The sequence below is a fragment of the Aquila chrysaetos genome, chromosome Z (genome assembly GCF_900496995.4).
Source record: "Aquila chrysaetos chrysaetos chromosome Z, bAquChr1.4, whole genome shotgun sequence".
NCBI classification, from domain to species: domain Eukaryota; kingdom Metazoa; phylum Chordata; class Aves; order Accipitriformes; family Accipitridae; genus Aquila; species Aquila chrysaetos.
In genome coordinates, this window is record NC_044030.1 from 49,371,063 (window position 1) to 49,659,420 (window position 288,358).

The window sequence follows — 288,358 nt, forward strand, 5'->3', positions numbered from 1 at the left end:
TGCTGAAATTTATTTTTGCAAATGTAATGCATTATTCAATGTACGTGAATTTTTCCCTTGGTAAGCAAGCTGTCTACCCTAGCTATAAATTAATCTATATGACTTTTTAGTGAGGGTTACTCCATAGGAAGGGATTATAATCTTATGACAAATAGTGTCATCCTATGGTGTTTTCTGCTGAGAAAATGTGCTGCTAATTTCCATCTCTATTTCACCTACATGTAGAGAATCACCTTACAGGAATTGCTACATTTGTACTGAGTGAGGTGGCGACAAAAATAAAGTAGTATATTGCTTATTTAAGTGGTCCTGGCTTTGGTTGAGACCATTCATTATTCTTCAAAGTTTGTATGCTTTTTTACAAGAATGTATTTTTCTTTATGTTTCAGTCATTCTAACATTTGCTTTGTTCAGAGAGGTAAAGTAGTTCTAGAAGTATTTGTCTACATAGGATGTTGTTTGCAGTAGCTATGGCTTCTGCAATAACTTCTCAGTTGGACACTGTTAACTTTTAATTGAAGTATCTTTGCCTTCTCTAACTGTCTGGGGGTAAGGCTTTTTTTCCTTCCCGCTGTGTTTCCAATTAATTTTTACTTCTTTCACAAGCTTATTTAAAATAACTTCTCTACATAAAAGTACCCTAAAGCCACATCTGCCTGTGGCACATCCTGCCTCCTCATGGACATATTCATCCTGGCTACTGCAATCTCAAACATCACCATTCAGTGCTGTGTTTTATTGCTGCTTGAAATTTTCTGCCTCGTTCCCTTTGCTCGCAAATTGACCCACAGAAACATATAGCCCTTGGTATGCCAATGAATTTCCCCTCCAAACCACATAGCCTTGAGTAATAACTGCAATATCATAAAATTCTTTAAAACAACTTGCAACAAACTGGGCAAAAATCCACTAATTTCTGTGAGGTCAAGCCTGGATTTTACCCTTGGGAAATTGTCCCTGGGTAACTCCACTTCAAATGGTTGTGTTTTCCCTAGTCGCTTGCTCTGTGCTAGCAAGGGGCAAAGCAGAGTTGTATTCAGGCTCTGTTACCTAATGAATATTGGTAAAAATTTCGTTAAAAAACCAACAACTTCAAAAAAAAAGCTATTCCCTGTGGCCAAGGCTGATGTACATTCGGCACAGGCTTCCGAGTCTGGCATAAAGAACCAGAGGAGAGAGAGCATGGCGGTGGCTCCCAAGAGAGGGTGATGTTAGTCCCAGAGGACTGAAATTGCTAGCAGTTGGTTTAAGCATCAGGTGAGGAACCACTTTAAAGCTTTCCCTGATCTCCAGCCATTCAGAAGCATATCATTCAAAGGGGTGATAATAAAAAGGTACATCTAAAGAAAAAATTGACTAGCAAGAACAATAGCAATGGTGCACCAGATCTCAGGTACCATATCTATGACACAGGTCTCTTTTGCAGGGTGTACATACTCTCCTCTCTACCACTTGTGGATACAAGCTAAAGAAGTGATGAGAGACATGGGTATCAGGTCTGAAGCCGAAATACCAGAAATAAAACCAGCTAACAACTTCACCATGATCCAGAACAACGGAAAAGACCAAAGAAACAGAGCAAAGTATCAGAGCAATTTCCACCCGGTGACAGATATCCTGCCACAAATGCTACAGCAAAATGTGTACTTCTTGGGCTTTGTAACTAACAGCACTTGAAATGGCCCCACTGCGAAACTGTTTCAAATCTTATTTCTGCTGCTTGTTTGGTTTTTGCGCTTCTTCAAGCCTGTACAATAAAAGGACATTCAGCCTACTTACCTTTCTGGCTCTGATGTCCTAGGTGGCTTCTGCAGTGCAGTAAACTGTTGTTGAAATGGCCTCATTTTTAATGAAACTTGGAAATAGCATGAAATATTTTCAACTGCTCTCTTATGAAGGATCCTAGTTTTTATTGTCTCACTTGCCCGCAGTGGGAATATGTTAATTCATGGCCCACTAATTGCTCAGAAACTCTCATACCATTAAGCTTTCTTTTTAGTTCATAACTGCCCTTAAAAATCTCATCACCAGATAAAAATATGTTTTGACATATTTAAGTCAACAGGGTACTTTGCAGTGCAGGAAAAAAACAGAATGGGCACTAGAGGGCAAAGTTAGATTATAGACAAGTGTAAGAATTGTAGGTGAAAGTATATGTATTTTGGCAAGACAGTGTTTCAGCTTTTTTATCAGCATGCTGCTTATCAATAAATTACTACTGGGTTCACAGAAGGGAGTTCAAAGAAAAATTAACTATTCTTGAAAGAAAGAAAGAAGATCTCAGAGATGATGGACAGGTGCTCATAAACCAGCATTTGATTTCAATTACTTTTTGGTAAACTGTGAGGTAACAGAAATTATTTGTACTGAGACTATGTCTAGAAGACCTATTTAAAGATGGGGACCCTGGAACAGACATGGTTGCTCAACAAATAAAAAGGAAAAAGAAATAAAAACCCCAAATATCTTTGTTTTATTCTTATTTTTTAAAGAAAGGTAAAGAGTCTTAAGGTAAAGGAAGACAGCTGACAGAGTCAGAAGATCCTCTCTCTTCTCCTTGCCATTGTAATCTTTTGGAACAACCTGTATTTCATCACCATTGTGTTACCAGATCAGCTGTATATTATGCCCCTGGCTAAGTGAAACGCTCTGGTATTTCTTCCAGTTAGTATTTTTCTAGAAGTTAAACAAATGTAGCAAAATATAGGTTTTAACATACATTATTTTCAAATGGAAATGAATAAAATACTGAATGTTAAGTCTCAAATCGTGGTCGAAAGTTTAACAGAGATGAAGCAAAATCCTTCCAAGATGGGACTGCTTGTAGGCCAAAAAGGTTCATAAATTTTCTAATAGACTCATGCATCAGTGCTGTGCAGCACAGGTCCCAGTCACAGTTGTGGCTGTTCTCATGGCTAGTCTCACAGCACCTTGTTTACATGTGCTGTGCTGCACTTTTTGGGAAACCGCACTAAAACTGATAGGGTTTCACCTATGCAGAGTCTGTTTTCTGGAGTGGATTTATGGGATTGGGGTCAAGCGCCTGGTATCCCACAAGGAACTTCAGAATAGGTACAGCAGAACTGAAGAATGCTTATTCCAGACTTACCTCTGGAAAAAATTATTCACAAGTCATAGTCAACTAGAGCTTTCCAAAGCAATTCTTCCATGGGTTTGGCCTGTTCCGCCAGCTCTGGCTTTACTTCATTTTTAAACTGGGAAAAAAGAAAAAAAAGCAAACCCAAAACATAGGAAAAAAACCCAAACCAAAACAAAACCAAAGCAAAACAGGACAAAACTCTATAGAAATAAGTCTCCAAATAATCATCCAGGATTAGCCCTTGTTGCTAGAAGGACAGCTGTGAACTCCTTCAGAGCAGCCGCAGGGAAGTTGCAGTGGTGGCTGTGGTAGAGCAGGCAGACCAGCACCAGGGTTGAGGGGTGTGGGGGGACTGGAGAGGGGATCAGGAACCGCTCATGGGGAGACAGTGCCCATGGACTGCTGCGTCCTGCCAGTCCTCACCCCTTCCAACCCACCCTGCCCCTTGTTGGGGGTAGCCCTAAACTGTTTTCCCCCTCCCAGTTGCGGGGGAACAGTGGGTCCTTTCAAGGAGCAACCAGAGGGGAGACCAAGAAATGAGGGTGACAAAGACACAGAATAAATCTTAGAAGAAAACGCCAGTCCTCAGTTTTGACTGGCAGAATGAATTTACTTCGCTTTAGAAATTTAATGCAAAGCAAAAAAAAAGTGAACAAAGCAAATAAGATTGCATTTGATACTTTCCAGTAAGGCGACTGCTTTTTAATACCTCCAAATCTTCCTACTAATCCTTATATAGGCAAGGATGGGTCATTTATATCAGTGTTTCTCACACTGCTACTGACATCAGGAAATCCTGGTAAGGTGCAAAGGCTTTTTCGGTGCTGAGGGTTCCTAGGGGAGCAAACTGACTGGGAAAGCGAGGACAATCTTTCTTCTCAGCCTGCAGACATGGCAGTGCCACAGCCCGTTCTGCAAACTGGGGGGCAGCTGCAGTGCTGCCGTGGGGCCTCCCCACTGCAGCAATGCCCTGCCAAGCCCACCGTGCTTCCAAACACAATTTAGGCTCTTCATTAGTTGTGTCCTGGATGAATTCCTTTTCTCTCTGTACAACATTAGAATTGAAATCCCCAGCTCACGTGAACTGCCAGCCCTCTGTTTTGATTTCAGGGGTCCTGAGGATGAAGCAATGGTAAGTGATGAGTACAGAGAAATTCATGTCCTGCCTCAGTTCCCTCCACAAGAGGCTGCAAGGTTGATTCATCTTCTAAGACCAACCTTCTTGAGCCCAAGTGCTTGTGATTAGGCTTTTAAAACCACGTTACCTTCAGCGATGAAGAATTCAATCTTCTAAGCAAGTAATATAATCTGCTTCTCAAAGCGTGGAAGTGAACACAGTTAACATTCCCCTTTACAAAATAACTGTTAAAACACAGTAATGCCTTTGCAAAGTCAAAATCCACATTAAGGAGATTAAATACTGAGATTTCAAATTGCGTATCTGCCCCCTGCACACCAGACACACCATGTCTACTTCCCATAACTCTTATTGATGGCCATATTCCTCAAGTTTCTTATCTTGGTAGGTCAGAACCTACACAACTTCCTCTGGACTTAGCTGGAGTACTGTGTGTTACAGTTCATTTTCCCACAAAGGAAATATCTTGACAGACATATTTATATAAAACAGAAAGCTTTTCTTCTACCAAAAAAAAAAAAAAAAGTCTGTTTGACTTAAAATATTTTTTAAAATGTTGCTCTCTCTTTAAGCAATTAATATACTTTCTCTTCAAGTCTCTTCGGGTTCAAGGTGGACTCAGTTCTGGTCTCCACTTTTTGGGAAAAGCTTACGTTGGCTGTAACATCTTTTCCTGTGACTGTAATTTTTTAATAGTTAAAAATAAGCTCCTGCTGCTTGTAGTGGAACTCACGCTGCTGTCCTTGGGACAAGCATTAAATCCTAACACAGCTACTCACATGTATTTAAAAAGGGTTTGTGCTGAATGTGACTACTGGTCACTAGAAGCATTTCAGGATACTAAACCCTTCATTTTCTTTCTTTCTTCTTCTTCTTTTTTTTTTTAAAGAAAAATAGGGCACATCTCCCTCTCCTTCCCAGTTCCCCATAGAAGGGTAACGGTCACTATTTGTGCAAACCATTAAACTCTTAGAAAATGTCAGCAACTATTATCGCAACTTCCGTTATGAGTGACTTGGTAATGGCTAACACTTAAAAAAAGGGAAACCTCCCAGCTCATCAAGCAGTAATTCCTCCTTATTACTGTAGTGGCATATTTGGTGGGCCCATGGGTCTCATCCAGCAATGAAACTGAATGCAGTGAACTGGGAGGCACAGAGACTGTAGAAGCATGACTCATTTCAGAACTGGGTATGTCTTTGATATTTAGTTAATCCTTTCACTGCCTCCCTAGCAAAACCAGTGAACTTCCCACTCTGCTGAAAAGAGGCTGGTTGGGAATGAGAAGGAAGGACATGAACTTCTACTAAAGGATATTTTTTAAAAAATGTAAAATGAGTGATGCTATTTACAACACTCCCTGTGAGAAAATTAAATTGTAAAAAATCGTTACCCTAAAAAAATAATTACACTGTCCCTGAATACACAGATTCAGATTCTTTAAGAGTAGTAGAACTAGATTATAATAAGCAGCCTGAAAAGAAGTCATCCTTTGCATCATAAAAATAAGTTGCTTCTATGTAGAAATAGTTTTATGAAGAACAGGATTAAGGTGTATTGCAGAAACACAATGGTTTGCATTTTTACCCTGTATTGAGAACATAGTAGTTTTCTATTGATTACCTCTGCCTAGGGATTGGGGTAATATCTCGTAGTCTGGCAGATCGATGCTTGAAAATCACGCACCCCAAAATCAACATATTCCTACAGAGTTGTAGGTCTTGTTGCAAGTACAAAGGTCAACCTAGAGGCCAGATGACCTGCTCCCTCAAAGGCTCCCAGGAAGTGGCAACTAAGGAGGGTAAGGCTGCCACATCTCCTCAAAGTGACATTTTGGGAGGTCTGAACAGGAGCTGCCAGGAGGCTCTTGTCTGGCTGCCCTCATCCTTCCTCTTGTTCTGCTCCAGCTGCAGGGCAGTGGCAAGGAAATGGCACCTGTCCACTTTTTCTGAAATATCCCTGCCTGCATTGGAGCTGAACTGTCCTGAAAGATAGTAAATGCAAAAGATCACTCATAGATGGACAAAGCCAAACAGACTGGCTGGGATTTTTTTCCTTCAAAAGCATTTCCAAACTTCATCCGTTTTTCAGCTGGTGAAATTGTAAAACTAAAACTCCTGCCAGCTCTGTATCTGTTTGGTGGACCCCTGTGGCACAACGCTGCTCACCCAGTACACCTTTCCTCATCCTCAAGCAGCCAGGAACTTTGTCGGGTGTGACTTACTCTGTTAGATGACACCAGCAAGTCAGCTCCGGTGAAGCAGGACCTGTTTGCAAGCCAGGGTCTCTGCTGAATTTACAAAATCGCCAAGGTGCGGAAGGCATGAAGCTGGCACAGCTGCTGCTTCCTCTTTTGCCCAGTTTGAAAGTATAGACAAAAACACTGACACTTTTCCCTGTTAGTTGCTTGCAGTGTGGAGATGACTTTGCTTCCTCTGCTGCCTCTGCACAGCCTTCCTTTTCTCACTGGCAGTCTTGGTCACACAACATAAACACCAACCAAGCACTGTGCAAATACTCTGCCTGCTAGCAAGAAATAAGAGTGTCCAGTACTGCACCACATCAGCCCCACGGCCCCAGACAGCCCAGGATTTACTTTTCTACTTTGTGGAGTGCGTGCTTCCAATTAAGCATGTGTTTAAGAGCTGTTAATTTACCAGTGCTTAAACTAGTGTAATCCATTGGCCAAAACATAGGCTTGAATTCAGGTAGCCAAAAATTCTAATCATGGAGGAAAGGAGACATAAAGTTAACAGTTAGGAACATTGAAAAGTAATTTTAAGACAAATGGTTTCTTTTCTTAAAACACATCTGCATATTGCTTTTATAGCAAGGATTTGGAAACAAAAGCTATGCATAAAAGAGGCAGATGTTTTATCCCGGTCATGTTTCCTATTTGAAGAGAATGAGATTCTTTCCATATCACATGAAACATTTCAGGGCTGCTGTTAACTTTACGCACAAAGCACCCCTTTGCAATGGTTCCTGACACAACCACTGTGCGCAGACAGAACATGGTTTTCCCACCTCATGACGCAGGAAAACCAAATGTGGTTACAATCTGTTTAGATTTTGAGGAATCCAGGAGACTCAGGCTTAACATGTGCTGAACAGTCATGAAGCTTGTTTTAAGAGATGCCAGCAGTTATATACAAGTCATTTTTTTTTATGCTGGTTAAGTAGTTTCTAGACAGAAGTTTGTCTGCAAGACAAGTAGCTGGAGTGGAGAAGAAAGTTTATTTTCAAAAAATAAAAGCTAGATTTTTTTCCAAGACTTATTCTAGTCTTCCCATATCCAGCTAACGTGTTCCAATAGTGTCATTTAATATTTGCTTTCATCTGAATGACTTTGCAGCTTACAAAATTGTTAAATGTTTTAAGCATAAAAGCCTTTCTCCAAACCCTATGTTCCTGGAAGCATTCCCACTTCCATGTAGTCTAATAAAAGCTGTTACCTGTTATGACTGATCTTCCTTTCTCATACCCTTAGGCCATTACACTACAAAAACACCACTGCAAATCACACAGCTGGAGAGACCTTACAGGAGTTTTCAACTGCAAGTTATACACAGAAAAACCCTCATATTTCAGAGAAGCATTTTCCTTGTGAAAAACAGATCCTAAGGGCTAGCATCAGGTCTGATTGGCCAGATTTACTACAACCCACTGGCTGAATTGTATTCTACACCTCCCAAAGAAGAATTTGAATATCCTCGTAATAGTGGATTTATAAGCCCTGTACCTCGGCTCCACCGCTGCAGCGCGCTGCCACTCAAACGGGTGTATTTATAATAGCACTATGGTTCAGGTCAGAAGCACACCTTTGAAGCAAATTTTCTACACGTTGCCCCTTGCAATGCCTCATTCCTCATCACAGGGCAGGCCTGGAGCGCACCAACATCACTCCTTTCACATGCCACCACACCAGGAGATTTTATTTTTTTTTTTTTTCCCGGCAAGCAATGGGCGTCCAGTCCGCAGGGCCAAAGGCGAGCCGTCGAGATGCTCCAGCGGTGGGCAGCACCTCCTCCGCACCAGTTGTTCTGCTCTAAAGCCGTGCCCGGGGCAGGGCAGGGCAGCGCAGGCTGGCGCAGGGTCCCAAGCACGGCGCAGAGCCCCACGGCGCAGGGGGCTGCCGCCGGCCGAGGCCACCCCAGCTGCCCCCCTCCGCCTCCGGCCAGGCTGTGCCGCGGCGCGGGGGGGGCGGCCAGCCCCACGGAAGGGAACGGGTATCCAGCTCGCAAGCTCTTGCAGGTGCCCTTGTCATCTGCGGGAGCTTTAAGCGAGGTGAGCTTTTGCTGCGTTTAAGCGCTTGCCCGACGCTCGAGAAGAGCTGTTGCTCCTGCCGCTGGGTTTCGCTACAGCCGAGAGAGCTCAACTGCTGGCGGCGTTAGTCACACCCGATGTCCTCCCAGAGGCTAGTGGCGTGGGAGCTGTTTTGCAAGAGCTATGGGCTGAGCCTTTCAAGAGCCGTTTGTTTAATTGTTTAACCCTTTGTTTAACGCTGATTTTTTTACTTCCTCCCGAGAAAGAAATGCAATCTTTTAGCCTAGAAAAATATGATGATTCTTGAGGAGTAAAAGTGAGCTGCCACACCAGCAGGAAAGCCAGGCGTAACTGCGTGACTCCTCTGCTAAGGTCCCGGGTGGGAGATGTGACCAACAAAAACACAGTGTCCCGCTGTGTTTGCCAGGAAATCAGCCACTTGCCAGGGAGGCATTTCTCACCTCTCCAGAACACCACAGGGAGTGGAGATGGTCTTGCCAGGAGCTCAGTGGCACTCGCGGTAGGGGTGAGACCCGGTAAGGCACATTTTTTCCCCCAGGCTTTTTGTACTTACACGTAACATCCTATGCTCATTATGTCCTTGGTGACTTCTTCAGTCATAACATCAAATTTCAGATCTCACTGTAGGATGGGATGTGCTGTCAACATGAGTGCCAGTGGAAAAACTTATTTATTAGCAGAAGGGAGTTTATGAACATGTTATGACTTTCTGCTTCATCTGATTCGTGCTGAGATTATCCCAAACACTTCAGGGCAGAAGTAAACTAGGATGCACACATACATTTCCCCTGCCAGTAGTGTCCATATTTCACACAGGCATGAATAACTAGAAATTTGTAGATAAGAAGTGGAAAATTCTTTCCTCTGTCTGAAGTACTTTAAAGGGCTCCTTTTATGCTACACTCCCAGACTTCCCTACCATTTGGTAGTGTTGTTAGCATTGTTGTAGCGCTGATGATTTAAACAGAAGAGAGGAACAAATTTTTAATTTTGCATTTCTTCTCTCTAGTAATCCTTAAAAAATTTCTCTGGGTTAAGAGACAAAGTGGGATTTACGGACTAGCTTACTGGTACAACTGCAAGAAACCAATTTAGGCTAGGCTAGGCTGGGTGAGGAGCAGGGCAAATGGAGTGAAGATACTTGGGGTTAGAAAGTCCTTTCTCGGGAAGTGCAGTGTTGTTCCTACTTAGTGCTACATACGGTGACGTCATGGGGTGGGGGAAGAGGAAAGAGGAGGGGTGATCTCCTATCGAACAGCTGTTGCAGCTGTAGGGAGAAAAAAGGAGAAAGATCAGGAGCAGCAGCAGCAATCTGACCCCTGCAACAGGTAATATCTCTTGAGCGCAGGTGACCTAGACCGCTCAAATGAGAAAAAGATGGCGGGGGGGGGGGGGGGAAGTGGGGTGGGATGCGCCTGCGAGAGAAAAGTACATCTTTTGTACTGGTTCTCAGCAGCTTTCTTCTTCCTGACCTTGCAGCGCTTGCAGCTTGTCACAGGGGTGGGAGGGGGAAGGGGTAGAAGTTCAGACCGATATGACTTAAAAGGAAACCGTGTCAGCAGAGGGGCTTTTCTAGCAGACCTATCCTGGGAAGAAAAAAAAAAAAAAAGGGAACATCGCTCTCTGGTTTCAGTGTGAGGGTTGCTTCCTCCTGTGCAGCCAGCCAGTATGGGCACACGGGAAGGCAGCAGTGCCGTGGCTGTGGAGGCAGGGAAGTGCGCAGTTCATGCAGGCCTGGGTGGGACCTCCCCTGAGAGGGACCCGAGTGTGGCCTTCATCCTCGCACCTTGCAAGGGACGCCGAGCCAGGGCAAGGGCTGCCCCGCGCTGGGTGCCGCTGGGTGCTACCTGTCACCTTTGTTCGAGGGGGACCTGGTCCTGACCACCCTTCAGACACTGAGGGTACCTACCTCCCTGCTTACCTCTGATGGTAGCTACCACAGAGACACACTGTGCTAAAAGTAATAAAATGCATCAATTATACTTACGTGATTTTTCTGCCTGTGGAAATAGATGAGGCTTTGCAAGCTAAAACTGTATCGATGGTAAAATCTCTGCTGGTGAATATAAGGGAAAAGAGGATGTTTGGGACCATGCTGCTGTGTGTGCTAGTTCAGAGTGGTCTTACATTTCATCTAGTTTCCTAGGTTTTCAGCCCAGAGGGAAAGCGGATAAAGCTTTACACTAAGCAAGGTTGATCCTAAATATGATAAACGCATCCCTAGCATTTCAATGTATTTGGTGTAAAATCAGCCACAGTAAGTGGTGTGGAACTGACAATGAAAACAACAGACAGCAAGTCCAGCCTCCTGGGTCTCTCTAACTGCAAGACCCATGTATGTTTCTTCTGTAATCAATGCAGGCAGCATACTGAAATGTGCAGTGCTCCTCCAATACCTTCAAATGAAAGCACCCTGAAAGTGTTAAAGCACATCACACTACCAGGAATAAATGCAGCAGCAAGTCCACTTTACAAAGCAGGCACCAGGAAGGCCAAGTGAGGTTTGTAAGGTCGGCCAGCAAGCCTGGGGCAGGGTCAGGAACTGAACAGCTACCTGGTGGATTGCTCGTCAGTGTTTTGTCTGCAAGGGTGAGGTGAATCTGGAACTGTGCCTGCTGTGAATGGAGGGGAGCAGAAAATCTACTTAAAGCCCGTCTCTTCTGCCAGTGACCTTTCAAATAGAAGCAGATGGCTGAATTTTGTGTTGTGACACAAAACTGTTAGGACAGTGAAACAGGTTATCCTCAGTCTGCTTCTGATTCTCTAGGTAAAGAGATCAACCTTGGGATGAGAAAGACCTTAGAGAACAGTTACATTTCAGTTTCCTTTGAGTACACTGAAATCACCTTTTACTCTCTGCAGATTTCTTCACTTCTGTCAAAGGCTTCTGTTTGGTCTTAGGTACCTTTTGTGCGGCAATTAACTCAGTAGGATGAAACCCCATTTTGAGATCAGGGCCATTCCTTCACACAGTGGAGAGCATCACCAAGTGAGGGAGCTGTGCTGCTCACAGCTCTGGGACGGGGAATGGTCCTCCAGGTAACACCGGCACGCTGCCCACCAGCACATCTCTACACTTCACTGGGAATATGGGGCCCTCCATAAATGCCAACAGCGTGTATACATTTCAGTAGTCACCAGTACATTTTAAAGATGTTGAGTTCTAACATACGACGGCTGCCATATTGCCAAAACACTAGCATGAAGCTTCATTTACAAATGTCCTCTTGGTTACATCCTGTTTAGCCAAGATTAAGCAGCTTAAGAATTGTAAAGACAACAATTTTCTAGCCAGCCAGTAGAGGAAGAGTTTGCCAAATAATCCCAAATCACTGAAAGACAAGTTCTGAGGATGAGAGACAGATGTAGCAAACTAAACTTCAGAAGAAGAGAGAAATCATATGCTCAGCTTGCATCCAGCGCAAAGCCTACATGGCAATACCAGACCAAAGAGGCTGCTGGAGGTTCGCACTAGAAAGCCTCAATATTTTTCTAACTGTTCCTGTAACTTTCATACCCATTACAGTAATTCCTATACATCCAGTAATAAGGCTGTTTCTTAAATCAGAACAATGTTCTTAATTTTTTGCCTTTTTTAATGTACATTGTCCCATCTTTTTTTCTTACCACAAGAGAGAACAAAGTGTCATTCAGTAATAAAGCAGATGGGATTTTGGGTCAATATTTATAGAGCTCACTGGACTTTAGTCCAATTGAGTTGTATCATATTTTTCCCAAAAGGAGTGTTAAGGGAATACATTCCTTTGTCTGGGTCCTCATATGTCTTATTTTCGTGGTATCAAAGGGCACTGATGTATCTTGGGAGGTAAATTATGCCAGCAGATCTTTCTGTGCTTATAGAAGTGATGATACGAATAGCAGCCATCCTATGTAACAGGAAGAGAGGAAGAAAGGCATTTTTCTATGACCTCCCTAAGATATACTTAGATTAAAAATTTAGGAGATCGGTTTATCTAGATCAATTTACGGAAGTGTGTATTGTTATTTATGGTCTTGATCCAATGCTGGGAATGACGTATATGCATTTTATAATATTTAGATATTTCTAAACACAGAATTTCACTGTGTTTGTTAATGTACAGATACAAATGAAATAAAGTTTAATGGCAGAGACAAACTACATGAACACACTGGATCAAGGGGCAACTTAAAGAGATCTTACTGCCTATTGGGGCAGGAAATTAATTGGTCAAACACAAGAGATAAATTCTAGTAAAAAAATTAACAAATTAATTTCCCACAAAGGTAGACAGTCCTTTTCATAGCTGGAGGACAGGCAAGCCTCTCTCTCTGGAATAAGTCAGAAGAAAATACATTTATGGGAAAGGGAAATTAAATGTCTCCAGAGCCTATTAAGATTTGCAAAAAGTTAGATTACCTATGAAAATTAGGTTACAATTAGCTACAAGAGTTAGTCTGCTCCAACAGGAGAAGACTCACGTTATTAAATGCAACTTGAAACACAGGCTGTACAGAAAAACAAAGACCCTAATTTAAAGTTTATCTTGAAAACCTGTAGAGCAAGTTGGTGAAAAAAGGGAAAGACAGATACCCTTCAAACTGCATCAAATAAAAGCAGATTGAAATGTGGCTTTCTTTTCCATTTCTTCACCTACATTTTTATAAATACTTAAAACCATGCTGTCTGCTGGAGACACTGCAAATTATTTGCATTGTACTTTAAGCTGTCTTGAGCGCATGCTAGAGGCATGTCTTCTGGGAAGAACAGGATAAACCTCACCCAGGTGCGGAAATCCTGCTGCTGTCTGCGGGAGTCCAAGGCCCTCACCAGGGCTGCAGTGGGTGAGACCCCAGCAGTCCCTCGAGTCTGGTCACATCGTCAAGGTGGAGCCAAGCCAAGGGGCTCAGGCTTGAATCCAGCAGTCAATGGAGTGTCTTTGTTTAGCTACTTTTTCCTCTGGAGGGACAAATTTCACTGTATGGCCACAGATCACCCTAATCCCTGGTGGAAACTCAGCAAATTTTTCTGGGCATAACCTAGGTATATCAGCAAAGGGAGCCTTTGATCCATTAGGGAAAGTACTGTTCTGTGACCACTGACAGACACAGACAGTTTTCACTAATCTGTTTACATTTCAGCTGTTTTCCTTTGATTTACTAACATGTCCAAAGACGGTGCAATTTCAACAGGTCAAAAAGCTTGAATATTGTAGTAAGTCATACAGTTTGCATTTTCACCTCCACAGCTTTACCATGAACACCTACCTCTTTGTGTATGACTTAATGCAATTCTGTGGACATTCCTGGATATTTACAAATATGATCATCAGGTTCATGTCATTTGGAAAAGGTAGGATTCCTTCTATATTTTTCTTAAGCATTTTAAGAGACAGTGGCACACAGAAACATCAAATTAGAGATAAAGTTAGGATGCTGAATAGGTGTATGTCCAATACCAGGGGCTGTAATTTCAGTTAGAAAAACATTGTGTCTTCCATTAAAAAGGACGAACGAATTACTGGTACTTACATTCTGCCTGTGTCACATCAGGAATGAACCTCTTGTTTTGCTAATAAGCTTTAATATTCAGCAGCATGCTATTAACATTTGACTTGGACACAGACCTAAATGTGATTAGGTCCAGTTGTTATGGTGAATATTAATCTTATTGAAGCCACTAGGAGTGAGTATCTTTGTGGTTATTGCACGTGACTCTCTATCTCCAAAAACATTACAACATATTTCTCTTTCCATTGCCTGGGGTTAAGGCACAAAAATAGAAAACTAGTGACTGGAAATTTAAAATAATGGTGGACAGTTGTAGACACATAAAATACCTACTTTGTGATGTACTTGTTTTAGGAAGTGCCATGGGTACAGATACAGGCAGGAACTCAACATCTCCTCATGTTTAGAAGTTCCTCGTACATTTCCTCAACATTTCCTCATATTTAGAAATATCCTAGAGTGATATCTTTAAACCAACACATCCTGCACAGTGTTTTCCAGTGCATCAAGTATAGGGGATCCCATTCTTTTCTCAGCTTCCTGCCTCTGTCAGAGCCACACGCACAGAGTGGACTGCCTCCTCCCCTCCCCGAAGCTTTGCTTCTAGTACCCAAAAGTTTGGTACTGTGTGAACTTTATTTCTTGTCATCTCCAAGGTGATAGGGCAAGAGCAAACCCAATAGTTGGTTCAGGCTTTCACCATATAACCACCCTCTAATCATCCTCTTCACTTCGCCTGTAGATTCGTTGGCCGACACATTTTACTCCATAGGACTTGTAATGCGCCTTTGCCAGCTGTTGTCTATATTGGAGATCCTACACATCCTCACCGGCATTGATAAAAGCCGTCTCTTCCCAAGGATTTTGCAGGTAAGTCCATTTCTCAAGACCCTCCTTCCACGACCTACACGCTTCAGCTATGCCTGCCCCTGGGGACAAGCCCAGGCTGAACTACCCTGAATGGTCCACCTGCACACTTCCTGAGGGATCTTGGTCTGCTAATGGTTTGCTAACTGCAGGAACTGGGCCCTCAGAACTGGGTTGGGAAAGAGCTGCTCTCTGAACTTTTTTTTTTTGAGTGAAACTTCATAGCGAGTGCCCCACGCCCAGCCCACAACAGCAGGGACCTGGAAGATGTCCAGAGGAGCGGCCATCTGCAGAAATGGGGCAGCCCCCATTTCTAGGGTGCCGTAGGTGGCTGAGGATACTACCTCCCCAGCCAACTTGTTTACAGCCAGAAGACAAACTTTTAGAGCCTAAGTTTCAGTAGCTAATTCTCTTCCATGCCATTTCCTCACTGACAAGTGCATATTTATTTTGTAGACAAGCACAAGATGAGATTTTGTGGGTGGCAAAGGGATGGCAGTGAGAAAACCACCAGCACATCAAGCCTCCTGAAACAGGGTTTGCTGGCGGTTATGGAGCGTGGAAGGAAAAGAATCGATAAAGAGAAATTAAGGGACTGAAGAAGAATTAATGCTGGGAGGGGAATGAAATGAGAATTGTCATATTCCTGCTGTAAGGGTCTCTGCCCTCTCAAACCCAGACAGAGGCAAATTGTGGCAACATCCAGCAGTTCTGATGCTGTTAAGGGGTTTACAGGGCATATGTTCAGCTGTAGACAGACAACCAGCCAAAAGATCACATGCTGTAGCAGAAAACAAGATGATTCTTTGACATTTTCCTTAGCACACTCTTGTTTTCTGTTGGGAGTTAATCTCAGGTTCTGGTATTTTTCTTAATGTATTGGAAAAAGTAAAAATGTTGACTTGAGTTTACCTTCAAACCTTTCCAATCCTTAGTATTTGAATAATGGTGAAACTGGTGTTGCTCTCAGCAGTCAGAAGGTAGAAGAGTAAGAGTAGTTAGTTATGTTTTTAGTTTTCTGGATAGCCCATATTGTCAAATGACATATTGCATGGGTGAAGATGTTCCTCTTTTTAAATCTCCATTAGAAATTGATTGACTAATACAGATCTCTGTTCTTTATGCTGCTCACTAAGTACGGTAGCAAATTCGTCAAACTGCAATTAACTTTTTTTCCCTGCCTAAATCTACATGCTGTTACACTAATCTAGGAAAAAAAAAGTATCCTGTCTAATGTGTCCTGTAACAAATCTCATGTCATCTGTTGGAGAGAAAAGCAGCCTGCTAATGCTAATAGTTGTTAAAGAAAGGCTTGTCCTGGCAGAGTTTACACATTCCCCAGCCCTGACATAGTCCATTCCGTTCCTACCCAGCCCTGCAGAAGGAGAGATCAGGGAAGCCTGCACAAACACTGCTCTGTGTTGCCACAAAAGGCACTAGATATGAAATGCATAGTCTGAGCAAGAAACTTTCTTGGGCAGTGCAATTACCACAGTACTCTCCAGGGCAGCATGGAGAAAGTGGGTCAGGGAACGATACGGCACTGTGATTCCAAACATTTGGCTCACAACAAAGGTAGCTTTGGATCCTTAGTTCTTTCCCCAAGTGTTCTCTTACTGCAAACACAACTCTCTTGCCTTGATGTTAGCAGTAGTCTCATGCTGTCCAAGCAAGATGTACAAGCTCTTTGGTGTAGACTCTGCTTTCACTTGGGTTGCCCTGCTTTTGCTGTGAGAGTGCAGGTCAAGCAGTTGTGTGCCAACAGTATGCCCATATGCCTTGCCACACTCTCCTCCCTACCTCTTAGGAAGAAAGAAAAGATATATTTTCCACAATGAACTGGGGAAGGACAGTTAAAGATGCTTACCTTACTGCAGCCTACTGCATAGTCAGGGCACTGGTGAAGCTGCAAAAAATTTGACAGTGGCTGCCCTGTTCTGCGTTCCCACCACCTGTTCTGACCCTAAGCTTAAAACATATCATTATGCATCCCTCAGGCCATGCAACACGTGCATATCCACAGCGAAGTTCATCTCAGGTGATCTCTAGGATGAGAGAACAGCTGGCTCTGGCAATGTCAGGGGAGCACATGGGTGGAGGTAATGCCACCTTTAAAACAAGTTGTGAAATGTTGGTTGTTTTGTAGACATAGCAGAGACAAGATTTAAGCAGAGTTTGAATGAAGGATTTCTGCCAAATACCCCATTTATTGTGGTTTAGTAGCATTTACAAGGAACACTTTGAGATACACATTACAGATAGTGGAAGAGCAAACTCAGAGGTGTTTTCCAGAAAACCCCTTCAGGATGGCCTCACTGAGGGACAAAGTCTCAGGCCACCAGGCACCTGAGAAGGGTTAGGTAGGCCAAGGCCAAGTCACACCATGAAATAAAGATGAGTCCTGTGTGATGGATGCTCTGGAGGAACGGAATACAAGAGAGGGTCACAAAGTTGGTGCAAAGAGACGTCTCTCAGGGCATTTGCAGCTTGAATGACTGACAGGAGGACAGGACAACATGTCACATGTCATTGCAGTTGCCAAAACAGAGAATAATGAAATCTAGTAATCTGGCCAAGGCGTAAAGGCTGATGGGAATGGCACTTTAACAAGGGAGAGAGTAGGAAAGATGTAAGAAAAGACTGCCATTTTTGTGAACAAAACACCAGTTCTTCATTCTTTGCAAACAGGATTGGATTTGCCAGACTAAAAGTGATGTACTACAGCTTTGTGATAAAAACATTGATTTTTAACTTAAACTATTTAGTAGCACTTTTCTTACTTTTTTTTTTTTTTTAAACATTCACTAAATTGAAGAGCTATGTAAGGGTTTCAGGTACCAAGTACGATAACTGCACAGTCATGGTTATTAAAAAATGGAAGTGAATGTACTGCCTGCTCCTGCCCTAACCTCAGCTAGTCTAATTTGCTCTGTTTCACTTACTTGCTTCAAATGCCCAGGCTGCCTTGTGGAAATTTATGCCATTCTACAGAACTTGCTGTATCCTGTGAGAGACCAATGCTGGGAGAGGAAGGAAATTCCAGTTTGATTTTAACACAAAGAATGAGAAGAAATGAAAAATGAAACCATTGTATTTATGCTTTGTGAGGTGTCAGCACATACTTCCTTTTTATGAATTTGAAAACATAGAACTTCTAGTTTTGCCCTTTTTTTTCAAGCAAGAAAATAGCAACAGAGAACACAGTATTTTCATTCATGTAATGACAGATGATCCATAGAAGAAATGAGCTGTGGCTGAGTAGCAGCACATGCTTTTTATATACATGTGTATATATGTATGTGTGTATACACACACATATACATATGCATATATATATGTGTGTGTATTTATATATATACATGATTCCATGTACATATGTATAAATGTGTGTGTATAGGGGCACAATATCAACAGACATTTACTGGAATCTCCTCTTCTTCAAATAGCAACCTGCCTTGTCACTTGCTGAAAAGGTCCCCAGCCTCTGACTAACCCCTGCATCTACCTTCAGTTGTGTCTGGGTTACCTAAAGGTATGAGTGCTATGAAAGAAAAGGGCACAATGTCATAGAATCATAGATTCGTTTAGGTTTGAAAAGACCCTTAAGATCATCGAGTCCAACCGTAAAGCTAACAGTGCCAAGTCCACCAACAACCTGTGTCCCTAAGCGCCACGTCTACACGTCTTTTGAACATCTCCAGGGATGGTCGCTCCACCACTTCCTGGGGCAGCCTGTTCCGATGCTTGACAACCCTTTCGGTGAAGACATTTTTCCTAATAGCCCATCTAAAACCTCCCCTGGTGCAACTTGAGGCTGTTTCCTCTTGTCTTATCACTTGTTCCTTGGGAGAAGAGACCAACACCCACCTCGCTACAACCTCCTTTCAGGTAGTTGTAGAGAGCAATAAGGTCTCCCCTCAGCCTCCTTTTCTCCACACTAAACAACCCCAGTTCCCTCAGCTGCTCCTCATAAGACTTGTTCTCTACACCCTTCACCAGCTTTATTGACCTTCTCTGGACACCCTCCAGCACCTCAGTGTCTTTCTTGCAGTGAGGGGCCCGAAACTGAACACAGTGCCTCGCCAGCACAAAGCACAGGGCAATCACTTCCCTAGTCCTGCTGGCCACACTATTTCTGATACAAGCCAGGATGCCGTTGGCCGCCTTGGCCACCTGGGCACACTGCTGGCTCATATTCAGCCAGCTGTTGACCAACACCCCCCAGGTCCTTTTCGTCTGGGCAACTTTCCAGCCACTCTTCCCCAAGCCTGTAGCGCTGCATGGGATTGTTGTGACCCAGATGCAGGACCAGGCACTTGGCCTTGTTGAACCTCATACAACTGGCCTTGGCCCATCAATCCAGCCTGTCCAGATCCCTCTGTAGAGCCTTCCTGCCTTCAAGCAGATCAACACTCCCTCCCAACTTCATGTCATCTGCAAACTTGAAGGGAATAAAGGCAAGCAAGCAGGCAACCTCCTGATTTACACAGAAAAGCGGTAGAATGCCACTATATCCTCATGAGGACATCACAATTGCCCTGAGCAGCCAGGCCTGTGTCATGCTCCACAGATATGCTCCAGACCCAAGGCTACAGGCGGTTTTCAGTTTCGGCCTCTGATGGCTACTTTGTGCGCCCCTTTGTTTGCTGGCTGAGACTGCTCTCTAACAGGAACAGAAGACCTACAGGGGACCTGCTTTGTGTCAGGTCCAGTTCCCTGCTCTGGCAGGTGCTTAACCTACTTCACACAGTTTGATTACTGACTTCCATCATCTGCAACTAGCGAGGCCGAGTGCCTCCACTGTTCCCCTTCCCAAACATGAATCCTCTGATGGAGGAAATCTGCTGAGCCCCATCTAGGTGATACTCGCTGCTTCTTGTGCATCTGCTTGTGCCCCGGGGAGAGAAGGAAATCCACAGCCTCTTCCAGTCCCAGACCATGAGGCTGAATTGTGGGTCTCCATAGCTACTCTGTCTCATTGGCCAGTGCTCATCCTTTTGAAATTGGGCATGGTAGCTACCTGTCTACTGCTTATCCTTTTATCTCACTGGAACAGGATCAGCTCCTCATCACTTGACCCATGTTGTTTTCTAGCACTTTTCTACCCAGCCACCTCTTGAAGAGCAAGTCACTGTTTGGAAAATCTGCCAGCTCTCACATCTGAAAATACCTTTTCATCAAGAGACAATTCCCTGAAACATCCCTCATATTAACAATATTGCAGAACTCTCTCTCCACGTCCCAGTCTGATTTTAGGGTTGGTAACAAAATGCCCACACCACCAATGCTGCACTCCTTTACCACCCTCCACCAAAATGATTTTAACTCAGGTTCTACTTTATTTATTCTCACCAGCACACAATCCCGTTCAGTGTTCGCACTGCTTTTACCTTTGTTTTGATTTCCCTCTTGTGATGGTTGTCCTACCACGCTTCTCCTATCTCTGTTGTATCTGGTTTCAGATCCTGCATCAATACTTCCAGTTCCCCCATTTTCTTGCCAGGTTCCTCAGCATCAGCATACAAACATAGGACTTACTATCTCTCACTCTCTCTTTCCTGGCCCATCTATACAGAAGTCTGTCAACATCTGACCTTCTTAGAAATCAATTCCTCTGTTAGGGACCAATGGGATCAGCAGCACAAGATGACAGACAGGGCAGAGTGAGAGGCAGCAAAAGCATTTTTATCTGTTGTGGCCCCTCAGTGCTTTTCAGGATGAGGAACCAGATCCCTAGGGGATGGACATGCTCTCTTTCTGTATGAAAAATTGCTCTCACGTAATTTTGCTGAATAGTGAAGTGATGGCTGGTTTATCTGACAGATGTGGTTTGGAAAAAAAAGTCTGTAGGCAAAATGTTCCACACAGGAACCAGTAAACATTATGTAGCAAAACTACCACACAAACTTGCTGAGAAGCCAAGTTCTTACTTTGTTTAAGGTAGGAGTAAGGGGAAGGGGGAAAACCAGTGAAGAAGAATGACTGAGCTTATAAAAACCACCTTGTTAATCCATTTTCATTTCATGACTTTTCACTGACTTGACATCTTAGCCCACAAAATCATTAAACCTAAGGTACCTTATGGAAGAGATGGCAGTAGATATAAAAAAACCAGATGAAGCTATACTGATTCATACCAATTGAATAGATGCATGTTTTCTCCTTCAATGCTTTCAAATAAAGTGTGAATCAGAGTGAACCAGTACTGTTCTGGGAGAGTTTCACAAGCAACTGTTGGAAGTGCTGAATACTCCAGATCTCTTTATTTTACAGGACAAGGCATGGATACCGATAGGAAACTTGTCCAAGAAAGCTGCAAAAAGACACACTTGTTTTTAATTTCTTGAGCTTTAATATTGCCGAAGTATTTTTTTAAGCTGGAGACACTGCCTGTTCAATCCACTTTTATATCTTTTTGCTTGTAAAGGCATACCTTGTGGGTTGGGTAAGATTCAACCGCTAGAAAAATGCTATCACGTAAGTATTACAGCAATAATTCACATAAATGACAAGCTTAAACCCACTTCTCCTAGCCAGGAATAAGAAGGAAAGAAAAATAAGGAATTCTACTTTCCCTCTTACTTTCTGCAAATCTTAACGTGAGAGAGATCCCTTGGGATGCGGATCTCCAAGCCATGGAAAGCAGAGCTGGGACTGTCAAATAGCACTGTCTGGCATACTACCCACCCAAGGGCCTCCTGTATCCCCTGTCCTCCCAGGCAGCCTACAAGCAAAGAAGCTTACCCCCACCAGCCCGCCAGGCACTGGGGTGCTGTGGGAGGAGTCCTTGCTCCCACGCCCTCAGCTGGCTCATCCACACGTTTCCTGGGCTACAAACCCAAGTCATCCCCGTTGGCAAGCAAACCTCCACCCTCACCATAGCAGATCTATGATGTGGCAGCCAACAGTCTCCAGTTCCCCGAGCTGGAGGCCAATGGGGCCTTGAACAAAAGCAGGCCAAGAAGTGAAACGTTCACTGGACCATTTGTGAAAAGCAAACCGCATTCACCTGTGGCCTCCTATTTTGCTAAAATAGCACAGAAATGACAGCTACAGAAGGTGCAACCTGAATTCACAGTTCTTTTTTTCTTTTCAGATTGCTGAGAGAATAATTGTTTTATTTGTTGTGATCAACAGTCAGGAAGAAGTTCAAGGGAAATATGTCGTGTGTGTTTTATTTTTCCTTTGGAATTTATTAGATGTGGTCAGGTAAGGAGTCAACAGCGAAACCACAAGGGAAAATGGGTCATTCTTACAAGCAGAACCCCATCCCCACTGTGCTGCAGGCTCATTTCATTATTTTGAAATTGGTAGAAAAGCATACTATCCATTTTAAATAAAAGCTTGTACCTTACAAGCTACTTACTGATTTTTACAAAAATCCGCATAGTTGAGCAGCAGAGTGACTTACAGAAGTAAATCGTTGCATTACCATTTGCAGTTCAAAGGCTTTGCCCTTTTTAACAAAAATTTAGAAGGAAATCACAACTACCTCCCAGGGAACAGCAATTTCCGAAACTGATTTACAATCCTATTGCTTTTTTTTTTTTTTTTTTTTAGCATCTCGCTTTGATCCAAGATTGGCAGCACAGTAAGGCAGCACCAGTAGAGCTTCTTACTAAGACAGAAAGACTATTCTGCGTTAATTGCACTGTGCTTTCCAAAAAGCCAAGAGCTCCTGCTGCAGAGACTGAGAATTTCGGTGTAGTAGGGCATATATCACATGGCAGGGACAACGCGAATGAGGCAAAATGGATAGGAATACAATTCAGGATTTTTATCGCAAAAATTTTTTATGGTGGAAGGTTACCAGTACCTCCCTGTGGTAAAAGTATAATGGTGAAAATTCCACGTTACTGACTTTTGCATCGATATCTGAAGTCAGTAAACATTTCTCAAATGTAACTTAAGCCTCTATGGACCTCAGTTTGTAGACTTACAGCAGGGAAGACATATGGAATTAAGAAGCATTTTAACATGACATAGCCCTCATCGCAACTTCTGTATGGGAGCAAAATTTTTTCTTTTTTTCTTTCTGCTAAAATAGCTTTCTGCTATTTTAAATGCATTGCTTTGGGGACTGCCTGGGCAATATGGATTTAGGCAGCAAAGGAAACATATGTTATAAAAGAGATGTGAAAAAGGGAAATGTCAGGACTGGCAAGAAAGATTTTAAGTCCACTTCAGAGTATTTGTACTACATGTGTTAATAAACTACTACTTGTATTAATTATTTGGATTATTGCTCCATCCCATTTCATTTTGAAATTTGTAAAGCTAAAATAGTAGAACCTAATCTCAAATGAAAGTGTTCTGTGCAGCTGGAGAGGGGCCAAAAGTGTAAACAATATTGGCTGTAAAGTCCTGTCAGCGCGTAACAGTCCTATCAATGCATCATTATTTTCTATCATTGCTAAAGAACACAGTCCAGCATCATAGCAGTAATAGCAGCTCTTTAATAGGCAAGATAGTGTGGTCTACAGCAGCAAATGACCAATTCAAATAATGATGCATAGTACAACTCATTCAGATTTAGAATTCTTACCCAATTTATTTTACAGCATCTGTGCCATGTCCTAGCATCTCAAAGAAGCAGTCATATCTAAAAGTGTACAGGAATCTATCCCATCCCTGAGCCAACTAGTCTTGAAGTATTAGAAGTTCTTCCACATAGTTCTTCAGGGACATAAGTATCCTGTACATTATGGCTAATGATATACTGAGAGCAAATTCTGCAAGGTTTTCTGTATCTGATCTTTCCTGCTTACACTACAAACAGCCAAAGAAGCTGTATAGGGGATGGAGCAGCTGTTTCCTGTTTGTATTGGGTTCAGATTATGCCTAAAAGCAATAATAATAAAAAATGGAGACAATCCTGAAGGTGGCAGAGGGCAAACTTGAGAGAAAATGATACATTTATAGCCTATCAAACTCTTCTACAGTCCAGGAATCATGCAAACTTAGTCACATGGATTAATAAGAAGGGAATACAGAAAGTTTTTTTAATGCTGGTTCCATCTGTCTGAAAGAGTCCTGGCTAACAGGGGCTTAAAAATCCTTATTTTCATATCTCTAGCAGGACCACAAGGCAAAAAGCCTTTTAGCTGACCAAAAATGCGATCAGACCTGTTTCTCTGGTGTTTGGAAAGCTGCTGTACCACTTTTAGATCAAACTAGATAGGATTAGCTCACCTTTGGAGACTGAAGTCCTAGGCATTCTGGTCTCCCAGTGAGCAACAGTAACAGCCACAGTAAGAATAAAACGCTGCAGTAACATTGGAGGGCAACTGCTTTTGTCGCACCTACTACCCCTTCTAAAGTCCAAGGGAGGGGCAGCCATACTACAGATTAAATACCTGTGATTACCTTGCTGTTTAGCCTCCTCCAGCAGTGGTTTAGCTAGGTCAGCAGTCATAAATCAGGATTTTCTCAGTCCCAAGCAACAGTCATATTCTGCCTGCCCCTCTCAGTTGTAATATCCCTATATGAAATCCATTTTCTGATAGACCAATACGAAATTGTGCTGGTTTCTGATAAAAGCTTTTGGCCTGGAGGGCTGTATTGCTGTCTGCCTGCTTTAGGGTAGCACCACAGACAACCCTTCCAAAGCAATGAACCATCTACTTTCAGACATCAATTACAGGCTGAACAATACTGTTGCAGTATTGCTCTGAAATTTTCTGATAGGCAGCTCCAAGCTCTTCTGCAACTCCCTTGGATTTTTCAAGAATGTATCTTTATTTTAAAGACATGATCATTCTCTCTGAGTTCATCTGCTGTTCCTTTTGGTGCAGGTACACTTACAACATGTTAGCAAGGATGGGAATATACTACCTACCACTGACATGGCTCAACTTCTCACTGTGCATCCCGCTCTATCCCCTTTCAGTTCTGGCTAAAGGTAAGGAGATGGGAAAGGTACCAATTACTTGCTTCCTTAATCTCCTTCAATAAAATTTGATCAGTTCAATTGTGATTTGTGTTTAAGATATTTATTTTTCTGTTGCCAAAGTAGTCATAAATGTTTATATAATCTCATATTAACCTGTGTGTCACCCGTCTTTTTCTTTTCTGTGCTTTTTTCCTTAATAGGGGTTCTCTGGGGTTTGTGTGTCTGGTTTTGGTTTGGTTTGGTTTTTTAACAGTATGGGAAAGCATTCATTTTTCTGGGTAAAGCAGGAAAATACCCCCACAAAAGACACACGGATTCCCCTATTCCAGACTGACCCGAAGTCAGACAGCAAGTCCCGAAGTTGCCTTCTCCCCCACTGAGGCTGACCTTACTGGCTCAGGCCATACTTAGCAGCTGATCACTTAGACCAGGAAATGTGCCCACTGAGATCATATTGAGAGCAGTGCAACTACACGAGTACCAGAACTTGTGACTGAATAGGAAATACTTGCTAATTCTAGTACTAAGAGCAATTAGCACCTCAGACCTACAAAATTGAACTCAAGGAGAAAACAACATGTGCATATGCATATGAATGACATGGTAAATTCAGCATATAATATAGCTATCTGTGCCTTAAAGGTAACTGACTTTTATATGAAGCTTTTTGATGATCTTCCACCTCTTTTTAACTAAAGATTTACCATGTTATTTTACAGCATTTGCAATTTGTGTTTCACTGCCTTATTTTGAATCCTTTGGCACGTACTCCATCAAGCTACCATTTCCATTCGCCTTTTCAATCTACTTCCCCTATGTTCTGAAAATGTACCTGCTAGTGCTCTTTATAGGTAAGTATCTCATATTCCAGAAAGCTGGGTCTCAACACAACAGGGTTGCCTACAACAACAAAAAATCAAATCAGTATGGCTTCTTTCCCAAACTCTCTCTCTGCCACATCTCCTGCAGACCACTACAGGGAAGTTTATCACCAGCTGTCTTGATTTTTGATGTCTTTCAAATACAAATAATTGAATTTGTAAGAGACACTGTGTGTGAGAGGCATAAAAATACAAAACAAAAATATAAAAATTGCTTCAATGATCCTGGCCTTACAGCTACTTAACTGAAGTTTGCTTTTTTTTTTTCCTCTTAAAAAAAAATCAATTCCCATTTGACCATACCCTCATTGTGTGCAACCCCTCCTCACTCATTCCTCCTAGCTGGTATGAGAAGTTTTATCTAAATTAAGACCTTTATAGCTTGATTATCCAAAGGGGTGAAAAAAGACCCCACCCCCAAACCTGCATGTAAATAGACCCCTTCTTCTCAACAAAATACTTTTGAAAAATTTGAACTGAATTTGCCTCCATTACAGCCAAGTCTTCGTTCTGTCATTGGCTTTAACACTAATTTGAAGGATCTCATCTTTGTGATGCAGTGTTCCTAAGTTCATGGAAGGAACTGTGCAAAGTTGCCATATGAAGGCTCATACTGTTCCTTCTAAATGAACTGAAGACACTTTGGACTCTATTCCCTTGTTCTTACACCATTTTGTGTTTTGATTCAGGTATGTGCTTTATCATCCAGAACCTCTTCTCCGAAAGGAAGGCACACCTAGGGACAGGCAACATCAAAAAGAAAAGAAGCTAAGTTGATATTTTGTTTGGAAATAAGAAATATATACCCAGTGGGCTGCTGCATATCATAGGTTAAAAAGAAATTAGACAAAGATTTTCAATGCAAAACTTCTGTTTGCATGTACATTATCTGTCTGTGTAGAATTTTCAGATAAGGCAGGTCTCTTTAATGCACCTCAAAAATAACGCAGCTCAAAATAACTAGTTACTTTGAAAGTTTTGACTTCAAATGGCAGTAGTTTTAAAAATAAATATATTTTTTCTAACATATATTAGAGAACGCTGAAAAAAATTGAAGAGTGCCTCCACTCACAATCACACCAACAACCTTTATTTTGGTGTTAATTCTTGCCTTATTAGCAACAGATATTCTGTAATGACAAAATCAATTTAATCTATATGATTATTTTATATTAGGCCAACATGTATGTGCCTCATATATATAAACGCTAAATTGGCCAGAACTGGAATCTCTCAAGGAGCAGAAGCTGGAAACTTTGCAACCTATGGGAGTCACATGATGATTAGCCCCAAGCATTCACAAAGGATCCCTCACATTCTTGTCCAACCTTCATTTCTCCAAACAAGATTCCAGAAAATGCAGCTAAACCACAAAGGCAAATGATCAGGTACTCATCTACTATATATTCAAGGGAATATTTAAGGATCAGAAGTAAAAACTTATAATCATGCGACTGGCAGACATCAAGAATCTCTTTCCCCACAATGATATTCTTCCATGCTGAACAGCAGATAGATATGCAAAAGAAGTGTACAGTAGTCAGGCCAAATATATACTGTTCTTTAAAGGGAAGTGAATGACTATCAAAAGCTATGTGCAAAATTCTAACCATTTTACTGAAGTGCATTGCTCCTCATACTTCTGTAGACTGACTATCTGTGAGAATGCAACTAGAACATAGTCTCTTCAAAGGCTGGGAATGAAGAATACAGACAGCAACCCAGTGGACTGTACAAGCAAAAATGGACAAATAACTGCCTACAGGCTGGCAGGGGCTCTTCTGGTATTTCATCCACATTGACTATCACCTACATTTGAATTCAAGCAGGTAGGGGAGAAAAGCGAGGCTATTTTTTTGAGCTTGACTGAAAACTAGGGGGAGGGAGGAAAGATAATAGTTGGAAGAAGGAAAGGTAAAAGTTGGAGGGAAGATAATATTTAAAGGGAGAATGAACACTATCACAATATGAAGAGGCTTTTGCCTGTATGACTTTCTAAACCATGCAGCCTAAGAGGGTATGTAAGGAAAGAGTGAAGCTGGCCTCAATGAACTCATTTGTTTGTTATGAAAGGTAACCTACTATAATTTTTGTTTATTTAATATATGTGGCAGACAATGCCTGCAGACCATTGTGACCACTGGCGTATTTGCAAACCATAAGCAACAAAGTCATGCATGCAATAGTATAGGGTCAACCCTGGATTATTTTTTTGAAAGCACTGCAAACAGAGGTAGGAATTTGGAACTGGTTAGAGAAACAGAAGTACTTCCACTTTGGAATTCTGTCTGACCCAAACTGATTCAAGTGTGGACAACGTGAAGAAACGTATACAGCAGCTGAACAGGATGACAGCTTTGAAGAAGAGAGCCAGAACAAGAACACTTCACATCAAACCACTGTGTAACATGCTAAAGGTGAAACATGGACATTTTTCCCCTTGGAAATTCAATCTAATGTGTTTGTCATCAAACTGTCTAGAGTTAACATGCCTTGTAGGAGGAAACATGACATATGATATTGTATTGGATCTCTGTGGCAAGTGGGGAAGCTGCAGGGATGGCCTCCGTGAGAAGAAGCCAGGGGCCTCCCCGATGCCAGACACAGCTAGTTCCAGCCAGCTCCGAAACAGAGCCATCGCAGGACGCTGCTGAGCCAAACAGCAAAACTGATGGCACCTCTGTGAAAACAGATTTAAGAAAAGGTAAAAAACGCTACATAGCAGCTGTGAGAGAGAAGAGTAACAAAAATGTGACAGGAACAGCTCTGCAGACACCAAGGTTAGTGGGGAAAGACAGGAGGAGGTGCTCCACGCACTGCAGCAGATTCCCCTGCAGCCCATGGGGAAGACCATGGTGGAGCAGGTTGTCCCTCTGCAACCCATGGAGGACGACGCTAGACACGATACCCATGCTACAGCAGGTGGATGTGCCCCGAAGGAAGCTGCAGCCCATGGAGAGCCCACACAGGAGCAAGTTCCTGGCAGGAACTGTGGCCCATGAGAGACCCACACCGGAGCAGCCTTTTCCATGATCCTTTCATGGAAAGGACCCATGCTAGAGCAGTTCGTGAAGAGCTGCAGCCTGTGAGAAGGAACCATGCTGCAGCAGTTCATGAAGGACTGTATCCCATGGGAGGGACCCCATGCTGGAGCAGGGGAACAGTGTGAAGAAGAACAAGCATCAGAGATGAAGGTTTATGAACTGACTGCCACCCTCATTCCCTACCCACCCTGCACTTCTTGGGGAGGGAGGAGGTAGAAGAGTCAGGAATGAAGGAGTGAAGTTGAGCTTAGGAAGAAGGGAGGGGTGGGGCAAAGGTGTTTTTAGTTTTGTCTTTGTTTCTTACCATCCTACTCTATTTTTAGTTGGCAATAAATTACTCTTCCCCAAGTCAAGTCTGTTTTTGTGACAGTAAATGGTAAATCATCTCCCTGTCTGCAGGTTAGACTAACAGTTCTGTAGTTCCCTTGGTCTTCCCTCATGCCCTTCTGGTAAATTAGAATAATACTGGCTAGCTTCCAGTCAGCAGGGACCTCCCCAAACTCCCAAGACCTATGGTAGATGATTGAGAGGGGTCCTGCTGTAACATCTACCAGCTCCTTCAGTACTCTGGGATGAATCCCGTCAGGCCCCAGGGACTTACAAAGATTCAGCTGATGCAAGTGGCCATTTACAACTTCAGTGTCCACAAAAGGAGAGTCACTCTCCTACATGTCCTCTAACTCAGAGAACCAGGCAGTCCAAGGTCTATGAGTATTATTAAAGACCGAGGCAAAAAAAAGCACTGAAGGCCTCTGCCTTTTCTTCATCTCTGCCTGTCAGGTGACTATCTTCACCAAGTATTGGTCCAATACCTTCTTTAGACCTCCTCTTACTATTAACATACGCAAAAAATAATTTTTTCTTATCTGACCCAACACTGGCCAGCTTCAACTCTAGTTGAACTTTGGCCTTTTGTGTTTTCTCCCCACACATGTGAACCACAGCTCTGTACTCTTCCTGTGAAGCCTGACCTTGTTTCCAGAGATCATACTATTTCTTTTCTGCCTAAGGTCTGAGAGGAGTTCCCTGTTCAGCCAAGCTGGTTTTCTGCCCTGCTTGCTTGACTTTTGGCACAATGGGATTGACTGCTCCTATGCTTCTAAAATGTGGTTCTTAAAAACTGACCACCACTCATGGATCCCTAAGCCCTCAAAAGCAGATTCCAAGGACACACTGCTAACTAGCTCCCTGAGCAGCTTTAAGTTTGCTCTCTTGAAATCCAGGGTAGCAACTCTGCTGACCTTTTTTCTCATTACGCCAAAAAATTTAAACTCAAGCATTTCATGATCACTGTGGCCAAGACAGCCACCTACCATCACATCTCCCATGAGTCCTCTATTCAAAAACAAAGAGGGCATCTTTCCTAGTTGGCTCACTGAGTGCGTGTGACAAGAAATTATCTTCAACATACTTCTGGAATTCCCCAGACTTGCTTGTCACAGTGGTCTGGTATTCCCAGTTGATGTCTGGGAAGTTGAAATCTCCCATAAGTACAAGGGCTACCAATCCAGACATTTCTCCTAATTGCCCATAGAATAAATCATCAGTGCTATCATCCTGGCTCAGTGAACAATAGTAGACAGCCACAACAACACCAGCTTTGTTTTCCATCCTCCTAATCCTCACCCAAAGGCTCTCAACCACATCATCCCTAACTGTAAGGGCTGTACAGTCAAACCTCTCCCTTAAGTATAGTGGAACTCCTCCACCTTGCCTGCCCTGCCCCTCCTGAACTGCCTATAGCCCTGCATCCAGCACTCTAGTCTTGAGATTCATTCCACCAAGTCTCACTAATACCAGTGACATCATAGCTCTGGGAACTGACCAACACTTCCAGTTCATACTGTTTGTTTCTCATACTGCATGCACTAGTATACAACCATTTCAGATATGCTCCTAAACCAATGCTCCCTGGAGCTGTGTTAGCATTGCCACCCTCAAGCAGTGCTATGCCACCCCTTGGCTTACCTTTTCTACTGTATATCAGTATAGTTTAATTCACTGCTGTACTATGGAAACTAAAACACAGCATGTGGGCATTACCCAGAGATTCCCTTTAAAAAAAGGCAAACTTTTCATCTGAATTAAAATGCTAATACATATGCAAACTTAGATGAGTAAAGGTGTAAGTTAGTTTGAAACAGTACACTAGAGATGGCACCATTAAACATGTGACATATATGGCTTTGTTAGAGGTTACTTAGTGCACACAAATGGAAATGTCACACACTGAGATACTGACTCAGTGACAACCACTTTCAGTGAATCCTTCTGTACATTCACCTTTACACTGTCTTCTCAGTATACAGCTGCATACAAAGCAGGAAATTACCATTATTATACACTATTTTGGAAATACAAACAAGTACTGCATTAATCCTCCACACACCTAATCACTGAAGAAATGTCTAATCGCTGTGGGAAGCTCACTGTAACCTGTTACGTGAGAAAAGCCCATAAAGAAGTCAGAGGAGAATTTCTTCTGCAGAGGAGATGTTATCAGTCCTGAAATTAAGAGAATTCCTGCAATAGGGTGTGGCTTCTAGATGTAGGGCGATAACATTTCACGCAAGGTGGTCAAAATCAACAATGCTCTCACTAGTACTGCTTTGGAAGACATTACAGACCAGTGTCCAAGCAATTATATTCAGTTAATTTTTGTCTACTCTAGTGAGGAGGTTTGCTAAATACAAACCCCCTTTTAAAGTCTGTCTTAGCCAGACTGCAAAGTGGAAAAGTTCTCTATTCCTTCAGAAAGAGAAGAGTATTAAATAAGGAAAATGGCAGGGGCTAATCTATTTAAGATGGCAAAGGTGGAAAAGAGTTGCTGTGTTGTCTGTCCTTTTTGCCTAGAGGCAGAGAAAAACTCTGCTTATGTGCAAAGGAAGGTAAAGGAGACAAGAACAGTTAGAAGTGGAAGGAAAACTGAAACCATCCTGGAGCTGGGCACATAGCAGCCATTAGGATCATTGACTTATTTCAATGATGTTGATAAAGCTGTTGCAAAATTGATAAGCATACCACCCCTTTCAGAAACCCTGCTCACATTATATACCTTTAATGTGTTCTCACTACTGCGCAAGAGCATCATGTTATTAATAAAAAAGGGTTATCAGTTAAAAAGTAGTGCTCATTCAGAAGTCTGTTACACTAAACCATACTTTAGTAAATAGGCTACATCCAAACAAATTTTACAAGTTTTTTTTTTTACCCACTCCTACAAAGCTTCCATGAGTTAAAAGAAATATTCCACTCCAGCTTTCGAGGCTTCCAGGTGTCATTGAAACAACTCAACTGAAACCACTGAATGCGTGTTTCTCATTTAGATTCAGTATAGCCCAAACCATGCTATGTAGTTTGTAAAAGAACAACACCCCATCAGTGAAAAACAAAACACTGTTTTTCATCTTATGAGTCTTTGGGAGGAGGTAAAAGGATAAAAAAAAAAAAAAAAAAATCCAAAACTTTCTGATAGGAAATCTCTTTAAAATTGGTCTTCTTGATGCCTGTGTTGTAATATTATGCTTTCAGGTATGAACAGTTTTCTTCATTTGAGAAGATACAGTATGCAGCTACCACCCATATGCTTTAGTCCACACTGCCTTCTTCTTGAACTCTGCAAGAGATCTCAAGGCCAGAAGTGTAACTGTGAAGACAAGGACAAATGACATTAATTTGTGCAGTCCAAACTGGAAAAGATGTGACAGTATTCTCCCTAGTCATTTTACTAACACAGGTATAGATTCAGTGCTCCTTTTACTGACTCTTTTCATGACTTTTTACAGATGAGAGTCTCCAACAACCCTTAGCATTGTTTCTGGTGGAGATTAGCAGACACAACTGGGGAATTCTGAAATTTATCAGAGAGTGACTAAAGACTGCAGACCCTCAAAACAGGGCTAATTATCCTAGTAATGCAAATAACTTATAACCAGATTTCAAGAAGCCATGTTTAGGTCCAACAAATCAGGTGATTCAAAGGAGGTGCCCTGTGTTAATGGAAAGAAGCACAAGCACACTCACTTCCCTTAAGAGTATTTGCGGTGTCCTCTTAAAATGACTTGCACAGATTATATTCACAATCTTACATCTCTAGGTGAGCAATGGAGTGCATGCTAGGGCCACATGCCATTACTGTAATTCACGTACTTCCCATCTTCCTTTTCATACATCTTTTCAGCAACCCTCATTTCTCTATCCTTTCTTGTCAGACCACTCTACTAGGCTGTCACTTCCTGTCTCCTATGCCTTCCCCACAGTTCAGTCTTCAGCTGCACCTGAATAAATTGTTATGTGATTTCTATTCTAGCACTGGAGTGTTTCCAAATAGCATGTTGCATTTTATTTTTAAGGGTAACTTCAAAAACAGTTAGATCTCTCACTGAAATATGCTTGTAGGACCAGATGTACCTTTAGGTCCTTTGGATTTTCAGTAGTACATTCCAAGCATCAGCAGATGAGACAGCAAATATAACAAGGTGTTACAGACACAAATGTTAACTTACCTGTGAAGGTTTCCTTGAATACAAAATAACAGCTCTCCCATACATGCTAATAGTATAGATTCATCTCACTCCTTTTAACAACTGGATTTTGATCTGTACTGATAAATTATGGAAAAATAAGGACCCAATATAAAATATCCTACCTTTCAGCAGGTCCATGGAAGATTCTGATAATGCTTCCTTAGGACTTTCCATCATATTGATCAGCCAGTCAATAAACTAAAGGTTGAAATATAAAGGAAAATCTGAATTAAAAGAGCCTCTGTATCAGAACACCACGAATTCTTTTCAGTTTGACAGGCAACATCTGGTTGCTACTAAACTCATAGTTACCTAATCAGAGGCAGTGGCCAATCAAGCTTCTGCCCAAACTATCCAAATGCCCTAGAGTACACCTCACTGTCAGTGTAATTTCTCCCACAGCTGGATCTGAAATTCCCTTTGTTCATTCTCATTACCTCAGCAATAATTCTTTGTAATGAAGAAGGCACAGTAAATAGTTTCCCTCCATCTTGCCTGTTCATTCCTTTAACCTATTAATATGATCCCTTCTTATGGGTCTCTTGTCCAAACGTTTTACTGCAAATCCTTCAGAACTCTTACTGCCTTTGTCCCTCTTTTGACCTCTCTCATTCTTCATTGTTTTTCTGGCAGTGCAGGGTGCCTGGACGACAACATGGTATTTCAAACTTATCAGGATGATTTTCAGGGCATAGTCTCAAATTCTTCCCTAAAGCCTAATTAGACATATTAACATGCATTCCTCCCACATTCTGAATTCTGACTTCAGTGGTAACTCTGGGCACTGGAGTGTACAGGAGCCAGTCCTTAACGGATTCTGGTTCGCACAAACCAGGTAATTAGTAATCTATAGGTTTATAATAATATTTCCACGTATCTCAAACACAAGCAATCTACAGCTGGCTTGCCAAATTTGGCACAATTTTCCACATGTGTCTTCAACTTATATCTGAAAATAAATGACACACACTACAAACTGCACAGATCTTTGATTCCCTAAATTGCCACTGTGGTGATGTCCAACTGCAGAGGATCTGTCTTTCAGTGTTCAAAAGACTGACTTGCTACCAGCAGCTGCCAACTCTCCTCTCTCACCTGTACCCTCTTAAGAGTTTGACTCCCAAAATTGGAATGTTTTTTGTTCTTTGCAACTCTCACATTTTACTTGAGAAACCACATTCAGTCTTTTGAGACAAGTCATATCTGATCGCAAATAAAGAAGAACAAGCTCACAAGTCAGATGCAATAGATATAGAGGAAATAACTGCTCCGCCTAAGACTTTAGCTAACTACTAAAAAAGGGGTGCTTTCTGACTGTTGGAAAATGCTTACCGGTACATGCAATTTTACCTTCTGTGTTTGTTCTTTCCAAGCCTCTTTAGCCAGCAAGAGGGAAATGCTGCTTGGAAGGAGAGTGAGAGTCTCTTGCACAGCAAGCTTGTCAGTGGGGTGCTTGCCAATGTGATTCTCAGATAATTCTGGTAATATCATTTGGTGCTTCCATGGTGACCAGTTAGCACTAAGGCCAAGTAGTAATGGTACGCCATGGTCAGCCCAGGCCACCACAGAAGCTGCAAACAGCCACAGAAGGAAATCTATGCACTAAACAGGAAAAAGGCAAAAATGCACTTTATTAAGTGAATAATACAGAAGAGGAAGAAAACCCCAATAAAAAAAAAAAAAAACCAAGCCAAAAATCCAGATGGTGGCTTGCTCTTCAAAACAATCATCTGAAAATTCAGCTAACATTCAAAATGCAAGAACTAAAAAGTTCTTAATATTCTCTTATGCTTTGAAGCAGCATAAGCCTTTTTCTAAACTCCAAATCAAACTAAAATATCTACAGGAAGAAAAGCAAAACCACACTCTTCTAAAATCATCCTTTAGATTAAGGCTGACCCACATTTCATTTAAAACGAGGAAATAACTTCTTTACAGCAAGCTGACTGTTGAGGGAAATTAGAGATGGTCACCCTTGCGGTGCTGCAAATGGTTGGGAAATACTGCAGCAATGTAACAAATGCCTTTCTGATCTAAGCAGCAGCTTAACTTAAGCAGCTGAACAGAGTAACAATGAACAATATTAGTTCCCTAAAACTGTCCAAGCCCTCTTAGAAACAGCAGCTGCATAGTTTTGATCTGCATAGACAGTTCTATTGGTAAATTCAAATTTTTGCTTTAACTGTTCTAAATACAGTAAATTCAAAGCAATGATTTCCTTTAGTTGCCTTTAGCTTCTATCATAATTTAAATGTCATGGTTATTTTAAAGTAAGAGTTTTAAATACACATACATTCACAAAAATCAACAAGAATTTCTCTATGGAGGCAAGATGACAATCTTCTAAAACATAAAAGCATGGGGAATAATACTTATTGCTGAGGAAGAACGTGAAATACATCAAAAACTCCTTTTTTCCTGAAAGCTGCAAAGTACTTTCACAGCACGTACCTCTTTAAGATTGACATTTTCTAAGGGTGTTGACTGGTATGCTAGATTTCTGATGTAGCCCATCAAGTCTAGCAGCCAGTCTATTCTTTTCAGCACTCCTAGAAGAACAAGAACATTGACTCACATAAAACACTAGAATGCACCATTTTTCATTAAAAAGCAAGCATAGGGAATCACTATAGCAACAAAGCACTGTGGAAGAACAATGATCACCAATACCACTATCACATTTGATTCATGGTTGCTACTGACAGAAGGCATACAGGCACTTAAACTGTACAAAAACTTTGCTTAAAATGCAGGCAACACACTGGACACACAGAAAAAGGAATGCTGAGCTAGAATTATTTCACATAATGGCAGCCTGCAGGCACCACTAACCCAGTCTGCATATATGACCACTATGGAATCCTAAAGCCTCCCTGAAGTTTTTGCCCCAGTACTTCATCTAAGTCTAGCACTGATGTGACCGTACATTGGGCAGGAATGTGGGGAGTGCTGCAAAAATCCTCCTGCAGTGCAGAGAGGATCTGTAAAATACAGTTAAGGCATGCAAATAAAATCAGGCCTCAACCCAAGGATAGAAGATACTTCATTGATTCAGATTCTGCTGTCCAAAATTTGTTCTACCTCCTACAAACTAATAACCATCTTCACCTTTGAGACCATATCACTTCATACACTACCACTTCCTTGTACTCTTTACATGTGCCCTCTTTCACGTTGCCTCCTCTTTTACCCAAAGGAACCTCACTTCACTCATTCAAAACTGACTACTGTTTGAAGTTCTTCAACCACAGCTGGCAACTAAGGCATCTAGCAATGTAATGCTTTGAAGTTGTTCTGTGAACACAGGCAGCCAAAGATGCTTCTGCCATGAAAATGAGGAGACCTCATTCTTGCCTCCCTCTGTTCTTATTTCTTCCTCTTTTATCTCCTGTGTGATTCTGCTACTTCTCTGGCATCAGCTCCAGTGCTTCATCAGATCCTTAGCTGAGACAGCCCAACTCATTAACCAACCTAACCAACCAGATAACTATCTGGTATGGTTATAAGGAGGTGGAAGGGCAATTTTTTTCCTGGGTTAACTCAGTGCAAGAAGTTCAGAAAAGCAAGCTATCTCCTTGGTTCAACCAATCTCAAGGGAACACGCCCCTACCTACTGTCTCACACACTGATATATCAGATATTAGATCTGAAGGCTGCACTATTACTGGTCTCTGACGTGCTATGTACATTTCTAATGCTAATGCTACTGTACACTGAAAGTCGAAAAAGACTAGGAGACACAGATCTAGTCAAAAGTCTGGTCTGCCAACCACCTGGCTGAGATAAATTACTTACAGCTGATCCACAGAAACATAAAGAATTGGACAAAAACATAAAAGCCATGTTTGATACAAGTATTTGAAGAGCAGAAAAATTCTGAATATTGAGTAGTTTCTAATATGGAGAAATTTCAAAACACATGGGTTAAACCATCTTAAAATTATTTTAAAAGAATTAGTGTAGATCCATCGATATCTGTTGACTTTGTTGTTGATTCTTCTTTAAGCCTGACCTTACCTGTGTTTTCATGGTTCACAATACGAGCATGATAGAAACCATGCAAGAGCATCCATAAAATACTTTCCTTCTGGTGATATCCTGCCACAGTATCAATCACGGCACTCAAGTTCATCAGAGGCAGTCTGCCTTGAGAAATTAAATACACTTTCGTGAATGTGGCCTTCTCTATATTGTTCTGCAAATGCAATTAAAACCAATGTTAAATTAAAATGTACCTTTCTTGTGGGAACAGTAGATGCCGCATTCCTCTTTATAAAAAAAGGGGAAAAATTCTTTTATTATCTAGGAGGCTAATTTTTCTTCAATGCAATTATGAAACAGAAGACTCTACATATTACTTTAATTTTACATGCTTCTAAATAGTTCAGCAAAGCGCAACTCAGTACTGTTTGACTGTTTTCATACTACTTTAAATTTTACATTCCCCTTTAAATTGAAATGAGCCAGCTTGACAGTTCTGGAGACTCACGACTTCTTGCAAGACAGAGTCACTACAGTGACAAAAAGGGTTTTCTAAATGGTGTTTTCCAGTGTGGAAATAAGACCTCAAAGATATAAGGAAATGACAGTTCAGTTTCTCTAACCTGTTTAAATGCATGATTCTCTAGTGAATCTGCCAGTAAACAGAACAACATGGTTTTATGTCATGGGTGTTTGTTTGTAACAACCTGATCTGAAACCATCAAGTCCTTCCACGCAGGTAATTTCCTTAGCATTTCAGCTGCTAAAAATTCCACTGCTAATTGATTCCACTGGTGAGCTAGAAGCTGAAAGCTTTTCTATTTCATTGTCATCCCTAGCCATCTTGTCCACCAGGAAACATTCTGAGTGTGAATACAAACTTAGCACATGAAGTCAAGAATTGAAGGTTGTTCAGTCAAAGTATTTCACATTTTTAACTGAAGCAAGGATCCACCAGTTCAAGCACAGCTAGTCACCGGGCTGCATTTATGGTGGTTATGTTAACCAAAGAGGACTACGGTCTGCCATTTGCATCATTGGTCTAGGCTTCAGAAGATCTAACACCATTCCTGTTCTGCTAGGAGAGCCCTGCCTGAACTTGACCAGGTTACTTAAACTCTCCAGTTCAAAGCTCCCAGGTCAAATCAGTAGTATTTCAGTTGCCTTGAGAAAGTTTTGGATACGGGCTCTTGCCGCTTTTGCTTCTCTCTGCTGCCTGAAAATTAGAGCCAGAACAGTCTTACTTGCATGGCAGATAAAACAGTGCTCTCAATGAGCTAAAACATGCTGGTGACAAGAAAAATGTTAAGGCATGCTTGTTTCACATGATTTGGTGATAAAAGACCAGGAGTAAAACACCATTACCTTAGAGATCTGGAAAATGTGATCAATCTCTGAGTCAGCCATTTCTGAGATACATTTTGCTACATCAATATACATCTCCAGTTCACCTCTCTGGAAACAGAAAAGTAAATGCATATTTAGATGTATACTTCCAGGTTTCTTCATCATTAAATTGGTAAGTCCAGGAACTTCCTCAGTGATCATGATGAATATTTAATCTAGTCTCTAGCCCCATTTTATTTATTCTATTTTAGAAAGTCTGTATTTGTTGGGGACTTCAATGTACTTAATTATTAAGGAATAATGGTATCTGAAAACTTTCAAAGAATTTGTTTTATTTTTAATGGAAAAGTGCCCTTCCTTGGAGATATTTTCTGTAGCTAGATAGTTTCTTTAAATCACTGTGAGAAGCTTAATCCTCTGTGGGGAAAATACCCAAACCCTTCTGATTGTTCTCTGCTTCTGTTTTAATAACATTTATTTCAGTACTAATACTGTATTTTTCCATTACCAAATCATTTATGAGGGAAAAGTGCACATTAAATTGGTTTCACAACTTAGTCATATTGTAAAGAATATCCGAAAGTAACTTAAATTGAAATTATGCAGGCATCTTAACTACTATCACTAAAAATTTCACATCTACTTCATGTTTCAAATCTGATGGGTCAGTGCAAAAAGATGGGACTTACCATCAGTTAAAAATACGCAGTTACAATATTCATACACCTCATACTTACTCCTTACCTGAACCTCATTTGGTAGAAGCTCAAATATTTTCTCCACAGCCTGGCACAGAAAGCTCCAGCAGTACTGGGCAGGGTTTGGAAGTTTCATTGCCTGCATGAGCCCCTGTAAAACACACTGGCAAATTTCTGGTTTTTTGGTGCGGTTCTTCACTTCGAATTGTTGTATCAGAAACACTTCTGTAAAAGACTGTAGTTTGTCTTCTGCAACATGTTTCATCCACAGAGGCAGGGACATGAAAAGGTATTTCTGGGTTTTCATCTGAAAAGCAAAAACTTCTGCTTAGTTTCAGGTTCTAGCTCTTCACTGAACTTCAAGTATTGTTATAAAGGTTGAATTTATAAAAAAGCTCAAACACCACTTAAAAAAAGCACTCAAAGTCATAAATACTTCTCAATTCTTCTTCCCTCTTTTGACAAATTGCTTGAATTAAGAAGAGTTCAAACATGTCAACATTCTATTTTCCTTAAAAGAGGAACTTTCTTTTGATGAAGCCTAGATATCATGTCTCTGTACTGGCAGGACAATTGTGATTTCCCTATATGGTGCCCACTGCATTCCTACATAAAGCATACTGACTAACTAGACAGCCAAGGACAGAAGTATGGTACTCCTAGCACCATTAATATTGCTAGCTAGTGAGGAAGAACAAATAATTACCTTGAAGGAATCCAAAGCTCACACACTCTGTGACTGAGCTCATTTTGTGACCTCAAATCCCCACTGCAGTGAGAAACTGGTGTTCAGAAATAAAATCTTTCTTTTTTGGTACCTTATCAATTATGTACCTTAAAATTGCCACCAAGTGTTTGCATATCTGTGAAGATGAATGAATTAAAAACTACAAGACAAAAATACCCCTTAAAGAACTGGAAAAGATCCCAGAAATCCACAATGGATTTTATGGGAATTGTCATGAACATGTTCCTCAATTTGTATAAACTGACAGAACTGCACAGTCAAGTGAACATGTTCCTCAATTTGTATAAACTGACAGAACTGCACAGTCAAGTGCACTGTGGGATTCAGGGAGTTTTATATACTGTATCACGGAGTCCATGTTGTACCTCTGTAAGAACTGCACTGTAGTGGAGGATAAGCCCAAATTTGATTATACTATAGGTTAGTCTATTGACTATCTACAGAATTAAGGGAAGGCTTTCAAGAAGTAACACATTTTACTAGATCAAGAGACACTGCTAGAAGAAGCAGGCTAGCTTTTGGACAGATACATTGGACTTTTTTTGAAGACTATCAGCTGGTATAATAAAAGATACTTTTTTTCTCCCTACATGCCATGCCTTCTTACATCTCTAGGTTGTCAGAGCTATAGCATGAAACAAGGGAGAGGAAAAAGATCTTAAGCAATCTAAGTAAAACCAGTGTAGCAGATCTTAAGTTTGCCTTGAATTTCAAGGCACCAGAATAGCCTTTCTCTCACTATAAATATTCGCTAAACAATATTTCTGCGGGATTCTGAACCCAGTAACACTTTTCTGGTGAGACATCCTAAACATCATCACTGAGGAATCCTATAGGAAAGAAAGAGGTGCTGAGGTCCCACAGATTTTCTGACATACGTACACTGAGACTGTAGACAAGAGGAGGTGCCACCCACATCCCCAAAAGGATTGCTGCATTTTGAGATGACTGGGCCTGTGTCACAGCCAGTTGAAGGCAGAGATGTTTTACCTCATCACCTAAAGCAGAAGAAAACAAACAGAAGTTATGAAGAAGTTATTATCACTTTAAATTTGTTCTCAACTCATAAAATAAAGGAGTGTTATTGTTCTACTAGAGCGCTACATTAAAATTTGCTTTTCTAGAGGTGGTGCTTAAAGCTTTTAAACACATACATGTTTGAAGTCTCCTCATCCCATTCATGCACTTTCAGCAAGAAATCTCAGGATTTGTCCAAGTTCATTTCAATTCACTCAAGAATAAAAATGTGGGACTGGTAAGAAAAGTAAGAATTAAAAAACTCCTTGCCAAATAAAGAGAAGATTAAATCTACAGAAGGAGAAATGAGACAATATTCCTTCCTGCTAAATGTAGGAGTAATGAGCATTTGTTCACATGTTTCTATTCTTCCATGTTCATATAATATGTCACAGAACAGAAGTTATTCACTGTTACTGCTGTGGATGCTTGGTTGCAGCATTCTCCAGGTTAACACATGGGAAGACCTTACTGTGCATAGAGGTTATGATGGTTATGGAATCCTTATTGGTTTCCCTTTAAAGTCCCCTTAATGACTGGTACAGCCTGTTTCTTAATAGAGTAACTCGTCATAAATATGTGGGAGAGGTACTTTGAGCAATGGCATGGCTCCCACACAGTTCATGATTGCTATAGCAACATAAAGACAAACAATTTTAAGTATACTAGCATCTGACCCATTAGAAGATACATTACTGTTAAATGTCAGCATAAACCTTAGATAGGTGCTTTGCAAGTTAAAAAGTTCTTTCAGTAATGAAAGTGGCAATCTATATAGCATGACTTTATAAAGTTCACTAATATTAGTGCACGAACAAAGCAAAGATTTAAGAATCTAGTATCAGGCTCTACAAAATAAAATATCTTATATGAGAAGTTAAGTCACCTGCAGAACTTGGAAAGGGTGAAATTGTAACAAGATACTTTGGTAAGCAATCAAAAAATTCTCTCTCACTAGCTTGGACTGCTAACACACAGATTTATGCTTTGCCTATGACTGTTCACTTCAGAGCACTACTGAATAACAAACAGGTACTACTTCAATTACGTTATATGGTTTCTGCTCAGCAACAACTGCAATAAACCTTGTAAGATGGGAAAGCAATCTGTTATCTTCAATATGTTTACAGACGAACAAATCTTCACAGTAGAATTTGTGAAACATTTAAGGTTCATAAAAACAATCATGAATTCTCAGACATGGATAACAGTGACCTAGGGAATCCGAGAGAACTGACTACATACTACAATTTTCATAAAAATATTCATGATATAGCTGTTCCAGAAAAAGCGTATTAAGAGTGCCAGGTCAAGGGACATGATTCTCCCACTGTACTCCGCTCTCATGAGACCCCACCTGGAGTACTACGTCCAGCTCTGGGGCCTCCCAACATAAGAAGGACACGGGCCTGCTCCAGTGGGTCCAGAGGAGGGCCACGAAGATGATCAGGGGTCTGGAGCACCTCCCCTATGAGGACAGGCTGAGAGAGTTGGGGTTGTTCAGCCTGGAGAAGAGAAGGCTCCGGGGAGACCTTATAGCCGCCTTCCAGTACCTAAAGGGGGCCTACAGGGAAGATGGGGAGGGACTCTTTATCAGGGAGTGTAATGATAGGATGAGGGGTAATGGTTTTAAACTGAAAGAGGGTAGTTTTACATTAGATATTAGGAAGAAGTTCTTTACTGTAAGGGTGGTGAGGCACTGGAACAGGTTGCCCAGAGAAGTTGTGGATGCCCCATCCCTGGAAGTGTTCAAGGCCAGGCTGGATGGGGCTTTGAGCAACCTGGTCTAGTGGAAAGTATGCCTGCCCATAGCAGGGGAGCTGGAACTAGATGATCTTTAAAGTCCCTTCCAACCCAAACCACTCTATGATTCTGTAACTATTAGGTCATAATACAACTGTTCTGCATTATACTTTCTAGCACAACATGACTATTGCTCATTAGCACACAGCAATACCTATTTCTGCATGTAAATATAATCTAGAGAAGGGTGTGCAACTTCCACAACACTACAGAGGGACAGTCAAGAGAAATTATGTATAAAAATGTAGACTCTGATGCTGTCTGAAGTCAATAAAACTTAGCCACAAAACCGATGTACTGTTTCCTCTGGAATTCCCCTGATTGACAAAAGTAATACTCCTAAATGAAAAACAGGAATAAAAAAATCCCCCATACATTTAACAAGTTTCAGCTATTCATAAGGTTGCATACCAATTTGCATCAGCAGAGCTCAGTATAGGAAATTCTTTCACTTATTCTTACAAAACACTTTACAATCAATTGCAAGAATACCAAGTAAAACAGAAGTTGCAGCTCAAGTATAAGCAAAAATGTTTAATATGTAGCCAAAATCTTTCTGTATCTAGCAAGTAGTTGTTCCTCATAGGACATTAATTACTTACATTTTTAGTGCTTATACAAGCACTCTGTATAAGTAAAATAAACACCAGAAAGAAATAAGAACAACCTTCCATATTCTGGGCTGTACAGCACAGCGATTTAAACGCAACAGCACTTGCCCAACCCAGTTGTAAAAGAATCTGCAAGGCCAGTAATAACAGTTACATATATCAGGAGAAACAAAACTCAGTGGACTCAAACAAGGGAATACAGAACTTTGCACAGTAGTTTGTTGGGTTTTCTTAAGGAAATGAGTTTGAAACTCAGACACTTATACCAACCAAAACAGGCACCGACAGATATCCTGAGTAGAAAAATATTATACAAGCTGTTCAACACAATACTTCAGGATCAAAGCTACTCTACAGCACGAAGAAGAATGCTTTTAGAAGCACTGACAAATCAGGATCATGATGGAAAAAGGGATATGCTTTTCTCTGTCACCCAGTGTAATTTAGTAGAAAGTGTATTTCAGACTAGTGATAGCTAGATTAACTATGGAACAGTTCAAACCTGTGATAAAGCTGCCTGCAGCCTCTGACACAGGCATTGGACCAGCATTTAGTGGATACTGAAAATAAGATACAATTAGTTGAGTTTCATGATGGGGTCTTCTTACTGTAAATAGTTCAAATGAAAAATTTGGTCCAATTTCACCAGTGGTTTAGGTAACTTCCAATACCGCTCCCAACTTCTCAGCTCTGATCTTCTCTAGTCTTTTATCAAGTTAAAACAAACTGTGTCCACACGGTGATCACAAATATATGCTTGCAAACATTAAAAAGTTGGTCTTGAAAGCATAGTAAACACTTCAATCCCTGCAATAACTTCAAGCCCTGAAGTGGGCTCTAAAGTTTTTGAAAGCTGTGTTAGTAAAGAAGTCCTGTGACAAGTATAAAAGACTTAATAGAAAACTATTAACCTTACCAAAGTTTAGCCTCATCATAGGAGAAAGAATGGATGCCCAGTTTACAGGTGGATACTGATGGCTTTCTCCAACTAATGCAATGGGTGCCAGTGATACTTTCACCAGCTCAGCTGGAACAGATTCAGGGCCTATAACAGAAGATTCAATCAGAGTCTGAGTTTTAGACACACACATTTGGCTAAACAGCTCAGGAAAAAAATGTGAACACTGCACTGAAGACCAATCTGTAGGGAAGAACTGAAAAGCATTATAGAATTACTGTTATTTCTTTTTGTATCTGAGAACTAGCTATCTCTTGTTTGTAAGCAACAGTTGTATTTTTAACATTAATGTCCTATCAAAAAAGGCTTTTTGTTACTGATAAATAGAAGCTTTCAGGTTCCTTCTCCTTGAACCAATTTATGAGTTAATTACAGATATTCCTCATCTAGTAGGGTAGTATTTTTGCATTTGTTAGTAGGAGAACAGCAAAGTTTTCTGACACTGCTCTCCTTCCCCATCCTGTAGGTACAGGCCACAAAAATTGTCAGACAGGTGCTAACCTTTGATACATACTGTGTTCCTTAAACACAGGGAGTTAAGTCAGTGAAAGTCCTCCTGGAGGCAAGGCATGGGGAATTTTTACCTCCATTGAAAGCAAAGCCTGCTTCATAGTTCAGCAGTGAGCTCACTTTGCTCCACAGAGGAATAATCTCCTTTGCTTTATCTTCCTTAAGACTGAACTCCAAGGCATTTCTCTTTTACTAGCACTTGTCACGTAAGAGCATACTTTCTTCAGGTTCCTTTGCATTTATCACACACTGCAGTAACCCATTTGAACACCACTCTGTTACAGAGAATCTTAACCTGGGATCACTGAAATAAGGGGCAGCATAAAGTTTGTCTGATTATGAAGTATTCCTGAGGATACATGCTAACACTTGAAGTGATTTGACTTTCATTCCCACAGGGAAGATACATCATCTCACAGACACACAGGGAAGGGGAAAGGTTTAAAAAGTCATAAAAATTCAGTGGAGAAAACTAAAGCCCTAACTACGCAATTCTACCTTATCTTTTCAAGTGTTACTCATTTGTTATTTATAGATTAAATATCCCACACTAGTGAAGTTCAAATTAGTATTTAGAAAAGTTCTCTTCACAAATAAAAGCAGGTTATTAGGGTCACCTTTTATAGTCATAACAAATTTCCCAGAGGGATACTGTAGTTTGACCCCTTCTTACCTTTCTTTCCACTTTCAATGGCAAAGTCAATGGCTGCCCTGATAAAGCTGGTTTCAGGCAAGTAGCTAAAATCTGGAGGAACTGTGAAGACAAAAGGACTGTTTATATACTAAAACATGTCAGCAGAAATTATAACCTCCAGCTCCCATATAAATTCAAAGGCCAAACTGAGCTATGTTTGAGCTAACTAATTCTGTAGGTGACTCAAAGCATTTAGACCACAAGATTATTGATAGATGTATTTGCTTTTCCACTTCTAAGGCAAGCTAAACATTTGTGTTGGTGAGAGGTGCCAGGTCTAAAAAAACAAGTTCATTGACCAACTGAAAAGCCAGGGATAAGCACTTTCTTAAAATGTATCAGCCACTGCAAGTCAGGCTTTAAAAGTGTATTGGGTTTGCATGCCAAGGTTTTGGTAGTGGGGGACAGGGGGGGGACAGGGGGGTGACAGGGGCGTCTCCTGTGCGAAGCTGCTAGAAGCTTCCCCTATGTCTGATACAGCCAATGCCAGCCAGCAACAAGATGGACCCACCGCTGGCCATGGCCAAGCCAATAAGCAACAGTGGTAGAGCCTCTGGGATAACATATTTAAGAAGGAAAAAAAAAAAGTTGCTGCGACACAGAACTGTCTCCCGTGGGATGGACCCCACGCTGGAGCAGGGGAAGAGTAAGGAGTCCTCCCCCTGAGGAGGAAGGAGCAGCAGAGACAACGTGTGATGAACTGACCCCAACCACATTCCCTGTCCCCCTGTGCCGCTGGGGTGGGGGGTTGGTAGAGAATCTGGGAGTGAAGTTGTGCCCGGGAAGAAGGGAGGGGTTGCGGGAAGGTGTTTTAAGATTTGGTTTTATTTCTCATTACCCTACTCTGGTTGATTGGCAATAAATTAAGTTAATTTTTCCCAAGTTGAGTCTGTTTTGCCCGTGACGTAATTGGTGAGTGATCTCTCCCTGCCCTTATCTCGACCCATGAGCCTTTTGTTATATTTTCTCTCCCGTGTCCAGCTGAGCGGGAGAGTGATAGAGCGGCTGCATGGTGCTTAGTTGCTGGCTGGCGTTAAACCATGACAAAAAGGGAGAGCTTCAAAAGCTTAGCAAGCTTAATACAACAGAGACATTCCATATCTATCTAACCTCAGGCACAAGTGCCAAGATTATACAAAAGTAGAAACTCCAAGAATCTTTTTTTCTGTGATGAGGAAGTTTATCTACACTTCATATCATTGGTTCCCAATTTGGTTCACACTGAAGTGAACAGCTTTCACTTCATTAGTTCCCTCCTATTATTAGTATTTCATCAATGGTGTAATCCTGCCTTTATTTTACCAACGATATTGAAACAACACCAGAAGGTAATGATATACCGACAGAATATGAATTTCTGTGCTGTTACACCGAAAGGGCACAGAACACTAGTTTTTGACTTCAGCTAACCAGAGAAGATCTGTTCTAGAAAAATACTTTTCAGAAGTCAGATTGCTCTTGTTATCAACCAGTTTTTAAGTGTTGGCTATTTTATACAGTGGGACGTGCTAAAACAGAGTAGATTAATCAGTTATCAGGGCATGGAGTGGATAATGTAGATGTCAAACATATGTGCCATATGCAGTGTAAAACTTCTTTACAATTTATTCTATAAAAGAATAAAGACAGAAGCAATATACAAGTTTGACCAGAAAAACTTAGAACCTTACTTTGATACTGCAAGCAAAAGCAGATGCGGGGATCCTATGCAGCACACTGATTCCTGCTTCACGTTCCAACCTTTAGGTCTGGCACACAGGACCATGAGGACCATGAGGTCTCCAATTCAAAGGCTGTCATGTCATTTAACAGGGCTGCAACATCTAGCCTGTATTGTCTAATGTGTTCGTTGCTGCCTTTTTAGTTAGGTGCTACTTCTATATGTTCTTTAAACAGCAATAATAAAGCATCTTACCGGATGCCCTGTTTTGGGTAGAAGACAAACAGGACATATGAAGGCGTCCCAAAAGTCCAGCTGCATTTGTCTGAAGGCCAACCTGCCCTGAAAAACTGATTATCTGTTGAGACAATAAACCACTAGTTAGACAATTTTCCCTGCATTGTCTCACTTAGGCTGGACACAGACATTATAGAGTTTCTTTAAACAGATTTGGCCTGTTTGTGCAAGGTGTCATGGTACCCTAGTGCATTATCCAAAGCAGGGAACAGAGGCTACCTTCTTACCTGTGTAAGGGTTCTGATGACTTCATTCAGCTTACTTTGAAACTGAGAGGACTGAATGCTCTCAGATTTCAGCTGCCAAAGGAAAAAAAATTATGTGAATTTTATAAGGGAACAAAAGAAACAATAAACCAGAGAACAAGTACTGAAAAGACAGATTACATTTGCATACATGCCTTTTTGTGGGAGAGTGGAGGACAAAAAGAGAAAGCCTACGTGGCTGTAAACTTTTCTCCAATAGCACTGCACATGGGCCACATGAAGGGAAAATGGAACAAACCCCATGTTATACATTGTAATTTCATCCTGCCTGGTTCATACCCAACATGACTTACTATTGTATAAATGGGATGCCCTGGTATATATATAACCACTGCTGTAAGGACGCAGAGGATGTCATTCCATCTTGCCTTCTAGCCACATTTCTAGAAGAGATAAAGGTACCATTTGCTTTCATGTTCTCACCTCTATCATGCCTCCTTCAGAGCCCACCAGTGCAACCAGACCATTGACAGCAGCCAGACGGTGCATTGTTGGAGAACCCTGGAAGCGTAATTCAGGATCAGTGAGTCAATGCGGTCACACATCACTCCTGTAGGACAAAACACGTTTTTCTTCCGACTTAAAAACCATGACCGCTATCACTTGTACAGCTCTCATCCCAACAACCTTTTCAGGTCAGTCTCCAGCATGCTGGATCATTATTCATCCCTCTCTTGGTGAATGAAGGCTTTAAATGGAGCTTCCCCTGCCTCACCCCCAATCTGAAATCATCACGCATTTCTCCCCGACAAATCACTTTCTTCTAGGATGCTGTATTCCACAAAATATGCCAGTGCAATTCAACTCTGAAACACTGTTTCTTTAATGATACTTACCTTCAGCTGCAATCTTAATATGCAAGTTTACAGTTTACATTTCAAACACACAATTTTTGTTACAATGAGATAAATTAAAATTATTATAACAACCGAGGCACTATAATCACCATTCTGTTAGTCTAATTTTGAGAAGAAGCACCTAATTTCACAAGGCATCTTCATTTAATAACCTAGATTTTATCCTTGGATATTGTTCCAATTAGTAAAGATGTCCAAATTAGGATGTCATTGAGATAAGCATTTCCCATAAATCATCCAAGCAGAAAAGAAACATTTTTTTTTCCTTTAGCAAACAGCCCAAAGACATATTTTTGTTTCCAAATATCAATCAAACAGCATGTTCAGATAGTTCTAACTTTTCCCAGCATCGCTCCTGCAGAAGCAAGGAAAATTATGTCCCTACCATTAATTTAAAATCCATCCCTCCTCCCCCCCCTGCAAAAAACAGGATATGAATTCAAACTCCTTTACCTCTGCAAGCACAATTTTTATCCAGGTTGGCATTAGTCTGTTACTCAGGTCTTCGGCTTTCCCATGACCACAAGCTGACAATCCATGTACTATTGCGCCTAGAGCTAAAGCAAAACCGTGGGTCTGTAAGGTGAAAGAGACACATTAAAAAACAGATCTTCCAAAGGATTCTGTGTTCTTTTTAATATTTATTATTGAAACATTACTTAAATATTTATTATTTCCCAATAATTACAGGTAATGTCTTTGTCTAAAATACTGGATGCTTTCTTATTTCAAGTATTTTCTCATGTCAAGTGACATAGGATTTTCTGAGATTAAATCAGATCTGATCTTTGGCACATAGATTGCTCTGGAGCCTTTAATTTAGAGCAGACTTATTGATATGAAGATTAAAAACTTAGCAAAAGTAGTTTGTTTTGACTTCCTATTTTTCAGATAAACATTCTAAACAGTTGATTACTGTAAAAGCAGGCTTTGATTCAAAACGGTTGCCTTTTTAATTTTTTTTCCCCTTTTTTTCTGGCAAGCATGTAATAAAAAAAGGACATGCACTGAAACATGGAAATTATTTTTGGCATTTTTAGAGGGTAACCCAAGGACGCTAAGGATGAAACAGACACTTGGAGGAAGCTGTGGCTGTGGTTATGATGCACTGCCTGGAAGCTAAGGGAAAGCAAAAATTCAGAAGAGCGCAGTAGATGTATTTTCCTACCAATTAAAAGAATCCAAAGAAACATGTTATAAAAGAGACAAAAATTGGCAGCATGCAGGGACTAAAGACATGAAGAACTCAAAAATACCAACTTCCCTTCTAAATGCAATCAAACATATAAAATCTGTTTTTATTTTACTGTCTGGTAATTGCTATACACCTGTAGACAGAGCATCAATGGATCACGTGGTAGTCTTGGTAATTGCATGGTATGCACAACATGATCAATGTTAGTTAATGCTGAAAGTAGATCAATATCATTTTCTTGAAGTTACAGTCTGGGTAAAGCAGTATCCAATTTTAAATCGGTAAGAGAAAAACAGAACTGAAGCAAAGCCCAAACACTGAATTATGACCTGCTGATTATTTTCCACTAAGGTCCGTAGCTTGTTCATGGCCTCCTCAGCCTCAGCTGCTTCTATGATTCCAACACTGAAAGCAGAGACACAGGAACAGGCCACAGAATAGGCAAGTACCTGAAAAAAAATATTTAATTCTGTTAACCAGTGTTTGATCAAATTCACTGTAGCAATGTGCACATGGAGCAATGTGCCAGCATGATAAAAAAGCCATGACATTTTCAATTTATACTTTCAGATATTTATTCCCTCTCTGAAAGATTCTTCATTGATGCTAACATTAAACAAACACCGCTAAAGCTTGGAAGTACTTCTGGTTTTATTTAGGTCCAACTCCTGATCTTCCACACAAATGTAGCCATCTTCTCAACATAAGTATCTGATCATTATTTATGCGAGCTTACACAGCATGCTATGATCCCATCAGGGCTACAAGCAGGTCCACAAGGCCAGAAGAGGAGCATGTAGTAGAACTGTTTCTCCTACACACAGTGCATGACACTAGCCTCATGCAGAAGGATTCACAAGTGACACTGCTTTTCTGTTCTTCAGTCTTAGCGCTGGAGAATAAGGAAATGGAAGTCTGAACTTGCAACAAGGTAACTATGCCAACTGTTTAACCTCCTTTGTACCAAAGCTAAACCACAGAACAACACATGGGTATAAGGTAAGTAGAGAGCACCTATCTACTGTGCAGGACTGAGAACAATTTGACTTGGAGCAAGTAATGCTCAGATTGTACCTCTTGTTGCAGCAGGCCAAAGTTACCTCTCATGTACAGGATTATATCCTAGCCATTTATAGCTCTGAAAGAGCCTCTTGTGCATCTCATAAATATCATAGTATTCATCCTCGGGTGCTGGCCAAATTTTATTCATGTAATTATCTGTACAATTCCTTACAGAGATTTTAATTGAAAAGACTAGATTTTGCTTCTCATCCCAAAGCATCTCATGATGTTAAACAGCTGCTGCCTTCCATCTCAGAAGTTGCTGTATTTAACCCAGTTTAAGTTCAGTAAAGCACTTTGAGATCTCTGGGGAGAGATAAATAATTTCACAGCTGTAAGTCATTTTAATGCATGAACCATAAACTGCAAAAGGCTAATCCCCAGCACATATGCACTGCCAAAAAAAAAATTGAACTCCATGAAAGAAGGCCTTTAATAAAGAGCTTTCAGAGCAGTACCCAGAGGGGAAAGAGAATACTACTACCAATCTCTGCTAACTCCCTTTAAAAAACCAGAGGATTATGCAACTCAGCTGTTCAGCTGCTGCAGGCTTACATACATCAGGTACAGGGTTGCTTTTTTCGTGCAAAACACCTGCTTATTCTGATTCTTGTTTTCTGTTGTAAACTCCTCCAATTTCATCAATTTTCCTTCTCAAGTTTTACCTCATAGGTTATAGAGTTAGTGCATGGGCCATGCCAAAACCTGCAAGACATATCTTGGCAAAATAAATTGAAATACATGCTCAAACTTAGCAGAGGTCAGTTTAAAACTTCAAAACATAGTTATAATGAGAATAGCAAACAGGGCCATAGCAGCATTCACAAGTGCAAGATTCACATTAGCTAGTGACAGCAGCTTTCAAAGAAGTAAACAGAAGGCATATTGAAGGAGGAAGTATTAGCATTAAGATTGTCTCCAAGAGTAACTTGCTGATCTAGTAGATCAGATGAGCAGTAAACAACTGTATATGACACCCATATCCACAGTTACTCAGGAGCCAACTTTCAACAATTTAATTTGAGATTAAGGAATTAAACAAGCACTTTAAAGAATTATGTCTGTTACCTTTTCAGGCAGTTTCTTAATGTTTGTGCAGTACTACAGGTTACTCTATTATTATTATTATTGTTTTCTTCTGCAGATATAGACCCATATATTGTGAAAGAAATAATAGAAACCAAGCATTCCATACTACAGATACAAAGCTTCAGTAAAAAGCCGATAGTTATTAAAGGGAGGCAAGAAAGTAAAAGGAAGATTTAATATCTGCAATAAAATAGGTCATACCTCCTGGACCCATCTGCTTTGGTCCTCACTGCTGTCCAGGTATTTGCAGAGTTTTTGAAATGAAGTGGAAACATGCACTCGTGATTCTGTTTGGCTACTGTGACACATAAGTGAAAGAACAAGTCCTACTCCCAAAATACATCCAGTGCTTAAAGAGAAGACAAAAGAAAATTATTAAGTATGCTTTGGCTGCTCTGAACTCTCTCTTCACCCCAACAAGGGTTGCTGAGAAAAAAGACCTCTTGGCCTTGCCTGACGACTAGCCCTGTGGATAATTACTTACCACAGTCAATTTTACAAATGGTTTTTATTTCACACATCGGTGATGCTTTTTGGGAGACACAGGATTAAAGAACAGCGTAAGAAGAAAACGTGTGTTAAAAATAATAAATCCTACACATACAGCCTCATTATTCCTTCCACCCCTGAAGAACCAATAGCCCCATCAACAAGAACATCAACTAGTACGACAGAAGTATGGATCTAAACTTCTGTATCTGATTTATACTGATATCCCAAACTCTGATAGCCCAGTTAAACATACTGATTACAGGTTCACTGGCTGTATTAGGGTCTGTTGCTCTCAGACTCCTCCAAGAGGTGTTCCAGTTTGCAAAAATAATGAAATTAGTGATTGAGCCAGAGAGTGGCTACGATGACTGTACCGAGTAAGGTATTCACCTGCATTTCAGAATGTGAGTGTCACGTATACATTCTAACCCATATGTACTAATATATGCATATGCAATAGTGGACCAGCTTCAACAGGGCAGACATATCCAGCACAACTAACAGTTTGATGCTGAGGATACTTAAAATTGCAACAGGAAGTTGCAACAGCTTCAAAGTACATAATTTAATAGGGCAGCTGGCACGAACAGCTTCACAGTCTCTGCCTCTTTCACATTTGACCAGAAATTCCATTCTGGACCAAAGAACTCTTACTAAATTCAGCACCTATGCTCCCACAACAAGTTTCAGTTTCCACAGGTCATCGGTCATAATACGGAAAAGTTTTGTCAGAAAATTCCCAAGCAGTTCTGGCTGCCATCATGAGATACTAAAAGCATAGCAGATACTGCTCTGAAGGTGATCTCTCACTGGCACAAATACACAATAGCTTAAAGAAGCAGCTCTTATGAAGACTTTTTCCCCCTCAAGCATCTCCCTGAGTGTGCCAATGACAGACAGTGCATGTAGCGAGCAGTCAAATGTGGCTAGGATCTTAGGCATTCCTCTAAGCTTCTGCCATCCAACTTAAAAATGGGAAGAGTTACTGCTTTTACTGACCTAAGTAAAAAAGAAACTTCTGAGAATAACTTCAGTCATATTTATAAGCTAATGCTTTTCAGCAACTGGGGATGAAGATGATGAGCATGCCTAGAAGACTTGGAGTGGTGTCTTGGCAGTGGCATCTTCTTTTTCCAGCAAAGAAGATGAAACAAACCTTTGGAATCAACTCTTTTTAAGTGTGAATTAATGAACAGCCAACAAAATAAGGACATGGCTTATACGTAAGAATTCTATACACAATTTTACACTGTTCCTTGTTGACAAAAATACACAGAAAGAAAACAAAGTTCCTAATTAGAGCTACAATGTATTATGTTGTTGACCTTCAGCAAAGACCCAAAACGTAAGTGGGGACTGAAGCAAGAGTAAAACTTCACCCCCTCTGATCCCCTTTTCGTAACTAGCAATTGTTTTCACTTGGCAACCTTGTTTGTGATCTATATAAAATTAATACTTAAGTGCACTTCATCCACACAATATCTCAGATTTCCCAACCTTGTTTGTGATATATATAAAATTGATACTTGAGTGCACTTCGTCCACACGATATCTCAGATTTTCTCAGAAAATTTTATTTACTACCAATGCATCAGACATACTGCATTACTGTCATGACTCATATTTGAATCTAATGCCATTTATCTCAATAATGTAACTGAGCAATGTACAGTGCAGTACAGTCCATCACATCACAGAATGAAGGACTTCATGAACAAATCATGAAACAAAAGGTTTGTATTTTAGGATGAAGGAAAACTGGTATTTTCCTGATAATACTGAGGTCAGTGGAGTTTGACAGGTTTCTGTAAGAACAATATAAAAGTTTGATGACAGTTTTGATTGAAAATGCCTTAAAGTCAAATCAAACAGCTACTTACCTTGCAAAAAACTCCATAAAAAGCAAGTCAGTTTAATGCTCCACACAGCAATTTAAAGGAAGGCTACTGTGTACTTCAAGTTTCATAACAATTTGCTCTTTACCACATCTTTACTCAACATGTATCAGTGTTTATCATTTGTTTAATATTGCTCCAGTATTTATTCTTACAGAAGCAAGGTACTCTGCCATGAAATAACTTTATACAAAAAGCCGTATTTGCAAAGGTCTTGTAGCATTCATCCTCAATATGGGACATGTAACAAGGCAAGCCAGAAAACTCTACTGCTCCTAGGCATTCTCAAAAACTTTTTACATGCAAACCTTTCAAAAGCTCAGAGTTAACCCAATCTTCAACATGTTTTCCTTTGTTTGCTGGAAGGCAGGGGGGTGAGGAGGGGAAGCAAAACCTTCCAATACATGGACCATATGTACTGCTAGGTTTGTTACCCATATGCTGTACTGTTACAACTGGAACCCTGCCTTTGATTTTTTTTTTTTTAATTATTTACTTATTATTTTTTCCCAGTACACTGAGGTTGAGCTGACAAAAATCTATTGAATGTAATCTACATGAATAACTGGAAAAGCTAACGACCATGAATGTACATGCTTGCTGAACCTGTGCTCTACGTAAGTTAGGCTTGGGAGGAAAAATGAGCTGTTATATAGCTTCTGTAATCAGTAAGTCTGACAAAACCTAGTAGCACAAAGAACTGTCTAAATCACCTGTCATGCACATTTTCCATACACGTGTATACTGAAAAGTGGTGTATCAGTATATTTTAAAAATATATGTATTCCAGTTTTTGTCTAACATAAGGGCAGATTTAAGGCCCACTCCCAGATCTCTTGATAATGTCTGAGTGCATTCCATTTAAAATCAGGAGTAACTGCAAATCTCCTAAGGCTCTGCAATCTATGAAACTCTGTTTCAGTTGAAAAGTGAACAAGCATCCTATTAACATGCTTAACCATCTGAAATGTTTTCCTGCTTTAAAAGATTATGAGTTTCACTTTTGCTTTTTTTCTTGTGTGGCTACAACAGATAAAAGAGTACCAATTCACAAGCATTATTCTCACGGAGACCTCTTCTGAGAGGGAACTTTAAGTTTAGAGTATTTTATTTATGCAACTTACACAGACATAGAGATTCTTACGCAGCATAAGTGGACTCTCACTAAGCTAAAGCACTGACTCAGGGAAAGACTGTTGCTGCTTATTGAAAACAACTCTGTTTTCTTCATTCCTCTTACCTATTTCCCCCCCCCCCCCCTTTTTAAAAAGAGAATTCTCCTAATGAAATGAAGACGATTATATATAAAAGCAACATTCCTATCAAGGCTGACACGGTCAGTGAAGCATGGTTGTGCGAGCTCCAGTTTGCACGGCCTACACATTGACAAATCACTTTCTTATCTAGACACTCAAGGTAGAAAAACAAAACAAACCAAAAATTCTGCAAAAACCTCTTTCCTGACAACTTCCTTCAGTGTGTGAGATGTCTCACTTGACACCCTAGAGAAGTGTGTTACTGAGCAGAGAGGCACATCTTCTAAAATGATCAGGAGGCACGCCAGACTGCACAAGCGTACAGCCGAGCGGCAGGGTGCGGGGCGGAGGGGCGGACGGGACGGGACGCTGCGTTCCGCTAGGGGGCAGCATGAGGCCGGACAGCGGCGGCCCGCAGAGCTTCGGTACCGGGAGCCCTCCCGGCCACACAGGACCTCACCGCCGCCGCAGGAGACGGTATGGCTACTGCTGGCATCCAGAAAAAAGAGAACTCCATCTGTGATAAATTCATCTTATGTATTAATTCATCTTATGTATTTGTTAATCAAACCGGTTTTGTAAGCCTTGCACAGTATGTTCGCTTTTGTAAGGCAGTGTTAGCTCCTGCAAACAGGTGCAGTTGGAAACTTTGTAACTATAAGGTCCTGCTAAGTGAACGGGATAGCTCGGCTTTCAATGCCTAATAAGGAAATATTTTAAGGTACGCAGGCTCTAAACGACAAGAAACACAGAAGAAGACTACAACCTTCATCCCACGACCCCCTTAGCAACCAGGCGCGCAATCGCAGAAGACGCTAAACAAGGCCACGTGGGCCGGGACTCTGGGCTTTAGCCCGGCAACCACGGACTATAACAAGGGGACTCTAAAGGGGTTGGGTGCGCGCCCGTTGGTAGAGCAGAGACTCCCCGGCCGCCCAGCGCTGTTTTGCCTGTTTGCTGCTTGCTTCAATAAATTTTGATCGGACTGTCCACAGGCTGGCGTATAATTTGTCGTCGCCACCCATAACACCATCCTCCCACATCTCTACAGCATAATACACCTACTCTCAAAAAACTGGCAGCCTATTTTGAAGGAAAAAGAGAATCGCCAGTTTAGCATGCGCGAAACACTGATGGAAAGATCAGCGTAACGCTTATGTCCCACAGCTGGCCATGCCTATCATAGAATCACAGAATGGTTTGGGTTGGAAGGGACCTTAAAGATCATCTAGTTCCAACTCCCCTGCCATGGGCAGGGACACCTTCCACTCGACCAGGTTGCTCAAAGCCCCATCCAACCTGGCCTTGAACACTTCCACAACCTCTCCAGGCAACCTGTTCCATCCAGTGCCTCAACACCCTCACAGTGAAGAACTTCTTCCTAATACCTAATCTAAATCTACCTTCTTTCAGTTTAAAGACATTACCCCTCATCCTATCATTACACTCCCTGATAAAGAGTCCCTCCCCTTCTTCCCTGTAGACCCCCTTTAGGTACTGCTATAAGGTCTCCCTGGAGCCTTCTCTTCTCCAGGCTGAACAACCCCAACTCTCTCAGCCTGTCCTCATAGGGGAGGTGCTCCAGACCCCTGATCATCTTCGTGGCCCTCCTCTGGACCCACTGGAGCAGGCCCATGTCCTTCTTATGTTGGGAGGCCCCAGAGCTGGACGTAGTACTCCAGGTGGGGTCTCATGAGAGCGGAGTACAGGGGGAGAATCACCTCCCTCGACCTCCTGCCACACTTATTTTGATGCAGTCCAGAATGCGATGGGCTTTCTGGTCTGCGAACACACCTTACTGGCTCATACTCAGTTTTTCATCCACTAATACCCACAAGTCCTTCTCCTCAGGGCTGCTCTCAATCCACTCATCACTTGGGATTGCCCCAATCCACGTGCAGGACCTTACAGCTGGGCTTGTTGAACTTCATGAGGTTCGCAGGGACCCACCTCTCAAGCCTGTCAAGGTCCCTCTGGACGGCATCCCTTCCCTCCAGTGTGTCGACCGCACCACACAGCTTGGTGTCGTTGGCAAACTCACTGAGCATGCACTCATACTGGATGAAAAGGCTGGAAAGGCCCTTGCTTTGGAATAGCAGTTTAAAAGTAGACAAATGCCAAACATGGACAAGTCTGCAACATTTACAGCTTTACATTACTACTTTGCTCACAAGGAGTGATCACAATAGACACGAACTTACCATTAACCTTTAAAAAATGTAGCCATTACACCCAGCATAAAAAACTACCCACCCTTCAATCTTCCCTCTCGCACTTGCCATTTTTTCATATTCTTCTGGCAACCCCTCACCGCCACTGAAGTCTGGTTTGTTTTTTCTATGAGGGATTTATCTCCAGCTAATAGGTTGCACAAATAAGCAGTGACAGGTGTAACAAAGTGATGCAGCTGATACAGCTCCCTGTGCACCATGTGTCTCACCCTGTGCCACTCAAGAGGCAACCCAAATCCTGACGAAGCTATACAGGTTCACAGCCCAATGGTGTGCAACTGTGACCCCTCACAGCTTTTCAGAAGGTCCACTGGAGAAGGGGAGGGCAAAGGCAAACAGAAATTATTGCTCTGTTTCCTTTGAACAGGGAAGAGCTTGGCAGAATAATGTTTAAAATCAAATAAAACCCTATGCACCCACACTGAGGCACTCAAGATACTGCAGTTCCTTCCCCAGTTTAAAAGGGAAATGACTACTGTGGAAGACACATACTACTGTGTTATGTTAGTCATTTAATGGCAACTGACACATGTGGTTTATTGTTCAATTATTCCAGGTTTGCCAATGCTAGTAATTGTGCAATACCTTTCAATAATTTCTTGCCCTGCTGGTGGGTTACTCCTCTCTTTGGCACACCTGAGGCATAACCTCAGTTGGTTAAATGAAACTTTACTCAGTATTCAAGATGCCATCCACAGCTGTTAAATTAATGGTCTGGCTCTCCCAGATAAATAAGCCATGTGAGGCAGCTGATCCCAGAGCTCACACTGTATTGTACATGCATCCACAGTCCAGTAACAAGCTCCAACGCAGAAGCAGCTAGACTTCATTGAACACCTTGGCAACCACCCAAGAGCGCCAAAGAAGGACCTTCAAAAACATCTTTCATTAATGAACATGTGCAGGTAAGATGAACAACCTGCTCCTAGAATTGCTACCATCTTCCCACTGCCTGTGAGCAAGACTGTGTGGTTCTCTCTACATCTCTCTACAGTCCAAGGTTTTAACTTGTGGGTTGGCAGGGATTAGAAGTAGTGGTCATTGTTTCTTTTCACCTTGCACTAGGGACTGTATGGAAAAAACTGTGTGTGTGTGTGTTAGATATATGCATATATGCATACACTTATATATGTTCATATATAAAGGATTACATATATACATTTATTTATGGACACACTCACTTAGAAGAGGTGATACACAGAGGAATAAACCAGCAGGAACATCCTGAAATTCAGCAAGCACCAACTCACAGTCCTGCACCTGGCAACAGACAGGGACCAGAGGGGCTAGGGATCAGCTCTTGGGGACAGCCTTGGGCACTGGTGGGCAGAAAGCTGAGCCAAGGCCAGACATACACCGAGGCAGCAATGAAGGCCAGCAGTGCACCAGCAACATGAGCAGGACACAGCCACGAGAGCCAGGGGAAGGATCACCCCTCTACTCTGTGCTCACCAACACACCCGGAATACTGCTGTGAATGCAGAAGACACCAACAAAACTGGAACAAGTTCATGGGAGGCTACTGCGGCAGCAAGGCTGGAGCCCCTGCCCTGAGAGCAGAGGCTGTGGGACCACGGCTGGTTCATCTGTGAGAAGGGATGGCTTTGGGGGCATCCAACAGCATCTCTCACACTGACAGGAAAGGACTGAGGAGATGTAGCTGGGCTCTTGCATGGCGGGAGGCTGAGAGGCAGCAGGCACAAGCTGAAACATCAGACGTTCACATGGAGGTAAGGACAGCCCAAAAGTGCAGCCAAGGCCCAGAGATGTTGTGCTGTCTCCAGTCTTGGGGGTTTCAAACCCTGACTGTAAAGCTTTGGACAATATAGTCCAAGTCCATGGCTGAGTCTGGTTTGGGGAGGGATGTGGACCTCTGAAGGTCCTTGACAGCCTGCACGAGTTGGTGATTCTATGGAATCAGCTAGAACAGGTTGTCTCCTTATCCTATCCTTATACTCTTCTGTGTCAAATTAAGGAATAAAAGCATGAATTAAAAAGGTGGAGCTCAAAATAAAACAAAATATTATCAGTAATGAAGAAACTCACTTGTACTCCAGACTGGTGTCAAAGCAGCAGTCTTCCAGTGCATCCAGGGACTTCATTAGAACTAAGTTCATCTGTTGACCAGGTACATCACTACAAAAAAAAACCCAAACAAACAAACAAAAATCCAAAACACAGCTCTGCTCTTCAAATCATATAGGATATTAAACCTCCTGCTAAGACTGAACGTGCCAGTAAATAGAGTTCTTTTCTTGCTGTAACAGGTTCTCATACTAGTATCTAAGCAATAACTGGTCATTTGTGTCACATTCATATAAACATATTCATATACACATAATAAAAACATATTCAGACCTGAACTGGCAACCATTATTGCTACAACACCCAGAAAGAAACACAGCACCCAGGATTTGTAGAACATGCCTGACAGTAGGAGGAGGATAATGATAGAATATGGTCTCAGCTAGACCTGTAACTATTTAGAAGCTGAAAACTCATGACATTTTAAGATACTAGCCTCCTAAATCTCTCTCTCCATCTCTTTGCCTAACTTACTGATAAAAAAGGAAGCATTTACATCTCACTCCAAAGATGTCATAGACACTCCCCCCTCTTACATAACATGTACACAGTTTTCTTAATGAACAGGACATCTTTAATGCAAACTAACTCTATGATTTGATATTAGCCATAGCTATATCCCTACAAGTTTTGCTGTTGTTGCAAGCCAATGCTTGGAAGAATGTGTGAAATTAAGGTTTGAAATTATGCAGGGCAGTGAAAGAGTAAAAACTGATATAATCTATAAGAAATTTTTAGATAAATTTATTAATTTCAACACCCCTCGCCAAACAAACAAAAGCCAAAGACCCAAAACAAAGATTCACATACTCCAAAATACCAAGCTGATCTAATGTCCTTTTCTTTAAGAACCTTCTAAAGCTTGTGTGTAGCTCAGTTGTCACCACTCACTAATCATCCAGAGACAGTCCATCCCCAAATTATGTGGCTCAGTCAGAGGCAACAAGGTACCAAGATACCAAAGCACAAAGATTAGAACACAGCAATGCTGCACAGCGTTTTAACAAAGGCAGGTGCAGCAGAAACACTAGCTTCCCTGAGCAAATTAACAACTGACAGCCAAATCTGTTTGATACCTGTGTTTGTGCATCAATTAAACATTTATTATGGGTATACTGGCAGACAGAATCCCTAGCAGTCAAGAAGTTGGAGGAGTATAAAGCCAAACCTACTTCTTCATTTCTCTGGAATCATCAGAAATTTGCAAGGGAGCCCAACCCTTCTGTAAAGGAAGCATTTTCTACCAACTTCAGAACATCTCTTTGCTGTGAACACAGCTGTAACAGCATGCCTTAAAGACAGCCCATTATGCTACTTCTGTTGTACCTCCATCCCCATATGCATAATATGATGTAAATGGATGCTATCCAGTGTCCAGAGCACCACTTAGAAAGGAACCAATGAAAACTGTGAAATATTTTACAATTAAGTCTCCTAGGGCAGCTAGTCCCCTTTAAAAGCATATGTGTGGCTCTTCTAGCTGACTGCTTTGCACACGTACCTTAGAATATTACAAAAATTAATCATTCATCCTGACAGAATGGCAAAATATCCAGGATAGCACTGGGGAAGTGGGTGGTGAACACTGATAATAAAACACATCTTTCAAGAAATGTTGCAAAGCCCCTCGAGAATCATTTGCCTATGACTTGTAAATACTTCAATTCCTCAAAACTTAAGGCCACATGCAGGAAAAAGAAGGAAGTTATTTGCACCCTCACATTACATATGGTAATCCTTACCTGACTTTTTCTTCATACAAACGTGAGATAAACATCCCCAAACCAAGGCCCATGTGGATTTGAACAGCTTGAGACTCATCAGCATTTGGTTTCCCAGGTAACCTATCAGTCAGCATATTCAGGACCTCCTCAATCTTCTCCTTGCATGATACAATGAAAACTGGCACCAGGAGAGACAAAGCAGTGGCTGCACAGGAACGAGCTATAATACCAGCAGTATTTTCACCTGAATAGGACTTCTAGAAAAACATAAAAAAGAAATTTTCCTTTCCTCTTGGGGGAGGGAAATAAAATTCCTTTCCAGATAATAACACTCAACACTTTAGGAATTTACAATACCTATACAGCACAAAGCAGCACAGAAGTATTGCAGTCTGGCAATAAACGATATTTCATGTAATTGCCTATGGTAACTTTTCCGTTTGCCTTACCTTGTAAGCGGCTTAAAACTACAGTAATTCAGCATATAATTTCTAAGTGTAAATAAGATTATTATGTATGAAACTGTAAACAAAGGATAAGACAGGATGCAACTAGAATTTAACAGCTAGTCTGCATATAAATACATTGGTCTCTTTTAGTTTTCACCTTCCTCGTTAAAATACCCAGCAGCGTGATCAGAAGGGCAAAGAGAAACCAGCCGTGATGTTAATGTACTTCTGTAATTATAACACACCAAGAATTTAGTGAGTTGGAAAAAGCACTATCTTAAAAGCATCACACCTAAGATAACAAAATATCATGAGATCTTGCAAGATAACCAGTAGAGATTCTTTTTAAAAAAGAAAGATCCCTTACAAAGGTTTTTAATTCCTTTCCTTTCTGAAAGGTAAAACCCATACAGCTACCTCTACTTATAAAGCAATGGACTGATTGTAAGTAATAACGTATATTTATCAACTTCCACATGCAACTCTGGAAAGGAAAGGAAAAAAAAATCCTATCAGGATGCAAGGCACTCTGCAAGACAGTGATTTCTACTGTGTGCCTTGGAATTTTACAAACATAAGATTTTTTTAATTTTATTTTTTTTTTATAAACAGAGTGGATTTTAGAAATGAAAATTTGTCACATTGTTCCATCTCAAAACCACCTTTTTTAAACAGCATTTTTTTCCAAGGCAGGAGTCACAGAAGAATTCGGCAAGAACTGCTAGTGCCAACCAAGTAGTTGAATCTCCTTATGTCCAACCAGTCTAGTGTTTATTTAACACTACATTTGATTTGGTGATCTATGTCCCCTATCAGTGATGACAGGGGTCACATGCTAGAGCTGACTCTGGTCCATCAGTAATTTTCAGCTTTTTGATGCTAACATCTCACTACTGGACTAAATGCAGTTCATGAATGCAGTTAATGAATTTCCTGTTAGAAAACATTACGATACATTAGCAGGCTGGTATTTGGCCTTGTAGGATCCAAGTTCCCTTCTGCACCCATGACACAAAAAACCTCCAACCTGGTCATTTTGAACCCAGGTAGTTAAGGGTTAGCAATGCCTACTCCTTAAGGTCTATACTGAGCTTTCAGTCTGTCTCCAGGTCCTACTTAAGGACTGCCTAATACTTATATGGCTTGAGAATTTCAGGCTGGTTATCACACTGCAAGCACATATGATACAACTTCCACTGGCCCTCAGGGGTTCAAAGGTACAGTAAAATAAGAATCACTGGCTCCATAACTATTCTATTTTGGGAAAGTAGGCATTTCAGAACCCTAAGGAATGGTGTCAGAATCACTCAAGAGTATGACAGTGTGGTCTGAGAAGAGTCTGTTCATGTTACAAGGTTTTGTTTTGTACATACACACCAAATATTCTAGGTTTTGAAGGTTTTTTTTTGGTTTTAGAATTTCCTTCATTCGTGTATCCTCACGTGTTGTTTATTACCATTTTGGTAATAAAGACAAACACTCAAGGCAAACCCAACTATAAACAGAAAACACAATGAAAGAAAAAGAACAAAAGCAAGAAAAGTTTTGATTCTCTTGTATTACAGCTACTAAAGGGCAAACAGAACCAGGAAACTCCACACTAAGAACTCCAGGTATGAAATTCAGATATATTCTCTTGCCTTTAATACCACAATACGTACCTGGTAGAACCATGTGAAGACTTGACCTTTAGGGTGATAGCGGCTATTCACAATACTAAAAAGGGTCTCTGTGATCATAGAAATCCAGTGTTTTGTGGGAAGAAAATCAGGTTCAGTCTGCAAAAATCAAACCAAATACTCACTGTTATTTTTTCTTAAATCAGGTCCTACCTGAACAGAAGGTCAGTGGCTGATGTTCCAGCTGTGATCCATCAGGAATGAGATTATTTTGTCATTCTTATGTACAGTAAGTAGCATGATTTACTTGCCAGTGCTGACCCTCCAGACACTACTTTTGATCAGGTACTATTCAGTAAAAGCAAAAATGATGAGAAGAGAGGTTGGCTGGGTTTCAGTGTCCACTAGACCTCTATCTCATCTGTCAAAACCAACAAATAGATGTGTTAGTCATTATGTTTCTTGTGAAAAGGCGCCTACACACTTCGACTGCTTTTGTATAGATCACACAGCAGCAACCAGATGGCACTCACTGAGCAGGGTGAAATTTGAACTTCAAAATGTAAAGTACTTCACATCACTTTACCAGTCCCCCAAACACCTGGTCATATTGCTTCATTATATTCCACCAAGAGTAGAGAATCTCTTTAGCAGATTCACTCACCTCAGGCATCACTTCCGTGTCTGAGGAAAGGCTGCTTTCGTATTTGGCTACAGCAACTGCAAGACCAGTTAAGGCAAAAATAGAGTTTCCTTTCACCACTGGGCTGTCTCTGGACAGAAAAAGGTAAACAGTTAAGAAGCATAATAGAGACGCAGGCAACAAAACATGTATCTCAATGTGGGAAAGTTATGCTACAGGTGGTCTAGGAAGGAAGGCCTTTGCACCTAGCAATTTTATTGGGCTGTCTTCTAGCTCAGCAAAATTCTATAACATTTCATCTTCAGGAATTAGAGAAACAGTAGGGGAGAGAAGCATTTCAGTCTTTTTTCTTGTTTGTCTTTTATATAAAGCCTAGCACACACAAAGTTGTATAAAAAATGAAGCTTGCTTCCAGTATAATGAGGACTGCCACCCTGCAGAGCAAGTAGTGCTCACAGAAATGCATCATTTGTTCTTAGCTAGTACCATCTCTACACAGGACAACACAAAAAGCTCTTAAAACAGAGAATGTTAGGCAGGCAGGTGCCACTTCACTGCAACAGCCTGGAGATTTAGCAGAGCAGCCACCACTGAAATCTCAGCTTAAAAAAAAAGTTTTTAATTACTCCCCTATGCTATGAAAACATTAACATCATGGAAAATGACAGGTTTCAAAGCATACTAACTTCTACAACAGTGCAAACCTTTACTTTCAAGGAACTCAAGAAAAAAAATCTGCCACCTACAAATAAGAGAGAGAAAATAACTCTGTTCAGTTTCATGAAAAGAGAGATGTTGATATACCAGTCATTCACAGAAAAAACGTATTGCAACATAATTCTGCTGGAACTCTCTTAGCTGTTTTACAATAGCAGCTGAACAATACAACTGTGCTAGACCACTTACAGTCTTACACTAGACCAGTACACAGTGTACTACACTTTTTGCACCAGTCTTCCATTTCTAAAAACTTCCTCAACTGTTGCTGTAAAAACATACCTACACTACAAATTCAGGCATTTGTTCCAGATCCAAAGATCTCATTTTCACAATAAAAGTATTTTCTGGATTTCTGGTTTGCTTTTTAAAATAAGACACACAGGTCTTAGTGGAATGTCATTGACCTCTCCTGTTTGGAGCACTGAAACTATTTCCTTCCAGGTAAGAGATGTCTACAAATAATTACAACCAGGTGCTTTGTTAAGTTCTTTGAAATCTTCCCATATCTCTTGCCTTAAATAATTTCCTAATCTATGTATAGAACCTTTGTTGTTGTTGATTATCAACTTCTAAAAGGTTACGTTTCATGATGTACCTCAAACAGAGAGATACTTCTAAATCTACACACTCATGAAAGCTGGATGTTTTCAGTTTAATGAAGGTAAAAATCATCATCCTAACAAAGCCAAGGAAGAAAAAGAGCAGTGTCTTACTCTTTATTGAAAATATGGGGAAAAACCCCAGTATTTGCTTACAAGAAAGTCAGTAAACACAAGAAGTTCTAGAGATGTGATCTATGCACAGGAAATCCTTCTGCTGTTACCAAAGAAAATTCACCACTCCCTCCCAAATTAGACAATTCTTCTGCTTCAACTAGTTTTGCTAATGAACTTCTACAGCAAAAATCATAACTTTAATCCTGAGACACAGAACATGATATATTTAAAGTTTGTTATTTTGTTCCTCCTTTATTTATCTCTTTCTACTACCTTACCTTAACACAGGTATTTACTGAGTAGCTAAAATATCAAACAGATCTTCCAATTTCATCCCTCTTTAACTGACTCCTTCAAGATGGACCACCATGGAAGGAAATAGAACAGCTGGGAATATCTTAAATATCTGAACAATGGTAAGTTAAAAGAGGAAGAAGTCCAAATCTTTATGGAAAGTCTTAATTAAAATCACCAGAACTTAACTCACGAAAGTATTTCAAACTAGTCTTCTACACATTTACAATAATACCAATGTTGAAACAGTCTGTAAGATTTCACTGTAATTCTTTCACTGATGATATCTCTATGATTTAAGATTTTCTAAGTACTTGTTCTTATGAGGATTCACTAATTCTGACGCTTTTGCTTAACCTTAAGCAAGCAGCCAATTTCACGTTAACCAAAGGCAAAGCGTAATAGGAAGCTAGCGGCTAGTGGAGAGCGAAAGGAAGAAGTCAAACCAATTTAGCAGCCTATGAAGGAAGGTTAAGATACTTACTGCTGCCTGAAAGCCATGTGCTAATTCTAACAGCAAATGAACAAGCCTGTCACAATCTGAAAACATGTAATTTCCTGCCTTTGGGGGCATCTGGGCACAAGACAGACACCTTAACAGGAAGTGGGACAGTTCTGATGAGCCCATACTCCACTAAAGACCAGCAAGCTTCTGGATAAATGAAGTTACTTGAGGCAAACAGTCTGCTAGTTAAAAAAAGAACAGATTAATAGTGCATATAGCACTACCCAGGCTTTACTCAAAACATTAGGCATCAGCCTTTCTAATAGACACAGTCAGTGATAAAAATCTCAAAGCACAAAGTGGGGCAGAGTTCCTCTCTTGGACAGCATTCATGTGAAGTCATGAAATTGGCAGATAATCAGTTGCAGAAAATACTATCTTATATCTTCTGCCACAAAAGAGAACTCATTCTCATCTGTAATAAATTAGCAGTTCTTACTTGGAAGCACCTTTGATGACATCAGTCAACATATCTCTGACCCTGCAACAGAAAGAATTGACACCACGTTCATTATACTATAGCATGAACTCAGCTAATTTCCCCTTGTGCCTTACACATGTCCATTCTACGTTAACAATTATCTCATCTAGCTATCAGAAAATTTAGTGCAAATTAATCACAAGCATTAAAACTGTAGAAGTGCTTACATACCACACAACATTTCTTCACGCTTATGTGCACTACCAATGTTTTATAAAGGGCTCTTATTTGACTTCATACCACTTTTTGTAAAATGCAGGTTCATGCAATAGCCATAAATCTGTTCCTTGAGCTGTTAACACGTAAGTTTCCAGATCACTGTGTTATATCTTAGCATAATAAACGAGAATGTTTTACAATGGACAACCATAACAATTTATTCAACATTTTCTATAATCCAGGAACCACTATGGGCAGTTATGCTATTAGACAGTATAGTAACCTGAATCCATTTAAATGAAAGCCATAGGAGTAGTTACAATTTCTTACACATTACTGTAGCTGATTTATAATATGCTGCTTGTCTGCATTTGTTTAGTTTTGCATTCATATCAAGACAGAACCAGAGATGCAGTGAATTTATTATAATTATTATTATTTGGGTGAGGAAAGAGATCCTGTCCACTACAACATACAAGACCATCCTGGCCATGACTGTCATCCTACAGAAAAAGTAGGCACTGTGTGGACAACACAAATGCTTAATAGGTACTGAAGTTAGAGCCCTGAAGCACCAAGCAATTAAGGGGGAACAGGAAAAGACATGAAAGCTAATACCGGGCTCCCAGTTCACTTACTGCTTTGATTTCTCTACTGTTTAAGGGAATTCTGTTCATTTTTGACACAGCTTACATTAACACTATTTAGGAAATACAGAGCAGAAATCAGTTCAGGAGAAATCTACAAAAGTAGCATTGCTACAGGCATTCTTCTCACTTGGAAAATGTTTTTTCCTTGTACCCTATCAAGAAAGGGATCGGGCAGAGCAACAACAGAAAATTGTGCTGCTACTACAATTGTAGAAGATATTCTTCTACAATACTGTATCATTCTGGATCTTACTATGAAACCCTCGAATTTAGACTTAGCTGGAATAAAACGACAGACACAAATCTTGTATTCATGTTGAGTGGGACTTAGTAACACTTTTTTGACTGAAATGGGCAAAGGGCATTTTGGTTTTGCTTGTACATACTTTGTTCCCAATGCCCTTATGAACAAGCACGGAAACAGATATTTATACTGTCCATGGATACATAGTTCTTTCTCTCCATGAAGCCTCCCACTTCCCACCTTGTCCCCCTGGCCATGCACATACAGGGCTAAATCCTGGCAGACTAAGACACTCCTCAGCTGACTGAAACAGAAGTAGTTGAGATATGGATCACGGTGTGCATCAGGTGTTTCGTCTTAAACAACATCCTTAGGCTCAACATTGCCAACTTACCATATGAACTGAGGTGTGTCTCAGTTCACTATGACATACATCATACCATCTCTTACATTTGTTTTATCAAGCCGTTTTCAGTGAGACAGCTCACTTAGTCTCTACAAGTAAGTTTTACTCTTTGTATAATCCTTCTGCTTTAATGTGACACAAAACAAATACAGTTTTCCATTCCTTCCAGTTGCTCACCCTACAAAATGTCAGACACTGTAGAGGGGAAGGTACCTGTGAACCCCTGCATATGGGAATCCTTACAGACAGTTACCCAGAAGTCTCTTTCTTCCTGCTCCCCCCCACTTGGTCATTGTATCTGGTATGCGGGTTTTTTTCAGTAGTGCTCATACAGTCTTTAAACTTGCAAAACTAAAGGCTTTGAAGTCTTGCCCTCCTCTGCCCCCTCACTTGCCATTACAAGTGATGAGGAGCAGACAGGCAGTTCCTTACCACAGCCAGGCTGTAAATTGTTTGTACTGCAGCTCTTCAGGATCCTCTTTTCCATGTTTTAACTGCATCTCCAGTTCTGCCTGCCTCCCCTGCAGAATTACAGAATAAGTCAGAGGTGGATCTCACATGACCAATCATCATAAGATTTCTTCAGAGAACACTTAGGTAATGGATGTAGCCTTTCACTTGAGGGCTACTTCATATGTGAACTTGACTGCTTTTCATATGGGTTCCCACTGTAATACACAATATATTAAGTAAACGAATTCGTAATTTTTTATTCTGTGAGAGAAAAACAAGCTGCAGATGGCACAAACGACCACAGATACTGAGACATCTCTCCTAGTCCATGCAAAGACACAAGTTCCCCTGAGAAGCGGTACAACAAGCAGGGAATGAGATTTAGAAACCTGCTAGCTAAAATGGATTCTAACAGCAAAACATCACTTTTTTGATTCACTACTTAAAGCAGAATTCCTTATTTTTTTCTTTCTATGACGCCAGCCTCCCTGTGACCTCCTACAACAGTTCTTTCTGTACCTTGAAGGAGATGATATGGCCTCTAACAATTATTATCTAAATATATTAAGCAGCTTTGCTTTAATGTTCAGTCTTCAATCAAGAGACAACTACATCTCAACTTGTTTAGGTTGTCAGTTACTGTTCCTCGGTAGGTTATTAAGCCTTAAGTGAAAAATGTAGGCACATAAGCTGTGTTTTTCAGGTACTGAACACTTGTAGTTTGGGTGTGCATAAAAACCTGAGAATACAAGAGTCAGTCCTGTAAATCCACATGTCACTCAAAAGGTGACTCTCCACAGAGATTAAAGGATCATATACAATACACTGACTAAGGAGAAGGCTGCATAAAAACTATGCGAAAACCTATCGCAATTTGCCCAAACACATAAACATTGGCTTAAGTTCTGTACTAAATCAAGACCTATAGGATCATCATGAAGAGGGTGATTTCAGTCTCAAAAACATGCTGAATGCACAAATTGGCAGAAGTGCTTAAGCATGTGAGTAGATGTAATGAAAGACAAGAGGACGTTCAGGTGTCCAAAAGGAAAAAAGTCCTCATGCAAGTGTTTTGGTGAACTGGACCCTAATAATGTCTGCCTCCAAACTGTAGAAATGATTACTAGTTGTTCAGAAATACTGAACTATGTAGTATCCAGAGTACTCATACTGTAGTCTCTTTCGGCCATCTCAGATGAAATGTACTATAGAAGCATGAGGAGTAAGTAAAGATACTAGGTCTCCACTGAGGGACTTCAGAAGCAACAAAAATAGGCTCTATTGCCCTGTAAAATGGCATGAAATCCTAGAGAGGCTTTCAGAAACAAGTCTGGTAAACACCAACCTTCTCATGAAATCTTGCCTCAGATGGGAAGCAACATAGGAAAGGAATTAAATGTACGCAACGATGGCCCCCTCTGTAGTTATGGCCTAAAATTACAATTTGAATAGCTGCTGCCTGCTTTGTAATGGGGCTTGCTCAGCTTAGAATCTGGTGTTTTGCTGATGGCCAAGATAAAATTTGCTTTGAAAACGTTAGAGACGCATATGTTTTGCTGCACAGCAAAACAAGGAACAGCCAAAGCTTCTAGAATTCACTCAGCAACCTGAGCTGCTCATGCTGAAAACAGCTGATGTGGCCTGGAAATACAAACAAATAAGCCCTTCTAGTAGCACAAAGAGAGTCTTCTAGAAGGCAGCTATTTGTTAGAAGTTTTTTAGATCATTCCTGTTGAACAACCAAATGACACTACATTGCCCTAGATAACAGGTCAGCTAACCTAACGAAAGAGAGGTTTTAAGATGTTTCCTAATCATTAGATAGGGTGGAAAAATCAAAAGACGAATCCCTCACAGTGTGACAGCAATGCAGGCTGGTTAATAGGAGTTCTACTTAATGAATCATTCCTTGATAGTTTCTGTCGACTTCATGATACTATTATGACAAAATTCCTACCCAAAATGATAGGTTAGAGCTCTAGCTAAAATTCCACATTCTAAAAATTCTAAGAATTGACACATTCTGCAACTTGATGCAGGAACAAGACTGCAAGAACCTGAACTGTAAGCAGAAGTTATACTTTACAATGGGTATCCCAGATTGTGCTGCCATTAACTGAAGACTCATTTTTATTTCCTTTTCATAAATTTTGTTATTAAACACCTCAAGCTGTTTTTTTATATTATTGTAAGTTGCATGGATGCTCTTCCTGGTAGAAATAAAACTCATACCACTTGAATAAGCATTAATGTGCACAATATTATGTACGTTGAAATTACCTGCAGGACTGCTCTGTAGGTTCGACTCATAAATCCTAACCAGGACTGTGGCAGCAGTATGGAGCGGTGCCATTCAGAAGGTTGAATGTTAACCTGTGCAACCCACCAGAAAGGATAGAAGCAGTTACATTAAGTCCAATATATGCAGAATATATGTTCTCCGACATGTGATTTGCAAGCAATCATTTTGCTCATGGCTGTAGGACATTACACATGGCTATAGGGAACTAAAATGATAATGTACTTTGTTCTTCTTTCTGGTTTTACCCACACCAAGTTACCCAGGCCAGACAAAACTGGTTGCTTCAGGTAGTTCAACAGATAACTGATCCCAGAGAAAGCAGTGGAATTACATGTGGCAATAAGCACAACAGTTAGTAGCACTGGCAGATAAAAATATGTATATAACAAAGATGTTAGTGCAGTTTATGTTTGTCATAGTTTTTGTAAATCTTAGGTGCTTCTAAAAGCTTTAAACAGACATTTAAAATAAAAACAAGTAGATGACTACCTAAATGCAAGGGAGATTGTTCAAAAGGAGTTAGTATCCACGACTGGGGTATATATAACTATGTTCAAGTACATAGTTCAAACTTCCTTTAAGGAAAGGAATTGTTAAAAAACCCAAACTAATCACAAAGTTTCTTTCTAGGAAGCACCAGTATAGAACTAACAGGAGAAAAACCACACTGCCTCAAAGATAGTTTAAAGAAATATGCAACAGCTCTCCCTGCCTGCCTCCAAATCTCACACAGGTATGACAGCCTCAACTTCACAACAGAATAATAACTCAAACAGTCAACTACACAATCTGATGTATGTGCACAGACTTTCCTCATAAGCCCAAGGTTGTTCTCTTCAGCAAGCACCATAGCAAACTGACTCAAAGACTTTTTCAGAACATGTTGAAAAACAAAAATGAAGTCAAGTGATCTCAGTAACAAGCCATTTTCTAGCCCTTGGTAGCTTAACAACGTACTTACAGGGGCAAGTTAAACAGAAAGTGTCACAAATTCAAGGCCACCAAGAAAGTTCTTTCAGACATCAGTCCTGCATGATGTATGTACCTCTCTCCATGCAGTTTGCATGTTATGCAATTTATAAATAAAAATATATTAATTCACAAAAAACGTGTATCACAACTAATTAGAAGAGTCTCTATTTCCCTCTCTCCGTGACTGGCTTAACTGCAGCAACATTTTACTAAGGTAAGATAGGAGTTCAGGTGTCTTCTCCTTTTAACTGCTGTGTTTTCAGACCCACAAACAACATAAGCTCTGTAATTAAAATGATGGGTGTGTATTGTTGTATCTCATTACATTCCATGGTGGGTATACAGAATTGATTTTTCTTGCTACCGTCCAATTATTTCTACTGTCTGCCTCTACCAAAAAGATGAAAAAATGTCATCATAGCCATTTGGACTCCACTGGAAATAAGTTATTTAATCTCAGCAGTTTCCAGGGTAATCAGTTTTTAATAAAGGAAGGGCAAACATGTCAGGTTGAGGTGAGACTGGATATATCTCAGTATCCGCTGTTTAAGGCCTATACTTTCTATTTCTAAATTAAAAGAACATGCCAGACTCCCTGAGTAATGGAAAAACCCTGTGAGCTGTGATTAAAAATTGTGCAAAGCCCACCTAGAGTAACTGATCTTGCCAGGCTTAAGGTTATTAGTCTTCCTTTTTATTCCTCCTATTTTATTTTATTATGAAGACTAGTCACTGTTAACATGTAAAACACTGCATGCCTCAAGGTATGCAAAGCCCTTTCTCCATCATGTGCTCCACTGGCCTCCTCTGTACAGAATGGTTAACCAAGACAAACAACTGAACTACCCTTGAATTATCTTCCTAAGTCTTCCTGCTTCATCTCCTCTATGTCCCTCATGATCTACATAAAGCAGTCAATATTCTTTCTTTACATGGATTTTAAAACATAAAACAAAGGACTGTGCTAAAGCTTCACACCCACTGTCAGTGGTGAACTTAAAACAGTGTTAAGTACTAACACTCTATACAAATAAATACAATCTAAAAGTCAACCAATCAAAAGAGATGACCTACTCCACCTCACAGCCCATACAAATACACCCCACAGAAAAAAAGAAATCTCATCTTTAAATGACGCAGTAACATTAGTCCTTCCTTTTTAGCCAAAATTTTATTGACACACCCCTCTCATCTCTGCTTATCAATTCCTCCAACAAGTTGATGAGCGGTCAAGGTTCCAGTCAGAATTGTTTGCCTTAGGTTCCCAAGGCATCTGCAGCAACTCCAGTCTTCACCTTTGCCTCTACTCTGAAACTATTGTAGACTTGTGCATTTAGATTTGCCTGGTCTCATGGAGATCTATGAATTTCACCATGTAATCCACACCTGTGCACCAGAGCAAAAGCAGGCCTTCAAAACACTTCAGGTGCTCATGCAGGAAATATAAAGCTTTAGGTGTACTGTTGCATTTAAAGCAACTAGACAACATGGTCTAATCAGGAACATATTATTAGTACCTTGCACATCTTATCTAAAATTTGCACATGTGCTTGATCACCAGCAGAACTGCTGAGCAGCTTTTGATTAATTAACTTACTTCATGGCAGTAAACATTTTGCAGATATGTGGAATGAGAGGAAGACAAGAGGGAATTGAACATCTTCACATAACAAAGAACACTCAAGTAAAATTCATCTATGACTGAAAATGATTGGATATAGTGCTGAAGATTATCACATAAGCAGTGCTGATACCTGCTATTTCACTAACAAGATACCAGCAGTCTTTACTTTTCCTCTATCACTGGATACACAATGATAACAACAACTACATTAAGCATCGATTAACTCATACGAGCAAGCATAGACAAAGCTGACAGTAAGTGAAGTTCAGATTCTTTTGAGTATGCACTTTATGTGTAAGATATTGGACGGGTGGGAGGCATGGGGAAGGAGGCTCTGAAGGGACTTCTGAACCAATGATGAGTGGTTGTGAAACACTTCCATACTGGTCCTGGGATGTCCTTAGGAGGCAGCACAGCCAGACCAGGCTGCCAAGTAGTTTTCAAGGAGGAGCTGCAGCCTGACATCTGAGACAGTAAGAAACAGCATGAGCTAGTAGCTAGCTGTTTAAGATGCTTAAGAATCGACATGTCTCCCTGAAAAGACACATAAGCATAGACTGTGCTGGCCAAAACCCAAGACAGGGAATGCTGGCAAACCACAGGAGATACTACTCCTGTACTTCAACACTTCCAAATAGACACAGCACAAGTTTTGCACACTTCTGCAAGACTGGAAAGTAATTTCAAGTGAAAACAGAAGCTCACTTCCCCTCTCCAGTGCACTCCCAGTAAAAATCAAACACCATGGTAAGATCTGGATGAGCTTTCTTTCAGCCCTGGTGCCTTTGCTGCTGCCATAGATCTTTGTATATTGCTCACTCCTTTTGGACTGATACATACCCAGCAGGGGGCACAGAAAACAGATTTAGGGAAACAGTGAAATTAAGCATGTTTCTATCACTTCCCTAGGTATCTAATTGAGATAATACTGTTTAAAGAACCTAGAAACTATGATATCTTTAATATTTATGGCCCATCTTAAAGTCTGCTGTAGAGTAGTAAGTTCTTTTACTAGGTACAACAGGTTTCCACTTTGATAGCCCTGCCAACTCACATGGTCCCTAAATTCAGCTCATCTCTAACACGTGTGGCTGTGAAAACATGTTTTAGACAATACCCATATGTCAGTGAGATGTTTAGGTGTGTATTTAAATGCCCTTCTCACATATGGGACATATAAACTGCAGCATCAGTGATTTCATAAATAAGGCTAGCGTTACAAATCCATATGAATGAAACTGTGAAGTAGCATCTCTTTTCTTCTCAAATTTTGCTTAGAGGCTCACTCTTTTTAACATACTTGCAAGCGTGCAATACACATCCAAGTCCTCCGCCCAGCATTCCTTTGTGAGAAAAAAATTGCCTGTCTTTCTCCAAGGCACATTAGACTGAGGAGGAGAAAAGCAAAAATATGTGAACAAACTTACTTCCTGAATACTGTTTCATCACTGGAGGAGATACATTCAGTTAATTCAGTAGTGGAAACCAGCACAAAGTAGTTCATAGTCTGAACTACATCCATTGAAATACCTAGGCACAGAAGAATATACTACAGCGAATTCTGTCCCAGACAATCCAATCATCATCTTAAGGTACTTCACATGCAAGGTTTGAATAAGCCCTTGAATCTCTTGATTACAACAAAATCAAACCAGAAAAGAAATGTACAGAAGGAGCTTTCCACTTTAGTGCTTAGAGATGCATGTCACCACAGCACATCTAACGAATGCACTTAAAATGGAAGCACAGAATGCTTAATCTGCGAGTATACAGGTGCCTAACATGATTATTATTTGCAGAGCAGTATTTAATACTGTACAATTCACCAATGGCACCCACCTTTGCCATTGTGCCTGTAAATATTACTAACTATTAGGGCAAAACAACTGTGCTATTATTTCCAACATAAAGCAAGCAGTTGAATATTGAGAAACATGCAAAGGCAAGACCATCCTCCCCTATTTGAAAAACACTGCATTGGTTCAGACTGTCAAAGCCACCATTTACCACATCTGTACACATCTGTACAGCAGGCTGCCTCTGTGCTTTTTGCATGTAGCATAAACTGTTCCCTTCACCTCCATTAAAGAAAGAAAAGATGGGTAGCTAGCTGAAAGCCTAATAACTTTGACCCAAAACATACATTTACAGAACCATCAAAACATATGGTACATGATGTGAACATATGTGACTATTCATCCTCATTGATTTTCACAACAGAGGTAAGTGAAGCTGGTAAGAGATTATTCCTATAAACTCCTAGGGAAAATTACTCTGAAAACTGAAACAGTCACAGGTAATTATTAGCTAATCTAGCCCAGGTGAGTGTGATAAACCTCAGGGACATCTTGTACAGTATGATCCAAGCAGCCACAGAGAAAACAAAGAAAACCCATGGTCTATGTGACTTCTGACCACTGTGAATACACTAACTTACACATCCTCTCAAACAGAAGTTAACAAGCTCTGTTTAATAATCAATCAAATGGCACATCCCAATTTCTGGGGGAAGATGATCTTTCTCTTTCAAGTCACCAGTGACCAGTAAAGAGCAATACAGCATTTCAAATGCACCACTATTTATTGAACATATGTTCTGCCTGCCATGAGATACCCGTCCAAATAACATCAAAAAACCCTCCTGCATCTTAATCTGATCCTGCTGACAGGTATTACAGCTGCATCCAATCCCTCAGCTAGAATAGCACCTAGGAGATAGAGTAAGCCTGGCCCATTAAGGTTTAACAGCGAATTACCTTTTTACTGTTGTTGTTACTGTTAGATTTGAATGGCAGCTAAACCCAGGTATTTGTTATTTGTATGCTTTATAGACTTCTAAACATGCAAGAAGAAATTCTTTCCTCTGCGTACAAACCTCATGTAACTCGGGTTTTTTTGGTAGCAGAATCTCAGGCATCACACTTTTACACATAAAGAATCTCACAGAAATTAAGCTGGTTGCATCAAGCCCCTCCCCATGTTCCAGTTTTCAAAAATTAAGCATAATAATGGCAACAAAGCATATGCAGATGCAGACAGATATGCAACCTGTAGATTCACATTCTACAGATGTGAGCATAGATCAAATCACTGAAGACATAAAAAAGTTATTATCCCAGTATGGCAATTATATTGATGACTGCTAATCCCTAACTAAGGAAATGCCAACTGCTCGGGATTTTTAGAGATAAAATAAATGGATGCTTGCTATCTCCTAATTAATTGTAATTTCTTGGTGTTTACATCCACCTCACAGTTTTCTCAGAGCTTTATGCTGACTGCAATGCTTCAAAGGAAACTTGTTCTTAATGAAACACTTCTTCCTTTACCTAAAAAGTCACTATAAGAGTTAAAAAAAAAAATCCCAAACAAAATAAAAAGCAGTCAAAGCAGTACCAGTGTAATTCTGGTAATTTAAAACCCCTAAAAAACCTGCTTAATGTGCTGTGTTGAACTCTGAAGCAATGACTTTGCAAAAACACGTTAATTCCAATAGCCACTGCAGGGAAAAGATGAGCCTAGGTCCTACTGACTCAATTTTCTTAGACCAATACTGCTATTTCATAGCTTTATAGCTTAAGCTCCCTGTTTTTACTGTTAAACACTGCTTGCCAGAAGAACATTGAGGACTAAACAAACACTAAGGCATGAAATTCTGATGGATGAACCCAGGGACTCACTTCTTATCTAGCCAAAGGCCCAGATACCTTTTTCCTGACAACCGTAACTCCAACTGTCTCTACGTACAAGGGAAAAAAAGGCAAGAAAAAACATTTTTGTCTGTTAAAGCAGTGTAAGCTGAGAACAGAAATACTGATATATTTTGATCAAAATTTTATAGTTATTGTAAATTTTCACTAAAATGGTGCAGTTAGGATTGTCTGAAGATGTTTTGTGTTTAGGTTTATATTTCAAACATAATTGGATTTCTTTTTAGTTTTACTACACCTTGAATCAATTGACTTTGTAAAATACTGAGATGCTTAATATAGTATTTCTGTCTCCAGTCACTGGTATGTATTCACTAACTCCACCCAGTTCATCACATTCAATAAAAAAACCACACTTTGTCAAGCAAACTTTTTAAGGTTGTGTTTCTATGAAGGTAGCTTGTTAGCATAAGAAAAGTCAATTTTTGATGTGTTGCTGGATGTTACAAGCAATGCTAGTACACACAAATAAAGAATTTAATTTTTTTTACCAGAAATTATATTTGGTGCTTTAGTAGGGCAACAGGCAAGTGTTTACAACATAGCAGTTTAGAATTGATCTTCATCCCACTGTAATCCCACTATAACAGTTTAATACATGGCTTTTATTACAATATAATTAAGTATGCTTTTCTCCAGAACCTATGGCACTGAACCCAGGTCCCACTGAATGAAGCAACTACATAGAAGGCAGAGCTTTTCTTTCTGGATGTTACGCAAGCCCACGCTTCATTCATAACTTCTTACTCTAAATTTGCTCCTCTGATATATTTTGCAATACTCTGTAGACTTCCCCTGGTGCTCTCCACTGGAGCACCCAAGTAGTTAGAAAACACTCATTAATTTATTTGCACACTCCTGTGATGATGAGGGGTATTATCTCCAGTTTCTGCTTTCACTCTTTAGCGGTAAAGCTGTCAAGATGGAAAATATCTATTAAATTTGCATACATGATTAGATAACTTGAGATCTGTGTTTAAGGATGGTTTTTGTTCTTTATTTTTACTAGTTTGAGAGAAGAACTTGCCATCTGAAGTACTTCATAATGCTGTTGACACTGCCTTCATAACACAGCACCGGGAAGAGATTTGCTTACCCCAGTCCAACTGGTGCTGACTAGCTTTCATCCTTGTACAACTTGACCTAACTTCTACTGGGATTCCATGTGGTGTCTCTGTGGTCACAAGACATGATTATTACTTTTTGTGGCTTTTCAGTTTAGAAGGACCAAAATGATAGGATGTTTTATGATAGGTAAAAATCTTATGTGTACGCTAGCACATGGAAGTGTTTGAGACATGGTACAGAGCTGGAAGACTGCACCAGGTAGAAGCGGCCAATTCCAGCATGGTATGCATTCACATCGCTGAACTGGAAACTTCAGGCAAACTATGCTGCAGACAGGTTTGCTAGAGAGGGATCTAGTTCATTTGCTTCAAAGAGACCAAGGGAGTGAACCAGTATAAATGCAGTGTGAACAAGCAGGGAGCAAGACCTGAGAGCAAGGCCTGGAGGGAGCCATGCGGAGGCATCACAGGATCAGAACGTAGCCTCCATGCATTTTCCACTGCAGAGACCCATCTTCTGTGTCAGGCTTTCAGTTTGTAAACAGAAAACTCTCCAAACCCTGTGCACGCAACCTTCCCACTCAAACCCTGTGCTATACTTATTTCATAACAGAAATTGTTTGGTGTCATTGATTTTATTAGCATCATAAAGAAATTTTGCAGCAGGTAGTCTTTAGGTCTGTTGGGTGTCACTCACAAACCAAAATCAGGACCCAGACATGCTCCCCACCTGCAACCCATATCTCATTCATCCTACCTCTTCCAACTTCTGCAACAAGTACAGTGTGAGTGTTAGATAAAACACTTCCTTTTATCACACGGTTCTGGTTCACTGTCAACACAGGATGCATCCTGTGCTCTGAAGAAAAGGCTCCTCTGTACAAACAGCATACAAATTATCTTTAATAGCACCAAACTGCTTGTACATGGGACAGAGAAAGGACTAATAATGGGACTGTTTAAGCTTTTCTATCCTTGAAAAGTAGAACAGCAATTGGCATTGCTGGGGTGGAGGGCAGGGGGAATCTTTAAAATGTCCAGACATTCATCCATTGTTTTCTTTTCTGGATATTCTGCCTAAGACTCAATCTAAATTTTATAGAAGTTTTTTTATCATCATCTATGCTCTTTTGCTCATATCAGACTAATTCATACATTCTTATTTATATCCTGTGAGCAGAAACTTCACCCTCAGATGCATATAATTAACCTTTGCAGCAATACAAAATGATCGTATTGACAGAGTTATTTTATGAACTTTCAAAGAGATTAATACACTTCCACTTATGTTAATAACTGCTCTCATTGGCATAAAATTGGGAAAGGAAGACTTATTTTCCCTAGATCCAGTTTAACTACTTATTTTGTTCTACTGCTCTCAAAATTTTTCAAAGATCAACATTCATATTAACCATAAAAGTACCATAATTCTAGACTCTCTCAAAGATTTTGTTACAAGCACTTTATTTCCTGTAATGATTAAGTGGGGGCTTATTTTGTGCCCTTTTTTCAAAACAACACTAAAGGTAACTGCATTGTTTCAGTGGCATAAGCCTAATAGGTCAGGGAGCTGAAACATTTAAGAACAGAATAAAATAGCAAGTCGTAGCAAGGTGTAGATGTCATTTCCCCAGAGAGTCCCATCATTGTTCAGACCTGCTGTTCACCTGCAACTGGTTACACAGGACAAGTATAAAGCAGGTATAGTAGTCTGCAAGGCAGATAAAGGCAAAGGTCAGCTTCTGTTTGTTCTACTGATTTTTCAGAAAAGGTACTTCAGTAGTGAACAGTTAAAAAAGTATTTACATGTTCAATTCTAGTTAGTTGTCCCTCACAGCAACTTTAGTTAATTTTGATACATTCATACATGCCATTGCTAGCTGACACTAATTCCTAATTAGCATAAACAAATGAGGTAGTAAGGTAGGGAAGTAAGCATAATTCTTCTGAAAAGGGAAGAAAAGCCAGCAACTTACCTCATGAATGAGGGCTACCAACATTTGCTGGAAATTGCGTCCCCTGCTGGCCAAAAATCGATTTATAGGCTTGCCATCTTTGCCCACATGGACTGGAAGGTCGTAACACAACAACATGCCAGCTTAAAGAGGGAGGGACAGGGAAAAGAAAGGTCAATACCAATACAATACTAACAGTTAAGAATTCTTGCATAAGTCAGTGGAGAACCCAAAGCAAAGTAAAGTTAATTTAATAAAGCCAACAATTTAAAAGTGTATGTAGGCATATGCCAGTGGTGTAAAACATCATTGTTTCTTAAACTGATTTACTCTCAGATTCATAGAAATCTTTGGGTCAAAGCATGTATACCTGTCTAACATCAAGAAAGTGACAGCTTACCTGCAAGGCCTGGTGTCATGCCTGGTTGTTTGTTCCTCTCATACATTTTCAGCAAGAAGTTTGGAACACTTGCCATGGTCTTCCCCTGGTCTGAGCGTGTGGTCCCTCCTCTCAAGGCTGAATGATACACACCACGCGGCATGTTGGTCATCTCCTGTTTCACAAGGGATGTTGCAAACTCTTCAAATGCTGGATGAAGTGCAAGAAAATAAGGAGAGAGGAAAGGGAATGTCAGAGCCTTATGACTGAGAGAACAAACAAACCCTGGAAAACCCAAAATGACACCTGTGCTTCAGGGGAGATACGCTTAGATAAACTAGTAATGACACATTCAGATGAAAGCTCAAGGTCAAAGAATTGAGAACTCTTAGCAAGTCTCTCTGACACTACACTTGCTACCACTGCAACTTCAAGAAGCTCTGAGTAAGTCATGTCAGATACTAAGACTGGGAAGAAAAATAGCCTTAACCATTCCATGAGGTATTGATTGCATTCTTTGACTGCTACACCAATAACACTGGCATGTGCTGACAGAAGGACAATGAGAGATAAAACCGATGTTTACCAACATAGTGAAAAGTATTGTCTCTAAAACAAGGTTGTTCTTAAAGAGATTTAAAAGAAGCACAATGCAAAGAGGGTAGATGGAGAGAGAGCATATATGTGCAAACAAGGGATAGAGAGAGAGCTGAGTATCACGTTGATTTCTGTTACCATAGCAGTACAAACTGTTTATTAAGTTCTGTGCTCTCAAGCTATCAACTTTATAATCTAACCACATTTAAAATTATACAGAATTTAATATAAAGTTATTGTTCATTTGTGAAGCCAATCTGAAGCAGCCTTTACAGGCAGGCACATGTTAGAAAAAAGGGTCATGTTTCTGTATGTACCATGTATGTACATATATATGACTGCATGGTGTTTGTTACCACATCACAACCGGGAGCCAGTATTGTACCAGCACCTTGCAAACCTGGTACGTTTAAAAGTCTGTTAGTGCTTTCATTATACAACTGAGGTCTAAGGGGATTTATAACAACTGTTTCACACTAGGCTTGAAACTTTGGCATACGAGGTCCCAAATCACATGCAGTCCTGCTTTGACTAGGAACTAGAAGACAAAGGAGACAAAAGGGCACTCATTTATCCTTTCTGGGTCCAAGAAATACCTATGGCAGCTTGGAATAAAATAGTTTTACACTGGAACTTCCTCACATTTCATATTTTCAGCAAGTTCCTGTGATTTTCAGCAATGTTTTCCTCAATTCAACTTCACAGTTGAGTAGCAGTCTAAATCTGATAGGTTTTGTCGCATGGCAAGAAGGACACCTACATCTTGGGATTTTTTTTTTCCCTGCACCTGTAATGCCAATATTCTTCAAACAAAAACCTCAGAACGCAGTTAGCAATTTTCACTACAGTGATTCAGAGAGAAACTATAAATCTTTGTCCCCAATCCTCAATACTATGTAGTGTCCCAACAAAACTAAATTTATTGACATGAAAACACTATCCGCCTACCTGCTCTAGACTTTTGTTTAGGGTGGCTACAGCAATAGAGAAGAAATTCTCTGAAAGAGGACAGGTCTTTCCCTGCTGGTAACCATCCACATTGACAGACACCCTAGCACAGGTAATATCACTGCTATCATATTACTGCACTCGCTAGTTATGCCAAAGGGCTTAATACTTACAAGCCATTCAAAAGCAATTCTTCAGGCAAGAGACACAACCCAAGGATCTAGACTGCCAGATATAACTCAAACTAAAAAAATCTGGATAAATTTAATGAAACACCTAGATGTGCAGCAAATGCCAGAATCAGTGTGAAGGAAAAAAAGAGGTAACTAACATCACAGGAACAAAATTCTTGGCATCCTTCCTGCAGACATATACCTCTCAATACTACTAATAATAAATAAATAGCTGTTGTCTAAAGTTTACAGTTTGTTATATGGGATTGTTTTTAATTCTCTGACTACCAGGTTTGACAAGTCTCAGACATCCAGAATGAAAAAGCATTAAAATAAAAAATAGTAAGGCTGTCATACCCCTTCTGATACCCTGTGGACTCTAATGCTTTGACACAATATGGAAACTGAAATCACAAACCAGTTTTAAAGGCATATGAGAGAAAATACTACCTAAAACTTCACTTTCCAATGCTTCACATAAGCAGACAGCTATAGTAAATTGGAATTGCAGCATGTTCCAACCAACTGCCATAGAAAGCCTACCTTTACTTTGTTTCCTAATTGTTCCTCAGCTCTGTTGCAGAAACTGGCCCTATAGATTTGTTTGCAAGCTTAGACATTTTCCTCCCACAGAGCTGGAGAAGGTGCTTGGAAGAAAACCCCACAATTCAGTAACAATGCCAGCACCAAGCCCACCTTGTGGTTGGAACCTTTTAACTGCAGCTGCCATAGCATTAAGTGTTCAACTCTTCAGGAAGAAGCACGTGGAGGCTGAAAAAACCTAAAGATTTTCCTCCTCCTGCAAGGATTAAAGAAGAGAGAGGGAAGAAAAAGCAGCAGTAATTCAGAGCTTAAGGAATCAGCAAGGAAAAGCAAGAAGAAGGGAGATCTCACAAGCAGCAAGCTAAACTTCCTTTAGGAGTTTCAGTTTATTTGGTATGCACTAACAAGGACTTCAGGGGAAACTCTGAGAAACAAGACACTGTCATTTTAAAAAACATCTCGGGCCTTCTCCTTCTAAGCAGTATGGAAGTAGTGAATTAATCTCAATAATGTGTAATGGCAGGATTCCAGCAGATGAGTTGGCACAGGTTTAGCTCCAATTGGCTACGAACCACAAAGTCTCTGTTCTATCATGGACATTTGTCTCATGACACCAGTTTCATACCCTTTCAGTGAAACAGTTAACTCACAACAACCACCCCTGCCGGTCACTAAAGCTTTTGGTCACTAAAGCTTTTGCTTGACTGTTCTGTATTCTGTGTTAGCTAATGGTGTTAGAAGATAAAGACCTCTCTGAGGGAGAATCTATTCAGTCAATGTTTCGGTTTGAAAAGCTATTTGCATATATATGTTTTTATACCAGTCTGTGGTAGCTGCATCTTTTTATTCAGTCAGTTCTCTCCAAAGCCCATTTTGTTTTCTCATCTTCCTGGTAAGTTGCTTATCTCAGCATCCATTGCACAGCTTGAGTTTTCTGCCCAGATGCATCACTCTCTTTCGTTGAAGTAGGTTATGTCAGTCTCCCCCACAAAGCTTCCAGAACTTACTAGTTAGCACATATAGACTCTCTAGGTGAGGCTGTGCATACTCCAGACTCCAATGCATGGAGTATTTATGAATAGATCTTTCTAGGAGCCCCCACTGGAGGAAAATACTACTACTATCTCATGGTAATGTTTACAGGTTGCAATCATACTTCAAGATCCCAGGCATTCTACAAAAAGTGAAAGAATGCCTGCGTCCAGGCACTAACATCACAATCTTGTAACTGCAAGTGAAAGATAGCATTAGTGAGAGTAATCAAGTGAACATTAAAAATTCCAAATACTAAAGGTGATTCAACTGCATAGGTGTCAAAACAAGTGCATCAACCAGAGAACATCTGTTGAAACATACTTCAGTATCAATATGCATCACTAAAATTAAGCATTAAGCATAGCACTAGTATCTTTTCTGATTAAGTAGATTTTGCATACAGCATTGGTTTAATGCTATTAATACTTTGTTTATAAAACACTATGGGTTTGGGTGGGGGTTTTTTTACTTCAGGGCTAAAATACAGAGCCGCCTTTAAAAAATCTGCTCAGTCCTGCCTATTGAAGTTGCACTGTGATGAAACAATGGGCACTTGAAGTAAATAAGCAACTGGCTTTTCCTATAGGACAGATAAGGATTTTTAAGTTATGCTATAAGCATTTTTTCCACCATCAGGACCTCTGACCCACTGCTTTCCTAAAAATGGGTTGGGTGTTTTGTTCTCCTCTGAACTTTTACTTTACATTTTTTCCTGTAATTTGGTAAGATATTTTCCCGGGGGGAAAAAAAAAAAAAAAGGCTGCACTTTAACACTGCACTCCATTATAAGAAAGCCACATGTCTGTACAGTCACTCTGATTATAAATCTGCAAAGTAACCTCAAATACTGAATATACTATACCTCCTAAAACAGAAGCTGGCGTTAGAGATAACACCTTGATATACGAAGAACCTGGAACAAAAAGATCTGCCTCTTTTTCCTCTTCTTCATCTTCATTCATGTCTGCCTCCTCCAGTGGGTCAATTTCTGGTCGTGCCTGAAAGATCAAAAAAATGAAAATGTCAGCACAAAAATTCCAAATCCTCATTACCCTTCATGATTCCAAGTGTCAACCAAGTGCCAAAAATACCAACTAAATATGAAAAGTTCCCCATTTCATTAATTTCACTCCATCTCATTAATTTGAAGCTGAAGGAATAAAAGCTTTTCTTCTAACTGAATGAAAGGTAAAACTGGTTTATCACATGGGTATGCAAATCCATATCTGTATTAGCAAAATTAATCTTGACACTTATAGACTGAAGTAATATTACTAAAACTTCATTTTCACTCTGATTCTTCTTCAGAGTAAAACAACGTTTTATACTTGCACTTTAGTATACACAGAACATTTCTGCTAGAAGTTATTTTTCCATACTAGTTTTCAGAATTTGAAAAACTGCAACATATTTCCAATGCTTTCAATGAAAACATATTTACTCATTTTCTAATGAGTGTAAAGTAACAGCACCAGTAATACAGAGCTAAGTACTACTGTGAAAGATTTAGCATTGCAGCAGTGCAGTATTCCAAAAATAGCACCTACTTTTCAAACTGACTTGCCCATTTCAAGAACAAAAGCACTAAGCATGAGTGTGACTGCAATGGATGAAGCAGTAATCACAAGAGTTGCTTAGTGTCAAGACTCAACTGCAAGCATTAACAGAAGAGCATAAAATGCATGTGAGGTGCCCAAAAAATAACCTGCTGATTTAACTAATGAAAGAAGAAAAACTACCTTCTGACTGTTCATGTTATGTGATCAGAAAGTAACTCCCAAAACATACAAAGTATGTTTAGAGAGGAGACATTGCTTTATTCTGTGCAGGGTGCAAGGTGGAAGATTTCCACAAATCAAGCACACTTACTGAGGTTTTTCAGTCCAGACTTATACACTACAGTTAAAACACCACGCCTATCTAATACACATGTTCCACCTAAGTATTACATATTCATTATGTTGAGCAAGCATGACGTGTTGTTCTCTTGAGCAATCAACCCAGAGTCTTCTACACCTGCGCAGCGGTCTCTGGTGGTCTTTGGTAGTCGTTTGGGGAAGAATACCCCTACTCCTTTTGTACTTTTATGGTAATGCGTCATCTGAGGACAGCAGGGGCTTTGTTTCTCTTGCCAACCTCTCATTTCTCAAGATACAACCCATGTCAGAGACAAGTGTCAGATGTCCTTACTATTAAACATACAGCACTGCTACCTGTTCAGGAAGATGAAGAATTGTATGTTCTTCAGAGCCGAACGATGAAAGTGATTTATAGGCCGAAATGGCTACATCAGCATCCTAGAAAATTAGAGAAAGAAAATCACAAGCACAGCATATGGTATTGCTACCTTCTGGAAACTCCACACACAAAGAGCTTATCCACCAGCCACTGCATGCTGAAAAAACTTTTAAATGACAATATTTTCCTGAGGGGCACTCTCAATCGCTTACTTTATATATACAATGCAAATTAGCAAGACCAATTACCTAGGCTTAATAGCAAGCACTTTGATTGCTACACTCCATTACTGCTGTGAGGGTAGTTTATGTAGAAATTTCCAAGCTATATTTAAATTAAAATACTTTGGTTCCACCAGCCCCATGGTGATGATGGTCCAACATTCCCACTGCGTTACAATACCCCACCAAAGAATTGAGTTAGTTGTCACAGCTGCAGCTTTGCCAAGAATGCTTCACCATCACCATACCAAGGCTGAAGTCTACCAGAGGAGTCAAACTAGTTTGTATTACAATTCTCCTTGGCAGCGGCAGATGTTAGGACCATCAGTCACCACCTGTCATGTGCATTACATTGCTTCACAAACAGTGTTAAACTGTCAATGACAAGAAGAAAACCCTATTAGAAAATGAGATTGCTGACACTGATAACCCTGTCCTGATAGAAAGGTATAAACTTAATATCCAGTTGCTGACACTAGGAATTAACATTTTCAGTTTTATTACCTACCTTGTTTTGTGTGTTTTTCCAAAGGAAGCTGATAACTTGAGCTTTGAATTTCTATAAAAGCAAACAAAACAGGCATTCAGATTTTCATTAACTAAATAAGCAGTTGAAATAGAGGCAGTTACCTGAAACAAACTGCTGCCACATCAACATGCACTGAGCTAGGAAAGTGAAGGGGGAGCAGGTTTGAACTGTAGATGCATTCACATGTCCTCACATTCTGGGAGAGGGAAACCTCTGATCAACCTTGCACTGGAATTTGTTACCTATCTCCTAGGATTCACTAACACAAGCTAAAATTGTGAAAATGTATGGAAATGTGCTTTATAATTAACCTGCATTAGGCAGTGGGTGCAATTTAGAGATATTAAAAACAAGCAGGCACATTTAAAACTCATATACAAAGATACGCTAAAAGAAGAGACTCACCTTAGTCCTTGAGTACATACCTCGTATTCGTTTGTGTTCACTGTTAACGAGGGAACCAGGGCAAACAATTCATTCAGTGCTTTTAAAATGAGGGGTCTTGTATCACAGCTCAACTTTGGTGACAGAGAATTCCATGTAGAACGGATGCAAACAACCTGGAGGGAAAGTGGCAAGGATTGTTACTAACAGCAATCCCAACTTGACTTAAACATAATTTCTTTCCAGCACTTGCCTTCTTTCTTCCTACTTGGGAACAGGAATTAACATAGGGTTCATAAAAAGGAAAAAAAATAGGAAGCATGTTAACAATTCACTTGTATTAACAGTCTCACAGTACATTATTTGACATCATGCAATAATGATGTACTTAAGAAATGATGTACTTAAGAAGTGATGTACTTAAGGAGACCACAAAGGTCTTGTGAAATAAGATACCCTTTGTATACACAAGGCATGCCTTGCTAACGACTGTGCCCCTGAAGAAGAAATAAGACTGATAAGAAGGGAACATCCTACCCCAGGAGGCGCCTAAAAGTTGAATAATTGCGAATAGGCATGAAGTCAGCAAAAAATCTTTGATAACAGGAGGAAAGGTAAAGGTGGCAGGGGGAGGTCACGACCACCGACACAATTCAAGACCAAAAGACTTACCCCCCCCCCCCCCCTTATTATATGTATCTTCATGTAATGCTACTGCTCTACTTCACTTGCTAAAATTAGCTTAAAAGCAACCTGTCTCTGGGAGTTCAACAGGATGAAAGCAGAGGAAGCTATGTTCCATGGGAGCCCTCCAAAACAAAATGCCGTTAATCTTTAAACACAACCAAATCCAGCCAAATCTGAAGAACAAAAGACAAATGTAAAGCTGCAGGAATCCAGAAATCGTTGGGAAAATGTCAAACTAGAATAAACACTAATACCACAGCTTCATTAGCACTATACTAAACAGGTCAGTTCTTACAATTTAAAATAAGAGAAATCACTTCAACGAACCAAAAACATGAAAAAAAAATTTCTGTCAGGAAACCACGGATGATAGTAACATCATGCTTCCAACTGTTAACTTACAAAAACTGTGAAACTGGTTTGAAAATCACAGAATTTATTTTCATACTGTTAGTAATGAATTTGGAGTCTTGTCATTTGCTTTCCATGTCCTTAGAACATAGTAACTTCAGCTTTTTAAATCAGTCTTTGCAGTTATACTAGAAACCATAAAGTTACTGTGCATTAAACAGAAGCTAAAATCACTTTAGATACAATTCTGCAATCCCAGCTATTAGGTCCTCAAGAGACAAGTGGGGCGGGGTGGGAAGCAACCACAACAAAATATTGGCAATGGCAGGTAAAACCAGGAGTATCTGTAGGCTTCCATGCTACAAAGTATAAACCGGAAAAATCATGCTTTTTCTGTTTTGTTTTTCAACTGAGGAGGCCAATATTTGGTTATAGGACAAACATACTGTTGTCCCACAAACAGGGTTCATTTACCCAGTGTGCAAGCCAGTAACACACAGAGTCGAGGTATTTTCAAATGTATGGTTCTAAGGTTGGTATTTTTTCACAGATTAGAGATCACTGGGAAAAAACAACAAGAAATTGAAATCCTCCAACAAAAAGGTACCACTCTGCATAGAAAGATGTCTAACCTGCTCTTCAATACCTACAGAGGGGTAGGGAAAGCTGAATAATTCAGTTTCAAAATTTAATAGTACTAGATACATGTACCCGAGTGGTTAGGTGGCAAAAAGACTATCAGAAGAGAATTCTCATGCAGATCCAACATACACTGGGAAGCATTTACAGCAGGGTAACAAGCATCAGTTAGCCAGCCTAACAGATCTGAATTTTTTTTTAAATTACGTAGACCAACAGCCAAAATCCTTATGAGATTTTGTCAGCTGGAAGAAAAATAAAAGGGGGTGGGGGGGAAGTTCTACAGCTTGTTTGTAACCATTGAATGCCTTCATTAGCACCAAACAACAAACCATCTCCCCACTCACATTCAGTGTTTGATAAGGAACAACAAATCTCTTGGGTTTTTTGCCCTGGCCAGCTATGACTTCTGGGGCCCACAGACATTACACTGAATAAAAACAAGAACCAAGTGCATTATAAAACATATTTACAGCAACCTCTGTGTTACAGTGTTGTTTCACAGAAAACATGAAAATATTGGCTCTATTTATCAAGTCAGCAGCTAGTTCTCTCTCATGGCAAGCTGTCTGGTAGGATACTCTGGAGACACGCTTCAATAAGGCACTCCACTTTTAGCCTAGCTTTAAATACATGAACAGTCATGTTCATGATTATCCTTAAGCACTTTATCAAACTGTTGCCTCAAGCCTTCAGAAGACGTATTAACAAATAAGAAGGTGGTTTACTTTAAAGAACAAAAACCTAAAACATGAGAAGTGTGGTAAATTTCCTATTCGAGGCTGTTTAGATTATGTGTACTCAAGGTAAAGCTTATCTACTTAAGATTCTGCTTACAATAGAGGATGCTTAAAGAGTCGCAGACTTGCTAATTAAGGACATACATCCACTAGAGAAACGAGGGGTTGGCAAGAGAAGCAAAGCCCCTAGTGTCCTCAGATGATGCATTACCATAAAAGGACAAAAGGAGTAGGAGTATTCTTCCCCAAACGACTACCAATGACCACCAAAGACCGACGCGAAGGCTGCAGGCTGCGCAGGTGTAGAAGACTCTGGGTTGATTGCTCAAGAGAACAACACGTCATGCTTGCTCGACATAATGAATAGGTAATAGTTAGGTGGAACATAGGTATTAGATAGGCGTGGTGTTTTAACTGTAGCATATAAGTCTGTGTTGCAAATATTCTGGTAAAGAAATCAAAATGTAATCACATAGAAGAGTTAGGTTTGCTTAAGAAGTAAAATTGTGAAGCATAACGTATAGGATTGTTAAGTTTGAAATGTAGCCATAGAAACTTTAGGAACTGGGTTATGTATGACTATAGGAACCTTAATATTGTTGAAGTTTGAAATAGCTAACCATAGAAACCTCACCAGGAAGTTACTGGTCTTTCTATGTTCTGTTTCAAGAAACTAAGGAAACCATCATGGACACCAGTTTGCTGCTTGGAAACCCCCTTACCCTTCCTATCTTGATTTAAGTATCAAAGATTCCAATCAGTAGAGCTAAGTGTAACTGACCAATGATTGTTTTTAAATAAGAATATTGATAAGGTTATATAATCAAAGGACCAATCATTATAAAGGTTAAATTTAAGAACAAGCATAGTATGCATTTTTATGTAAAGAGCTTATGTAACAATGACCTGACAGAAAAAGTCTATAAAACCTGATGGATTTTGATACTAAGTTGGACATGCCTCTGGAGGAGCAATCCCCCATGTCCCCAGCGCTGCAATAAACGAAGTGCCTCCTTCTTAACTTCACATTGGTGTTAAGGAGTTTTATTCCAGATTTCGGTGACATCTGGACTGAAAAACCTCAGTAGGTGCGCTCGATTTGTGGAAATATTCCACCTTGCACCCTGGGCTGAATAAAGCAATGCCTCCTCTCTAAACATACTTTGTATGTTTCGGGAGTTACTTTCTGATCAGGTAACAAAACTATCCTTAATTCAAAGTCATGACTCTCTGAAATTGTTAAGCAGCTTGTCATCAAGGCACCTGAGATATTGAGCCTGGAAACTCAGTGCCACACATAATTAGTACTAAATTTTACAGTATATAGAGAAAAAAGTAATCTTTGGGGTCATATGAAAGGCTGAGGAAGCAGACACTGGAGTTTTATTTTGTTGAAGCTTTGGAAAAAAATGAAGGCTTTGATTTCTCCTAGCTGAAAAAAGGAACACTCACAGGAAAGTTGTACAGATTAATTGTTACAAGAGCATTTTGATTTCTTCAGACAGATAGGCCTCCTGAAGTAAAGGTATTACTGCTGTGCAGCAGTACCAGAGCTGAAACATAAGCTTTTATTTTTCTCTTTTTCCTAGTGTTGGAAGTCAGCACAGCCCAGCATGAATATGATAAGTACAGAAACATTTTTTTGAAAGCTGCAAGAAATAACACCCAAATGAAAAAATTGGCACTGTTCCACTTGACCCAGAAGTTCCTGATGCTCAGCTTTATTTCCAAGAAAACAAGACTCAAGCTTCAGATGATAACAAAACCTGCTTTATTCAGAGCACTCAGACAAAAAAAGTCTCCTTGCAAATGTGAATAATTCCACTTACCGATGCTAAAAAAGTCCCTTCTGTCTGCTGCTTATGTTCACCACAGTAGTCTATGAAGAATAACAGCAGCATACAGAAAGACTTCAAGCTGAGCTGTGGCCTACTCTACAGGTTCAAGTCTGAAAGTGATCTGAATAATTTTATACACACTGGAAATTCTTCAGACTGTTCCTCACACCAATCCAGAAGCTTTTAGAAATCTGTGACGACGTATACAGTCAAAGCAAATGGCCTTTCTCACCTTCTAACCTGATGAAAAGTGTTCAAGTAAGCATCACTGGTCCTTTTGGAAAGGGAAGGGAATCCAATGAAACACTGGTCTTCAAATCCATTCACAGCTTACCCCTATTTCCATTATCCTCCCCTCATTTCTCCTTCAGTAGGAAGGGAACAATTTACATTGCAAAATCGGCTCAGACTACCAGTTTAACTCATCTACCCATTTGATAGTCAAATAAGCACCTTCACATTCCTCCATGTACTCTTAGATGAGAGTTTGTCTTAAAAACTCACAGTTATTTCGCTATTCACTTACTAGTACTCTTTGCCATAAGACCTAAAGTAACGGGCAACTACTAGATTGATGATGCATAAGATCAGTTCATGATGCAAATCATCTTTTTTGAGGCTCATGTGTTTGCATTCAGTTTCTAGAGCTCAGATGGAACCCCAAGAACTCAGGTGAAAAGATCAGGTTTTGTTCTGCAGGTAGGGCACAGTGATTTCAAAAGCTAGTTTCACCAGCTGCCGCAGTGATTCTTGGCTGAGCTGTTTTTGCTGCATGTGCCTGCTCCATATCCACTCCTTTCAGTGTAAGGCTTATCAATTTTTTTTCTTCTTTAACCATCCTTTATTAGGTATATCAAAACAATGTCAACATCTACCTCTAGGACTAACGCACCTTTGACATGAAAAAGGAGCCTTCTATGTATCAATAAGCCTGTGATTCAGATCATCCACACGCTCAGGCAGACATCACTGTATCAGGTCACATTCGGAACATTTGGGGTCAGGTGTTTAGAATGTTTCTAAGGGTTAGAAATTATTCTGCTACCATCAGTGATGTCTTCTGCATTCATCCTACCTTCTATAAAGCTGAAAGACTACTAGGCTATAACTGTTATCTAGCTATACACCGCAGCTTAATCAACTTTGTACACATTTACATTATCACTCCAACTACAGCACAGCAGTGAGATGTAATTGGTCCTACTTAGCCCTTCCTGGATAAAAATAAGCCTTACCTGGCTTATTGTCACCTTTAAAGGTCTGCATGACAGCTCAATGAGCAGTCAGTACAACATGTTCTATTTCTAGGCACTGAAAAATATCTGTAAGATACCCAGCCAGTGGTACAGTTCTAGCTGAAGAATTATACAAAAGTCACAAAAAGAAATAGTCGAGTTCCACAGGAAGCTTGACTAGACAGTATTATTGGTACTAAAACTTTCTCATTTTCCCTTGTGAGATTTTTCCAGTTGCCCATGCTCTCCCTCTCTAAGCAGCCACGTATTCTAGTGAAAACTTAAGTAATTTCCCTGCAGCATTTGGACAAACCTCACATTGCTCCCTGTGGAAAATTTAACTTTTCAGATTTTGCCACCATACCTAAAATAATTCTGTCTGGAATTTATCTGTTGCTACCCTTTGTCTTTCAGATTTCAGGCTCCACTGCAACAAAACCGTGCAAAAGAGAAAGAGCCACAAAGCAAAAAAAAAAAACCAAACCAACACAAAGCCAAACAAAAACCAACCCAACAAACAACAACTCTCCCCCCTCCCCAAGCCCACAACAACAAAACAAATACAAATACCAAACCCATAACAATGCAGGCTTAGAACCAAAGTCTAGATGAAAAAGAAAAAATAGCTATGGCAGAGTAAGGTATGAGTATATACACTCAGCTTTTTAAAGGGGGAAACATACCAGAACTGGAAATCAAACCCCTTCTTTAAACAATCTGAGCAAATGCCACAAAAATTTCTTCCAGGTCTATGAAATTAAAGCAAAGCAACAGAAGACTCAGTCAAAGAGAAATACAAATCCATCTATGTAATGAAATCAAATGAAGGGATGCTTATGAACATATTCCACAATGGCATTAAGAAAGATAGTTTCAGTGTTACTCTGCACTGAAAAAAACCAGTGTGCTTGGTATCACTGAACTCAGGAAACTGCTGAATTAAGCAGTCACTTCAAGTGAATGCAAAACACATTTTAGAGTGCAGTTTAAAAAACTGAAGATGCCTTTTGAGTTGAATCCATTTTAGGAATAGCAAACCCACGAGTACGTTTCTATGGTAATGACCACTGATGGTTACACACACCTAATCTGATATCATTCCAAGTGAAAATGATACTTCTCTTTCCCATCTTTCAAAACACTGTTTGCAAGAATAAGAAAATATCTCTTCCAGTATTTAGAAAGACAGAGATATCTATTAGCATTTTAAGTTCATAATAAACTAAACTATCTAGGAAATTTTAACTTTGTAATGAGCTAGTTGTCTGGAAACAGAAAATAGACCTTGTATCAATATGCAGAAAAATAAAGTTGTGTATTCATAGGGTCTCATTTGATATTGTCATTTAGGAAGACTACAAAATGATTAGCTAGCAAAGAATGTTTCATTTAATTCTTTCCTATAGTATCACAGACATTCTCCAATTTCAGCTAAGAGGTGAAAAAAGGCCATTAAAAATAGGCAGCAACCTAACAGAAGTTTCAGATTTAGCAGATATCCATACTGTGCCTACACAATGGCAAATTGCACTCTGTGATAATTGTTTGGAACGACTAGACGTATTAGCATTTTCAGTGTTAAACCCCACGACAGATGGAGCTAAGTGAAATCCGCAAGAACAACTTATATCAAATGTCTTTTATCAGCTAAACTGAAACAACATATTAGTTTTAGACCACATATATTTGGTATGCCAAAAACACTGGCCCTCCATTAAGTCATACATAAAACAACAATAGTATTACAACAATCATATGGCATCTTATACAGTATTGCACTGAGGATTGTTTTCCACACATATTCATGTACATGTAATCATCATATGCACTAAATGCAGTATTACTGCGATACAGGATCTAGTACTTAGCAGACTGTAGTGAAAAAATAGTATTTCAGTAGTTTTGTCAACACCAAAATATTTTCACTATAAAATCAATTTTAACATTTTTTTTCCTTTCACAAACAGAAAGGATTTATTTTCTTTACTGTATGTATAAAGCATTCATACTAATTGCAGAAATTATATTAACCTACTACTGATTTGAAATCTATTGATGTATGTTTATCTTGAGAAGCAGAAGGCCAGCAGAAATTCAATTTTTCTACTGGCTGAAAGAAACAGCCTGTGTCTCCAAATGAGTTTCCAAATGCTAAACATTTTATTGAAGAGTACAGGCATCCTCTACTTGCAGAAAGATGCATTCTTCAGTACAGCAACATACATATGCCAGCATATGCAACTTTTGGCCATCCTGTTTTTGTAATTAATGACTTGCCGTTCTCTACCATGCTCAACATGCACTGTAATATTAGTCTTACTAGACTGCAACTGCCAACATGCTGTCTGGGTCAGGATCACAGCATACCAAACAAAACACACAGTCACCAAATAGACCAAGTCCAACAAGTTGTATTACTTGAGAGATTATCTCTTTAGGAAAAAGAATCTTGACAAAAAAAGTTAAGATTACATTCACACTTCTATTGTGGGTCTTTTCAGCCGTTCACAATCAAATGCTTCCATTTCCTCACTCACCACTGTTCTTGTATTGTTCTGGAGGGCAAAAGGTAAATAACATCATTTTACTTCGTTGTTTTTAAATAAAAGGGTATTCAAACGAAAGAAAGTGCTTCAGCCATCCAAAAATTTTGCCAGAGAAGTTTCAGACTTGACCCTTCACCATAACAGAGCCACTATATGAAGCCCTAAAGGGCTGAAGGAAAAAAACAATTAAAAAGAATCTTCAATTTGGATGAGGTCTTGAGGTACTGGCCAGGCACTGAGACAAAATCCCAGATGCATGACATCAGTTAGTTGTCCAAAGTCCAAAGGTGTGCAGCTCCAGTCTTACATAGATTATAAACTCAACAAACTGAAGGCTCAAGTCCTGCAGAACATTGAAGTGCTGGCAGGACTGAGCAGCATGAAGGGTCTTAACTGTGAGACAGAACAAGGATGCTCTTGTCTAAGGCATTCTCTCTTCTCAGTATGTGGCACTCTGGAACTCTACCCAACACAGATCACCTTCAGCACAGTGCCATTAAATATGCATGAAGCTAAACAACAGTTAAGAATCAGTGGTATTCTCCAAAACCAGTGTTTTCTCAGATCAGAAAGGGAGATACTATTCTGGCAGCTAGTTAAAAAGCTCTGTATTGAGGAACTGCTCACATTTCAAGGATCCATGACCACACTGGGAACACAGTGTTCTGAATTCAAACCCCACTTCACATTCACTTCAACACAGTGACAAAAATAAGCATCAGCCTATATCAAACTCCTCATTCAATGAAACCACAAAACCACAAAGACATTATCATAGTTTGAGTAATAATATTTTCAGTTCAGCGGTGTTCAATTAGATAATTACAATTTAAAGCCACTGAGTAAGGTTCTTTTGGCATCTCTGACAAAATTAAACTCTCCTAATGTATGATGGTTCTGATCTTTTAAGAGCACCTTTAATTTGATGGAAATCCAGAAACTTATCAACAACTCCCAGAATGCTTCTGCTTTTGCAAAGAACACTTGCAACAGAGTTCCCAGTCTAAAGCAGATGGTCCTACAAGATGCCACTCTGATAGCTGCCAGCTCAAACATGAAAACTTAATGCAATAATCCAACATCTAAGTGTCTGATCTACGAAGTCGCAACCAAATTTTGGTTCTTTGCAGTTAAGGTGGGAGCGGTTGAAAAATTGCATTGCTGCATCCAGAAATCATAAAGTACCAGCATTTTGGAAACTGCAGCTCTTTAAGATGCAAAAGGCAAAGTTTTCTAAATATCAAAAAATAATTTTAAAATAGTGCCGGTGTATGTTTGTGTGTTTCATTTCTCACTTGATGCCCTTTCAAACAAACACTCGACCTTCAAATGATTACATTCTCTTCTGCCACAATATAAAGCATGTTTACTTTGCATGCTTCCCAACAAAAAATAACACATTGCCCTTGCATACTCAGTTAATTGCATAGGAGCTTGCAGGAATTCACTTTTTTCTCATTTTAAACACTGCTGGTATTAGGAGGGAGATATTTTTTTTTTTTTTTTTTTTGGTTATAAAAGGACAACAGAACCAACAGAGGTTCACTCAGGTTGTTAAAGTCTACTTCAATTTTAAATTAGGACAGAAAGAAATTCATTAAAAGGAGCCAAGGACAGGTTTGGAAGCAGGGATTTGTTAAGAAGGGCACGTGTGTGGTTTTCGTCTTAGCTAAAGTAGTGCAGCTTAGAATATACAACTTAAAAACTTCTGCTGCATTCTGAGAAAAAGGAGAATTTGCAGTATGTCTTACCTGTCCAAACACTGCTGGCAACTAAATACTTGTTTCTGAAGGTATCTGATACGACTTCAGACTGGGTAATAACCCAAAGAAACTTAGTGAATTGATCTGAAGAAGGAATATAATGTAACCTGGCTAAATGTCATCTGGTACACAATAAATACAGAGGCTAAAGGAGAAGAAAAGCACTCTTGCTTCAGGTGACCTACTGCCTTAGAGGGTGGGAAATCATGGGGAAAAATAGGAAACAACATTTAAATCCAATTTTGTTTCTGATCTGGGGGTGAGCAAGTCAGAGAAGCACATTATTTTAAGCGGTATTTCCTCTGAGACAAATATCCATTCATACCAAACCTCAGCAAGATTCATGCACCAAGTCTATCGCAGAATCCTTGATTCAGAGAATAACTTAGGTTAGAAGGGAGCTCTGGAGGTCACGTAGCCCAACCTACCCCACAAAGGAGGGCCAACTGGATTAGGCTACACAGGGACTATTTCACTTGCTTTGTAAGGAGAAATGGTGGCTTTAACAGTTGTAAAATAATAGGTGCAAAAATTGCTTGTAACATTTCTTAGCTCTTTATGGTTGTTTGGGTTCACCCTTCGATATCTGCAAGTATCAACCTCTTCCAATGAAAGCACGTTACAAGATCTGTCTCCTTTTGAGTGGGCCATGAACCACAATGCTTGCATCACAACATCTCTCAAGCCTTTTGGTTGTGGTTGGCATAGCTGATTGTTCCCTGTGATCACAGTGCTGCAGCCATCATCTTACAGCCTATGTGTTTTCTATCCTAAAACAATGCATCAAATGAGAAAAGGCTTTTTCTTCTTGATTTTTTGAAGTCAAGACATATTTATACTGCTCAAAACTTCTGGCACTCCGAAAAAATGACTTAAGCAGAACTGGGGTCTTCAAATAACTTAGAAAACACAGCTGGGAATGGGTCTCATTTAACAGCTTTCTAAACTCCTCTATCACCTCTTAGCAACCTTAACATCTCTTCCTAGAGTATGGACAACAGAAAAAAAGGGTATCCCAGTACAATTGCAATTCTTATTAAAACAATCCAGTAGGTTCAGCAGAAACAGAAAACAGACTCCCCAGTCTGTCAGTGTCCCCAAATGATCCTCAGGTAGCTACTCTTCAATTATTTGTCTTCCTTTCTAGCTTTCTGGCAAAACCTTAACTGAATCAGTATAACCAGACAGTAAACATGTCAGTAAACAAGTCAACATATGGTATTCATCACTTATGGCAGAGCAGCTCCACCTCTTTCATGATGATTGCCTGAAATTCAGCATCTCTAAACTACAATTAGGATAAAAACTATCAGAATCTTTCCAGAACAAGTAATTGCAGCAAAACCCACCAGACACATCCTCTAGTGCAACATAGTACACTTAACAGCCAGCTACAGAAATACCTGCAACTAAACTAAACAGCATACCATTGCTTTGCGTAAGTGCTACACACTGTGACTGACCAATAAACCCCTACAATGGAAGAAGGCTCAAATGGGCCAAAGCTGATGTGCTCACGAAGCTCAGAGAATAATGCAGGATGGGACTGACCACATCTGTTGCAAAGAAACTGACTCAACACAAAGAGGACTTTTGTTTTAGATATACAGCTATAAACAGTTCAGTGGATCAACTGATGGTGTAAATGTTTCTCCCCAGTTCATTAAAAGAGTGTGAATATGTCCCCAGAGTCAGTCAGATCAGCATATGGGGGAGTGAATACGTGGCTCAGCCCAACGTAAAGTATAAAAACTAGACAGTCAACAAAGGAATTTCGAAGACAGCAATGGGATTGAGCTGGATTCAACCCACACATTCCTTCCAGCTGGGGACGCTCAGCATCATGACAATGAGCATATTATAGAGACCGGTAATAGGAATCACACTGGTATTGTGATTGAACTGTATATTGTAATTGCTATATTTTGCTAAGTGTAACTTACATTTGTATTGTGATTTTGGTATAATTTGTATCACTCTGCTGAAGCAGAAATCCTGTGTAACAACTATCTTCAAATGAGTAAATTTGATATTACACATTACATCCTCCATGCACGGAACATCTCAAATAACCTGGTCAGAGAGTATTGGACTCTGACACACTGTGATAACAGAAAATGACCCTGGCTGCCCTGTGACATTTGTGGACAAATATGATCTAGGAATAAATTAGAGTAAATAAAACCATCTTCTTTTCAAAACATGTTTTGCCCAATACCCCAAAACCAGCTGACTTGACAACATGATGGTGCCACAGAAACATAAACGCTACTATTAATCCTCAGGATTAACAGCCAAATCACTCAATGCCATTTCCACAGTAAAAAGTTTGGCCATGGTCTACAGAGTATACCCACATTCAAAAGCAAGCTGAGGAGGGCCTGTAAGAATTAGGACAGATAAAATCAATACCTGTCCACAAAGTGATTCTTTCCTTCCTTCCTTCCTTCCATCCTGAGTACCTGGAGTTGTCTCAGCCTTCTACTTCTCAACAGTAGTACAGTATGTCTATTCTCAAATGAGGTTTTTATAGTACGATGTGACATTTGTCACAGGCCCAGCTCCTGCTTCTTTGCACGAAACAAAGTCTAAATACAATCCAGCCTGGGAAAACACTGCTTAAATACTAACTGAGGCCAGCATTCAAAGAATCTATGTGACCTTAAGAAAAGCCAAACTCTGTACCAAAAGCAAACACAGTAATTACCCTGAATAACTTGGTTCTTAGCAGCCATCGTCTGAAGCTTTTTAACTATATTGATTACTAATGTGTATGGACTGCTAATCATTTCCTATATTGTTCTTGAACTGCTGACATGATTTCAAACATATCATGTGGCAATGCCTTGATTTTGTTGGATTGGCCTCACTGCAGTAAACACTGCACTAAAAACAAAAAAAGTAGATAAACTTAAAATTGGTGTTTAGCAGAGAATGGGTAATCAAATATTCATGCAGGCTATCATTAGTCCACAAACTCAGATGGCCTGCATAGTCCACAGTTTATCTATAGTATGATTCACAGCATGTCTGTGCCTGCATCACCATGTCTGGGATGTCACTGTGGAAACAGAGAGCCTTTGTTCCTAACTCAGGGGTATTGTAGGATCACAGGACAATTTGGGTTGGAAGGGATCTCAGGATAATTCTAGTCCAATCTCCTGCTCAAAGCAGGGTCACTATGAGATCAGACCCAGTTGCTCAGGGTTGTATCCAAAAGGAACATGAAACTTCCAAGGATGGAGACAGCACAACCTCTCTGGGCAGCATGTTCCAATGCTTACTTGTCCTATTCATCCGTAAGTAATGAATGCATTAAGAGTAAAACAGAAGGCTTCCCTTTACAAGTGATTTTACTCCCTATCGGGTTCACTATGTGAATGAGACACACCAGGGCAGGCCAGTAAGTAGGTATCAAAAAAGAGATTATTTACCTACTTTTCAGCCAATCAGAATTATGTGCCAAACAGCCGTTCTTTTCAAATCTCAAGGAAAAATGCATGAAAGGATGTCTTTGAAACAAACTGTAAAGCTGACCTAAAATTCCAATCCATGCACTGAAGGGCTGACCTGTTGTAGTAGAATTTCACAGTACAATTTCCCAGGAACAATTCAGTGATATTGGAAGAGAGGCATTAAACTTGTCAGGAAAAAAAATAATGCTGCCACAATCCAATGTACTCTTAAAAAAAAAACCCAACTAGGAAAAAAGTCCATGATCCACAAGCAAAACGCAAAACACAAAACACAGGGACAAGCAGTTTCATCTTACCTCAGCCTCACAAAGTGCGTGAAGACCCTGTAACACTATGGCAGCCGGTGAAGCTTGATCAGGTTTTGTGCATTCATTTAATACCTGGCAAATTGCAGCCAACATGTCTGCTCCGTGCTGGTATGGCCTAACGGAAAAAAACATGAAGATACAAGCCAATATTCATGCATACATACAAGTTCTATTCTACACAAAAATTCATTAAGTATTGGTCTCGTTTAAGTGACAACTAAAACAGACTAAAACTGGGAGGAAAAAAAATATACAAGGGAAGATATGATAGAGAGCTCTAAAGGCTGAGTGACATGTAGAATTACATTAGCAGGCACCAAGTTCCAAATAAAAGATCCCTACGTGGTTAAGCTATGGAAGTTTTTGTCCAAGGACATTGTGTATGCTAAAAGATTACATCATTCCACAAGTGACTGAGAAGGAAAATCCACCTGTGCTACTAAAGACACTATTCTTTGCTTCTTTGTTGCAGTCTTCTGTAAGTACTCCCTACTGTGTATTAGTGGAGATGCCAGCAGCAAAATACTTCTGCCCTGCTTACATCAGGTAAGAACATTTTTCCAAATTTTTTGCTGCTGCAGTGTCATTTGTCTCTCCTTCAACGACTGCATGGACTGCTTGTTTGCTTTCCAGACTTTTAGTATCCATTCAGTTTTATTGGGCGGTGGTGGGGGAGGTGTAAACTGCTGATTCAGCAGTTCTTCACACTGTAAGGACTTGGGGTAAATAGTATCTGGCTAGGCAATCTGTATGCATGGAACATTCAGGCTTCCTCTATTTGCTCTCACTTTCTTCCAAATAATTTCTAAATGCACTAAGAATGTGCATACACCTGAACTCTAACTATACCACTTACCTGGCAAAATGAGTATTATGGCTGCATTGAGATTTATCTCTTGCTTTTCACTTTTTTTTTTCTTTTTTTTGATTTCTTGAAAAATGCTGTTTGGCAAAATTAAAGAAGGTTGAAGAGATAAAGGAAAGGGTATTTTCCTTAAGAATTTTTTTTTTTTAGCTGATGATTGAAAGACACATGAATCTTCCCAGCTGTTAGTAACTGACCTTCAAGAAGAAAAGTGAAAAGTGGAATGCAAAAGATAGGTGACAAAGAGAAAAGATGGTTTTATGCACATAAAACCAGGAAGTAATTGATAATGTGTTTAAAAATAATCTTTTCAGGAACTGTAAATTATTATCAAGTACAGATATGCATGGCTTGTTAGAGCTGGAAACAATCACTATATCATCCAGTTAGACTTGTACAAATGTGTTCTGTGGTCAGTACTACATCTGAATAAAGATCAGTAATTTGCATGTGAAAAAATATAGTTTTCAGAAAAGCACACAATCTTTCTTTGAATAGATCAAAAGATAGACAGATCATTAGTTGTTTGTTCTAATGTTTCATCACTCTCTTTCTATAATTTGGAAGTGGTATGCTTTAAGTTTCTACTCTGGATCAGTATAGGATGCATGTTTTATTTCAGGATAAAGACATTTTAATTTTAACTTTATTTATATGTGCTTTCTATTAGCTATAATATAAAACCCAAAACTTACTAGCTGCTGAGATTAGCAATGCCTGAGTCAGTATCTCATACAACTAGAAAAATATTAGCCACAGTTAATATAGCAGAGTAGGTAAAAATAATCACGCAGCTTTTCTGAAAAAAAAAATTGCTTTCCCTTACAAATACATAAGACGGATAACACTTGCGCTTACCTCTGCCTACATATATCTCTTATACAAGCAGCTTTAGCAATCATTTTTTCCCATTGAGTATCTTTGTCAACAGACAAAGACGGCATATCAGACATTGCCAAGAACTTCTGCAGTTCTGGGTAAATTCGATCCTAGAAAAGATTTAATTTAAAAATTATCATCATACCTTCAAAAGTTAGTGACAGGATTTTCAATTGCTAGCACTTTTACATGACTTCTAAATACCACTTTTATTGCATACCATATTTTGCTTTTCTTCATTATTGGAATCTAATGCTGCATTGAGATCTAACTGGCTTTTGCACACCAGATCTCTGTTGCTACTTCATAAACAGGGAAGTGAATTATTGCCATATAACTGAGGTCTTGTTCTTACTGCACATTATGAAAAGCAGAAAGCTATCCTTCAAACAATTTTTTTTCCTAATTCCAGTCTGAGACCTGATGAAATGAAAAGCAGGTTTCATGAAAGACATACTATTGAAATTTTTCACTAGAACAGAATCAATATAGCCACCACTTCCACCATTTACTTTATACTGCTGCTAATGAGACACTATAAGCATATAAGCAATGTTCCAAAATTAATTTCCTTCCTTGGTTAGATGTAATGAAGTTTTTCAACTACACTTATCTTAGTGACACTACCAGAATTTTCTAACCTGTCTTTCCCATAAGGATGTCATCAGCCGCAAAGTGATTGCTCTAAGCTTTGGCGTGCTCCCCAGTATGTGTATGGCACGTAGAATCTGAGCTACACAAACCTGAAAGAAATTTTTTAATCAAATGTCACTGTTATTTTTTATGTCCAAGAACAAAGACTAACCTACAAATCATTATTTTACAAGCAAGGACGAGGAGATAACTATCCAACTGCAATGTCAGAAAGAAACTGGAAGTAATTTTCTGAAAAACTTTAGTGCATAACAAGTCCAAGAGCAGCATCTTACGATACATACATAATGATGATACAGTGCAGACAATAAAGCATAATGTACGTTTCACTCTTTAAAACAAATGTCATATCCCATCCAAAATATTAGAAACTTATGCTGAAGCTTACAAATCAGTTATTTTAAGCAAGCTATGCATTGCTTAGTCCAAATATTTTTTTATAAATAAATGACCTCTTATTGATACAGTTTTTTTGCTTTACTAGTAATTTTTCATTCTCACCTTGTGTACACCCAATGTAGGCAACGTATACAATATATCCCTGTAAAGTGCAGGCTCCAGAGGTCTTCCCAATTTAAATATCAGAACTGGGATCAGATTTGGGACCTAAAATAAAACAAAAACAGGAAATAAACTTGGAACTAGGTTGCCAACACAGTTTATTACAGAAGACAGTGAACTTGTCAGAACATAATAGAAACTCCTACTTTTTGCATTATTTTTTCTGCTAACAGTAAAGAGAAAGGAAAATTCTGAAGTCTGTAATTTCATAGGACTTAGAATTTATTTCTTCTTAAGTTATCATCTTAAAAGCACCTTGTTATGCATGTTCAGCTGTAACCAATAAATTCATTTTTACCTGAAATTCCACTACAGGAACACTGAAAGGAACGTCTAATAGCAAATAGTATTGGAAACACATATCAAACCAATGAAGAAACTGTTCCAATTCAGTTCTGTCATTACAGAGGAATTCTGATGATGCTACTATCATATCCCACAAACTTGTCATAAAATACAATATAATTTACTGCATTCTTTAATATATGGTTCAAAACTTCCAGAAAGCTGCCCCTGAAGTGACAATGAAGGAAAGGAAAATTTACCTCCATTCCCCTTTTATTTAGATCAGATTTTCAGTATTTTCATTCCTGCAGGTTCTTCAGTTTTTTTCTGGTGCACATTCATATCACTATGTTGTTAAATTAAATCTAGTCATGATGGCCTTGCTTTTTTTCCCCACTTGATTTTATGGATAGTTAAAAGTAATTACAGAGCACTGGTTTACATTCTGCCTTTATACAGTAGTAATGATTTTCACTTAGCCACATGGGTTAGTCCTCCATAGATAAAACTTGTGTTAAAGATAATGTCATTCCCAAGAACAGAAAAGCTAATTAGGAAATTTTATATTTAGCAGTAGCAAGTGGACACAACTATTTTTGAGTCTTCGGGCTTTCAGAAAATTCTTTTCCTTACACAGTAAACAGGGTATAGAGTTCTCCATTTCACTTTTAATGTTTACCTCTGGAGTGAGTCACCCTTGGAAGAGTTTTTTTCCTCTTTAACCTCAAATTACTGTGACTTTAGAAAACTCATTCAGTAAGTCCAATATTGGAGGGTTAAAGCAGGAGAACAAATGTGTATTAAATCCCATACATGCTGGGCTGAGCTAAAAGACTGAGCTACTCTCAAACCCAATGTTTACAAGATTGGATCCAATCTTTAATCCAATCTATAATTCAGCAATCTCACAGCTCTAAAAATTTATCCTGGTAAAGCTGAACCTTTATAAACGTGGGTGGTTTATACATACAGTGGTTCAAAAAAAAATTAATGGGAAATTCTGCTACAACATTCTCTCAATATGCATTTTTACATGACCAGGTATCTTCAGATGATAAAATTTTTCACTGTACAAGGTCTGCCTCAGTTCACAGAAACTACAGAGCAAGAATAATGAATAAAAATCCAAGAGCTTTGGGATCTCGCATACTTCCCTCCATAATTACTGGTTCCAAATTACAGACAAAAAAAAAAGAAAGTACTGTTTGTTCTACAAGGCGTCACTATCTTTACAGTTGAGCAATCCAAATTCATGCTTCCACAAACTTAAAAACTTGTTCTGGAATCTATATTTAATACCTAAGGAATTAAGTATAATACATTATTTTTTCTGGTTTTCCAAATACTATCTGACATTTTTAAATAGAATAAATCCCTTTATAAACCAAAATTTCCCCACATTTTTTACTAATTGACTAGTCTCCCTCCCTCTCTCTATTTTCCAAGGTTGTTGTCTACCATCTGTAGAGGCAGTCATCACCCCAGCACCTGCCTAGACAGAGGACTGGCTTTACTGTAAATCTTTCAAAGCAAAATCAACAAAAGTGGCTAAAAATTTAAGGTAGTATTCATTTGAGCAGACTTTCACACCCAGAAGCACTTTCAATACAAGTTTAACAGTGCCTTGCTTTCCCACCTCTTTATTCCAAAATGAAAGCATCTTCTTAGCTAGCACTCTCCTTCCCTTTCTTTCAGACCTTTGGACTGAAGGTAAGTTCTGCAGTTTTCCAGCTTTTGCTGTGTACTGGTTTTGGCTGGGTTAATTTTCTTCACAGTAGCCTGTATGGGGCTATGTTTTGGATCTGTGACCAAAAGAGTGGTGATAATACAGGTATGTTTTAGCTACTGCTGAGCAGCATCCACACAGACCCAAGGCCTTTTCTGCTTCTCACCCCGCCCCACCAGCGAGGAGGCTGGGGGGGCACAAGAGGCTGGGAGGGGACACAGCCAGGACAGCTGACCCCAACTGACCAGAGGGATATTCCAGACCATACGATGTCATGCTCAGCATATAAAGCTGGGGGAAGAAGGGAGGACATTCAGAGTTACAGCGTTTGCCTTCCCAAGCAACCATTACATGTGATGGAGCCCTGCTTTCCTGGAGATGGCTGAACACCTGCCTGTCCACGGGATGTGGTGAATGAATCCGTTGTTTTGCTTTGCTTACACACACAGCTTTTGCTTTCCCTATTAAACTGCCTTTACCTCAGCCCATGAATTTTTTCACTTTTACCCTTCTGATTCTCTCCCCCATCTCACCAAGGGGGAGTGAGTGAGCAGCTGCATGGGGCTCAGCTGCCCACTGGGGTTAAACCACAATATGTACAAATTAAAGTCTTTTAAATTATCTTTTACATAAAAATTTTATGGCAGATGAGCAAAATAGAAATAAGGTATCAGAGATACAGATGAGGCAGGATCTGTCAAGCTAAAACTTCATATGAAGCACAAATATTTCAAAGAGAACATTCAATCCTCCTATTATACACACATGACTAGTTTTGTAAATAAAAACTATAGGAGCAAAACTTCTTGCATTAGATGAATTAAGAATTTTTTATACACAGAAAATGTAAATTGCAAATGGGTTAATTAAACATCCTGCCTTACACATATCACAAGACTGTTAGATTTACGCAAATGGAAGACTAGAAATCTGTTTAGATGCTTTTATAGGAATCTAGGATGCAACTGTAGGTTTCAAAAGCCAATGTGTAATAAAATACATCAATCAATTTTCAGGATTTCAGGGATAATTAAGTGGAGGTTATTTATTTATTTAACTGTGCATATCTTATAGCACAGATCAGCATACAAGGTGGCAGTGAGAATAGCTCATTTGAATATGCAAACCTTTAAGTGACAAATTTAGCTTTTCATCTCAAGCTTTCCTCTGGCTTTGGTTTTTTGCAGGGTTTTTTGCTTTTGCTTCTTCATTCCCAAAAGCTGAGTCTATAATAAACACTACTATTACCTTAAAGCTAAGGGCAAAACAGATAGACCACAAGAAAGAGTCACCCACCAAGGTTTGATTTTATACTCCCCAATGCCTTGCCTCGGTGTGAACATTCCCAACAAGCATTCTTAACCCACACTCTCCCAGGCCTACCTAACAACCTTGTCTCAGCAGACCAAAGTAGCCCAGACAGTTGTAGCCAGAGATAATTTTAACCTATTTCTAAATTACCATTAACTGTATAAAGTCACACCAACTTTGCAACAATTCAAGGTAGGTTATGAGATGGATACCACTCCTCCTGTTTAAGTGGTCATAAACCTGACTTTCTCCAGAACAGTGGTGGTTCTTTGCAAGTTGCTCTGAAATTAATCTGCTTTTCTCTCGTCAAAAATTTAACTCATCCAGAATAAACAGTCCTGTAGAAGGAAGACTTCAGTCTTCCTTCTAAAGAAGTAAGATACTTCTGAGAGTAACATACTCCTCGAGAAGCAATGTACCTCATGGTTCTTAGATTCTCTCAGATTTTCTCTGTATGACAAGAACCTTTTAAACCCCAAACTCCTTTCAGACCTATCACATGGGTCCACAACATGGAAGTCAAAGGAATGAGTCCACATACAACCCACTTCACAGCATCACCTTGGAACAGGGCTTTAATGTAACTTGGGGAAGGGAGCTCCTCAGTAAGTCTCTGCACTACCTTTTCTTCTGTGTTCAAAACAAGTTGTTTTTTTTTTTTCTCCTCCCCACCTGGCTCTATTCTCATCACAGCTCAACTGCTATTTCAAATACACATTGCAATTGGGATCCTTCTCCCCCACCCCATTCTCGGGGGGCTTCCCTGAATTTATCCCATCAGATGCCTTAATCAGCACATTCCTCCTAGCTTAAATGTCTCTGAAATGCTTGGTCACACTTTCAAGACCATCATCACAATATTTTATAAATCCTGCATCATAAGGAGTATTCCTTGTTATCATGATATTCTTTAAAGTACAAAAGCTGGTGGGGAAGCAAGTCATTCCAAATTCATCAGCACACGGCAGACTTTGATTAACATCAATTCTGGTCCCAGTCAAAATTCAGTAATAAGATGTCTGCGTTGACATTGAAAAACAGAAAAAAGAAACCTTCACTCAAAACATGAGATTTAATTTGCTGCCCTACCTTTCCTTCCCACTCCCCAACTGTTACGATTTGTTTAGACTAACGTATGCACAATGCGGTTGTATTCCCCACTTTACCCATGCCAAAGGGACAACAGCACTGCCTAAGTGTGACGGTCTGACAAATTATAGTCAATGTCTCAAACATTTGTTAAAGAACTTTGGTGGAGAAGACGGCCTCTGTAAAAGTGCTGGAGTTGTGAAAAGAGGAAAATGTGGCTGGAGGAGAGGGCCCCACAGAGGGTGGGACCGCACTTCTCCAAAGCCGCAATTCCTTATCTTAAGCAACCATGAGAAGCAGCACAGCATATGCACCTGCAGGAGGGGGCCCCATGGAGGATGGGACTGCACTTCTATCTTAAGCAGTCACGCCTGCAGGGAGAGAGAGGCAACTCCCCAATGACACCCCAAGCCCACCGACCAATTCCGGAGAACCCCAGGAACATGAACTACACGTGTCAAGACCACCAACTAACACTCCTGAGCTATAAACGAAGGGAGGATGACTTCTCGGTGCATGCCCTCTGGAACTGGATCTTTGGGCTGGCTGGACCAACGCTGGACCCAGGACTGGTGAAATCCTTTTCTTCTCTCTCTCTCTCTCTCTCTCTTTTTTCCCCCTCTCTCTCTTTTGCACAGTCCCTACACCTCATCCTTTTAAACATAAACCGTTGACCAAGTCTAGGACTAGGAGTGGATCCAGCCGCCCCTTGGCTCTTCTTTGAGAAGGAGTCCAGAAAGCAAGGGGGTCCGCTCTGAATCTTGTGACTCAATGGGAGGGTTCTCCTGACACAGTTTCATGTTCCTTTTTCCACTTCTTTTTCTACACCTCCCTTCTCTTTTCAAACAACAGCTTAATGACATGATGAAAGGTTCATATTGATAAGTTCACTTGTACTTGGGCATGGTTAGCTTGGTTGAATAAATGTTGATTGTTGTTTGAACTCCCCTGGTGTCATCTTAATTCTGACAAAGGAAATCCAAAAACCTGAGTTGCTCCAATCTTGGGACGTGACACTAAGAGAAAATTATGTTCATTAGTACACAGGAAGAAAACTAAAATTAACTTCCTGATTAAATTAAATAGAACCCAAAAGAAGACTTTAGTACCAAAGGCTCAACATCCTCAAAGCAAGGACCGGTTTTGGTTAAATCAAGCCTTAAGAAAAGGGAAGCTTGCACAGAAACCAAGCAATACAGGAAGAAAAAAAAAAAAAATCCCCTTGAAGCTATGAGACTTGATAGATGCAAGCAGTTTTATTTCTGGGCACCTGTTGTACCTTGAGTTTTAAGAAAAAAATAAATCACCTGATTTACTGTTACCTAAATCCTTGAATGATACAAGGTAAATCGCAGGGAAATGAGCAAGCAATGCACATTCCATACCTTCAGGGGACAGTCATTAACACTAACACAGCAACCTGCATCACTATTTTAAGTCCCAAAATTATCAGAGAGATCACATGTGCTTCTCTACTGATACATGTAAGTTTTCCATAGAACTGTTAACACAATGTGTGAACAGGGAAGAAATGTCTTCTAACAAACTATCCAGAAAGTTTTGTATGCAGCAGCATGGCTGGAAGACTCTCAACTCTGAGGTTAAGAGGGTTTTGTTAATTCTTTAAACCATACCCATTCCTGATAAATGTGTCATTGGTTTACCCTGTGCTGGACAAAAAGGCTATCTAAAACATCAATAGAGATGTCAGATATGTCATTACAATGATCAAACTCCTTACCTAAGTTCCTTCCTTTCAATCTCTCCTCATAGTGTCTCTTACTTTTGCCAGAGGCATGGTCTTATGCAACTCCTTTTGGTCTTAAGCTAGCTCTCTATTGAATAGGCTACTACTTCCTGTATGTTTCTCAGTTGTAGCTACACTGGACTACAGATATGGCAATCAGACTGAATGACACTCAAAATAAATTATAATAATAAATGATATTCATAATCCTTAGTTATAAAAGCATTCAAACTCTTTAAAGTAGTCTGCTCAGGCCTAGCCTTCATCAGCTATGATGAGAAGTTCATTCTGAGTCCTGTGTCCACATTAATTTTCTAGTTATGAAGTTTATTCTACACTAAACAGGTATTAAATGAAAGTTGTACAATGACTTTTACACTAACATCTAGTGAACAGATGCTAAGTTTGATTTACAAAATTCTCAGGAAAAGTCTAAGCACATGCTACTATAAGGCCAGTTACATATTTCCTTAAAGGTATTGTCCTTTAAAGTGCACTTGTTTTGAACTGTATATTCAAATTATAAGATTAGGAAAAAACCCAAAATGTTCTAGTACAGCAAAGCTGCTCCTCTCTCCATCTCCCTCATGGAATGGATAATCAATGCTGGGACTAATTTCAATATTAAATTTATGCTAAATCTTCATCAAGGGCTTAACAGCTCCAAAGAGCTGATAAAACAATTCATTAGCTCCCAGCAGGTAGGAAGCAGCTCTGGAGAAGGAGAGGCATGCCACCTGGCAACACTGCCTTCTGCATCCCCCATGCTCCTGGAGGATGTGGTGGTTAGGTCAGGTAAGGTCATCAGCAACCTGAAGAAGGGTTTCAAGATTATGTTTTTTGTTTTTAAAATTAATTTGCATCTCAAAAATGAGTCTAAGGTATGTCAATAACTCTCCTTTTTAAAGTAAGATTAAGCATGGGAGACAAAATGCATTTGTTTATTTAATAAATAGGTCTGAGAACCATTCTCACCCTGCAATTTGGTGGTCTGATTTCTTTTTTCTAAGCTACAGGACAGTTATTCTTCTTCAAAAGCACAAGCTAATGGAGGGTAGCAGGGGAGGACGATAATCCTCCTCTTCTGTTCCTTCACACTTCCTTGCATTTTACTGAAGAGGAATTGTCCTCATGCAACCCTTGTGTCAGAACAAAGAATAAGACAGCCAGAAAACAGTAAGCCAAATAAAGTCATGTCCAAAAGGAAAAACCCATTTCAAAAAAATATAATCCAAATGCATATTAGCATATGCAGTCCCCATTTTAAACGCTAAATTTAGTATATCACTTTACATTATTCCCACCACACTTTCTTTGCTTCCATGCCTATCCTGGAGGGTTTCTTCTGAGTCAATTTTAACACTAAGAGATCACTCCAGGCCCCCCCCAAAAGCCAACCAAAAGGCAGGAAATATATGTCACTGCAAAGTTACAGGTTTTTACTTCTGGGAAATGTCAGGCTGAACTTTGGAAGAGAGGTAGCATCAGTCTAGTTCTCCAGTAGGCAACGCAGTGAAATGAGCAGGTTTTTGAAAGTGTTCAGTATTCTGGCATTTCTTGTTCCAGTGAGCAAGACAAAAGTACTGAAAAATTCACACAAATGAAAGAACCAGTTTTCCAGGTAAGTGCACAAATGAAGATAAGTTTCTGCTTATAAAAGCTATAAAATAAACTGCTCTCAAAAATCAGAAGCACTTTTTAAAGAACATAAGCCAGGTTTTCAAAGTTTCATGTATTCCAGCAGGATCCTAACCAATAGGTTAGATTCTTCAACCATGAAGAACCTGTCCACAAGATCTTACTATAATATGATTGTTTCCCTGCAGCTACTCTCCAAAGTTCACATAATCGGACATAGAACAATACCATCAGGTACCACCTAAGCAAGCCAAATCTAGTTCAACATATCCTTAAACATGTTCTCTACCTATATAAAAATGTATTTTACTTTTTTTTTTAAATGCACTCCCAGCCCCCAAAGAATGCAAAATAATGCATCTTCAGATGGATTTCCCAGAAGGGTGTCATCTACCACTAAAATATTTCATTCCAGCAGTTGAAAGACCATAAAAGAATGGACGTCCTCTAGAGCCTCATAATCCTCTAATAATGGTAATAGATCTTGTGCTACTATTCACCAGTGACCTCTCAGTCAGATGATTTAATTTCTTTCCCTTGCAGCACAGCTGGTTTCACACAGTGTAATAACAGTTTTTGCACAACAAAAAAATTCATCTGATTAGAAGGACTGTGTTAAGCCTTTCACGAACAGCATGTGTCAGTGCAGCCTCTGTAGTGATTTGATTTAAGACAGCCTAAAAGCCCATGTACTACTCTTCATTCCTCAGCCTTTTAAAAAGATGTCTGGATTTTCTTCCATAGTGTTTCAGACCATTACTCCAAAATGCCTCAGCTAAAAACCACATCTAATATAATCACCAATCTTGCACCATAAAAAGGCTTTCACTCAGTGGGGAAGGAGAAGGTACATACACAGAAGTCCTCTGTGAGCTATCTTCATGAAAAGGGCAAGAAAAAACAAAAATAAAGTATAACGACAACAATGTCTTTAAAATCAGTTCTGGTAATTATTTTTAAACCTAGCAAGGTTTTTCAATGCTCCATTAATTTACTGCAGAGACAATAGACTCCTTACAAAAACAATATTCAGTTTGGAAATGGGAGATGCTGTTTGTGAACACCCCCTTATGATGTTGTAATAAACATGAAAGCAATGAGGATGCACATTCTCTCTTTCTGACCCTGTTTTGTTTTGAAACACAATTCTTCCACTCAGATTTTGCTTTTCAATTCAATATCCACAGCTACAACCACTAACTATCTGAACCACAAAGTAAACAGAATATCACTAGCAGCACAATTACTTATTATCTTGATCCCTGAAAAAAAAAAAAAAAAAAAAAAAAAAGAAAGAAAGAAAAAAAAAAGCACCACACAATTCTTTTTATGCTATGACCCTCACCATGACATCTCAGCACTTCCATATATTCTGCTGTAGTAAAGGTAGTCCCCAGTTTGGCTGCAAAGCCGATACTTTTTCATTTTGCCCTGTGGACATTTTACTAACCTTTTGCAAGGCTAAGTGCTGAGGTCTGGTAGCACAAGCTTGCTTTAATTTGAACACGAATCAAAGACATGGAACTCGGAATGTACCTGTATTTACTTGTTTAGACCTTCTTTCCATTACAAACAACTGGTTTTAAACTGAGTGTTCAAGTGCTGCTAACACCAAAGGAACAGATTCAAGTTAATGTAGGTGACTGTTTAAAAATAAGCTTGGGATTAACAGCCATTTTTTATTCTCTTCTTTCCACAACCAACGTCTGATTTTCTTACTCTCTTCTTTAGAACAGCCTTCTAATTACTACGCTGCAAACCACCTTCCACTGCATCATTCAGAAAGTGCACTATGGAGCTGAAGATTCAAAATGTTTAACAAGTTTGTTGTGACGAGCCTTCCACCTTCTCAACTTAAAGGACATTCTGATCACTGTTTTACCACTTACTTTCCCCATCTGTTATAAAGCACCATTTATTTCACAGAATCATAGAATGGTTTGGGTTGGAAGGGACTTCAAAGATCATCTAGTTCTGACTAGAAGGCAGGGACACCTTCCACTAGACCAGGTTGCTCAAAGCCCCATCCAACGTGGCCTTGAACACTTCCAGGGATGGGGCATCCACAACTTCTCTGGGCAACCTGTTCCAGTGCCTCACCACCCTCACAGTAAAGAATTTCTTCCTTACATCTAATCTAAATCTACCCTCTTTCAGTTTAAAGCCATTACCCCTTGTCCTATCACTACATGCCCTTGTAAAAAGTCCCTCTCCAGATTTCCTGTAGGCCCCCTTTAGGTACTGGAAAGCTGCTGTAAGGTCTCCCTCGAGCCTTCTCTTCTCCAGGCTGAACAACCCCAACTCTCTCAGCCTGTCCTCGTAGGGGAGGTGCTCCAGAACCCTGATCATCTTTGTGGCCGTCCTCTGTGGAACTGAATAGAACACAGTACAAATAAAGCAATTCCCAAAGTATAACTTTCCCATCATTAATTGGTTATTTCCCCCGTCCATGAGCTTCAATGCTTTCTTCCCCTGCACTAACTACTTTAACTGCAAGAGAAAGACCAGACAAGTCCTAGGTAATTCTTCCTGCCTCATAGAGAGCATTGCACCTATGAGAAATAATGTGATAATCTTTCAGGGCAGTGCTGTGTCACACTGTAATAATCTCTGTGGACCCATTAAGCAGACTCAGAACTAAAATAACTTGTCAGAGTCAAGGCTTCCACTTCTTTCAAACAGTTAAGTAATAATTTACTGAATGAACTCTACACCATGCTCATTCCAAAAATACTAAAGCATGCTATTGTACCTGGTGATCAGCAGCAATACCACCACCATTTGGTAAATGGCTCTCCTAGCATAGGCTGTTTGGAGTTTTACCATGTCTGGGAAAATAACCTAGGAACTCTTAGTGCAACATATTTCTTTCTCTCTGCCACAGACCACCGGAGCCTTTGTGATCCAGTATTCTTCACTGTAAGGTTTTGAACAACACACAGCATTGGTATCTTAAGTTAAATAGAGTGACAAGAAGCAGGTGACAAATTAAAAGGAAGCCAAACATTGCATGAAGCAGCAAAAGGAGCTACAAGTGCCCACTTGTCACAGCTGTCTGAGAATCTTTTGCTCCAAGTGCTGCGAGGTTCTGACTTCCTCACATGTTTTGTTATGCTTTTTTTTTGCTTTTTAATTCTCCCCTGTTTTGTGTTATTTAACTGTCCTCTAGAAGAGGTACAAAGCTGTAACAGAATGGAAGAATTTTAAATCTAGTTTAAGAGAAAGAATTCATCCATGTGCAAGAAAGTAACAGCTATTCTAAGAAAATAAGAACCATTAAATGGACAAAGTAAGAATAGGAAGAGATATCCTGAAAAGAATAAAAAGCACTTCATTTCGCACATTTGCAACAGATGCCTAACTTTGAGGAGTCAGCTCTAACTTCAGGCAGCTCAGTATTTCCACTGACATCAGATTTGTAACATCCCAGGGCAGCTGTTCTACATACAATTCAACAAGGAGTATACTAAGGACACTGAATAAATACTTCAAAAAGAACTATCTAGGAACCAGATCCTGTTCTTATTTTGAACTGCAAATAAGCTGTGTAGCCTTGCATGTTCTTCCTAAAGCAAGTATCAACATTGCAGTTCAGGCTTTGTATAAACACTGCCATCTTGAATCTGAAACCACCTGTGTATTCACTGAAATGAAATACCATACCAAGTAACATTACCATAATGATAGCAGCACACACAGGACAAAACAGGAACTTCAAAATACAATAAAATGAGGAGAGTATGACACTTCCCAATTTAATTCGCATATGGGCATGGATGCTACAGATACATATTGCTGTTACTACAACAGCAAACTGCCCAAAAACTTTTTTCAATTCAACTGATGGCTACTTGTGGTTTGAAGTGTGCTACAGATGTGTTGCAGACAACTCAAGTCAGCTGCACCCTTCAGTTTAGTTTGCAATTTTCTCTTCACTGCTATACCTATTCCCAATATGCTGCACCTGTATTTACTCTGCTCTGGTGACACCCCACGTGAGTACTTCATCCAGCTCTGGAGTCCTCAGCACAGGAAAGCCACAGATCTGTTAGAGCAGGACCAGAGGAGGGCCACAAAAATGATCAGAGGAACAGAACACCTTTCCTATGAAGAAAGGCTGAGAGAGTTGGGATTGCTTAGCCTAGAGAAGAGAAGACTCTGGGGAGACCTTATTTGCGGCCTTTCAGTACTTAAATGGGGCTTAAAAGAAAGATGGAGATTGACTTTTTAGTAGGGCTTGTAAGTGATAGGACAAGCGGTAGTGGTTTTAAACTAAAAGAGGGTAGATTCAGACTAGATGTAAGGAAGAAATTTGTCATGATGAGGGTGGTGAAACACTGACACAGGTTGCCCAGAGTGGTGGTAGATGCCCCATCCCTGGAAACATTCACGGTCAGGTTGGATGGGGCTCTGAGCAACCTATCTAGTTGAAGATGTCTCTGCTCATTGCGGGGGGGGGTTGGACTAGATGACATTTAAAGGTCCCTTCCAGCCCAAACCATTCTATGATTCTTCCAGACAAAAAAAACCCAACCCAAACCAACCAAACAAACAAACAAAAAAACCAACCCAAAACTAAAAAAACCCCAATGCTATGCTACCGATGCCACAATGAAAAATCCTTTTAAGACCAAGGAAACATTGCCTTTTTTATTCCTCCCTCCAAAGTATTGTATGTGTCTACTTCCTCAAGTTATAGTGAGAAATGCAAAGAGTTAAATCTGTTTGGAGGTTACACACTTTGAAACCCAGGGACAGTTGGTCTGCTAAGATGGAAATAATACATTTTGCTCTTTTTTCAGAGCAGTGATCTTACAGTTCACGTAAATTAAAAGATTCTACATGTTCTTCCACACCCACATAACACTCACAGTCCTGATCAGTAATTTTACAGCAAAACTCTGCAATTTTCTCCAGGCTGAAAACTGGACTTTTCAGTATGTTGCTGTGTGTCTGAACAGGAGTCACAATTACTTTTTCCCCATATCATCCAAAAACCAAACCTTTATTTTTAATAAACAGGTTACAAATTTCAAGTGTCTAAAGACAGAAAACAAAACACCTGGAACAAGCATCATTTAAGCCTAGAAATATAAAATAACCAAACCCCACAAAACTTACAACACAAAAGTATGACTGAATACAATGCTAGAAAGACAATAAAGAAAAGATAAAGTCCAAAAAATTCAGTCAAACTGAGAACAAAATTTTAAACAAATCACATGCTCCCAAATCTGTATCAACTTGAGTGCATTATGAAACACACCCATACAAGAAAACCACAAAACAAAGGCCAGCCTGAAAGAGATTTAAGATACATAAAAGGTTAACAGCAGGCAGCCCGCAACAGATGAAGCTGTCACCTGGTTTAAAAGCTTCTCTGGCTTAAGAAATACACTTATCTCCAAAAGCACTGTATAACAGGTCTGGTTTAGCACAGCATTTCAGTATGTGTTCAACTGCAAGCCCATCCTGGACTGCTTCCCTGGATCAGAACTACAGTGCTCAGCACTGTAAGTTACCAAGCACATATCCCATAAGCTCTATCTTTTTCCAACTCTTGTGCTGCAGAGTGTGACAACCCTTTGGGACAGAAAGCAATTTAAAAAAACCTGAAGCAAATAAAGCTTGTCTTTATGGCACATCTGAAATTTGAAGCAACACTTCGTCCTTCCCTACATTTTTTTTTTATTTTACAAATAAGATATGATTGTTTCTGTATAATGCCTCCTGCATTACCTATTACTGTTTCTAGATATCCCCATTTATCTTTCCAGGTTATGTAGATAAGTATAAGCATACTGCATAATTCTGGCTTAAATTCAGTACTGAAGCTGACAAAGACCATGCACATATTTTTAAGTAGCAAGAATACAGAAATACAGAAATCACAAGGGACTTGGCAGTCTTCCAGTAGCCAAAAAAGAACACAGAGAATTATGTGTGAGGTCACCAAAAGTCAGAAATGGTTTAGTAGCCTCTTTTCAACTTCCTTATGTTGTATTTTCATACTTCTTAGATAACACCAGCAAACAAGCCAGTCTTTTTTCCTAAGCCTAAACAACTAAAAAATACTCGAAAACAGAGACAAAATACATGTTTTGCTGTAAGTGACCCACAAAAGGTGAGTTCCAGACTGTTTGGGGCATATGCGTGTGCATGCATATGTGTGTCTAAGGGCAAGACCACAGAGGGGCTGCCTACTTGGGGGCCAGACGAATCCCAGACAGCAGGGCAGGGGGTGTAACAGTGTGTGTGTGTGTGTGTCTCTGCAGGATGGGGGGCAGTCTGCACCAGCAACTGCAGTGGAGCTGCGGCCTCATGGGCTTGTATGCCCAGATGCCAGCAACCGGTGAGACTGGGATCCAGGGGCCACCCACTGTGCACACTGACTGTTGCTGGAGGGATCCATACTGTACATATCACACGTATCTATACACTGTACATATATTCCCACTAGTAGACCTCCATCCTGCTCAGCTAGAAAGCAGAGCAGAATGGGGCTGTTGGTGTCGTTTTGTGTTCTTGTGAGTGCTCTGTGTGTCTGCGTTTTATATATATATATATATAAGCGCAAGTATGTGGTGTATAGGTGTGCTGCATGTGCATGTAAGTACTGGGAATACAGGCACAGTCTTGCCACTTGTCAGACCTGTGGTCATGAAGCTGCGGCAGCCTTGCCTCTCTCACACTGCAGAATCAAGCCCAATCCCTGTAACAAAATCCACCACCAGTAAATTTTCACCTGAGAACAATCAGCCTTGGCTATTTCCGTAGTAGCCTGGAGTACATCACGAAGAATGTCTCCATTTTCTTGGATCAGTAGGTAAGCCAGCAGCAGAAAAACATGGGCAGGGACTCGAGTTGTAACAGGCAGCAGTGATTTCACTGAAGATAACCAGTTAGTAACCGCAGACTTCTCTTTCATGAGCTCTATGATCTTCCAGGTTGTATACAACGAGCTGTAAGAGCTGGTTATAGGGAAAGGGAGTTTGAAGGACACCTGAGAACAAGTGAAACAAACAAAATACTCAATCAAACAAATAAGGTACCATGAAAGAACAAAGAAAAACATAACTAATCCAGTTCTATCATCAAAAAAAAATCATTTTTTTTTTAGGGTCCCAATGCAACAAATGTAAAGAATAAATTGCAATACATTTCTTTACAATTCTTCATATTAATTCCTGCACTAAGGATGTTTGAATGGGTTGCTAATTCCCTATTCAGGAGTTCCCCCTCTATTTGGCATCCATCATTCCTGTTCCTGCTGGTAATTCCTCACTAAAATGGACACAATAAAACTGGAGTACATTAAAAACTTCTATTCCTGACAATCACAAATGCATCACAAATGTATAAGTATCATCTACATTATTTTAAGGAAATTCTCTTAACTTCTGATAGTACTTAATAAAACACCACAGTTTAAGTTAAACAAAAACTGTAAAGTTCGATAACTGTTTCACTTCTCAGAACAAAATGTTCTATAGATGCAGTCATGAAAGATAACATTTAGAAGCAGAAAAGTAGTAAAATACAAATGAGGAACCCTCCTAACTCAGGTTTTTATATATGTAAAAGTATATAAATTTTAAGGCTTCTGCAAATTTATGTGGAAGTTCAAAGTTTTTCATTAAAACAAAAAAGCTTAATGCAAGACAAACCATCTCTTTCCTACTAATTCTTTGTTTCCTTAGAAAATGTAACGTTTTCAGAAATGTCTTTCCATTATCAAGACAGTAGCTGGCAGGCAATAATTGCATGAAGAACATTTATATAAAAATCAGGTCAAGAAAGTATTTGAAAAGAGATCTCCAAATGAACATTAAAAATGGCATTCAGACTCCAGCAAGGCAGGGCCTACTCACCTTTAAATAACAGGTAAAAAGAGATTTTGAGTGGCAGAAGCTGTCCTCCACAGAACTGCAGAATTTCATTTTAAACACATTGTTCAATGCAATGTAAATGTATTTTGGCTAATGAAAGGTAGAATGCCCCTGTACTTTAGAAGACCTTTTAAGAATAATATTAAAATTAGCTTATTCCATTACTTATGTATTACAATTACTGTACAAGAAAAATTCAGCAATCTATAATGCCATCTCTCTGGCTGGCAAGATCACTGGGAGCCAGAAATTTCTTCTGAATACAGTTTTGAAACTGCCATTTATTGATACAGGTATTTAAACTTTATCCAGGGACATACAGTGGGCTAAGAACAGCTTAAGGATCTCTAAGTTGTACTGTTTAGTTGCCTGCCCCTACAAGATTGTAGGACTTGAAATCAAGATCAGAGTATTACAGGTTTGGTTTGTTGGGTTTTTTTAAATGCCAGGAAAAACTGCTAAAATTGGTAGAGCCTGAAATATTATATTGATATTTCCCATTCCACGTTACTTCCCCAAAGGTTTTGCTACACAATTTTAGTCACTCCCTTCTCCTTTTATTTCAGCTGCATGAAAACAAGCTATCACCATATTTTTACTTTAATGCTGCACCCCATTCAAGCAGGTTAGGTAGAAAATTTCAGTCTGCCATCACAGAAAGATAGATATAAAATCCCTCAATGGCAAAGTAGAAATGCAGGTTAGCCACATCCTAACCTTTCTCAAAACCTTGGGACTACTAGTGGAACAATTCCCCATTACCACCACTGCCAAGAAAAAAGCCATTGAAGAAAATACAGCTTTTGGGTGTGGTTAAAAATAAAAAATAAGCATACGGGCTATGGAAAGGCAGCCACATGCCCACTGAGGACTACAAGAACCTTGGTAGGGCATGCAGAGGTGCAGACAGGAAAGTTAAGGCTCAGCTAGAACTAAAATTGGCCAGAGACATCAAGAAGAAAGGGTTCTTCAGATATGTGAGGAGTAAGCAGGAGCACAGGGAAGACCTAGGCCCATTACTAAACAGGGCAGGGAAAATAGTTACAAATAATGCTGAGAAGGCAGAGGTTCTCAATACCTCATTTCCCCCATCTGTACCAGCTCACAGGATCAAGCAGCTACAACAATACATGTGTCAACCCACCAGTAGTGGCCCTCTGCAGGGGCTCAACACAGATAAATCAATGGGCCTGGAGGGAATCCACCCCAGGTGTTAACAGAAGTGGCTGACAGCCTTCCCTGGACAAACTGCCAAGATACAGACTGGATGGGTGGTCTGCAAAATGGGTAGGAAATGGTCTCACAGGCTGCACTCAGAGGGTGGTGATCAATGGTTTTTACTCAGGCTGGCAGCCTGTCACAAGTGGTGTGCCCCAGGGACTGAAAACACCCTCACGAAGTTTGCTGATGACACTGAACTGGGTGGTGAGGTGGACACGTCAGAACGGAGAGCCATCTTTCAGAGAGACCTGGGCAGGCTAGAAGAATGGGCTAGCAAGAACTGTATGAAGTTCAACAAAGACAAGTGCAAAGTCCTGCAGCTGGGACAACATAACCAAACAGGCTATGATCTGTGTGGCTGTGGAGCAGCCTTGCTGAAAGGGACATGGGGGTACTGGTGGACAACAAGCTGAACATGAGTCAGCAGTGTGCCACTGCAGCAACCAAGGCAAATCGGGCGCTGAGCTGCATCACAGGCACATTATTAGCAGAGATGTGATCATCCCACTTCACTCAGCGCTTGTCAGGCTGGACCTGGAGTACTGGGTCCAGTTCTGGTCCCCACAATTCAAAAATAGATGCAGACAGGGTCCAAAGGAGAGCCATGAAGATAATCAAAGGGCTGGACAACCTGTCCTGTAAGTTAGGGCTTTTCATTCTAGAGAAGAGAAGGCTCAAGGGGGACATCACCACAGTTTCCCAGTACCTGAAGGGCAGCTACTAAGAGAACAGAAGCTCTCTCTTCACAAGGAGCCACATGGAGAGGACAAGGGGCAACGGGTACAAGTGGTACTGGGAGAGGTTTCATCTTGATATAAGAAAGAAATTTTTTACAGTGAAAACAATCATTCACTGGAATAACCTCTACAGGGACATGGTAGAGTTCCCATCACTGGAGATTTACAAGATGTGATCAGACAGGGTGCTACATAATCTCACCTAGGCTCCCTTTTCTACAAAAGGCTGGACCAGATATCTTTCAAGGTCTCTTTCAACCTGGGCTGTGCTGTGGTTCTATGAAAATATACCATAACTTAATTACGTTTGCTCTTACATACTCTTATTCAAAGCTTACTCACTGAGGACATAACACTTCCTTCCTTTTTCCTACCTCTTTTCTTGGCCATTTCCACTGTGAGGAAAGTCTAAGTAAGGAAAATTCATTAAAGGTTGTATTCTCTTAACAATGATCTGATCCTACCATACAAATGGACTGAACCCATGGGAACATTAAACAGAAAGTCTACATTTTTTAGTCTTCCAGTTGAGAACCAAAGGTTATTGGCATACTTTTTACAAACAATAATGAGGCAAAATGAGTGTCCATCTCCCTATTCTCATTGCTAAACATGTAAACCGAATATCTGCCATGCTACTTGCTATGAACTCCACAAGGATGTCTATCAGTGAGACAGAAGTGAAGAGACTGTTAGAGAATTCCCACCAAAAAGAAGTGTCTTTTCAGTATAACATGGCTAACAGAAAAAGTTAAGTCATCACATATTATTTAAGCCCTTAACACAAAAGCTTTCATATGCTTTTTGAAGCAAGGAGAATACCAGAATTAGTACAACAAAGCTTTGTTACAGAAAGCCAGTGTTATATCATGTACTGTAATCTGTGTCCCACAGTAAGCCACTAGTCTTGTGAGACATTAAACTAGCTTCTACAACACCACAGAAAAAACAGATGGGCCAGTGACACAGAGCATAGAGGACTGAAGTACTTGGAACACCTCTCACTGAAACAAACCTCCAATGACATCTGTACAGGATGCCACCTAGAAAGTCCCATTAAAAGGAAGTGAACAGCCTTCTGTATGTAAAGCCATCCCACAGAGTATTATTTCAGAGCAGAATAAGGAGTGCAGGCTTTAGTGAACTTTAAAACATTTATCTTTCATTAGGAGTACAAATGGGCTTGCCTTTTCAGATTTATGGAAATGGAAGATGAAGTTGGAGAGGGATTCCAAGACAAGGAGACATGGCAGAACTCAGAATTGGCATCTTTTTCTGTCTCCAACTTGTCACATCACCACCCTCCCTACACCACGTAACAGCGGTGTAAAGCAGAAAGGGAGCTTAAGCATCCACAGTGCTAAGCACATTTTGATCAAAGAGACATACTGTCACCTGTTCTCAGAACAGATGAGACAAATGGTTGGAGGGCAGCTACGTGTGACATAAGTAAATAAATAAAACCAAAAAAACCAACAGCACAAATAAAAAGATCCAGGATAATGAGCTCAAATTTGCTAAGTGACACTTACGTGCTCCGTAACTCTCTTCAGCCAAAGGAGAAAGAATGGTAGCTAACAGTCACATACAATGGTAGGGAAAAGGATATAGATGAGTAGAATAAGCAAGTCTGAAAGAGACTAAGTATACACAACCTTGTTTTCTACAAAGTCCTGTTACTTGATTAATGCAGGTGAATTCTTTAATCTATATGGTCTCTAAAAGTAAAAAAATCCCATCTCCTAAGTAACACAGTATCTAGCATACAAACACACTTCTACTTTACCAGTAGTCTGGTTTTATGGACTATACGTATTTTTGTTTCCATACAGTGTATTACACAAAGAAGATCACACATGTAGAGTCTTTCCCAAGCAGCTAGGTGTAATGCAGCAAAATTGTTAAATGCATCCCCTACCTGCCCCAAAAGAAGGGAAAAAACCTTGTAACTTTACCAATTCCATTTTATCCTTCACAACTTCCTCCTGTAATATTCCCAAAAGATTTACAGCCAGCTGCTGCCTGGTCGTTCCAGAATCATCATCTGACAGGCAGTCCCCAACTGCTGTAGAAGATAAGATCTGCAGCACAGGCATCACCAAAGTAAGGGCTGTAGTTGAGACATTCTGGGTTTCTGAACAGCAAAGGAGCTTGTAGGCTATTTGAGACAAGGTGGGGAAAAACAAAGATCACGTAGGGAAAAAAGAATTAACGTAATTTATACTTTTAGGCATGATGCAAGCATTTCTAGGAAACACTCTGGTCAAGCAACGTAACAGTCCCCAGAATTACAGGTGGTGCATACTAGAGTTAAAGTGCAAAAGATTTTTTGGTAAAACTCCGATTCTATTCAGAGACCCATACGTTTCTGTTGTTTATAGTAAAGTACCTGATGGTAGCAAGAAATACAATAGTGGACCATTGCACTGTCCTTCACTCTTACTGGAATAACTCCACTAATCAAAACTGCTAAGCCAAAAGCTCAGCCAAACATTGCCATGACTGTCAGGCCTGCCCCCTTAAGATGTCAAAAGAAACCATTCAGGATGCATGAAACTCAGCTGAGAATATCCTGTTCTTGACTCAAAAATGAAATAGAGAGCCTCCAAGATAGCAGGGAGCTTAGAATACAGTAACATCCATGGAAAAAGTCAGCGTAGCAGGAAAATTTACCTTTATTGCCATTAGATCAATTGTTACTTTTAAATTCAGGAAAAATTCTGCTTATAAAAAAACATTTCATCACCCAATCCAACTTCAGGGGAATGTAGCGCTTATTTTCATAAACATGAAGAAACAAAGACACAATCTTAAGAGCATGGATTCCTCTTTCACAAGAACAGCTTTACCTAGACTCAAGACAGATTTTTGCTGACTTTCTGGTGTTTGCAACAGTAGAAGCGCGAGCCCAATTATACATTGTTCCACTGGAAACACCTACAAGAAAAAAAGAAAGAGGTTCAAGTCTTCTTTGTTTTTCAGGGGCATTAAACAGTACAACTGGGCAACAACAAAAACTCCATAAGGAGTTTCTTCATGATTCATAGTGAGTGCACACAGAGTGACAGCACATGCAATGAAGAATATGAGTAGTGTAAAAAATAGTATTTTAACTGAGTAACTACAACATTTTAATTTGTTACTTTGTTCAAACCATTTAATCTCAGTTTAAACCAACTCCCATACTAAAAGGTGAACTGATATATACAGAACCAGTTAAGTTTTTGCCTTCTGAAGGTCTTTAACCAAGAAAAAAATAATTAGAAGCTTCTGAAACAACACTGGTCACTTGCAGATGAATGCCATGTATGAACGTCTCTAAATACTGTCTTAAACATGACATTGTTTAAAATTTAATACAACTATTTTATTTTCTCCCCATGAACTCTTACCTCTTTTAAGAGCTCAAAGTTGTCTTCTATTAAGGAGATCAAAGATGAGCATTCTCCCGTTGTATTTAAACACACTTCACAGAAGCATAACAGTTGCAGACAAAACTGGGATAACTGAACTTTCCAAAACACAGGATAGCGCAGTAGGCTGAGGAATAGCTCTTGCAGAAAAAACAAGGCTTCTGTAACTTGCAGTAAGTCTTTAAGCTGTAGAGAGGTAGTTAAAAAACAAAACAAAACCAAAACACATTCAGGTTTAGTTCCCCTTCCTCATCTATCCAGAATTCCAAGTTTAGTTCTATTAGCTCCGCAATACTTTCATTGCAAATGTTACTACGACTTTGAAGAAACACATTATAAACTAAACCCAGGAATCTCTTACCCAACTTCCCTGAAAAAAACAATAGATGAACTGCTATTTAATGTTTTGAAGTAAAATTAGAAACATATGAAAGGATAAAAAGATTTCTCGGTAGCTGACGAGAAAAATCCCTCCTTCCTCAAAAGCAATAGCAAATTAATTCAGCTCTTGGTGTTCTCTCAGCAACATAAAACAAATTGGGTGGAGATTTCATATAGCAGGTAAATATCCTTGTAATGGAAACATCTTGCTCTAGAATATTTCCTCTGTAATGTAACCAAGATTTTAACATATGTCTCAAAAGAGAAAGGCAGTGGTGTTATCTGCTTCAAGACCACCATGTAATCTACCTACCACAAAAATAAAAAGTTGAAGTGCAATACCCTAAAAAAGGTATGTCCATATTTGGAAGCCAAGTAAAGAGGTTTCAAGAAGCAGGCTGCCTCAAAATCCTAATATGTTAGATGAGAGCTTTTCTGCTCTTGAAAATTCTAGTTCCAGACAAACTCAGCTGTTCCAATCCAGACTCTGGAGCCAGCATTAAGGATAACAACCCTATTTTTAGTCCCTTGGAACTAATTCTATAAATAATCTGCTCTAATCAGAAGCCTCATGTCCACTGAATTTTTCAGCAGAAAAGTCTGCAGGTGACAAGGTGTACTTTTGACAGCTTGGCTGATACTGTCAGACAAAATGACTACGAAGCATTTCAGCACTTAATGCAACAGAGGATTAAATAAGGCTAAGCTTAAGGCTAAGAAGAACCTGAGGTTCAGAGAACGATGGAGAAGGAATAACAGACTATAGAACAGTCCAAACAGGCTTCTTGAAGGAAGTATTTCCCTTTCCATTGTGAAAGTAGTACCTCAGGCAAGACAAAAACATTCAAGTTTAAAAAAATGCAACAGATTTCTAGTAAAAAAAGAAAGTGCCAACAAGCATGGAGGAAAGAAAGGTTCATAACTAATTTTACAAGCTCTCTTCAGTGCCATTTTTACGGCTAAATGTTACCAAGTCAAAAGCTTGGTCATACATTCAGGACAATGTTATACTGAAGTTCAGGTAGAATCAAGACAAAATCAGAAATGTCCCCGTGACTAGAAAAAGTTAGCATGTACTGGTCATCATAAAGAGCAGACCTGAACAAAGACAAATGTGTCTAATACAAGCTATTGTTCGTCCAAAAGATTGTGAAAAGCAGCTACCAGTAGAAAGTAGACTTCACTAGTAAAATTCCTCAGGAGGAAAATGCTACCAAATATCCTCATATCAAGCTTATTTAGCTTTACATTATCAATATTATCAAACCCTCTCTCTATGGCAGTAATAATATAGCACCTCATGTTTGACTGAATATATTTGAAACTGAAGATGTTGCTCTAATATTAAAGAGGAAGGAAAATGTACACAGGTACAAAAAAGCTTAACCAATGTCACAATAGAGCATGAGGCAAAGCAGAACTAGTAACCTTAACCAACACCCTAGACCCCTAACCAACAGGGACAGAAAGATTAAATCTCTAGCTCCTAGCAAGTTAAAAATACATTCAAAAATTTCAGCATATTCCAGAACAATTAAGTTTTGTCTTCAGATCCACTAATCCCTCTGCTACAAAGCGCATGAAAGGGTTATCTAGGAGTACTTAAATCATGCTTCTCATATAGTTTGTTTCATTTTAATACTATCCATGTTAAAAATAGCATGTTTTTGACAAATAACTTACCATTTAACAACACTGTCTCTCTCATGGGTATCTCTACAAGTTTACTGAGGCAACTAGTGGCAAATAATTATGGTAAACGTATTTCAATTTACAGCTTACCAGGTGTATCAAATTTGAACAATTAAAAAGTTTTACCTTCTACCAGAAAGAGCCAGTCTGTTAAGATTTCTGTATTACCAACAAATCAGGTCTATAGGAAATGGAAGAGAATGCTTTATTTGTACACTTGAAAGGCGATAATAATAATACTATCATTGCTTTGATAGCATTTATTTGTCAAAGGTGGTGTCAGGCAACAACTGTACCTGAAGGTGTGGAATCAAATCACACAGAAGTTTAAGAATCTGGCATTCCAGCACGGAGGGTGCTTCTTTGTCCTTTGGACCATGAGGCTGAAGCAAGATCTTAAGTAAACCCATTCGCAGTTCAGCATATTCCCGTAACTGAGATGGTTCGCAATACAGGTATCTTAGAAATGGAGCCATTAAGCCAACACATGAACTCTGTGCCCTGCAGTTCAAGAAATAAGTTTGCCAAGACTGTTTAACAAACAACAAGGAAAACCCAAGCAATGTGACATTCCCTGCAATAATTTACAGGATGCAATTAATACTAAGGTGTTATGAAAGGCATTACTAAATCTCACAAAAAAACTTTGACTTACTAGCCCAAAGTACTGTCATAAGACCTTATATAGCAACCAGACAATGAATTGTGAAAAGACTCAATATTTAAGCGTGAATACTAGTCAATATGTACTTGCAGATTACAACACTCTTAATTTTATTCTTTTTTTTTTTTTCTCATCAATTCAGGAAAGTGACTTTCCTTGCTGAATGTCATGAGAGACTAGTGGGCCATTCTGAAGTAGCATTTGGACAAGACTATTCAGAAATATCTTTTTAAAACACATAAAACCTACTTCCAATGAAAGAGAGCCATCCATTCTTTGCCAGTTTTTGCCCAATGGTCTTAAGCAATTACATGAAACAGGAACTGCTTTAACCAAGATGGCTCCCCAGTAAAAAATTTATCACAGAACAATTCTTTTGGCTTGACCATGTTAGGCATACCAGCTGTTCTTGACATTATTAAAACAATCTAATAAAGCTAATGATCAATACATTAACAAATATACAGGGAATCAAAATTAAAAGTCAGTTTTAAACAAGACTCAGCCCTGATGCAGAGCTTTACAGAGTATTCAATAAATCAACATATGTGGCACTTGTTGACATCGTGCTTAGGGACATGGTTTAGTGGTGGACTTGGCAGTGTTAGGTTAATGGTTGGACTCAATGTTCTTAAGGGTCTTTTCCAACCTAAATGATTCTATGATTCTATATTCTCAGTCTAGAACTTTATTCCACAGAAACGTTTGCACAAAAAGCAGCAACGGAAGTTTAGGGGATTTTCCTTTTCAGCAAGAACAATTCCTGTTTTAATTCAAAACAAGCTACCAGCAGAAAATCCACAGTTCATTCCATCATTCAGACATCTGACAGGACTCTTCACGAGTCCCAGATTTAGCAGCTAAGTGGAAGAACAAGTTTGTAAACAGTATTTTAAAAATACTCTGATCACTTAAATTGAACAAAACACACTTTTTCTTGAAAGTCTTACTGTTGATCACGTAGTCTAGGCCCATGAGAAATTCAAGAGATTAATAAACTTACTTTTTAGTCAGAGCAACAGAATACAGAAATCAGTTTCACTGTACAATTACTCTGCTGGATTTCTATTAATCTTCCAGAAAACAGGAAAAAAGAGATACTTTTTATCTGAAAAGCATCATTGAAAACATTTGGCTTTAAGGCTGCTACAGCATTTGGTATCTTACATTGAAGGCTTATTGGAAAAATTCTTTGGAGGTAAGCACGAAGAAATGTTGAAATCCTTGGTAGCTTGGGTATTTGTTCATTGTTAAAGATATTTTATCAGGCTGTGCCACTGATTTTTTTTCTATTTTTTTTTAAATCAAGCAGCATATCATTTTTAAAGACTTCATCCTGTACTGTGAGATGTAATTGTCTGTGCTTTCCCTTCATCATCCCACCATTTTGTATAAATAAGTTTTACCTGCATACTAGTCATCTTTTTTGACTAAGCAGTCAAAATCATGACAAAACAAATAATCAAAATTGCTTATTTAAAAAAAAAAAAAAACCTCCAAAGGTGTTATCAACTTTGCAGCAATTTTTCACATCCATAAAAATTATATCAACATGAAAGAGTAAAGAAAAAAATGATAAATATCAATTTTTGGTGGATTATTCTAGTATTTTATTAATATACTTTTTTTAACCTTTAAATGGTGTCATTAAATTTTGTAATTCTCTTTTTCAAAAGACAGAATTCTTACTGCTCATTGCAGCTGCCTTCAGGAAAAAAGTTACACTGGTATGATTCAGTTACCTACATGTGCTATTTTTTAATTATTAATTCATTTACCTCTCTGGACACTGATGGAAAAACACTGTTATCTGCTGCAGTAGAACCGGCCAGCAATCAGGTCTGTTTTCAAGGACACTGATTAATGGATGAGGAGCGTTCCTGAAACACAAAGAAATCACACTTGGATCTATAACGCAGAAAGCGAGCGTGCAAAACAACTATCTTCAAATTAAAAGCAGCTGTAGAAATAGACAATTTAACTACCTTGTATTACCAACTCCCTTTACCAGCTTTGCCAAGACTGCTACACTGTCAAAGGAGAACATTTTATAGGAATTTCAGGAAATAAGATTGAAACAAAATCTCTATTTGAAAAGTCTTGCTCTGATTTTTTTTTTTTTTAAATGTCTAAGGATCACTGCTCAAATGTGTGGCCTGATTTGAGCCACTGGTAGCAGCACTAAGCTTTAGTAGTGGGCTCCAAGTAATACCCACAGAAAAATTTGAAACACATGTCACACTTCAGCACCTGAGACCAACTGAGGTGACCATCATCCCACTTGTTACTTTAAATCTGCTCCCAACTTACTTGTTTTTCCTTTTTTTAGACAGTGAAAGAAGGAGGAAAGGAGAAAGACTGGCCACACCACCAGCCTAGAGACCTCCACTCTACTGCCAGCCCTCTGATAATGGTTGCATTTAAAAAGGTTACTGAGGCCTCGTAGTCACCTGTTCTTCTCAGATGAATCTATCACCAACACCTTCTGAACCTCCAAACTCAGTGACTGAAGGCCATCTACACCACCCAGAAGATGCGACGCTTGCATCAAACAGTGACTACCCTTGTATAGTAGCAGGTGGAGGAAAAGCTGGGCAGGTGGGGAGCCTGAAGTATATAATTTGTTCTGTCAGAAGCAAAACCAAAGTTTTTTGACTAGAGTAAGTTAGCACAAGAAAGGAAAACAGAACATGAGAGTCTGAACATTAAATTTCCTGGAGAGGTGGGAAATTGGAAAGAACTGGTGATGTGAAGGCAAGTTCATCATTACCACCATCACCTGCTTATGGAGTTTACCCACTGTCCTTGCTGTGACTGACACCATTACTCCCACCTGCCTGCTAAGTGTCCTTATTTCCCCCAGCTTCCTCTCCTGCTTCAGCCAACTACAAGCAGAGTAGTGTCAATTCTTCTCTGGGATACCAACAGCTTAACAGCAGACAAACAGATACTTCCCTGCTCTCAGAGCAGAAACAACTTTCCTAATAACAAGAAAGAAAAGTTTGAAGAGAAGAGTCTTGCTGATTCCCACAGAACTGCTAGACACATGTGAGAGAGCAGGGCTATATAAATACATGGAAAGGCAACAAATGCACGCACACCACACAAGGCTGGCAGCCGCAGAGAGGGGCAGCACAAATCTAGGAACTGCAGATGCTGCAGACCACCACCTTCAGTTTGGTTAACCATCTTTCCTGCTCACATGTCCAAAAAATCTGTGCTACACACCAGTTTTACCTATACAGCACTAGATGATCTGAGACCGACCAACTGAAGTGGTACATCTCAAGAGAGAATGCCTCAGTTTCAGACACTAACTATGCCTTTTAAATAAAACAGTGATTAAGAATTGAAAAAAAAAAAAAGAAAAGAAACAAGAGACGACAGCACACACACACCCTCAACCCCCCCCCCCCCCCAACATAACATTACAGCTCCTTTCCTTGCCTGTGTTTACAGGCCAGCAGACTTTCATGCATGTGAACTGTCTATCTTGAAAATTTACTTGCCATCAACACGGCAAATAATGCTAATTTCTTGTCATAATACATAAATATGAGGAAGTAAACATTCTTAGTAAGGTAACCTAAATAGTGGAAATAATTACAAAATCAATAATAAAGCTGAAAAACCACAAATAGTGTCTGAGCAATAACATCAAGGAAAATCACCACCCATACAGGCTAACAGAACAGTGAGAAATTACAAAGCTACTGTACCTAAAGACAGAAGGAAATTTAGCAACAGAACCTGAAATCTTATGCCTGGCACCTCTTTAATGTAGCTTACAAGAGAGGAAATTTAATATATTGTATCTAAATCTTTATAAAAGTGTAATTAGTAGCTTTCAGCTTACTCTGTTAAAAAAAAACAAGTTAAATTTGGAGGTGATGTTGTGCTAAGATAATGAGACCATAAACATACCGAGGAAGAAGAATTAAAAATAAAGTAGCTGGATAAGCTCTTCAGGAGCAGATATTTAGCTTTCTGTCTGGATTAACTGAACAGCTTTTAAGCTAATGCTGTCTTAGCATTTAGAAAAAACACACGAACAAAAACTGAAGGGAAAAACAAAAACATAAAAATTGTGTTTCCAAACCACTCAGCAGCATAAAAGCATGTAGATTTCCACACTTACTGATCCATGTTCTAACAAACAGAACACTAGACGAGATTCTATTTGGAATTGCCAAAAACAACTCTGGAAAGCAGAGTTAAGTACCATTGCCTAATAGGTATAGGGGGAAAAAAGAAAGCAGGGGGTGGGGGACGAGGGTCGCAGTGGATTTCAGTCTCAGTGCTAAAGTCTTTTGCAGGCTATGACTGGGATAATTCCCGGAGTTGCAGGTGCCATCTTACTGTTGTATTCAGTGTAGAGAAAATTTACCTCAGCTCTCTGTGCAATGTGCTCCAGTGCTCCCTGTGAAACATTTTTCCTTATATACAGTCAAAAACTCCTGGTTTTAAACTTATGCTCACCACCAATTGTTCTTCCACCAAGAACCAGGCTCTGCATTCTTGGTAACCTTCCTTCTTCATCTACCAAAGGTCTTGGGAGTCTGGGGAGGTCCCTGCTGAGTGGAAGCTAGCCAACATTATTCCAATCTACAAAAAGGGAGAGGGGGAAGACCCAGGAAACTACAGACCTCTTAGTCTAACCTCAGTTACTGGAAAAACGATGGAGAAGATTATACTGGGTACTATTGCAAGGCATTTAAAGAAGAACGCAATCATCAGGCACAGTCAACGTGGGTTCACGAAGGGAAAGTCCTGTTTAACTAACCTGATATCCTTCTATGGTAAGGTCACCCACCTAGGGGGTGAAGGGAAGGCGGTGGATGTAGTTTTTTCTGGATTTTAGTACGGCTTTTGATACTGTCCCTCACAGCATCCTTCTGGACAAGTTGTCCAACTGTGGGATGAGCGGGTTCACGGTGTGCTGGGTGAAAAACTGGCTGAAAGGCACAGCTCAAAAGAGTTGTAGGGAATTGGGCTACATCTGGCTGGTGACTGGTCACCAGCAGTGCTCCTCAGGGTTCAATTCTAGGGCCTGAATAGGATTCAATGTATTTATCAATGATCTGGATGCAGGAGTTGAATGCCCCATTAGCAAGTTTGCTGATGATACCAAACCGGGAGGTGCTGCTGACCCTCTCGAGGGACAAGAGGACTTGCAGAGGGATCTGGATAAGATCAGAGCATTGGACTATGATTAAGGAGATGAAATTTAGCAAGTCAAAATGCTGGATTCTGCATCTAGGACGAAGTAAGGCCAGGCACAAGTATAAATTGGGAGAGGAGTGGCTGGAGAGCAGCCCTGCAGAACGGGATCTGGGCGTGCTGGTTGACAACAGGCTCAATATGAGGCAGCACTGTGCCCTGGCAGCCAGGAGGGCAAACCGCATCCTTAGTTGCCTCAAACACAGTATAAGCAGATGGTCAAAAGAGGTGATTATCACGCTGTATTTAGCATTGTTGTGGCCTCACCTCGAGTACTGTCTGCAGTTCTGAGCCCCACAATTTAAGAAGGATGTGAAGGTCCTTGAATGCATCCAGAGGAGGGCAACAAAGCTGGTGGAAGGGCCAGAAGGCATGTCCTGTGTGGAGTGGCTGAGGGCTTCGGGCTTGTCTAGTTTGGAGAAAAGGAGGCTGAGGGGCGACCTCATTGCTCTCTGCAGCTTCCTGAGGAGGGGACATGGAGTGGGAGGTGCTCATCTCTTCCTATCACTGGATGCCAGGGAGATGTGTGGGACTGGTTCAAAGCTGCATCAGGGGAGGTTTAGGCTGGACATTAGGAAGCATTTCTTTACCAAGAAGGGTGGTCAAACACTGGAACAGGCTTCCTAGAGAGGTGGTGATGCCCCGAGGCTGTCAGTGTTGGACATTTGGACAATGCCTTTAATAATATGCTTTAACGTGGTCAGCCCTGGAGTGGTAAGGAAGTCAGACTAGATGATCGTTGTAGGTCCCTTACAACTGAAATAGTCTATTATATATGTTCTTCAGTCCTTGGGAAGGCTGCTGTTAGGTCCCCTCCAAGTGGTTTCTTCTCCAGCCTAAACATGCCTAATGCCCCCAGCGAGCAGCAGGTGCTCCAGCCCTATAACCATCCTAGGACCCTCCACCAAAGTGGCTCCAGTTTAGCACTTCTTTTTTGTACTGGGGGCCCCAAAGGCAGACACAGTACTCCAGATGCCATCTGGTAAGTGCCAAGGAAAAAGCATAATCATTTCCCTCAATCTACAGACGCTATGCTCCTATTCTTCCCATCTTTCAAGTCAGTTATTAAAAATCTGGAGAAGTTTATTTATTCTCATGGCTGTCTCACGAAGGCCTGGAAAAACACATCTTTCTGTGTAAGCACAAGCTAACAAGGATGAGATTAAGGGATAGTGTCATTGCAGCCTAAGTACCTTCACTGAGAACAGAAATTTCATACAGCAAGAAATGTCAAGCTAGCATACAAGAATCAGAGGTTGATAACTGAAACTGGCAAATTCCAACTAAAAAAAAGAGAATGTATTCACTCAGGAAGAATCAGTCACCAGAACAATTTATCAAGCTCAGAAGACAGTTGGGGTTTTGCTTGTTTGTTTGTTTTTACACTGGCTTCTCCCTCTGCTCCTCAAACAGTTTTTCTTCCAAATAGGTGTGTTTCTGTTCAGGCAAATAAATAATTTGAAGACACAGAGACTTTCAGAAAGCTGGCTGATGTGATGGCTACTTGAAGCTATGTTCAGAAAACATACTAACTAAGAGCACAAAGTATGCATATATTACAAGTCTGGCCTTCACATTTGGGGCTAGAAGGTTGCCATTTCCGACATTCATTTCTCTAAAATTTGTTAACTTACATATGTGGTCTTCACATGTCCACCTTCCTTGATTCTGTAAGCATTTTACTAAAGTTACAGTCTTTTACGCTCTGTGTACAAAGACTAAAAAGGCTAAGGTTATTGCCTCATTGCAACTGTTCAAAACGACAGCATGCAAAAGGCAAAAAACTTGTTGCCTGTTTAGCAGTTGAATCCAGCAAGACAGGATCATTTATCAGGCAGCAAGCTACAAATACTGTTCAGATACAATGCCAGGACCTTGAAAGTGCATAGGCCTGTAGAGACATACAGAGTTATGGCAGCTGCTTATTTCAATACCTTTGTCACATTTTCAGAATTAATTACCTTACCTAATGAGAAGAGTATGTCTCCAGTCATCCAAGTGCTGCTATGATACTGATATCAGTGGAACTTCCATAAAGTCAGCACATGTGACACAGCAAGTCTAAAATTAAAATGGCTTACTATCCAGAAAAAAAGCATGCCTTTTATGACAGATTTTGTTTGTTCTGAAACTAACCTAATTGCACTGAACTGGGTGATGAAAGAAAACGGTTAAGCTCCATAGTGAGCAGTGATTAATAATGAAACACCAAAATGTGCAGCCCCAAAAAGTTCCATTCAATAATGCTATTAGCAGTAGGAAAAAAATGATGTGTGTAGATGCAATTTATCATCAACACTAATGTAAGAATTGCTAGCACAGCACTGTAAAACACACATCTTTAAATGACATCACAGTGCTACTACCCTGAATTATTACTGGTGGCTTCAGGAAAAAGCAGAATCCACCAGCAGACACAGCAGCTATCCACCTGTAAATACGTGTCTAGAGAAACAAAGATAAATCTTAGGTGAGAGGTAACAATAAAACAAAAATTAGTTTTAACTTTTAGTTCATCTCAACCTTTTTGTTACATCTCTGAACACAAGAGAGCTCCAATCTGATTTAGACCATAAATTCAGTGACAGATTGCCTTTTCTGTATGAGGAAACAATGTGTGCAGTGAACATACTTTCCTGCATATGCAGCTGTGACCCCAGCTCTTTCAGAAAGATGGAATAGCACTGTACTCCATCAAATACGCATTTTTAAAGCATTTTCCTACCTGCTCTGAATTCTGATTTCAGAAAGTTGGCAGCTCTCCAGAATTTTCAGGCAATAAAAACCATGCATGGTGAATCATCAAGAATAATGTAAAATACTAGTTCATTTAAACAAAACTTAATAGCTTTCAACAAAAATTTATAGCCAAAGCTCTGTACATGCATGTCGTAACCCACCTGCACTGAGAATGCTGACAAGGGCTCCTCAAAAACCCCTCTTCCCTGCCCTCCCACTCAATTCAGCTTGAGCTTAGGTTACTGGACAGCAAAGTAATATGCATAGGAAACAGACAACAAATAATAAATCCACTGGGAATGCTCAGTTCCAGTCCACAGTGGCACCAACTTGCAGACTACTTCTGTCTCTGCTACAGCTAGTCCTAACTTCACAACAAAAAGTGCAGATCATCCCATATGTGAATTTAAAAATCACATAAATTTTTTCACGCATCCTTAAAAAAAACCCAGCATATTTGTTTTGGTATTTATCCACCACTGGAGTACAAGTTAGGAAAAAAACCAAACAAACAAGCAAACAAAAAAAACCCCCATCAGTGGTACTTACAGGAATCCCAAAATTCAGTGATATATGAGGCAGCTTTCTACCAACTTACTAGGGTAAAAGGAACATTTCCCACTTTCTACAGTAACAGAGGTAATCCCTTCTCTATTTTCCAAGGTTAATTTGCTTACAGAAAGTGGAGAATCCCAGCAATAAAACTACAGAGGCTTTCCCAGATGAAATCAGAAAACCTACGTGGTAGGTGGACCTTGGATGGCTGTCAGGTGCCCACCAAGCTGCTCTCCCACTCTGCCTGCTCAGCAGGATGGGGAGAGCCCATGAGAGTTGTGGTGAACAGAGTTAAATCCGGTTGGCGGCCGGTCACAAGTGGTGTTCCCCAGAGCTCAGTTTTGGGGCCAATTCTGTTTAGTATCTTTATCAATGATCTGGACAAGGGGATCGAGTGCACCCTCAGTAAGTCTGCAAAAGACACCAAGTTGGGTGGAAGTGTTGATCTGCTCGACGGCAGGAAGGCTCTACAGAGGGATCTAGATAGGCTGGATCGATGGGCCAAGGCCAACTGTATGAGGTTCAACAAGGCCAAGCGCCAGGTCCTGCACTTCAGTCACAACAACCCCATGCAGTGCTACAGGCTTGGGGAAAGCTGCCCGGCAGAAAAAGACCTGGGGGTGCTGGTTGACAGCTGGCTGAATGGGAGCCAGCAGTATGCCCAGGTGGCCAAGAAGGCCAACGACATCTTGGCCTGTAACAGAAATAGTGTGGCCAGCAGGAGCAGGGTGGTGACTGTCCCTCCGTACTCAGCACTGGTGTGGCCACACCTTGAGTGCTGTGTTCAGTTTTGGGCGCCTCGCTACAGGAAAGACATTGAGGTGCTGGAGCATGTCCAGAGAAGGGCAACAAAGCTGGCAAAGGGTCTAGAGAACAAGTCCTGTGAGGAGCAGCCGAAAAGACCGGGATTGTGTAGCCTGGAGAAAAGGAGGCTGAGGGGAGACCTTATTGCTCTCTACAACTACCTGAAAGGAGGTTGTAGTGAGGTGGGTACTGGTCTCGTCTATCAAGTAACTAATGATAGGACAAGAGGAAACAGCCTCAAGTTGTGCCAGGGTAGGTTTAGATTGGTTATTAGAAAAAATTTCTTCACTGAAAGGATTGTAAGGCATTGGAAGAGGCTGCCCAGGGAAGTGGTGGAGTCACCATCCCTGGAGGCATTCAAAAAACACATAAACATGGCACTTCAGGACATGGTTTAAAGGGCAGGGTGATGCTAGGTTGACGGTTGGACTTAATGATCTTAGAGGTCTTTTCCAAACATGATTCTATTCTAAAATGAGATTAAAAACTTGTGCATCAAGATAAAAGCAATTTAATAAAGAAAAGCAAAGGCCATATGCAAAAGCAAAGGAAAACAAAAAGATTTATTCTCCACTTCCCGTCAGCAGGCGATGTGCAGCCACTTCCTGGGAAGTAGGGCTTCAGTACATGTAGCATTGCTTTGGAAGACAAATGCCTTAATCATGAATGCCAGCCCCAGCTCCTTTGTCTTAACTTTTATTGCTGAGCACAACATCATAATGGTATGAAATAGCCCTTTGGTCAGTTTGGGTCAGCTGTCCTGGCTATGCCCCCTCGCAAAGTCTTGGCCACCCCCACCTTACAGGCCTTTGAAGGGGAGGGAGTGGGCTGGAGAGACAGCACTGCTCAGCAGTAGCCAAAACACTGGTGTGTTATCAACACTGTTCTAGCTGCAAATAGCTGCACAGCACAATGATGGCGGCTGTGGGGAAAACTAAGACCATCCCAGACAAACCCAATACAACATAATCAGACAAAACCCCCAAAATTGCAAGACGTTATTTTCTCCTATTTCTTTTCAGGAACTGTTCATGGTACTACATCATCACAAGAAGCAGTATTATAAATGTAATTCTATTGTCCAGAATTAACAGTGGTCTAAACCAAATTGATTTATTACCCTGTAATATTGGTTTTAAAATTCCCAAGAGAAATGACAATAGCAAACTACTTGAGAACATACTGGTGTTTTTTGATTCTTCATTAATGATTTTTGTATGGAATACTTTTGCACAGTTGACAGCATAATATATGAACTGTAATAGGAGGTTACTGTACATGAGTTATTGTATACATTCTTTTATTTCTTTGAGAAATGAAGTTTTAATGGCACTTGACAGTACACAACTACAAAAATTGTTATGTAACAAGCCACTGAATAAAGACATGCCTTTCTGTACATTGGAAACCAAAAGTCAGATCTCAAAATCCCAGGGCCTTAACCTACTGGATATTCAAAACTAAGTCAAATAATCTGACATCTCTCTTTGTTAAAGTTAACTGGAAGCAAAAGGAAAAACAAAAAATATATTGACTAAGTACAAGTCTGCTGCTTATTTTCAGTTCTCTGTTAGTTTACTTTAAACCATTCTAAATAATCGCATTTCGCCTTCTTTGTATGTTACCAGCAATTTTTCTTGCAGGAGGAGGGGCTGGAGTAATAATCTTTCTTCACCCTACTGGGGAGAAGTTATTCCTTTATTCCAGGCACATACTTCTACCCTCTTTTTTCACATGGAGCCTGGACTAAGTTGCTTTAACTTAGCCTCTTCTACCAGGAGACTGTAAATCAGTTTACTACTAAAGAGAAAGTTTCCCAAACTACCCTTCATTACTTGCCTTTTTATTTAAAACTGTTCTCTAAGAGTGTGGACTTTGCAGAAAGAACTGATATAGTTTGGAAAACAAAAGCACACAGGATTTCAGGAATGCAAGCCCATCCAGCACTCCAAAAGTCTGTTTGACTTTCTTCACTATTTCATTTTACTTAAGACATAATTCCTGTCTTCCAAGTAGTGCCTTTTAGATCCTTAAAGTGTTATAGCTACAGCCTACTACAATGAAACCTCTTAACTGCATAGAAAGCAACTTGAAAAATGTTCATGACCATCTACCAAGCTGGGACCACGTCCAGAAAAGATACAATAGTGGCTGTTAATGTCAGCACTGGCTCATGGTTTCTCAAAAGCTGGATGAAGTCACTAAGATGTCCCCTTAGGAAGGCTGCTATTGCCTGACAAGGAGCTTTATACTACTATCTCTGGATGCATCTTTAAATCATTTATTTTTACATGGCAACAGTAAAAGCATTCAGGAACCTTACTCTGATAACAGGAATAAAGCAGAAAAAACAAGTGAGAGGGAAGTGGTCCACAGTCTTAAAATAAAAGACTCATTAAAATGACTATTAGCAATCATCCAGCTGCTGTATTTGAACAAGTCCCAGTATTTATTTGCTCTTTCTTGCACATAGCTTTCATGTTGCCATTGCCCCTTTTGAGCTTACGGTGGCAATCTTATCCCTGTACTATAAAACTCCTTAAAACTTTCAACCTAAAAAAAAAAAAAAAAATCACAGAATCAGAGAGTCATTTAGGTTGTAAGGGACCTCCTCAGATCATTTAATCCAACCCACGTGCTCAGAGTCAGTTAGTGAAGGCTGCCCAGGATCTCATGCAGTCAGGTTTTGTATCTCCAAGGATGGAGATTCCACAATCTCTGTGGGCAACCTGTGCTAGTGCTTGATTACCTGCACAGTACAAAAAAAAAAAAAAAAAACCCAAACAAAACAGACTGAAAGCCAGTATCAGCACTTAATCTATGTTTTTTCTGGAAATCAGACAAAAAGTTATTACGGTATCTAAATAAAACCAATGTGAAACTAACCTGATTCCATACAGATTCCAAACAGCCTCATCTCCATCTTTTCCCAGTTGAATAGCTTGAATTTGTAGTAATTTCCAAATAGTTCTTACTAAACCGTGCACATTCCTGTTAACAAAAAAGAAATACATTACTGTCATGTATGTAGTTACGTTAGTTCATTCTTCCATGAGAGGAAGAATTCAGGAACAAAACCGACACTCAAGAAGCCTTGCGTTCTCTTTAAGGACCTCCTCACACCTGCCTACACAATTTTGGGCAAGTTGTGCATCCACGTGTCTTTGTTCTCCTTTTTACATAATGATCAAAACACCAGAAATAATAATTAACGCATCACTTAAAACTTTTGATGATTTGCTTCTACCATATCTTACAAGTACATTTGCTGTTCCCAGCCCTCCTGAAACTGGTGATTTTAAGATGTTAAAAATGGAAAATTAGCTCCTCTGAAAGCAAGTATATAGGTAAACATCCAGCATGGTACATAGATTTCAATCATGCCACTGCCTAGCACAAGAAAGCAAGAGAAATCACACTGTCACAAAAGACATTTGAGACATGTAGTTTGTCCTGCCTTTTGATCTCAGGACCCAAGGGCTACATAAAATAGATACATACAGCTATTTTACCTCCTTCCTTCTATGTTTTTTCATTTACCATTCAGGAAAATTCAAGAAACAGCAGTGTTTCTGGAATTTTGATAGGATTTCCCATATTCTCCTAGAGAGAAACTAAACACATTAATGAAGTCCACCACAAGGGGGAAAAAAAGTTCTGTGACCATGCAGTAAAGAGCTCAAGTATAGAGCTTATTACTGCTTGGCTGAGCTTACAAGGACAAATTTCAAAATTGTGCTCTCCTCTTCATAATTAAGTGCTTTCCACACCTTTCCAACTGGACCATGCCAGATCCAACCCAATCCCTTCTCAGGAAAATAGCCTGGATTCTATAATGAAACACGTTTTCACAAGGTGAAAATGCAGAAGCAGAGGAAAAGAAAGTCGTGGTTGATTCTTTGAGTTTTCATCTAGAACATGCTATACAATTGCATTGTCATGCCCTAACAATCTATTAGATAATTTACTACTCACATTAATAAACCACAATTATTCCTCACTTTATTCACATAATGAACAGGAAGAGCTAACACAATATACAATTGTAAGAGATCGTCACCTGACAAAAAGTCACTTCTATCACACGGGGCAAGATAAGAGAAGAAAAAGAGAACTGGGAACTGGGGTTTTTTTTCTTCTTTACTGTTCCCCCTTCTTTCCCTCCTAGCAGGAGAAAAACTGAGAAATCTGCTTTATCTGTAATTCTACTTTTCCATCAGTGAATGGAAAACTGCAGGAACTCCTCAGATGGCGAGCTGGAAACAAGAAATTATGCAGAATTTATGCAATGCTCTCATAGGACAAACAAATCATCATCCTTATTTAACACATTAGCAAGCTGAGATACAGTAATACTAACAGTTCGGCATAGAGTGCAGTATGCTCCACAAACATCTTCCTAAATTATGAATTGATATACATACATTTAGACTTTTAAGCTATATACCTGTGTGGCAAGGTTTTGGTAGTGGTGCGGTGTTACAGGGGTGCCTTCTGTGAGAAGCTGCTGGCAGCTTCCCCCATGTCCGACAGAGCCAGTGCCAGCCGGCTCCAAGACAGACCCACCGCCAGCCAAGGCCAAGCCAATCAGTGATAGTGGTAGCACCTCTGGGATAAATATATTTAAGAAGGGAAAAAAGTTGCTGGGACAGACAGAAACAGCAGCCGGAGAGAGGTGTGAGAATATGTGTGAGAAACAACCCTGCAGACACCAAGGTCAGTGAAGAAGGAGGGGAGGAGATGCTCCAGGCGCCAGAGCAGAGATTCCCCTGCAGCCCATGGGGAAGACCATGGTGAGGCAGGCTGTCCCCCTGCAGCCCATGGAGGTCCACGGTGGAGCAGATATCCACCTGCAGTCCGGGGAGGACCACATGCCAGAGCAGGTGGGTGCCCGAAGGAGGCTGTGACCCTGTGGGAAGCCCGTGCTGGAGCAGGTTCCCAGCACGACCTGTGGATTTGTGGAGAGAGGAGCCCACGGTGGAGCAGATTTTCTGGCAGGACTTGTGACCCTGTGGGGGACCCATGCTGGAGCAGTGTTCTCCTGCAGGACTGCATGCCATGGAAGGGACCCATGCTGGAGCAGTTCGTGAAGAACTGCAGCCCGTGGGAAGGACCCATGCCAGAGAAGTCTGTGGAGAACTGTCTCTCGTGGGAGGGACCCCACACTGGAGCAGGGGAAGAGTGTGATGAGTCCTGCCCCTGAAGAGGATGAAGCGGCAGAAATAATGTGTGATGAACTGACCGTAAACCCCATTCTGCACCACCCTGCACCACTGGCAGGGGGGGTTGGTAGAGAATCTGGGAGTGAAGTTGTGCCCAGGAAGAAGGGAGGGGTGGAGGGAAGGTGTCTTGAGATTTGGTTTTATTTCTCATTACCCTACTCTGGTTGATTGGTAATAAATTGAGTTAATTTTCCCCAAGTTGAGTCTGTTTTGCCTGTGATGGTAATTGGTGAGTGATCTCTCCTGTCCTTATCTCGACCCACAAGCCCTTTGTTATATTTTCTCTCCCCTGTCCAGCTGAGGAGGGGAGAGTGATAGAACAGCTTTGGTAGGCACCTGGCATTCAGCTGGGGTCAACCCACCACAATACCAAAAAGTCTGAACAAATTTAAACAATTTCCATCAAAGAACAGGGAGACTTTACTTGAACACTGTTAAAAGGCAGGAGTTCACACACACAGGCTGGACGTGTTTCAAGAGCCAGGTGTCACAACAGCCAGTCATTTTAAAGAGTACAGGCACATCTTATAACTGGTCCATTTTTGGAAGAAAGAAAGAAAACAGAAGCATATTCTATCAGTTTTGATTTGGGTTGGTGTTTTCCAGCACTGCTGGCAAAAATATGAAAGGCACAGAAGAGAGAAAGTACTGCTTTGCCCGTATCTGGAATATGAAACTAAGCATTTATTGGTGGGCAGATCCACTCTGGGAATCTAGATGTTCCCTGGTGTGTCATACCAGCTTGTGGAAAAGAGTCTGCAGGCAGTGCTAAGTATAGTAAAGGTCTGGCAGGCAAAAGTGGTATTTGCCTGTGTGTTCCCATTTTCTTTTATGAATGATATGAGGGGTTTTTAGGTTGTGATTCTATGATCATATGATCCTTTGCCTTTGCAATTTTTGAATCTTCATTAAAGTGTTTGTAAATATCAAGTCATGATATTTCTTTGTGATTAGGTATAGCTTAAAAGTCTAAATGTATGTATATCCATTCATAATTTAGGAAGATGTTTGTGGAGCATACTGCACTCTATGCCGAACCATTAGTATTACTGTATCTCAGCTTGCTCATGTGTTAAATGAGGATGATGTTCATTTACACATGTATACGTATTTTGTATATAGGCATACACAAACACACACATAAATATGACGTTCCATGAAGTTTAAACTCTTGGGTCATCAGAGGAAACTGGACACTGGGTCTAAGAGACAGTCATGGTACAATGATGCACCAGAGAGGTAAGAATAGATTCCCATTTGTATAACGAGCAGAGAGTGTGAACCACATAAGTCAACTCAGATAAGCACTGGATGTTCACCTCTGACAAAGCAAGATGTCTTTCTTAGCATGCAGAATTTGACACACTTGACAAAATAAAACCCACCAGGTGCACTAAGCCCCTGCTAAATTCATTGTAACAGAAGGAAGAGAAGCAAGAACACAACATGAGCAGTCTTTGCCAATAAACATTCGCCTAACTCCATTCAGCACTGAAAGGTGCTCAGCACTTGCAAGTGCCTTTTTGCTGGGTGGCACTGGCTGCTAATTTCATATTTACTTTATTGTAGAGACACTATGCACACAGCAGTGCAAAGCCACAGAGCAAACCTGAATTAAAATTTGGCAGGGAACAGGATGAAGAACAGCAGGCTACAATTCTAAAAGTCAAGGAAAAAAAGAAAAGTGTCAGCACTGAAGTGAACCAATCTGAAATTGTCAGTTTCATCAGCTCCTGACACTACAGACATTTTAAACCCATGGACTTCTGTGGTTAGGCTATATAAACCCTGCTTTGCAATCCACAGTTGATGTGGTTTGAATCATGGCAGCTTGGGGTGTGGGGGGAAAGAAGGCAAAAATACATAAAAGGTTCCTGGGTAATTTGCCAGCACTTACTATAGCAATCTGTAGAGAAATTCCATGTGGGGACGGACGACAGGACACCAATATGACGATCAAAGTCGCCAGTTTATTAGTCATAGCTGATTATTCTTATACTATTCTCTAAGTTCCTTAAAAGCTCTGATTGGTTGCTGCATGCAAGCATATAGTGTCCACGCGCATAAATATAAGATAATTGCTTATACTAACTCTGTACATGCGCATAAACATAGGACATAATTGGTTATATGAACTAAAACATGCGAGACTTGTCTCAATCTAATCGGTCAAGATAAACTGCCCAATTGAGGTTCTTTGTGCCACATTGCCTTTATCGTGGAATGCACACCTGTGTTCTTCTAATTGGTATCTTTTTTTTTTCATCTTCTTGTTTATTCTGTTCAAGGCCTTCTAAAGGCATCTCAAATGCTCTTGTGACCGTTAGCTAAGTATGTTCCCACAGCAATCAGTCACGTGTATTGGTTTCACACATGGAAAAAAATCTAAGAATGTTGTAGAAATGGGGCAGATCCAAGCCCTTTCAATACATAACTCTGATTTTGGTTTTGAGGTTAACTCAGTCCTAAATATCCCATTTTACACTTTTTATTTTCTGAAGTACAAAATTGTATTAACATTTCATTTTCTTATAAACTGCTGATACGGTAACAAACCTTAGCTGAACAGGAATTTCACATTCCTTAGAGTGCAAGCCACAGCTAATGAAACTTTCCCTCCACCTTACTCCACAGGACTCAGGTTCTCATAGTCTAAACACAGGTGCTTCTACTTCATTGTTAACAATGCAGATTCTTCAGGTAACCCCAAACTGAACTAGTAAAATTTTGTAATTTGGAGGACGGTAGTTTGCAGAAATTATTCACATTATAAAAATATATTTACAAAACCTTTCCTAGGGATTCATAACCACCTATTGTAAACTCAGCATAGAATCAGCATCATCACAGCAAGATCCTAGCTGTAAACAAGCAAGTCACAAGGACAGAAACCTTAAAATACCTGATTTCTTAAGCATTTCACTAGTTTACTCAAACCTGAACTTACCTTTGGCTCAGACCGATCATGAGAAACCTCAGCCTTAAACTGATTATGTGAAGAAGGGTTGAAAAACATGTCTTGAATAGCATGGCTCTTGCAACCTCTGTGCTAAGCCTACCAGCATTACACATCACAGATGTAGCACCAATTCACTGGCTTGGCTAAAAACAACTCTAGCATTCTCTAGCAAGAGAATAAGGTGGCTTAGTGCAGAAATCCATTTAGCTGCCAAAATCAGAAGAGAGAAAAAGATAACCCAAGGAACTTTATAAGGTTGGTAGACTTGAAGGGAAACATCCTCCCAATCATCATCATTTGACTTCCCATTTATAAATTTTGTGCACTATGTCATTTTTCCCCACAACTGCATTCTCTCAATATGTTGCACAGGCAGTCTAGCTCAAAACACCATTGTGAGATATAGGCATTACCTGCAGATAAGAGGACGTAGCTGCAGAGGTAGGTAAAGTGTTTTCTTCCTCAGTAGACAAGGAAACAAAACCCAGCATTCCTAATCCCCACACACAGTCTTACGGTGACTCTATCTGAGCAACTAGTTATTTGGACAGACTGATGAGGAAGTTATTTCCCTCCCCCATAATGGAAGTTGCTGCCGTTTTCTTCCCCTTCCCCATGATAAAGGCAACAAAACTAGGCAGTGCATTGATTTCTGAGGTTCCACAGTTCAAAGTTCAGAGCATTAGTATGAACTGCTAACAATTTCAGCTTACATGCATAAGATACTCTATGACTTCTTAAGTCAGACCCATGCTGTCACACTGCCAAGATGAAAGCAACAGCCTTCAGCGAAGTGGCAGGGCAATGCCAGTCCTTAATGCCACAACTTATTTGAAGATACTGTCATCTACAGAACCTCTCCTCTTCCCCTGTATTTACAAGGGAAAAACAATGACTGAGAACCAGCTGACAAAAGACACAAGATTAGACAACCAAACACTACCTTGCTGAGGGAATTAGGTTGAGAGCTCCATGAAGAACATAGTTGAGCTCAGCATGTTGCTCTTCAACAAGTGCCACCAACCCCTCAGAGCAGGCTGTTCGCAAGGCAGCATTCTCACTGCAGCACTTCTCCCAAAGCAAGTTCAGAGCAGGAGTCTGAAGTCAAAAGCATGAGATACAAACAATGAGAAGGCTGACACCAATTTCTCTTCATTCATCTCAAACACACTTTTAAATAAAAACCTGCTCAACAGCTTCTCCTGAAGTCTCAGAGAGCACAGGAGAGGTAGCTGATGTACAGATTCTACACCCAAGAAAGGCCTTTCCCAGGACAGCTCCCGCTTTCCTGCCCCCTACTGCCTATGCCCTCAGTCGGGACAGGAGTCTCTGAGAAAAGGGTAAGAAAGAAGAATTTTTCAGCTGTGTCTACATGGGTAGGCTATTGTGAATTTCACTTTCCTTAAAAAGATCAAGATGTAATTGGACACAACTCAGGAACTCCTATGTCAAGCTACGTCTACAGCAAGGTGTAGTGCAGACAGCTTAGAGGCAGGCATACAAAGGGCTATCCAGAGATAAGTCATCTTTACTCACCCTGTGTAGTCCTCCGTTCTCTCCATTTGCTAGTAAGCACAGAGATTTGGCAGTATTTATCAAAACTGCTGCTTGTTTTCATGCTAAATTTACATTCACAGGTTAGTTTGCCGACTTTGTAGCTTCCAAATGGAGAAACAAGCAACATTTTTAAACAACTGAACACTGCAAAATGCTCCTGAATAAAAAGGGAGCCTGTAACATCTAAGCGGCACAATCTTGTGCTTCTTAGCATTTTAGAATGTGTTGCTGTATTTCCTGGGACAGCAAATGGGAAGAGTCAGCTTGCAGCTCAAAACAGAATGTCACTCAGGAACATGATTATTATTAGGACTGTTGGAGGAGCTTCTTAGAGAAACTACACACCTCCAACATTCCTTCACATCAAAACTCAGCATTTTTCAGGTTTGGGTTTGCTAGTTTGGGGATGGTTTTAAGACTTCAGACTGGGAAGAAAAATCCACAATCATTTTCTGCTCATTTCTGTGCAGCTTTTGGGGAAGAAAAACAGAGGAGCAAATCCTAACTAACACCCCTCCTACGCTACTGTGACACTTGCAAATGCCAGCATTTCATATGCCTCTCAGTTAACAAGACAGACCTGCACTTAAGCAAGCTTAACTCAACTAAAAGGCAAAGTATATAAGCTCTACCTAACTAATACGAGCTATACCAATACAGGTGTGAGAAATGCAATACTTTTTGAAATTTTTATAGTGATGTAAAAGTCTTTCCTACTCAAGTGACAATGTCTCACCAGATAGCACTTCACTTGCAGTAATGTAAACAAACTCAAATAAAACTCTCAAACTGAGCATAGCTAGATGTTGGTATTCTGCAGCATTAAGACGTCTGCCATTAAGACTTCTGATGGAAGTAAAACTGCTTTTCTGATCCCAGAGATCTACCATTTCTACCTGTACGTACAGACACATATTGCTACCTACCTTACTTAACTTCTACGATTTATTAAAATTACACAATGGGGAATGGGAAACCATAGAAAAACATAAACACATATGGATGAGAGAGGAGACAGAAGTGAAAGAATGCCACAGACCTGGTCAGACGCCTGTCTGATCTTCTCCGAAGAAACATTTTCTTTCAATATTACAGCAATCAGATGACCCACTGCCTAAAAGAGAAAAAGAAATAAAAACCACATGCAGATCAAGTGTTATTTTTCAATTCTCCATTAGGAAGTATTTACACTGCTGTTGCATACAATCATTTTATCATGATTTGAAATACCAAACTTACTGGTATGGAAGCTGAAATATGTTTTAGGGCCAAAAATCTCCATAATGGTGGCATACTACTTTTTACTGTTATCCTGAGGCAGAAGAGATCTTTTTTAGCGCACTTACCAAGTGAATTCTATTACTTTTTCTTTATCCCCACTTATAAGGGACTTCAGAAATTATTTCATACCCACATCCTTAGAACACTTTCATTACACTGGAAAAGGGGCATATGAATAGAAAGTGGTTTTTGCAGTAAGCTATACAGGAAAGTAAAAATGTGCATTCCAAATGTGCATTCCAAGAACATGATTCACCAGTAAAACCTTTTGACCTACAAAACTACGCTCAAGTTCCTCACTTTGCTGATCCTTGTCTGTGTAGATTACATGCTCTGCAGAGCAGATGTCTTGGTTGGTCCCAGAAAGAGAAGACATCTCTCACGAAGTTGAATCCTGGCCTGATGACAGTTTGAAGATTACAGCATGCTTTTCAGGGGTCACAGAATATAAGTGGAAACTAGCAAAATAACCAAAGCACAGCACAAAATCAGCCAAAGCACACCAGTAGCCCTTAATGATGTGCAGCTGTAGTGATGAGCCAAGACATTTCAGCAATACTTGTACCATGGGGACACTCTTCTGTACTGAAGAAAAATGAACTGGTTCAAAGATGCCGAGTCCTACTCATCAAGCTAGTAATGATGTGAACTCATCTGCAGTACAAGACACTTCGCTAGACCTTAGATGAACTCTAGCTTTCAGGGACATGACTTGCTCTCCTAAATGCCAAGTTGAACACAAGTGGACTTCTGCATCTCCCTTTCAAACTTAAATATCATAAACCAAGGTAGACTGAGCTGAACTGAAAAGGCAGCAGACACCAGGTTGCACAGACTGCATTCACATCAACTTATTCCATCAAACAAATGGCTACATATTTAATTGTGAATTGAAAACAGGAAGAGGAAGAAAACACAGAAGTTAGCAATGGTCTTACAGCCGAAGAGATACGTTTTTAATACTGAAAAAAGAGATGGCCAAAGCCAGGAAGATGTATTTTTATAACAGAACCTATTACTTTCTTCCTTCCTGTCCATTAAAAACACTGTAAGCACTTTATGCACATGAGAAAGTTTCAGGTGAACATGATCAGGAGCCAATGCATGGCTCTGAAAATAAAGGGGTTTGGTCTGCTGATCACAGTGGAGCTGTATACAGTTATTCTTTGATCACAAACAAGACTGCAGTAGTTCATCAGCTCTCATCACACAGAAAGAAAACAGATCAGTCCTAAAGACAGTTCAATAAAGTACTGTCAGGTATTTCGACCCCACACATGACCTCTGGTAACTCCTGGCTTCTCTTGAGATCACACAGGGTCACTAAAAACCATTTGGTCCCACTTAAACCTTTCAGTCCTGGAAAGTTTCTGATTTTCCTGCAGAGACTTTACAGTGATGAGCAATTATGTCCAATGTTTGGATTACATAGAGAGGGCAATTAGCATTTGCTTGCAACTTCCCTTCTATGTTTTTCTGCCTTTGGTGTAAAGAAAACACCCCCCAAAAGACTTCCCTATCACCTTTCTACAGTCAGGCAGCAGGCCTTGGAACAAAGGTTTCCACAGACAATTAAATTTGTTTAATGTTTTTAAAAAAATTACCTGTGACTGAATAAATGCATTAGGAAATTCAAACCGCTTCTTGATGTCATCCAACATTTTGGCTCTGTCCTATGAAGGTAACTCTCACTCTGCAACAGAGATGAAAAAAAATATACTTCGGACTAGGAAAGAAAGCAAGATATTAGCCAGACAAAACCACACAAGATTTACATTGTACTCAACAGCAGATGTAAGTATTAAAGCATTTTCTTCCCCCTCCTGAGTCTACCATATCACCTTGCTTTATGGGCTTAAATCCAAGAAATGCTGAATACTCATCGGTCTTGCACAAAGAATGGGTGATCAACATTTCTTAAAGCTGGAGCAAATATACAGTTCCATATGGCACAGCATATGTGTAGTCTGTAAGCATTTACCCTTGAGAGCATTTTAAGTATATCTCATTTACTTGAAAATGGGACAGCTCAAGAGAGTGTTCACAGTTTCTAAAACATGATTTAAAATGCAAAATTCTCCACAAATTTTTCAATTATTTCATGCAAAACCAGAAGTAAAACAAATAAAAGACCCACCTGTGAGACTGTAAATGGTAACTGTAGTTAGGGGCTGGAACACTTGACAAAAAAACCCTTCTCTGTAAGTTGAAATATGCAGGCACCCACAAGCACACAGGAACCTAAATTGGAGACAAATCAGAACTCAGGTTACCTTGTTGCACACCAGTGAAACAGATAGCCAACAGCAAATATTCAAACATTTCAGTTTACTGTAAACACACCTCCAGTCATTTGGGATGGCTTCCTTAAAAAAATAAAAAACCTAGCACTTGCTGAAAACCCAAGCGTAATCCATTGCAATAAGCACTGAGAAAACATATACATGCGCAGTACTCCAATTTCAAGATATGCTATCGGTGTGATGCGTTCAGAATCTTGCCACTTATTTTTACAAAGACAGAATTAAACCCTGGAAACATGCAAATGCAGCATGTACCACAACAAATACTATTCATAGCAGGAAAACTCAAAATTAGTAGTTACCACCTCAATGAATATAAATCCCTGGCAGTTAAACAGCAAAATATTCCCATATACTTGTGCATTACATTTCTGAGAGTCTAGGATTAAAAAAACCCCTGTTAACTGCGTTCAGAATTATGCCAGTATGGGCTTGTATTGTTTTAGAGTACATTTAATTGCATTTTCAGACAACAGGTGTCCATATAATAAATGACTACTTATTAAACTAGAGTTGACATCTTGCCTTTTTTTTTTTTAAATAAATATAATCACTACAACAAACAATTCCAGACATACCTAGATCTGTTGAGCATGTCTAAACTCCAGTGGATCTAGATGCATTCAACCTCTTTCTATATACCAAGTCACAAAACCAACCCCCTCCAGTTCTATCTAACAAGCAGCAAAATGATGGAAGGCTCCTTCCCGGGTAGTTTTGACACAAACACATTGGAATTTTATGCTATCTGCCACCAGGTAATTTTTATCATTCATATTAAAAGGAGAAACTACAGTAGAGGATCATTAGAAGCACAGTAGATGCTTTCAAAGGAGGCACAAACCGGTTATTGCATGTAGACTAGAAGTCTATTGCCCCTCCATCAGAAACAATTCCTCAATTTCAAACAATCTACATTAAACATCAACAAGATATTTACAAGGCAACAGCAATATCAAAGCAATTTAATGAATTTAAATACCATCTAAACAGTTCTTCGGTCCTTGGCATTCACCCTCAGCAAAGGCACTTGCATGTGCATATGAAATGCCTGGAAATTTTAAAGGATCAATGGATAACTAAGGCTGGCAGAGACCTAAGGATGCATCTAGTTCAACTTCCTGTTCCAAGGACGTTCAGCCATGGGGTCAGACCAGGTCGCTCAGGGCTTTGTCCCATCAGGGCTTGAAAACCTCCAAGAACAGAGAAGGCACCACCTTAGCGAGCTGTGCTGGTTGATAAAACCTTTCTCTTCATGACTAGCCTGAGCTTTTTTGCCACAGACTGCTGTGAAGAACCTGGCTGTGTCTTCTTCATCCCCCTCCCTTTGGTGCCAGGGCTGCTGTTGGGTACCCCAGAAGCTGTCCCTCCTCCTAGCTGAACCAGCCCCAGTCCCACAGCCTCTCCTCACAAGGCATGGGCTCCAGCCCTACTGTTTCCATGGTCTCTCCTGAATTCATTCCTGCTGGTCAGTGTCCCTCCCGTACTGGGGGATCCAAAACTGGACGTGTCAGTATAAGGTCTAATGAGTGCTGAGCAGAGCGGGGTAAATCCCACCCTAACCTGGCTCCTCAGGCTGTGCACTGCTCACACTGCCTGGGACGCTGCCTGCCAGGGCCCATGGCCATCTCCACAGAACTGCTCCCCAGCCAGCCCATCCCCAGCCTGTGCTGTAAGGGCAGGTGCAAGACAGAGGATTTGTTATTATTGAAATTCCTAAGGCTCCCACCAACCTGTTCCTCTAGCCTGTCCAGAGGGAAGCCCTGCCAGCGGGCCAACATCCTACCTTTGACACAAGATCACTGCGGGAGACAGTGTTGAAAGCCTTGCTCAAGGTGAGGTAAATGCTCTCCCCTTGTCTACAAATCCAGCTATTCTATCCTTTAGTAAAGGCAATCAGGTGGGTCAGGCATAATTTTCCCTTGGTAAATCCATACCCATGTTTACTCTTCCCAATAAGAATCACTGAATCAGAGCTTAGGTTGGAACAAAGATCTCCAGAGGTCATCTAGTCCAATCCCCTCATCAAAACTGGTGTGATTATATCAGCTTGCTCTATGCCAGGTCCAGTCAAGCCCTGAAAACCTCCAAGAATGGAGTGTCGCTCAGCAAGTTGTTCCAATATTCAACAACCCTCATGGTAAAAAAAGAAATATTTCCTAATACCTAATAGGAATTTTAATTTGTATATAATACAGTTTTTATTTGTATATAGCCAGCTTTGTGCCTGTTGCCTCACATCCTATTGCTGTGCAGCTCTGAGAATAGCCTGGTTCCATCTTTTCTGCATCCTCCTACCAGATAGTTGCAAAGAGCAGTAACATCTCTCCTTTGCCTTCCCCTCTCCAAGCTGAATAGGCACAGCTTTCTTAGCCTCCCCTGTACGTTTTGTGCTACCGACCCCTGATCATCCTGGTGGCCCCTACTGGACTTGCTCCAGCGTCCTTCTTGTACTGGGGAGCCCAAATTCTGGCTGTAGCACTCTAGACGCTATCTCACAAATGCCACACAGAGGGGAATAATCATGGTCACAGATGTCACAATCTTACTCATACAGCCGGCCCTCCTAACTCACATTCATCCTGGTATCTACTAGGACCTCCCGATAAACCTTTTCTGTAAACCTGCTTCCTAGATAGTCAGCCCCTGCCTGTATTGGTCCATGGGATTCTTTCATTCCAGATGCAAGACCCTGCATTGCTCCATGTTGAATTGTAAGAGGTTCCTGTCAGTCCATTTCTCCAGACTGTCCAGGTCCACCTGAAGAACACCCTACTTACCAGTGCTTTGAACGCTCTCTGCAATTTGGTGTTGGCCACAAATTTGTTGAGTGCACTCATCATCCAAGTCATTAATGAAGGCACTATGCAGTGTTGCACCCACTACTGATGGAACACCATTCCTTGCCAGTCTGACCAGACTTTGCACCACTGATCACCACCCTTTGAGCCCAACCACCCAGACAGTTTTTCACTGACTATACTGTCCACTTATCCAGGCCATATTTCACCAATTTGGTGACAGGGGTGCAATGGAAGACTATCAAAGGTCTTGGTAAAGTATACAATATCCACTGCCCTCCTCTTGTTCACAGCACAAGTAACCTCATTATAGAAAGCAATTAGGTTGATCAGGCAGGCATGATTTGCCCTTGGTAAATCCATGCCGACTGCTCCTAGTCACACCGTGTTCTTGCATTTAAAAAATGGCTTCTACAAGGACATGTTCCCCAACCTTCCCAGGGACTGAAGTGATATTGACTGGCTTGTAGTTGACTGGATCCTCCTCCTCCTTCTCATGCCCAGAAGTGTGCTCCAACAGGACACAGGCCAATGATCTTCCCACAGACTGAAGTGAGGTTGACATGCTGCTTGTACTCCATGCTGACCTTTTTGCCTTTTTCGAAAATGGGTTAACATTTGCCTTTCTGCAGTCATTGCAGATCTCCACGACCTTTTGAATATTAACAGAGAACAACCTCACAAGGGCATAGGCCAGCTCTCCTAGCACCATGAAAATGTCCTACTTTTTTATGTTCAACATTTTACTATTAATACATCAGTAGAAGCTCCTCTTGTTGCCCTTGACATTCCTTGCAAGTTTCAATTCGCACTGAGCTTTGGCTTTTCTAACACCAACTCTGTATGTCCAAGCAGTGTTTCTAAACTGCACCTCTGTAGACCGCTCCTGCTTCTGCTTCCTGTATGCTGCCAATTTTGCACTGGAGCACACTGTTTAGTCTCCCAGTACAACTAGTTGGTTTCCTGAGTATTGTGATGGTCTTTTCTTGCACCTTATGCTGTGCTTGTAGCTCTGCCAGCTTTCCTGATCTCCTTCCCCCCTCATAGGGTCCTATCAAAGCATCCCCCAAATAAGTCTAAATGTGCTTTCCTGAACTTCAGGATCTGTACTCTGCTGCTGGCCTTTCTCATCCCACTCTTTGAGCTATAGCCATTTACAACCAAAGGTACCACAAGGAAATAAAATCTCACTGTAGAAAGAAGGAAGAAAGCTGCACCCTCAGTTGAACAAATACCTGCATAGTTTCTGATCTAACTTTAGAATTGGGAACCAGATTAATGAAAAATAAAGATGCCACCTTGCACACTGCTGCAAAGCTTAGATGGCAATGCAATTGCATGACTGTCCTGGTTTCAGCTGGGATAGAGTTAATTGTCTCCCTATTAGCTGGTACAGTGCTATGTTTTCAGTTCAGTATGAGAAGAATGTTGATAACACACTGATGTTTTCAGTTGTTGCTAGGTAGTGTTTAGTCCAATGTCAAGGATTTTTCAGCTTCTCAAGCCCAGCCAGCGAGAAAGCTGGAGGGGCACAAGAAGTTGGGAGGGGACACAGCCAGGACAGCTGACCCAATCTGGCCAAAGGGGTATTCAATACCATGTGACATGACATCTAGTGTATAAACTGGGGGGAGTGCGGGTGGGGGGACTGCCGCTCAGGGACTAACTGGACATCGATTGGCAGGTGGTGAGCAATTGCACTGTGCATCATTTGTATATTCCAATTCTTTTATTATTAATGCTCTCATTTTATTAGTGTTATCATTATTAGTTTCTTCTTTTCTGTTCTATTAAACCGTTCTTATCTCAACCCACAAGTTTTACTTCTTTTCCCGATTTTCTCCCCCATCCCACTGGGTTGGGGGGAAGCAAGTGAGCAGCTGCGTGGTGCTTAGTTGCTGGCTGGGGTTAAACCACGACAATGGCATTGCGAAAAAACACAGAATCCACTGCATCCAAGTCTAATGGCATTTTTTTGAAGAGCACATTAAAAACACATAGTACTGGAAACCTGACAAGCTAGAAATCCAATCTCATCACCCTTAACTACAAGAAGAAGTTCAAGCATCACAATGACATCATCATTCAACAAAGCACTTCTGCCCATACTAAAGGAGTCTGCTAAGTGGGCAGGGATTTGCCTACATGCTTAATACTAAGCAAGAAGGGTTCTCTTTCTTTAGAAATTACATGAAAGATTTAGAAGATACAAAATACAGGCAGGCTAAAACATTTAAGGGTCAAGTATTTTGAAGAGAGAAAAGAGAATAAAGCTTACTTTTACTACATTGTTTTATTATCTATTTCCTACATGGACTTTGCACAGGTACAAAAAGAAGAATGTTTTCTATCTCAAATACATACTTAATAGAATATGTCTTTGTAACTAGGATGTTGAATGCTATTATTTCACATTAGCAGAACATAAATGTTAAATGCTATTTTATAGTTCTCCTAATCTATGCATACGATTTCATAGTGATTCATCTGTACAAAAATAAGTCTTTTCACTATACATTATTTGGAACACTTACTTTCTCTCTGCTGACTTTGCACCCCCAAAGAAACAGATCACAGAGGATGATTACCAGCAGTGTTGTCAGAGTACCATCAACATTTCATCCACCTGAGAAGAGGTAAAAAGTTCACAGACACCATTTAGCAAATTTAAAAATCACCGAAAGGAAAACTTTAAGGCAGTAGTACCCAGTCAAAGGGTAGCGGGTACTGTTCCTTGAAGGCTTTGAAGAGATAAGCTTTCATGTAACATTGGTGGACCTCCAAATGCCAACATGAAACTCAGCAGTTCAAGACTTCAATCAGAAAATGGTTAGGAACTGCTAAATCCATTCTTGAGCTGGGCACACCTCCCCATGATGCTATTTATTCATTTACACCCCTCTTCTCAAAGCACCATTTCCAGTCTTCCCAATAGCAAATAACCTCCACGGAAACATCATACAATCATCTGTGCACTCTGAGAGTGATGATATAATGACACAAAGACAGTAAGAACATGTTTAGGAGAAGCACAGCTGTTGCTGTTAGTAACTGCAGAGCCAAAAGATAGTCAAAATCATTGCAGAAAATTCCAAGTATGATTTATAAAGCAGAACCTCAGCACTACCTAAATCTGGAGTTAAGAAAAAAAAAAAAAAACCCCAAACCTTTTCTTAACCTAGCGTCTTGCTTTTTGGCGCTGAAGGAATGAAAGCTGTAAAGATTAGGTCAAGACTTAGACACTGTGAAAAGAAAGAAATAAAACAAGAAGGTGAGGTGTTTTTGTTCAGTTTAGGTAGCTACTTTAATTTGGAAACCACTTTCTATTAATTAAAAAAAAAAAAAATTCTGCACAACTGCTTTGTTGCCTTTAGGAGCCATGGTTACCACCTACTCTGGTCAGTATGCCAAGCCCCTTCTATAAGTAGGTATAAGCATCAGTATTTCTTGCAGCCCCTTTCTTTCATTCCCAGGAATGGCACAATTTCCACACAATAATCCCAAGTATAGGAAAAGCAACAGCAGAATAGTGTTTCCTATTTTTCACTGTCTTTTACCACAGAAACAAGGAGGGCCAGGCTCATGAGAGCTGGCAAGGCTCTCTACAGCCTATCGACAGCCGCCTTGAAAACTACTGACAGTAGTAAGCTTTAGCCTAGCTTACAACATTTGGGACAGCATTCTGTCTCAAAAAAACACTTAGCAGAATCTTCTTCAACATTAACAACTTACAGCGTTGTGTAATTTATTTCCATGTTACAGCTGACAGAATTTAGTGTCATGCAAAATAGAACCCTTGTAAAGGAAGCAGCATCACCCTGAAACACATCCATCCACATCCAAAACAAGATCCAGGTGAGCAGTTCATTTTCATTTCCCTGCTTCCAGAAATAAAAAAATAATACAGTAATACTATGAAAGGGAATAATTATCTTGCAGATTCTTACAGTAGTCCTCTCCTAACATACTGCAAAGGACCCTGCCAAAATAGCTTGTCTCAGCAGGCATACACTGGCTACTAAACATCCCCAAACTTACCCATGTATGTCAGCAGCCTACCTTGTTAAGCTGTAACTAATTACATCTCACTTCTCATGACATGTTTTTTTGTTCATTTGTCCTAACCTGTATTTTTCCTATTCTCATTGCTGAAGAGGCACTCTCCACCATGAACCACACAGACAAAAAACATCCACCCCAAACAACCTGCCACACTCCCTGCCCCATAAGATAAAAAAAGAGACAAGGTATAAGAAACAGACCCTTGCTTGTTTTCCCAACATAATCAATGTGAGTGATAAGCATCTGTGGTGGGTTGAGCTTGGCTGGCTGCCAGGTGCCCACCAAGCCGCTCTATCACTCCCCCTCCTCAACTGGACAAGGGGAGAAAATACACTGAAAGGCTCATGGGTTGAGATAACAACAGGGAGAGATCACTCACCAATTACCATCATGGGCAAAACAGACTCAACTCAGGGAAATGAATTTAATTTATTACCAACCAAATCAGACTAGGGTAATGAGAAATAAAAACAAGTCTAAAGACACCTTCCCCCCACCCCTCCCTTCCTCCTGGGGTCAACTTCACTCACTCCCAACTTCTCTACTTCTTCCCCCCAAACAGAGCAGGGGGACAGGGAACGAGGGTTGCGGTCACGCTCTTCCCCTGCTCCAGCATGGTGTCCCTCCCACAGGAGACAGTCCTCCACAAACTCCTCCAAGGTGGGTCCTTCCCATGGGCTGCAGTTCTTCACAAACTGCTCCAACATGGGTCCTTTCCATGACATGCAGTCCTTCAGGAACAGACTGCTCCAGCATGGGTTCCCCACGGGGTCACAAGTCCTGCCAGAAAACCTGCTCCACCGTGGGCTCCTCTCCATGGGGTCACAAGTCCTGCCAAGAGGCACAGCCTCCTTCAGGCACCCACCTGCTCCAACATGGGGTCCTCCACAGGCTGCAGGTGGATATCTGCTCTATTGTGGACCTCCACAGGCTGCAGGGGGACAGCCTGCCTCACCATGGTCTTCCCCATGGGCTGCTGGGGAATCTCTGCTCTGGTGCCTGGAGCACCACCTCCCCCTCCTTCTTCACTGACCTTGGTGTCTGCAGGGCTGTTTCTTTCACATTCTCACGCCTCTCTCCCAGCTGCTCTTGTGCAGCAGTTTTTCCCTCTTCTTTAATACATTATCACAGAGTTGCTACCACCATCAATGACTGGCTCAGCCTTGGTCAGCAGCAGGTCTGTCTTGGAGCCAGCTGGCACCAAGGCTCCATCTGACATAGAGGAAGCTTCTAGCAGCTTCTCACAGCAGCCACCCCTGTAGCCCCCCCACTAGCAAAACCTCACCACACAAGCCCAATACAGCATCCTAGTGCTAAGGACAAACACTGCTAAATACAACTGAACCAGAGAGGGGTTGTCATGGCATTACACTTTCAGATCTGGTCCATACCAGCAATTATGATAAGGTAAGCTAAGCTACATGTCAGAAGATGACCACTAGGAGCACCGAGATCACGTTTCCTATTTTTATTGCCTTTTGCTTGTCGCTAGGGATTCTTGATTCAAACCGGTGTTCCTACCAAACCAGCAGAGCCAGAGTACCTGCGAACACGCCCACTGCTTGTGTCTCACACGCGCGGCACTCCACCACTCCTCAAAATGACCAGTTTTAAAGAACAACATAAACAGAAAACCCCACAACTGAGTAACGGCAGCAGCCGTTGTTATCTCGCTGCTGGCCTGACACCGTGCCGCGGTGACATCCCCCGCAGGCCTCGCCGGGGGCAGGCGGGCTGCGCGCACGGCGCGGCGCGTCCCGGCCGGGCAGATCCCACCCACCCCGCACCCCCCGAAGAGCGGCCCAGCGGGGGAGAGGCGGCCGCCCCACCGCCCTGCCGCCGCTCGGTCCCCGCGCCCGCCCGGGCGCGGCGGGAGCCCAGCACCCGCCCCGCGGCCCTGCGACCTCCGCCTCGGCGCCAGCCGCGTCCCCGGCGCCAGGCCCGCCCGCGCGGGCACCACAGCCGCCTCCCGCCGCTCCGCTCCGCTCCGCGCCGAGCGCTCTCACCTCACCACACCTCGCTCGCCTCGCCGAGCGACGCGGCCAGCTCCCGCGGCGCCTCCCACCCGCTCCGCGGCACAGAACGGACGCGGGCGCCAGCGTCAAACTCGGCTTCCCCCGGCAGCAGGGAAGGCGCCTGCGCGGCCGGCGGCGCATGCGCACTGGTTGCCGGGCGGCCGCGTGGGGCTGAGGGAGCTGCGCGCGGAGAGCGCCTGATAAAGGGGCTGAGGTAAAGGCAGTTTAATAGGTAAAGCAAAAGCTGTGTGGGTAAGCAAAGCAAAACAAGGAATTCGCTCACCACTTCCCATCGGCAGCCAGGTGTTCAGCCATCTCCAGGAAAGCAGGGCTCCATCACGCGTAATGCTTACTTGCGAAGACAAAGGCCATGGCTCTGAATGTCCCTCCTTTCCTTCTTCCCACAGCTTTATACACTGAGCATGATGTCATATGGTCTGAAATATCCCTCTGGTCAGTTGGGGTCAGCTGTCCCGGCTGTGTCCCCTCCTGACTTCTTGTGCACGCACCCGCAGCCTCCTCGCTGGTGGGGTGGGGTGAGAAGCAGAGAAGGCTTTGGCTCTGCGTGAGCACTGCTCAGCAGTAATGAAAACATCTCTGAATTACCAACACTCTTTTGGTCACAGATCCAAGACATAGCACCATACCGGCTACTATGAAGAAAATTAACTACATCCCAGCCAAAATCAGCACAGCTGCCTACATGTGTATATGCAAAGTGAAGATCAGTCAGATCCTGTAGATCATGTAGACTGCTTGTTTTCTCTGCATGACTTCTCCGTAGTAACTTTCTGCAAGCGGCACATACAAGTATTTGTGATGTGGCTTCCGGCTCAGTACAGTTTGCCCAAGATGGGCTCCCAAGTCTGCTTGTTGCAGGAGCTGCAGTATCCCAAGATCAGTGAAAAGGACCTGGAGGACCTTTCACAGTGATGTATTTCAGTCTGTCTCTAGGTGACTGTAGGCAATGGCATGAATCAAAACGCAGCATTCCATCTCCTCTTCCCATTCTATCCTTTCTGCTTCATCTAAGAGCATCTCACTATTGACAGGTTGGTTCGTTATCAACATACTGTGTGATACTTCGGGCCTCATATTCTCAATTTAGCTCTTGAGACACAGTAGGACATACGCTGCTGTCTGAGGTGGCTTGGGCCTGATTTATGCTGCTTAGTACCCTGTTCTGTCAGTAACCTAAGTGACAGATAGACCCAAAACCTGTTTAATTGTTCCGTGAAATCACTGAATCTTAAATATGTCCAAAAATCTTTGATAGTGTTTTATAAAAAAGTATAGATGGCTATATATTTGAATAGTTAGGAAGTGTTTATAATTTATTATTCAGTCAGACTGAAGAAATAAAAGCTGAATGAAGAGGGGAGAGTCTGTGCAGTAAACCAGGTAATAATTCTGGCCATTGCTAGTTTTATTGGAAACAGACAAAAAAAGACTTTTAGTGGACTTGACTATCTTTAGCGTTTTGAGGTCTTCACATGCTGACCAGATTAAGGGAAGACGGGGCATTTGTTGTGGGAGTTTTAGTGTGGGCTTCCCTCATCATAGTAAGTTTGACTCAGTGGAAGAGTCACACAGCCGAGCATTTTCTCAGTAGTGGAGGCTGTGAGTGGGGTGCCCGCATTCTGTACCAGGGAGCGGGGGGTGAGCTGGCAGAGAGGGGCGGTGCTGGGCTTTTTCTGGATCCCAGTAAGAAATGCTCGGCAGCAAATGGCTTAATAAAATAGCTGATAAAGCAGAAAGAGAAATCTAGATAGCAAATAAATCTGTCCCTTCAGACAGTGGGAATCCTGTGTTCATGGAGCATTGGACAGACCTCAGATGGATTTTCGCATGGCATGCTGCACAGGTGCCATATGCGGAGAGAGGTTCCTCCTTTTTGGTTGTTCGAGCTACTATACAATTTTCTTACAAAAAAACAACTCTATTTATGAAGGATGCTTGCATGAGAACTTCATGCAGCACTTTAGATAAGGGCAAGGCTGTGCAGGTAACGTAATCTCTAGTAGCGAGTGGGAGCTGCCTGTAGGCTCCTCAGCTACAATGCACCGGCTGAGTTTGTCCTGTGCCAAGGGACCTGTGCAGCATAACACAGGCCTGCAGGCCATGCTGGACATGCAACGCAGCACAGACCTGCACCTGGTCAGGTCAGCTGTGATGTGGGTCTCTGATTCTGCCATGTACAATAGTCTCCTCATTAGGATCAATACATTCCAGCCCTTGATGCACGTACACCTTACCTTTCCGAAAGATATTATAAATTACAGATTACATTAACAACTTATGGGCTTCTCTGGTCCAAAGTGTAAGGCCCAGTAAAGCAGACATGGCCTATTCAAGACCACTGACTCCTGGGATAGAATGTCTCCCATGAGACTCCCAGTACAGCTTCTCAGGTCCCTGCCTCGCATAATGCTGGGGCAGAGAGTGAGTCAGTCCCAGCTGCCACCACGTCCACTCTTGCACTAGGTAGACATGGGGAGTGTGGATGCATTTGGTATGCTTCTTTGTTGTTCTGCTTCCCTTTTTTACCCCACCTTGATAGAGACTATTTTTGTTTGTTGCCACATAGCCTTTTAGCCAAGCAGCTTTTCTTTCTGAAGCTGCCATGTTGCAGAGCTTGCCTAGACAGGTGAAGTGAGTCTCAGTAGCACATTAACCAAGGAAACTTCTCTAGCCATGCGTTGGCTCCATGTTATGTCCAAGAGAGGAGACCCCTGGTCTCTGAGTACAGTGCTATCTGCTATTGCCCAAACGAGCATTAGGCAAAATGGCTTTCAATTAGATGAAAATTGCGATGAGAGCTCTTGAGGGGAAAGGAGCGTATAGCCTTTTGAAATATTTTTATGCTGACAGTTCTGATCCTCTTTATACTGTGGAGCAGCTTGCTTTGAGAAGCACCTCACCAGAATGGCTTCGTGTTTGGCATCAGGTTATCAGGGATATCACATGTATTCTCTGGATTAATTGACTCTGGTGCTTAATTCCCAGCACTTTTTCAAAACCCTGAGTTTCAGGCAGGTCATCTAAGGACATTGATGCATGGGGACATTGAGTGTACATAACCCAAACACTCTCACAAAGGGCTTTTGTTAGCGGCAGAGACTCAGTCCTGGTGTGAGACAAAAGGAATGCATCTCATCTGTATGAAACCATTTACTGTGCTATGGTCTCTATCTGTTTTAATACCATTTTTTAGTTTGCCCAGATCTCAGAAGCAGGAAAAAATCAGGAGATATCTCTTAATAGAGATGCTTTTAAATTCACAGACATTGCTTTTGATTGCCTTTCAACTTGCAGGTCTTCTAGATCCTGACTGTGAAACTGAGATATATTTTCTGTCGTTCCCTGAAGTGGTGTCCCCAACTTCCAAGGTCTTCCCTTAAAGAAATGCTTGGGAGTTACGAAGGCAGCATCCGTGCCAAAGTCATAACTGGTTTTTATTCAAAGCAGTTCATACCAGCTGCAGATTATGCTGTAAAATCTGCTTTCACTTGTCAAATTTGAAAGAAATTTGACACCTCTAGGAGGTGTCTCCAACATAATTTCCTGCTGGTCTTAATGTGGCCTATCTGTTATACAGAAAACAATAGTAGAATTCAGTTACCTTGGATTGGGCTGCCAAACAGGCTTACCACCCTCCAGTTCCTGTGACAAAATTTTTTGCAAAAGTCAGTAAATCCATGAAAACTGCCCTGTTCACTGGCCTGTGAATTCTCTTCCAGGAAAGAAACTAGACAGGAGTCCTTGGCTCCAGTTGCACTTTTTGTAGGACATTCTGAGTTGTTTTATCAGGGGACAGTCATCTCATGAGGGGTGATGTGTGGTAATGCTCTCCAAGAAATGCCAGAAGGTTCTCTTGGAAGCTTTTGTAATGTGCTGTGAGGTCTCCCAGTGAAGGTTATTATCCAAATGAAAATCATACAGTAACAGCACTGATAATGGCCTAATCTGCATATCCTATTTCTTATAGGGAGTTTTATCCAAGCCAGAAAGCAATTCCAGCTTTAAAAATGAAAGCAAGGAATAAGGAAGGTCACAGTTTAGAATATATTGCAGAAATCAATAGCTGCAAAGCCTGCCACTATTAAAATTTATTTATTTTATATCTCTTAAGCCTGATAATAAAATATAATTTTAGCAAATGGGCCTAGTCACCTATGTCTTTAGCCTTTATTACTAAATTTAAGGCTTATTTAAAATGCATTAAACTTCTAGATGCAGCTGCTTTTATTGCAAACAGTAGTCAGCTATGAAGGGCCATCACTCTACGCACACAGAGCTTCCATTGACTTAAACAGAAGTTCCGCATGAGGGTAGAATTGAGCAAAATGTCCCTGATTTGTATCCTCAAAGCCTGTTGAAATTAATGGGAGTTGAAATTGCTTAACACTTGTCAGGAAGTGCTCTGCAATTCACAGGATTAGGCTTGAAAGGCCTTATGGAACCTTATCCTGAGGCAGTTCACAGATAAAAACTCCCTTTGTATTAGTGCAAGCAAGCTAGGCTGCCTGTAACTCTACAGCACGTGCCCTGCTGAAGGGTAATGTAGAAAGTTTGAGACACACCCCTGGCAAAGACTAATTGCTGTCACTGTTGGAGCATTTCAGTTTCCCATTGATTGTAGTGAGTGGCAGAGAGCACCAAAACATTAGAGAGCTATTAAACCCTAAAGATGCCAAATTTTTCTCTAAAAAAAGAAAGAAAACCCAATTTGCCTTTTCTTGCCCGTTATTTTACCTGATTTAGCTCTCTTGGCTTAACCAATATGAATAAAAATACATGCATTTATGATTTTTGCTTTTAGTTTAGACATGGCTATAAGCGAATGCCAAATGACATTATTTCATCCCTTCCTTTTGGTTAGTTGCTCCAATAAAATCTAATAAATCCTCAAGGTAGTTACACTTAGGTGTAGGAACATATGTCATGGTCTTGTGGGCAAAGAAGTGGTATTTCTTAGTTTCTAATTCCCCTTTCATGCTCACCAGGGTTTTTTCTTCATCCATCCAGTCATTATTTGATCTTACTTGAGAGCTGACTGAAAGTGACCACCTACAACTGAACTACTAATGTGGAGTTTTTCCGGGATTTACTATATTAAAGATCCAGTTTTTGTAGCTGAAGCAAAATAACTGGTTGTACTACAGGTGAAGGCTGCTTAGGACCATTAGTACATTTTATGTTGAGCTTGCTACATTTCCAGACACATGACCTCTCCTACATTTCTGGATGAGCTAACTGTATTCCTTCTGTTTTTCTTAAGGGTGGCTGTAAGGTGCTGCTGCATTGATGAAGGGCTTGACCGGTCACGTAGAGCTAGAGCCAGTAGAGTACTTCTTGCCGGTGAACTTCAGACCATTAATGAAGCAAATCTGGGGCAAAATTCAGACTGACTACTTTTCTTTGTAGATGTCAGTAAAAGTAATTAAGTAGCTGTGTTGTATGGTAACATAATGATTATTTTACACTGAGGTAATAGTGCTAAATGTTTGGCTGAGGGTTCATGGCTTGTATATCCAGATTGAACGACAAGACAGGGAAACTGGCCTTCAAATGCAGACACTTTGCATGCAGGGTAAAATGGGTTTGGATTTGTAAACACTGTATTTGACACTTTGGCTTACCCACACATGTGGCCAGATGGAAGTGGTTGGAGGCAGCAGCTTGTTTACCTTGAGTTGTCCAGCCCTCTCCAGTTGTAGAGTGTCTGGTGGCTGGTTCATACAGTCACCCATCGGGTCCTGCCACAACATCCTATCTCCATTTACTAGATGCTGAGATGTTCTCTACCATACAGTTCTGCACCACTTACTGTGTGCAGAACCCCATCTTTCTTGTTGTGGTTAGGGTCTCCCACACCTGCAGCTCCTTTAGTTAACAACGGGAGAAAGAAGCTTCTATTTTGCATAGACTGATTAAATATGACAAAAAATAGATGAAGTCCAAACCCTTTTGGAATGAATACATGTAAACCGAAAATAATGTTCAGATATCCAGTGTTGTATAGTTACTGTTTGCTAGAAGACCAGCAGCGTATCTGTGACTTTACGGTAAGAAAAAAATTTTTAAACCCCCTAGAATCAGACCCTGAGATCCTGAGCACTGTTACCTGAATGGAGCTGAGAGTATTTCGCAGTTCAGAGGGAACAGCTAAATCGGTTGAAAGAAGGCTTTACGTACAACCAGAGAGCAGCCAGAGCAGAGTCCCGCAGCACCTGGACAAGAAGAGCTGAAGACGCTGGTGAGGTGGCCGGGCTCAGCCACCACCCAGCAGCCCCAGGGCAGCCAGCTCTGGTGATGAGGAGTGCCTGGGGCGCAGCCAGAAATTCCAGCCTGCGGGTCAGGTTCTGGACCAGCGAGGTACGAGGCCAGGCATACGCTAGGCTGCCCTGTAGCTCAGGAAGGCCCTGGCTGAGGGCTGTGCTTAAATGCAGCTTCTGAGCAAAGTGGTGAGACCCCCCCCAGAGGCCCTTTCTCACTCAGCGTGTTCCCAGCAGTTGGAGCCCACAGCGGGGCTTGAGCGCAGACCGTCTAACCCCTGGGGAGGGGAGAAGGACCCAGCTCATTCTACGTGGAGCTGTAAAGCCCTCATTGGCATCAGAAGCCCACGGTGCCATCTCGGAAGAGTTTGGTCCCAAAGAACATACTTGTCATCTTGTAGGCCATGTTTTAGATGCCCTAATACTGAAGCAATCTTGCACAGGTCATTCTGCTATTAATTTCAATAAATGTCTTTAAGTAGTTGCTCGAACTTGCTGATTAATAATTACACAAAGCTGTCACACCGCTCTTCAGCTGCTGCAAATAAAGGTACTCCAGAAGCCTGTGGAAAATCTTTATCTTTCTCTATAACCTTAGAAATGCATTTGTGTATCATGTCAGGAGAACTATTGTGTACGATCTGACAGAAAAGAGCTGGGACTCTGCCCATGTATTATATTCTGTTTTGTCATGGTTTAATTCCAGCCAGCAACTAAGCACCACGCAGCTGCTCACTCACTTCCCCCCCAACCCAGTGGGATGGGGGAGAAAATCGGGAAAAGAAGTAAAACTCGTGGGCTGAGACAAGAATAGTTTAATAGAACAGAAAAGAAGAAACCAATAATGATAATGATAACACTAATAAAATGAGAGCATTAATAATAAAAGAATTGGAATATACAAATGATGCACAGTGCAATTGCTCACCACCTGCCAATCGATGTCCAGTTAGTCCCTGAGCGGCAGTCCCCCCACCCGCACTCCCCCCAGTTTATACACTAGATGTCATGTCCCATGGTATGGAATACCCCTTTGGCCAGATTGGGTCAGCTGTCCTGGCTGTGTCCCCTCCCAACTTCTTGTGCCCCTCCAGCTTTCTCGCTGGCTGGGCTTGAGAAGCTGAAAAATCCTTGACATTGGACTAAACACTACCTAGCAACAACTGAAAACATCAGTGTGTTATCAACATTCTTCTCATACTGAACTGAAAACATAGCACTGTACCAGCTAATAGGGAGACAATTAACTCTATCCCAGCTGAAACCAGGACATGTTTATATCAGGTCCCTCCAATATGTGGGATCAAAAGCACAGTTATGGTTCATAACTAAGATGGGGAAGTAATATTTAATGCTAAATTTCAGAGCACTGTTCAGATACTAATTCCAATATTTTTATCCCATTTCACAGGTAGGAAACTTGAAGAGAGGAGGGAAGAAGATTCACCCATAGCTTCACAGTGAAACTACAGCAAGATAAAGTGAAGATCAGAGATTTGGGTAAGTTCCACATATGTTTCATCCTGCCTGTGTGCAGAGGGTTATACTAGATGACCTCCTGAGGGTCCTTCTATCCCTTCATTTCTATGATTCTATGATTAGCAGCATTTTCCTTTTGGGATATTTGGGTGTGGGGAGGGTGCAGAAATATGTGTATTTTTCACCGGGACATAATGTGTATACTCAATTTTCTCTGAAATTCACATTCAAAACCAAAAAATCGGCTTTGCTCCAGTGAGTAATTTTGCACTAATTGTGTGGCTAAGATGGAGTAGGCAAACTTGCAAGTATACTGAGTTCCTAGTACATTTTCAGAAAAGGAGAGCACTGACTGGGTGATTCCCAATGACAACAAGAATTTTTAAGGTTGAATGGATATTCTTTGGTATTTTTCCAAAATATAGAAATAATTTCCAACTCTGTCTACTAATATCTAGACTGTATTCCGTTAGCATGGTTTAAATTGATAGGTATAAAACCCCTGTGCATATATTAATGTGTCAGAAACTGATATCTGTTGCATTGCACTGCCAGGCTCTAAGGTTTGTGATCACCTAGTTGGACACCAGTCACTAGTGGGGTACACCAGGGGCTGACACTGGGGTTAGTACTGCCTAACGTCTTCAAGAGTGATTCAGATAACCTGAGTTACAGTCTCAAAGAGGATTTCTTGAAACAGATTTTTAGAAACGATATTTAATATCCTTCTAGAAAACAAGAATTCTACTTTGAAGTAAGAATAGATGTTTCATATGTGTACTTACTCAAACATAGATTTAGAATCTCATTGGTGTTTTTATAAAATGGTATGATCAATGTAACAAAATAACATGTCTTTCAGATACTCATTTGTTCTCTGTGGTGATAAATAATTATGAAAAGTCTTTATTTGAACATCAGAATCCAAGTGGGAAATTCAAACTCAATAAGTGACTTTAAAAAACATATTACGGCTTTAAACTGTCAAGTGTTTTGAATATACTTCTGCAAATCCTTGAGACCACCTCGCTGTCTACTTTTATATTCCCATCAGTTTATGAAGTCCCCTAAAGCTGTTATTTTGAAATTATATTTCATATTATGGCATCAACTTCATCAGTAATGATCTTCTAGATTCTGCATTCAAGATAAAAGATTGCCAGCTGCAGCAAAGCAAGCCATGGGACTGGGATACAAGTGACTTCAAAACAACAAACTGCATGCTACTTTCACTTACACAGTGCAGCACAGCAAAACCTGAGGGCGATTCAAGGAATGCAATTAAGGATGTGATTTAGATTGTTTTATGCCTCAGCTTCACTTTTGAAACATAAAAGTGCCTATTTAAAAAAAAATGGTTTTCTACTTTAGCACATCTCATGCGGCATGAGATTAAAATTACTGTCTTCATGATCCACTTGCATAAATGCCTCGTAGTCACCTGGTAACCTTCAATTCTTGGATAGCTCATCTCAGAGCAATATGCCTGTACAATTCTGCCAATTGCAGCTGTAGAGGTATGTCAGAGAGGAGGACTGTATTGTGTCTCCCAGTGTAGGCATTTCAATTATCAGAATCCTGCTCTGTGTTTCTTTTCCAAGAGCAGCAGAAACTAGTCAGTTTCTGTGGCCAAGGGTGAAGCAGTTTTTGAGTATTAGGGAAAAAAAGCTTATTTTACAAAATATGTAAAGAATGGCCTTTGTTCCTATGTGCTTGAAAAGCTCTGTTATCTGCATTAGTTTTATGGGTAGCTTCCAATGTGGGGTAGAGGACAATACTCGGAATTCCTATGATAACAATGAGCCCCTGGGTCAGTTTTTTTTAGCAAAGACAGAAAAGTGACATAGATCTTCAGATGCAGACTTCTTGGGTGCTGTGCTACCACTTTTATTCTTCCATGCAGTCAGAGTTAGGAGCCATAGAGAAGACGAGAATGTGGATGACAGGGAAGCATGGATCAGTGGCAGGGATTAAGGTCTCCTTAGTCCTTCCAGTTAATTCATCCTTGCTGACAGACCAACTTTCTATTTAGGACTTTTTTTTTTTTTGGCACAAACACAAGCCTATTAGACTCTACATTTATTTAAATAGACATTAGTTAATGTCATAAACCTGCGAGAAGACTGCTCAGGAGTAATTTAAAATAGATGAGCATTCCAGTCATTGTCATTGAGGTTAATAAGACTACTCATTTGTTTAGATTTACTCACTGTGTATTTGCAAGACAAGTCTTTAATTTTAATGTCACTGAAGTCCATTGGATTTCACCTGAACCATCAATGCAAAAATTAAAACTAATAGCTGGTGTGAGCCTTTTTTGGCAAGTTCTGCAAGTATTTATACTTCTTTTCACATAGGCAATGCTAGCGATAAAAAAGGGACCAGCAGTATGACGGAAGACTAATGACATGAGTGAATTCACTGTTGAAAAAATGTTCAGTGAAACATACTATTTTTTCTTACTGCTTAAGGTGCTTTTGCATTTCTGTCTTTTGCCTGGTAATTTTTTTTTAATTTTTGCTGTCTTTCCATCTTATATTTTTTTACTGCCAGTTACATTCTTCAGGGATCTTTTAGAGTTGTGTTTCCAATGGCTTATGTTTTCTGGGCTCACTGGGGTTAAATTTCCTTTGGTTCCATTGGAGACTGCATTCTGGAACCCTCAAGATTTTAATCTCATTAGTAACACAATCACTTTTATTGAAATGATTTCCAGTGTTTGCAGTCAGATCAATTATAGCAGTTTAAACACTTCTTCAACCCAAACTTTCCATCTTTTGTTGGCCCTACAAGGTGTTTGTGAAACTTACTCCCACTGAAGAGATGCTTTTAGAACAAGCAGATTTTGACCCCTGTGCCTTAAGACCTGGACTGTGAAAGCAAATTTTTTATGATCCAAGTACTCCCCCAAAAGACTTGCAGGCTTCCTGGCATCCATTTTCATAGGAGGTGGTGCCCCTTCTTATCTTAGTCTCAAGGATTTCCTTGAGATGGGGATGCAAGGGCAGAACAGTGATGAATGATGCACTGGGAAACTATTGCTCTTTCTCTAAATTTGGGTATATGTGTATATATATAGTATATATGTCTTACACACACATATATTTGTATGTATTTGCAATTTGAAGCAGATAAAATTGATAGTTTTTATCAGTTTAAAATATGTTGTATGGGAAACAGATAAATGGGGAATGGGTAAAAAAGAGGCAGCAGAGCATTGAAAGGTGGAAATTGCAGTAGATCGGGACACCATGTTTTTTGCATTTGTATCTTTCGGCGAGCTGGGGAGTTTTATTTGAAATTGTAAATATATGGAAAAGTATCTGGAATTAATGTCATACGGTGATGGAAAGTATTCTGATAGGAAATTGATTGTGCACTGAGGGATGCCTACCATTAGGAGAAGTGTAAACGGAGTGCAGCTGCTCTACTACTAAAATCTATAGAATTCAGTGGACCACACAGAGCTTATATGGAAGGGCTTAGGAAATCTGCATGGCAAGTCAGAATATGCAGACTGCAGCTCCACTTGTCTTCCTCCAGCAGCTGGCAAATCATTTCTACCCATCTTAATTCTGCTTTCCTCCCCTCTGTGCCTTCATAAAAATTACCCCCATCTTCCTTGCAATGCTGTGATTACTAGCTGGCTCCCAAACATCTGTATGTTCAGCAATCTTGCTTTGCAACTTTCTCTTGTATAAAAGTAGCTATTTCTCATTCATATGATTTCTGTTTTGATTTCTGAAATACGCCTATCTAGCCCCTAAGGCCAGACTTCAGAAAACATGTACGTAATATATTCCTCAAACTTTGCAATGTTCTTTCAAATTCGACGTTTGTCAAAGCACTTCTTATTAATTGTTGAGCTAGCTGTGAATTTCAGTCTCTCTGTTCTCCCATACTACCTTTGTTTACACATTTTTTTTCTATTTATTCATTTTTTTCCATTTTTTTTCAGGGCCAAGCTTTGTCCTCACTGGGTTCAACTGCTTGCCCCACTTCATGCCTTATTTTGTTGTCCTTGGTCAAGTAATTTAATCTCTTTTTGTTTCAATACCCCATCCATAAAGTCGGGCTAAAACTACTTTCTGAGTCACAGTGAGGTCGTAATCATGAGTTCATTAAAGATGAGAACTAAGATCCTATGGTTATATGAGTCCTTGTCACTGATAAAGAATTCTGCTTTTCCCCATGAATTTCTCACCAGGTAATGCTAAGCCATTCCAGCTTCTCACTCACTTTCTAGTGATACTGGGAATAAGGAAGATTTGGCCAGTTTATGCTTCTCACAACAGAAAGTGTGAAGGTAGTGTACTCAGCCTTTCTGATACTCCTGTAACCAAGCTATAGCATAAGACAAGTAGTCTATGACCAAGACATACTGGTCATCTTCTGCATGAATGCCTACCTTGGCTAATGGTCAACTTACGTAACTAATACAGTGGCCAGCACAAGAACCTGATACAGTGAGGACAGTCACATAATTCCTCTACACTCTTTGGTTGATTTCCATCAGGGAGATCTCCCATCAGGCCAAGAACTGAGAACACTGATTTCAGTGAAGTTACTCCTTAATAGCTCCCTTCTGCATGTGATCAGACTCTGTCCTGGCTGTGGTTGCAGAAATCCAGAACAGGTTCTCTGCACTTGGTCATTACTTGGGCCTAAACTGAGTACAGAATGTGATTATGTTCCTTTGTCTGACATGAGTAGTTCCTCTAAGAGCTACACCATTGTGAGGAAATAAAACCCAAAATACTTCCTTGTAGGTCTCTCAAGAAGAGTTTGCTCTCTGAACAGATTTCCTTATGCGTCCCTAGAGGCCTTTAAACTTTTTTTTTTTTTTACCTTCTATACTACAATATTGTGCATAATCAAGACTCCATTTTTGCATTTATCCTTTGTCATTACTACATCCCTCTGAGGTGGCTGGTGGTGAGGTATAAACTATTTTATATTGTTTTCAAAAACACGCACCCCTTGCTCTTAAAGATTTTTCCATTGACTAGGGGTTTAATATGTTACCAGCTAAAGCACTTATTTTCTATTTGATTTGTGATTAGAAATGGACAAGCCAATAAAACCTCAAACCAAGCACGTACTTGGCCCAGGCTGCCTGGCATTTGTTCAGCCTATGTAGCTAACTCAAAAAAAAGCCAATCCAGAGAGAGCATTTAGCTATCATTTCCTGGCAGCCAGAGTGGCATTACAAAGCAGCTTATACATATTCCTTGTTGTATGTGTAAGATTAGCTGTAGGCTCATTTTAAGTTTTGGCTCTGGTTCAGACCAGCATCTTAACATTGTAGTCAAAGTATCTGGCTTGGATCACGAATGGGCTATGATTTTATATATTGTCTACATAAGGAAATTAAAAGATCTCAAATACAGAGAAATTAAGACTGATGATATATTTAAAAGGCACTGTGGTTTCCTTTATAGCAAGTAATATTAGCTGTTTCAGCTAGTTGCTTTTTTGAAACATTTAAAAGTAAGGCCCATGTAAAGCCAGCCATATATTTGGGACAAAATATTTGAACTTCAAATGGAAATTTAAAACAGCTGTATTTGAAACACTGAAGACAATTCAGTGTGTCCAAGTGAGCTGGGAAACAGTCTCCTTTTTTTGTGACATAAGATACCTGCCTTATGTAAGAAAATAATACAGAAAGGCAGCAATTCCTTTCAGCCATGTGTGGAATCACCAGCAGCATAGCTATGAAATATGGCTCTTGTTATGTCAGGTGCAATGCCGCACTAACACAGCTACAGTGCTTCAAGAGTTAGCTGTATATTGAGCAGAAATGTTGACTCATGTTCCATCTAAGCCAGGGACCTGGGATCTGTGCATCACACCTTAGAGCATGATGTAGGTATGTCTGAAGGTGTCCGAACATAGGGACTGGTGCCTACTGGGAAGCCCTACAGCTACATCAGTTATTTCAGCAGACATAAAATGCGCAAGCATTTTTAGCACTGCAGTAGCTGATTGCGTGGACGTTTAGGTAGCTAAATACGTTTAAGAACATGACCCAAATGTCTCTCATTTTCCAGCAGCTGTATAATTATTCCACGGTAAACCCTGTTTTAGCAGTACTGGATAGTACTACTGGAAGATTGCCTTCACCTTTGTAACTCTGTAGTTCTTTGAGCCAGGGTCTTTGCACTTTCATACACATGTAATTGCATCCATCTGCCATAATGAGATCAAAGGATGTTTATTTTAACTGTTAAACCAAAATGAAGAAAATAGTTGCACCAGTTTGGCACTTAACCAGCTCAAGGTCATTCTTTGATTCTGCTCCTGTCAGCCGAAGATTATATTTGGAGTTTGTGAAATTGATAGGTTTTTAAATGGCTGTAATTGCATCACGACCCCTTTGGCTTGAATACAAATGCTATTTTTATTTTTTTTTTGTTGTTTAAAAATCAAAATTGCTTCACAACTAACATATATTAAACAATTCCCTTTTCTTTTCCAAATTTGAGCCTGAATCTGCAGATGTTTCAAAGTAATCATTACTCAACTGAGTGGTCTCAGCTAAGTATTTAAAAAGACTATTAGAATGAATAAAGTTAGGTAATAGAAGCATTTCTGCTGTTACACTGGTGTGTGATATTGGAAAACAGCTTGTATTGATTCAGCCCTGTTCTAAGTCAAGAGGAAAATATTTTCGTCCAAATACATAAGAAATAAAAATTAGCATAGAAGGACTCCAGAGGACCATCCATCTCCATTCCTTCCTGTAGAATCCCACGTTAGGGAGATAAATACGGAATGTGAGTCTGTGCCAGAAAACTCACCCATTTAAGGGATTCTGGAAAACAGAATTGTCTCACTGGTATCTGTTAAGAATAAATGAATTTTCTGGTTACTAACAACCTTATTTCATCTTATTCTCAACTGTGACACGAGCTAGAACTATCAAAGAAAAAACATCTCCCTTCAGTGGAAGACTTTTTTTTTTTCCTCTCTTCTTTCCTGTTTCTTCTATGGATGAAAATTAAAAATCTAGCAAACCTCATCATACAGTGTAGCAGAGACTCTACTTCTTGGACACCTTGTCTCTTGCTAAACAGGTTCAGATATCACCAGGTGCATTAGAGCTACTATTAAAAGTCTAATAGCTACTCTGTTTGCCTACGCTGTTACCAAAACTTCTCTTTTGAAGTGGCCTGAGTATAAAAGCTGTTCTGCTCATCTACACTCTAGTTCTGGTAAAACAAAAATGCCAAAGACACCATAAAGTAACAGGACAACCATTAAAGTGATGATAGTTTTGTGGCTTTCAGGAAAAATTCTCAAAGAATCAGAAGGGACTTTAGTTTTTCAACTTCAGCATAAAAGCTAGCAGGAACACAGAGACACAGACTTTGTGGAGACAAAAGTGTTCTTCTCTCGCTCATCTGATTAGTTACCTTTTGCAGTGTGTACGTTTGATGCTTTCCTTTCTCAGAAATCAGCATATCAGGAGGAAAGAAAAAAATCAAATCCTATCTTTACAGCCTTCTGAGAAAAGCAGGGCAAATAAATAAATCTATGTACAGGTGTATCTTTTATAAAAATATGTCAACATGGCTCTTAACTTGCAAGATAGCAATCATCTTTGCAGACCTTTAAGATGGAAGTACCTGCTTCCATCACTACCATGGATCCTAGCAAGTGAATGTACCGGCAGGGTCAGGCCCAGGGTGACTTCTCTTCTCTCTAGCTACAGCTATGGATCATTTGTGTTGTTATACAAAGGGCAAAATAAATTTAAACAGGCAGAAAGGCTATAATTACATTAAGTAATAATGATGTCCAGAACAAACTTGGGAAGACTAATTCAAATTTTTGCGTAAGACGAAAAGCTGGAAGGAGGTGGACAAGAGGCAGAAATATTCCAACTTAGAGTGATGCTTTTATTTTTGCATTTCTGCCTTGTTCCTACTGAGTCAAACAAAACTATGAGGTGACTTATACATAGAAATTGTCCATACTATTTTTTTCCATTCAAATTGAGTTGGAAAAAAGTGTTCTATCCTAATATGGTACCCCCATAACAGGACATAATTTATTACACAGAAAGATGCTGTCCCCAACTTCTGCCCCAGAATAAGAAGCAAATATATTCTTTATGATGTCAAACTATTATGTAAATAAGGAAGGAAAACACAAATAGGCAGTCAAGATCTTTGAAGAGTTGTCCAGAAATGTAGAGAGATGCTATAAAAGGATTTACTTTCTAGCTAGCAAGAAGTCTTGAAGATGGCATTTCATGTATAACAGCATTTTGAATAGCAGTGATTCCTAAATAAAATAATGCCTGTACCTGAATATTTCAGGGCAACATTCTTTAGTCCTCAAGTCTGAAAGTTGTGGGTACACCGAGTAAAAAAAGACTCTTAGGGCTGATACTGCAGTCACTGAACATGGAAATAATTCTGTAGACCTGTTTCAGTAATGAATCTGTATCACATTTTTTCTTCTTTCTACGTAGTTGCTGTCAATAAGATGGTATGTTCAACACATTGAAAATATCTACAAAACTACGTATGTACGAGCTCAAGTACCCACCGAGATACATAATTTTATCAGCCTGTATTTAAAAATCATATAACCTTTATGGGCTAAATTAAGGTTTGCTGGTTACTAATTTAAGTATATTTGTCTAATTGTTTAAAGGCATTAATAAGAAAGCAGAAATATGCATGGTAATTGTCATGAAACATGTATCTGCCACGCTAAGAATGGAGTGGTAGCACCATTTTGATAGCAGAGAAGCACATCCTCCATTTCTTCACTGTGCATTTTATGCTCAGATTGGCAGTGTAACATGAAGTTGGAATGTAGGTGATGGGGCAGAAGAAAAGAAAAATAATCATGCCCAGTTACTGCTGTAAAATTGTCAGTGCTTCAAATTTGTTGTTGGAGTAAGAATTAAACAGTGTTTCCAAGAGCTGCGTTACTCAATAATGAAATTAAGTATGTGCCAATAATGAAAGGCAAAGTACTTTTAGTGTATATATTATTGTTATTACTGGGAACATGTTACATGCTCAACTCTGCACTAACGTGGAAGAGTACATTGTCATTAAGGACCAGAGTGTCTTCTGAATGGCAAAACCCCTCCTTGAGTCAAAGATGCTTAAGAGTCTGATTTCCAATGAAACAAAAGGGATCTAGACAGCTAAACGCTGTTGACAATCTATTCTCAGTCTTTACAAGTCACTTAAGTGACTAAACGCTTGAGAAGAGCTGCTCAGCCACAGCAAAAATGGAACCTCTCTAGAAGAAATGCCAGGGATCCTCAGCCTGCAGATGCTCTGTTCAGGTGGGCCCTGATGCCAGGAAGCCCACTGCTATAAGTGCGGTAGTGGTCCAGCCTTGCTGTCCTTGCTCATGTGCATAATCCTTACTCTAGTAAATAGAGTCGGTATCTTTTTTTTTTATTTACCTTGCATGTGTGAAGTTTCAAAGTTACCAGAATCAGCTTTGATAGGTTTATGGACTCAGCAGGTGTTCTTACGTGTGCTGGCTAGCCCAACACCAGGTTAGTAGAAGATACGTGAACTACTAGATCCGTGCATTGCAATTTTAAAACACAGCTATCCTTATACCTGAGGAGCTAATGTTAGTAAATTTCATGTAACTTGTGGAATTTTTACAAACGGCAGTCATCCTTTTGAGTCATTAGTACTGATTTTACTAATGAAGGCTTACAGCATCTGTAAGAAAAACCAGATGCACCTCAGTAGTTGTGACGGAACTGTTGAATTATGCTAGAATTTCGATGAGGTGGGCTTCTCATTCCGGAGCGAAAAGAGAGGAGACGCGAACCGTGGGCGCCGGGAGGCTCCCGGGGAGGTCAAGCGAGGACATGGGCGCCAGGACTCCGCGCGCCACCTGGTGGCCAGGCCCTGGGTCGCCCGGGCAGGGCGTTCCGCCGGCGCCGGCGCCTCTTTCGGAAAGGGGTTGCCCTGCCGGTTGTCGCATCACGGGCGCACGACTGCCATCAGGAAAATTTGTCAAAAATGTGACTGTCGAACAGACAGAAGTGGCGTTCAGGGTGGCAAAAGTTGCCATAGGCATTTTTGGACAGTTGTATGGCTGTCGGAAGATACTCTTCTCACGAGCGCCGGTACCGTGATCGAGGAGCGCACAGTTAAATCGCTTCCAGCTCCTCGCTGGCATATTCCTGTGGCGTGAATCAGCAGGTTGTCTCATACGGTGCGGAAGGGACACGCCAATTTTTGAGGTGGCGACCGTTGTTTTGAAAGAGTATCAGCCCGTTAATGGGGGAAATAGCAGTTAGTGCTACACATACGTGTTAAACAATCCCGAGTGTCATTTCCTGCCTGCTGCCCACCGTCACCTGTCATACCTGTGCAACTAGGGCGTTCCCTTCGCGTCTCCCTCCCTTTGTTTTTGCAAGAGGACGTATGGGGGGCTTTTCAGAAACGTTTGCTTGTGACGGGACACGAGACAGAGGCTGAGGTTTGAGGGGGATGGTCCTTCTTCCAGCGTGCATTTGGGACAGGGAGTCCTTTCACTTAACCCTGGCCGGCGATCTCCCACGGGCTGGGGCCGGCAGGTCCCAGCGGCGGAAGGCGACGGCCGGCCGGCTGCCCGGCCGGTCTCAGCGCGTCGCCGTTTCCCAGCCGTGAGGAGTTTACTCGCCCTCGCCGTTGCTGACGGCGGACCCAAACCACCGCGATCCACCCCGCCGCCGGCAGCCGGGGATCCCGCCCGCCGGCGAGCCGGCGAGCGAGCGGCTTTGCGGGGGGGAGTGGCGCCGCGGCCGCCGGCGTGCGGAGGGGAGGGGAGGGCGGCAGCCTGCCCCGCTGCACGCCGCTGGCTCGCCCTCTCCTCGCTCGGCGTCGGCCGAGAAGACCGCCACCCCGCTTCTCTTTTGTTCGCAGCTGTTCTTGCTGCGTTTCCATTCCCGCTTCGGTGCGGCGGCGGCGGCGGCGCCGAGCTCCGCCCAGCCCGGGGAACCCTCCCCGTCCCGTCCCCTCGCAACCTGTTACTTTAAGGGTCGGCGGGGCGAGGCGGGGCGGGGCCGGGCGGAGGGGCTCGCGGCCGCGCCGCCGCGCGCCATTGGCTGACCGCGCCGCCCGGGTGCCCGCCCCCCCCCCCGCCGCACACTGTTATGGCTGTGTCTCGGTGTCACTCCGGCGGGCGGTGCGCATGCGCGGCGGGGGCTCGGCCAGCCGGCAGGGGCTCGGCGTGCTGCGAGGGAGGGGAGGAGGGAGGCGGAGGCAGACAGCGGGAGCGGCGAGGCAGAGGATGTCCGTCGGCCGCCCGCCCGCCGCTCCTCTGCACGCCCGCTGCTGCCGCCGCCGCTGCCGCCGCCCCCTCCACGTCTTCATGAATTAGCGCTGCGGGGCGGGGGACGGGCGCGAGCGCCCCAGCAGAACCGGCGCCCCAGGCATGGCCAGCTCGGTGAGTGCCGCGGACCCCCGCCTCGCGCTGCCCGGCGCCGCCGGGTGCTCGTCGCCGGGAAGGGGCTTGGCGCGACGGGGACTTTCTCTTCGCGTGCGGCTTTCATCGCCTCTCGCTGCGTCCCCGCCGCTCCCGGCAGCGGCACGGAGCGGGCACGCACCCGGAGGGAGGCGGCGGGTGTCGCCTCAGTCGTGTTCCTGCCGCCGCACCGGGGGCACCGAGCGCGGAGGCGCCGGGCCGGGGGGGGGGGGGGGCGGACGACGGTGCGTCCCTGACAGCGGCCCCCCGCTGCCCGCGCCCGCAGGACGGCACCGCGGGCCGGCGGCCGCGCCTCCCCGCGCCCTCCCGGTGGCAGCGAGGGCTCTTTCACGCCCTCGCCCGCGGGGCCGGTTTTCTCGTTGCAGGGCTTGCGGTACCGTTTTGTTCGTGTGCGTCCCCTCCGCCTGCGGTGGGGCCGGTTCCCCCTCGGCCGCTCGCCCAGCCCGCGTCCTCGGGCGCTCACGGGCCGCTCCCCGCGTCTCCCCCCCAGCAGTGCGCCGTCCAGGTGAAGCTGGAGCTGGGGCACCGAGCCCAGGTGAGGAAGAAACCCACGGTGGAGGGCTTCACCCACGACTGGATGGTGTTTGTCAGAGGGCCCGAGCACAGCAACATTCAGCACTTTGTGGAGAAAGTCGTCTTCCACCTGCACGAGAGCTTCCCCAGGCCGAAAAGAGGTAGGTAGGGCCCGCCGCGGACCGTCCCGACGGGACCGGCTTCCTGCCCCCGCCGGCGGCGGCCTCCCCGGCGCCGGGCGGCCGGGAGCGGGGTCTGCCCCCCCGGACGAGCGCATCCCAGCCGCCTCCGAGCGGGCGCAGCTGACGGGTCCGTGCCGTTCTCGGTAGAGAACAAAAGCCGCCGTCGGTGCGGTGGTGGGCTGCCGGTGGCCCTTCTCCCGCCCCGCTTGGGGCTGCCCGGGGTCGTGGGGGGGGAAGTGGGAGGCGGGGAGGGGGCTCGGCTCCTTTCTGCCCCTGCCGCTCTCCCGCACTTGCTGCCGCCGGGGATCTCCGCTCGGCTGCCCGCGGTCGCGGCTCCCGGGCGGGTGGTGGGTGCGGGTCCCGGCTCTTCCCGGTCTCTCGCTTGCCGGTGGCACGGGGCTGGCCTCTGTCTCGGGGTAGGTCTGCACTGGAGGCTTTTGCCCACGTGTTGCTTTCTTCTGGTTGGCGTTGCTTTCTCCTCGTGTACTAAATATCTGACTGGGACAGGGATGCCTGGAAACTTATTTCTGCTCTGATCTTGGTACTTGGCGTTTGGACGCCCCCAACACTTTGCTTTCTGGTTAGTTCTCTAGTTCACCGTCAGGGCTTCAACCTTGCCTTAGTAGGTGAAAAATTCTCGAAAGGTGCATATGTGTGGTGCATAGGTACCTGCATAAGTTGGGCAGGGAGAGGTGTAAGAAGCCTTTTGTTTTCACATCCCGTTCCTCAGCCCTTACTGTCCTGATTATTGTAGTTGGATTAGTAGAGGTAACAGTACAAATAAAAAAAGCGAGCAGGTTTATTTGTCTATGCAGGCACAATGGTTAGGAGTTACCTTTCATTTGATCTGTAATCTTTATTGGCATCTGGAACTCCTGCAGTTTCTTAGAACAACATCATCATAAATCCTGTCTGCTTAGATCTAGGTAGGGAAAAATTGAACATTCAGGGAGCAAAGGACAGGAAATTTTTCAGTGTTGAGATAAAAAACCTTTTTTTGAGGTAAGGTAAAAACATGTAGTTTGATTTAGTGTTTCTCTATTCGAAGATACTAAACTGTGACTTTTTTTACTTCAATTATTGTTTCTTCAGTGTATTTTCCTTCCCTTAAGCAATGGAGTATAAGAATTGCAGTATTTTAGCTGCTGAGATTATGTTCTGAAGTATAAGCTATTAATTCCCTTTGTTATATAGAGTAGATAAATTTTTAAATTACTATAAACCAGCGCAGTACTGCACAAACAGTTTTCAGTGGATCATGTGTACTACTGCAGTATTTCTGATGAGTTAAACTGCCCAGATTGCACTGTGGAGTCTTCCTCCTGTTTTCTTCTATTTCTTGTACAGGAAGAACATGACTTTAAGTCAATCTAAATAGTTTGGCAGAGAAACTCCTGAGAACACATCTGAGTAGTCTAAATAGGTGAGTTAGCATTATCCGTATTCAGTGAATTGGATGATGTATTGAAATCAGTGGTAGGAAGTACATTTAGTAGTTCAAAGCTTTGTCTGCATACGGGGTGTTTGTGATGCTCTCTGCTTTTATTATCCATGCTTTATTTATTTATTTACTTGTCTGGCCTGAGGGAACATGGCTCTAGCCCAGACTTAGGGGTTGATTGCTAGGTGTGGTGTGGAGCTTGCTAATAAGAATATATTTTAGGACTTTTGCAAGTGAAAGATTCATGGTTTGCTGCTGGGAGTGCTTTGTGTCTCCAGCTGCTGAGTTTAGTTATGCAGTCATTTAAGCCATTGTTTTAAAGTGTTTATTTTGGGGTTTTATTTGTATGCATCATTTTCATGATGTGGCAACTGCTGGGAAAGATGCCAGCTTCTATAGCCTGGGAAGGGACTTGTCATACTGTGATTGCATATGACTTGGATTGTAGGAGAACACCGCAGCCGCTCTCATCCAGCAGAGTGTAAGCTCAGATGGCGAGCACTCCATTCACTTCTGGGCTTTGCTTAACCTCCTAAAACTACATCAATGAAGAAAAAATAGATGCTGAAGAAATTTCAGGCCCCTGAAATCACAGTGGGAAAGATGAGCATTGTGCTGCGGAGAGTGATCTGTGTATGAATTGCCTAGCACGTTTTCTGCTGTTCAAAAGCACTTAAGTGTGGTGGTGATGTATGCCTTGTAAATGGGAGCATTTTGTTTGTCTTTCTAATTTTCAAATACAGTTAAAATTTTTGGCAAAAGTGTTCTAGGTTTTTTTGGCTCTGTAAATCAGTGCTGCTAGTTTGATTTGACTTCAGATGACTTTCAGGGTGGTATCTTAAGTGTTGCATATTTAATGGGAATGATATGCTTGCTTGTGGTGTTAGTCAAAATACCTGTTTTCCATCACTGCTTCTAAAGTTATATACTTTATTATTTTAATATAAGATAACTTACCGCTTGGAGATACTTGGTAGGTTCTCAAACTAATCCTGAGCCATGGGTTTAGCAAGCTGAAGTAGGTTTATAATATTAATCAAAACAAGTACTAGTATGCTGACTAGCCATAATAACGGTTCTCTAGTAAGTGGTCTTTTTATCTCTGGATTCATGCTGTGAATGGCTGCTGTAACATGTATGCATGCTAGGAAAAGTTTTAATTCATTAAGTCTATCTGTAGAGCTCGTGGATCAATTTGAAAATAATAAATGAATAGGCTATCATAGGTGTTATTAGCTCATAATGTGTTTCTTTTGTTAGATCCCTTTTTATTAGGGGCATAGTCGTCCCAAACACCAAGGGGGGCAAGGGACATGAATTATTTTCAGTGCCTTTGCTATGCGTGTTTGAGAATAGCTGGATAAACTCGGTTTCTGTCTACAGCTCTGGCTTTGCTTATCTGTTCTGGCTATACTAGGGATTTTGAAAATACTAGAGGTTGGTGGTGACTTTGCAAAGGTGTGTGTGTCCAAGTGTTTGTTCTACGAATAGTTGCTGCAGAGCGAGCAGGGTCCTGCACCCTGAAGTTTTAAGGTGGAAACATAGCTAGGAACAGTGTTCAGTTGTTGGAGTGCAGAGCAGATTGGTTTGTGTGTGTAGATAGGATGGGAAGGTGATGGTGACTAACAGTGAACAGCGTGTGGATAAGCTAGAGTGACCTAAAAATAGTTTCCTTTGTCTTTTGCTGTGTGTCACCTTAAACTTGAGCTTGGCACCGGTTTTGTTGTTTTTTGTTTGCCTTATGGTGACTGAGTGCTTCAGCTTATCCTTGCATGGTGGAGTATAGAGGCATTTGCAGTGACTGGTTCCATGTACTTCCTCCCATTTAATGGCCTGCTCCAGCCACCTGACTCCCATGAGTAGTTTCATGGTGGATGGCTACAGGACGACTTTTCGCATTAAAGAAAAGTAGGCTCATGCCCAGACTCGGTTTTGAGTAGAGTTTGCAAGACAAAAGCTCTCTAAAATCATCATGCAACCATCGTGATGCTGATGTAAGTTGGTTAAGAGAAGACACGGAGAATTCCTAAGATTCTAGCTTTGTTTCAAAGCATATATTGCTTACCTGTTATTATTCATGTGAAGAAAATAGTGCTGCATGTAGAAGTGCAGTATTTTAAATCATGTCTGTGGAACAAGATTTGTCACCAGGTTATGGTTAGTTTTGATCCGCTGTGATACTGCCTCCAAAAGAGGAGCTGTTGCTCTCATCTTGTAATGTGTCTCATTATTTCTTCGGATGCTAAGCAATGTAGAAGTATTTTCTTCCTCTTCTTACCTAAGGAGTGCTCGTGCTCTACAACAGCAGACTGACTTACTATTTGTCTTACAGTATTTCAGTTGGATAAGGAAACACATCCCTTGAGTTTCAATGACTCATAAGTATGTGTCAGCTACATTGGAACTAGTGTGGCCTGAGTAGTTAAGTTTCTATTAATCAGTGGTGTGTTTTGACAAGCTAAATTTTTCTTATTAAAAACCAGATGGGCTAATATTTCTGTGCTAATAATTTAGTCAATATGAAAATGGTGGTTTGGACACTGGAATGTTGTAACGTAAAAAGTGGGAGGTGTTGCTTTCCTCTGAGGAGCCAAGGAGAACAATGCTTACTGCATCTCATAGTTCAAGAAGTTTTACAATGGTATGGCGAAGTTATGGAAGTGGAGCTGCTTGTTGTTCTGCTATAGGATGGACCAAACTGTAACTTTCTAGAAAAAAGTCCATATTTCCAGTATTGGTTGTTTTTGTTAAGGTTGTCTGTTAGTGCAGAATGAGACTTTAGTGGACCATAACATTCTGAAGTAGGCTTAGCTACTGTAAAAGGTGCTGATGATTTCTTCCCAGTAAACACATTCTTTCTCTTCTCATACAAAAGCTTTTCTGGTTTTGTTACCGCAATTCAACTAGGCGATTTTTCTGAACAGCCTTCCTTAGAAAAGTTACAAAATTTCCTCTTCTGAATTCATTGTGTCGCAGGAGTCCAGTAAGGAGGAAGAAACTCTTAATGCAGTCCCTATTATCACTGGCAATTTTATTGTTTATTTGTTTTTGAAGATAACTTTGTCCCAGAGGCCATGGTATTTTGGGCCATAGCAAGGTAAGAATCTTTTGGCACGGGAAGCGTGGCGTGAAGGTCGGCGGTGGTGTGGGGTGTGCCCTTCCTGGTGGAAGGGGCTGCCCTGTGAGCCCCCACAAACCCATGAGCTGACTTCAGTTCTGATGTGTCACAGTGTGTGGTGACACACGCTGTGTGAGTAACACCTGGTTCTGTCTCTTCCACCCTCGGTGTGCAGCAGTGTAGTTGCAGAGTAGAAACTGCATTAAGAGCACCCTCCAGTTTGCTTGTAAGCTCTTCTTGGGAAAACATATTTGTAGATAAAGCCTAATATAGTATGCCAGATTTTATTTACAAAGGGGAAACGTCTTTCTGATTTTTAAAAAAATAAATCTCCTGGCTTTTTTGTGCCCTATACGCTACTTCAAAATGAGAAAATGCCAATCGTATTCTGCTTCTGTGCATTTGGATTCATTGTACAAAAACTGAACTAAGCTGACTGCATCAGTTGCTCAACTTCTGATGGACAGATTGGTGCAGTTGCAAGATGTAGATAGGCTCCTCCATGGAGATGTTTTGGTCTGCTGCTTTAAAGGAGTGTTTAAATTTAGACAAAAATTTTTACAGTGACAGTTAATCCTCTTGTCAAAGCACATCTCATGTTATATTTTAAAACAGTCTCTAGTGATCTGTATTTTGGCTGTGCAAATGCTTCATGAACCTCCTTAAAAGTATTTATGGATAATATGCTCGCCATGAAAATCAATGAAATGTCTTAGAATGAACTTTGATTAGGAAAAATGATGCAGTTCTCCCCCGGTTACTTTGTGATTTTCTTTAGTTTTTTTTTTTTTTTAATTTGCTTTCCAAATATTTGCTATGTTAGGAGGCACATTAGTGGAAGGGAAGGTAAAGAAGATCCCTAATCTTTACTTTCCTAGCCCCATTTTATTAATGTGTTGACCACAATGCAAATGTTGCTGCTTTTAGTAGCTTGCATGCTGTCGTGTAAAATTTTGATTTTGAAGAAAATGGCCAAGCAATATTATCTCACTCGCTGTTCTTGATTAATTTTTTTCTTTTGCCAATTTTTAATTCCTAAGTGTTTAAAAAAAAACAAAAAACAAACACCCCCCCCCCCCCCCAAACCCCAACCCAACCAAAAACCAGTCTCTCCCTGCTCCTTTTAAACTCAGTGAGAGACTTAGCTGTCTATTAATTTTACTAAATTGAGTGGTGTGAGGATAGGGACTCACAAGCAGATTCTTACCATATGACTTGAATTTTCCCTTTGTACCAACTAGCACAGGCAGATGGTCAAGATCAATAAACAGGCAGTCAGTTTTCTGCTTGATATTTTAGTAGGATATTTAGCTATACTTTTAAGATCTTAAGTTAATTGTAGGTCTGTTTTGTTTGGGGTTTTTTTCCCCTCTTAAATTTTGCCTAAGCCTAACCCTCTAGATATGATAGGCATGTGGGAATTTTTTTCCATCAGTCTTAGTTACATGTTTGATACTGCACCTTTTAGGGCAGGTGTTGTTATTTTAGTTGCAAAATGGTGGTGTTATTGGGTGTGGATTTGCTCATCAGTGGATTTCAACTGTGGCCACATGAAACTTCTGATGTCTAGTGAAGAATTTCATTTGTTGAACAGGAAATCCTTGAGACTTACGTTGCTACTACTTTAATAAGAGGCTGAATAGCTGAAGAGTAGCTACTTGAATAAGAGGCTGAGAGTACATATGTGTGTTCAAGTGCACTTTCTAATTTAGCCCAATGCAAATCACAAGGGCATTTCACAGTTTTCTTTTTCAAAGAGAGAGAGAAGAGTTTGAGTATAGGGAAACTATCAAGTTTCATCTTTACATGAATGCCATCAGTAAATAACTGGTGGCTTTGATGGTCAGATGCTACCTGTATAGGAAAACCTGTTTCTAATAAAGAATTTCTGATCCCTGATAAGTCTCTAAAAATTATCACATTCAATGTCAATGCCTATGCTTTATTTAGAAGCATACAGTGTAATAAGGACTTGATTCCTAGATTGGGCGTTATGCACCTGTTTTATGAGTATACAAATCTGATGATCCCTTTAAATCAGAAGTGATTTGCTGTCTGTGAAGACTTGCATTGCATTCAACTGAAATGAACTTAAATGAGGACTGAAGTGTGACAAAGGGCTCTCGCATTTGCTCAAGATATGTAGTGACTGTACAGTAGTAGTACCTCAGTGTCACAAGGCATGTGAATAGCAAGACTGCTACACCCCCCTCCAGTGTCACAAACTTACAGTTCTTAAAGTTTACTTGCACATTTTTATGTGGTTTATGTGTTCAGTGCATGCTTTTTTCACTCTCCTGCATGGGATGTCTAGTTTCAGCTAGATTTCCTCCTCCTGCCAGCGTTGTTTCTACAATGGCAAATGCTGATTTCTGTCAGAACTGCCAGTCAGTTCTGGCTCTCATTTCTTAACTCTTAAAAGATGAACCCAGGTTATTTATTTCACATTAAGTTAACGTTGAATAGCATTTAATTGCTAATACAGTATTTTTAGTTTTAAGAAGCTATGGTTACATCTTTCTAAAGCTGCAATATTAATACTCTGTGATTGTAAGTCTTCTGGACTTTAGATGGTAGGAAAGGAAATGTAGTTTCAGGGCTATCGTACACAAGATTTTTTGGATAGCTGTAGAATAATATTCACTTGAAGTACAGAAAACCAGATTGTTGTATGTAGTATCAGCTCTATCACTTCTTTAGTGAGATGAGGGGGAAGATACCTCAAAATGTTTAAATTGGTAGACAGTTGAATTTGAGAAAGTGAAAACAGCTGGGTTTGATTGGTGTTTATTGTTGTTGCTCTATTTACTTCTGTGCAGTTTTTGTCCTTAGAAAAATAGATATGTAAGAAATCTTTAAACTGTGTATTTACTATTACAGGTTAGACAATCTGAACTGCAGGTATAATTATGTGTGTTAAGATTTTTCAGTGCTGTATTAGTAAGCTGTAAAATGTTGGAAATTTGATTTGTGTTAATTTTTGTGGTACTGTTGAAGGTATGAAGGCTGTTCTTGTAACAATACTGTGCAGTATGGTTAGGGTTGTTTTTTGGTGTGTTGTTTTTTTTTTTTTTTCAATTCAGGTTTTGGGGAAAAATGTTGGAGAGGATTATTCTGTCAGTCTTTTCCACAGATTCTACCAGAATAAAGGACAACTTGGTAGTTGCAACCTGTAAAGCCTGTTGATAATGCTTGCAATAGGTGGGGAAAGCACAGATTAATTTATAAAGGTTTGATCCAGGATTAAGTCTGTAGGCTTCTGCAGTTTGACTACATTAATTTTTGTGAGGTTCTTATGATGGACAGCTGCACTTTTAAACCAGTAGAATTTCGTTCATGTATGATCATTCTGTTTCCCTTCCCAGCAGTGATTGATATGAAAACAAAGGAACAGTCAAATTCTAGCACTTCTATATGTTCGCATGAAAATTATGGTTTCTCATCTTGTCACAAAACATGTATCTTCTAATTGAAAATGTTGTTTGCTTTTTGTATGACTCTTGGCTTTTTGCTGTACTTTCTAGTACATAAAGGGGGAACAGACTGGTATTTAAAATATTTGTGTGCTTACTTAAATCTTTGTGTGGGAATTCATTTTAAAATGAAGTGCATTGTACTGCCTATTATTAAAGGATACAGCTAAAATACTGATTCTTTGCAATGTAGAAAATAATTTAAACTGTACACTGCTGGGTAAAACCTGTTGTTCAGTACCTGTTAAAAAAATTGAAATCGTTAACTACTTCCTGGGGTGCCATCTATTTAAACAACATTAGTGGACAAGACTTTGTTACCACCAGGCAGTGAGTTGTCAGAGTTCATCTCATCAGTATCCTTGTGATGGTGCTCTTAAGGCAGAGGAGCAGTGCTTAACTCTCTCCCTTACGTGCCAGCTATGGGCTGCGTCATGCTGTTAATACTGCGCCAAGCTCCTGCACTGGCTCTGGCTCTCTTGAGGAGTTCAGGCTTGTTTCTTTGAGCTCCCTGGATAAGCCCAGTGGTGTTGGATGAGTTTGATTTTAAAATCTGTGGCACAGTATGGTGACAGAGGTCTCAACAGCTGTAGCATCATGTAAATGATAGATCAGATCTAATTTCTTTTACATACAGTTCAGACCTATTCTCAGCACTTGTTGCATATGAATTGCGTTTGTATGGCTTCAGAAACTTGTCCATAATTCTTTGTAAAAAAGCATATGCCTATACAGCAGGATGTGTTTATTTTTCATATGGAATATTGCTCAGGAAGGTAAATACCAGGATAGGTATATCTGTTTTCAGATGGTTATGATGGCAGAGATTATAGTGCAAAATGCATTATTACACATAACAAAAAAAAAAAGCAGAGCTGAACAAGAAATGGGTGGGTTGATTTCACTCATTCTTAGGATACAGAGTGGGTCTAAATTAGTAGGTCTAAATTTACTATTTGTGCCTGCTGTTCTAAAGCTTGTACAGAAAAACTCCACCCGACTCAATGAGACACTGATAATTTTGCTCGTTCTAGATAGGAGTGTGAACATAACATATCTTGAAACAAGGGTTGACAGACAAGGTGTTCTGCATTTGTAGGCTTGTAAGGGAAATTGAGGACTTCCTTTGTATACTTAGAGGGAGACATTATTTTGCCTTTCATATGCCAACTTTAGAGGGCAAGTGATCCAGAAAGGTATAAAGGTGAGAATCAATTGAGACAGAACTACCTGATATTGTGGGCTGGAGGCCAGCAACAGTGGTGTTCTCCATCATGTGCGTGTGGAAAAAGGACAGGTCCAAAGATGTTTGCTGTTACTCAGAGCATCCTTTCTGGTAGTGGAGGGCAGAAGTTTTCTTGAGGAATTTTCTTTGATAAGTATTAAATGGGTAAATAGCATTTGAATTCCTCTTGTGATCCAGTACCAGGCTCTATAATTAACTGAAAAAAATATTTGCACCTTTCATCTTATATAATGTAAATTCAAGAGAATATTTTATTGAAGTATTTGGTAAAACCATTTACAGAATGGCTGTTTATAAGTCATCACAGCACTAACATCGTGCTTTACTGAAAAGCAGGAGAGAGGTAGGTTGAACTTGAAATCTTGTATGCTCTCTGAACATGGAGATGTACAGATCTCAGGCATAATAATTCAAGGGCAGTTTTTTTTTTTTAACTAGGATTCTGCCTGATGATTTTTTTCTGTGGAGTTTTTTGTTTCTTTCATTGGTTTGTTTTTTTCTTTCTTTTGGTTGCCCAACCTGGGGGCACACCATACTTCTGGACATGCTTGGTGTCTTAAAACAATTTAATATTACTTCAAGGAAAGACAAAAGTGTGTGAAAAAGTATATTGAATATGTGTACGGTCATATTACTGGGACAGAAATCAGTCTCTAATATGTTTCTATAAAAAGATCTTAATGAAAATGACTGTTAGAACTATTCCAAAGTATTTCTTTAAATACCCCTAAACATAAGAAGCTGAAGAGCTTTCACTTTTAAAAGAACAGCATGGCCTTGCAATATTTTTTGAGCCAGTGTTGTAGTGTTTTGCCTCTGAGGAGGTAAACTTCTTCTTGGGGAAATAAGTGGACACTAATAAGCACAGATTTATTTGTTCTTTTTAGCCAGATCCAATGCCCAGCCTTTTCCAGCTATCCAGTTGCTGTCTTTCATTAGAGGACCACTTAGAAACTGGAGGTACTGCTCAGGGTCCAGGACCTGCACACAGTGTGCGTGCTCACTTGCCACGGTCTGTGCTTTCCCAGGGCTTGGGGGTTTTGTTCCGATGACCACTGATGGAGCATGCGCTGTGCTCCGGAGCCCGGCTCCTGTGCGCTGCAGGCAGCGTGCGAGGGAGCATCCAGTGACCTGCTCTCCAGTGGATGAGATGACAGAGGTGGATGTCTACCACCAGTGGAGAACCATGCATGAGATCTGTGTTGGAGTTTTTAGGAAACAAGGAGGAAGGCTGTGGAAGGGCCTTTGATGCATTTGAAGGCTGAACACCTAAAGTACTTGTACAAATGTCGTGGTTTAACCCCAGCCAGCAACTAAGCACCACGCAGCCGCTCACTTACTCCCCCCCCCACCCAGTGGGATGGGGGAGAAAATCGGGAAAAAGAAGCAAAACCCACGGGTTGAGGTAAGAACAGTTTAATAGAACAGAAAAGAAGAAACGGATAATGATAATGATAACACTAATAAAATGACAACAGCAATAATGAAAGGATTGGAATGTACAAATGATGCGCAGTGCAATTGTTCACCACCCGCCGACCGGCACCCAGCTAGTCCCCCGAGCGGTGATTCCCCGCCCCCACTTCCCAGTTCCTATACTAGATGGGATGTCATATGGTATGGAATACCCTGTTGGCCAGTTTGGGTCAGGTGCCCTGGCTGTGTCCTGTGCCAACTTCTTGTGCCCCTCCAGCTTTCTCGCTGGCTGGGCATGAGAAGCTGAAAAATCCTTGACTTTAGTCTAAACACTACTTAGCAGCAACTGAAAACATCAGTGTTATCAACATTCTTCTCATACTGAACTCAAAACATAGCACCGTACCAGCTACTAGGAAGACAGTTAACTCTATCCCAGCTGAAACTAGGACAACAAATTGTTCCCTAAATTTAGTAGCTGACTAGAGGATGGAAGTACAGTTGTACCAGTATAGTTAACTGGCCTTGCACAAAACAAAACAAAAAACCCCAACAGGTAAACTTTAGTCATCTCAAAAATAATGAGCCATGGCAAGGAATAAAGACAGAATCTAATGATGAGAGTACTGTCTAGAAAGCATATACATAAGTTTTGAGAGGAAAAAAACCCCAAAAGGTGTGTTTTGTAGCCATACTGTTTTGCTTAGCCTTTTGTTTAAAATACAGTCTTAAAAGAAGTTTCTTTGTAGGCTACACTGGAGTCAGAAAATATCATTCTTGTGAATTTCTCTGTAATATGTGAAGGTTCTTTACCTGTTTTGATGCTGCTTCTGTTAAGTTTATGCTTCTTAGAGCTGCAAAGGTCTCCTGTCATCTGTGATGTAATTCCTGTACTGTGAAGACTTCAAAGCATTTTGACACTCAAGTCATTATTTCTTTGCCTGGCTGTCACTGATTTGTCTAAAGTGTCTTTTAAGTGTGTGGTGTCTGTGAGTATTTTAAATGCTCCCATTTGTATCTAGCAAATATTCTGTAACAAAAAAGTCCAACTTTTTAAATTTGATGAGGCTTTTTTGCCCCTTTCAGTTGAGCCAGGTTTTAGCCCAATTCTGCAGAATATTGCTGTGATGTCTTCTCAGCAAAAAGTATTTTACCCATAACATATAGTCTACTCAGTAATTCATTACAGTTAGGTTAATAGAAGCAACAATGTAGTAATAATACAATTGCACATCCTTTTTATCTGAAGAATAAGGATACTTTAGGAAGTTTGACTTCTCAGACTATAAATAACTTTTTAAATTTTTTTTTTTTTGAGATTGGTCTTAGTGTGAGAACCAGTACACTCCCTTGCTTAATAAAAAGGTAACTAGAGCGCATAAATGTATTCTCTATTGTGTGGTCTTAGCCTCTTCTCTCTCCTCTGTGTAAGTATGGGGAAGTAGCAGCCTTTCAACCAGTCTCTGTATTTACCTAGCATCCTTTCTTATAAGGATATTGGCTTTTATTGTTCTTCAGTGCTATCCTCTCCATGATGCTTCCCTAGATATATATTTTTTTTCTTTTTTAATAAAGGAAACAACTTAGAGCTGACTGTTAAAAATGCTGTAGGGTATTTGCGTGCAAATTACTCTGAAGCAACTCTATCCGAGTCCTGTGGGTGCCCTTGGCAGCCTTGTCCAAACACACCAAGACCAGCCCTTGAATGTAAATCAAATAAGGTAGCCCAGCAACAGTAAAAACACTTCAGTTTGCTTCTGCAGGCACTGCTGTGCTGTCCTAGCACCCCTTTTCCAGTGGGTGGCTGGAAACACTGCGAGTTGCCCCGTCTCCTTAACGCGGTAGAGGCGATAATGAGAGGGGCTCTACTGTACAGCGGTGCCCCGAAGTAGAACCTGTTTTACTGCTGGGGTGAGTCGGAGATAAGTCCAGTGCTCTGTGGTCTTCAAGCTGGACCCGAGCAGGCAAGTTGTTCTGTGTGAATCCAGTTACAGCACTTCTGTAGCTCTAACCCAGTAAGAGCAAAGACCAAATGATTTTAATGAGAGGATAAACTTCAGAAAGCTACCACAAAACCATGTATGTGCATGTGTGCACATACATGCATGTTTTTTACAAATACTGTTTTGTAGACATGGAACAGTGTTTTTGTGAGGATTCTGTAGCTGTCCAATGTTTTAAGTTGGGATGATACGTTGCACCTACTGTGTTTGCATGCCTGTGCTTTAGAAAACTGAAAGTATCTGTTGGATGTTGTACATAATCAAAGGCTGTTCTTAAAATGATAGTTATCAATTATTTTATTATTTGCTTCAGGCTTTATTTGTTAAATGTTGACTCATCCCACACGGGAAAGCTTATTTTTCACCTACAAAATTCTTTCCAAACAAACTGAATGTCTCCGTTGAGTGTACATGAGAATAAAAGTTAATATTTAACAAAAATAAGGTTGTCAAATAAACTGTGAATGATTTTTTTGTTTTCATTATCCTTTCTATTGCCTGGAAACTAAATAGAAACAAACTGGTTTCTATGAAGCAGATCTACATTAGGTTACTTCCTTGAATTTTGATACAATAAATGCCAAGTTAAACAACCACTACAGACCTTGCAGGTTATGTAACAAAACTTTAATTGTATTAGTCTACTAATCTTAGTCTGCAGGGATATTTCCTTACACTTCTGTCTTAATGCCTGAGCTGCAGTTTTACAGGAGTTGAAATACTAAAACACTATCTGTAGACTGACATTTTAAGTGTACAGTCAAAATTAGGTGGAATATTTAAATGGTTTTGGTTTCTTTTTTTGTGTTTATGAGTAGCTTAAGTCTGGGAAGTTGTCAATTTGTGTGTCTAGACAATGGAAAATTTTGCATTTGGGGTTTAGTTTCTTCCTTCATGGTCTGTCCTGAAGTCTAGATATTAGTAACTTCTTGATTAAAATCTAAACTACCCTCTGTTTTTGAATGCATTTTTAATGATGCATTTGACATGTAAATACTAAGTTAAGCTATATAGCTAGCAGGTAGTCTGTAAATGTGTTTATATGTATTGTAGTTTTAGAGGCATAACAACCTTTTACTTTAACAATAAGTGATTTTGGAATCTAATGCAGTGATTAGATCAGAGTGTTTGCCTTGAGGCTTCAGTCACTTAATCTAAACTCAGAAAATTTCTGGAACATTCTTTATTTGAAAATAAACTACTCAGTGAAAGAAGACTTTCTTTGTATGAAAAACACTGAAGCAAATTAAGGGTGGTTAAGGCTGACATGCAATCAGGCACTGAAGATAAGGCTTCTTGGTCCTCTTCCTCCGGCTCTCCCTAGGGCGTTGTTTTCTTTCATACATTTTATGCAGCCTGTTGTACTGTACATTAATCTTACATAACTGGTCTCTAAACCATTTCTGTAACAGTTTTCACAAAGCCAGTGTGGGGGCGCAACGGTTTAACTGCAAGTTAGGGATACAGTAAGTACAAAATGCCTTCCAGCCATGGCCAGGTATGGGATTAAAAGGGTATTTGCAACTTTGCCTTGCCTAGGTTAAGAATAGTGGACTTCATAAAAATCATGCAAACTTCTAAATGATAATGAAAAGTGTGTTCCTTCAAAAGTGCCACAAAAGAATGGGGGGGGGGAATCACGAAAAGGCATGGATTAAATGTTAATCTTCCTTTTTTGATTTTTCACTTTATTGACTGATTATTTTCCTTGCTAGAGATCACCAGGTTGCTGCCTATTTTTAAAAGGAAGAACTTAAAATGAAATTACAGATTTATCTTTAGGATGATGCTAATTTTATGCAGCACCTCTAGACCCTGTGAACTCATTCTGTGAGAAGAAAAAGTATGACGTGTGGGCATGTGCCTCATATATACAAATTGTAACTCTAGAATAGAGAGTCCATAATTCTAATTTAATATTGACTCTGTGTGTATGTGTATTTGTGTGTGCCTGCTCACAGTAGGAATTACTGGCAACATTTTTTTTAGCCTTCCACCGAAAAACAGCAGGCACTTAACATAAGCAAAGAGTTTAAAGGTGCTTTGGATTTTTTGTGTCTTTCAAGCAATGTGAATTATATTACTCTGATAATGTTTTCCTTGGCCAACATGGAAGTTTCTCTCATGCAAAGAAATATAGTCATCAGTTTTCAAGTTGTTCAGTTTCATCTCTCTTAAATTCAATTCCAGGTCACTTAATGCCACCAATACTTTTGCCTCTTATTTAAAGGGGTTATAGTGTTGCCCCTTTGCCTCTCTTGGAGATATTTCATGGATATCAAAAAATGTACCATGTTGGTACAGCAAGAACTAGCTCCCCCTGCTTACATGAGGGGAGGACCCTTTCATAATATAAATAATAATGCAAAGATAAAAATATAGGTATATAAATCCTCAGGTACCTGTGATAGTTGACTTTCAATATATTTGTCATTTCTTACTGGCAATATCGATACCTTAAAGGGGAAGGATAATATCTTTGCTTCTGCTGCATGCTTAGGCAGTTTCACCATTTCCCTCTACCATTTATGATTATTTCCCACCCCTTTCTTTGCCATCCACACAAAAAGGGGTGAGAGCTGAGTGCTTAAGCAGGAAAATGTGCTTCCTAACTTGCAGTAAGTATTGGGGAACCAGAGGCAGGTGTAGTATGCTCCATGCCCGGCTTTCTCAAGTTGTCTGTATCTCTGCCTTCAGTGAGGTAGTGTTGATTTAAACTGTTGCTGTATCTTACCTGTTCATGTTTGTTCTAAGTCACTTTCCTTTCAAACATAATCATCCCAGTGCTAAGATTTTGGTGTGTTCATGTTTGAACATGTGGGAATTGAAATGCTTTATTTTCCCTCTATGTCTTCTAGAAATTAGATTTTTAGCATTGCCCTAAGATGGGTTTAAAGCCCTACAGGCAAGCTGGAATATCAAAGGGCTACAGGAATTCAGCCATAATTGCTTTATGGCTTGGCAGAAATCGGACCTATTTGTATAGGTAGCATAGAAAATAGCTGTGATTTGACAATTTGGTGCCATTTATATCCACCATAAAAATAATAAAAAAGTTAAAGGGGTATTTTGGAAGCAGGAACTAAGCTGTAAATGCAAATTGCTTCTCTATTTTCTCAAAGGAACAAAAAGGAAACAGGGTTTAGGAAGCTTTTTATTGAAGCAAAGTTAACAAGGACCCTGTCTACTTTAAGGCTATTTAATATTGTACTTGCACTGTGAAATTGGACATTTGCTTATTCCTCTAGTACAAGATGACATTGTCCAAAATGTACAGATTAAAAAGCACTTAATTACTAATAAGTTAGAAGGAAAATTCATGCAAACTTATGCAGCGATGTGAGTAAGTAGTCCAAGTGACCTCACTTCTGGAAAATTTGAAATAGTTCTTTTTTCTGTTGTGAGTATAAGGATGATGCCCTTGCTGTTTTCTGGAAGTCTTATTCCAAACTGAACAGTTAAGTGTGCAGACCTGAAACTCTAGCAGGATACTTTCTCACTTGCTTGGAGAAGTCATCTTGGAAATGTGTTGGCCATCTTATTTGAAAAATAGGGGTTAGGAAGCACTAGATCCCCACAAGGGAGTTTTTGGGTGTTCTACTGCTTTCCAACGTGTTGATAAGCATCTGGTGACCGTAACTTACTTACAGTTGCCTTGTTTTTCTCTTGGCTGTTCAGAGTACTCTGAACATGTGAGTATGTTTGTGGGGTTATCCCAGTGCTTTGTGTAGGGGAGTGAGGTAGGGAAGAAGTGTTCTCCGAGATATCGTTCAGTGACTTGTGGTAATAGCAAGTGCTGGAAGCAGCACTTAATGAGATGTGACTTGGCATAGGCAAAATATCAGGTAGGAGAACCTGTCACTGTGTCTGCTTACATGTCTAAAGAGATGTGGAACCGCTAGTCAGTTGGGACAGTAGCAAAACCAGTTGCTAGCTGATAAAAATTCCAGTACTTTACAGCTACAGGTGCATCAAGGAATTAGTATTGCTCAAAGCGAGGACTGTTGAGGTGGTTAGTATTTAGCTAGTGATAGTCTCTACTGTGTAAATAAAGCAGAGCATGTTCAAGGTGGTGAAAGGAAGAAGTGCTCCACCTTAAAAATGGAAATTTGAGGCCCAGAAAAATGAGTGACCCAGTATACCACACTGAGCACAGCAGAGGCTAGCAATTCTGCTCCAGCAGTCTTCCTTTTCTTGATCTAGGTGAGCATGCTCATATCGAAGCTATTCTTACAAGATTGGGCACACCTGATTTCTTTGTCCCTGAGCTCCTTCTGGTTCTTGAAAGTGCTGATGTTTGCTGGAACGTTAATATCATCTAACAAGCAATGAAGCTTCTGTTTGCTGTTGGCCTTCACTTAATGTATGAACAAGGTTTGGCACCTCTAATACTGGCCTGCCCTATGTAAATCTCACAGTATACCTGTTAACTCTTACTCTGAGAAGGAAGGAGATTTTTATCTCAAGAATTAATGCCATTCTTCCTGCTACCAGTGGCACTCCTGTCACTAAAAAGCCTGGTTTCTTTATAATAATCTCAGCTGTCTGTCTTTTGGTATCTGGAGATGATTGAACATTTTAATAAGCTGTGGGATTTGTCTTACATTCATTACTTCTAGATGTATTGATTTAAAGCTGTTTGCTTTCAATGGCTTTTAGCTTGTCTGGTTATACCCTTAGCTGGTTTCCAGCTTTCACGTTCACCAGTGAAAGATGGAAGAAACACTTGAGCTCATCATATAGATCGTGTTTTTTTCCAATAACTAAATTTTGCTTTGAAGACAAAGCTATTTCTTTTCAGTTTATGATGTTTGTTTGAATGTTGCCTCCTGATTTGAGTAGTCCTGCGAATATCTGTAATTTGGCCTGGCGGGTAAATATCTTCCCTCATTTAGAGCAGTACTTAAGTTTCAATTCTTGGGCTTCTCTCTGAGCTAACAGTGTCCTTGCTGGGATGGAATTATTCAAAAGTAGCTGGTGAGGATTTGGATTTCGTGAACTTTGTATGGTATTGAATGCTAATCCTGTTTCCTTTTTGAAAAGCTTTGCTGCAAATGGAAATCATACAGCTGATCCAAGATGAAGGCCAAATAGCTGGTGACTTCTATGCAATGAAATGTGAGCAATTGCAAAACGTACTATATAGATTGAATCGTAATGTGATTGCCATTCAAACTGTTTCTTCAGAGGGTTAGCACTTCAAGTAACTTGGGTGCAACTTGGCAATGAGGTTGATTGTATGAGCATTGTGTAGCTTAAGTTCTTGTTTCTCATCTCATTTACACTCTAAATTGATAACAAGTCTTTCAGTTGTGGAGCAGCAAAGAGTGGAGTCTTTGGATTTTTCTCAAGAAGCTTTCAAACACTGAAGTCAACGGGCACATGAAGGGGGACTCTACAGCTGTCTATTCTAACAGCATGACTATAGCCATTTGACTTTCAACAAGTTCCTACTAATAAGTATGTTTGAGATCTTATTTGGGTCACATCCTGAAATAGAATTGTTAAAAGATGATGTAGTTCATTGTGATTTGTGGGCATCTCTGACCTGTAGCAAGTCCACTGGAGAAGAGGAGGTGCGTCTGCTGCATATCTTCTGCTCTATGTGCTTGTGTGGTCTCGTGGTTGCAGTTTTCCCCTCTCCTCTTTGTGTAAAGAGTGGCCAATGATCTGTGCACAGCATGTGGTAGTTGAAGTGCCTTTGAATTTTCCATTCCATACTGTCCCCATTCTCAGCTTCTAAACCAGCAATAATGTGGCATTTCTGTTTATCTTCGTCTCTGTGCACTAGTTGAGGCACCCAGAAGAGTTTATTTTCCATTTGCTAGTATGTGTTATCCTGCAGTTGCACACGCAGTGTGGTTCTTGGGGAAGAATGTGAAGTGCATCTGTTCTTATTGTGAGCTCTCAGAGTGCCTGAGAAGCTTTAAATGGTAATGGATCCTTACAAGAGGTCTTGTTTATACCATTCCTTTTAACATGCCGCTGCTATGTCATTATTTCCTGTGTAAAGTTTATAGCAAAAAGGAACACGATCCCTTTTAAACATCTATAAAACAAGATCTCTAGCTGCAGAAAGTGGATTTGCAGCTTGTGAGTGTAGCTACCAAGCTGAACTCCCGTAAGGCTAATCTTACTGTGCCTTAGTTAAGGCTGAAGGTAAGCTCTTCTGGAGTGCTCAGCACCTCACTTAAATAGTTCGTTCTCCTCTTTCTCTTTCTCAAGAACTGTTATCCCAGTTGCTAGATAACTTTTAAATCTCAGAGCTTTGGTGAATACAATTAGATTCATACAGACAACAAGTAACTTACTAGAGTGCAGTTACACGGTATGGCTGAATAGACCTGGGTGCAGCCTGCTGCCAAAATGGATGGCTCATCTCTCTTCCTGTCTGTGTGCTGCCACAGTTTTCCATGTGACATTGTTGTGAGCTGCGCCAGCGCCCTGATTCAACAGAAAACTTCCAAGCCTCTCCTAGCACTACAGATTCTGAACTCGGGAAAGTTAATTTTCTGTTAGATCCCTGGACTGAACTGACTGGCTCTAGAGCTACAGTGTTGTTCAGAGCAAGCAGGAGACAACGGAATGCATGATGAAGAGTGCAAAGAAAAGTAAGATTTTTCTCTTTCAGTGGCAGCTTGCAGTCACATAAGATGAGATACCATGTTAAAACAAAACACATCCTTAGAGTTCTTGAATACATAAGTATTGCTTTGACACTGCTGCTGATGTATTGTCGTCTTGACTCTAACACTTGTGCCTTTGTACAAGAATCTTGATCTCACTGTAGAACTGTACTTATTCTTAGTGAATTTCACTTATTTGTAAGTGCTGCAGACTTTGCAGCATGTTTGGGAGGTACAGGGCACTGCAGTATTAATTTTTAAGATCCAAAGAAAATTGCAGAGCTTGGGGAAAAGTTTGCATTCTGTCTGCCACAAGCTTATCTACCAGCTAGGAACCATACAGATCTGTAACAAGGAAAGATAATGGAATGCTTTGCTTTCCACTTAAAAAGAAAAATGTAATATTTTAAAAACCTTTTTTCTTTGGTTTTCCAATGATACATCTTGTTTTCCTTGAAGTGGCCTATGATACGTTGTTTACTCAGTGGATAAGGAAGGCCAGAAAAGTGAGCTGTCTGTCTTGTATTTCTAGGGTTTGTACAATTCTGAAGAGCAGTGAATTCCCTCTTTTGAATGCTCACAAGGTTACCAGTATGCAAGGCATGCGGTAGTACTCCAGGGAACCTTACTGCCCAGCTAAGTGAGGGTTTTGAAGAGAAACTGTTTACAGTGGTCATGCCAAAGCTAGGCTTACTCCTTCATATATCTGTGATATCTGTGCAACTCTGTTCCTGCTTTTTATGTTCTAAGTACATCCTTGAATTTTTGCTTTTGTTTTTGTTGGTTTGTTTTTGTAGTAGAGCATTTAAACTGTCAAATTGGTTTCTTGACTGGTAATCTTGAATCCCCAAATAAATTAATCAGACTGCTTCTTGGGTTTGGTATTTGCAGGGGAAGAGGAAAAATGACAATGTCTTTTATGCTACAGTATTTGACCAAAATGAGCAAGCATTTTTATCTCCTGTCTCCAGAAACAAAACTCTGATGCCAGAGGTGAAGATTACTGCAGTGATACTTGAAGATATGCTGCTTACTTTGATGCACTTTTTTAAGAGCCTCCACATGGCACAGTGACAAGTGTTCATCAACTGAATGGCTTACTGGTGATGGAGAGTATGCCGCAGTCTGTCAGTGATGCGGGAGCTGAGCTCTTCCTGCTCAACTCCAAGGATTCTGTCTACTACAGGCTTATAACTCAGTAGGCTTTTACCACATTTTGGTTGAAGGCAGACCTGTAATTAAAATGTGACAGCACTGTTGATTTGGTATGTCTGTAATAGATTTAACTGGACGTAAACTGTTAAATTTTTCTTTAAACGTTGGTCTCTAAGGATAAACAGGAGAGGCCAGCACTGACTCAGGCTGCTTCTCATGGTTTTGACATTTGTATACCAAAACTGCTACTTTGACACTCTCTACAGAGGAACTGATCCATACTGAAGCTGAACTAACTGTTCATTTTCCCACAGAAATTCATAACTTGGAAACAGTCCTGACTTCATAAAAGCAGTGCAAACTTCTAAATTTCTAATAGTGAGTATTTTTATTGATAACTTATCACTTCTTAACTCATTCAGTCAGCCTGAGTTTGGTGGAAATCTGAAGTTGAGAAGTTCTTAGTTGTTGTCAAGTCTTTAAAAAAAAAAAAAAAATTGCTTGCTTTTTTCTACTGCAGAAGAGTATCTTCATATCCAAGAAAGTAAACCAAATTTTTGGTCCTGAATCTGCTTCCAGTGCTGCTCCTGGCACTTGTTACACTGTGCCAGAGACTTCTGATGACTGTTCCACAGCATTCTAGCCAAGGAGCAGCATTGTTGGGAATCAGAAGGTGTTTTTCAGGTTGCTGGCAATGGTAGGACTTCGGTGGGCTAGAGTACTGCAAACACTGTTGCTTCACATAAAGCTGAAGACTTGTGCCAATTGCTTGGCAACAGCTAAATACTTTGTCAAATTGCAGAGCAGCAGCTGGTTACTATGTTTGCTTCTGTATCTACCAGTCCAGAGGCCTCTCTGATGTTTCTACCTGCCTCAGAATGCTCATAGAAAATATTTTTTTTTGGAAAAAGATGTGGCCTTTTCTTAGTTGCTGTGATCTTCTAGATTACAAATTTTGTTGCCTCACTAGCAATGGAAGAAAAGTCTTGACTTCTGTTGTTGAGGGTAGGCACAAGTACTCGGGATGTTTTCTGTTTAGTAAGGGCAGCTGTTATCTTCAATAAGTATTTGAACAGGTAGAATAGCCTGCTGCTTTCTCCCCTTGCTTGCTCCCAGGCTATTAGTGTTCAAAAGATAATAATGTGTGACATGAGGACAGAGTTGAGCAATGGAGATTTCTGGTGACATCAGAATAGGGTTAATGTGTAAATGTGGAATACCAGAGGTGTTTCATTTAAGCAAGGTGAGGGGGGAGAAAGCTTTTGAAATCACATGTCTAAAAATTTCTTTGTCAGAGTAGTAAATTTGCTTATCTGGCATTCATAGTGATATGAATGGGGCCAGATGCAAAAATTTTCTGATAATTTTTCAAAAGGCCTCTTCAAAGTGGTTTTATTTAGAGAACAATTGAACTCAATAGTAAAAAGTGGTTTTATTCAGAGAACAATTGAACTCAATGGTACTGTGCTGCATGTAATCCCTCTCAGTTTACAGCAAAGTAATTTGAAGTTTTGAAATTCCATCATACAAGCCCTTGGAATCCACCTGTCCATAAGGCATTTTACCAAAAAGCTTAATACTGTATCTGACTTTCTCTGTTGGAATTGTAATTATTCCTTTTCAGTGTAGCATATAGTTGGAAACAAATTGATTGGACTGTTCAGAAATTAAATATGTGGAGTGTCAGTACAAATGAACCCCCTTACCAAACTCTTGAATGGGTTAACTTGAGAAGGCATGGCCTTGGAATTGACACGAGTACAAACAAAAAAGGTAGACTGTGTCTTCATTGTCCAAAACATGGATACTCTGCAGTGGTTAGCTCATGTTTATCTTCCAGTTTTCAAATTTTAAATGCTTTTTGCAGAAATTTGCTGGCTTTTAGAATTGTCTTAGATAAGGTGAGGGAAGTGATGGGCATTTTTTTGAAAGCGTGTATGGTAAATGGTTGGGCCTTCTGTATTTCCCCCTTCATTCTCTGTGGGCATTTGACAAGAGCCGAATGTCAAGGGAAGTGTGTGTGGGAAAAGTGGTAAGCACAGACTCATCACTAAAGCAGGCAGACAAGGAGCTTTAGGGTTAGCATTTTCCTTTGTTCAGTGTTAAGTAAAGCAGTCTTAATTGTTTAAGGACTGTATCCTTTGATGCAGCTCTGTATCAACTCTCCTGTGACAAGCAGAAATTACCATGGCTGTCTACACTCGTTGCTGTGGTTGTGAACTCTGTTCTCCTGTAATGTTCCAGTTTGGGGAGAGAGAAATTTCTGCAGAATTTCAGAAATTTGAAACCTTGATGAAGAAGCGATTGTAGAAGACAATGAGTGAAAAACTAAAATGGAGATTTCCTTTATTAGATCCAACCAGTTGTTAGCTACCCCATACCTTTACCTGCTGTAAAAATATCTGACATAATGATGAGAGAACGTGTTCCTAGGATTGAGGGGATAAAACCATTTCACAGCAAAATCAGGTGATGGACTTGCTCTTCTTAAGCAGATTTGAGTTGTCATGAGGAAATCCTCTTGCAAAAAAAATGTTTGAACAGGATTTTGTTCGTCATTTTATATGCTTTGAGTAATTCAAGCAGATTCTTCCTTCACTTGCTTTGTTCTAGATAGGTGTTGTAATTTCAGATTTTTGACGTTTTTTTCTCATGCTAAAAAGCTTCATACTTGTTATGTTATTTTGGTTTTTGACCTGCTTTGGAAAAGGTCAAAGCTGTTAACATCTGTGTGTGATGTCAGTGACAACACTGTCTCGTACATAAAATTGGCAAGCACATGGTTCATGCTGTGTATGTGACTAATCCTGCTTTCTGATACTTCAGCTTCTGTAAAATGGGAGTCTGAATTGCTTTTATTGAGGTTATGAGCTGTTGTGGACAGCAGTTTGAGTTCAGTGAGAATTGTACCTTAACACCTGAATGTTATTTTGAAAAAATTAGCAACGCCCTCCTCCCCTCTACCCCCCCCAGCAATCTTAAAAGGCTAACACAGTGGGCCTGTTTTGACAAATTTGTCAAAAATGTATTAATATTTTCGAAGATTATTAGCTTATTGAATACTTGTGTGTCTTTATTCACATAGTTTGCTTTGAAACATCAGGTTTCTTTTAACTTAAACCCAACAAAAATCCCAACACCTTAGGTCTTGAAAGTACAAATTCTTGAACACAGCAGTAAAACCCTCCAAGGCACATGCATGAAGCTGCATACTTGCTTAAGTGTTTGCAGGCTGTCCTAGTTTCAGCTGGGATAGAGTTAACTGTCTTCCTAGTAGCTGGTACGGTGCTATGTTTTGAGTTCAGTATGAGAAGAATGTTGATAACACTGATGTTTTCAGTTGCTGCTAGTAGTGTTTAGACTAATGTCAAGGATTTTTCAGCTTCTCATGCCCAGCCAGCGAGAAAGCTGGAGGGGCACAAGAAGTTGGCACAGGACACAGCCAGGGCACCTGACCCAAACTGGCCAACAGGGTATTCCATACCATATGACGTCCCATTTAGTATAGGAACTGGGAAGTGGGGGCGGGGAATCACCGCTCGGGGGACTAGCTGGGTGCCGGTCGGCGGGTGGTGAGCAATTGCACTGCGCATCATTTGTACATTCCAATCCTTTCATTATTGCTGTTGTCATTTTATTAGTGTTATCATTATCATTATCCGTTTCTTCTTTTCTGTTCTATTAAACTGTTCTTATCTCAACCCGTGGGTTTTGCTTCTTTTTCCCGATTTTCTCCCCCATCCCACTGGGTGGGGGGGGGAGTGAGTGAGCGGCTGCGTGGTGCTTAGTTGCTGGCTGGGGTTAAACCACGAAACAGGCCTAAAGCCTTTGTTTTAGAAGTTCTGTCATTCTCTCTTCTCCCCTTGCCTTGCCTTAGAAAAGAGATTCTACCAATAATGGCACTTAACTTTCCTTTTCACAATACACTATTTGGGAATTTACTGTATTGTTTACTTTCTGTAAAATATGTGAAATAGTGTTGATTACTGTGATTTAAAGCAGTATGTTCTTAATATAATACTCAAATAGTTTAGCTTTTTTTTCTTAGCCCTTTTTCACTACCAAAAAAAACCCCCTTTAACCTCTTTATGAAATCTGTTTTTTGGGGGGTTATTGTCTTTCTTCCCCTTCCTTCCCCCCCCAGTAGTCTGATGTTAATAGGAGAAAAATAATGTATTATTGCTGATTTTTCATAGAGGAAAAACTCTGCATCACATTTAATTTTGTACTTAACAGGCAACTTTGGACTGCCTGACTTGCTAGAAGTTGCTTGGGGATGATTATCATACAAATGTATTTTTTATTGCTGAACTATTTAGAGTTTACATTGTTGATTTAGTTCATGGCATGGTTCATTTATTCATGAAGGCTTTTCCCAAAACAGATAGCCATTTAGTTACTATTATGATATTGATTTAAGCTTTGCCATTATAATACTGTAACACAAAGAAAAAATCCATGTGTATTGTCATGGGTATGTTTGTATAAATCTTACAAAGAACTGGACTTCATGGGAGGTAACTCTGCCCCAAAAGTTGGAGTATCTGGATGTTAAGCTTTAGTTTGTGGTTTTGATGGCTGAAGGTGTTAGCATTAGCTTAATGTATTTAAAACATAGTTGTTGACATACCAGTGTATGTATTGTAACTTAACAACATACAGCACTCAATGTATTTTAAATTTAATTACAGAAAATGTAGTAAAGGTAAGGCAAAGTAACACATGGTTAACACAGAGAAATACTTAGGAATAGCTTATTTTAATGGTAAGATCAGCACTGAGTTTTGATGAGTTTTCCGATTTTGTTACCTTAGGTAACAAACAGGTGCAAGGAAGATGGAACCAGGCTTTCCTCAGTAGTGCCCATTGATGGGACAAGAGGGAATGGGCACACGTTGAAATATAGGAAATTCAATCTGAACAGACAAAAGCTTTTTTCTTTCTAAACTGTGCAGATGGGCAAATGCTGGACTAGGTTGCTCAGAGAGGTTATGGCGTCTCCGTCCTATGAGACACTCAAAGCTCAACTGCCCAAGTCCTTCAGAAACCTGCTCTGTTTTGGGGTAGGAGGTGTTGAGGGGAAGGGATACTGAAGCTGACTAGAATTCAGGATGAAAGAGGGAACCCAGAGGTGCCCTCCAACCTCGACTGCTCTGTGATTCTGTGAAGTAGCAGAAGATGTAGATGGAAGCCTGACATTCACATAAAAATGATACATGCCATCCAAAGCTGTCTTCCTGATTCACACACTGCCAGAAACTGTACTGTGAAACTGATGGCTGCAGTACGCTGTGAATTTACAAGCTTGCTTGTTTTCAGAAAGGGATGAAAGAAGTTGGTATCAGGAAAGGTGACCAAGGCGTTATAGCATAGCAGTTACTGTTTGTGATAAATGATTAAATGCTCAAATGTTTCCTGTTAAAATTTCATTGTCATTTTCAGTGATGCTTGATTTCAAATTGAGACAATGTATGTATGAAGCCTTACCATGTGCTTCCTTGTTTGTACAGTTTTCTCCTGACATCCATGTTTGGCTACTGCCAGAGAAGGGATAATGAGTTCTATGGCCATTTGGTTTGTATGCGGTGTTCCACTGCATCAACAGAGATCACAAGAGAAGTCTCATTTTTCCTTTTTTGTGATTTTGCAGATTTGCTTAGGCTGTTTTGACTTCTAAGCCACACAGTGTTTATGGGTTATGGCTCTGAATCTGGAAGTACTGACATTTCCTGTTACAACTTACAAAAAGAAACTCTTCCACTTGGCACAGAAAAATCTGGGGTCTGTAAAAGGAGCAGAGGATAAATCTGTTGCTAGAGAACTAAAGGCTTTTTGGAAGGTTTTATAAAGAAAAGAAAGATAGGAAGAAGTTAAATAAAAACATGAAGAAGCTGGAATGTGCTGAGATTTCACATCTTAAAGATATGAATTAAGAGGCACTGCTGTCCCAGGAAATCCTTGGGAAATAGATGCAGATGTGACAGCATCTTAATGATATTCAAGACAAATTTCCATTTTTCTTTCTTTTTTTTCCTTCCTTATAGGTCAGTTGATTTCAGCCCTGGATTGTTTCTATCCTGTACTTGATGCTGAAATTCACTTTCTAGGGAATGAAAGTATTTCTTCTCTGAAAAGGAGTTTTCCAACTATTTAAAAAAAAACAAATTCAAACCCTTAACATCCTCTTTTCTTGTATTATTAATCCTAATTTATGTTTTTTCTTCCTGCCTGTCATGTTGAAGTGATTAACTGTATATGAAAGGCTGCCCTTGAGATTTGCAGAGATTTGAGATTGATCCCTGAAGAAGGCAAATGATGCTGAATGTTGAGAGTCCTTTTACATTAAAGAAAGATTGAAGAATTGGAGGGAGTAACATGGAGCTGTATAGGAATACAAATTTGTCCTTGTAAGGTATAATTCCATGTATTTGGGAGTGAAGGTAAATCTGCCCCCAGTCTTTGATTTTGTGTTTTTGTGTTAGGTAACACAAGAATCCCTGCAATAAATTAAGAGTTGCCTGTTCGAGAGTCTTTTGTCTGTTGTTGCTTCTCAGCTGGCTCAGTCAGTTTCTTGCTGAAATGAGATTTCGGCTAAATTTGGGGTAAGAAAGGTGGGAGCATAGTACAAGTGACTTATAAGGGAGTGCCTCAATGCTGTGCTTATAAAAATAGAATCTTTAAATAGATGCTTAAATTGTCAGAAGGTTAAGTTATGCCTTACCCACTTGGTGTGAGAAATAATTTTTTAATGTTCTGGGAATGAGATTAAATTTATGCAGGACAGATGAAGAAAACAAAAAAACAAATGATGTAGAACTTGGATGAATATAGTATTGGAAAATTTGATTTAATGTACAAGGCAAAAATTGTTGTATGATTCTACATGCACAAAGAAATTGAATGTTTATTCTCAGAGTTTTTCAGTAAAAAGCCACATGTGTGGCAGCCTTTATAGAGGAGCATATTCTGTGAAAAATTTTAGGCTGTTTCGTATCATTTATTGTTTTTCTTAGACAACTGGGAGCTACAGCATTTTGGTTACAAGTCTTCCAGATGTTTGTTAATGGTAATGCTGTACGGTGAAATATAGTGGTGATGTTGGCTTCTTTCAGATTGATAGGATCTTTAGGTTTAGTATTTGACATCTTAAACTTCACTTTTTATGAAAGGTTTACAAATTTATCAATTTTTCACCTGTCCATTGATGTTTAGCCTGACTGGTTTGGGTCTTTATTAAAGTCTCCTTTACTTCTTTTGATGTGACTATCATTTGCAGCTATGTCCATCTATATTATTAAAAAAAAAAAAAAAATTGGCCTGCCCTGTCCCCCTCTCCCCCCTGTTGGAAACTGGCAAGACAGATGGACTTAAAACATACAGGCACGTGATGAAACTTGGCTTTGTTTCAGGCACATGTGCTTAGTAAGGGGCTGATATTTTTGCTGGGCTTTGTTTTTAGTTGCTTCTGAAATATGAGGTGTCCTTATTCCTTGGCTTCCCATGTGTCCTGGGTTCAGCTGGGATAGAGTTAATTTTTACAGGAACCTGGGAGGTGGGGGGGCATAGCCGGGGCAGCTGACCCGAACTAGCCAAGGAGCTATTCCATACCATGTGACATCATGCTCAGTATATACATGGGGAGTGGGCCGGGGGGAGGGCTCTCCTGCTCTCGACTTTCGGTGGGGGAAGTGGCGGAGCGTCGGGTCCCGGGTGGTGAGCAGTTGCACTGTGCATCACTCTTTTCTGTATACTCTTTCATTAGTACCGTCGTTGTTGTTGTAACTTTTTTTGCGTTGTCCCAGTAAACTGCCCTTATCCCAACCCTCGAGGTTCCAGTTTTTTTTTTCTTTTCTCTCCTCCGTCTCCCCCGTATCCCACCGGAGGGGGCGGGAGGAGTGAGCGAGCGGCTGCGTGGTCCTTTGTTACCGGCTGGGCTGAAACCACGACACCATGTTAACATTGTTGCAGGATACTTTAGTTTAAAACACACACAAGAGTAAGAGAAGGTGCAGAGAGACTCTTTCCCTCACCCCTTTTTATACTGCTTTTCTTCATCCCTCAGTAATCCAGCTGGGGAGATAAAGTTGTGAAACTCAACTGAGGCAGGTGAATCCTTCTCCCATTGAGATCAAATGTCACTTCCACAGTCAACTGCGGAGCCAGAGTTTGGCCTTGTAAAATGGAGAATCTTCATGCTGAAGAGAAAATTTCTTAGTGGAATAGGTATGGCCATAGGAATTATAAAACTTAAAAATAACTTGTGCAAAAATGCTTTGTGGCAAAGCCGGTGTCGCAAAGGCATGAAGAACCCTTTCCAATGACATCCTTTGAATTGGTGGCATAAGTATATCAGAAATTCTAGAGACTTAATGATATCCCATTGTTACAATCCACTACTCAGGAAATTACTGCACAAAAAGTGGGAGTGTGTACAGTGTTTAAACTTGTGAGTTCAAATTTGTTAATCAAGAAAATAATGGTTCTTTTCAAAACTCTGTGCTATTGTGTAGCCTATGTGTTAGGGAAAATACTGAAACTTTTTCTGGAAGTCAGGGAGTTGGTATAGGATATGGCTTGTCTTCAGGTAGTGCTGTTAGTTGGGACAAGCAAATGGAAGAAAGTGTGGGCAGCTTCAGTCTCCAAGTTGTGAGTAGATTTGGTAGTTAAGCTGAGAGGAGCAAGTAAAACTTGCATGTAGATAGGACATAACATGCAAGGAGCCTGCCAAGCAGTGTTGTCTTCCCTCCTTATGGTTGTCTTTGTGCACTGCAGATGTATGCTAGGGTCTGCTGCTAATATGTTTAGTAGATTGGCTCTTTGGTTTCTTCAGATGTCTCTTAATGTCTGTAGTGAATGTGTGTAAGAACAGTGGGGTGGCTTAGCCTGTGCAGAAATTCTATCCAAGACTGATTAGGCTCATACATATATACTTCAGCATTATGTATGTAAAAAGAAAAAGGCTGTGGTCCATTTTGCACTTAGTGATAAGTAGTATATTTACTAGCATAAGCATAGCTAGAGTTGAAAAAGATCTGATAATCTTCCCTTTTCTGGTTTGGTCTATATCCTGGAATTTATTTAATTGTAAAGCAAATCTAATCTTTTCACATTTTGTAGGGAAAATATACTTGGTACATTTAGAGGAATTATGGGGTTTATGAGTCAGTACCATATTTTTCTGTTAACTTTTGGGTACTATTGCTGAGGTTGAGGAAAATGGGAGGAATTTGCAGTATGCAAAGTTTTGTCTGGAAGGTTACAAAAGTAAAACAACAGAGTTAAGGAGATATCATCTACAATGGGGTAGAACATCTTTTCTGTGAAGAGGATTCTGCAATTCTGCCATCAGTACTACTTGGTACTGATGTTACAGATGTCATCTTGATTGTGAAATGACAGTCAAGTACACAAATCTGTAATCCTTGCTGGCAGCAATTCTTTACCTCTGCAGACTGGAGGTGTAAACAGGGCCCTAGCTGGAGGGGAGGTAAAACCACCAGCGGTGTTTTTGCCCTGGCAGAAGCTTGGAGATGGTGGGAAGTATTCAAGACAGGGAACTACAGACTTAGGGAATCAGTCCAGAGGAAACCTGAGTTCAGATGTGAGTTTATTAACAGCACTGCTGCATGCAGGCATGCTTTGTGGTCTGTATGGATCCTCCTTTGAGCTTCCAGAGGTGTTGGAAAATGTAGTAGCAATATTTTAGTGTTGCTCTCCTAGACTGCATTAATTAAATGGTAAAGCAGTATGGAATTTTACTGAAACAGAAGCAGAGATGCAGGCTAAGTTGCTGTGTGATCAGCAGGTTATTGACTTCAAGATTTGAAGAGACGAGGTTCTTCCTGGCAGTTCCTGTTTTCACTTTAATGGGTGGGGAAAACTGGAGTGTGAACTCCTTAGAACTATAATAGAGGCAAGGCATGTAAGTGCTCAGTAGTAGTTGAAATAAATCTACTGCATAGACTTAGGAGTTGATCTTGGGTTAAGAAAGGGAGGAATGAAATCCCAAAGAAACACAATCAGTAGCAAATGGGATTTGAGTAGAGCCTGTTAATGACACAGCGGATTTGCACTCTGAAATCCCGGCTGTACTTACACTTTCTGGTGTATGCAGTAACAGAGAGAGCTGGTAAAAGCTGGACAGCTGTTTAGAAATAAGACCAATATGTTCCCACTCATTCCTGAAACATGTCAACTTGCTGTCAGCAGTTTTCAGTACTGACTTGCTTGTTATTGTTCTACCTTCATTGCAGGACTGCTGGTCTTGCTATGTGGCTTTTGTCATGTAAGAGGGTATCCTGGGCTGCATAAAAAGAAACATGACTAGCAAGTCCAGGGAGGTGATTCTCCCTCTCTATACTGCTCTGGTGAGACCCCACCTGGAGTGCTGCTTTCAGCTCTGGGGCACCCAATATAAGAAGAACATGGATCTGTTGGAGTGGGTCCAGAGGAGGGCCGCAAAGATGATCAGGGGTCTGGAGCACCGCCCCTATGAGGACAGGCTGAGAGAGTTGGGGTTGTTCAGTCTGGAGAAGAGAAGGCTCCGGGGAGACCTTATAGCAGCCTTCCAGTACTTAAACAGGGCTTATAGGAAAGATGGGGATAGAATTTTTAGTAGGAACTGTAGTAATAGGACAAGGGGTAGTGGTTTTGAACTAAAAGAGGGTAGATTCAGACTAGATATAAGGAAGAAATTTTTTACGATGAGGGTTGTGAAACACAGGAACAGGTTGCCTGGAGAGGTGGTAGATGCCCCATCCCTGGAAATGTTCCAGGTCAGGTTGGATGGGGCTCTGAGCAACCTGATCTAGTTGAAGATGTCCCTGCTCATTGTGAGGGGGTTGGACTAGATGACCTTTAAAGGTCCTTTCCAACCCAAACTATTCTATGATTCTATGCTTCTATGATCTTTTTGCCTAGCTAAAAACTTAGGTTCATAAAATTTTTCTTTGGTGATCTGAAACATTTCATTTAAGTTTTGGATGAAAAAGAGTTGATGCATTATCTTAGAGAATAAAAGGAGAGAGTTTTAAGTTTGTGTTTTTCTTTTCTGATAGAATGAGAAAGTCAGGTAGACCACTACTCTTACAAATAACCTTTACACAGGTAAGTTTAAAAATCAAACTCTCAAGTGCATTTCATGTTGGTGTTGGCAATAAGTTATTAGTCTCAGCATAGGCAGTGGGAATAGAGTAGGCTCTGTCTGCCCCCCCCCCCAACCCCCCAAGAAAACTAAACCAAAAGAACCCCCCAAAAACCAACAACAATTTAGGGGGAGGGCTGGAAACGGAAGCTTTATTTGGTCCCTGTTACTGTTTTAAACGAAGGTAACCGTTTTTTTTTTTTTTTTTTTTAATTCAGTCTGAATGGGTAAGGAAGGGCTGTCACTTGCATATCTGTGTAATTGCATCTATTGAAGCATTGCCGTCCAACACTAGAGAGGAGTTTGTCACTTTTAGTTCTGACTTGACTTTCTCTAATTGTTTTCTGAGCGGACTATATGGCTATTCATGCAAATTGCAAAACAATGTCTGGAACTTTCTGACTTGATTTCATCCAGCAGCTTTGCCTGTCATATCGTAATCACACCTGGTAATACTGTAAATTTACTTTAGGTTTGACCTGCCCACAAATGCACACATGCACAAATCCATAGCCAGTAGCACTAAAGCTAATACATAGATAAGCTGTGCCATGCATAACCATAGTATGTCCTGATAAATATACAAGTTTGTCAGCTGTCAGACAAATTAAATATGGAGCATTTCAGAAAAGTGCCCATTTCCACAAAATCATTCACAAGACCATTCATATCATCTCCTTCACAGTACCTAACAGAGCAGTCTGTTTCTGTTTGTTTTGTTCCCTTTCCCCATTCATGTGTCTGGAGTCAATTGCATGTGGGCTGCTTTGTGTTCGAGTTTACTCTGCCTTCACAACCCTTCTCACTCTTACAGCAAGGAAGACCTACATGATTGTGCTGTGTGGTTAATAATGGACCAGAATGCCACTCCCCAGATTTATGTGGGATTGCTCACGCAGTGCATCCTCTTTTCTAAACCAACACATTGAGGGCTCCTTTGGCACATGTACAGCTTTACCAGGCAGCTCTCATCCAGCCTTTTGTATTCAGTGTGTTTAGCATGGTGAATACAGCTACTCTGCTGGCAGGTGATTACTGTTGGCTGTTGCTGGCTCTTGGGAGCAAAGAAGGGAAAGGGAGGAGTAGCAGGGTCTTGGTATATACCTTTCCTTTCTCATTCCTGGTCTTCATGGTTCTAAATGTTTCTGACTGATGTTCTGGAGAGAAGGTCTCAGTGAGGCTTGCTTTTAAGTTTAGGAACAAGAATTTTTTTTTTTAACTCATTTGTTTATCTGAGTGCAGTATGGGATAGTTAAAGCATGGGTAGCTATTTCAGTTTTCAGCTAAGATTCTGTGGGGTTCAGCCATGATAATATTTAGTTCATGAATTTTAACTGTAGAAGTCAAAGCATTTCACGGAGGAGAGATACCTATCTCTATTGACAGATATGGAGAGCCTGAGACACAGTGGAAAATTGTCCTGAGAGGGTGGTAGCAGAACGAGGAAGAGTCAACTCTGCTGGGCACTGAGTCCACGGGTTCCCCCCACCAGACCAGATGGGACGGAAGGTATCCAGCCCATTCCCCACTTCAGTTACATGCTGCTGTAGGGTAATAAAACTTGTGGTTGTGATTTGAAATTGTTCAAGGGAAGGGGTTGAACTGTTATAATAGCAAGCATGCAAATTTGTAGTCACAGGAGCTAAAAATCTTACTAGTTTCCTGGAGACAATCATACAGTTCCTTTGTGCATGAAGCTAAGTCCAGACCCCTTCATGGCCTATCCATGGGTAGTCCCTTATATTCCTTTTCCCTCCTTTTCAGCTAGGCCCCTTTGACCACACAATGATGACACTGAGTCATATTTGAAAAGGCCCTGCCCACTGTGTACCCCCAGTTCTCCTAAGCACAGTAAGGCTCTTCTGCATAGCAGTGTGTCTGTGATTGCACATCCACACAAAGGAGGGAGTGTAGAACTAGCACACTACCTATTTCTCTCCTGTCATCTCCTGTGAGAGATTTCCCTCCTACTGTTACTGTCCCCTTTCTGTCTTTTGATTCTTCTTCCAAAAGAAAGTTATTTAACTTTTTTTCAACAGTCCAGTAGACAGTTAAGGTACAACGTGTATTACTTTTGGCACATGAGCGGGCTCAGTGGGCTGCCATGGTAGCTGAGGTCAGCACGGTGATATGCTTGTGCAGTGAGACTGATGTGTTCTACCTTACTTACCAAGGGCTAAAAGCATGCACACAGTCCTTAGTTGTACCTCAGCTGATTTATATGGTACCCCAGTCATGTTTCTAGCCCCTCAGGTGACATTCATTTCTCCTCTTCTCCTTCCTCTTCATTCCTCCCACTCCCAACAGTGCTCTTCACAGTTGGACCTCAGCAAAATTTGCTCTGTTTCCTCAGGACATTGAAGACTACAGCATCTCATTGTAGGTCAGGTTCAGCAACTACAATATTTCCTCTCTGAGCTGCAAGTGCCATAAAAAAATTGGTGTTCTGTCATTTAGTATGCCTGTGCTACAGAGTGACTGATGTGAATTTACAGTGCAGCCTCCGCTTGGTCTGTAGTACCTTTTTTTTCAGTCCCAAAGAGACGGGGTGTACTGAGGGTGCTTGCCCAACTGAGGTTACTAAAGGGATGGTAGTAGTCTGCTTCCTATATGCAAACAAATCTGTAAACATCTTCAGGGATTGGCTGCATTTTCTGATCACATTGGTGGTGATCAGTGATCACCTGGTGGTGACCAGTTTGGATCGCTTTTTACCCAGTGCAAGGGGTAGTAGGCAGAGAGATTTTTCAAGTGCTCTTAGTTGTTCTTCAAACAGTGACTGCTTATCAACCTTGACTGTACCAGATCTGGCACTTTCCTTAGCACTGGTCTGATAATTCTAAACTGCTGCAGGAAGTTACTCCTCTAATGTGGATTTCTTTCCTGTTTTTATAGACGCATAGAAAGTTGCTAATGACCACAAGCTACTGTGTCTTTTCAGAATGCCTTCTTTTATGAAAACCTGACTGAAGTTGTTCTATAATAAATCTTAATTATGCAGAAGGTATTTGTGACCTAGCTATTAAATGCTTAGGGGTTAATTGTAGACTTCCTATCCAAGGAATCTGTTGATTTCAGTGGGTACTAGGAATGTATTAAAGCCGCAGGACTGAAGTAATAGTTGCTGACCATCAGGCAATTTGGTTTCTGTTTTGGAACCACTGAAATGCAAGTTCTAAAGACACATTCTTCCCCTGCTATATATTGCCTTCCTAAACCCTAATTAGAAGCTTGGACCACATTTCTAGTCCTTAGAAGAGACATTTGTTAACTTCATATACTGTGAATAGTCTTTGTCATTTCAGCAGTGTTATACAGAGTTCAAGCCCTTTCCTTGAAAAATTGAAACCCTACAGCAGCATGTGACTGAAATGGAGAAAGGGCCTTGGTCCATATTCGTTAATGAGCCTTGCACACTATGGGATGGAGAGGCAGGCTTTGCATTTCATGCTGCTTGGGAATCTTTCTTGATGTCTATGTACACACTGAGGGGTTAGGCACAGTATCTTGGTGGCAATCCTAGACTGACTGAAAGAAATGAGAAAAGAGCAACTCTTCAGTTCATAGGTGGTCAGCTGCTTACTGGCTGCCCAGACCATGGGGTTTTTCCAGCTGTAATGTTAATGTACAGCTTCACAGAAGTGGAGTCAGTGATTGGATGCTTTCCTTACAGTAGGGAAAGGGGGGAGCTTGACACAAGCCATCTATATCACTGAAAAGGTGCCTGTTTTAAGAATTCTTCTGTGGTCATGCTCAAGAAGCCAAATGCAAGCAAGTTGCACCACGTAACATTTATTCCCCCCATTCTCCCTTGTTTCTTGAAATTGGCATTTGTCTTAAATAATTGCAGCTAAGATATTTCTGGGAGTTGTGACATCTTCTTAAGATGGAGTACCTTTGCAGACACTGGCATAGAAGTAAAGTTTGTGAAGTAAAATGAGGAAGATTAAAAATAGAATCAGTGTCATTAATATGTTGAACATCCAAAACCTTGTTTCTGTCATTCATTTCCTTTTGTATGTGATATGTATGCCAGGTTTGTCCATCCTGTTCATGAGCAGTGCCAAAAATTAGTATTTTCTTCAGGTTATGCATCTTCCAGTGTAGGCATTTCATTTGAGATCCTCTAATTTTTTTTTTTTTGCTATGAGTGCTTCCCTTTGAAGTTGTTACTTTGCTCACTGCGGACTGATTGATGCAAGCCTGAACAACAAACATGATTGACTTGAGCATTTCTGCGGCTCTGTTTCAGCAGGGATATTCAGGAAGATGGTGAGTGACATAACTGGTTACAGCTGGCAGGCTGGCCGTGCACCAGCCATGAGAAGCTCTCTGTTGTTACAGGGAACAGAGGCCTGCTCTGCAGTCCTGGCTGAGGAGTCTTTCAAAGGTGAGCTGAAAGTTGTACTGTACAGGAAATTGGGCAGGGAAGTGGGGTTGGGCTGATTGCGGTCATTAATACCTTTGCAATGAGGGGCCTGTAAAAAGTGTTACTCAGCAGCTGTGATGTCCCTTGTGCAGTGCCAATTCAGTAATGTGGATGTGAAATTTCAAGCAGCTAGTACTTGGACTTAAGCAGAGGGGACGGGAGGTTTCTTATGAAGCAGGGATTAATTGCAATATCTGAGAGAATGTGGGATGGTTGAAGTCGTCCCTTGTGTAAATGGGTTCAATAATGTTGTCTTTAATAGAAACCTGGAGAATTTCATGTTTATTAAATCATTCTGCTGGAGAATTGAGTTCCAGTGACAGGCATTGTTGGGCCAGATAATTGTGTGGCAATTCAGCTTCTCAGCCCCCGTATTATTGTACCACTCTTTGGGTGTTGCCTTGGAACTGGTATATACTTCATTCCCTAGCATATTAGCAGTCTCTTTATTTAATTCCAAAATGTAAGATCAGATAATGACTGTTATAAATGCCAAATTTTGGATTGCAGGGGTGTGTGTGGATTTTTTTGTTTTGCTACGTTCCCTTTAGTACTTACTCATGTGTCCACAAACTCTAGTGATTATTAAATGACTGTGGTAGGGAAAATAAAACTTTTCCAGTGGACATAGGACTCAAGTGCCATAATGTCAGAAAATAGACAGTGCTGATTTCTGCCTCCCCCAACACCTCCCACCCGTAAGTTTTGAACTAAACCTTTTAAACCGATACCGTGTTAGTTCTCAAAACAAATGTCTATAAGCATTAAATTTTTAGATTAATAAAGACAACTTGGAGTAATCCTCACTTGACCTGAAACTGTTTACAAACCAATTGCAATTCCTATCCTAGTTAAACTTTCCTTCCTTTCTTTTGCTTTGGCGTTAAAATAATGGCATGCAAGTAAGATCTGTTCACATTCAGAACAAAAACTTAGTGATTTTTTTTTTACCTAATTCACATTTCTGAATGTTACTTTGCTCATATAGCATGGCTTTTTCATATTTGAATATAATAGGAGTGTTGCAAAAGGCGAGGATACTAGGGAGAAGTGCTGTTAACAATGTCATGAAATATTGCTAAGTTAGCATAGGAGATTCCCTGCTGCCCCCCCATGTCATTCTTGGTAAAGAAAGTGGAATTTGATAGTTCTGGAAGTGTGTGGTATATTTAAGGAACCACCTTCAGTGTCAAATGAACCTCTAGGTTCCCTTTCAGCAGTAGTGCCTTTGTGAAGGAATATGGTATCTTGCCACTGCTCCAGTGGGACCGTTTCCTTTCCCACACTGCTCTGCTTTGCCCCTGAGCACAGGGTTGGGAAAGGGGAGTTGCAGATGGGCTTGCCACCTAATGAGAAGTGGAATGAAGTAGTAAGTGTGTCTCTTTCTTACAGACTTTTTAGTCCTTAAAGAGAATGACTCTTCATTTTGTAGCCTGTTCACAGAAAGGTGGGTTTTGTACCTAAACTGCTGACTTGTTTTTAAAATCTGCTTACTAAAATCAGAGTATGTGTGTATCACATCACTGTGAATTGACTTGCAGATGAACTTGCACTATAGGTTAAAACACACTTTCTACCTGAGAATTTTAGTGTGCTGGTGTATTGAGGAAGGGCTATTTCTGGTTTTGTTTGCCTTTTTTGGTCAGTGGAAAGTTAGTTGAGAGAGACACTGTCCTGTTAGGCCAAAGTCTTTAGCAGAGAGGTGAAGGTACCATGAAATTCATATTAGAGGTGGGTGAAACTTTGAGAAAACCTTTTCTGTTCTAAACCTCTTTAAAACCTGTGGATTTTTTTATTAGGGCATTTCTTTTTCCACCTTTAGTCCTCTGAAAGAATTGAGTATAATCAAATTTACAGTGGATGTTTGGTGGTTTTCAAAACAGGGACCTTGAGTAATTGGAGAGCAAAATCTTTATTAAACAGGAGAAGGAAGTAATATGAACAGGAGTAGAAATGAGGTTCATTAAGAAGTGGAGGTAATCTGAAATAAAAAAAGGAGCTATCACTGTAAAGCGTCATGACTTGGCTGGTGTTGGATTGGGACAAGAGATGGTGTGAGAGGCTCCTAAGTAGCGAATTCAAAGGCTGAACAGCTTGCCATGTGAAGTCTGGTACATGGAAAGGGGGAGTTGGGGCATACATTTCTGTAGTGTTTCGGTTGTATGTTGTGGTTTTCCTCCTTGGAGTCAGAGGTAGCAACAGAGACATGAGTTGGCAGACCATAACTAGCTGCTCATCTCTTGGACAGGTCTGGTTGGAGGTGTGTTCTCATGCTTTGTGCCATTCAAAATACAACGCTAGCACTTTTTCCTACTTAGTTTTTCTAAGTGGCTGTGAACAAGCCTTTTCAAATAGCAATTTTGGAAGACAGCAGTTACACTGCAATAACAAAGGCCTACAAGGCCGTAATAAAGGCCAATAAAGGATTTAAAATAACAATTTGACATGGTGAAAAGCCTTATTGTTGCTTTAAGAAGACTGAAAAATCTTCCAATCAATGTACCAAAACTGATTTACAGAGAGAGGAGAAGTATGCGTTTGTAGTGACCTTGGGACTGAACACTTGCTTTGGGAATTTGACAGGAATGGTTTGCAGAACAGAGAAATAAAAAGCATATCTAATAAGTATACAGTTACATTTGGTGGCTGGAATGAAAAAACAAAGCTTTAGCTCTTATTTTAAGGTTCTCTGCATATTTTTTTTTTACTACAAAAATTGTGATTGTTGTTTGTTTTGCTAAAGTTGTTATCCTCTTCAGTGATGTGTGCTTTTAAGCATCTGAAAATACCTATGGAAGTCAGAGAACAGCCAGACATATACCATGTTCTACCTCTCTGTTGGTATCCTTACAGAGGTTTTTTCTTTTTTTTGTTAGTTTGTTTTAAGCCAAAATAATTTATGACTGTGCTAGTAAGCTTTTCATAGTGAACTGTATACCCCATAAAGGAAACAGGAGAGGCAGGAGAACAAGACTAGGTATATAGTGAGTAGTGAGGAAAGGTATTTTTCATTGGATTTGTTTAGTGGTTTATGTAGGCTGCGATAGTATTATTGTGGAAGAAACCACAGTGTGGTATTAAGTATAGTGTGGAAGAAACCAGCACTGCAGAAGCATGTGATTAGGCATTTCAGCACCCAGTGTGTAGTGTATGTTCTCAGCTGAACAGGGAGTAGGGTTCTTCAGATTTTGTCTCTGTTGCTTACTCATCACATGACTGTGAATAAGTTGCTTCATTTTCATATTCTTCCTGCATTCTATACACGCATATATCTTAAGTGCTATGATGTAGTTTTAGGAAAGGTGCTAATAGACCAAACTCTCTCCTTCCCTTCCACTTGTTCCCTCTCTTCCATTTGGAGTTTTGACCAGTCACAGCTGGAAATGGAGCTTTGCAGGCCAAGGTCTCAGTCTTGGTTGTGAACCTTTTTCCCTTTTCAGTTCACTGGTGTTTAAGTGCTCAGGTTATGTCTCCAACTTCTCAGCCAAAGAGAGCTGGCGTTTAAGGATGCCACGAGCCCCTCTGCTTGCTTACCATCCCAAGAACTGTTGGTAGCTCACATTCACCTTGTTGCTAGAAGCAGCCATGGATAGTAGAAAATACCTACTCATGAAAGGAGTGAGCAGGGATCTGTGTCCTGGTATGGACAGTGGGGAGAAAAACAGCCTATTCAATATGAAACTTGATAAATTTGTGAGGGAGTTTGGTTGTGTTATGTATTTCCCAGCAATCTCTGCTTAATAGGCTAGACTGTTTATTATGTTCCCAAATTAAAGTTTTGCAGCGTCTTGTGACATAATCGCATCAATAACTTAGAAAAAACTACTGGAAAATTTGCATTTTATTCAGAACTGAGGATCAGGTGGAAATGTTTTATCACCTTTTGCTAGTTGCTATAGTTTGAGCAATGTCTGTGTTAGAATATGAAAGCAGTTTCTACTTCTCTTCTGTCAAAGGCAAAGGTGGATTATAGAAGGCCTGATGTTCCTGGTTTAACTTTTGATCTTGGACTGGGGTGCTGATACCTTTTGCCAGAAAATCTCTGTCAGTAGAAAATTTTGTTTATTGCATCTGAGAGTAAGGTGGGTAGTTATAATTTTAAAAGCACATAAAACCAGCCAGTTCTAAAAAAGATGAGTTTTACCTTGTTCTTTAGTTAACTTCTGATTTCTGCTTAATAAAGTAATATGGAATATCTCACAGCATACTGTGAACTAGAATGTATTGTGAAGTCACTGAAAAAATCTTGTCAATAAGGAGAATTGGGAAATGAAGCGTCATGCCAGAGAGATGTAGAAACAATAGAGGGAGCTTGGAATGAATTCAAGTTGCAAAAACAAGGGGGAGACCAATTACATCATCCTCACCAATTACTGTAGTGCTGTGTGTGCATACACTCATACAGTATCCTGCTATGACTGTCTGCCAGATATCTGACCTTATCTGTGGGGGTGTCGGGTTCTCCTAGAGGTTGACCCACTAATTGCAGTGGGTGTGGGAGGGATGAGGGGAGGGAAAGTGTGTGTGTGTGCTATCTTGTCCACAGCATAAACAACCACCAGCAGATCTGTGTTAAACTCTTGTAGTGCTAAGACTGCACAATGACACTTACCAGCTTCTTGTGGTTGTAACTGAGAGCCGAGAGAAGCATTAACTCAAACAGGTACCTAATTTCTGACATAAAATAGATTGTACAACAAATAGTAAAATACTAACTAGGAAAAAACAATAGAAAATGTCACACAGATACAAGACCTCCTGCCTGCACACACACAAATTGAAAGTGCTATTAACATAGATATTTCTGTTTCCAATCTTTTTTTGTTGTGTTAGAGAAGCAAAGAAACTTATTTGAACTGAGTTAGTTACAGAGCTTGCAGGGGATAACCTCCTGTGGTGATGTTCCAATTAATTGTGGGGTTCTCTTGTATCTCTGAAAGGTTAGATTTTGTTCTTTATTTGGAGACATTGTGAATAGAAACCTTGTGTAGTGCCAGTTCAGATAGTTTGGACCAAATGCATGGTAAAGGAACAGTGCTTTCCTGAGCACCGGTGTTTTGTAGAAAGATATGATGCGAGCTAAATTCTGCATGAAGGTGAATGAGCAAAAAATTCTGGGCTTGTGAAAGCTATATGATAGGTGATTTTTAAATTTGTCCAGCAGTTATTGGTCGTGGTGGTTCTAATTAGTTATAAAACGGCTTGGAGTAAAATTATAACTGAATTGGCTTAAATTTTATGTCACTGGAGACTATGTGTCAAAATTTCATGGAAATTTCTGTTTGTATTATAAGCTCATCCAGTCAGGACCTGTATCTTCCCATGTTTTTGTAGAGTGCCTTGGACTGTACAGAGATGTTATGGGGCCTCCACAGGCTATCACTGCATAAATAATACAATTTGATATCAGTCTGACCTAACTTCTCACCATCACTGTGTCCTTTGCAAACTGACTTTCAATATAGTAGCTGATTACTGTCAGTATCGGTGTGAGTGCCTGGTGGTTTGTTGCTGTTTTGGTAGCACCATTCTGCCTTGGAAAGCATTTATCTCAAAACTGTGTTATAGCATCCAGTGGGGAAAACCTGTGGATAATGGTTCACAGAGTCAACTGATACTCTTAGGGAAAAATGGCTAAGATTTTGGGCAGTAGTGAGTGGCCACCCCTCATATTACTAATTGGTACACCAGCGCATATATCCAGTCATACCTGGAGAATACCAGCTGTGCTTTTGGCAGCGGTTAAGTTGGTAGGTGGTGAGGGAAAGGGGTGAGAAAAAGGAATGTTCTCCATCAGCATTAGTCATGAAGTGGAGAACGTGACTGAGATTTGGCATTTTTTGTTAAACATCCTGTGGAACAATGCGCAAGGTGCAGATGACGACCCTGGGAGTCTGCCTTCTGCAGTCTTCCCTAGAAATTGAAAATGGGTTGCTTTGGATGCTTATAAAGATGGTTGTCATTAGCACCTTTATGTAGGAGACAAGGGTTACATTGTATGTCAAATACAATCTTTTGAAGGTGGAAGAAAAATTGAGAAGCTGAAGCTGAATGCTTTTGGGTAGGCAAAACAAAATCTTCTATTGTTGAGATACCCCCAAGCTGTCATTGAATTTTTCTCTTCTTGCCTTTAAAGTTAGACTAGCATAATCATGAAATAATATCAAAGTTTGTATCAACTTGCTACTCCAGCATAAGTATGCTATTCATATGCCATGCCTTTAAGTTGTATGGCAGAGAGAGCATACACTTCCACAGCCATGAAGATGCAGACACCTTCCTTCTCTGTGCAGGCAGTAGCACATGCAGGTATGATTGCCAAAAATGAGAAAATATTGCAAAAAACATTCGAACAAAGTTTTTACTTTGAAGCTTAAGATGAGATAGTGAAAGTTTGGGGTATTTATGAGTGAGGGAAGAAAGGGTCAGGGATGCTTTAACAGAATCCCATTTTTACAAATGAGCCAGCAGTGAATTTGCAACAGTAGTATTTATGGTATATAAAGACTAGCCAATTTGCAACAGTAAAACTAAAGAATCAGAATTATGTAGGCAAAGCTGTAGGATGGAAAATGGGGAGGAAACTACTTCCTTTTTTAACCAACCTTTTACTGCAGGCTGGAACTGAGGGGAAGAAAACATCATATACCTTGACCCTACTGTGTTCTGCTGCAGCTCGTTCAATCCCTCTAGCAATGCTGATGTCTTGAAAAATGGATAATTTTTGAAAGTATGTTATAATTGTCTAAACTATGAAAGCTAGCAGTAATCCTAGCTGTTAGATAAGACAGTAAAGTGTGTGGTCCTTTCCTAAAGGAGATGCTTTTCAGTTTGTGACTGTGCTTGGCTTTTAGGATCAGTGCTCAGTTGTACTATATTCAGCACCTTGTAATACAGGCTATTAAAAGCAGTTACACTTCACTCACTTACTGTCTTTCATGTTGGGTGCGATATGTGGATATTGATGGCAAAATGTAAAACTTCTCACTTGTTGATCTGCCCTTGTGACAGATGATTGCTTTGTTGATATGCATTAACCCCCTCAAAGTATAAAACACTGAAAACAATACTTCCACAAATTGCACAGAATGACTTCTTTCAACAGAAAGAAAAGGCTTCTTGGGTGTGACTACTCTATAAAATAAGCAAAACTAGTAGAAAATTATTAACTGATACTTAAGCTTTCATTTAATGATTAGTTTTCTGCTTGCCGATCCAATTAAAGACTTCTTCCCAATATGTTTTTCCAATATGTTTTTCCTTCCATATCTCTTGACCATCTGTTAGTAAGAACCAATGTAGAGTAAGGTTGAGTCAGGATGACTTTATCCTGTGCAAATGCAGTGCACCCCAGCAAAGACAACTAGGCGAAATCCTGTTTCTCCCTTGAAAACCTTGAGCTCCCATCCCAGCCATGCAGTACTGTAGCTTCTTGAGAGTTGAAACAATTGCAGCAAGCTCTTGCTTCTGCACTGGGGTGATTTCCATTTTTTTAATGAAGTGTTTCATAGGAAAGGACATAACTGAAATATCTATTGCCTTTGCTTAGGATTCTGGCTTCCCTTGTAAGACTCGTATCAAAAGCTTGAAAGTTTCTTTACTTTTAGGAAAACATACTTTACCATATAAGAATATTTCAGCAAATAGCTTTTTAGGAAAACAGTTTACTAGTGTAAGACTTGCAATAAGTTTTACTTAGAAACAAAGTTGTCACTATATGATACATTGCTCAAACAAACCAGGTAGGAAGTCTGTTGGTAATCTCTAGGTCTGTCACATTTTGGAGAAAGCTACGTGCTCCCTGCCATTTAACCCCGTGTAATGTGTGTATAAACATACCTAACTAATATCTCTATTGAGTATGATCTCATTCCAATGCAGCTAATTGTCTGGTGGTAATTGCAGGTCTTGTGCTGTGATGTAAGCACATGTTGGATTTGCAGTGGACATTCATTGTTTTAGTAATGTGACAAATTGTGTGCTGTTCAGAGAACCCATATTCTAAATATTTTGTGATTTTTTTTTTTAAGTGCTCACCCTTAACTTTTTGGATTTAAAAAAGCAACCCTCATAGGTTTATTATCTTTTAGTTGAGAAAATTGTTTCATATAAATCTGCTATGTCCATAATTATTACAGTTTGTCACTGATGCTTAATAATGCTAAAACTGACAAAATGTATGCATGTGGTTGTGTGATACATCCCCAGGTGTTAGCTCAGAATTTTAAGCTTGCTTTGACAGGAGTGGTAGAAAATGTCAGGTAATTGCTGCCTAGAATGCATGTTATATTCAAAGCAGCTTAGGGGCAGATGTGTGTGAAAGATCTGTTTGGTTTTGTTGACTTACTTTGTGCCTTTTGGGAATATCGAATGTGAGGCCAGGTTCAGGTTCAGCTTAGTAAAGTCTAGCAAAATGGAAGCTTTTTATGGACAGAGGCATGTCTTAATGATAGTCAGCAGCCCTTGCATCTGTTCTTCACTCTGCCACTGATTTGGTGGATGACTTAGAACAAGGTGTTTCACCACCCACCCCTGAATCCTTTTTAAGTTGGTGCCAATAATACTAGCTTCCTTGGTCAAACACTTTGAGGTAAACTAAGTTATTACGATGTTTGTCTTGAAGTAGTTTAAAATTGCTTCTCATTTCCTGTTCAGTTGATTACAAATGTGATTAAATTCCACATTGATGTCATCCTTATAGTGAAACACTGCTCCTGCATACTTTTTTTAAAACTGATGCTCCTGTATGTATTGAAGGACCTTTTATCTTTTTAAAACAATGTTCCTCTCCAGTGATCCGCAAGCAACTTTTGTTGGGGTTTTTTTTGGTTGGGGTTTTTGAGTTTTGTTTAGTTTTTTCAGGTGGGTTGAAGGACTGTGGGTACTAACATGTGCCCGGCATGCAATAAACAAAATAGGATTTTACAAAATAGTCATGGGACTAATTATTAAACAGTAATTAATTTGAAACTTGATAATTCATGTAAAAGAAAATAGCAAGGCTGGACTATGCTTGCCTAAAGACACTAAAAGATGCTAATGACCTGTTCATTTGTACTGATGGGATGAAAATTAAGTGAAATCCAATGTTTCTTTGCAGTTTGTGGGTTCTCCTCAGTTTTAGTTCACTTGTAAGAGTGGAATTTCATGTGACTACAACCCTTTTTTTTTTTTTTTTTTCCTTTTTTTCAGAGCACTTTCTGGGGTCTTACACCACACGTTCAACAACAATTTTACAGAGTTGTTTAAGTTGATTCTTCACCATCTTTCCATGCTTTTCTCCCCAATATTAAGATGCTCGGTATATGCACCAGCTGTAGGTTGTATTGCAGAGCTGTTTTTCATAAGCAATGTTATGTAAACATGTAAAGGGAAAATTGTGCTGTTTAACTTGGGCATTAATTTTGGTGGCTTGACTCTAATATGAAGGAGGCAGAATTACACTTCTTCAGAAAACAGTTCAGAAAAACAAAATTAGTTACTTACCTCTCTTCATTTTATTTCAGAGATGCCTACAATAGATATCTGCAGCAGTATTTCAGAATAAATAAGGAACGTTAGTGCAAAGAAATTAGTTTGAATAAGCCACAGATACAAGTTCTCTGTATGTTGAGAAACTTACTGGGAGAGAGAGAGGCTACACTGTACTTTGGGATCCTATAAAACAGGACAATGATGACTCTGAACTCGATGGGATATCTGCAGATAAGGAGAAATAATGATGATTTATGTATAGTAGAGAAGAAGGGTAATATAGAGAGTAGCAAATACTGTCATGGAAAGTCCTCAAGCCGCACAGTGAGCTGTTCATAGTTTGCTCATGATCCAAATCCACAAAAATAAGTATTTGAGGTACTGTAGACTTAAGATGCTGTGTTAGGGAAAACAAAACACATGGAATTCAGTAGAGCAGCATATTTTGCCAGAGGAGGAAATAGTATCATAAAGTTTCCCAAAAGGAGTTTATTAATCTCTTCTAAACGATAGCTTCCGATTTCAAGCTTCTATTAGTTTGAGTTGGAAAGAAGCTTTCTTTTTACTGTTAGTTATGTTACTCATGAGAAGATAAATTAATAAACTTTTTAAAAGATCAGAATGGCTGTGGTTGGGGACAATACACTGAATAAGGCACATAACTTCTTTCATGTAATATGTCTTAATATCACTTTTGTTTCTGCAGCTACTCCTATGAAGTAGTAGTACAAGATATTAGCCAGCTACTGAAACTTTCACTTGGAGGATATTTGAGTAACAAAAATAATCAGTGCCCACATGCCTTTCTACAGAGGCATTTTTCTAGCTGTGGCCTAGCTTCAAGGTCCAAGGGGTTAAATGTATTCTTAATTTACTGCAACAGCTGGCTCAACCAAGGAAAAATGTGTAGGTGCCAAGGAAACTCTCACAAGTTGAATAAGCTACTAGCCTCTGGGAATTTTGTCCTGATACACATGGTACATATTAGGGGCTCTTGTGGGAAAATTGTATTTGATAGAATGTAAAGGAAAAAACAGTATAAATCACAAGACGATCGGAATACCAATGCTTTGTTAAAGGAACTTTTACTGTAAGCAAAGAGCAGACAAGTAGGGGATCAAATTCAGTGGGAACAGATGAATTAAAATTTAGGTTATACTACAAACAATGCATAAGTGTATCTCAACCAGCATGGCTGGCTAGAAGAAACATGTAAGCCTTACTGCTTTCCTTAAGGACCAAGGCTTTTTCTCATTTTTGCATATCTCCATGAAAGCCAGCCAGTTTCAGTAAAATTTGACAAAAGAGATGAGAGTCTTGAGGACATTAAGTTTTTCCATATTTTATGAAAACTGGTACCTGGTGGAAGGGATGACAGACCCATACTACTGCCACTGGTGAAGGACAGGCAACGCAGAGGTTGATACTGGTCTTTTCTGCTGGCCCTTTTCCTGACCTATCAGTCTGGATAAACATCAGCACTAGCTAATTCCTGCTCAGAAATGTGGGAGGCTGACTGGTTATCCTGCCTGGTGAGAAGCTGGAAGACATCCCTGGAGAGGAGCCTTGGGAATAGGTGATGATGTCCAAGGTACCTAGGTAACACGCCCATACTAAATCTGTACGAAGTAACTCTGCTGCTTTGAGAACTGCTTGTTGCAGTTGGTCAAAGCAGAGACCTTCCTTCTCCTTCATGTAAGGCACTTAAGCTTTAGTGGCTTTGATTCTTTTTTTCTCTTGTCCTCCTGTTGTGTAGCTGCAGTCTGACAATGTGATGGAAGAAAGAGTATTACAGGTCTGTTATATTGTGTGAAACTTTTGAGGCTAAGACACTGTATAGCTTTTTTCTGTAACTTCCAAAAAACCATGCTGCTTTCTTGTAATGACAGTTTTCTCAGAATGGGTCTCAGCAGATCTAGGGAAGGAGGAACAGACTATGCTTTCTCTGGAGTCCTTTCCCAAATGCCCTCAGAGGCAGGAGAGTAAATTTTGAATCCCTTTCTTCTGAATTTCTGCTCTCAGGGTGGAGAAAAGGAATGAGGAACGAAAGTGTGAGCACAGTTTTTCTATCTGTCTTTGCCTTCTGATGAAGCCAGTTAACTGCTGCTGGGAGTAAGAGGATAAATTATCCCTTTTTGTAGAGAATGTCAGCTAGAACACGTCACATGTTCAAAATATCAGTATTAGTAACATCCAGAGGGAAGCGAACAAAGCAAGAGCTTTTCTGAGGGTAACAATGATCACAGTCAAAGACAGAGGATGAGTGTGGGGAGGTAGAAAGAATTGTTGGTAACTCCATATCCACATGTTGCTCACAAGTGAAAAACTATCTAGAAGAATTAGAACCAAAAAACTCTGGGTGAATTTAATTTGGTAAGAGATTCCCAGTCATAACCCTTAATCTGAATTATTTCCCAGTAGTTTGATGGGTGCCAAACTATAACTGGCTCCACCATTTTTCTTTTATAGTAATCTTATTGAAAAGTGCGGTGAAAAAGATCCTTCTTTGTGCCTCCTGGGAGGAGACAACATGAAATTAATGACCTGTCTTAGTTCAATGCATTAAACTAAAAAATAAAGGGTTTGTTTAGAAATCTAATAAGTAACTCCTGCCTCCTTCAGTTATTAAACGAAATTGTTTCCAGAGGAAGAAGTAGGATATTAGTGAAGCTTTTACACTATGTTCCCAAAAGACAGTGTTTTCAGTCACTACCTCTGTTCTAGGAGAGACAACCAGAATCAAATCTATGCTGTGCCCCCTGAACTCCCAGCCACAAACTGAGGGACCAAGGATGTTGAAAACAAGATTTGTATAAAACAATTGTTTCAGGGATTTGGGGGACCCTGGAAGAAGATAGGAGAGACAGTCCAAAGGTTGTTTAGCCTCAGATTGGGGATCCTAATGCAGGTTTAGCATCCTGGATGAGTTGGATGGATAGACTTGGATTCCAGACATCACATTTCCTACACAATTGTGTATGCTTTCAGAGGATAAAACGTACTGGTGGCTGTGAAGTGCTCAGTGTGGCATGGTGAAGGTTATCTGAACACCTAGAAGGGTCATAGCTATATTTTTTGGGCTGTTCCTGCAAGAAACAGCAGTGACAGAGGCAGAATTATGGATTCTTGTACATACTTGTGTACTTTTCTGGGAGGAGAGTTGGCTGAGTGATGAGAGAAGACAAGAGCAGTACAGCTACAGGTCAATATATGAGTGTAAGGTTGTTTTTTCTGTAGCTCCTTGGAAATTATCAATTTAATTAACTGCGTCGAAGCCAGACCCCAAAGTCTCTGCCAAATGCTTACATCACTGGCAGACAAAGCTTGGGGGTTTTCTGGGAGACTGTACTGTGAAAGCAGTCAGTAAGGATACAAAGGTGAAAATTGCACAGTTCAATAGTTATGATATTTACATTAACACAACAAAGGAGACCTATCACTTTATCTTAACAAGCATATTTATTTTCTACAAGTAAGGAATAGGCTTGAACATAAACACTTTCACAAACTGTTTTTTGTAGGTTCACAGGCAAAATGAAGATATTAAATACAGAAATATATTGGGCTTGGGCTGTTGTTCAACAGAAGTATCAAGGGGTTTTGTGTTGAGTAGCATTTTATTTAAAACACCTTCCTTAACCAAGTTGCAGGTGTGAGCAGGTTGCTAATGAAATAGCAAATGTTGCTATGTAGGGAGGCATTATTAGCAGAATAAATAACATTAAGGGGATGTGAAGTTTAAGGGAGGAAGAAAAGATGAAAACAACAAAATAAGGCTTACCTTGAATTAATATGAGCTAATAACTAAACTTAAAGTGGCAAGATCTAGTTGTAGGGAGGTGCCTAGAAAATAGATCCGAGAAGGAGTGGGGCAAGCTGAGAAGCTTGTAGTGAACAGCAAATATATTGGTTTCTGTTGGATATATATAGAAATAGAAACAGTTTCTGCAGTTTCTTTAGGAAAAGGGAGTGCAGAATACAGTGAGAAAAGTCACTCCAGCCTTGCTGCAAGGGGATGCGGACAGTTGTCCTCCTTCAGGGCTCTGCTGTGTGAGACCGTGGGAGGAAACTCATAGAAGAGCAAGGAATTGCCTCGTGGAGAGGGACTACAGCTTTAAAAGTTTGGTCTGAGACCATTATTAAAATGAAACAGTTTGCCTTGAGGAAACTGGTGCTTTTAGAAGGACTCATCTAGTGAGACCTGGTTTCATTATTCCACATTAGAGATTACCTGAATATATTCAGAGCTTTCTGTTCTTGCTTTACTTTGTAGCCAGAGATTGTTGCTCAAGAAGATTAAGGTTATTAGTCTTTTCCAAAACAAAACATATAGCTTTATGGTATATGTTGGTTTCCAGCATTAAAATTGAGGCAAGGTAACAAGACTCTGTTCATGATAGCCCCATACAAACTATTGTGAAGAAATTTAACTCTATCCCAGCCAAAACCAGTACAGAAGTGCTATACATCTGTTGTCTAGAAGCTTTAAGGTTATCCTGTGAAGAACGCTTCTACTGCTGTTGTATGTTCAAATCTGTAAGTCCATTCTGGGATGTCATAAGTCTGAAGCGCAGTGTGTTTAGTGCCACAGACAACTAGTTTTGCAGGACTACTGCTGTGAAGCATCTCACAAAGATGGGATTAAAATTGGAAAGATGCTGAAGCTGATAACATGCTGCTTTCTGAAAGTGGCATAATTCCAGTGGCTTTAAATTATCTTTGTCGTATTCTTGCACTTCTATATAAGTTTCCTATAGCTACTGTATGTATTTGTGGGGGCTTTGTCTCTGAAAGTAATTACAGGCTTGAAATACTCAAGTGCTCTGTGCTTCTGCACAGCTATGGTACGTAGAGCTTAAATGGATTAGGTGGTTTAAAGGATTGACAGTTGCAAGGCAATATTTACCAGCATGTACTGCTCAGTGTCCTCTTAAGGTAGCTGCTGTGTTCTGAATTCACAGTAATTGGTACTTATTGGGAACTGTTGTAGGAATCTTCTTCTGAGAGAGAGTTCAGACTAAAAATTGAGAGAAATTATTCTTATCTGTTGCTGTAAGGTTTCATCTAGGGCATTGTAAAAGGGCATGCATGTTTGGGGTTGTCTTAAATGGCTAGTTTTTGCATGTATGTTGAAGCTGTGTCAGTGGCATTTATGAGCACATGATTGGGTACCCTATTTATGTTATCTAAATAAAGTGTGTCACAGATTTATTTTAACTCTTCTCAGTGGTGTTGCATTTCTTGCTTTTTAACAGTCCTTCAAGGTTTCTCAGCTTTTCCTGATTCTTCTGTTCTATTTTTTTAAGAGAAGGGGAGGAGAAAATAAAACCTCAGGAGTATTACAGCAATTCAGTTACCCAGAGTAACTATATTAAACTGCAGAAGAGCAGATATATAATTAACTGAAATAGCCAGTCATACAGTTTACAGGATTCATATTGAGATTGCCTTGGCTCCTTGTGTTTGTAAGTAGGTTATAGTACTAAGTGATAGGTACTTAAAATGGAATTGCAGTTTAAATGGTGTCCTTTTAAAATTCACGTTGTATGTTTCCTTCTACATTGATTTCCATTTGTTATTACCTTGTGAAGTTTAGGAAGTTATGTAAAGTCACCTGGCTTTCTTCATTATGCTCAGTTGGAGCATCTTGATGAAGATGTTTTCTTGCCAGTAGGCTAACTGTCTTGCATCCAGTCATTAATAAATGTTGTGAATACAATTCCTATATTGAAAAATATCTCATTAAAATTCATTAAAGTCAAAATAATCTGCCCGTTTAATAAAGAAGATTGCTGTCTGGTTTGGGTGTTCTGTATTCAGTTTCATGGAATTTTTTTTTTCCTGCAGTATATCATGTCTCTCTTTGTACTACTTCTCCAGCCCACCCTGATATTTTGCTTGGTTCTGAAGTCTACAAGTAAGAGTTGGTTGTGCCATCATTCTGCATTTGAGTTTTAGATTTGTTTTTAGACTGACTTTGCCATGTATTTTCCGTATTACTGGGCAGTTCTCCCAGTGTGTACCTCATATTTTCCTATGTACCTCATTTCTCTTCCTGTAAAGTGGGCATCCCTACTATCCTTCACTCTTGTCTCTGGTGTCTTAAATACATAAGCTTGCTCTATCTGTGGGAAAGCTTAAGAGTGTTTCATGGTCATGATTGTTCTTGAAGAAAAATTCATTTAGATAGGGCACTCTTTGCTCAGAGTGTTATTTTCAGTCTGTCTGTCTTTACTTTTGCTCTTAACTAAAGCAAATGTTTCCTGTAAGGAAAAGATACTGTTAATTTCTCCTTTCCCCAAAGTCTACCCTGGCATAGAAGGGGTTTGATCTTTTGTGCTGTCCTAAGAGGAATGTAAACAGTTGGGGAGAATCAGGAATGTTCTGTTTCTGCCTTTGTGTGGACTATAATACAGCTTGCTTGTTTTTTATCATGCTGTCTTTTGTGTACATAAGTAAATATTTTTCATAAAGTAACTTCAGGACACTTCAGAAGGTAGTAGTGAGTTGTAAAAATAGGGGGTTTTGCTATGTATGTTTTCGATGTGTCCTTTCATTGCTTCTCTTAGTCCTCCTTTTAATTATGTTAACTAGGTTTTGCTTGGAGGACTCTCAAAAGTGAATCATTATTAAATAGCAGAGATCTGAGTGCGTGTCTCGTATCTCAAAACCCACAGAAAGCCTATTTATCCATTCCTAGAGCTAACAACTGTGTGTCTGATCTGTTTCATCTCCTTCAGTGTTTCCTGTAATCTCAGTCTGTCTAAATGGCACCACATATTGACATGCAGTATCCTGGCAAACAGCCATGGAAGCTTTTTTTGGTTTCTGAAGAACATGGCTGAAGTTCTGCTACTGACAGCAATTGGTTCCTGAAGACAGAGGTTGAAGTTTAGTGCTGGAACAGAAGCCTTCTTGCCCCACTTCACCTAATGGTTGTCTGAACCTTGCAGCTGCAGGGCTGATACTGGCACCTGTTACTGCTTCACATCAGATTTTTGTACTTAGGCACACTGAGAGTCTTCACAGCTTCAATTTTATTATTGTTAGTGTTTTCTGTGTAGTATATTGGATTCCACATGTGGCTCATTCAATGCTTCAATGCTCATTCAGCATGAGACCATGGATGGGCACATTTCTGACACTGACCTTGCTACTGAAAAGGGGTTTTTTTTGTGTTAATTTGTCTCAGATGACAGAGTAATTAGAAGTAGCCCTTAATAGGGCTGGCAGCAGGGAAGTGATGGGGAATGCATGAGTGCTTCTGGGTGGCATGGAGCAAGAAGGCAGACTTGGGTGCAGGCCCAGGCCAGGTGGAGGCTGTGTTATTTCTGCTGCTGCAGGAGAGGATGTGGGATGACAGAGGTTCAGCCCTCACTTGCTATAAGCCCTGCCTTAGATGAGAAGATGAGGGTGTATCCAGGTTTACAGCAGATAGAGTGCTCCCTGAAGGGCATGGGCAGGGCAGAGAAGCACCTGCATGGGGGAACCCCCTTCCAGTGCCTGTGTCCCCAAACCCAGAGCCTGCAGCTTTTGATGCTGCTTGGCCAACTTTTTGGCCAAATAAGGCTTTTCTGCCATTGTCTGTTCCATCTTCCTCTTCTGTTTGCCCTGAATAAGGACGTGTGCTTTTTAGCCACAAGTTGTAGCTTCCTTACCACTCATGTGAAGAGGCAGAGGTCTTGACTTGATGACTGCACTTACGGGTTGCCATCCTTGTGTCTAGGTGCTCACTGATGGCTGCCATCCGTTACAAGTCTCCAAAAGTGCCCAAAGGCTCCTGTGTAACCTACCTGTAGTGGAGCTGTGGTAAATGGCAGCTGAACACCATGTTAAAGGAAGAACAAAAAAAGGGTGGAAGGGAGGTGTTTGGGGAGGCAATTTTCCTGATATGATGTCTAGCTTGGGAGTTCTAGCTCAGGTTGAAAGGCAATTTTAAAGAAAGTTGACAAGCAGATGCTGTAAAAATGAGGCAGTCAAACTTGCACCTGCTGTTTTGCCCTGTTTCATGCTTACCTGTTTGAAATTAAATTAATAGGACCATCTTGAGTTTAAAAACAAACATCACTTGTCTTTGATATAGCATGGTACTTTTTAAAACACCTGATTGGTGGAAAGACTTGTCCTTCTGAAAACATACAGAAAAATGGGTGGGGAAGTTTGCTTAGAGTTTTGCCCTGATTTGTCTACATTTCTCTAAGTGCTTCCCTTTCTCTTTTTGTTTCTTAATTTAACAGTGGATTGCATGCACACTGTGCTTAGGGGTGTTCTTTCTTCAAACCTATGAAGATCAGACTGGGAATAAAATCTAAGATGTATCTATTCAAACCATTTCCTGGGGCAATTGCTAGTTTAAGAAAACAAAACAAAAACAACCAACAAATCAAAAAGTAGAAAGCTAAGGACCCCCTGGAATTAAACATACCAGATTTTGAAAGCCACTCTTGTGCAGTTATTGTCAATCAAATCTACTCTGGGAAATAATGTTTTGGGTAAATTATGTCCAAGCAAGGAGGTCTGCTTTGATATAGAAAAGATGTAAGCGTGACTCCTTTTGAAAGCACCTGATATGCTAGTAAGAAACACTGATTTCTATTTTGATTAATTTAATGTTCTCTAGACAATGTGTACTCTGCTTCCAGAAAGAATTATAAATGAGTGTCAGCTGGGGGATATTTTGTTAGATTGAAGCAAATTGTCAGGCATACATAATTTTGCAGGTTTTAATTGCTTCACTTCACCCAAAATAAATCATTACATTCCCTTCCTTGAAACTGAAGTGTGAAGTTTTCTGTTCCTCTGCAGTCTTTGAGTCATGACCACTAATGAAACAATGGTAGGTGAAAGATTAGTGGTTTCCTGCATGTCTAGCTGCTGTCATGCACTTTAATTTTTGTTCAAGATGTTTACACTGAATTATTTGTTTTCTGCTTTTCAAGCTGTTATTTAATCAAACATGTGCCAGAGGAATATCAAGAGAAGAGAAATACATTGCAATGAGCAAAAGAAAAGATTAGAGTAAAAGTGATCCAGAGTTCAGATCCAGAAGGTCAAGTGATGAATTGCAAAAGGTGTTCTGAAGTCTTTTGTCCAAGCTGTTCACTGTGTTCATATTTTCTTTGGCTGGTTAGGCTTTGTCTGAATGTGTAATTATATTGTTAAGTAGGTTTGAAGTCTAACTGGATTGCTATGAGTGAGAACACAGAGTTCAGTACAAACCAATATCTCATTAATTCAGTGTTTCCTTATGTTAATTTCAGTTTAAAACTGGCAAGGAATAACCTGTGTTGGAATTGAGAAGAATTTTCATGTTTTGCTTAGTCCTGGGTTATTTAAAGTTCATAATCACAACTTAGCTGTTTTAGTGCAACCGTAATAAAGTAAACAAGACCTCACTGGTTTTGAGGGAACAAAATCTGATCTAGAAAATTTGTCAAAGGTAATTTTAATTGTCATTTTACCATGCAATGTCTAAGCAACCACTTCATGTTTGGCCATTTTCTTATTTCAAATTGACACATTTAATGAGATGAATTAAAGAGCTGTTGAAGGAATATAGGGAGGCATGCATTTTCTCCTGGAAGTATTTTAAATACCTGTGGTATAGGCAACGTCCTAGTCCAAGTCCAAAGACACGGAGTTTGTTCTTCAAACATACCATCAAACTTCAGAGATACTCAGCAGTTCTTTAATACTGGTACAGTGTGACTGAATTCCTGTTTGATCAACTTGAAGGTGGAATGACAACCAAAGTTTAAATCATTTGTGTTGGGAAGATTGACAGAGTAAAATAAGATCATTCAGTCATGAAAATTAAGCAATAAAAAACCTTCAGTACCTTGGTAATGAATGCTAACAAGAGAAGAGATGAAAAACAAAGTTGCGAGGAATGAGGTACAAAACCCTCTCAGAGACTATAGATTTTTTTTTTAAAAGTGCAGTAAGTGCCACCTCTTAAGCTTTTGAGGATTAATTCAAATGTTTTTATTAATACAACTCATTTGTCTGTGCATAGCTTTAAACATACTAGCATAGTATAGTCATACAAATTCTATCTATTATGCAGCTTAATTACCCTTTAGTTTTCAGCTTTGCAAATACAGTTTTCCACAGGATAACTTTGTAATGACATTTTTGTCACTTTGAAACACTTTTGAAACACTTTTTTGTTTCATTGGTGTATTGTTTGAAGTTCTTTTAAAACAGTGTTGTAGAAGCAGAACACATTATAGGTTAGGAGTACAGCATAATTCTTCACAAAACCAAACTTGCCTTTACCAGTGATTCTGAAAATATTTTTCATGTGATAATGCTGTCTAAACACTGAGGCAAAAGTTTGGCATATTTGGTAGCAAAAATGAATGTTAGCAGTTTGCATATGTTAAGGTCTATTAGGAAGCACTTCACTTTTCCAGATCTGCAGAACTAAAACAGTTAAGAGCCCCAAAAATGTTCCTCCAGAATTATCAACAAAATTATTTACTTATTACCCAGTGCTTGCAACTCAACAATGGATTTATAAAGATGTCACTCTTAGGAAAACTGGAAGCAATGCTCTATGTTTCTTCCCTCAAACAACTACAGGCTAGGGATTACAGATGAAGTGTTTTTATTCTATAACATATTGTCCTGGTTTTGGCTGGGACAGAGTTAATTTTCTTCCTAGTATTGGTGTATTGTATTGGTGAGACTTGGTGGAATGAGTCCCAGGACTGGAGTGCTGGGATGGAGGGATACAGGCTGTTCAGGAGGGATAAGCAGGGCAGGCGAGGTGGAGGTGTTGCACTATGCATAAGGGAGAGGTTTGACTGTACACCCCTTACAGTTAGGGATGATGTGGTTGAGAGCCTTTGGGTGAGGATTAGGAGGATGGAAAACAAAGCTGGTGTTGTTGTGGGTGTCTACTATTGTTCACTGAGCCAGGATGATAGCACTGATGATTTATTCTATGGGCAATTAGGAGAAATCTCTGGATCAGTAGCCTTTGCCCTATGGGAGTTTGAAACTTCCCAGACATCAACTTGGAATACCAGACCACTGTGAAGAGCAGGTCTTGGAAATTCCAGAAGTTTGTAGGGGATAACTTTGTGTCACAGGTGCTCAGTGAGCCAGCTAGGAAGGATACCTTACTACACTTGCTATTTGTGAATAGACTAGTGGGGGATGTGATGGTAGGTGGCTGTCTTGGCTACAGTGATCATGAAATGATTGAGTTTAAAATTTTCAGTGTAATAGGAAAGGAGGACAGCAGAGTTGCTACCCTGCACTTGAGGAGAGCAAACTTAAAGCTGCTCAGGGACCTAGTTAGTAGAGTACCCTGGGAGTCTCTTTTGAGGGCCTAGGAGTCCACGAGTGCTGGTCAGTCTTTAAGAATGACCTTTTAGAAGCACAGGGGCAGGCAATTCCACTGTGTCATAAGTCAGGCAAGCAGGGCAGAAGACCAGCTTGGCTGAACAGTGAGTTCCTTTGGAGCTCATGAGGAAAAAGAAAACGTGTAATCTCTGGAGGCAAGGTCAGGCTTCACAGGAAGAGTACAGAGCTGTGGTTCGTTTATGCAGGGAGAAGACACGAAAGGCCAAAGCTCAATTAGAGTTGAAACTAGCCAGTGCTGTTTCAGATAACAAGGAGGGCTTTTTTAAGTATGTTAATAGTAAGAGGAGGTCTAAAGAAAACATTGGACCAATACTTGTTGAAGATGGTCATCTGACTAATAGGCATGAAGAAAAAGCAGAGGCATTCAGTGTGTTTTTTGCCTCAGTCTTTAGAAAAACTGATAGACCTTAGGCTGCCCTGTCTCCTGAGTCAGAGGACGAGTGTGGGAATGGTGACTTACATTTGTGGACACCGAAACTGTTAAGGGACCAGCTGTATCAGCTGAATGTTCACAAGTCCATGGGCCCTGATGGGGTTCATCCCGGAGTACTGAAGGAGTGTTTTGAGTTTGAAGCTGCTAGAAGCTTCCCTGGCTCCAGGTCAGGCCCACCTCTGGCACAGGCTGAGCCCATCAGCGACGGTGGCAGCACCTCTGGGAGAACAGATTTAAGAAAGGGAACTGCAGTGGGTAGGGGATCGGAATGTGAGAGGAACCCCTCTGCAGACACCAAGGTCAGTGCAGAAGGAGGGGAGGAGGAGCGCCGGAGGAGGGGATGCCCCTGCAGCCCGTGGTGAGATGGCAGGCTGTCCCCCCCTAGCCTGTGGAGGGGAGTGGGGGAGCAGATGCCCACCTGCAGCTCGGGGAGAGAGAAGCCCACGCCAGAGCGGGGGGATGCCCCTGAAGATGGTTGTGACTCCATGGGAAAGCCCACGCTGGAGCAGTGTGTGACTGAAGATTGGCCCATGGAAAGGACCCATGCCAGGGAAGTTTGTGAAGCTCATGGGAAGGACTCATATTGGAGAAGTTTGTGGAGGACTGTCTCCCGTGGGAGGGACCCCACGCTGGAGCAGGGGAAGAGTGAGGAGTCCTCCCTGTGAGTAGGAAGGAGCGGCAGAGACAACATGTGATGAACTGACCCCAAACCCCATTCCCTGTCCCCCTGCGCTGCTGGGGGGAGGAGGGAGAGAGAACTGGGAGTGGAGTTGAGCCAGGAAGGAGGGAAGGGTGGGGGGAAGGTGTTCCAAGACTTGGTTTTTACTTCTCATTATCCTTGTTTTGATTTGATTGGTAGTAAATTAAGTGATTTTGTTTTTTCCCCAAGTTTAGTCTGGTTTTTTTTGCCTGTGACCATAATTGGTGAGTGATCCCTCCCTCTCCTTGTCTCAACCCATGAGTTTTGGTTTTTTTTTCTCCTTATCACACTGGGGGTGGCGGGGAGGAGTGAATGAGGAGCTTCATGGTGCTTTGTTACCTGCTATGCTTAAACCATGACAAGAAGCTAGTGGATGTTATGGCAGGACCCCACTTGATCATCTACTAAAGGTCTTGGGAGTCTGGGGAGGTCCCTGCTGAGTGGAAGCTAGCCAACATTATTCCAATCTACAAAAAGGGAGAGGGGGAAGACCCAGGAAACTACAGACCTCTTAGTCTAACCTCAGTTACTGGAAAAACGATGGAGAAGATTATACTGGGTACTATTGCAAGGCATTTAAAGAAGAACGCAATCATCAGGCACAGTCAACGTGGGTTCACGAAGGGAAAGTCCTGTTTAACTAACCTGATATCCTTCTATGGTAAGGTCACCCACCTAGGGGGTGAAGGGAAGGCGGTGGATGTAGTTTTTTCTGGATTTTAGTACGGCTTTTGATACTGTCCCTCACAGCATCCTTCTGGACAAGTTGTCCAACTGTGGGATGAGCGGGTTCACGGTGTGCTGGGTGAAAAACTGGCTGAAAGGCACAGCTCAAAAGAGTTGTAGGGAATTGGGCTACATCTGGCTGGTGACTGGTCACCAGCAGTGCTCCTCAGGGTTCAATTCTAGGGCCTGAATAGGATTCAATGTATTTATCAATGATCTGGATGCAGGAGTTGAATGCCCCATTAGCAAGTTTGCTGATGATACCAAACCGGGAGGTGCTGCTGACCCTCTCGAGGGACAAGAGGACTTGCAGAGGGATCTGGATAAGATCAGAGCATTGGACTATGATTAAGGAGATGAAATTTAGCAAGTCAAAATGCTGGATTCTGCATCTAGGACGAAGTAAGGCCAGGCACAAGTATAAATTGGGAGAGGAGTGGCTGGAGAGCAGCCCTGCAGAACGGGATCTGGGCGTGCTGGTTGACAACAGGCTCAATATGAGGCAGCACTGTGCCCTGGCAGCCAGGAGGGCAAACCGCATCCTTAGTTGCCTCAAACACAGTATAAGCAGATGGTCAAAAGAGGTGATTATCACGCTGTATTTAGCATTGTTGTGGCCTCACCTCGAGTACTGTCTGCAGTTCTGAGCCCCACAATTTAAGAAGGATGTGAAGGTCCTTGAATGCATCCAGAGGAGGGCAACAAAGCTGGTGGAAGGGCCAGAAGGCATGTCCTGTGTGGAGTGGCTGAGGGCTTCGGGCTTGTCTAGTTTGGAGAAAAGGAGGCTGAGGGGCGACCTCATTGCTCTCTGCAGCTTCCTGAGGAGGGGACATGGAGTGGGAGGTGCTCATCTCTTCCTATCACTGGATGCCAGGGAGATGTGTGGGACTGGTTCAAAGCTGCATCAGGGGAGGTTTAGGCTGGACATTAGGAAGCATTTCTTTACCAAGAAGGGTGGTCAAACACTGGAACAGGCTTCCTAGAGAGGTGGTGATGCCCCGAGGCTGTCAGTGTTGGACATTTGGACAATGCCTTTAATAATATGCTTTAACGTGGTCAGCCCTGGAGTGGTAAGGAAGTCAGACTAGATGATCGTTGTAGGTCCCTTACAACTGAAATACTTTATTCTATTCTATCTCTCTTAAGCAGAAGGATAAAACTGTAGGTGTGCTATAGTGGTCAGAAACAGCATTGCAATTTTAATTATTTATGTTTGAAGAAGATCTTACTTTTCTATGCCTCTTCTTTGAGTCACTCATCATTAGCCTCACATGGCTTCCTGTTCTCTTTCCTCAAAATGTCAAACAGCTGCATAGTATAACTATTGTGATCATTACCTGCATGCCAGCATATACAACATCTGCATTACCTGCATGGAAAGACAGCTCTTAAGCTATGCTTATGCCTGCAGCATACATATACATCATAGTCATTATAAATGTGTTTGCACACAGACTTCAAATCTCTGTACTTCAGGGTGATTTTGGTTGTAGAGCTTTATATTGGTCTGTTACAGAAGTAATGCTAAGTGAAAGCCAGAAAAAGCAGGCACATTCATGTAAACACACTATGTAAATAATTGTTCCAGCCTTAGTGGTGCCCTTCTATAGTTTTAAGATCATACCATATTAAGTCAATGTTTTGCTTAAATTAGGATAGCATACTTTATTGTATTTTCCCTTTTATTAATTAATGGTATTAATAAAATGTGTTTGAAGAGGTATTTTTCTTTTCCTTCTTTTAGTTCCACTGTCCAGTTGCTAAAATAGCTATGAAATGTAGACAAGCATTGATGATCTTATATGCAGCTGCCCTTAACAGCATCAGGAAAACTTACCAGGTAGACGATAGATGCAAAATCGATTATGTTTTCCAGTATATTAAATATGAAGAAAGAAACATTGCAATAACATTGTAATACTTTTGTAAGAAGCAGTTTCCTGCTGACCTAAGTTAAAATATATACCAGTCTGTCTGTAGGCTTCAGAAGGTAATAATGGTATATAATCGGTATTGTTCCTCCAAGTGCAAAATGCTATTGCAACACATAAATAATGAAGATATGCTAACACCATCAAATTACTGCCTTGCTCTTAGGTACTAGTTAATATTATTTCAAATACAAGCTCTGTATTCATTGTAAACAGTAACTGAATTATGCTAATTTCATGGAGATGTGCCCTAATCTTCTATCTTGTTTTCTTAGTTTTAAATACTTCATTTTGTCTTCTGTGAAGAAAAGTTCTCTGTTACTTGGCTTTTGCTGGAGAGTGCTGATGCAGTTCAGGAGCTGTTCTAGCCATTCAGAAATCCACTTGCTTTTGCTACTGGAACTACTTATGGGTTTCTTTTTAATTGTCATGTAAAAAGTCAGATACATTTATGATGACCAGTCATAATGATGAATGCTGAGTGCAGTAGTAGATTTTGTTCTTTGCTACTGAATTTTCACAGAAGTTCTACCAGATGGCATTACAGACTTGGATTCTCAGCTCTTGCCTCTTAGTACAACGGAAAGATTCATACTGACTTTGAGCATTAGGCAGCAGCCAGTGTTTCCTGTTTTTAAGCATTCCCAGAGGGGGAGACTTACCTTCTCAAGGCTGATGCAAACACAGATCTCATGTGACACTGTTCATTACAAGAGAAATGTTCTGATATTTTTCTAAGTTACCATATGTGTTCCGTAGAATGAAAAACCTTACAAATAAAATAAATTATATTTACTTGATCATTAATGGAGTTAAATGACCACGAAGAACTGAGACCTGTGATGGAAAAATTCTTAGCCTTGGCTTGCAGTTCAAGAGAAGTTTGACAAGTATGGCATCACTGGAATAGAGAGTAGTTTTGATAGCTCTGAAAATATTTGTTCTCAGTTGATCTTTGCATAGCATAATGAAGTTAAAATAGAGAACTAGGTAGATATTTATTTGACTTTCTCAAGTGTTTGTCTGGGAGTTAAGAAGAAATATTCTCTATGCAAAGGCTTTTTTATTGAGCAGGGAGAAGTATATAGTTAATAACAGATAGAAATGACTTCAAATCCTTCAATTGTGGGACCCGTTTTCGTCAGTAAAAGAGATAATCCCAAGAGCTGTATTTTCTATACAAATATGAATATGCATTAATGGACAATTACTGGGAATTTTTATTACTTCTGAAATAGTAATGGTATCTACAGGACAAATTGACATTTATAGTCAGAGTTTTTAATGTTATATCTAATGTCTTTTCCACCAAAAATAATTGACTGGTTTATTATGTTATTATCCAGACAGCCTTAGCTGCAGTTCAGTTGTTAAGGATCTTTCCTGTTGAAGGGTTTTTCTTTTGCTTCAGTGACATGCTTTTCTGTGGAAGACTTCTAGACCAGGTACTTTCTGGAAGTCATTTACTCGGATCCATTGACATCTGTTTGTATTTATTTATTTATTTATTTTATTTTAACAGTCTTTTTTGAGAACCACTTCCTGTTGAAAAAAAAACAAAACAACCCAACAAAAACCCAAACCCTCCTAGAATTAAAAGGTGAAATGTAGTGTGGGAATAACTTAAGTTTAAAAATACCTTTTTTTTTATTTTCTCTTGAGGGAACAGACAGAAGGTATGGGAGGCATGAACTATGAATGGTCCTAGACATCTCCAGTAACTTCTGTATGTCTCAGTAAGGATTGTTGCTTGTGTGGGCAGTGTGGAATATAGCTAAGTAGCTTTCTGTGTCCTTGAGTCAAGAGGAGGGGCTTCTGCACTGTGATATGTACTGAAGTTAGAAAGCTTGCAGGTGCCTGAGGATCTTTTGATATCTGTGTATGGCAGGGCAGTCAAGAGAAGTGCTCTTCCTGCTGTAAGTCCTGGAAGGGGTGGGAAAACACGGTTTAATATGGCATTTCAAGGTCTGGTGGATGACTTGCTGCCAGCCAGTATTGCTCGAGAATCTGGCATGTGAGGTGGAGCTTTTAAATCCTTTTCCCCTCTTCTCCCATTTCAGCAAAGCTGAAAAATACTAAACAAATAAGTTCTGTGAATTTCAAGAGTATAACTTTACACAAGAGGAAACTTCCAAGTTAAGGTAGCCCTTGCCTGTCCTCTGGCAGTACAGATTGCTTTCTCCTTTGCAGTTAATGAGTGAAGATGTGTTCTTTCCCACCTGCAGCATGCATACATTAAATGGGCTTGCACAGCATTATAAAATAGTGAGAATACCTTAGGTCCCCCTTCTAATCTCAAACAGTTTACATCAAAATGCTTTGCGATTGTACTTTCAAATGCCAGGGGTTATTTTACGTGTGCTGCAAGAAGAAATTGAAATTAGGAATTCCTGGATTTGTTCAATTTACACCTTCATGTTTGCAGTTGTTTGTAGGACCTGTGGACAGATAGTGTATGTGCCCTGAGAATTAGTATAAGAAACCATGTCATGGTTTAAGCCCATCTGGCAACAAAGCACCATGAAGGTGCTGGCTCACTCTTCCCCGCCCCAGTGGGATTACAAGGAGAAAATATAAAAAAAAAAAAAAAAGCTCATGGGTTGAGACAAGGAGAGGGAGGGATCACTCACCAATTATGGTCATGGGCAAAAGCCAGACTCAACTTGGGGAAAAAACAAAATCACTTAATTTACTACCAATCAAATCAAAACAAGGATAATGAGAAGTAAAAACCAAATCTTAGAACACCCTCCCCCCTCTCTTCTGTCCTTCCCAGCTCAACTCCACTCCCAGTTCTCTCTCCCTCCTCCTCTGCAGCAGCGCAGGGGGACAGGGAATGGGGTTTGGGGTCAGTTCATCACATGTTGTCTCTGCTGCTCCTTCCTCCTTAGGAGGAGGACTCCTCACTCCTTCCCTTGCTCCAGCGTGGGGTCCCTCCCATGGGAGACAGCCCTCCACGAACTGCTCCAGCGTGAGCCCTTCCCACAGGCTGCAGTTATTCATGAACTGCTCCAGCATGGGTCCCTTTCTGTGGGCTGCAGTCGTTCAGTCACAGACTGCTCCAGCGCAGGCTTTCCCATGGAGTCACGGCCGTCTTGGGGGCATCCCCCTGTTCCACCATGGGCTCCTCCCCGAGCTGCAGGTGGGCATCTGCTCCTCCGCTCCCCTCCACAGGCTGGGGGGGGACAGCCTGCTGTCTCACCACGGGCTGCAGGGGCATCCCCTCCTCCGGCACACCTCCTCCCCTCCTTCTGCACTGACCTCGGTGTCTGCAGAGGGGTTCCTCTCACATTCCGATCCCCTACTCACTGCAGGTTCCCCTTCTCAAATCTGTTCTCCCAGAGATGCTACCACCATCACTGATGGGCTCAGCCTGGGCCAGAGGTGGGTCTGACCTGGAGCCAGGGAAGGTTCTAGCAGCTTCTCACAGGAGCCATCCCTGCAGCCCCTCCCTCGCTATGAAAAACCCCACCACACAAACCTAAACCAAACCATTAAATTACAGAAAACCACATTTGGAGTTACTGATAGCATTGTAAATGTGAAACTGCAGGTAGCTCCACCTGAATCAGCATGTAGGAAGCTCAGTGCTGTAATTCAGAAACTCAAAATTCTGTGTTTAAGGCTTGCTGATGTCTTTGTGCGCTAAGAGGAAGAGTTAGGAGGGTCTATGGGGCCTTTTGACTGTGTGAAAAAACAAAGAAAAAGCAACCAGTCCCTCCCCCCCCCCAAAAAAAAACCCCAAAACCAAAACCTTATCTTTGTTAGTCTATTTCTGTTTGGAGTGATAAGAAATTTGATTGTGAGTGAGTGGGTGTTTACTATTCTCTCTGCTGGTCTTTTAGCAATGCTTAAAGGCCCATGCTGCGTTAAGTATTCCAGTAAGACCTGGATTTGGAAAATGTTGTTGGGCATGATGGAGGTTTTTGTCCCCCCTTCCCTGCCCTCCTGTCTTCTGTATTAGTTTGATCTTGATGAAGAAGCTATCCAATGGTCAGGGAACAGACATTAATATGGAATATGCCACTCCAAAAATTAGTTAGGGTTCACTTTAAGGGGTTATAAGCTTTATCTTGCTATCCTATCCAGCTGTTAGAAGGTGGTGGGAATCTGGGCATTCAGTATGTGGGACAGGGAACTTAGTATGATTGTAAATGTAGTGCTGAAATCTCAGTCTTGGTTCTCTCTTAGTGCCCTCTGTGCTTTCACTTCGGAATTGTATGTGTCTCATGAAATACTTGTCAGCATAAGGTGTTAAGCAAATGGGAGCTCCTTATTCCTAGTGTAGGAGGCACTGTTTAACCCATGCTCAACTTAGGAATTTTTGCTAGCTTTTGTTTGGACCTGTCTAGCAATTTGTTGGTACTAATGGCTGAGGTGTGCCTGAAGGTAGGGCATAATGGACCCATTCTTTTCCTGGCTCTTTTTGTATAGACTCCAAGTATTGGAGCCCACCTGCTGGGAAGGTGAGCTACTGAGTAGCAGAGTCGGAGCTGTTATGGAAATCATAGCTGAATATTTAAAGCTGACTTCTTACTGCGGGAGGGATTTGGTACCACAATCTGCCTTCCTCTGAAAGTGGGACTTCATTTAATGAAAACAGAAATGGATAGAGGGAAAAATTGGCTGAAGAGTGACCAATATGAGTAATTATAGGCAAGAGTCTATAAAATACCAGTATAAAAAAGTTATGATTAAACCAGAGAACTATCAGAATACTTCACTTCCTGTAAGGACACCTGCAGGGTGCACAAAATGTATGTGAGTTGTTACAGTCATTATTCTGCATCATCCTGATGTTGTTGTGTCAGCATCTGCCTAAAAGGAACTTCAGCCTTTCCTTACTCATTCTGACTGCATTTTTAATAAAGGAAAAATCTATTCACAATGAAGTGTTTAACAGTGTTGGAATGGCAAATGAATCTCATGTTACAGTTTTTAAAAAGGATAGCTCTTACTAGAATTTTGTTATCTCCAAAGGCCTCAGTGTCGTCACTGTTACTAAAATGCATCATCATGGCTTGATTTGCATTGGTTCCTTAGGTGTCAGTTAACGTCTGATGCAACACATGGGAGTGCATGCGTGAACACAACAAAAGAAAAAGCAGTGCTTCACTTGTGGAATAAAGAAGCAAAACATTTGAGATAAATGATTTAAGCCATTTGTATAAGCTGTAGAGAAGGCATATCTCCCTGACAAATAGGGGACAGATAATCCTCAACTCATAAATTCCTGTCCTGGCTTGTTGTGTGTGATCTTGGGTAACTCATTATGCTGGCATTATAAAAGAATTTAGTTGTAGAGTGCATTGAATGAGAATTGAGCACTCACAGTTCTTTTTTATATGTAAAATGAGTATAATATGCAATTTTACCAAACAGATACTGAGATCTTATGGAGAAGAAATCCTTGTTAATAAAATTGTGTATTAGTGATGATAATGTAGTTACTGAGCTTTCGTTTAAAGATGCACATTGATATCTTGCATTTGGTCTCTGGAAGGCATGTTTTGATTGAGGAGTATTTCAGTAATTTTTATCAGCTGCAAATTACTGCATTTGCATGTCCGGGAAAGCTGGTCAAAATGAGCTTCCGACTATTCCTGTTGTTTGTGGAGTGTTTGTAATATAGTTAGGATTGCAGCTGAATGCCTAAATAGTCCTCTGTCAAGGGAATTTAAGTGACAGTATACTGTAGGGGGGCACTTGAGGTGTGTACAGTACTGGAAGTCAGTACCTCTGCAGTTGCACATGTGTGTACATGCGTATGCTTCCCCCACATTATGAAAGAATGGCATTCCACCTATGAGAACTACTTCTTGTCTTAGGACCTGAGCCTTCTTTCTTCAGCTTCTACACTTTCCCCTCTTCCCTCGCTCATTTAACAGCTTGTGTAGTCTTTTAGTTTCATGTAAGTTCAAGCTCCTGTGCAGTATTTGAACAGCCTTTGCTAATAGTTTGATCTAAGTTCCCTTCTGTGGCTTCAAAAATACCAATGTTACTACTTGTTACAGCAATGTGCACCCCAGAAGTACAATGAAACATGATGAACAGAAGGGATGAACTTCAACTGTGTAATTGTGTTGCATAAAAATAAGGAGTTTATTTCAAAATTGCACCTAAAATTGTTTTAGGGGCCTGGTCTATCTGTGTTTAGCAAATGCATTTGCAAATACCTAAGATTAATCTTAGGCTTCCATTTCTGGAAGAAGAGAAATGATCCTGCCTTCTGACAAAGAGATGATAACAGTATAGTATCATGTATTCCTTATCTTGCCTTACACAGACAACAAAACCCCCAGCTTATTCTGTGGCCAGTGGGTCTAAAGAAATCTGCATAGTTTTGCTTTTCTCTTTACTTCTCTTTTCCTGGCCCTGCGTTCCTCATGAGAAGAGACACTGTGTTATAATTGGTTTGTAATTCTGCATACTCCTGGCTGCATCTCCCTGCATCTCAGTGGAGAGGTTCTCTGGAGCTGCCTTCTCAGTGCAGGCACTAATTTTTAACTGGATCTTCAGGAATCTGTAGGGCCTTAATTGTCATAGAGATTGTCTTGAAGTTGGACCGCCTAGTCAAAAGATATAGGAGGGAGGGAGGAAATCCATTGTGTTCATGCAAACTGTTTCCATAGGAAAAAAACCTGACCAAAAGCATTTATCTTAGGCATAACGTTGTGCAAGAGGCTTTGTTTATCTGGTGCTTGAAATGCATTTGTAGATGCTACTTCAGAGGAGAGAAGTCATTGGGGAAATGTCTCTTCCTCTGGATGAGGAGGAAATTGTTTGTTTGTCTGTAGAAGGGTAGTGTTTTCTGCCTATCTACTTGGTCTAGTGTAGCTGCTTTTTTTAACAAGCTTTGAGAAGCCTGTTAGGGTTTCCAGATGCTTCCTTCTTCAAAATCACTCCTTCCTAGTTTCTTTTGTTGCTTTTGCTCTGTTGGTCTATACTTGCAATTTGCTTTTGTTTCTTTTTTTCTTCTCCACTTTAGTTTTTTTTCCCTCTCCTGTTACTTTTTTTCTCTCTACCTTTTTTGTGGTTCACCTAACTCTTGCCACTTCTCTCTTCTCCACTCAACAGACCTTGCTAGGATGGTTGCCTGTTGGTTTGGCTAAACCACACATGTCATTGCAGCCCTGGTTACTACTTGTGACAGTTCAACAAAACAAAAAAAAGCTTATGCCAGTGAGTGCTGGTTCAGAGTGTGCAGAGATGTTGTTTCTGCCAGTACGTGTAGTAGCTTCCACAAGAAAGGTAAGAAAAATGTAATAGCGTACATTTTAGTTGCAGTCTACATGTATGAAATAGCATGGAGCTTTGCTCAGTTGCTTGCTTTTTTTTTTTTTTTTTTTTTTTTCTCTCCAGGAAGATTTAGTTCACAAGATTGTAGAATTTTCTTTCTATTAAAAGCCCATCTTTCAGTTTGGGAAGGCACCCAAAGTACTTTCCTTGTGATTGTTTTGTAATGTGTCACCCAAGTTTCAACAAAGCTTGCAAGTGTAACAGACTTTGTTTTCAAAGCTGTAATGTGAAACTCTGACAAGGTACTATTCAGCATGGCTAACAGCTGTGTAAATCTGAAAGAAGAGAGATTTAAGGGAGAGAATGAAAAATATTTATGCTGACAGTGTTTTCTGCACCAATTAAGTGGTCAGAAGAAGTTGACATGATACTTATTAGGGGGGGAAAAAAGGTGATTTGTGACTTGTCACATAATAGAGCCTGAAATCTCTGTTAACAGTTAATGTATCATTACAGTTTCTAGAGTTTCTATGTTTCCATCTGGATAAATATCTGCTGTATAATCTTTCCATGTTTTTATATAAGTGGATTTCAGTCTTCTGAACCCTGCATGGCCATTGAAATAACAGTGGAAAGGTTTTCTCCTCAAGTTGTCTTCTGAAGGCAGAGGAGGAGCAGGAAGGCTCCTTTTTCATTGACTGAAGAAGTGGTCAGTATGTATTACTGTAACCTGTCACTGTGCTTAACTAGGACTATTACATTTACATTTTTCAAATACTGGTAAGCTCTCTTAAGGGAAGACATGTCATTATAAGGTGAAATACTACTTCTGGGAGGTTCTAGCACAAAGCACTCAGTTTCCAACTTAAAAGCTTTGTATGTCTGAAACCACCTCTCACATATGACCTATCATCATAACACTTTTCTTCAAAATCTTTCAAATCCCACTGTATAAACTATAGATCCTCCTTTTTCCTGCCAAGAAAAACGAACTAAATTCTGTAGCTGCAAGAGGACAGTGTTGCAGAAGAGTCTGGAAAAGAGATTATTCTTGCCCCGGTTTTGTAATCTTTTTTCCTTTCCATTGTTTGCACAAAGTGAACTGGGTAGGGATAGCCAGCTGCAGCACGTGAGCAAGGACTTGGAATCTTCCTCATCCTTGAAGTCCCTGTGTGGGTTTGGTGCTAGCAGAGCAGGAGGAGAATAGCAAGGTAGTAGGAGAAAATTCTACTGTGTTCATCTGCTTGGGTGTTAACCACGTTTGCATGTCCTCAGAAAGCTGACGTAGTGATCATACTATTGAGAATGTAGCAGTGGTAATATTCCTGGATGTGTCTAATGGGCCTTGTCATGTTTTCAGGATGCTAGAGAGTGGTAAGTGCCCATCTGTGGTGCTTGCTAAAAAGAATAATTTTGGTATTCAGGCCCACCACAGTTGATTGCAAGACATGCTTTTTGTAAAGTACAGTTTAAGTTGCACCTGATACAGTGCAGTGAGCAGGTACCAGGCAATTCTGAAAAGAGCATACATCTTCGCAAATGATGATCCATCTGGGAGTTTGAATTTTCTTTTCAGTCAGCAAGGTTGATAGAGCTTGAGTAAATGTTTCTGAAGAAGTCAACCCTTTGTGTATGAATTGCATCATTATATCAGTCTACAGCAGAGAAACTGTCACTGTGCTGTGATGTCATGGAGATGGTAGTGCATACATGAGTTGTCATACATATTAATGCAGCATTTGGCAGCATCTGGGCTGAAGCTGCAGGCGATGCATGGTTTCTCAAGCTTAGCCTACCTTTGTGCCTATGTGTTATGTGGGTATGAATTCTGTAATGAGGTTGTCACACAGCTAAACAGGAGAAGAAAGAGGTGGCTTCTGTCCAAGTTCTGTAACAACCTGCTTTTTGTCATCGTCTGGAGTTGACAGGCTAGTGCCACTTTCTTCAGGGAGCTCATGTTCAAAACTATGGGGATTTCATGTAACTACAAGCTCTTGAATTAAACTGAAAACTTGAAGGAAGAGATTGTATATTTGAGCTAGTAATACTCACTGTCATGTTGAAGAAGTCTGAATCCTGCAGGGTAAATGTGGATGCTGTTTTAACATAATACAATAGTTAACCTTCCTGAGGATCTCCACTATGTACTGGAATGTTGTGTTGTGTTCCCTCTTCCCCCAGTAATGCAGATTTCAATTTTATTAGCATTAGTTCTAATTTAATTAATTTATTTTAAATTACATTTATTAGAATTAGGATTTTATTAGTATTAAGTTATGAATACATGAATTCTACCAGTTCTTCTGCCCTCTACAAGTTTAACTTTCTCAGGGTGGAATCCTGTATATTTTTCATGCCCAGAACAAGCCTTGGCTCCAGTGCTTATGTAGCCCTTGTGGGTATTCAGTGGGTCCACCTGGTGTTGAAGTCCCCGGTGGTTCTGCTTTAGCAGTCTGAAAGGATTGGGGGGGGGGGGGGGGGAGGGGGGGGGGGGGGAGGAAATTGCTTTCCCTAAACTATATGTTATATATGGGCAGGAATGGTTTGCTTGCAAAATTCATGTTGAGTTGTGCACAGACATGTTCTACTGTGTGTGTGCAGTTTTGTAATGAATGGTGCTGCCATGGAACTATTGTCACAGATTATTTGTGTATATGTTTTGCTTGTGCATTTAAACCAGTCCTTTTTTGTGTTAAATACATGGTTTTTTCTTTGTTTCAGTGTGCAAGGATCCACCCTACAAAGTTGAAGAATCCGGGTATGCTGGTTTCATTTTACCAATTGAGGTTTACTTCAAAAACAAGGTATGGAATCACATACTTTTCCTTAAAAAAAAAAAAAAAAAAAAAAAAAAAAAAAAAAAATCATGTGGAAGTCAGGTTTTTTTTAAAGATTTACAGTTTAACTTGTAAACTCAGTTAAAAATAAGGTTTAAAGCTATCTTTGTCAGTGCTGTTCCTCAACTTAAATTAACTGTAACTTTTAGAAATGCATAATTGTGTTTACTACATAACTCTCTGAAATTAGGATTACCTAATAAAATGAAGAAGTTGAATGTAACTGTTCGGAGAATTACTAGCCCTACTCAGAAGTGGATAGACTTTAAATAACGCTTAAGGAAGTTCAAGAGCCACTTAAACTTTAAGAAAGGAACCAATCTTATGTTTATTTCATAATGAACTCATTATTCTGTGTTAGTATGGCCAATATTTTTAATTTGTTCAGTTTTTGATCTTTCAAAACAGTTTTTTTTTTTTTTGAATCCTGCATCCTCAGTTTAAAAGAAAACATTCTTTTAGACTGCCTGTGAACATTGATTCTACTCGACTCAACAGTATGAGGGAGCACAGTTTAAAAACAAACCCAGTGGTGTTCTACAAAGCTTGCGTTATTGTGATATCTCAAACTCTGAATCTAAGTAAATGCTGCACTTACTGTGGGTCTCGTACATAGCAAATACAGAGATTTCCTTTAACGTACGTAACAGGGTCTGTATTACTAGTAAGTCATTCAGATAAAAAGAATTGGATTTGGGTGTGGAATTAAAGAGCAAAACGCTTGCAAGGTTTAATGTACAGTACCTTAATAACTGCAATATTTTAGGTTCCTTTTGTATTGTCATGTGCCTCTATGAAGCTGCTATTGTACTTTGTATGCACTTCTAAGATACCTGTGTGTTTGGTTTTTATTACCAAGATGTAGTTTAACATAATTATTTTAATCAAGTCAGTGTTACATCTTCAATGAATTGAATGCTTGCTGGAAAACTAAAACCAAAAGAAAATAGAAATGCATAGTAAAAGACATCTGCTGGTACACTGGTCACTTAAAATTTGTGTTAGAGTACCACTTTGTTAGCTGTGTATGCTTTCAGGTAGATACTCCAGTACTCTTTTGTCTTTCACAGAAAGCTCTGTCAAGGTGTGAGGTGTGGATAATTCTGCTCAGGCACTTTCTAAGTTGTAGGTTTCAAACAGGTAATTCTGAAATGTTCCCTGTATCAATCTGTGAAGAGCAGTGTTTAGTCTACCCTGTTTGCTGTTGGAAAAGGAAACAGAGCTGCCACAGTGAGTTGACTGGCTTTTTTTGGTATGCTTTTTAGCTCTGTCTCCCTTAGGGAAGTGGTTTTGATTCATTCAGCAAATCTAATGAAAAGCAGCCCATTCTCTGTAACTCCTCTGTTCAGAGCTCATCCCAAAACCGGGCAGACAAAGTCAAAAGACAGTGAGACAATCATTGAAGCATCTCTACAGAAAGCTTCCTGCCCGACATTTGTTTTTTTTGTTTCCCACTCAGACTTTTGGCTGCCTTTGACTGTGGAGACCTGCAAATCTCAGGAGTTCTCCAGCAGGAGTTGTGGCTTAGACTTGAGATCAAGAGGGCAGCAGTGATTACAACTCACCTCACCCTCAAGCAGCATGTGGAATTAGGAAGTTTGCAAACATCCCTCACCCCTATTTTGGTGTCATGGAATACAACAAGCAGCAGTTGGACTGTGAGTCAGCTAGCTCTTCACACAGCTGCAGCAGCATGTCCTTACCTGGGGTCAGTACAATACAAAGGAAAAGTGGCACAAAAATTGAGCTGGCATTCCTGAGGCAAATTACTGCTTTCTCCTGGCTCAGCTACTCTTCCTCCCCTAAGTCACTTCACAGGTATTCCAGTACAGAAAAAGAGGAGATAGACAGAAGGAGGAAGAGGAGACAGAGCATCATCACTTATTCAAGGTAGACAACTTTTCAATTTCTGGTTCAGAAAGTACCCTAATGAATAGAGGAGGTATGGGTACAGGAAGCCACCTGGACCATAGAGAATTAAAGAGCGCCTGTTCCCAGGACTAAGCAGAAATTGGTGGAAAATCTAACAGGCATTTCACCCCAGCAGAAAATATTCCAAGCTTTAAAGAATTAAGGAAATGACAGACTAACCCCCCCTCCCAAATTCAGCAGCAGCAGGCTATAGTTGTTAGCCTTTGAGACCAAGTCTTGGAAAAAATGCTTTTAGGTCAGAAGACTTTTACTCTGGAAGATGCGGTCCATTTAGGATAAGGCTCATAAACTGCAGTATATTCTGCCTTTACTGTCACACCGATTTGAAATAATGGCAGTGGTACAGGAAGTCCTTTGTGTAGTAAAAGTCCGGTTTGAAATCACTGGTTATGTTCATCTAACTTTCCACAGAATTCTTTTCAGACTCCCATTTATAACTTCTTATAACTTTGCTTTTATGGCAAAGCTGCTGGTACCAACTGTTAGCCTATAGCAACATCACAGTTTTCTAAGCAGACCGGGGAGTAAAACACTTCCATTTTTTTTTTCCACAAGAAAGCATGTGCTAATATTTCTATCAATAAGAAATATCTTCATCCGTGGTTACCTTTGAAAATGGTCTGTCAAGAAAATAGTTCATGTAAGGGAACTACTCTATTCTGTCCTCAGAAACAGACTGCTGCAGGCCTTTTATTTCAGGTCCCCTTCTGTTGTCTCTGCTCCAAGTCTAGAGGTGGGACAATAAGGATGTCCCTTGGCTGTGTTTGAAACCTCTGATTTAACTTTTAGAATAACTGACATTTCTATGCTTTCTGTTTTTCACATCTTTGGAATCCTAAATCAAAAGAAAACATTTTTTAATGTGATTTTTTTTTAAGCATCTGTCACTGAACAGAGCACACATTTTGATTACATGCAGTGTTGGATATGTGCTAAGATTTTGCTGTATCTCTTCCCCCTCTTCCTTCATGGTTCCCTTTTTACTAAAGCTTTTCCTGAATGTGGCCTTTTCCTTGTGTTCTGCCTTAAGACTGACATTGGTTTGGTGGCTTCTGTTGCACATCAGGACCTTTGGAGAAAGGGCTACTTAATACTGCCTTAAAAGAGCACCTGACATATACAGTTTCTAGAAGGGACTGTGTAAATATATAACACAAGTTATAATTAGTATCTTTTCTCTGGTGTTATAAATTGAAGTCTATTCAATGCCACTAGTGTCCTTTTTCAGCTGAGGCTTTCTCAGGTAGAAATTGCTAGAAAATCTAATAGGCATTTCACCCTGATGGAAAATATTCTAAGCTTTAAAGAATTAGGGAAGTGACAAACAAACCTCCTTCCCAAATTCAGCAGCAGCAGGCTGTAGTTGTTAGCTATTGAGACAAAGTCCTTGAAAAAATGCTTCCAAGATAAATTTGCCTTTCCTGTTTTTTCTCTCTCCATATTGGTACAGGGAACATTCAGTTTCATTTTTTCACTGCACTGGCAGAGAATTTTAATCACTCGGAAGCTGTGGTGGGACACGTGAAATCTAGCTGGCCACACTTATTCAAGGCAATGAAGTTTCATTAATAAATGAGCAGACTCCATACATAGGAGATAAATATAGTTGGCTGCAGCGGTTTCATTCTTACCCCTTTCTACAACTTTGTGAAGAAAACAATAGTGTTTGGCTTCAGTGGAGGAATTTGCATTCAAAACTTACTGCAGTGTCTTCAGTACTATCTAGAGCTCAGAAGTGTGATCGTGTTGGTGACTGAGTTACCTTGTGTCAGCTGAATCATGATACTTGTCTATGCGTATGTCTGTAGCCTGTGCCAAACATGACATAACACTTTCAGTTAAGCCTTGTCAGGACAGCTTGAAGTTCATGGGGTTCATGCATTTTACCATGTGTTTTCATGGGCTAATAGGAGCTTCTCTGATTTACTGTAGCTCGGCTGACGCTTGGTAAATTCCATCATGTATCCGAGAACACAGGGAATGGTTAAAAATGACATAATTTTCATTTTAATTGACAGTCTTTATGTAGCCCTTGTTTTCAACTTAGTTAGTTTTGGTGCTAGATGTTTCTATCTGGTTATTTTCAACCCTCAGGAAGAACCTAAGAAAGTTCGATTTGACTATGACTTATTCCTGCACCTTGAAGGCCACCCACCTGTAAATCACCTCCGCTGTGAAAAGCTCACATTCAACAACCCGACAGAGGAATTCAGAAGAAAGCTGCTAAAGGCAGGAGGGGTGAGTCCTGCACCCATGTCAAAAGCCATCACAATAAAGATGTTGCTGCTTATTGCTGGTGCATGATTAGTATAATAAAGATTGACCTGACAGTGAAACAAAGTGAAGTGTTTTTGTGATTAACTTCATATAAGAGCTCAGTGCTTGTTGTCTTTAAGTGGAATGGGTGAGCAAAGGAGCATGTGCCTACATGATTAGCTATCTGTCTTCACAACCAAGCAATTCATGTTTACTTCTGCAAAAGCAGAACTTCGACCTTACACATGAAGTGTTGCTTGCTTGACTTTCCAGAGATGAAGTACAGGAGGGCTACTGTGATGGGAGGAAGTAATAAGTAAATAAAATGTCTCTCACTTAAAGAGAAATGGTTCTAGTTATAAGGTAGAACAAGTTAGAAACTCTAAGTATAAATAAACCTACTTAAATTTATGTATATGTTACACAGTCTGAACCAGAAAATTTACCAAGATTTCTTTATGTGTTGGTAGAAATAATAGATATGAAAAAGCCCAAAGGAATTTTTCCCATTTGGAGGAAGGAGAGGGCCAAACCTTTATGTTTATGCTTTGTTGATTAGTGGAAACTGTTCTGCTGTGTTTCACACAATGGCAGAATCATTCATGCTGGCAGGGACCGTTCGTGGCTCAGCCATGGGGTCAGACCAGGCTGCTCAGGACTTCACAGCTCCTTGCTTGAGTGTGAAACCTCCCGTGGCCGAAGGTGGCCGAACCTCGCTGGGCCGTCTTCATGGGGAAAAGGCTTCTCCTTATCTCCAGCCTGAGCCTCTCGTTTGTCAGCTTGTGCTGCTGCCTGTTGCCCTCCTGCCACATGCCACTGTGAAGAGCCTGACTGCATCTCCTCTGTTCCCTCCCATCGGTGCCAGGCACGCTGTTGGGTGCCCCCAAAGCTGTCCGTCCTCGCATGGCAAGGGCTCCAGCCCCACTGTCTCAGTGGCCTCCTCTCACCTCCCATTTTGTTGGTGGTGTTTCTGTGTTGGGGACCCAAACCAGAGGCAGTATCCAGACAGGGTCTGACCAGCACCCAGCAGAGGGTACAGTCCCTGCCCTCTCCTGGCTCTCAGGGCTGTGACCTGCTCACAAGGCTGTAGGCACTGCTGGCCCTTGTTGCTGCCCAGGCACACAGGTGGCCCTGGCTCAGCTTGCTGTCTTCCAGGGCCAACCCCCCAGAGCTGTTTCCCAGCCCCTAGCCTCATGGCTGCAGGGCTCTGCCTTGCTGGGACAGGGCTTGGCACTTGGCATTTTTTCCTGAATTGTATTCCATGGGGCTGCTGTTAACCCTTTCCTCCAGACTGTCTGGGTCCCTCCTGGTGGCAGCCCTGCTCTTGAGTGTTGACTGCTTCCCTTCCCTAGTTGGTTGTCATGTGCAAACCTCATGAATAAGAGTATGTTCTATCTCTTCCTCCAGGTCACTGATAGAGACGTTAAGCAAGTCTTCATATTGTGGGTCTACTAATATAAATGCCAATGCTTATCTTCGTATTTTTGAACAGTCGTAACAAAAATGGGTAGCCCTATTTGGCACAATTAGACAGTAGTAGGTTCTGGGGTGGAAAGAGGAGGGAGCTAGTGTGAGAATATTCAGTCTGCTGAAAAGGATCTTTGAAAACAAAGCAAAAGTAAGTAGTGGGTATAGTCTGGAAGACCTTGTTATCCTCTTGGAGAAAATAACTGTTACAACTATAGTTGTATTGCAATAGAAGCCTGAGCTGTGTTTTGTGTTTGCATTTGTTAGGTGCAAGAGGGTATCCATGTCTGGACAATGTATTGGCTCTTTAGTGTGTTTGCAAATAAAAGATCAAGATTGTATTCTGGAAAACTTCATGAGCTACTGCTTTAATATTAATCATATCAGGTCAGTTGTCAATGGACAAGTTTTACCCACAAGTGTAATAAATCTAAATTATGCCAGCAGGGACTTTGGGGGCTAATGGGGGTGGTTAAAAAAGTAAAAATAGGAAATGTCCCTCTTATTGCTCATTTTCTGTGCCTTCTAATTTTAGGCTTCTTAAGTTAACAAAAGCAAAATGTTGCCTAATTGTAAACAATGAAATGTGGGGTATTTTGATCAAATTCTTTCCCTGAATATATCAGCATGGTCATTCTTAAAATGCTTTGCATCGTTGCCTTTTGTCTTCTGGAGTCTACAAACTGCTTGCCTTTTTTTTTTTTCTTTTCTTTTTTTCTTCTCCATTTTCCCAATTTCTTTCCAAGAAATGGGTCCCTTTTTTTGATGCTATTGGTGTTCCGTGCTTCCCTCTGTAGGGTTTCTGACCTAGTAGTTTGTCTGATCAACTTGGCAGAGAAGATGTAATAGCATTCTGTCTGTCTTGTTACTAAAAGTCTTTGTGAAGGGCTTACATCTCCCAGCGTTGAAAGGCCTGTTACACTTTTACGAAATGCTGTATACAGACTTTTCTTGTCACTGTTGTAGAAGCCCTAGAAAGCTGGCTCTTGCTTCCAAGTATAAGTAGAATAGAAAACTGAATGAATTCACGAAACATTAACTCAGTTGTAACTTCCATGCTTTAGACTGAGAAAAGCATTTACAGGATAAGTAAGCATGAGATGGGTTTTGCACTTACCTGTAAGACAAAACAATATGTCTAGCTTATAGCTGTCTTCAAAAAAAGTAAACGTAACAAGTCAATGAATTTCCTTGACAGGCAACAAGTCAGGCAAAATGAAGTTCATGTCCTTCAAAACGATTGAGGTACCATGTTAATGTAAAATGCTGAGCAATAGCTTTAAGAAAAGACTCTAAGCTGGAGGACTTTTGCTTACATGCTTTTAAATAATGGTGTAAATCACTTGAGTTCTGTACACCTCGAAACTCAGTTCTCTCATTCGTTTTTCTGACGTAAACCACTAAACATGATTCTTTTTTTTCTCATCTGCATAAACATATGTATTTTACAAATAATATGCCCTTCTGAAGGGAAAGGTGCAGGCTCACCTGGCACCTGCATGCTCCCATATTCAGTATAGACTTGTCTATGCGTTTGTCGCTTGCTGCAGATTTCTTGAATTATCACTTGGATCCTCACAACTCCCCTTTTCCCTCACACATACATCTTGTCACACCCCAGATGCGAACTAGTCAGGGATATTTGCTACAGCCAATGTTCTTTTGTCTTTCATGCTGAGAACCCCTTTTTTTGTTGTTGTTTTAAAATGAAGTGCTAGCAGTCTGCTGGTGCATTCTCATGGTTACCCTTCCCCATATGCATCCCATCCTTCATATGCCCAAAGGTCTGACTGGTTATACTGCAGTTCACTGGGAGAGAATGAGTAACATTCGGATATCCTGAGTAATTAAACAAGTGAGAACAGAACTGTAGGACAGCTTTGCAGTGCTGCTGTGGCCACTTTAGTTAAGGCAAATAGGACATTTAGGATCGTGCCAGTCATGTAGATTAACTCTGTGAAATATTTCTATCTTAGCATTTTATTTGCTATCACCAGAATTGAAGCATGAATGTGCTGTCAGTCATTATTAGTAGGAGGTCACCAAGTTGCTAATTTCTCTTCCAAACTGAGAATTACTTTTTTGGCCCTTACAAGAAGAAGGATTTGATTTGGCTTCAGAGATTGTGTTTCTGTAGTCAGGAAGGTAAATAGGAATGTTTGGTTCAATCTTACAAAGGCCATATCCAATTTGCGAAGTTCTTTGTCAAAGTTTTCCACCTTCAGAAACTTATTTTCTACACTGAACTTCCCCCCGCCCCTGAAAAGATTTAGTTGCACTCAAGTCTGTCTCTACCATTTACCTACTTTCAGTTGACCTTGTTCTCATAAATGTAAAAAGAAATGTTTACAGAGGAAATAAAATATTTTCACGAGTATGCTGGGCAAATTCAATTGAACCATTCAGTGTAATTTTTTATGTTCCATCTCTTTGCATATATATTGTAAATGACATTTATTTTAGAAAAGTTTGCTGTGGAAATGATGCTACTGAGAATTTTTTGCACCATTTACTCAATGTAGTACCTAATGATGTGAAGCTAACATGTATACAGATATGACTCATGTGAATTAGCAGCGTATACCATAATCCAACCTGTTGCTTGAAATCCCCAAAGACACCCTGTGTACAGACGATGACTTTTATTTAATCCATTTCTTACCAAGCAAATTATCAAGCTAGTGTTAGTGACAGAACTATATACCTGTAGTCTCCTACAGAGCTCATCCTTTAGACACAGCACAAAATTGTGCATGAGTAGGTATAGTAGGATTGAAGTTTTCATCAAGTAAACACCAGTAAGCATTGATTCTTACATGATCATTCCTTCCTAGATTTGCCAGTTGCTTTTTCTGATTAGTTTCAGCCTCTAAACATGAAAGAGCCTGCGGGAAAAGAGGTGGCACTGTGATTCCTGCATATAGATATGGGAAGAGGAATGATGCTGACAGGGAAATTATAGTCAAAATTATCTTCAAATTTGAAGTAGATTTTGAATGTTGAACCCCACTAAAACCATTTATAACCAGGGTCTGTCTGACTCCATTGATGTATTTTGTGTTGCCAGTAGTGCTGGTTCTATTGCTTTTTTGGCTTGCATGTTTTTCAATTTCAAGAAAAAAATAGAAAATTACACCTAATCTGCTTATTGAGCCAACTAAAAATAAATTAATTTTGAAGATGCTGAATGACAGCTACCTAACAGTTAAATGGAATTTTGCCTCTGGAAACATAGACTTGCTCAGGTGTCACTTGTTTGAATATGAATTATGAATAGCTTAATTTTGATTCTTGCAGGAAAAAGTAGTAAAAATATTTTCAGTACATGTTAAGACAGTGATTTAATACAGTCCTCTCTCCCATATCTGCAAATATACAAATAAAAATGTTTGTATTGTGTAATACTCCCACCTTTTTGGAATGAGACTCAAAGTTAGTTGTTTAATCCAGGAGTACAAAGACAACATTTAATAGTTGAGTTTTTCATGAAAGGAAAGCCTTATGGATGCCCCTTAGAGAGCAGTTACTACTATGAACAAAAATAGTAAAATTAATAACATTATTACAAAGGTACATGGCTATTAATGACACAGTTTGATGTTTCAGATGTAGAGGATGCAAGGAATAGGTCACTTTTAGAGTAGTAATGATTCTTTTTAGCAACACTGGTGTTGCTTTTTGTCTATGGTCTGTAAAATTGGTTTGGAAATACAGCAGCTCTGCTTCTGTAGCAAGGCAACTCTTTCCTTGAAGACAGTTGATCTATTAATGAGTCAAGAGAGAGAAAGAATCATTCTGAGAGGGGATACAATTGTTAGGAAAAAAAAAATCAAGGTAAAAATTCAGGTTTTGCCAAAACCCGCTGCTTTGTTGTTTGAGTTGTTTTTCAGATCTTTGTGGTTTTACTGTTTAACAGTTGAGAAATGTCTTTTCAGTCACTTGAGTTGCCTGCATAATGCCAGTTCTAAAACTTACGTTCCTAATCCATGTAATGAAGATGAAATCATGGGGATTTCTCTCTTTTCTCTATCTTCCCTTGTGCCTTGCAGTTCCTCTGTGTCAGCTGGAATAGTTGGCTTCTACCCAGAGCCAACCTTAGGTATAATGCTGCTCTAGGGAAGGGATTATCTTTAATCTTGTGCTTTTCATAATTAAGTAATTGAATTTTCTTCAACTATGTATTACTTTCAAGCAAATAACTTAAAAGACTTCTAAAAGGTTTTCTATTCCCTTGTCAGTTTTTCGGTTTGGATAGGAATAATAGTTGTTCAGGGCAACTGGCTTTTCATTGTTACTTTTACTGCTTTCATTGGTGAATGAACTTGTTCTTCACTGTGAAACGACATGGGGTGCGGCAGCCCAGGACCACACAAAGTCTGTTTGTCTGCTACTGATGCATGATCAGTATAATTCATCTGCAGGGCTGCAGAAATGATGTAGTAATGGTTCATTTTTCCTGGAATTCTAACATATCTCATAGCTCCTACTGAAAGTACAGTTTGAATTTTTCTGTAGCACATTGTGGGGAAGCTTACCAACCTGTTCTGAGTCTGCTGTATGGAGGTGTTCTTAGATTACCAGCTCAGTAAATGAAACTACAACAGGTAGCTTGGTGTGGTCTGTTTGAAGCAAGATTATTCCAGCTTTCTTGATGGCCTCCTTTCATTCAGGAAAATGAAAAAGTAGGAGAAAGTCAACAGCTTTTTGGTAGTGGTTCATTGCCCTGCAGAAGCTCTAATGTGCTGTAATAAGGAGATTGTGTTGATCTGGAGCAACTGTGACAGCTTGTGCAGTTTCTAACTGCGTAAGTATCTACGTGGGGTGGTAGATCTCTGACTCCTATGCATCAGGGGTGGCAAGATATGCATTTGTAGAAATAGGCAATAAGAGAAGACCAGCTTCCGTGGAACATCTTGAGGCTGTTCCTCATGCTTTCTGTACTGGAATCTGAAAAGCAAAGTTTTGTGTTTTGAAAGTGGGTGGTTCTTGTTGGGTACGTGGGGACCCCAGGCTGCCAAACATGTTGGTGGGTAGGTGTTGTCTTCGACAGGTCAATTTTTTGTAAGCAGACTTCTGAATCAGTTGTTAGTAGGTTTATGTACAGGTATTACAATTTCATAATTTTTCCCAAATTGCTGGAAAAGGGATAGTGGAAAAGGGTTCCCAATTATATAAAGGTAATAGGTAGTGCACAGTTGTTGTCCCCTGATCCCTTCCTTTGTTTAGCAGTGCATGGAATTACATAAATTAAATACATGGTAGTTTTTCTTTCCATAGCACTCAGTTGTCTTGAGTAGCAAATTGGAATGCCATTAGAAGGTGCCTGCAGATCAGATATTATGGAGATTGGTCAGTTCAGGTTGATCAAGCAGGTAGGATCATTCCTACACAATAATGTCAATATCAGTGGATTTCTTCCACCCACTGTTTTTGGGGGGAAAAAATAAGTTTTCTTTTGCCCTTTCTCAGGAAGCTGTCTTTTATTTGAAGCAACTGGTAGACAAAGGTTTTAAATACAAGCTCAACAGCTGCAGGCTAGCAAAGTGGGTGTTTGGTGAACTAGAGGTAAGATATCACTACCAGCAGATCAATTTGAATGCTTGTATGCGTAATGCTGTATTGGCACGTATGAGAAAAGGAGAAAAATCTTTCTTTGGGGTGGACTGGCGAGAAGAGTCTTGGGGAGGGGGCAGCTGTCTTACACATCTGTCCGTAACAACAATGAAAGTAAAAGCTTATGTACACTTGTTCTTTTGCTCTGTGGTAGTAGTTGTTTACCAACATGATAGTCATGTGATATTTGTATGCTCCAATATGATTTAGTCTTGCATTGTTTTCATAAATATTTCTTAGGTACATTATTAGAATGAGATCTTGTTAAACCTTATTTTGATGTTATCATCTCTTCCCTATGTTGAGCTAAAACTTGTATGGAATGGCTTATTAGTGGTGGTGTAAGAAACCTCCCAGTTACAGTGTAAACCAGAAGAAAGCAAAATTAAGAAAGGTAATTTTCTTCTGTCCAAGTTTAGTGTTGTGTGTTAAGTAGCTGCCCACACTGATGCTCCAGTTTTCCTCTCACAGAGAAAGTGAGATGGAGTGTGGCTTCTTCCAATGACGTGCATCATAAAAATAACTCTCTTCCCCAAACTGTCCATTAACTGCAGTCTTTGGTGTCCCTGGAACAGATGGGCTTTGGAGCAGGACAGGGAAAAACATCAGTGGGCATCTGCATTTTCTTCTGTTTTCATCCAGTCCCATCAAGCAGTTATTCCATTCATCAGTGCTGCTATTGGTCTTTCTTCTCTTTGACTGGCATCCTCTGCCATATCAACATCATTTCTCCATCTTCACTAGATTGCAGGCTGGCTTTCTTGGGAGTTCACCTCACCTGCTGACTGAGTTTCTGTATGCCTTATCGAACAGCTCATCTGACCTTTTTTCTTCCCTTCCTGGAACATCTTCTAACCCAACAGTCACGTTTGTATGGTGGAGCTTCTCCTGGACAGCACAGGGTATCTCAAAAAAATAGTTACCTGTGTATCATCTGTGAACTTACTGAGAGTTCACTTGATCCCACTGAATCGTTATTCAAGACATTAAACGGTTTTGGACTAAGTGTTGATCCTGGAGTGACACTGATAGTCACTGGCCTCTAGGTGTACTTCACACAGCTGAAGATAACCATTTCAGTCCAGCAGTCCAGACAGTTCTCCACCCATCTCATAATCTATTTATCCAGTCCATATCTCATAGATCTGGCTGTAAGTTGGGCAGGGTGTTTCTTAGTAAACCGATGTTGACTGCTCTCAGTCACCTTCTTGTTCCTCCGGTGTCTGGAAGTGGCTTTCAGGATGATTTTCTGCATCTTCTTCCCAGGAACTGAAGTGAGACTGATGGGACTCTTGTTCCCTGGATCTTCCTTCTTGAAGATGAATGTGATATTTGCCTTTCTCTAGTCATCAGGAACCTTCCCTGATCACCACAACCTTTTAAAGATGATAGAGAGCTGCCTTGCAATGGTACTGACCAGCTCCTTCAGTATCCCTGCTTGCATCCAGTGTGGTCTCATGAACCTGAGTGTCCCTGTGGATGAAGTGCACCCTAACTCAGTCCTCTTCTCTTGTGGGCACTGACACTGCCACAGACTCTGTGAGGATGCTCAGGTACCTTGGAGGCCTGAGGAAACAAGATCTTACTAGTGAAGATGGAGTCTAAAAGAACATTGAGTACATAAGTCAAGTTCTTTGTCATGAGGTCTCTTGCCCCATTGAGCAGTGGGCCCACACTTTCTTTAGCCTTTCTTTTACAGCCTGTCTGTTTTTAGAAGTGTTTCTTGTTGTCATTCACGTCATGTAATATTAGCTGCTTCCTATGGGTGCAAAGAATTTCCATTCCTGAGGATTATGAAGTCCCGCCAACAGGTAAAATTTAAAATACGTATTTTTTTAATTGAATTTTAAACAAAACAAAACATCCAATGTGGATACATAGGATCATGGAATGTCTCAAGTAGTAAGGGACCCATAAGGTTCATCGAGTCTGACTCCTGCTTCTCGCAGGACTACCTAAAACTAAACTGTACAGGCTTGGTGCTGTGACCACTCCCCTGGGGAGCCTGTTCCAGTGACCCACCACCCTCTCAGTGAGGAACCTTTTCCTATGTCCAATCTGAAGTTCCCCTGATGCAGCTTCATTCCATTTTGTTGTGTCGTATCGCTGGTCACCAGAGAGAGGAGATCAGCAGCTCCCTCTCCACTGCCCCCCTGTGAGGAAGTTGTAGTCTTCCATGAGGTCACCCCTCAGCCTTCTCTTCTCCAAGGTGAACGAGCTAAGTGACTTCAGCTGATCTTTGTAAGTCTTGCTCTGGAGACCTTTCACCATCTTGGTTGCCCTCCTCTGGACACACTCTAATAGTCTGATGTCCTTCTTATACTGAGGCACCCGAAACTGCCCACAGTACTCGAGGTGGGGCCACACCAGTGCAGTGTAGAGTGGGACAATCACCTCCCTCAACATGTTTCTTAATACAACCTGTTCTGTGATTGCCCTATCATTTGTACCCTGGTATTGAACAGTGAAACTGTTTTTTTTCTTGGCCATGTTTCTAATGCTTGTCCAGTACCAGGTACTCTAATCCACCCAACTTTTTTAAAAGCCTTTAACACTTGTGAACAAGCATGTCTAACTCCCTACCTTTACATAGGCTATTACTGTCACTGTTCACGACATCAAAGACAGGCTGTGAGATCAGCTAGACCCTCTGCTCTGCCTATATAGTCAAGCTATATCTTTGAGGGAACAGCAAAACTGTAACTAGAACTTCATGCTTTACATACTGGTGAATTCAGAGTGTGATTACATGGCTGTTTAAACTGACTTTTTTAAAGCCCAGCTGTCATCTTACTGTGCTTCATTAACACCAGCACTGGTGTCTTATTCCACCAGCTTGTCTGATCCCACTGAGCTGTTGACTTGTGGAAGGGGCTGAGGAGGGGAATTAATAATGTTCCTGGTTTTTGTCACTGAAGTGATTCATTGTGGGAGCTGGAAGTACCAGCTGCAGGTGGTCTTGGGTGCCTGGCTTAAGCATGGGCTGCGGCAGTGTCCTCCACGTATTGGGGTGTACTGTTCTTTGCAGCTGCAGGCTAGTAGGAAACTTACAGTGCAGCAAGGAGGAAATGAGTAAAAAAAGTACATATAGCATTGGCTGTACTGGAGAGCTCTTGCTATGGTTTTGAAGAGCTTGCATTCTTGCTGCAGAATTAGTGGCTTGCTGTGATATGCTCATTCCCACCTTTTGGTGCTTTTGTGTAGCTTTCACTTAGTATAGCCATATACATAAACATGCACACACACACACAAGCAGTATATGCTGCCAGTGTGATAGTTGCAATGTAAAAGTAGGGACTTGTACTTCAACCAGCTTTCAGAGCATCTGCCAGGCTGTGTGTTTCTGTGTTTGACTAATGGGAGAACAAATGGCAGTTACTCACTGCAGAAGTTAGTATAATTCTGTCAGCTGAGATCTTTCAGTAAACTTAAACTGGATATATAGCTGTCTCTTCCCTAAATTTAGCCAAAAGGGAAATGCATCTCAATTCCAGAGAGGGTTTCTAATGTAGGGGCTTTTTACATAGATAATCTTGGCAAAGAAAACAAACATTTTGGAAGAGTTCCTGAAGAGTTACTTAATATTAACTTTATTCTTTGAGAGGGAGGAGAAGGCAAGTGGCTTTTGGGGGGGGGGGGGGTGGTTTTGTTTGGTTTTTTTTCTTATATAGGGGATTTCAGTGAGGACCATATCCTTTTTCTGACAGAGATCAGTTTGGAAGACAGAGTTGTGTTTTTATCATAGGGGACAAAAAGTTAATTTTATATGAGATTTTCTTGGTCTTTTGTCATTTTTACAGATGGTGAAGTCTGTAGTCTGAACTGAAGTTCTGTCTTACTGCATACGTTGTTAATCACATAAAAATTTTGAATCTATAATTGCCATTTTTCATAGGGTTTATAATGAAAGAACAGGCTGCAAGATTCAATACACTGAAATTTTTAGGGCTTGCAGTTTGGAATGTCCAGATTTTGTTTTCTAAAAACTGAATGGGATTTATTTTCTCTCTGTGTGGAACTAGATTTGCCAAATCTGCCAGACCTCAGTACTAATGCTGTTCATCCCGGCCCTGTAGATCTTTCTGTAGACAGTCATCCTGTTCCTAAAAATAAGTCTGTAATACTGATCCTGTTAATGGTCTAAATACTTGCCCAGAAACTGAGATATCTCAGAAGTCCATACACTTTTTTAAAATGTCAGCTTTCTAAGAATGTCTGTGTATAATGATGAATATATAAATATTTATAAACTGGAAAGTTTCTGAATTTTAAAAAGAAAACTTATGCAGTGGTTGGACCTCAGTTTATTTTAGTGAGTCAGACTTCTATGCTTCAGGGAGAAAATGGCAACTTGCAATCCTAGGAGAAAGAATCCTTGGCAGAATTTTTTGTTTCTTTGCTTTTAATTTCAAGGTAGGGCAAACCCTGATCCTCCTGACTATATTTCTCTTCCACATGGATATGCATCTTTTTGTCATATGACTGTAAACAAAACTACTTCGTGTCAATAAAATACCTGCTTAAAGTCTATAATTAATGGGTAACCTTATGTCTCATTGGTATTTTCTATGAAGTTTGTAGGTTTAAAACATTGCATTGAGTTTAATCTAAAGGAGAACAATCTTATTTAACCACCTGTTTGACTTAGTCTGTGAGAGGAAATAATGATGGGGACATGCATTTTCTCTACCTGTTGCCAGGTTTACAGTATGCACCTGTGGCTACAGATTTTCCTTGTTGGTGATTGTTCTTTGTTAGCTTGTGCTTTCTCTTGTGTTCAGCTGGGCTGAATTCAACCAAAACCTTGGGCAAGTTGAGGTTAAAAAGTATTTGTAAGGCTAAAGGAAATCATTTATTGTGATTCACAATAGCTAATTGCTGTTGACATTACCATGATTACAAGAAGGACACCATTGTTTTTGCCCAGCTGATTTTTGAGAGTTCTGGCTGCTGGCAGGCTCTGGTTTAGGTGTCTGAGAAATGGAAATGAGGAATTGGGGAGAAAATTTGTTACATGCCCTGTGTGGAATCTTACTTCACAAAATGTTTGGATACATAAGTAACTTTTAAAGATTTTTTTTTTTTTTTTTAAATACGTGAACCTATGGTCAAGGAAGGAGAACAACTTTATTGCTGCCTTCTTCCTCCACCTTTGGATTCTAGCAGCAGTGTTGAAAGGTAATGCTCAACTTATGGGCTGATAAAAGTAATCTTTATTACCTAGTTATGTCCCTTAATATTGTCCAGGCTACCACATGATCTTTTGAGCAAGGTTGTCTGCAACAAGATTCATTTGGAGTGGTGTTTAAATAATTTTTTTTTTTTTAAATTGAAATCCTGTCTTGAAGAAGCTGTAGGTAGTAAATACCATCTTGACTTGGAGAGGTAAAATGTGGAGTATACATACCTACATCCTAGATTTCCCAATTTTGCACTTCTCATTCCTCCTTTAATGTAATGTGCATGAGGCATGTGATGGGTCAGTCTCTCCCCATCCCCAGTATCAGAGGATGTTTTGGTCTTGTGAAGAGGCAAGGGTGACCACACAGGGCATCCGCAAAACCAAGTGTGAATTCATGCATGGGAACCTGTGGAAAGAGAGAGATGTTTCCTTGCAGGTGCAGAGCTCTGCAACTTCTCTCCAGCTTTGCAGGGTTTGTCAGACAGCAGGTAAGCTCTCTCTGGCATTTAGGGTTTTGAAACAATAGATAAATGAAGAGGTATGATAGGAAGCAGTAAAATCCAGGCACAGCAGCACTGGAGCAGAAGACAGGAGCTAGCTGAGTTTCTTGGATGGAAGGCATAATCTTTACACGTCTGGTAACTGCTCTGTGATGGCTGATTTATCTGTGGTCTCTGGAAATGATCTGTTTGTAGTTAAGAGTCTTTAAAATTAAGAAAGGTAGCTAGACCCTTGTTATAGCAAAAATGCTGCTTGCTTACCAGCCATCCAGTTTACTGTACTCCATATAAAGCAGAAGCTTGAAGTTAGAAAGTTGAAGTTAGAGCTGTACTGCTTTCACATTAAAACCTCATTTTTTACAGTGTATCTTTGTGGTAGGTTAATCTTGGTTAAGGGCTGAACTCCCACCCAGATGCTTGGTCACTCACTCTGCCTCCTCAACAGGGCAGGGGGAGAAGATAGGATGAGAAGGCTCATGGGTCAGGATAAAGACAGGAAGATTGCTTACCAGTTAACGTCATGGGAAAAACAGACTCGACTCGGGGAAAATTAATTTAATTTGTTGCAAATTAAAATAGATTTGGGTAATGAGAAACAAAAAAACCCAAAACAACATCAACCCCAGACACCACCTTTCCATGATCAACTTCAGTCCTTCATTCAGGACTTATCTCTGCCACCTCCCTGAGCGGCACAGGGGGATGGGGAATGGGGTTTGCAGTCAATCTATAGCAGCTTCTCACTGCCACTCCTCCCTCCTCACACTTTCCCCCACTCCAGCAAGGGGCGTCTCCGTGGGCTGCAGGGGAATAGCTTTTACAGTGCCTGGAGCACCTCTTCCCCTCCTTCTCTGACCTTGGTGTTCACAGTGCAGTTTCTCACAATTTTTTTTTCCCTCACCTCCTCTGCCTGTGCAGTGTTTTGCCCTTTCTTAAACCTGTTCTTTGTGAGGTGGCACCATCTTGCCTGAGGGGCTCAGACATGTCCTGCGGTGGGTCCGTTGGAGCTGGCTGGATCCAGCTGTGTCCAACATGGGGGAGTCCCTGGCCCTTCCTCACAGAGGCCACCCCTGCCACCCAAACCTTGCCACCTGTACCCATTATAGTCTTCTTTCAGTTCACTTTAGTTGAAAGCAAAGACTGCTGCACATACGTATTTATGGAATGTCAGCTGCCTGCAGAACCTTCTACTGCAAGTGGGATGAACTTTCAAGTGTACTAGACTTTGTTGAGGACAACAGAAAGAGGGCTAAGGACTCAGGTGCCATAGCATGTAAGCAGCCATAATAGAACAAGTTATGCCATTTTCTGAGGGGCTTGCATTCTGTTTGCATGGAAATTGAAAGATGTGATTTACTCATTAAATAGAGGATGGCAGTGTGGTTTAATTAACCCATCCCCCGTTGAGAAGAAACATGGATACTATTTGTTGGAGAAGTTTTATTCTACCAATGTGATTTGCAGTTCTTAGGCAGGTGAGACTCTCTCTGTTGGTAATGTTTGACCGACATGCTTTCTCTCTTATAACAAACAGATCATGGTAATGTCGGATGGCGCATCGTTCTCTTCAGGACAGAGCCTTCATCTACCCAGCCTTCCCAGTAACTCCCTGTCTTTTTCTGAAGTGAAGAAGAAATCATCTCATGGGCCAAAGGTGAGACTTATTTTGCTAGAAGATACTTAAGCCAGTCATGCTTTCCCTGGGAAATAACTTGAGAAAAAGTATTTATAGGTATTTTTACAATCTCATTACGTAGTCCAGTGGTAATAGGTCTTGACATTTCTTTGTTGTGAACTTACTGTTTGCCACATGAAAATAATGCAGAACAAGGACAGTTGTGAGAACAGGTGCCAATGAAGGTACTGCTTTTCTGGATTTTGCACATGCACAATTGTTTTCCTCCTTTCCCAGAAGGAATTCTAATGGTCTGTTGTAGTATTAGGGGGTTGTGATGATGGAAGTGTAGTCTACAGAAACCTAAAGAACATGAGAAAATACTATAATAATTGTTTCCTTTATTAAGTATTTTCTAATACTTTTAATGATAATTGTGTAGAGTGAAACTTGGAGTTGTGTTCTTTAGGATTTTTAATTTCGTTTAAATTTCAGGGGTTAATTCTTTACTAGGTGTTCCAAAAACAGCAATGTGTCATCAGTCTCTAGGGCATCAAATTGAATCCCCAACCTAGAACACAGTGAAAAGGTATAGTCCAATGAACCTTTTGAGTAATATAAATGGACCTTTCTGAAATGGCAGATAATTTCTTCAGTTTGACAAAATGAATGAATGGTGTGGAAGAATAAAGAGCATCTTATTATGCATTCAAATAAGAAATGCAACACAATTACTTACGTCGCAAATTAATTAATGTATATGCCTTTTCTCCGTTCTGTTAAATTGTTTGGGGTTTGATTTTCTTTCTTAGTATCCTGTTAATTTGAAATGTGTTACTTAATCTTGCAGTGCATATACCGCAAGGGGCAATACCCCTTTTTATCAATAACTTTCATGTTCTGTAGCTGTACCAAATCTTGTATCTTGTAAGAACTTTCAGGTAATGAACTATGGGTATGGCTAAGCGTGTCCATTGATAAGAATGTGTCACAACAGTAAGGACATAGGGGAGGGTGGGGGGGAAGGGGGGAGTTCTTGGACATGTTTCTGCCTGGTTTGCATTGCACCTGAGTGCCTCACTATCTCTAATGCAGGTCTTCCTGTGACATTTAAAGGATACATGGATGTGTGATTATTTTTGTTTTCCTAATGAGGAGCTGAGGTAGATTGAATCTGAGGTTTCAAGTTTTTAAGTTGAAGAACTTAAGAATATTTGCTTACCCATTTGCCATTACAAAGCACCACACAGACTTTCTGGTTAGAGGAGAATTGCAGTCAAGACAGTAAAACTAGTGCAATGAAGTGGTATTGTTGGTTTAGCATTCACTTATAAAAAAATACAATGCAGTATGAAGAGAGAACTGTCACTTTGCTTTGTCACATCCTCTTCTGAAATATGTATTAAAAACCATACATGTTTGTATTTCTGAAGTTCCATGATTTTGTGTTTAATTTAATGGAGATGGTATTAATGAGCCCCAGTGTTATGATTCTAAAACAAAGCTTTAGTCTTGGAAATACAGAGGACAGGCAGAAATGCATGAAACCTTACTTTATGCATTTTTTCAGAACGTAAAAATAGCTGCAGGCTAGCTGCAGATACTTGTGTTGCTTTTAAATCAGTTGTATTACTGTGCCTGTTTGTATTACATAAATACAACATGCACAGAATACAGAGAAACAGCTTGATTAGTTTTGTTGAGGTGATTATGTCTTTTGGAATGAGCTGTAGTGTCAGATGCAGTGAAATGAGGTTTACTTTATAAACAAAAAACCAAAAGCTCTTATTCCCGTGTGTGACCAGAAAAAAGAAAAATTATTTTATGCTCCCCCTTTTGGCTTTCTCTGTCAAACAAGTGAGCCTTGTAATTCTCCATCTGCTTCTAATTCTCCTGATGTCATTGGTTGTAATAGTTTGGGGGGCTGGACAAGCTGAAGTGTGGAAGGCCTTGTAAATATGCAATATAGTAATAATCTGTGAGAAGAACTAGTAGCAGGTAAATTCATCTCCAGCATGCAGCTAGCAAGTGGAATAATACCATAGTATTTGTGGAGGTTTTCAAAATATTGTGTGTGGGGCATTCCCCAAATCAGTTAGTGTTTCAATAATAAACACATTTGTATTCAACAGAAATCTGAATTTCCTTGAGGAAGTAATTCCTTTTTAGCTATCTTCCTCCTCTTTTAAGAGCAGGAGGCATATTTGAGACTAATTCCAGTCTATTGGCTCAAGATGGACACATTATTTCAATAGGCATAACATTTGAAGAAATGCTTTTTTATTACAAATTAAAATAATGCATGTTTTTATGATCACTAATACTAAATTTGTAGACTAAACCGAGACTACAGTAGACTGGCATGCCAGTGTGCTCAGTTTAATGACTTAATAAAATTTAATGAACCTCCCATCCCTCCCCACAACTGCCTCATTTGCTAATTAGGTTCCTAATGTCTGTCAGCAACTGGAGATGTTTGAAATGATTTCCAGAGGATACTGCTTATTCAAACTCATGTTCAACAAAAGTGGGAATTCCTTTTTGTGGTGTGAAGTCAGAATCCAACCCTGCAAAATATACAGAGTGTTCAACACCATTTTTTGCCTTGTAGTTACAGAAGTGTTTTAACCTGCAAATGTGTTACCTGTTGAGCAGCTGTCATGGTCCATTAGGATCTCTCAAATTCGCAGGACACCATACTCTGTGATTTAAACTTTATTGCATGAGCCATTAAGAAATACAACAAACAAACACGACAAACAGGGCTCAGTCCCCTTTGCCCATAGTAGTCTATCACATGAATTCACTTATTCACCACTCAAGTCATAAGGTATCATAACTTATAACATGTTACTCTTACTCCATGCTCTTAGGAACAACAACAACAAAAAAATTAGTTACCTAGCTGACAGTGAGAGTGCTCATCCTTCCTCCTCCGTCACAGTGGGGATGTCCCCTGGATCAAACCAGGAAGCATGAAAGCCTCAGCAGTTCAGCTGCTGATGGATCTACTTCAAAAGCTTTTTTTTTTTTATTGTAAGATGATGTTTTATACCTTCAGGCTTGCAGGTTTGGTTTATATAATTTCTGTAAGTTAGTAGATTCTGACACAACTGCCAGGCAAAGATGATGGTTGCAGGAGACAGGAATTTGCAGGAGATCATGGCTGTGTAATGGCCCTTTAGCTCTTTCTGGCTGCCTGTCCTGCCTACGTGATGCTCTTGCTGCTCCCAGCATACATCAAGGCCTTAGAATGAGCTGTGTTAACCAAAATCTGAGCAGCTGAATGCAACAGTCACAGTAGCCACATTTAATCCCCATCAGCCTTCCAGATTCATCATTAGGTTTGATATAATTTTACCAGTGAATATATTTGGGTTTTTTTCTGTCTTACAGATTTTATGTTCCTCCTGCCATTTCCTCTAAGTCATTGTTGGCTTCTGTTAAGGTCATTGCAGAAACTGAGGAAATAAGAAAAGATACTTTTTTTACTTAGAGAACGAATGCAGATACCAAAGTAATGGGTTGGCTGTCTTAATAAAAGAGTAGCTCTCAGAAAGCATGGCAGGGGTGTATAAATATGTCTATATCATAAGTATATCATATACTTTACTATGATTTCTATGAAAACTTCAACTTCCATGTTGTAGAAAGAGGAAGAAGTCTGGTTTTAAAATTGCAAAGACAAGAAATATCTCAAGTTCCTATTGGTTTTAATACTACTGCACTCCAGGACCTATTTCACAGTTCTTACCTTTTGGAAAACCACTAAAATGAGTCTCTCCTTTTGGAGCAATTTAAAATAACTGGTAAGGAGACCAATAAGAAACATAAGGACTCCATCTAGTTTATTAATGGCACATATTTTATTCTTCCCCAGAGCAACACTTACAGCTCTGGCATGATAGAACAAGATGTGAAGATAAAAGCATTAATAATTACTTTATATGGCAACCTTTGGGGCTGGTCTTGGATCAGACAAAATACGGAGCTTTTTTTTTTATTATTATTTAAAAAAAATTTAATTTAAAAAAACCCCCAAACACCAGGAAAGGAGTTTTGACTAAAGTAAAAGATCTCAAGGAATGATTCATGCTTTTTTATTTTTGTTTTTTAATTGCTGGTCTGGGAAATGAAGAATTGCCTTATGTTCAGACATTCAAATGTCATCATAATATTGTTCGTTGTTGATGCTTCTGCCTGTTGTTAATGTTGATGCATATGTATTATATAGATATATAGTTAGATTTCCAAATGTGACTCAAAAATACATTTGCAGTGCTGATGCAAGAAACACCTGAACAAAAAGCACAATTGAATAATTTGTGCAGCACTGTGTGAAAATTCAATGTTTCACTAATTAGTTAAGATAATGAGAAAGGAGAAACAGTTCAAAGTAATTATTGTTAATTAATTGTTTCCATTTCTACCTGTTGCTACAGAGGGGAAGGGAGATACTGCTCTTTTTGCACATATGATACGTGCAAACCGTTCGGGTCCTGCAGCATTGAATATTGGCTTAACACATCCTGATTGGACAATTCATAAGTAGTTACCTGCCAACACAGAGCATACGAGTGGATGTATTCTCCATGTTTGTTTCTCCTCTTGTTGATACAACTTTAATTAAACAGGCTAATTCTGCTTTGTCTTACTGGGTGGGGTTTTTTTCAGAGCAGTTCTAACAACTGTATTTCTAAAATTACTCAGACCCTGTGGAGGTTGAGGCTGGCCATGTCCTGCTTTGGTCCTTCAGTTTCCAGCACAGTGCTGCTATCCTATCTGCATTGTGGATAAAATGGTGGTGGTGAAGTAAGGGGGAAGAAAAGCTAAATATATTTTTCCCTCTGCAGTTCTGTAAATCTGTGGCAGTATTAGACAGCCAGACATACCACATCTACATATGTACTAGAGGGTTGTTGTGCTTTAACTCCAGTGGGCAGCTGAGCTCCACGCAGCTGCTCGCTCACTCCCCCTCGGTGGGATAGGGGAGAGAATCAGAAAGGTAAAAGTGAGAAAACTCCTGGATTGAGGTAAAGGCAGTTCAGTAGGGAAAGTGACAGTTTAATAGGGAAGGCAAAAGCCGTGCACACAAGCAAAGAAAAACAAGGAATGCATTCACTGCTTCCCATCGGCCAGCAGGTGTTCAGCTATCTCCAGGAAAGCAGGGCTCCATCATGAGTGATAGTTACTTGGTAAGACAAATGCCCCAAGTCCAAATGTCTTCTCCTTCCTCCTTCTTCCCCCAGCTTTATACACTGAGCATGATGTCATATGGTCTGGAATATCCCTCTGGTCAGTTGGGGTCAGCTGTCCTGGCTGTGTCCCCTCCCAACTTCTTGTGCACCTCCAGCTTCCTCGCTGGTGGGGTGGGGTGAGAAGGCTTTGGCTCTGTGTCAGCACTGCTCAGTAAAAAAAAAAAAAACCCAAAAAAACCCCAAAAAACTGTTTCATTCAGTAATGAAAACATCTCGGCATTATCAACACTGTTTTTAGCACAAATCCAAAACATAGCCTCATACAAGCTACTATAAAGAAAATTAACTTTGTCCCAACCAAAACCAGTACAAGGGTGTCATGGTTTAAGCCCAGCCGGTAACAAAGCATGACGCAGCCGCTCGCTCGCTCCCTGCTCCCGGCCACAGTGGGATGAAGAGAAATTATAAAGAAAAGCTTGTGGGTCGAGATAAGGACTGGGAGGGATCACTCCCCACTTATGGTCACAGGCAAAAAAATCAGACTAAACTTGGGGAAAAAAGCAAAATCAATGTGTTACCAGTCAAATCAAAACAGGATAATGAGAAATAAAATCAAACCTTAGAACAGCTTTGTTGCGTCCCAAAGTTGGAGCGACTCGGGTTCGTGGATTTCCTTTGTCAGAATTAAGGTGAAACGACACCAGGGGAGAGTTCAAACAACAATCAACATTTCTTCAACCTAGATAACCTTGCCCAAGTACAAGTGAGCTTATCAATATGAACCTTGCAACATGTCTTTAAGCTGCTGTTTGAGAAGAGAAGGGAAGTATAGAAAAATGAAATGGAAAAAGGAACATGAAACTGTGTCAGAAGGAGAGCCCTCCTGTTGAGTCATGAGGTTGAGAGCAGACCCCCCTGCTTTCTGGACTCCTTCTCAGAGAGGAGCCCAGGGGTGGCTAGATCCCCTCCTAGTCTCAGACTTGGTCAACAGTTTATGTTTAAAAGGATGAGGTGTAGGGACTGTGGAAAAGAGAGAAGGAAAAGAGGGAGAGAGAGAAAGAGGGAAAGAAAGAGAGAGAGAAGGAAAGGGTTTCACCAGTCCTGGGTCCAGCATTGGTCCAGCCAGCGTAGAGATCCAGTTCTGGAGGGTGCGCACTGAGAACTCGTTCTCCCTTCTTTTATGGCGTGTTAGTCGATGCTCTCGACATGCGCAGTCCCATTCCCGGGGTTCTCTGGAATCGGTCGGAGAGCTTTGGGGGGGGTTCATCGCAGAGTTGCCTCTCTTTTTCTGCTGGCATGACCGCTTAAGATAGAAGCACAGTCCCATTCCTGTGGGGCCTCCTTCTCCAGGCGCATATGCTGTGCTCCTTCTCCTGGTCACTTAAGATAAGGAATTGCGGCTTTGGAGAAGCGCGGTCCCACCCTCCGGGGGGCCCTCTCCTCCGGCCACATTGTCCTGTTCACAAAACTCCAGCATTTTTACAGAGGCCGTTTTCTCCACCAAAGTTCTTTAACGAATGTTTGAGACATTAACTATAATTTGTCAGACCGTCACAACCTTCCCCCCACCCCTGCCTCCTTCCCGGCTCAACTCTACTCCCGGTTCTCTCTACCTCCTCCCCCCAGCAGCACAGGGGGACGGGGAATGGGGGTTGGGGTCAGTTCATCACACCTTGTCTCTGCTGCTCCTTCCTCCTCAGGGGGAGGACTCCTCACTCGTCCCCTGCTCCTGCATAGGGTCCCTCCCACGGGACACAGTTCTCCACAAACTGTTCCAGTGTGAGTCTTTCCCACGGGCTGCAGTTCCTCCCAAACTTCCCCGGCGTGGGTCCTTTCCCTGGGCTGATCTTCAGCCACGCACCGCTCCAGCGCAGGCTTTCCCATAGAGTCACGGCCATCTTCGGGGGCCTCCGCTCCCCTCCATGGGCTGGGGGGGGACAGCCTGCCGTCTCACCACGGGCTGCAGGGGCATCCCCTCCTCCGGCGCTCCTCCTCCCCTCCTTCTGCACTGACCTCGGTGTCTGCAGAGGGGTTCCTCTCACATTCCGATCCCCTACTCACTGCAGTTCCCCTTCTTAAATCTGTTCTCCCAGAGGTGTTACCACCGTCACTGATGGGCTCGGCCTGGGCCAGAGGTGGGTCCGACTTGGAGCCAGGGAAGCTTCTAGCAGCTTCTCACAGGAGCCACCCCTGCAGCCACTCCCCCGCTACCAAAAAAAAACCCCCACACCACATAAACTCATAACAAAGGGTCAAAAAAGAAAAGTAGGTTCTTAGCACTGTAGAATGGTAAGTGTGGATTGCTAGAAAATAAAACAGAGCTAGGGATTTGTAGATTAATTTTACACAGATGAAAGCGTATCCAGTCTTACAGAGATGAGAGAATTTTGGGCACCACTTCGGTCTGCAGCTTGCAAAGGACTTGGATGAATAACTAACCAAATTAATTGAAAGTCAAACCCAGAGTTGCATTTGTAGTATTTATACTAATTAGCACCCTTTTCAGTAGGTCCCCCTTTCCAATAATGCTTTCTTTGCATAGGAATTATATTGGAAGAACACTTTATTGTAAGTATTGTTCATCGTTCTCTCTTTCAACCTAAGAATTTCATTAAAACTGTGATTCTAGAACTGTGTATTGGGACACTCCTAACTAAACATATTCCAACTTCTGACAAGTACTGTCAATCTTTTTGTCCTAAGGAGGAGTAACTAAAGCTATAAGATGTATAGTTGCCAGCAAGTAAGGTGTGAGTATGGGAATCTTTGGCATACTGCAAGTGTATAGTCTATGTAATTTCCCTAAAGCTATTCCTGTTCTGCTAGTCATGAGTTTGATCATTTGAGAGTTGGAGGGTGTGATACTGGCATAGCATGTAGCACTTAGGGAATATCCTGCTTTGAAGACGTGTTTCCAGGGTTCACGGGCTAACAGTCTTGCAGTTTTTCAGCAGGAATAAAACTTTACATACTTTTATTTTCTAGGTTAGTATGGGTTCTTTTTTTCTGTTATTTTAAGCTTGGTATTGTTAATGAAGTCCTATTCAGTATAAATCTCTATCTAGAGTTAGGATTTTTACAAATGTCGCGATACATCAGGTTTCATGCCTAAAACCTCTGTTCTGGGTAAAGGGAAAGGAAATCAATGAGTATATGCAATATATTTGTTGAAGTGTTTCTTTCTAGAGTTTCTCAGATGCTGGGCAATATATAGATAGAAATGCTTACAATCAGCTTGGAAGAAAGTAAGCAACCTAAACTTGTTCACCATAGGTTTCTGTAAATTGAAATGTCACTTTGCAGATTTGAAGTAGTGTAAAAATGAAGCTTGTTTCTGGAGAGAGTGCTACAGGTGTTTAGTGTTTATAACACTGCAGTTAGGCTACTGGGTATTTTTGAGATGCTGAGTGCCCACTGCTTGCAGTTTCAGTGAAAGTGGGTGGTGCTGGAGCTATCCTCATCTTTTGAAAATTCCTGGGTGTTAATTCTCAGAAGAAAGGATCCCATATGACCTATTCCAGATAATTCAGTTCCCTTATTGCTGGTTCTAGTTGCAGATCACCACTTTCCTTGCCATTTTGACTTCTCAGATTCAACTGAGTGAGGAATGATACTGCTCTGCTCTTTCTGCTTTTGCCTGTCTTACAGGACCTCTGAGTCATTACCACTGTCTCAGAAACCCATCTCACTTACAACAGTTGAATTTAAAAAAATGCAGTGAAATACTCAGCAGAGACAGCGGCAGTAAATACAAAGAAGAAAGCTTTTTTAGTAAAGGAGGTTTCCGTAAAAAGACATTTACTGCTGAGATGCCATAGCCAGGCTGGACCTAGAGTTGTTATTGTGTATGAAGAAAAGGATCTGGCAAAAGCTGGAGAGAAGATCACAGTTGAGAAGTCAAACTTTGTCTGAAATGTCATCAGGATGCACAGGTTTTGCTCTCATCCTGAAGTAATTCTGTTGATAGTATATGGCTCATATCCTCATCTTTCCTTATGATGTTTTGGTTTGGTTTTTTTTTTTTTCTGATAGCTACTGGTCTTGGTTAACATTTCCTAAACTGTCTTTATGTTCATCTTAAGCTGTTTCTTAAAAAAAATAAATCTAGTTCTTAAGATAAAAACTAACTTGTCTTGCAGATATTGACAAGCAGTGGTAACTGCTCATGTTCCACCACTTTGTTACAGAGAAGTTGACCAAAATGATGGGGTTTGTATCTGTTTTTATACAGGTATTTGCAGTTTCTGGTTTTCAAACTGCAGTTCCAAGTTTTTAATATGAATCCTGTGTCCATATTGTGTTTGTCATTTAGAGCTTTAAGGATTCTTTTTCTTTTCCTTTTTTTTTTTTTTTTTTTTTGGTAAGTAAAATTTTGTGTCTACTTTTTGCAGGACCCGACTAGGATTCTGAACACAAACAGCAGCAGCAGTAGTAACTGTTTTTCAAAGACACACAAGTTAACAAAGGAGCACAAGGAAAAAACTTCTAGAGACTCAAAAGAACATAAAAGTGCCTTCAAAGAACTTTCCAGGGAACACAACAAATCTTCCAAAGAATCCTCTAAGAAACCCAAAGAAAACAAACCACTAAAAGATGAAAAAATAGTTCCTAAAATAGCATTCAAGGAACCCAAACCCATATCCAAGGAGCCAAAATCTGAAAACAGCGGCATCCTTACCATAACAGGTGGGCAGCAGCAAGAAAAGAAGACTCCCACAAAAAGGCCCTCTGTTCTGGACTCTGATGAACCTTCTGCAAAAAAGAGAAAAAAAAGTGGTTCAGATTCGTTTTTTAAAAGTTTTTCTAGCGCCCCACCACTGATTCTTACTTGTTCAGCTGAAAAAAAACAGGCAAAGGATAGATCTCAACTCAAGGTGGGGAGAGTCAAAATTGAAAATGATGCACTGGAAAGGAAGACGCCTACTCTCCCTCCATTTGATGATATTGTAGATCCCAATGATTCTGACATGGAGGAAAACATGTCCTCCAAGTCTGAAGTAAGTGGTGTTTGGTTTTGCTTCATATGTGTTGAGTATTCCCAGTCTGTGGGATTGTGCACCACATTTGTATTTTCCCCTTCCTTTCTCTTGTCTACTGGCAGATTGTTCAAACTGAAGGATGCTGACTGCTGGCTATTCAAACTTATGCATGTTCTAATTGTATTGTATTGCCTATTCAAGTCTACTTAATTTATAAATCTGTCAACATTATGAGGAATGACCATATGGGAGTTGGCTATAAATAATATTGCTTTTTTGATCTTGTTCTTTTGAATTTCATGCTGCTTGTGAGAGAAAAGGAAGTTCATTTAAATGCTTGTATTTCACACCCTAAGTCTTTGTGTTCAGGTGTTAGAGAATTCAGTAAATTCAGGAAAGGGTTGCAGTAAATCAGAGTGTTATTAGTTATTTTTCTGCTAGAAAGGGCAGTTCTGTGAATGATTCCAGTTTTGTGGAGGAGGAGGAGTTCCTAGAATCTCCACTCTGATGAGGAGAATCTATCCAAAGTAACAGGCTTACCTAACAAGAAAGACTATTTTTATGAAAGTTTGATTTCCTGAAAATATTTGTCTACCATGCCTGCCTGAAAATATTTGCCTACCGTGCCTGCTCATCTGTTTCATACATCATTTGCTCTTGATAATTAGGATTTTAATCATTCTCCTAGCAGACTTCAGTTTTCAGAAGCATCTTTTGTAGAGAGATGAGTCAAGAAGGGAAGGCTTGTTTGGTGCCTTTATTTGTGCTTATGGCGAGAGGTAGTGTGAATAGTAGAGAGGAATTCTTCCCAGCCATGCCTGTTCAATTCTCTCATTTTTCTGTTTTCTGTTGTGTGCCTCTGTTACTGCCATCAAATTCATAGCTCTGCTTACCCTCTCTGGAACAGACAATAGATACCCTGCTGTGGGGAGGTGTCAACATTAGGTTTATACTTCATAGAAACTTGCCACAAGGGAGAAGGTAATTTATTTCCGATGTGACCTTTTAATGACCGGTCCCTTAGTGCATGCAAAGGCTGTAAAATTCAGAAGGTATGGAATAGGACAGGCTCTGCTTTACAGCATGGCACTGGTGATACTGTGGTTGGGGTGGCATTCCTGTTTCTGGCTTAGAACTTATGAATTAGTCTTTAAACCTGAAAATGTTCACACTTCTCAGCCTTTGTGTGAATTAACTTTTAATGTCTTCAAAATAAGCTGAATCTTCTATTTTAATTTATGTCAGTACCCTTAAGAGTTGCTACCTACCCTCAGTATAGCCAGCTAATGAGCATATATTTTGCTTTCACATTTCCTGTTCATTCAAATAGGTGCCATGTAGTGGCACATACACTTTTACTGGCAGTAGCGATTCTCCATTTTTCTTCAGAGACAAAAGAATTGAGAGGAGCAACTGCAATGTAACTGAAATTTTACAAATGCAGGCACTACAGAGGTCTGTGCTGCATAGCAGCTTGCAGATAGCTGATATGTGAAGGATATGGATGGTGATTAAAACTGATCCTTTTTAATTGTTGTCATGTGTTTCTCTTCTTGTCGTCTTGCAGCCTCTTGCCTATTATGAATGGTATAATGGGTACACCCTTGTGTTTTTCATAGGATGACACAAATCCACTTGCACTGCTGTTTGTCTTCCATCTGCAGTTGACCTGCAGGACCTAAGGAGTTCTTTAACTCTGTACTACAGCAAAAAAGCAGATTCAGGGTTTTCTAGTTCTGCAAACCACTGTTACTGAGAGGGTAAACTACCGGAGTTGGCTCAAAGAGAAGCAGATCCTGCTGGTCTGGATTCTGGTATATTTTAATGTTGATGTCCTGGATCATGGAACAGATAGGTCTTCAGTGGGAGGGCCAGTGTGGTCCACGTCTGTATGGGTGAAAAGGATGTCTGCCACTTTGGGACTATGGTCATTAATAAATCAGGCTTAGGATGGCTCCGGTCAGTGACTGGATACTATTTAGAAAGTCAATAATATACCTTTTTTAGAAAAGGTATGTAGAAAACCCGGAATAATTCCCTAAGGTGTCTGTGGATTCACACCATTCTTTGTGCTATGGGAGAAAAATCTGGGCAGCCTGGTTAATGAGTGTCTGCAGAATTTCACGGAGTCATTCCTTCTACACTTCATTAGTTTTAACCAGGGAGCCTAATGAAAGGTGACCAAGCAGTGTTAATAGAGGTAAATCTGTATGTTGGATAAAATAGTTTGAACTTTTTGTATGTGTTGGTGGGTTTCTAAGCATTTCCGGAAAAGGATTTTACAGCTAGATCTATAAGGGGTATATCCTATAAATATAGACATATAAAGAAAAAAACCAAAGTGAAAAGTTGTAATGTTACACAGTAATGGAAGTGAAAATATGACAATGCTTTTGCTATACAGGAACAGTTATTTCAGGTCTGTTAATGCTTCATGATACTAACCAACATAGCTGTCTGAAGCTGGGAAGATACTTCTTCAGTGGCATGTTCTGGCATAATAATATGCTATAAAATTCAGTCTAATGTTATTTCTTACTCTGGTACAGTTACAGTGGTGGTATTGTAGCATTGATGAACAAAGAATGAATCATTATTTAGGAGTATATTCAGTGGTAAGGTATCCAGGCTTTATTCCTAAAGTGGCTTTAAAAAAGCAAAACCACAAAACCAAACTCTGCAAATTTGGGTTAGATATAACAAATCAGATTACAATCAATACCTAAAAGAAAATTGTTAGGATACCACAAAAATATTAACTTTGAGTCAAGTGCATTTTTTCTAGTTTAAGTTACATTTATGACATAGTGCAAACCTAATACTGTATGAATTGTAATAAAATTATGAATAACTTTGCTAAGAATTTTGTGAGGACAATATTTTCTTCACTCCATGGAGTAAGAGATGTTCTCATTCTCAAACACACGTCCTGAAATGGTGACTGTTTGCTTTCTTGGTATTAGCTCATATGCATAACTATGCATATCAAACATGATAAATTTATAATAAAAAGTGTAATGTAACAGAGCTGTCTGTAACTGCTCTGTAGCTAAGGTTCTATTACTTCACCTAGAATTATTTTAGTCTTGCTTTTACATTTTACAGAGAGTTCAGTTTGTCAGTAGTTGCACAAAACCAAGTAGTTTTGTGTGCATTTCTTTAAAAAAAAAGCTCAGGCGGTTGGTAAAGATCTTTATTTCAGACGTTTTGGAGGAGTCTTCCCTTGGCAAATGTTCATTGCTTCTGAATTTTGTCCATTAACTCTTTTTTTTTAATATATGACACGTGAGAAGAAAGTTAAGAGGTGGGACATAAGCAAATAGTGCTGGCATTATGTCTGGAAATTTTTTCAACAAGCTGCACAGTAAAAGTAGATGAACTCTTACTGCTTTTATCAAAAATATTCACCAGAAGCTAGAACTTCCTGCAAAAGTAAGTTTCTTCCTATTGCTGGTCACACCGAAGACTGTTTTTAGTGCTAGGGGTAGTCCATGATGCGTTCTCAACTGCAAAGGCTGGGTTCAGGTTTTTAAATTAAGGATGACATTCTGAGAAGTTCTCACCTCATGGTAAACAAAGCTGACAAGCATCATTAAACAGAGGTGCTGTTTCACTGGACAGGTGCTACAGGAAGGCAATGCTGCTGCTCCTGTTTTCTTCAGATACAGCCCCTGTTCAGTGAATTGAGGTGGGGTGTATCCTTTCAATTAATGGGCTTTAATTTCAGACAGAAAAGCAGAGTGTGCTTAACCCTTCTCAATATTGGCATCATGCTCTACGTAGTTCTGGGCATTCAGACTTGAAATACTGGCCTTCGCCTTCACGAAGTGGAGGACATAGTTTTAGCACCCGAGAGAGGTGGATTCTTTTTCATGTGGTGGAGCATGTCTGCCAATGGCTAATCCACCCTCTGAGCTGTCACTTGAAATTCAGATTTAAGAACACAACCAGGTTAGCATAGTGTTGCCTCAGGGGTGTTTCAGAAAGCCAGACAATGTCCTCTGATGCCCTGCAGTCATTCCCTGTTTTGAGCTCCAAAGACTTCTATAAAATTATAGTGAGAAATAAAGCGAATCACATCCTTGCTTAGTGATAAACTTTCTGCCCTAGTTTAATAGCCTTTCTGTGCATGACTTAAAGAGTAAGACCACTTATGGTTATTTCTTGTGGTCTATTTGGAATAGGCTGTAGTGTGGTGCACTGCTGTATTTATTTTAGCTCCGTTTTTCTGTTGACTTTGAGCTGTTGGCAAGTGAAACGTGTGTCTGCATTTCTTTTCGTGCTGCTTTTTTGAGTGTCGCTTTTCAAATACATCTGTGATTTAAAGTGTGTTGGACTTCAGCATTAGTGATAGACTTGGTGTTCAAAACAGTGTGGGTCTTTTTAGAGTCATGTGAGCTAGCAAAGCTATTCAGGAGTGTCTTGGAGTATATTCAGTTAGAAATTGCACATAAAGGCTGAGGAATTATTTTACTGGCTTTAGTATGAAGCATGTAAAGTAGGACATGGAGAGAAAGCATGTCAGATTTATGGTTTTATTGAGGCATAGGAATATTAGCACAGTCCACTTGAAAACTCCAAAGATTTTGCTTTTAAATTCAATGGCAGGATATTTTAGTTAAAGAAAACTCCATCTGTTTGCTTCCTATGTTGGGACAGTGCAGCAACATGATTAAAAAAAAAAGACTTGACATTCTTGATTTTGCTGCCTGTCTGATCATGAAACATGATGATGTTCTTATAACATTTGTGTGAGCTTCAAACTGGTGTGTGAAATGGGTAAATACAGTTTTGGATCTGAGTAAGGCATTTTCCATGGCCAGGGCTGCCCCTTCTGAGCTGTGGAGCCATTGCAGAAGGGATGCTTTGGTACTTCTTGTTCGATTATTAACCAGTTTTGCTGGTCTGGGTAGGGAGGAAAAAATGGTGCATAGCTCTAAGTGAAGCTGCTGCAGCAGAAAGACACAAAGGACATCAGGAAGATCATACGTACATGTTTAGGTGTTAACAAATGTTCTCAGTGTATCTCCAGTTGCAGTGATCTGAATAAAAACTCTTAAAAACTGCCATGCATGAAAGTGGTTTGTTGGTGGTTTTTTTAGAGAATGCATGTGGCTCTGTTGGATGAATTTCTGCTCCTGGTGTGATTATTTTGCACATGCTGTGTATTGTTTTTTCCCTTACTGCCTGTATATGTCCATGCAATTGTAGCATTGCCGTTAGTAATACTAGCAGCCTTTTGGCATGTCGAAGCCTACGGAAATGCAAACTGAGCAGAAGTGCATGTTGGCAAATTGTGACAGCTCAGGGGTAAGGACTTTCAGTTATTAAAAGCAGAGTACTTTAGTGGGTCTTTTGCCTTTGGAAAAAAAATGTCAACTCCGAAGGAAGTCCATTACAGACCAAAGAATATACAGTAGTGATCATGTAGACTATGGGTTTCTACTTAACTGCTTGCATATCTCAAAGCAGTCTTAAAGTTACAACATGAATACCTTTTAAAAGTAATCCATAAAATGCCACTTTGGATCTGGCACATGATCTATTAATTTGATTGTTATAAAAGTGGAAGAATACTTTGGAAACCCTCATGGTCTTGTAAAACCTCCATCCCTTGTTAGCTGAAAAATGTTGTGTTCTGCCAGGACTGGGAGCCAAAGTAAGATCTCTTTCAGATAATATTTAAAGTTAGAAATAACAGTAGTGAAATAGAGCTCCATGTGGAATTTTCACGTAGTTACCCAGGAGAAAAAAAAGGAAGTTAGGTTTTAATTTTTTTGTGAAACTGTGACTCTGTTAAGATCTTTAATGACGCAGAAGAGGATTGATACTGATGTCCTTCATTGCAGGCTGGGCACCGTGGGTTTGCAACCAGTCATATTCTTAGAATCTTTACTTTTTGCTTTATATTTTAATGCGTTGTTTCTGCATTTGGTTACTTTTAGTCCAGGTGTGAATGCTGCTCTTGAAACCCTGCCAGCCACTCTTCTGGGATTGTTTGCCCATAGTACTCCTGTGTTGAAGAGGTAGTTCAGTAGTCACAAACAGGCGGGTGCTAGCAGGTCATGTAAATACTGTACAGTCCAAGGTGTTTCCTTGCAGATATGTGCTCAGAGAGAAATAGTGGCCTAAGATAATCAGAAATGGTATAAAGCACAAGTATGCTCTATGGCTATCAGCATCTACTGTAGTGTGGCACCATTCAGCTGCTATACATTAAGCCTGTTTTTATTAGCTGTTACTATGTGGTGAGATGAACCATTGCTGGATGAGGAAGCAGCAAGATTGCCAAGTAGTGATTCCTCTGTGGCAGCAAGCTTGGATGTTGAACCAAGATACTTTTGTTACCATGATATGTTAGGAAATCACTGGTTTACAAAAATGTTAAGGATTTAGAAATAAAATAAAACAGTGAAGATAAACTATTTAGATATGGTTGAATGTCCAGGTTGCAAATGTAATCTTGTGAGAGTCAGGAGATTTTGCATTCTTGAGGCAGAGTCATGGTTATTAAGTTGTTTTTTTCAGTTTTAGGCAATGTCATATTTTGACCACAGAAATAACATCATACGTTATTAGGCTACTAGTTCAGGCTTCAGTATTTTACTTTATTCACAAGTGTTGGCTACATCTGATTCAGTGGGCACTACTTATGTGGATTAACTCAATCATTTGCATAAACGCACTTTTAGACTGGGGCCTTATTTTTTATATTTCAGCCCTGGAAAATTCTATTCACCTGCTAGCCTGCAGAAAGTAAGGATTTTAACTGGGTATGTCAGTGCCAATATTTTAATCATATTCTTTCTTTTGTGGCCAAAAAATACTTTGTGCCTGGTCCAGTAAAGTCATGACAGTTTCTTGAGGCCAAGATGATTGCAGTCAAAATGCTAAAGATAGGAGATTTTATTTTAATCATGATTAGGTGAGATCTTCTTGATACGGATTTCATTGCTTTGAAGTTGCTTTATCTGCATACATTATGTTGTGATCCAGAGAAATGGCTCCATATAATTAAAATAAAATCCAACACCTGTTAGTTATCAGCTGAAATAGTTTAACTATGTCTACAATAGTTAGGTCTATCCAAGGTTTTTATGCCCTTTTATTTTTTATGTGGAACCATCAAGTTCACAGTTGTTTTCTTTGGCAAAAATGGCATGTTTTACTCATGTACTTTTGAAGGTTTCCTGCCAAACTCCCCATGAAATTAATTAGATAATTTTCATAATGCTTCCCATTCAGAAGCTTGTAATCTAGTGATGACTGATGTGAATTCTCCAGGACACACCATAAATGCACAATTTAATTTTCACATTTTAAAGACTGAGTAATCCTCTGAAGTTTAAATTTTATCAAAGCAGGACAAAGGCTGCCTGAACTCACTACTACCATGAGTGTATCATGTATCATACCTGTGTAGAATTAATGACAATTCATTGCCTGCTGATGAGGGACTTCTGTTCAGCTCTCCATGCTGTGGAGCCCTGGGGTTGTGCTTGGTGTTGGCACTTGATGCCACACTGGAGGGGGATGCTGGGCGGCCCTTTTGGGATGGGCAAGGGATGCTCCTGATGAACATCATGTGCCTGCCCCAAACTTGAGGCTGATAGTGCCTGTGCATCACTGTTTTTCCAGTATTGAAATGTGTGGTTAGCTGTTCTCTCACGACAACAGTGTCTACTCCTTCACTGCAAAATCAAGGCATGCCAGCAGGTATTGTTTAGGGAAAGCCTGATGCCTGCAACTAATTTTAACAATAATTTGGGTATTTGCTGAAGGTTGTCCTACATCACTACACCGGCAATAGAAAAACTGTCATTCACTTAAACTTTAAGAAGTGTTGGTGTGAATTTGGTTTAACTCACTGTCATCATTCAGTCATACTTTCTCAGTGTAGTCAATACCTTAGTACAGCTGATGTTTTTGTTAGAAAAAGATGTTGCAAAATGAATTTTCTCCACACTTTTCTCTGCAAACAAACAAAAAGATTTGAGTGAAACATTCAGCTGTGTTGGTACTAATTCCTATAAAACCTGATAAAACTGATAAAATATACCCCATCACCAGCAGAGCTGTGTTTCGTAGCTGAGGTTAACAGGCAGCTGGACTGGTGCCTGAGCGCCCCGAGGAAAGATTACTCATGTATCTGGGTACCAGGGGCAGCCGTAACTGGATCAGTGGCCTCAATATTGATTACCCCGATCAGAAAGCCGTTGGCAAATTTATGCCCTTTAATATCATTGCTGGTGAGCAGCTGTGATTAGGACAGAACTAAATCAAATAACTTTGCTGCTTTGTGTGAGGTCATTTTAAGTATTACCTAAATAGTGGGAGGAGGTTACATATGAGTCCAACCTGTGTGTTTTTAATGATTCAAATTATCAACCACAAAAGTATTACAGTTTAAACCATGACAAGAAAAGAGTAGATATATGCTGTGATACTTTTAATTTCTTTCATTGTATGAATAATCTTTTTCCATTGCCCATGCTGCTTTAATGCAGTTTAGTTAATACACTGTAACCTTATTCTATGGGTGAAAAGGACGTGGTTTCAAGACAGTGGTTATTGCATTGCGTCTTCCACAAGGAGAGTAAAATATCACAAGTGGGCACGAATATCGAGCAAAGAGCCATGGTCTGAATATTCTGGACAACAACAGTTTAGTTGCAAAGTTTCTCAAGTTCAAGGCAAGGGAAAGGCAGGTTCAAGGCAAAAGGAAAAAGCCACTCTTGGTGTTCTCAGTGACCTAAATTTGCTTTGGCAGAGGACCACTGGGAGTAGATAAAATTTTGTGAGTTAAATGTTACAATTTTAGCTAAAGAAAACAGATGTGATGATTCAACTTGATTTATTTGTGCCATATGCAGCCTTTTTGATCCTTTGAACACTGTAAAACTCAAGATTGATCAGGGTTGTAGTACATGAGTTCTTAATGTAGCCAATATTTTAAATAATAATAATAATTACCCAATATTTTAATAACTTCAATTACATGTATCAATTACATTACAAATATATTACACTACAATATAACACTTTGAGGGAAATGTAGTTTAAATATAAACAAGTATTAGATATTCTCATTTTTTAAAGAGATTTTGTCTTTATCTCATGTTAGTAACTTAATACACCTTATGAAACCATTGCAAAACTCTTTCTACTAATGTAAAGCTGAGATCACACTATCAAAAACCAATTTTAAGTCTCCAAAGCAGGGACAAGGAGCTTTAAATTAGAATTATTTTTTGTAGTAATCAGTAAGAGTGCATAAGTAGGCAAAGTTACATCACACAGATGTGTCAGCTGTAAATGGTAAAATACCAGTAAGACAACAGCAATCTGTTCTGTGTTTTTTTTTC

General features: G+C 40.5%; 4 protein-coding genes and 3 long non-coding RNA genes across 17 annotated transcripts in view; 5 read left to right on the plus strand and 2 right to left on the minus strand.

Moving 5' to 3' along the window:
* LOC115336480 (interferon epsilon-like) overlaps positions 1 to 144 on the plus strand; it is a 905-nt gene extending 761 nt beyond the window's left edge. Inside the window, exon 1 of the mRNA XM_030003507.2 lies at positions 1 to 144. This exon is cut by the window's left edge and continues 761 nt beyond it. The gene's annotated coding sequence lies outside the window, so the exon portion shown is untranslated.
* A 9,309-nt stretch (positions 145 to 9,453) lies between these two features.
* HACD4 (3-hydroxyacyl-CoA dehydratase 4) lies at positions 9,454 to 27,717 on the plus strand. 7 transcript variants are annotated; one of them, XM_030003498.2, is made up of 7 exons: positions 9,454 to 9,853; positions 13,754 to 13,857; positions 14,758 to 14,885; positions 21,979 to 22,091; positions 24,677 to 24,783; positions 25,494 to 25,625; positions 26,345 to 27,717. In XM_030003498.2, exons 2-7 carry the CDS (start codon positions 13,761 to 13,763, stop codon positions 26,425 to 26,427), a joined length of 660 nt encoding a protein of 219 aa, XP_029859358.1. In that variant the 5' UTR covers positions 9,454 to 9,853; positions 13,754 to 13,760; the 3' UTR covers positions 26,428 to 27,717. The 7 variants fall into 7 exon arrangements, with proteins under 7 accessions (XP_029859358.1, XP_029859357.1, XP_040977028.1 ...); XM_030003500.2 differs by lacking the exon at positions 9,454 to 9,853 and adding an exon at positions 10,945 to 11,059; XM_030003497.2 differs by having other exon boundaries at positions 25,494 to 27,717.
* On the minus strand, positions 23,319 to 159,684 carry FOCAD (focadhesin). Of its 3 annotated transcripts, XM_041121093.1 has the most exons (48): positions 159,562 to 159,684; positions 156,661 to 156,735; positions 156,028 to 156,119; positions 150,527 to 150,630; positions 149,994 to 150,082; positions 148,148 to 148,222; positions 146,495 to 146,649; positions 140,257 to 140,361; positions 129,831 to 129,932; positions 127,685 to 127,889; positions 125,295 to 125,501; positions 124,752 to 124,839; positions 123,858 to 124,060; positions 123,435 to 123,476; positions 118,801 to 119,058; positions 104,200 to 104,304; positions 103,686 to 103,787; positions 103,024 to 103,154; positions 101,289 to 101,415; positions 87,759 to 87,893; positions 87,313 to 87,363; positions 86,559 to 86,642; positions 85,208 to 85,343; positions 81,071 to 81,259; positions 80,692 to 80,813; positions 71,321 to 71,413; positions 69,020 to 69,108; positions 67,087 to 67,128; positions 64,434 to 64,542; positions 63,812 to 63,928; positions 61,720 to 61,958; positions 59,939 to 60,028; positions 52,220 to 52,367; positions 50,197 to 50,316; positions 49,126 to 49,248; positions 48,239 to 48,316; positions 47,777 to 47,848; positions 47,508 to 47,610; positions 45,572 to 45,652; positions 44,347 to 44,475; positions 40,882 to 40,997; positions 39,298 to 39,558; positions 38,572 to 38,661; positions 37,243 to 37,420; positions 35,677 to 35,774; positions 34,576 to 34,827; positions 33,348 to 33,423; positions 23,319 to 32,345 (listed from the first exon to the last, which is right to left on the minus strand). In XM_041121093.1, exons 5-48 carry the CDS (start codon positions 150,048 to 150,050, stop codon positions 32,272 to 32,274), a joined length of 5,457 nt encoding a protein of 1,818 aa, XP_040977027.1. In that variant the 5' UTR covers positions 150,051 to 150,082; positions 150,527 to 150,630; positions 156,028 to 156,119; positions 156,661 to 156,735; positions 159,562 to 159,684; the 3' UTR covers positions 23,319 to 32,271. The 3 variants fall into 3 exon arrangements, with proteins under 3 accessions (XP_040977027.1, XP_029859345.1, XP_029859344.1); XM_030003485.2 differs by lacking the exon at positions 123,435 to 123,476 and having other exon boundaries at positions 159,567 to 159,684; XM_030003484.2 differs by lacking the exon at positions 156,661 to 156,735.
* LOC121232720 lies at positions 32,353 to 52,210 on the plus strand. 2 transcript variants are annotated; one of them, XR_005931653.1, is made up of 3 exons: positions 32,353 to 32,435; positions 50,752 to 50,866; positions 52,074 to 52,210. It is a non-coding gene; the product is annotated as an uncharacterized LOC121232720 (long non-coding RNA). The 2 variants fall into 2 exon arrangements; XR_005931652.1 differs by lacking the exon at positions 32,353 to 32,435 and adding an exon at positions 48,329 to 48,450.
* On the minus strand, positions 56,091 to 56,925 carry LOC115336483. Its single transcript, XR_003921790.1, has 3 exons — positions 56,690 to 56,925; positions 56,340 to 56,346; positions 56,091 to 56,172 (listed from the first exon to the last, which is right to left on the minus strand). It is a non-coding gene; the product is annotated as an uncharacterized LOC115336483 (long non-coding RNA).
* LOC121232721 lies at positions 58,643 to 79,519 on the plus strand. Its single transcript, XR_005931654.1, has 4 exons — positions 58,643 to 58,797; positions 63,976 to 64,058; positions 66,137 to 66,264; positions 78,658 to 79,519. It is a non-coding gene; the product is annotated as an uncharacterized LOC121232721 (long non-coding RNA).
* An 18,869-nt stretch (positions 159,685 to 178,553) lies between the features above and the next one.
* The window catches only part of MLLT3 (MLLT3 super elongation complex subunit), a 136,815-nt gene continuing 27,010 nt past the window's right edge, over positions 178,554 to 288,358 (plus strand). Inside the window, exons 1-6 of one of the 2 annotated variants that reach the window (XM_030005521.1) lie at positions 178,554 to 178,754; positions 179,284 to 179,467; positions 250,136 to 250,218; positions 254,278 to 254,421; positions 268,736 to 268,855; positions 278,406 to 279,011. In XM_030005521.1, the coding sequence (XP_029861381.1) occupies positions 178,743 to 178,754; positions 179,284 to 179,467; positions 250,136 to 250,218; positions 254,278 to 254,421; positions 268,736 to 268,855; positions 278,406 to 279,011 (1,149 nt within the window). In that variant the 5' untranslated portion in view covers positions 178,554 to 178,742. The remainder of the gene's footprint in view (positions 178,755 to 179,283; positions 179,468 to 250,135; positions 250,219 to 254,277; positions 254,422 to 268,735; positions 268,856 to 278,405; positions 279,012 to 288,358) is intronic. The other variant, XM_030005522.1, reaches the window with a different exon arrangement.

What these genes read in the sequence shown, in the direction of transcription:
- HACD4 (XM_030003497.2), top strand. Translation starts at nt 13,761, where the DNA reads ATGAACACCTACCTCTTTGTGTATGACTTAATGCAATTCTGTGGACAT. An exon ending in TCTTCCCAAGGATTTTGCAG is followed by an intron (nt 14,886 to 21,978) that starts GTAAGTCCATTT and finishes TTTTCTTTTCAG; the next exon opens with ATTGCTGAGAGAATAATTGT. An exon ending in AATTTATTAGATGTGGTCAG is followed by an intron (nt 22,092 to 24,676) that starts GTAAGGAGTCAA and finishes CTTTTGGTGCAG; the next exon opens with GTACACTTACAACATGTTAG.
- FOCAD (XM_030003484.2), bottom strand. Translation starts at nt 150,050, where the DNA reads ATGTTGGATGACATCAAGAAGCGGTTTGAATTTCCTAATGCATTTATT. An exon ending in CCAAGGCTGATTGTTCTCAG is followed by an intron (nt 104,305 to 118,800) that starts GTGAAAATTTAC and finishes GTTTTATTTTAG; the next exon opens with GTCCCAAATCTGATCCCAGT. An exon ending in CTACATTGGGTGTACACAAG is followed by an intron (nt 103,788 to 104,199) that starts GTGAGAATGAAA and finishes AATTTCTTTCAG; the next exon opens with GTTTGTGTAGCTCAGATTCT.